Source organism: Mustela nigripes, chromosome 16 (assembly GCF_022355385.1).
Source record: "Mustela nigripes isolate SB6536 chromosome 16, MUSNIG.SB6536, whole genome shotgun sequence".
Taxonomy (NCBI): domain Eukaryota; kingdom Metazoa; phylum Chordata; class Mammalia; order Carnivora; family Mustelidae; genus Mustela; species Mustela nigripes.
Window position 1 is genome coordinate 30828778 of NC_081572.1, and position 286153 is coordinate 31114930.

The 286153-nt window shown below is 46.1% G+C and overlaps 4 protein-coding genes and 3 long non-coding RNA genes across 12 annotated transcripts in view; 2 read left to right on the forward strand and 5 right to left on the reverse strand.

The window, feature by feature from the left end:
- Positions 1–2468: 2468 nt before the first annotated feature.
- On the reverse strand, positions 2469–23273 carry TRIM25 (tripartite motif containing 25). Of its 3 annotated transcripts, none has more exons than XM_059380756.1 (10): positions 22562–23273; positions 19479–19574; positions 16663–16896; positions 13770–13941; positions 12147–12212; positions 10001–10027; positions 9580–9672; positions 9362–9460; positions 5898–6423; positions 2469–5578 (listed from the first exon to the last, which is right to left on the reverse strand). In XM_059380756.1, exons 1-10 carry the CDS (start codon positions 23162–23164, stop codon positions 5533–5535), a joined length of 1962 nt encoding a protein of 653 aa, XP_059236739.1. In that variant the 5' UTR covers positions 23165–23273; the 3' UTR covers positions 2469–5532. The 3 variants fall into 3 exon arrangements, with proteins under 3 accessions (XP_059236739.1, XP_059236737.1, XP_059236738.1); XM_059380754.1 differs by having other exon boundaries at positions 2469–5631; positions 22562–23249; XM_059380755.1 differs by lacking the exon at positions 2469–5578 and having other exon boundaries at positions 5790–6423; positions 22562–23249.
- Positions 23274–36953: 13680 nt separating this feature from the next.
- On the reverse strand, positions 36954–46451 carry LOC132003735 (uncharacterized). Its single transcript, XR_009400282.1, has 4 exons — positions 45184–46451; positions 43414–45087; positions 43048–43223; positions 36954–38692 (listed from the first exon to the last, which is right to left on the reverse strand). It is a non-coding gene; the product is annotated as an uncharacterized LOC132003735 (long non-coding RNA).
- A 6730-nt stretch (positions 46452–53181) lies between these two features.
- COIL (coilin) lies at positions 53182–70039 on the reverse strand. Of its 2 annotated transcripts, none has more exons than XM_059379269.1 (7): positions 69769–70039; positions 61815–62928; positions 61605–61691; positions 61135–61182; positions 58535–58604; positions 55704–55792; positions 53182–54150 (listed from the first exon to the last, which is right to left on the reverse strand). In XM_059379269.1, the coding sequence occupies exons 1-7, from the start codon at positions 70011–70013 to the stop codon at positions 54067–54069; spliced, it is 1737 nt and encodes a 578-aa protein (XP_059235252.1). In that variant the 5' UTR covers positions 70014–70039; the 3' UTR covers positions 53182–54066. The 2 variants fall into 2 exon arrangements, with proteins under 2 accessions (XP_059235252.1, XP_059235250.1); XM_059379267.1 differs by having other exon boundaries at positions 54065–54150; positions 55634–55792.
- A 4552-nt stretch (positions 70040–74591) lies between these two features.
- SCPEP1 (serine carboxypeptidase 1) lies at positions 74592–107374 on the forward strand. The gene is made up of 13 exons (XM_059380599.1): positions 74592–74717; positions 77944–78092; positions 82435–82524; positions 86926–87081; positions 87396–87470; positions 92459–92531; positions 97010–97047; positions 97436–97564; positions 98186–98279; positions 99173–99286; positions 101293–101430; positions 102980–103143; positions 106766–107374. The coding sequence occupies exons 1-13, from the start codon at positions 74645–74647 to the stop codon at positions 106826–106828; spliced, it is 1356 nt and encodes a 451-aa protein (XP_059236582.1). The 5' UTR covers positions 74592–74644; the 3' UTR covers positions 106829–107374.
- Positions 107375–115516: 8142 nt separating this feature from the next.
- Positions 115517–172571, reverse strand: LOC132004079 (uncharacterized). 2 transcript variants are annotated; one of them, XR_009400414.1, is made up of 7 exons: positions 172290–172571; positions 170705–170906; positions 163582–163691; positions 132782–132896; positions 127623–127789; positions 118793–118886; positions 115517–116607 (listed from the first exon to the last, which is right to left on the reverse strand). It is a non-coding gene; the product is annotated as an uncharacterized LOC132004079 (long non-coding RNA). The 2 variants fall into 2 exon arrangements; XR_009400413.1 differs by lacking the exon at positions 115517–116607 and adding an exon at positions 116821–118671.
- Positions 172572–172598: 27 nt separating this feature from the next.
- AKAP1 (A-kinase anchoring protein 1) lies at positions 172599–209715 on the forward strand. Of its 2 annotated transcripts, none has more exons than XM_059380144.1 (11): positions 172599–172679; positions 192873–194484; positions 196988–197121; positions 198710–198836; positions 199420–199547; positions 201363–201540; positions 202939–203089; positions 203528–203595; positions 204890–204963; positions 205188–205250; positions 205827–209715. In XM_059380144.1, the coding sequence occupies exons 2-11, from the start codon at positions 192897–192899 to the stop codon at positions 205899–205901; spliced, it is 2586 nt and encodes an 861-aa protein (XP_059236127.1). In that variant the 5' UTR covers positions 172599–172679; positions 192873–192896; the 3' UTR covers positions 205902–209715. The 2 variants fall into 2 exon arrangements, with proteins under 2 accessions (XP_059236127.1, XP_059236126.1); XM_059380143.1 differs by lacking the exon at positions 172599–172679 and adding an exon at positions 172798–172904.
- Positions 209716–274958: 65243 nt separating this feature from the next.
- LOC132003355 (uncharacterized) overlaps positions 274959–286153 on the reverse strand; it is a 32748-nt gene continuing 21553 nt past the window's right edge. Inside the window, exon 3 of the long non-coding RNA XR_009400173.1 lies at positions 274959–276842. This is a non-coding gene — a long non-coding RNA (uncharacterized LOC132003355). The remainder of the gene's footprint in view (positions 276843–286153) is intronic.

Consider the following 286153-nt stretch of genomic DNA (forward strand, 5'->3'; position numbering starts at 1 on the left):
GTAGATACACCCACAGTTTTAGTCAAAAATTGATAACACCACTTTCAATAATTGATACAAGTAGACATAAATCAGTGAGGTTATAAATAAAAGGCTTGAACAACACTATCAACTAACTTGACCGACTGACATTTCTAGAACACTCCACCCAGCCTTTTCAAGAGCACATGAACATTTTCCAAGCTAAATCACATTCTGAGTCATCAGTCAGAACTTCATAAATTTCAAACAATTCAAACAATGCAAAGTAGATTCTCAGACCACAGAGGAAGTAAATTAAAAACCAATCGCAGAAAGATATCTGGAAAACCGCCAACTATGTAAAAACTAAAAACCAAAAAAATTTCTAAATAACTAATAGGTCAAAGAAAAAATAAGGGAAACCGAAAGTACTTTGAACTGAATAAAATGAAACACGGAGGCCCAGTTTCCAGTTCCACACGTAGGAAGCTTGGAAGTTGCAATTCCCTCCCAACAATAAGTAAAAAGCTGACACATTGAATGACCAACCACTCTTCTTGGACACACACAAGAGGGGAGGCCACGGCAAACTGCTGTCCCCAAGACTGGAGACACAGCCCGGCAAACCTTCACAAGGAATCATGACTTCTGAAGGCAGAGATTCACCAGGGGAGCCAGGGCTGGAGTAGAAACACCTGGAGTGTACCCGCTGCTGGAGGCTCTGTGTGGACGACTCCAAGGGGACCGCGTCATACGGGGACTCCTACCATACTGTGACGGTTTCCTCTAAGACTCAGTCAGCAGCGGAGAAAAATCCTCTTGCCCTTCCGGGAGGGAGGAGAAGAGGAACCATTTTTAAACACAGCGGAGCCCTCTGCCCTTGGTAACAAGGCCTGCCCTCAGGAGAAACCGCTTAACCACTGCCAGCCCAGCGGGGGTTTTATTAGAGCCTGGCAGATCCGGGGGCAGAGAAACACCCCATTCCAGCCCCTGCTAGCCGTCCTGTCCTATTTGAGGGGAGGAGAATAAAACTGAGAAATATTTGGGAAGCTCACGGCCCAGGGGCATAGGCTCACCCAAGTCTGAGACCTCATCTCAGGACTACGGACCCCGTCTCCTCCCCCTACACCAAAGGCCTATCGACAGCAATTCCTTTCGCCTACTACATCACGTGGGGCGAGCCAGCAAGTTACAACGCAGAGCCAAAGGCAAAAAGCACAATCTGAAGAGACAGGGTACACATGGCAGGGATGTTGGAATGATCAGACTGGGGATTGGAAACAATTGGCATGAATTAGCTAAGGGCTTTAATAGATAAAGTACATGACATACAGGAAAGATGGGCGCTGTAAGCAAACTGGAATTCCTCATAAAGAACCAAAAGGATGGGGGTGTCTGGGTGGCTCAGTCAGTTAAGCGTCTGTCTTAGGCTCAGGTCATGATCCCAGGGTTCTGGGATCGAGTCCCACATGGGGCTCCCTGTTCAGTGGGGAGTCTGCTTCTCCCTCTCCCTCTGCCTCCTGATTCCTTGGCTTGTCTTGCCCCTCGCCCCCCATGTGAAATAAATAAAATCTTTTAAAAAAAAAAATTGCGATCCCACCACCTTTATGCTGACAGCACCTCCAGAATTGTGACACAATTCTGCTGACAGTCTGGAGTTTGGATTCTACAGGCTGGAGGACACTGTCCCAGCAGGACTGCCTCTGTTCTAGACAGCAGCCACACTTCCGGGGTCCCCAGGCCACCGACACTTCTGGCTGACAAACCCAGAAGGTAACGCTAACCTTGAAAATTAAAATTGTATTATCAGCAAAAATAGATTTATTCAGGAATAGCAGAGAATTGCAATTCAGGAAATGCAAGTCAGGGCAAAACCACACACAAGTCCTGAGAACAAAGAGGAGGAACATTCTTTTACAGAGGAAAGGTGGTGGTGGGGTGGTTGGGAGGGCTGTTACATTCTGTTGGGAGTAAACTGGGAGTTCAAGTGTAGCGACTTTTCCCTGGCTGAGCTGTAACGGTTTATCACTGGCTGGGCTGTTGCCAGGGAAGGAGAAAATCTCCCTTCCTCCTGATGGAGTAGTAAAGTGTAGGCTTCTTCCAGCAAGGTACTCTCTTCCCATTGGGTCTGCAAAGGGCTGCAAGCAGTGGTACAGCATGAGAGCTCCCCCTGCCAGCCTCCCAACTCCATTTTTCAAAAAAGATTTCATTTACTTACAAGAGAAAGAGAGAGAGGGAGCATGAGCAGGTGGGGGGGGGGGGGGGGGACAGAGGGAGAGGGACAGACGGACAAGCAGACTCAGTGCTGAGCCTGGAGCCTGAGGTGGAGTTCAATCTCATGACCCTGAGATCATGAACTGAGTTGAAACCAAGAGTTGGACCCTTAACCAACTGAGCCATCCCGGTGCCCCCCAACTCCATTTTAAATGAGGTTTCCTTTATTCAGTTTTGCAGTCACTTGGGGTTTTAGTCTGAGATGCTGTAACAAAAACACCAGACTGGGTGGCTTAAATCACAAACATTTATTTCTCACACTTTTTTTTTTTTTTAATGTATTTATTTGACAGAGAAAGATCACAAGCAGGCAGGCAGAGAGAGAGGAGGAAGCAGGCTCTCCGCTGAGCAGGGAGCCCCATGCAGGACTCGATCCCAAGACCCTGGGATCATGACCTGAGCCGAAGGCAGAGGCTTTAACCCACTGAGCCACCCGGGCGCCCCTCTCACAATTCTGAAGGCTGGAAGATCCAGCCAAGATCCCGCGCTGGTTCATTCCAAGTCTGAACTTCAGGCAGCTGCCTTCCTGTTACGTCCCCCACAAGGCAGAAGGGGCGAGGGAGCTCTACAGGTGTCTCTTCATAGGGGCACTAATCTCATTCATGAGGGCTCTGCCTTCATGAACTAATCCCCCACCCCTTTCCATCGCACGGGGGGTTAGGCTTCAACATATGATTTTTGAGGCAACACAAACGTCCAGTCTATGGCAGGGAACTTCCCTCGGGCTCAAGAATTCATGAAAACTTAAGAAAGAAAAGCAAGAGAGAGAAAGAGGGAGGGAGGGAGGGAGGAAAAGGAAAAGGAAAGGGAAAGGGAAAGTGAAAGGGAAAGGAATTCACGAGAATTCACAATGCTCAGACCTGCTGTACGTTTCAGCGTGTGTAGACACTCACACAACATCTGGGCTGCAGAAAGAAGCACCAGACACTGCTTTGTGACATTCACAGATTCCAAAGCAGGTCAGCCAGCCTCCGCCCTCGTAGTTCTCGTGGGTTTAAAAAGATCTGTGTCTACAGCCCCAAGTATCTCTTTAAGAATTAGCTCCTTAAACAAAACAGCTCATGAAAGAATAGCTCAAATATTCCGAATTCACTAAAATCAACAGTGGGGGAGGAAGAATAAAGAGATGATGTCCCAGTATCAGTTGGAGATCACAGATCCATTTCAGAGGAACGAAAACAGAGGCACCGGCCAGTCCTGGATCATACAAAAAGCTGACCGTGACCTGCTCACGCCAGAGTGGGTGAGTCAGTCCCTGACACCCTCCTCTGGGGCGGTAGTTTTGTTGGTGTTTCTAGGGATTTCTGACTCCTCCCCAGGGCACCAAGGGGCGTCTAGGAGGCACCCCCTCCAGGATGGGATGGCCAGAGCAGTGAGCGGAGGAACCCAATACCATCTCTTCTGATTTATTTTGCGAAACGAGACGTCAGACGAACACAAAGTTGGCCTGACCTTGAGAAATCTGGGTGGGGCAGTGGCAAGGGACCATTAAGTGTCACCGCTGCACACACAATGGCTCAAAACAGCAAGGGTTTGCCTCTCCAGAGCACCTTGCCCAGAGCCCAGCTTGGGTTACCTGCTTGCCCCTCACACACAGAGGGGAGCTGGCTTCCCGAGCTGAGATCTGCAGCGGACAGCCAGGGCAGGACCCCAGCTCCGCTGCAGCGCTCCCCTCCTCTCAGCCCAGCTGTCTCCCAGGTGGAAACTGGCTTCAGACCAGGCTTTTGTTTCACATCAATGAAGATGCTTTTGACCTGGGCCAACAGCAGAGAAGAATCACCAAAGAGCTCTTCTTCCCAGGATCAGAGGAGGAAAACTTTAAAAAAACAAACACACACACATCTCGGCTACTGTAGGGATCCCTTTCCTACAAAGAGGATCTTCCCTACTGTAGGGATCTCCTCCCTCCCAAGGAAGTGGAAGTCCTTTCACACCTGTCGGGAATTTCCAGGGCTCCGGGCCTGACTGGAGTGCCCCGGAATTCCAGCACGAGGCCAGAGATGTGTTAAATTCTCACATATTCATAGAAGAGGTCTGGGGTCCCCACATCCCCAATGATGACCTCTGTCTAACACCACTAAGAGCCTGATCTGAGCCCCCTCCCCACCTCAGGAGTGTCCAGCACAGGCTTCATTTCACCAACGGGAGGCTAAATTCCTCCCACATTGGATTGGGATTTTACATCCCATCAGGATATAAGGAGCTCGGGAAATTCTGGCAGTCCATTCCCTCCTTCTCCTTTGCAGACTGGGGTTATTTTCACTGCACAGAAATGCTGCAGGAAAATTAGCCCCTTGTGCTTGAGCCCCGTGGGGCGTTCTCTCCCTGGTCCTTAAAGTCTCTGGGCGCCCTAGCCTGGTCAAGCCCAATATCTGGAATTAGCTCAAAGGAGGCAAAGAGCAGAGGCTAGAGCGAGTGACGGGCATCTGACTGCCATGAGGGCCAGCCCCGGGTGTGCAGCCTGTGGCCGGGGATAAACAGGAATGCTCCTGCTTCCCAGGGATCTGCCAGAAAGGCTGTAGGCCACAGGGAGTCACCCCAGCAGGTGAGCTAGTGTGGTCCCGGAGGCAGCCCTGCAGGACCCACCCGCGTGACCACAGGCTATGGAGAGAAAGCCTAGTTGTCCTGTGCTGGCCACCATGGTCTCTCCACCAGCCAATCCAGGATCTCAGTCCTGGGTAGGAAAGGCTATCACGGAGTCCAGTCAGCAGTAGGAGGGCAAGACGACACTCTAATAGGCGCAAAACCACCACACTCTGTCAACCCAGAGCAGGGTCGCTCTTGCCCCATGGAGTTCCTTGCCCCAGAGCCTAAGCTACAGGAAGAAAGCCTCCCCCAAGCTCTGGGTACAGCCAAAGAATGTCTGCCAAGAGTCGGAAACGGGAGGGGTTTCCATCCATGGGATCTGGGTCACCTTGACCTTGAATCACAAATTCCACAGAGGCTGATCCAGATCATGGTTCGAAACCTTAGCCTGGAAAGTTTCCTGTCGCATTGAACATTTGAAAACCATCAACGGGGTGTGTGAGGCAGGAGGAGAGGAAGGGGAGCAGGGCTATTCTCAAGTGCGGGGAGAGGACACACACCTTCCAGAAACTCTCATCTAGGTGGAGATCTGCCATGGGTAGTTTCTCTTAAGGACATAAAATACCCAAATCCCCCCACGTTAGCAGGGAAGGATGAATAATATTGAAATTCAGTTATTTTGGAATTTTTAAAAAATCTATTGAGTTGAATAGCCCTATGGAAGTAATCAAAACACTAAGATCCGAAGGCTTTTCCAGGCAGCAAAGGAGCTCACGCCACGTCACCTGGGGAAGAGCACGCAGCGGCTGCAGACTCCCTGCAACAGAGAAGGGCGCTCAGAGCCCCGTCCAGCTGCCAGCAGTTGGAGACCTACCAGAACAAGGAGGAGGTCACCCTGCCCTGACGGGCACCAGGACGTGGCCATGCCTCCTGGCCCGTGATGCCATCACCCCCACCCCTTGCTCTGGCCGGATCTCTCCTCTTACCCCATCCCCGACCCCCACCTCCCACCAGTCCCCACCCCCCAACACTCTCAACCCCTGGGGAATCACAGGAGACCCGTAGAGAGGTCCACCTGTGGCTCTGTCGCCACAAGCCGGGGCCCGCAGAGGGGCCCCCGTCTGTGGCCTGCCTACTTGTAGGAGCAGATGGAGAGCATGGCACCAGCAGAGAACACCCAGAAGGCCGGGTACAGCGCTTCCGTGAAGTCCACTTTGAACTTATACATCAGGTGGACCTTGTCGGAGACGGCAAAGAAGATGACGAAGCCATGGTCACAGTTGAGCAGCACGCCGACCCGCGTGGCCTTGGTGGAGGGCAGCGTTTTCTCCACGTTGTTGTGCCACGCAGAGATCTTGGTGTTGAACCACTCCACGCACCACGAGGCGCTGTTGCGGCCGAGCCGGCTCTCGGGGCCCTGGCGCGGCATGCTGCCGTAGCAGACGCCCACCCCGCAGAAGTTATTCTTCTGCAGCTCCACCTCCCAGTAGTGGATCCCTTTCTTGTAGCAGTGCAGGCCCAGCACCTGAGAGCAGTACATGAACCTCTTGGGATGCGGCTGGTAGTTCAGGGGTGATTCAGCCACAGAGGCGACCGTGTAGTTCTCTGACAGCGCCACCTTGTTGTGGGCCGTGTTGTAGTCCAGGCTGAATTTAACGGCATCTAAGAAGGCATGACCCAAGGAATCAGTTACAAGAAGCCCAAAGGGCTCTCCCATATAAACATTTCCCCCAACTGGTAGTACTTATTCATTTATTTTACCCATTCATCTATCCTGCCTCCTGTCCATCCATCTATCCTCCCACCCATCCATCCACTTACCTACTCATCCACCCTTCCCTCCTTCCCTTCCCTTCCTTCCTCCCTTACACCCATCCAACCATCTCCATCCACCTGCCCATCCATCCATCCATCCATCCATCCCGTCCATCAGTCCATCCATCCATCCCATCCATCAGTCCATCCATCCATCCATCCCATCCATCAGTCCATCCATCCATCCATCCACCCACCTGCCCACCCATCCAGCCATCCACCCTTCCTTCCTTTCATCCATCCATCCGCCCATCTATCCACCCACCCATCCATCCACCTACCCACCCATCCACCCATATATCCATCCATATATGTATCCATCTGCCCATCATCCATCCATCCACCCATCCATCCATCCATTCTGTCCAGCCAGCCAGACATGTGTCCATCTGTCTATCCATCAATCCAGCCAACTGTCCATCTATCAGTCACCCAGATGAGTGACCATTCATCCACCCAAAGCCATTGACCAAGCACCTGATTCTGGGCAAGACGCATGACACTGACTAGACATGGTATCCGACCTCAGGGCAAGGCCAGCCCATCAGTGACAACACTGTGAGGCGGCACTCTGCTCAATGGGTGGGCGCACGCTCTAGGGACCAGTGGCTCTACTTGGAGGGTGGGGAGCGCACAGGGGAACATCTCGCAGGTAGGCTGGAATTGGCGCCAAGCAACAGGAAGCTGAGAAATATTAAACAGAAGCAAGCAGCATGGGGTGAGGTCATTCTGGGCAGAGGGGATAGCGAGAGCAAAGCTTGGAGTCACAGGGAGGGTGAGCACGTGCTGGGACCAGGGAAGGCTAGGGAGCTGGGAGAGAGGCCCTAGCAGAAGAAGGGAGACATGTTGGGGACACAGGGCAGAGAGCTAAAGGGTCTAGACTTTACTTGGTGGACAACAGGGAGCCAAACACAGAAATTACCTGAATATTCCTGGTTGGGACACGCGCATGGCCTCCCCACCCATCCCACCACACTTCCAACGGTTCCAGGAGACCTGAAGACTGAGCTCAGCTGTGTGTTGTCCCTACGCTCAACCTCCTTCGTGGGACACACCCATCTCTGCCCTTCCCCTCCCAGGAGCACCCCCAACCGTGGGAGACAGATTCCCCAGGCAGCCTGGGGGAGGGGAAATCCTTAGCTTGGGAACCTGGAAACCAAGACCCGGGGGTTTCACCACGGCCTGCCATTCCCTTGCTGGATGGCTCTGGGCAGGATGTTTTTCCAGGAGGCCTAAGCCACCCCCAGCACCACACCCCAGGGGGACAAAATAAACAGAGGAGGGAAAATGTTCTCTACAGTCCTGCGTTGCTGGAACTCCCTTTCTTTGCTCACATGGCTACTCTCCAGGAGCCCAGGGCTCCAGAAACCCGTGGTTCTGTGTGCCACCAGCAGCCCCACGGTGGTTAGCTCAACCGCACCAAGCCTGGGTCTTGCAAAGAAGTGGGAACAGCAGGAAGCTCTGGAGAGGCGGGCCCTGAGGAAGTTTCCCCCTCCCCTCACTGCCCCAAGACAGCTCAACCCGCTGCACCTGTGGAGAAAGGGAGGCCAGGGCGCCATCTGCAGCGGGAGGTCTCGGGTACTGCATCCAAGTGGGTGCAGATGGGAAGCAGGAGGAGCCTAGAGCTGGCGCTGAAGGACTGCCAACCGCTTCCAGGCAGTCAAGGAAGGACAGGTTCCCAAAGGTGCTTAAGAAGGAACAGAGGGGCAGGTGGCGCCCAGGGGAGCCCAGGGACTGTGCCCTTAGAGAAGGACTGATGTGGCTGAGAAGTCCAGCACACTGAAGGTTGAAAGGCGTCCTTGACGTTTAGCAGCATGGGGTCTGCCGCTACCCTCGGCCAGAGCTGGCCTGCTGCAGGGCAGGGACAGAGGCCAGACTCACGGCTCTTTCTTGTCCCCCCACAGCCCCGGGAAAGCTCGGGCAGCAGCGGGACGGGGTCAAGGCCCCAGGGGGTTCTGACACGCAGCCACAGCCATGTGGCTGTATTTTTCCAACTTCCCTCAGAAGGATCATGGAGGAAAGGAGATTACCCCCCCCCCAGCTTTCTGGGCTGGTCCCCAGCAGCCTGACCTTGCAGCCTGGGCTGGGGGCCCAGGAATCTGTAGTTTTCCCCAGTATTCAGGTGAAAGGGAGGCTGTCTGCATTGGCGGCTTTCGTATTCCTGTTTGTTTTGCTTTTGCTTTTGCAATGAGGGGAATTTAAACACGCTGTTGAGGGGGCGGGGGGGGGGGTAGGCCCCAGGAGAGCCTGACTGAGAGCTTGAGCGCAGACAGAGCAGGAGGAGCCAGACTGGCCGTGGGGAGGAGGGGGGCCGGTGGGGGGGGGGTAGGCGGCAAGCGGAGATGCAGGAGAGATGGCAGCAACAAGAGGCCGAGAGGCCCCTCTTCTCTGTGAAGCAGAGGAAGGTAGGTGGGGCAGGGAGAGGACCCAGTATGGCAAGTTGGAAGCCTCTGGAATGGCAGGGGAGCTGAGGAGAAATCTGGAGTGGGGGTGCTGGCAGTGGGCCCCCAGCAATGCCCGAGGCATGGGCTGGGCAGCAGATGTGGGCCCAGAGAAAGCGGGGGGGCTGAGCTGGTGGTGGTGGGGCGGGGGGGCGGGGGGAGCGCGTGCTGAAAAGGGAGCGAGCAAGGCTGTGGCAAAGTGGAGGACAGGCCAGTGGCTAACAAGGGGAAGGGGGAACCAAGTTGGATGTCCAGACAGAGGTGAGGGTAGAGAGCAGAGAGTAAAACTGCAGAGAAGAGCCTGACAGCCAACAGGACCGCTCCTCAGAGCCGATGCTACTCACACTCCAGGAGCTCCGGCCTGGACTTGGCTAAGAAGGTCTCCAGCACCTTGGCCTTGATGGCCGCCGCGTTGGGCTGTGCAGTGGGGGCTTTGCCTATACCTGGATGAGGACACGGAGAGCCGTTTTTCAGAACAAACTCAGAGTGGACACCCCACATTGCCCCCAGTCCAAAGAACTCCCCCTCCAGGTTGGCCCAGGACTTAGGAATTAGGACTCACCCTCCAGATCCACGGACTCTCCCTGGGCTCCGAAGGTAGGCATCTTGGTGGCCAAGGCTCCTAAGGTGGGCATCTTGAAGGCTGAGGCGGGGGCTGGGGATGAACCGGAGGAGGAGAAACATGAATTGGACACATGATACGGTGGCCCGATGGCCCGTCCTCCGTTCCACACTGATCTTCAAGAACTACTTCCACGCACACACCTAGACAGCCGGAACGACACAGCCAAGTCCAGACAGGGCTGCACGCATCGCTCGTCTTGCTCACATGCACTCGTGCTCACCCCCAACCTCGGGCCCGCCGACCACCCCAGAGCGTAATCACAGAACCCTGACCGGAGAGGTCAGCCTTTGCGGCCAGCCGTCGGTTCCACACTCGGGCAATCCCAAGAAACAATAAGACGCACAAACGCATAACTTACGAGGTTTCTTGGCTTTCTTTTCTTCTTCTGAAAAAGAAAATTTTCCAAATTGATATTGTGAAGCACAGCACAGGGACACTTTCAGAACACCGTAACAGGGGCGCCGGGGTGGCTCAGTGGTTAAGCGACTGCCTTCAGCTCAGGTCATGATCCCTGGGGTCCTGGGGTCGAGCCACATGTCAGGCTCCTCATGTCAGCGGGGAACCTGCTTCTCCGTCTCCCTCTGCCCCTCCCTCCGCTCATGCTCTTGTGCTCTCCTGTGCATGCTCTCTCAAACAAATAAGTAAAATCTTTTTTTAAAAACTGCCATTATAACAATCATTTGCATGAATGTGACCCATACAAATAGAGCTAGGATGTTTTCCCTGGAAACAAGCCAATGAATCTATGGTGACAGAACCTGCGTCAGTGGTTTTGGGGCCTGGGACTGACAAGGAGGAGCATGAAGGAATTTTCTGGGGTAATTAACTCTTTAACTTGATTTGGGTAACAGTTACACACATACACACCTGTCAAAATTATCAAAGTGCACATTTAAGATCTGCACATTGTACTGTAGATAAATTATATCTCTAGAAAAGAAAAAATACTCCAACCCCCTCCCCCCCAAAAAAAGGGAATCAGCAAAGAAATGTGCTTGCCAAATTATCACAACAGTCTTTGAAAAATTCTCTGGAACGTGCACCTATGAAAACTGAATGTAGGGGCGCCTGGGTGGTTCAGTGAGTTAAAGCCTCTCCTTTCAGCTCAGGTCATGATCCCAGGGTCCTGGGATCGAGCCCCACTTCAGGCTCTCTGCTCGACAAGGAGCCTGCTTCCTCCTCTCTCTCTGCCTGCCTCTCTGCCTACTTGGGATCTCTGTCAAATAAAACAACAACAACAACAACAAAACCTGAATGTACACTCTTGAGTCCCACCCAGGACCCTGCTGACTCTGACAGTCCGGGGCTGAGGCCCAGCGACCCGTGTTTTATACACCCCTGGTGGGTCTGAAACATACTCAAGTCTACGTGAGCTAGATTTCAGGTTCCCTCCACCACCATCCCCACCACTGGAGTGAAAAGGGGTGCTGTGGATCTTCCTCCTGCCCGCAGGCAAACCCTGCTCTCTCCTATCATCCTCTACTTCCCCGCCAGCCCCCACGCAGCCCCACAGGACACACACACACACACACACACACACACCCCACCGCTCTCCCTTCCTCCCACTTCCAAGTCCTCTGTCCAGATGCTGTCTTCACTCTGGCCCCATCGCCTCCTGCCACGCCCACTCCCGCAGGACGGGCCTCTTGGGAGGACCCAAGGCTGAGCCGCCGCCTAGGGTACAGCCCCCTCCCTGGCCCTCACGGCTGTCCTGAGTCTCATCTACACTGTGACATCCATCCACTCCTCCCCTGCCGGTTGTCCCGTCTCGGCCAGCATCCCCAGCTCACTCCTGTTAAGAGCAGCGCTTGTGATCTGGGGCAGCTCTGGGGGAGAAGGGCGGGGGGCCATCTGCGGACATGGGTGCCCAGAGCCTGTTCACTGACTCTTCCTTTCACTGGTCACACCAGGTGCCCTTCCACATCTGCTCGCTGAGCTGGGGGCCACCTGCTCCATCCACACCAGGCATCTCTGTCCCTGGCTCTGTACTCCGGAGACCAATACCACACATCTGTCTGCCAAAGGCAGCCTAAACTCTAAAACTAAGCAGCGGCAGCACAGACCCAGAGTTCCCGCGGCTCTCAGGGGCAGCACTCCTCAGGGAACGCTGACTTTTCAGGATAGTGACGACAGGCACAGGTCGGGATGCTCTGAGAGCAGCAGCACAGGATGACTCCAGAGGGAACCGCTCTAAATTCCCCCAGAACTCCTTTCCGGGTGGCGGGGGGAGCCACTGCTCCTCGGGACCTGCGTCAAGCTCCTCCAGGGGGCGCTCTGCCCAAGGGCCAAAACTTGGGTGTCAGCAACTATTTCTCAAGAGGAGCAGGTGCTGGTAACCTTGCTGGCTCAGGCTGCTGCATAGCTGGTCCTGCTGAACACCCCAGGGGAGTCCCCGCAACAGCCCCTCTAGCCAGACTCCTCTGCAGAGGCACTTGCCCCTCCCCCGCCCCCAGCCATTTGGGACAGGCTGACAGGAGCCCAAGAACAGCAGCAGGGTTACTTACTAGGGCCCTTTTTCGCAGAGTGGGTGGGTTTGTGCGTGGGTGCTGGGCCATGCTCTCCAGGGTTCCCTGTGCCAAAGAAGAAGGGGTTAGTTCTTCCAAAGCAACCCTAGCTTTGGGGCCAGCTGTGCCAGGGGCAGGTGGAGAGAGGGCTTACAAAGGTGATCTCACTGACCTTCCCTACCCAATCCTTTACAAGAGCTAGAAACAAGAGCACGAAAAGGGTTTGGTGTGTCCCTCTTTTCTCTGGCTGAAAATGTAGCTGGGGTCAATGTTTTCTCTGTCAGCGCCCTGCTCCATGACCTCTGGAGCCTCTCTTGAGGTTCTGGATCTTCTGGTGTCAGTGGGGACAAGCCCTTTGCTTGCGGCAAAGAGGCCAAGAGGCCTCATTCCTCACCCCCTGGTTTTTCCATCACCCTGCCCCAGACCAGCAATTACTGATGGAGCAGGAAAACAAATATATGCATGGCCAGCTCGTCAACAGCCATCCCCTCTGCACACAGCACGCCATGCCGGTTTCAGAGGCCCTTCCGCAAGGACACTCGGCTCTCCAAGCCCCACCCCTGGGATTACACTGGAAGATTCGCTATGTGCCAGGCTCTGTGCTAGGCACTGGGGAGAGAGAGTTGGATGACAAACAGACCAAGCCCCTGCCCTCACAGAGACTGTAATCTAGCGGGGGAAGAACAAAATGACAGATGTGCAAAGGCTCCTGTGCAAAGGGATCATAAGGATCCTGGGACCTAGTCTGAGGAGTGGGAGTGGTAGTGACAGGGGAGGTTGACTGAGAAATACAGTATTTCAGCTGATCTCTGAAGGGTGAGAGGAGTGAACTTGTGAGGATGGTGGAGTCTGAGCCTTCTGGACAGTGGGAAGGGCACATACAAAGGCCCTGTGGCAGGAAGCTTGGCATATGCAAGGAAGGGCATGCACAGAGATGTGTGGGAGGAGGGGGTGCTTCAAGGCTGGTGAATGGACAGGGCCTGACTAGGGAGGGGCCTGGAGAATAGTGACAACAGTGTGATCTGAAATCCAAAAACAATGGAAATTCTCCGAACAGAGTGAGGGGAGAAGGTCCCAGGAGATCAGATTTGCACCCCGAAAAGCTCTCTCTGGCTGCAGCAGGAGTGAATGCAGAAGGACTTTCTAGAAAGTTGACATAGCTGGGGGCAACAGAAAGCAGGCAGGTGTTGGCTGGCAGTGGGACCAGTGGACTGAGTCAGGAGAAATTTAAGAAGTAAAATCTGGTCCTAGATTGGATACAATGGGCAAAGAAAGGGGGTGTCAGAGGGGAATGCCAGGTTTCTCTGACCCCAAAACTAGCCATTCCCCACCGAAGACACTGATAACCCAGAGTCCATCTGAAAGCCACCTGAGCCAGCCTCTCGATTACACCCAAGAACAGCCTGCCCAGAAAGCCCCATCATTTAACACCTAGGCGCCCAGAAATGTTTTCAGAAAGATGCCTGCAACTCAAGATGTTTCTCCGCGACCTCCCAGATGCAGGGCAGATGCAACTCAAGCCCCAGTGCTATGGACCGAGACCCTCCCCCACCCCTAAACCTCAAGGGGACACCCCCATCTCAGGGGTCCCAGGAGGGAAGCACAGGGACTGCTAATGGTTACCTGAGCTGGTGGGTTCCTCGGGCTTCTTGTCCTGGGACTGCCTGATATACCGCTTCAGCTCGTCTTTGAGGTCTGAGGTGCCCTGACAGACGCCCCTTATCAGCTCCTGATTTAGCTCCACCTTGGGGACGTAGACCGGCTTTGTGGACACTCCTTGTAGCTTTAGCCCTTTCTGAAACAGGCCAGGGCGTTAGTTCGGGCAGCTCCAGGGAAGCCAGGGCCCAGGCTCAGGCCTCACAAACCCCAGGAGGACTTTCCTCTGCCCACATGTGCTCAAGTGACAGGCCAGAGATTGCTGGGGGCTAGCGGGCCACTTTCAGTGCCAGCTCTCTGGACCTGGAAGGGCCCTCAGCGGCCACTCACCTAGCAACGGAGAAACTGAAGTCAAGAAATAACACGTGTGAAAGGAAGAAAGAAAAAGAAAAAGAAAAAAAAAAGGAAACAACAAGCATTTTGCCAGTAACTCTCCCAGTTAGTGGCAAGGACAAAGTTGGGACACACAAATCTCTGACCCCTCCGGCGGATAATGCTCTTCCGTTCCTCCCGCCATGGCCGGCCAAGCACAGGAGCCTCAGGCCAGTCTGCAGCCCTCCAGGACCAGCTCTGAACACACGTTCTAAAACTGGATGGGGACACCTCAAGGCGCAAAGGGTTCAGCCAGGGCACATCCAGTGAAAAGGAAGGAGCCAGAGGGTGCCAAACTTTGAGATAAAATCGGGTCATACAGCATCAAGAGGCCCAAGGTAGGGACTTAGAATGCTTCTCAGAAAGCTCTAGGCAGCCAGGCCAACAAAGAGGAAGGAATACTGAGATGAAAGTCCGTGGTGCCCATGGAAAGAAGTCCATGCGGGGAGAAGAGAAGGTTCCCAGCCACTCCTGTACTCTCGCCAAGACCAAAATAAGGACTCCGGTCCTCTGAGATGTCGTCGCCCCATCGATGGGGCTCAGGGAACACCCGCTGTGTGCCAGGAGAAAGGGGCAGTAGTAAGGGGTGGGGCTTCCCAAAGAAGCGGCAATCCGAACACACACAACCAGAAGATCGAAAACCGGGCCACTGAGGGCTACAGCAGTGCGACCTGCTCGGTCACCAGTGACGGCAGAGCAAGAGGATCCAAGGACGATGGGGGGAAGCTGGAGTGGCCCTGGAGAAAGGACAGGATTTACGAGGCAGAGAGGGTCGGGCACGGCATTCCCATCCAATGCCCAGGGTGTCTGGGGAATGCCGGGTGCCCTGTTGTGCTTACAGCATGGGCGGGGCAGAGACTGGCAAGAGAGGAGGCTGCTGACAAGGACAGGTCACCCAGGTCCTTTAGAAAGACACTTCCAGGGTCCACCGGGAGGAGGAAAGGAGGGAAGGGGACGGGGGCATTTGCAGTCGGCAACACTCTAAGATGGCCCCCAAGATGCCCGCCTGGTCCAGGGGTGAGTACCCTGTATGATCTCCTCCTCCCGAGTATGGGCAGGACTGTGAATACATTAGGCTAGCACTCCCGTGACTCAGTTCCCGTATGCGGAAAAACTGCAGGAATGCTACAGATATAATGAAGACCCGAAGTCTGCTGGTTTTGAGTCCGTCAGAAAGGCGAGTATCCTGGTGGGCCTGATTTACCAGGGGGGGAGCCATTGAAAGGGACCAGTCTTGTAAGAGGGAATGAAATCTTACCATTTGCAACAGCATGGACGGATCTGGAGGCTAGCATGCTAAGCAACATTAAGTCAGAGAAAGGCAAATACCACCCGATTTCACTCACTCATGGCAATTTAACAAACAAAACAATGAGCAAAGGGGAAAGAGAGCGAGCGAGAGAGACAAAGCCAAGAAACAGACTCTTAACTCCAGGGAACAGTCTGGTAGTTACCAGAGGGGCATAGCGGGATCGGGGAACAAGGTGATGGACATTAAAAGTACACTTATCATGATGAACACCGAGTATACAGAATTGTGGAATCTGAATCTGGTGTACACCTGAAACCAATATATCACTGCATGTTAACTAGATACTGGAATTAAAATGTTAAAAAGGAGGGGGGGCCTGGATGGCTCAGTTGGTGGAGCATGTGACTCTTGATCTCGGGGTCGTGAGTTCAAGCCTCACATTGGGTGTGCAGCCTACTTAATTGAAATTTATTTTTAAAAAGGAGAAAGAGGAGCACCTGGGTGGCTCAGCGGGTTAAAGCCTCTGCCTTCGGCTCAGGTCATGATCCCAGGGTCCTGGGATTGAGCCCCACATCGGGCTCTCTGCTCGGCAGGAAACCCGCTTTCCTCTATCTCTGTCTGCCTGCCTCTCTGCCTACTTGTGATCTCTGTCTGTCAAATAAATAAATAAAATCTAAAAATAGATAAATAAATAAAAAGGAGAAAGAAAAGACCAATAATCTAAGTAATCTACACAGCAAAAAAAAAAAAAAAAGAAAAGAAAGAAAGAAAGAAAGAAAAAGGGACCAGGCTTTCTTTCTCCGCTTTGAAGAAGTGGCTGGCAAGCGGAGAGAGGGCCACCGTGCCAAGGAACCCAGAGCAGATCTCCGCCGACAGCCAGCGGGAGAGCAGGCCCTGGGGCCTGCACCACGGGAACCGAATTCGGCCAACAACTGCATGAGCTTGGAAGACAACCCGTAGCTCCAAAAGGAATGCAGCCCAGCTAACCCTCAGACGGCAAGCCCTTAAGCCAAGCACCAACCCTAAGTCTCAGAAGGGGTGAGGTAACAAATAAAATGCTCTTCCGAATCATGAAGTTTGCAGTAAGCTGTCACAGAGCAAATGGACACTGGGTGAGTCTCAGGACAGCTTCCAGGGACCCCACCCGGCCCTGTCTCCCGGATGCCCTACAGCACCTGCTGTCACCAGGGTCATGGCACGCAGGAAGCTCGTTCAACTGTCTTCACTGAGACCTACCTCCAGAAACTCGAACTCGTCCCCCTTGGTCAAGGCAAGTTCAACCGCCTCCTTCAGATTCTGGATCTCACTCCTCTTCTTGAGAAGGATCTGGTAGATGTTGTCGAACTTGGTATTGACCCTCTTCTCCTCCTCCTTTATCTTCCGAGTGGAGGTGACCTCTGCAGCATCGATGAGCGCCTTGATTTCCATGTACTCCTGTCTCAGCTGCTCCATCCTCCGATTTGTAGTCTCCTAATAGGGCCAAGACACAGCGGACAGCCCAGGAAGTTAAGCCCGCGGTACCAAATATTGGTGAGATGTGGAGCACCAGGAACTCTTTCCTGTGCTTCGTGGGAGACCAGATGGGCACAACTGCTTTGCACGGGACTTTGGCAAAGTCTAATGAATCTGAAGGTGCTCCTCCCCAACCCAGGCAATAGCCTCTAGAAAAACACTCAGACCCCTGCCCCAGAGACAGACCCAAGAACGCTCCTAGCAGAACTGCTTGCATTAGCAGAACCCTGGGAACAACCAAATATCTATCAGTAAGATACAAATCTTCAAGTTATTCATAGACTAGGATATTAAATAGTAATGAAAACTAATCTAACTAGGGCAAGGCACGGACAAATTTCCACAAGGGAAAAAACAATGTGCAGAAGACAACTCGGGCGTGACGCTTTTTATGTAGAGCTTAGGAACAAAGAGAATGGCTTCCTCTTAGGAAGAGAACACCCCTGGGTACATGGCTATCCCGCCACAGATGACATCCCCAGCCACCCCTGCAGCTAGATGCGGCCACGGGACTAAGCTGCTCCCAGTGCAGCACGAGCACAACACTTTTCTCCCCTGTCCCCTTTTCTGCAGGCTCGAACAAAGACGTCACGGTGACCCAGCTCCAACCAGAGGTGAGAAACCCCCTGCAGTACCGGGTAGTAAGAAAAGACTCTGAATCCTGCACAATCATGTGGAACGGAAACACCGCCGCTAGTCCGGGCGGCTCCCATCTAGCACTTAGCTGCCAATGGCGCCAAAGAAACTTCTATTTTATTGAAGACTCTGAATTTGGTGGTGGTGGTGGTGGGTAATCTCTGTCAACAGTTTAGCCCGCCCCCTCCAAACAGTACACATGCTTTCCCATACATGCCTTCACCTAAGCCACAAGGCCACCGTCGGAGAAAAGCTGTGACCCCACTGTGCAGCTGGAAAAACTGAGGCTCAGAGATCTGCCCACAGCGGGCAAGTATCACAGGCTATTTTGTAACACAGCTGGTATTCTAACTCAGAACTCATCTAATTACACAGGCTGCCACCATAAAACCAGACGCTACAGCTCTAGAGCGGGACATTTAAAACTCAAAACTTCTTTCAATATATTCCTTCAGGGGCGCCTAACTGGCTCAGTCAGAAGAACACGCGACTCTTGATCTTGGGGTCATGAGTTCAAGGCCCACAGTGGGCACAGAGATTACTTAAATAAACGTAAAACAAAATAATAAATAAATAAATAAATAAACTTAAAACGCATATAGATATTATATATGACATCATTTTATTATATATTTTATATATATTTTTACTTATACATATAAAACACATATGTATTCTTTTAATATATAATATTGAAAATCTTACAAAAGTTATAAAAACTAGACCCCCCCCCAAAACCTCTCATTCTATTCATCCAATGCTTCCGCTACTCTTCTGTTACTATACTTCCTTTCAGTCTTTTTTCCTACACTTCCTGTAACAGGTTGAATGATGAACCTCCCCACAAAGATATGTGCAGATTTCCGAACCTGAGAAGGTGAGGTTACTTGGCAAAAGTCTTTGCAGGTGTAATAAGGTAGGAATCTTGAGATGAGAGTATCCTGGGCCACCCGGGTGGGCCCCAAATCCAGTGACAAAGGTCCTTGTTAGTGACAGAAGACACAGAGGAAAGAGGAGGCCATATGAAGACAGAGGCCGGGGCTGGAGTGACACCAGCCACAAGCCCAGGAACGCCTGAGCCTCCAGAAGCTGGAAGAGCCAAGGAAGGATTCGTCCCTTGAACCAGGAAGTGTGGCCCTGACTGATTCTGAACGTCTGGCCTCCAGGACTGTGAGCGAACACATTTCTGTCTCTGTAAGCTGAGCTGGGGGTAACTGGTTAGGTTAGCTCTAGAAAACCAACACACTTGCTTTTTATAAATAGAACTCTAGTGGGTATACACTTTTGTTTCCCGTTTTTTTTCACATTTAAATCATAACCACCTTTTAGATCAGTACTTTTTTCTCACGATCTTTTTTTTTTTTTTTTTAAGTAAGCTCTACGCCCAATGTGGAGCTCAAACTCACAACCTCAAGATCAAGAGTCACATGCTCTACCAACTGAGCCAGTCAGGCGCCCCTCTATGACTACTTCATGGTCCTAATTTTTTTTTTTTAATTTCCCTCTATGTCTTTTTTTTTTTTTAACTATTTTATTTATTTATTTGACAGACAGAGATCACAAGCAGGCAGAGAGGCAGGCAGAGAGAGAGGAGGAAGCAGGCTCCCTACTGAGCAGAGAGCCCAATGTGGGGCTCAATCCCAGGACCCTGAGATCATGAACTGAGGTGAACGCAGAGACTTAACCCACTGAGCCACCCACGTGCCCCTATGGCCCTAATTTTTAATGATTGCCCCCGTCCTCCCCACACAAGGTCAGAGCTCATGCACTCAGTTTAGGTCGACAAAGAATCTTTCCTGGGGACACAGCTTTCTGGATGTCTTGACAGGTATCTCTTCCTGACTCCGTGAGGGAAACCACCCCAAGCCCAGGGCGGAGGTCAGCCGCAGAGCCCCGTCACTCACCCGCACATCGTGCTGCCGGGCTCTCACGTCCTCCAGAGCTCTCGAGGCCCCATTGATCTGACTGTAGATGACAGTCAGCTTATGCTTCAGCTTGGTCTGCAGCAAAAACAACCAGCATGAGAGATCACTGGAGCCCAGCCCCCAACACCAGGGACCGCCCTGGCATCTATCCCACAGGTGCTTCTGCCACCCTAAGACTTGCCTGCCTATGGCTTTTGGAAGCATTCTCATATTTATGGGCTCCCTTCAAACTTCTAGAGCAACAGTACGAGAAAGAAGTTATGAGCACAGGCTTTGGAGACAGACGGACTAGAGTGCCAGGCCCTGCTGCGAGCTGTCCCAACATCTCTCACCTGTGCCCTCCGCCAAGAAAGAGATACAAATGTTTCCACCTCCCAGGGCCAGTAGTAGAATTAACTGAAACAACGTATGAACTCAGCACAGTGCAGGGACTTTAGTAAGGACAAACCAAACATCCGCTTCCATTATCAGGAGCTTCTTCATTAACACCCATTTTTCAGACAATGAAACAGAGGCAAGGAGGCCAGCAAGGGGGCTGAGCTCACACAGAGCCAAGAACAAGCTGGAACGGTTGCTTCAAGGATGGCAGATGAGGTCTTTGGAGCCAACTCTCCCACTGCAAACAACGAGAAAAGCAAAAACTGCAGGGAAGAAAAATCTGCTTACTGACAATCAGAGAGCTAATTAAGCAGGGAAGGATGACGGAGCCCAGAGCTGGGAGAAGGCCATCCAGAGAATTAAGCCTGGCATCTGGGGTTGCTCCCCCAGAACCATCTGCCAATTCCAGAAGACAGCTGGAAGAGTCACGGTCAACCTCGGGGAAGCAGCGGGACAAGAGTCAGGGCCCAAGGCTCATTTATTTGGCTCCAAGGGACCTCCACAGGCTACACACTAGCAATAAGGATGAACAAGCGGTAGCCCAGCCCCCCATCAGCAAAATCGCTGAAACGGAACTAAGGTGACTCAGAATTGTTAAGTCCCTAGTCACCTCCAGGAACCAAGGCCAACTACGCATGAAGGGAGACAGTATCATCCAGAGCCTCTTAGAATTTCTATACATTTTCAGAATCCGTATCGGGAGCAACCCCTCTCCCTGCTCAGGTGACATGCTGGGGCACAGAAACGGGGAGGGGAAAAAAACCCAGCCCCAGAATAAGAGCAGCTAGCGTTTCTTATATACGCACTGCAAGCCGGGCCCCGTGCTAGTGCTTTACAGGTGTTAACTTATTGAAAGCTAAGAACAACACTGTAAGGTGCGAGTTACCCATCCTTTCGAAGAATGGACTCACCTCACTGTTAACTGGTGTTACAAGGTCCCAGTGTTATTCTACAATTAAAGCACTGAGGACACAGGAAATGTCCAGGAAAAAACACTTCCCCTAATGAGCCGGCTCCACACCCTCCAGCCTGCCCCCTCCACTTTCCTGCCTCTCCCACTCCACTAGAGATATTCAGATCTAAACCTGACCTTGAATCTGGATTTGAACAACCCAGTGACAGTCAACTATAAGGGCTGGAAGCAGAGATTAAGGGCTGGAAGCAGGGATCAAGGTCACACTAACTTGACCCTGAAAGTCCAAGTTACTGATGGTGTTTCAGATTCAACCTCTGTGACAATGCCCTTTGACCTGGCCTCTAACAGTGGCCAAGATAAACTGGGCCATAGGCAGAAGGCCAGGCCAAGGCAGATCTGGACTCACAGGTCTCAGAGCTGGAAGAGAACTCAGAAAAACCCAGGGAGTGCTGACTGTTCCACCTCCAACAGCTGCTCTCAGCAAAACTCTATGTTTGGTAAAATTCTATCCACCATAAATGAGATGCATATATGACAGTCCCCTGATGGCAGAGAGAAGGGCCTATGTAACTCCAGACAAAGGAACGTGGCCCAAGGACTTCGAGAGAGATAACAGTCCCCTCACCAAGGGTAGAGAACTTTCTGAAGTGGAGGATCTATTCACAGACTGAGGACCTGAGTTCTCCATGAGGATGTGGGAGGCTCCAAAGTCCCGAGTCCACCCTGCACCACTGGCCAAGACAAGCCAGCTGCTCAGGGCTGGGGCACTGCCCAGATAGGGCTGGCTCTGCCCCAGTAGGGAGCAGCAGCAGGGCTAGAGGGGGAGGCTGATCGAAGGACTTGGCAAGCCAGGACAATGGTGAGGAGCAGGGAGATGGCAAGGTCAGGCCTATTACAAGGATTACAAAGCCAAGCGTGTGTGACAAACAAGTACGAGGGAAGTGAAGATCTCCCCCAAATCACTAAAATCATCACAGACCTGGAAGTCTCCTTAGGGAGCCACCTGGTCCCATCTCCTCACTTTACTGATGAAGACTCCGGCCCAGGGGCCAAAGCTGTGCCGGAAGTTGCACCACAGGGATGGAGAGCACTGCCCTGCAAGAGTCTGGCTCTGCCTTTGGGTAGCACCCAGAGCTATCTGGCACCTGGCCCACCCTTCTGCTCATAATGACCCTCCCGCTGACTGGAACTCTTGGCTCACCCCAACTTTTTGTTCATGTGACCTCAAGCCTCCAGGAAGATCCCATGCTCCATGAACTCGGGTATCAGGCTGGTCATGGGGACAAGCAGCAAACTGTAGAGTCCAACCAGCCACGGTCCTGGTGCCTGCTTGGCCACTTAATGGGGTACCTCACCCTAAATTAACTACTCTGGACCTCCATTTCCTCAGCTGTACCATGGACCGAATAACATCCACCTCTGGGATGCTGCCAAGATTCCACGAAGGAACCGAGGGAGCCTCCAGGGCTCATATCCGACGTGGGAAAAGCTCTACAGACTTAACGCAGGCAACCTCCGCTGTCCTTAGTGGTCCCCTCTGTAAGACAGGGAGGAGGGGAAAGACGGTGGGCCACGGATAACGGAGGAGGGGCTCTATGATCTCCTTGCTCTGACATCAGGGACGCCCCTGCCCCGGTTCTCGGGCCTGGCAAGACCCATCCTCCTGCCCCCGGTGAGCCTCAGTGGACCACGATGCCCACAACGGCTCCCTACGCTCCGCCCCGCAGACCCAGGCTGCCGCCCTGTGCCCTCGCCCGCCACCCTCTACCTCCAGGTCGGCGCTGGCCTGGCTCAGGGGCACAGGCGAGCAGGCCTTGTGCTCCACTAGGCAGATGTGGCAGATGCACTCGTCGTGCTGGGGGCAGAATAATTCCCGCAGCCGGTTGTGCCGGGGGCACTTGCGGCGCATCAGGTCCTGGACGGGGGGCTGCAGCTGGTGGTCCCGGAAGGCGGGGCTGTCCAGGTGCGGCTGCAGGTGCTCCCGGCAGAAGGAGGCCATGCACACCAGGCATGTCTTGACGGCGGCCTCCTTCAGGCAGTGGTCGCAGGCCACCGGGCCCGCCGGGCTGGGCGTGGCGGCGCGGGTGGGCAGCTTCCAGTCGTCGGGGGGCGGGGGCGTCGCCCGGGCCTCCTCCGCCTGCAGGAACTGCTCCACCACCGCGCACAGCACCGTGTTCTTGCGCAGCTGCGGCCGCGCGTGGTAGCTGGCGCGGCACTGCGGGCACAGATACGGCGAGCCCTGGACGGCCCACGTCTCGTCCAGGCACAAGCCGCAGAAGTTGTGGCCGCAGGGCGTGGTGACCGGCTCCTTGAAAGGCTCCAGGCAGATGGAGCACGACAGCTCCTCGGCCAGGGGGACCAGCTCCGCCATGGCGCTCCTGGGGACTGGACGGGACGCGCTGGAACTGTGGCCGCGACTGCCAGACTCGACCGCCTGAGGCCCGCGAGGAAACGAAACTGAGCGGCGGGAGAGGCGGGCCCCGCGGGCCTTCAGGAAGTCACGTGGGGGGCGGGGCGGGCCGCGCGGGGTCCCCCCCGGGGTGCCGGGGGTCGTGGTGCGCTCGGAGCTAGGCGGCCGCGCTGGGAGCCCCGACGGCTCTGCCGAGTGGGCGTGGGCGCCGGGCTCGGGGTCTCAGTTTGTCCCCACGAGCTGCAGCGGTTTCTGCCCGCGCTCCCCTACCCGCCCCCCCGGGCGGAGGAGGAAACCTGCGGGGCAGGTGGGGAACCCCGGCTGGAGTGGCGCTCCTGCCCCAGCGCACCTGCAGCTGGTGCCTTCTGCGGAGAACTCACCGGGACCCGCGCTGCCCCCTGCGCGCCCTCCAGGGAGAGTGTCTATCAGTCCTGGCCTTGAAGACCTAGGTGTGGAACGGAGAAGCTGCCACTCCTCGCCCGGTTTATAAGCCCTTCCTTCTTCCCCCCGGTTGGGCTCTGGCTCGTGGGCATATGGTCCCTGAAGGCCGGAGCTCCTTGGCACACAAAAAGCTGGCGATTTCTTTCCATATCAACCAGTAGAACATGCAGTTTTGTTTTGTGTTTAATTTCCGTTCTACTTTACGGGGCTTTGCAGATATCCTAGGGGTTTTGTTGTTGTTTGGTTTTGTTTTGTTTAAGATTTTATTTATTTGTTTGACACAGAGAGGGAGATCACAAGCAGGCAGAGAGGCAGGCAGAGAGAGAGGGGGAAGCCGGCTCCCTGCTGAGCAGAGAGCCGGATGTGGGGCTGGATCCCAGGACCCTGAGATCATAACTGAGCCAAAGGCAGAGGCTTAACCCACTGAGATACGCAGGCGCCCCGGGTTTGTTTATTTGTTTGTTTTGTTTTGTTTTTAAGATTTTATTTGACAGAGGTCAGAAGAAGGGGGAGCAAAAGAGGGAAAGGAAGCTCCCCGCTGAGCAGGGAGCCCCCTGTGGGACTAGATTCCAGGACCGTGGATTCATGACCTGAGCCAAAGGCAGATGCTTAACCTACTGAGTCACCCAGGCACCCAATATCCTAGAAAACAAAGGTTTCTCTCTCTCTCTCTCTCTCTCTCTCTCTCTCACACACACACACACACACACACACACACACACAAATTTTGAAACAAATGTTTTTCCCAAAATTGTTTATTTAGGTTTGTTTCCTTTCATTCATCCAGCTCTGGTCCCCACCCCACCTCCCCGCATGGGCACAGGAAAAGTGGGTATACAGGAGGGGAGAAGTATTGGGAGGGGTGGGGGCAGAAAAGAGAGGTAGGGTTTTGGGGAGAGTTTGCTGGAGTTCGTGTTGGACAGGGTGAGCAGCAAACATAAAAAGGTAAATGTTTTAACTGCTTAAAGTAAAATCTACCACTCATGGGGCTCCTGCTCTGCTCAAGACAAGTCACATACCTTACCTCTTACAATCCTTATAAACCCTAGAAGACAGAACTTATTATGTCCATTTACAGATGAGGATCTGTATTTTGTTTTTTTAAGTAATCTCCCCGCCCAGCATGAGGCTCAAACTCAGGACCAACAACAGTCTGCTGCTTAAGGACTGAGCCAGCCAGGGACCCTCCCCTCGTTTTAAGTAATCCTTTTAAACTTAAAATTATAATTTTAAGTAATCTCTCTGTCCAAAGTGGGGCCCAGAATAGGGTCACTTATTTTATACAAAACAGCTGAGATTCAAACTCAGGACTGCTCTGCTTAAAATTCTAATTCCTGGTTTTCCTATTTCTGTTCCTCCAAGACTCTTAACCCCATTTGTTCTCCTCTGTATTGTGTTGTTGTTCTTTGCTTGGAGAGGAGGAAGGCAAAAAGGTAGGAGGGGTTAGGAAATCAGCTTTGTGCATAGTATCTCATTTAATCCTCACACTAACTCTTTAAGGTAGGTATTATCTCATGTTGCAGATGAGAAAACCAAGGCTTAGAGAAGAGAAATAATCTTGCCTAAGACAACAGATACTGGCATGTAGCCTATCCCATTCCAGAAGCCAAACATTTCCTACTAGAAGATGTTGCCTCCCAAAGGGAGGGATGGAGCCGTTTACAGGAAGTGAAGGTCACGAAACACCCTATGACTTAGCTGTTGTGGGTGAGGTAGCCTGGTGACTCAGCCAGAATGTCTGTAGAATTTTCTGAGAGTTTAGAAGGGCTAGTGAGTGAAGAGGAACCTAGTCTATCAAATTCCAGGCAGTAGGCATTTACTAAGACCTACTGAAATAGGGAAGCTGAAGAAAGGCCCCATTTTCTCACATTGTATAGTTCACCTTGCGTCTGGGTAAACCAAAGCAGCTAACTTCCCACTCCCTAGGGGGAAGCAAGGAACAGAATTGTTCTCTGAGTCTCATCCTGGCCCTTAAACACCTGATAACATCTGAGAAGAACCAGGTCCCAAACATTAGCTTTGAACAAACCTCGGCCCACACTGGCATCAATATCCCCGCCTTCAGTGATGAATGGGAGAACACCTGTTGTTCACCTGACATGCCCTTTGATTGACCCCTACCTGAATTCCTGGAGGGACACGTACCCTGGACCACTTTCCTGTATAAACCCCTAGCCACAAGTGACAAGGAGACTCACTTTTCCTTTTCTGAGTCTCCCAGACACTCCGTCTACTAGACCGTGTCCCTACTTCAATAAACCCTGTGCTCATTTCCTCCTGGCTCACATTTGATTTCTCTCCTGCCTGAATCCAAGGGCCCTCCTGACTGGTCCGTGAGAGCCCCCAGTGGGTCCTCAGACCAGGCCTGCCTATATCACTATGATGCTAAATCATCTCATTGTGGTTAGAGAATAGGCTTTGGATTATTTCAATCTTTTAAAATTTACTGTTTTAGGGGCGCCTGGGTGGCTTAGTGGGTTGAAGCCTCTGCCTTCAGCTCAGGTCATGAACCCAGGGTTTTGGGATTGAGCCCCACATCAGGCTCTCTGCTCAGTCGGGAGCCTGCTTCCTCCTCTCTCTCTGCCTGCCTCTCTGCCTACTTGTGATCTGTCAAATAAATAAATAAAAATCTTTTGAAAAAATAAAATTTACTGTTTTATTTCCTAAATGTGGTCTGTTCTATGTGGGTTACTGTTTGCATGGTACCTCTTCTCCCATCTTTGTCCTTCCAACCTATTTGTGTCTTTGAATCTAAAGTGTGGCTTCTATAGACAGCGTATAGTCAGATCATGTTTTGGGGTTTTTTTTTTGCTTTGTTTTATGCATTCTGCCAATCTCTGCCTTTTCGCTGGAGTGTTTAACACATTTACCTTAAATTAATGATAAGGTAGGGTTTACATCTGCCATTTGCCATTTATTTTTATGTCTTTTATCTTTTTTTGTTCCTCTGCTTCTCCATTACTGCCTTCCTTCTAGTGTACTATTTTTTTCCTTTGTTCAAATATTCCTTCTGCCCTTCCTCTCCCCCCTCTCCTCCAGAAACTCCCATTCTGTGTATGTGGGTATGCTTGTTGGTGTTCCACAGGTCTGTGAGGTTCTGTTCATTTTCCCTGATTCTTTTCCCTTTCTGTTTCTTGGACTGGATCATCTCAATTAATCTGTATATCCAGATCCACAAAGTCTTTCTTCCACCTGCTCAAATCTGCTACTGAACTCCTGTGGTGAATTTTTCATTTCATTTCTTTACTTTTCAACTCCAGAATTTCTGTTTGGTTCTTTAAAAAAAAAAAGAAAAAGAAAAGAAAAAATGAGGGGGTGGGAGGCACCTGTTACAGCTGGGTTAGGTACGCAACTCATGGTTTCAGCTCAGATCGTGATCTCAGGGTTGTGAAACTTGAGTCCCACGTCAGGCTCCAAGCTTAGCACAGAGTGTGCTTAAGACTATCTCTCCCTCCTTGGGACGCCTGGGTGGCTCAGTTGGTTGGACAGCTGCCTTCAGCTCAGGTCATGATCCCGGAGTCCCGGGATCAAGTCCCGAGTCGGGCTCCCAGCTCCATGGGGAGTCTGCTTCTCCCTCTGACCTTCTCCTCGCTCATGCTCTCTCTCACTGCCTCTCTCTCAAATAAATAAATAAAATCTTAAAAAAAAAAAAAAAGACTGTCTCTCCCTCCTCAAAATGGATGAAGAACCTCAATGTGAGAAAGGAATCCATCAAAATCCTTGAGGAGAACACAGGCTGCAACCTCTTCGACCTCTGCTGCGGCAACATCTTCCTAGGAACATTGCCAAAGGCAAGGGAAGCAAAGGCAAAAATGAACTATTGGGACTTCATCAAGATCAAAAGCTTTTGCACAGCAAAGGAAATAGTCAACAAAACCCAAAGACAACTAACAGAATTGGAGAAGATATTTGCAAATAACATATCAGATAAAGGGCTAGTATCTAAAATCTGTAAAGAACTTATCAAATTCAACAACCAAAGAACAAATAATCCAATCAAGAAATGGGCAGAGGACATGAACAGACATTTCTGCAAAGAAGACATCCAGATGGCTGAAAAAGTGCTTCTCATCAGTCGGCATCAGGGATATACAAATCAAAACCACAATGAGATACCACCTCACACCAGTCAGAATGGCTAAATTAACTAGTCAGGAAATGACAGATGTTGGTGAGGATGCGGAGAAAGGGGAACCCTCCTACACTGCTGGTGGGAATGCAAGCTGATGTAGCCACTCTGGAAAACAGCATGGAGTTTCCTCAAAAAGTTGAAAATAGAGCTATCCTATGACCCAGCAATTGCACTACTGGGTATTTACCCTAAAGATACAAATGTAGTGATCCGAAGGGGCATATGCACCCAAATGTTTATAGCAGCAATGTCCACAATAGCCAAACTATGGAAAGAACCTAGATGTCCATCAACAGATGAATGGATAAAGAAGATGTGATATATATATACAATGGAATACTATGCAGCCATCAAAAGAAATGAAATCTTGCCATTTGCAACAACATGGATGGAACTAGAGGGTATTATGCTTAGCAAAATAAGTCAATCAGAGAAAGACAACTATCATATGATCTCCCTGATATGAGGAAGTTGAGAGGCAACATGGGGAGTTTGGGGCATAGGAAAAGGACAAATGGAACAAGATGGGATTGGGAGGGAGACAAACCATCAGAGACTCTTAATCTCACAAAATAAACTGAGGGTTGCCGGGGGAGAGGGGTAGGGAGAGGATGGTGGGGTTATGGACACTGGGGAAGGTATGTGCTATGGTGAGTGAAGTATGTAAACCTGGAAATTCACAGACCTGTACTCCTGGTCTGTGTTAATACATTTATGTTAATAAAAAAAGTCAAAAATTAATACATTTTATGTTAATAAAAAAATCAAAAATTAAAAAAAAAGACTGTCTCTCCCTCTCCCTCTGCCCCTCCCCACCTCTCTCTCTCTCTCTCTCTCTCTCAAATAAATAAATAAATAAATATTTTTTTAAAAATATTTTTTTCTATCTCCTTACTGGTCCTCTATTGGGAGAGACATCATTTTCATACAGTGAAGTATGAAAATGATGTCTTTAGACGTGTTTTCCTAATGCTCTTTGAACATATTTAAAATAGCTGATATTTAAAATAGCCTGGGTAGTTCAGTGGGTAAGCCTCCACCTTCGGCTCAGATCAATGGAATTTTTTAAAAAATGTATTTTTTAAAAAATATGTATTTATTTATTTGAGAGAGAGAGAGGTGGGGAGGGGCAAAGGGAGAGGGAGAGATATACATGTATATCTCAGGGTCCTGGGATCGAGCCCCAAATCGGGCTCTCTGCTCAGTGGGGAGCCTGCTTCCCCCTCTCTCTCTGTCTGCCTCTCTACTTGTGATCTGTCAAATAAATAAAAGAAAATCTTTAAATAAAATAAAATAGCTGACTGATTTAAAGTTTTTATCTAGTAAGTCCAACACCTGCACTTCCTCAGACACAATATCTATTGATTTTTTTCTTATATGGGTCATTCTTGTTTCTTTGTATTGTGATTTTTTTTTTCAAAATTGGACATTTACAATAATGCAGTGTGGCACTGTGGACACTGGATTCCCCCTCCCCAGGATTTGTTGTTATAGCTGTTTGTCACTGTTTTTGTTTAGTGACTTTCCGGAATTAATTCCATAAAGTCTATATACCGAGTCCCAGCTAAGTTGGCTTAGTGATCACCTGATGACTGGATGGAGATTTCCAAAAATCCCTAGAACCAATAATTTTTCTAATATTTTCCAAGGGCTCAGACTTGTTTGTAGCCCATTGGTTTTTAAGAGTACCATGGAGCTGGGGGTGGCGGTAATAGAATAGAATAGAGCCAGTTAAAACACCCGAACCTGCTGTCCTCACCAGGATTAAGCCACTTCTCTTAAAGAAGCATTCCCTTAATTGTGACAAGTTCTTCACTAATTTCCAGGGTTCTGAAAACCTGGATCCCGACAATTTTGTTAGTTTTCTTCTATGGAAGAAGAATTTTCAGAGGTCCTTCACAATATAATGACTTAGAAGAAATATCTATTTGGCCATTCAAATGACCAAAATATATTTCTAGATATATTTGATCTTCACCCAGTTCCTGAAAACACCTCAGAGTCATAAAGGTGAAATGGGTGGCTTGTCTTTAACAAAAGGGACTTTTGGACCCCACCCGAGGATGGGGAATGGTTGCCAAGAGGACCAAGTGATTAGAAGGTTGGAAATTTTAGTCCCCGCAGTACCCATCTCCAGAGAGGAAAGAGGGCTGGAAGTTGAATCAGCCAATGACCAGTGACCTAGTCATTCATGGCTGTGTAAGGAAGCATCCATAAAAATCCAAGAGAGCAGCTTTTTCATCCTTTCCAGAGAGCCTCCATGCTTGGGGAACCAGAACACTTTCACGTATCACAGAACCAGGCCCCCAAGCCCCAAGGAGACAGAAGCCCCTTTGTTTGGGATCTTGCCCTATGTATCTCTTCATCTGACTATTGAGTCATATCCTTTATCACATTCTTTTATAAACCGGTAGACATTAAGTAAGTAATTCCCCTGAGTTCTGTGAGCTACTCTAGCAAATTAATCAAACTTAAGGAGGAGCTTGTTGGAACCTCCAGTCTATAGCCGGTTGCTTAGAAGTGCAGGGAAAAGTCTGGGACTTGTGACTGGCAACTGATGTTACAGTTGGGAACGGTCTTCGAGGACTGAGCCCCTAACCTATAGAATCTGGTGTTATCTCCAGGTACAAAGTGTCAGAGCTGAGTTGAATTCTCAGACACCCTGCTGGTGTTCAAGAATTGCTTGGTGTTGTTGGGGGAATTCCCCACCCATATCAGAATTAGGTTCAGGAACCCTAAAAGATTCTTATTCTTTCATTTTCACTGATGTCACCATGTCAGTAGTAATAACCCCTCTTTCATTCATGATATAAGCCATTTTTGTTTTCTTTCTTTTTCTCTTGATTAATCTGTTATTTTACTGATTTCTTTGAAGAATCGGCTTTTGGCTTTAATTTTCTCCGTCATGTATATACTCTTTTTTGGCATTGACTTCTTATCTATTATTTCCTCTTATTTTTTCAAGCTTATGATTATATTATTGCTAAACCTTTTTTTCTCTATCTAACAAAGATACTTAAAACTATAAATTTCTTGGGACACTTGGGTGGCTCAGTGGGTTAAAGCCTCTGCCTTCAGCTCAGGTTATGGTCCCAGGGTCCTGGGATCGAGCCCCGCATCAGGTTCCCTGCTTGGCGGGGAGCCTGTTTCCCCCTCTCTCTCTGCCTGCCTCTCTGCCTACTTGTGATGTCTGTCTGTTAAATAAATAAATAAAATATTTAAAAAAAAAAAACAAAAAAACTATAAATTTCTCTTTAAGCACTGCTTTCATTATATTCCACAAGTTTAGATATGTGTTTTCATTATCATCCCATGCAAAATACTGTCTAATTTCCTTTGTGGTTTCTTCTTTGATGCATTAGCTACTTATAAGGATGTGGCTTCATTTCCAAGTATCTGGAGCATCCCTGGATATATTATTTTTATGGATTTCTAATTTAATGCAATCTTTGCTCTACTATCTCAGACGCTTTTCTTTTGAAATATGTTAAGACTTACTTTATGGCTCAGCATTTGGTCTATCTTAATGAACATTCTTAGTGTACTGGAAAAAAGGTATGTTTTCCATTTATTGAATGTATAAATGTCAATTATATCAAGGCTCAGATCTTCTGTATCCTTCCCAATCTTTCTTTTGTTTAGTGGTTTTACCAATTTCTGACAGGAGATGTTAATTTCTTCAATATGATAATGAACATGTCAGTTTAACTAGGAAGAGGCAAGAAGAGTCCCTCCTACAAGTCCCAGAAGGAGCCTGCGTCCTTCTGAGAGCATGACACCTTAAATTAGAACCATGAGAGAATGAAATTTTGTTGTTTTGTATCACCTAGTTTGTGGTACTTTATAATGGCAACCCTAGGAAATTAATACAGATACATGCCATTAAGTATTTTATGTATTTCGTATTATTTAAACCCTTTATAATCATGAAAAGTCCCCCTTTGGGGTACCTGGCTGGCTCAGTCAGTAAAGCATACGACTTTTGATCTCGGGGTTGTGGTTTCAAGTCCCTCGTTAGGTGTAGAAATTACTTAAAAGAAAAGTCTTTAAAAAATAAAAAGAGGGGCACCTGGGTGGCTCAGTGGGTTAAAACCTCTGCCTTCGGCTCAGATCATGATCCCAGGGTCCTGGGATCGAGCACCACGTCGAGCTCACATCGGTGTCTCTGCTCAGCAGGGAGCCTGCTTCCTCCTCTCTCTCTGCCTGCCTCTCTGCCTACTTGTGATCTCTATCAAATAAATAAATAAAAATATATTTTTTAAAAAGATCTATTCTGTCTCATAGCAGGAGTCACACCAGATTTATTACCTTACTCTTTCAATAGTGTAGCTTTCTATCCTGTCACTTTCAACTTCTCTGTGTCTTTATGTTTAAAGAGTGTCTCTTTTAGACTGAACATAGTCGGTTCTTGCTTTTTTGTCCACCCTGATAATCTCAACCTTTTAGTTACAGTATTTAGTCCATTTGTAATTAATGTACATATTGCTTTTTTTTAAGATTTTATTTATTTATTTGACAGAGAGAGAGACCACAAGTAGGCAGAAAGGCAGGCAGACGGAGAGGGGGAAGCGCGCTCCCCACTGAGCAGAGAGCCCATTGTGGGGCTTGATCCCAGGACCCTGAGATCACCACCCGAGCTGAAGGCAGAGGCTTAACCACTGAGCCACCCACATGCCCCTAATATATATACTGATTTTTAGGTTTTCCCAACTTCTACTTGCTTTTTAGTTATCTCTTTGGGTTTTTTTTCCCTCTTCACCAGTCTTTCTTCACATTGATCAAATATACTATACATTTCAGGGGTGCCTGGAAGGTTCAATCAGTTTAGCATCTGCCTTCCGGTCAGATCATGATCCCGGGGTCCTGGAGTTGAAGCCCACATGAGGCTCCTTGATCAGTGGGGAGTGTGCTTCTACCTTTACCTTTGCTTTTCCCTCCCCACTTGGGCTCTCTCTCTCTCTCTCAAATAAAATCTTCAATATATATATATATATGTACTATACATTTCATTTTTGTTTCTTCTTAGCAGCCTTTTACCTATACTTTTTATTTTTCTAGTAGTCTTCTATGTATTACAATATACATTTTTAGCTTATCACAGTCTACTTAGAATTAATATTGCATTAGTAATTCATATAAAATATGAGACTCTTATTACATTAAAATTTAAGTTACCATGGCTTTAGCTATTATCGTTCTTTTGCTGTTGTTGCCATATACATCATATATATTTACATAATAAACCCCACAACTATTGCAAAAGTCATTAAACAAGGAAGTCATTAGGGCGGGATGGCTCTGATGTTTTGGCAGCCAACATTAGCAAGCCAAAACCTATGCTGGAGTCCATTCCTGTAAGTGCTTTTAGGTTAGGAAAGCAAAACTTAAAAACAGTCAGTCAGGAACAGTGAACTAGGCTTTCCCAAATAAGGCAACTGCTTAAGCTATAATTAAATAACACAAACTTTCTCCCAGTTCCTGCCAATAGAGCACCTGTAACCACTTCAGGTCTGGCCACTGCCTGATACAAATCAATGTTTGTTCAAATGAACTCTTCAAAAGTGCAATGTGCCTCAGTTTTTCTTTTAACAGTATTCTATTATTACATTTACTTTAAACAGTCAGTGAACTTCCAAAAAAAATTTTTTTTTAATTAAAGAAAATATGTTTATGTTGGGCTGGCAGGAAAGGGCTACTTAAGATGGCGAAAGTTCCCGCCACAAGACCTAAGCTCGGACAGGAGAACAAAGGCCCAAGCAGGAATCTTGAGACCCTCCCGCTCCGGGTTCCCATGGACCAATGGGACCCTGACAAGCAGGAATCTGAGACCCCTGCCCTGGGCTCCAGTGGACCAATGGGACCCCGACGAGCAGGCGAAATATCCAAATAAGGGAAACTTCCAAAAGACCCCTGAGCTTCCTCCGAGACCCCTTAAAAGCCCCCTCCTCCCTGCCTTGGGCGCGACTTCCGCCACTCTGCTTTCCAGAGTCACAGAACCCTGCCCGAGGGTGCCCACCTCCACCCGGCGCAACTTTCCTGGCTCCCCTTCTCCTGAGCCCTGAAACTTCGCCGGAGAGCGTTTTTAATAAATCTTGCCTTGCACCCACTTTGCCTGGTGTTGTGTTTATCTCGCCGGAAAAAACTTTACAGTTTACATATAAAAAGATAGATAAATTCCCCACATATTTACCAATCCTAGGGCTCTTCCTTTCTTCTTACAGAGAGCAGTTTACTGCAGACATATCCTGGAGGGCAGACCATCTGGCAATGAATTCTTACAACGTCTGTATCTGAAAATGCCTTTCTTTCATTTCAATTCTAATGGGTAATTTCATAGGATATATAATTCTAAGTTGACTTTCTTTCCTTCCAGCTCTTTATAAAGAGGTCATTCGAGGGGTGCCTGGGGGGCTCAGTTCCTTAAGCAGCTGGCTCTTGATTTCAGCTCAGGTCATGATCACAGGGTCCTGGGATCCATCAAGGCCCATGTTGGGCTCCACACTCAGTGAGAAGTCTGCTGGATCATCATCTCCCTCCTTCTCCCTCTGCCTCTCCCCCTGCTTGCACTCTCTCTCCAAAATAAATCTATATATATATATATATATATATATATATATATATATTTCTATTGTCTCCTGGATTCCATTTTTCTGATGAGACATTAACTATCATTTGTACTGGTCTTTCTCTGCAGGTATTTTACCTCCTCTAGTGAGGTTTGAGATTATCTCCTTGTAATTTTCAGCATTTTAACTATGTCCTTGGGTGTCTTTTTTTTTTTTAAATCCTGCTCGGAGTTTGCTAGGATTCTTGAATTTGTAACTTGAATGTTTTCTCCAAATTTGGGTAATATTTTGGATTTTGTTTTTTCAACATTTTTGGTCTCATTCTCTCTCTCCAGTTAACTATATGTCAGCTTGCTTGATATTATCCCACAGGTTGCTGCAGTTTTGTTGATCTTTTTTCTTTCTGTTTTTCAAATAAGATAATTCCTACTGGGGCACCTGGGTGGCTCAGGGGGTTAAGCCTCTGACTTCCCGCTCAGGTCATGATCTCAGGATCCTGGGATTGAGTCCTACATCAGGCTCTCTTCTCGGCAGGGAGCCTGCTTCCTCCTCTCTCTCTCTCTCTCTCTCTGCTTGCCTCTCTGCCTACTTGTGATCTCTCTGTGTCAAATAAAGTCTTTAAAAAAAAAAAGAAAGAAAGAAAGAAAAGCATTTTAAAAAAATAAAGAGATAATTCCTACTGATCTGATTTCAGGTTTATTCAGTCTTTCTTCCAAAGTCTCCAACTTGCTGTGAATATCCTACAGTTACATTGTAATTTCAGGTATTTATTTTTCCATTCTTGGATTTCCACTTGGTTCTTTTTTTACGGTTTCAATTGCTTTGCTGAGATTTCCCATCTATCCACCCATTTTGACTATTTTCCTTTAAGTCCTTAAAAATATTAATAATAGCTACTTGAACATCCTTTCTGATAGTTCCAACATTTGGGTGAATTGGGAATCTGTTCTGTTGATTTTTTAATTTGTTTGTTCTTGTACAAAGGTCCTCTGGAATCCACTCCCCCCACCCCACAGCTTCCTTTTCTTCAGTAACCTTCCTAATTTTTAATTTTTCAATATCCCACTAACCCAATCTCTGTCCCCTCCGCTCAGCGAGATAACTCTCCACTTGTGACCAACCTCCCTCCCATACCGCAGTAGAAGTTCAGGGTGACTGTGAGGCTTATGTCACATGTTTCCATTCTCTGCAGGATCAAAGTCCTACAATACTTTTTGCCAAATGCTCGAAAAAAGTTGAGTATTTTATTCAATTTTGTAGTTGTTCGGTGGGTGGGCAGTTCTTGTACTAAGGACTCTGTTATAGCCAAAGGTGGGTGTTATCTGACATCAAATTCTTTCAAAAAACTTTTTTTTTTTTAAGATTTTATTTATTTATTTGACAGAGAGAAATCACAAGTAGATGGAGAGGCAGGCAGAGAGAGAGAGAGAGGGAAGCAGGCTCCCTGCCGAGCAGAGAGCCCGATGCGGGACTTGATCCCAGGACCCTGAGATCATGACCTGAGCTGAAGGCAGCGGCTTAACCACTGAGCCACCCAGGCACCCTTTCAAAAAACTTTTTTCTCATGTTTCTGATAATCTTTTTCCTGGTGCCCTGAACTTGGGCTTAGCCCACTATTTAGATACTCTAGTACCACCCTGTCTCCTGTTACTTTTTTTCTTCATTTTATTCTCACTCTTGTCTCCATTTTTGTTTTTTAGGAGACAGAGAGAGAGAGTGAAAGTTGGGGGGGGAGTTGAGGGAGAGAGGAGAATCCCAAGCAGGCTCCATGCTGAGCACAGAGCCCAACACGGGGCTTGACCCACAACCCTGAGATTACAACTTGAGCCAAAATCAAGGGGCAGACATTCAATCAACCGAGTCGCCCAGATGCCCTGAACTCTGCCTCCAATCTTAAAAATGGATTCGGATCAAGGGAATATGAAGATAAGTCACAGGATGGGAGAAAATATGTGCGAAATACATCACTAACAAAAGAATGTTATTCAAGGGGCGCCTGGGTGGCTCAATGGGTTAAAGCCTCTGCCTTTGTCTCAGCTCATGATCTCAGGGTCCTGAGATAGAGCCCCGCATAGGGCTCTCTGCTCAGCAGGGAACCTGCTTCCTCCTCTCTCTCTCTCTGTCTGCCTCTCTTCCTACTTGTGATCTCTGTCAAATAAATAAATAAAATCTTTTAAAAAAATGTTATTCAAAATGTACAAAAAACTCTAGACTTAACAGGGAAAAAAGCTCAAATGAAAATGGGCAAAAGATCTGAACAGGTACTTCACCAATGAAATTATAGAGGGCAAATAGTTTATGGGCCAATGCTCTACTTTATATGTCCTCAGGGAATTACAAATGAGATCAACAAAGAGATACTATTTTATACCAATTTTGGTATGGCCAAAATATGGAACACTGAGAACAGCTAATGCTGGTGAGGATGTGGAGCAACTGGAACTCTCACTTATTGTCAGAAGGAATGTAAATGGCACAACCACTTGGAAGACAGTTTAGCAGTTTCTTATGAAACTAAATACATTCTAACTGTACCATCCAGCAATCATGCCTCTTGATATTTACCCAAAGCAGTTGAAAACTTATGTCCACATGAAAATCTGCACACAGATATTTATAGCAGTTTTATTTAAACTTGCCAAATCTTGGAAACAACCAAGATATCTTTTAATAGCTGAGTGGGCACATAAACTATGGTACATCTGAACAATGAAGTATTACTCAATGCTAAAAATAAATGAGCCATCGGACCACAAACAGACATGAAGAAACTTAAGTTCCTATTATTAAGTGAAAGAAGCCAATCTGAAGGGGCTACATGTATGATTTCAACTCTATGACATTCTATGGCAAAAATACGGAGACGGTAAAAGATCCCTGGTTGCCAGGGGCGAAGGGATAGGAATGAATGGATAGGCACACACAGAAAATTTTTAGGGCATTGAAATTATTCTGTATAACACTATAATGGTGGGTACATGTTATTGTGTATTTAGGAAAACCCTTAGAGTGTGCTATACCAAGAGTGAATACTAATGGAAATTTCAGACTTTTGGTGATAATGATGTGTTGGTGTGGGTTCGTCAGTTGTGACAATTGGATCACTGCGGTGTGGGGTGTTGATAATGGGGAAAGGAGGTATAGGAACTCTGTACTTTCTGCTCCATTTTGCTGTGAAAACTGCTCCAGAAATAAAGTCTATTTTTAAAAAATGGATTAGGAGTCACCAAACTTGAGTGTTTCCAGAATTTAAATCTATGCTTAAAAGGTGAGAATTCAAATTGTCTATTAGCTATCTTTTTATTACTGTTATTGCTGTGACTATTTGACAAGGGTTCTCAAGATTTTTCTGAAAATGAGGTCCAAAGAAGGTTGGCAAACTGATAGCATGAATGTAATAAGTGTTTGAAATTCCAAGGGTTTTTGTAAGACAGCACTTGTTAGTTTGTTATTGTTGTTTTTAAGATTTTATTTACTTATTTGACAGAAAGAGTGCAAACAGGGAAAGTGGCAGGCAGAGGGAGAGGGAGAAGCAGACTCCCCACCAAGCAGAGAGCCTGATGTGGGTCTTGATCCCAGGACCCTGGAACCATGACCTGAGCCAAGGGCAGACACTTAACAGACTGAACCACCCAGATGCCACAACACAGCACTTGTTTTATAAAAATGGGATGGAAGGGGAGGATATTCTATATGTCATTGTTAAAAATCTTAATATGATCACATACATTTGAATTTATATTGAAGGGAGATAAAACTTTTAAAATATTGCACATTTGCCACTTCCAGTCTGCCAACAGGAGAATGAAGCACAAACAAGTCAGCTGCAAGAGAAAGGGAGCAGGAGACAATAGTTGAAAGACTGCTGCCCCGAGCAACTCCTCAGTCTCACTTTTATTAGAATAGAAAGAATAGCCCACAGAAAAGCTGATGAAGGTCAAACACTAATCACAGGTCTTGTGGACAAACAAGAAGGAAGGTAAAATTTACAGTTAACTAAGCACATTCAAAGGAAAGGACTCGTCTAACTAACAACAGGTGTTTTTGGGAGGAGGAAGGAGCGATAATGGAAAAGGGAAGCAGGGTGTTTCGTTCAGCTCTAAGCGGGCTGGGCGTTCTATACATCGCCCCTTCCCCCAAAGACCTGTGGCCAGCATGTGTTTTTTTTTAAGGCCGTATCTAAATGTGCTTGTTAACTAGTAAAACCCCCCAGGGGTTATAGTTTAAGTAACACATTGTTCTGAGGGGCAGTTGCATCTCCCCCTTTTTGTTTGTGAAGAAGTAGAAAAGTTGATTTTGCAGTTCCTTGATTCTTCAGTCCTTGGAGGGATTTTCATGTGCTTCTGAGGACTAAGCATAAAAAGATTATAGCAATAAGAATAATCGATCCACTTATAACGCCGAGATCAGTTTGTTTGATCCAAGTAGAAGGGTTTAAACCAGACAGAATATCATTAATTCTTTGAGTAAAACTCACTCCTGGAACTGATTGTAATGATGAGTGAGTAATACTTAGAATAGTATCTTGAAGTTGTTTAATATCTAAAGTTAGATTATCACCATAATGATTAGTCATATGCCGGCGAATTTTGCTCCAAGATCTTTCTGATTCATTATAGGCATCGGGAGTAACACAGAAAGGAGAAACATTCCAGTCACATAAAATATGAAGTCTAAGTTTTGTATTTTGAAGATCATCTCCTATATGTATCATGGCTGTTTCTAAATCAGAAATACTTTCATCTAATTTTTGATCTACGATCATTTGTTGATTTCAAGCCTTACTAGCATTCCCGTTCCACTTCTGTACAAATAGTGTGGTTTGTACAGTTTAATGCAAGGCTTTTCCTGCAGTGGTAGCTGTAACAGTAATGGCTATAATTCCTAAAAAAGCTGTTATAAGCAACCCAAGAAATCTTTTTGTTCTATGGACCCAGTCTTTCAAAACTGTTAAAAGTATATGTATATCTGGAGAGCTTTCCCAAACACGGTGGTGTTTCACCGGTAACAGGATGCCTATTCTTCTTCTAGTTCTGAGAATGATAGAATTGTCTGTATAAACAGTCTCATCTACACAGGTGAACATTTTACAGTTGAGACAGTCTATTTCTCTATTGCTATGATCAAAAGTCATTTTTTTCAATAGCAAAAACATAGGGATCTCTAACACAAGCTTTTACCCATTCTTTATCCATAAGGAAAAAAGAAAATGCATAGTCATTAGACTGATGAATGTTAAGAGCCGTTCCAAACTCTTACGTGATTTAAAGCAGTGGTGACCTTCCATAAATTCTTTTGTCTTTTATGATAATAAGCAAAAGGAGATGGCATAGAAAGTCCTTGCCCAAGCCAGACCAGAGGTGCATCTCCTAAGGTTAAGGTTTGCAGTAAAATGGGATCATTAAACACTTGCCATTTTAAATTTCAATGAGAGGAGCAGGGTCTCCCAGTGCAATTGGTGACTGCCATCCCCTTAGGGGACCAGTCCCATACAATTCCGTAGGAATCATTAGTAACAATACTGTGGTGAGAAGCTCGACTATCCTCCCATAAAGGGCGAATTCCCTCATCAGACCATATTTGGGAAGAGGGGTGCTGCTGTGTTATAGCTAGGACCCCGATATTCCTTGGCAAGGAATCCTTTAGAGGAGAGCAAATGTAACTGAGCTTTAGTCAGATAATTATCAGTAGGAAAGTCCACCAACCATCTTTGATCATCAGGGATTAAGACAACTGGAATGATTGCCGATACATATTGGTCTATTTTGATATCCAAAGGTAAGATTAATATTTGTGCCCTCCTCTAAGGGCAATAGTGGAAATCTAGGATCCAAAATTGCAGGTACCCATTTTGAGGCATTCAAATAAATTGGTATTCTAACTTCTCCCCACTCTACTGGACAGAGCAGGGAAGGATTGGGTATATAAACCCAATAAGTAAAGTTATGTATTTGTGCATAACATCCAGGAAAAATTAAAGTTACTGTGATTAGAGTCATCATATTACATCAGATGCAGAAACAGTAGTAGTTTTGACATGCTGTAAAACATATACTGTATACAAAGAATCAGATAACAGATTAAATGCAGAATAAACGTCTTGAAACAATGTAATAACCGCCATAAATTCTGATTTTTTTGTGCTGAGAGACCAATAGTAGATATGACCTTCGAAGTAGGACCATAATAACAAGCTTTATCTTTGACAGAGCCATCAGAAAAGTAAGTAGGGGCATCTGTTATTGGATTTTTAGAAGTAATTTTGGGAAGTACAAAAGCAGTATGTTTTAAAAAGGAAACAACAGGTAAAGAGGGAGAATGAGAAGAAGTGTTTCCAGCAAAGCCACTAAGGGCAATTTGCCAATTTAAATTATTTTGAAATGCTGTTTCAATTTGTGTCTTATTTAAAGGCAGAACAATAACCTGCGGATGATGCCCCTGTATTGGGCGAATTCTTTTTCTTCCTGATTTGAATAATACTGCCAATATGATCTATATAGGTAGTGAGCATTTTAACAGTATTATTCGGGAGAAAAATCCATTCTACAATTAATTTTTCCTGAATAATTAACCCAGTGGGTGTATGTGGGGTATGGAAAATGAGAAGATCTAACGGTATGTCAGAATTGGCATTCTCTATCCATTTGCATTGAATGAATCTGGCTTTCAACAAATTGTAATTCTTTTAAGGCCTCTTTTGATAGGGTCCTGGGTCTGTTTAAATTAGATCTCCCTTTAAAGAGGCAAATAGATGCTGTAAAGCATACGTGGGAATTCCAAGTTTAGGTCTTAACCAATTAATGTCTCCCAATAATTTTTGCAAATCATCAAGGCTATAATTTTATCTCTATGGATTTGAACTTTTGGGGGTTTAACTGAGGTCCGGTCCATAATGAACCCCAAATATGAGAAAGGTGTGGTACTTGAATTTTTTTTTGGAGCTATAATTACTTTGTATTTCTCAAATTGCAACTGAAGCGTTCTGAACGCCTCCCGCAATTGCATGTTGTCAGAGGCTGCACATAATATGTCGTCCATGTAATGGGTAAGATACGTCTGCGGAAATTGATCTCTAACCGGCTGTATAACTTTTGACACATACTCCTGACAGACAGTGGGGCTATTCAACATTCCTTGTGGAAGAATTTTCCATTGATACCGTTTGGCTGGTTCTTTTAAATTTACACTAGGAATAGTGAAAGCAAAACGAGGACAGTCTTCCTTAGCAAGTGGTATAATCTAAAGGCAATCCTGTAAATCTGTGATAATTATTGGCCATTCACGCGTAGGACTAGATTAGGTGAAGGCAGTCTGGGTTGGAGAGACCCCATGGGTTGGATAGCAGAATTAACTGCACACAGGTCTGTTAAAAGTCTCCATTTTCCTGATTTTTTTCTTAATAACAAAAACTGGCGAATTCCAAGGACTGTGAGATTCTTCAATATGTCGCTTTTCTATCTGTTCCTCTACTAAGGCTTGCAAAGTAAGTAATTTCTCGTTAAGGGCAGCCATTGCTTGAGCTAACAAATCAGCTTTATAGGTCTCTGTTCGTACTCCTTGGCACAGCTTAATATAATCTGCCAATGCTCTCTTGCCTTTAAAGGGTGCTATCAATTTCTTACAATCAGAATTGGCATTCTCATAAGCCAATAGTTGCAGAATGGTATCCACAGCCTCAAGATTAAATTTCTGTCTTTTGACAGCCTTTTGTAATCTTGCAATAAAATCAGTATAGGGTTCTTTTGGACCTTGTATCACTTTTTGAAAAGAAGAGCACTTCTCTTCTTGGGATTCTATTCTCTCCCAGGCTCTCACACAGCAACACCAGAGCTGCTCAATAGCTCCATCATTCATTAGTGCCTGGTCTTGCACCTGGGTCCATGGCCCAAGACCCATGAGCTATTCCATGGAAATAGGGACATTACGAGCTCTGTTATGGGCAGCTGCTGCTTCTGCATGATCTTGCCACCGTGTTTTAAATTGTAAGAACTCACTTGGAGATGGAACTGTTTTTGCTAACAATGACCAATCGGTCGGAAAAAGTCGATTGCCTTCTGTGATGCCTTGAATGATTCCTGTTGTAAATGGAGAATTAACTCCGTAATTTTGTACTGCTTGTTTTAGTTCCTTCAATAATTTGAAGGGGAATGGCTCATGCTTGGCCTCACAGACACCATTAGGGTTGTTAGGATCATGTCCTGGAGGGACATGTTCTGTAATAATAACCGGGAAATTAAAATGCAAGGCATCTAGGTCTCCCGCTCGCTGCGCTTCAAGGAGGCCTTTTTGAATGGCTGATGGCATGTATATTTTTCATCTTTTTCATTAAACGGTGCCTTCTTATAGAATGGTGGAGCTGATGGCGACAGTGCCATTGGCACCTTTTGTTCTGTTATTGGAGGAAGAGGAGGAGACTTCTCCTTTATATATTCCTTTCTGGTGGCCTTAGTAATTTCTTTCTCCTCCCGGATGGCACGTTCAGGTTCCCCTTTTTTAGTTTCTCCTGAACATTCATTATTGCTTTCCGAATCAGGGCTTTGTAAAGGCTCCAGAACAGAGCGAATGAGGGTCCAAGTAGGCCATATAGTAATTGGAATTGGCTTTCCTTTAGTATACGAAGGTTTTAATTTGTGACCTACTCTTCCCCAAGTTTGTAAATCTAAAGTCCCTAATATAGGGAGCCAGGAGCAATGTTCTTTAATTACCTTTAAAAGCTCCATAAGTTGGGGTACCTGGGTGGCTCTGTGGGTTAGGCCGCTGCCTCGCTGCCTTCGGCTCAGGTCATGATCTCAGGGTCCTGGGATCGAGTTCCGCATTGGGCTCTCTGCTGGGCGGCGAGCCTGCTTCTTCCTCTCTCTCTCTGCCTACTTGTGATCTCTCTCTGTCAAATAAATAAATAAAATCTTTAAAAAAAAAAAAAAAAAAAACCTTTAGGAGCCGTCTCAGGAAGAAAAGGTTAAGGGCGATAATCCTTCATGCTGTGCTCTCTAGATTCCCCATACCCCGACGGTAAGTACCCACAACTCGCCAGCGGGGGAGGGGGTGGGGAGGCACGGCCGTGCAAAACTCACGTTGAGGCTTCTTCTCCTGTTTCGTTTCAAGTCCCTGTTCGGGCGCCACTTGCCGCTTCCCGTCAGCAAACGGGAGAAGAATGAGGCACAACCAAGTCAAGCCGCAGGAGAAAGGGAGCAGGAGACAGCAGCAGAAGGACTGTTGCCCCAGCAACTCCTCAGTCTCGCTTTTATTAGATAGACACAATCGCCCGCAGATTAGTCACAGGTCTTGTGGACAAACAAGAAGGAGGGAAAAGTCTGTAGTTATGACCAAGCACCTTCAAAGGACTTCTCTAACTCACAACAGGCGCTTTGGGGAAGAGGAAGGAGCGATCATGGAAAAGGGAAGCAGGCGGTGTTTCGGTGTTCGGCTCCGCCCTGAGCGGGCCGGGCATCCCCCGCTGCGCTCCAGGGTCGCTCCAGGGTCGTGTACATCGTCCTTTCCCGCAGAGATCTGTGGCCAGCATGTGTTTTTCTTAAGGCCGTATCTAAATGTGCTTGGTAACTAGTAAAATCTTCCAGGGGTTATAGTTTGTTTTTTTTTAAAAGATTTTATTTATTTATTTGAAAGACAGAGATCACAAGTAGGCAGAGAGGCAGGCAGAGAGAGAGAGAGAGAAGGAAGCAGGCTCCCTGCTGAGCAGAGAGTCCGATGCAGGGCTCGATCCCAGGACCCTGAGATCATGACCCGAGCAGCCCAAACCACTGAGCCACCCAGGCGCCCCTTCCAGGGGTTATAGTTTGAGTAACACATTATTCTGAGGGGCAGTTGCACACACTGGTCATTATTATAAACAGGTTAAAAAAAAAAAAAAACGGGCTCCTGGGTGGCTCCGTCATTAAGCGCCTGCCTTTGGCTCAGGTCGTGATCCCAGGGTCCTGGGATCAAGCCTGCCCCCTATCAGGCTCCCGGCTTGGCAGGAAGCCTGCTTCTCCCTCACCCACTCCCCCTCCTTGTGTTGCTTCTCTCTCTGTGTTCTCTCTCTGCCAAATAAATAAATTAAATCTTTAAAAAACAACAACAACAACAAACCACCAGGCGCCTTATTCATGATGCAGAGGAAGAGCAAGTGGTCCTAATTATCTGTCGGAGGGCTGAAAGCACATTCTTTTATTTATTTATTTATTTATTTGACAGAGAGAAATCACAAGTAGATGGAGAGGCAGGCAGAGAGAGAGAGAAGGAAGCAGGCTCCCTGCCGAGCAGAGAGCTCAATGCGGGACTCTATCCCAGGACCCTGAGATCATGACCTGAGCCAGAGGCAGCAGCTTAACCCACTGAGCCACCCAGGTGCCCCTGAAAGCACATTCTTGAACTCACTTGTGTTTCACCTTTTCCCTTTAACAGTGTTTATAAGAACATACTCTGAAAGGATTCAGCTCCAAACCTTTCCCCCAATTCCTAATGTGGAATTTGATGTTTGTTTCCTCTTGTTTGTTCCTAACCGGGTGACGGGGACCCAGCAAGCCTGGGTTGCAGAGGAAGCCTCAGCCGGTTGACTGGATGCGGACAGGTCTGGGTGTCCTTTTCACTTTGGACTCCGTCTCTTTCTTCCCTGGAATCTTCTGCTGTGGGCAGGTGGTACAGCAAGAGGACAGACTCTGGTGCAGACAACCGGACGTAGACTTCCTGCATTCACTCGCCGGGTGACCATGGGCAAGCCCCGCACCTCTGTGCCTCGGTTCCCTCCTCTGTAAAAGGGAAATAGAAACAGTACTTCACTTAGTACATAAATGAGTTAACACACGTATACCGCTTAGAAAAACAGCTGGCACAGCTCTTGTTACCATTTCTAGTCGCCAAAGCTTCCTTGCACTGATCATCTCATCTCCAGTGGGGGTCTCCGTCTGGGGCGGTGCTCCTGCAGGGCTGGGATGGTGACCAGTCCAACACGGTGCTGGGGCTGCTCAGGACTGCTCAGGCAATGCTGCCTCCATTTTCGGCTCCCACCCTGAACTAGCTGCTGTGTCCTGAAACCCTGGTGTGCTCAACCAGCTTGCTTTACCTGTATTCTGAGACTTTGATCCCTCCGGCTTTGGTGCAGCCAGAAGCTAGGTGGTTGGTTGCCTCTGGCTACTCAGAACATTATTTGCTTATCCCAGTGTGCCTGCAAATATTTTCCATGCGTGCTCTGATAGGAAAAATGTCAGGAAGCGCTACTTACAGCACTCAACTGAATGTTAGTCCTGATCAAAATAAAACCTTTAGGGGTGCTTGGTGGCCCAAGCATCTGACTCTTGGTTTCAAACTCAGGTCATGCTCTCAGGATGGTGAGATTGAGCCCTGCATCAGGCTCTGTACTCAGTGGGGGTCTGCTTGTCTCCCTCTGCTCCTCCCCCTGGCTCGCTCTCTCTCTCAAATAAATTAATTTAAAAACATTTTTAAATAATAAAAACAGTATGAAACCTTTATCCTTCTGAGACCCCCTGAGCCGGCTCCTTGTTGGAGCAGCTGTGTCACTCCCTTTTCCCTCTACAGTGAAAGAGAATCTCAGGTTTGCCAGGTCAGCCCCCAAGAAAAACCTCATGGAGACCAGGTTTAGTCAAGCAGGAGTAACTGTTATTAGTCTGATGAGCAGGAAGCTGCGCCAGTGTCCCAGTTGTGTCCTCCCCTAACTCAGCGTGTCCCAGAACTTCATGTGCACATGTCACGTGGGGTTCTGTTAATACCTCCTCCAATCCAGCAGGTCTGGTGGGCTTGGGACCCTGTTTTCCTAACCAACTCCCAGGAAGTGGAGGCTGCTTATTGGCAGACCCACGGGAGCAGCAAGGTCCTGGTCCAGCCGGCCCTGCACCTTCCCTTAAGGCTCAACCAGGTTTCCTTTGCAGACAGCACAGCGGCCAACGGGCTGGCATGTGCCATTGACCTTGAGGGTTTATCTCAGCGAAGCTGACCAGTTTCAGCAGAAATATGCAATACAACTGGTGCCCCAGCCTTTAGACTCTCTCATGGTTGGTTGGTCCAAAATCAATCAATCAGTCAATTAATCATATATTACCTTGTAGCCACATTTGTATATAGTAAAACCCTATAAATGGTGTCCCCAAATCCAGCTGTTTGACACAAGGGGTTGTATTGCTGCAAGGTTAACAAGATGACAAGGGACAGGAGTCAATCACCAGTCTCAACAGAGCCCGGGTGCATTTTTCTCAGGTTTCATTGTACTGGTTCTGCTGTAATCCCTCACTATTCACCTCCAAATGACTTTTCCTCCTGTTGGTTGGGGAGGAAAAGAAACAGACACAAATGAACAAACAAACTAAGCACAATCCTGAGGTGTTTTCTTAATATTGATTCTTTGAAAGTGGGGATTGTGTGTCTAAGTAGCTAAAGCCAGGGGGGCAAACTATACTACTCGAGCATGAGGATAAGCCCAAGAGTTTGGAGATAATGGATGGACAAAGTCAGAGCAGAAATCTCCCAAGCCTTCTGGAATAAAAGCATCACTAATCGGAATTAGGTGACTCACTTCCTCCCACCTAAAGATGTAATTAAGGGGGTGCCCCGTGGCTCAGTTGGTTGAGATTCAGACTCCTGGTTTCCGCTCAGGTCATGATCTCAGGGTCCCGGGATTGAGCCTCCCCCCTACCCTACAGGGCCTCGGCGCCCAGTGGGGAGTCTGCTTAACCCTCTCCCTCTCTGTCTGCCCCTCCCCCTGCTCTCTCAAATAAATAAATAAAATATTTAAAACATAAAATAAAATAAATATGTAATTAAGGAACGTCTAAACATGGCAGCTGTAATATGAACGATGGCGCAAGTTGCTTCTAACAGATAAAAATAAAATTTAAACATTAAGATAAATTCAAAAGAAGGAGATTCCAAATTCTGCCCAAAATTCAGAGTGGGACCTCGGGCACGCCCCATAACGGGAACATGAATAAATGACAGCTAATGTCTCAACAGGCACCTACTGTGTTCCTGGTCATGCCCTAAATGCTTCCCGTGAGCTGTTCTCTCCTGCAGGCCTGGCCACACTCCCCTGGGCAAGCACCGTGCAGAGGAGGCTGAGGTTGACAGAGGCTACTGGGCTGGCTGAAGGCAGAGTGACCACAAAGAGAGAGAGAGAGAGAATCCGTAACTGGTTGAAGCCCACATTCTAACCCCATACTGCCTCTGCTGTGTCACTCCCTCTGGCTCCACTGTCGGTGTAAAAAAGAGATTCAGAGGGCGCCTGGGTCGTTCAGTCCATTAAGAGACCCGACCGACTCTGGATTGCTGCTCAGGTCATGATCTTGGGGTCATGAGACCAAGCTTCCTGTCAGGCTCCAAGCCCAGCCCAGCACGGAACCTGTCTGAGATTCTCCCTCTCCCTTTGCCCCTCCCCTGCTAAAATCAATCAGTATTTTTAAAAAGGGGGGTTGCAAGCAGGGAGTGGGGTTTGGGCTTCATTATTCTGAGGGTGCCTTGGGCTTTAACATCGTATGACCTCCAGTGCCCCAAGACTGGGTGCTCAGGTGCCAGTAAGCACCCATGGTTTTGATTCATGGTTCTAACCAGAGCTTTAAATGCCCTCAAGTCCTTTGTCATAGCTGCCACACTCCCTTGGGTACACCTGGATTGCTGGAACAGCCGGGTGCTGTCACTACATTCTTGTTGATGCAAGAACATTTTCCAGCAGGGTGCAGAGTTTTTAGGCATGCTTAGCAGATCCTTTTGACTGAATCGACACTGCCTTTGCAGTGAACCAAGTCTACCGACAAGGTGATCACATGCTAATGCTCAGTTGTGACTTTTCTTTCTGAATGTTAATGAGTTGGTGTTTATTAATTAGCCTCTCTTGAGTCTAATTAGAGGCTTAAGAGTGGGCCAAGCCTTCCTGAATGGTGTCACATTTCCCAAACATTGTTTCGACTTTTCATTGTAAGCCGAGGGTGGGGCAGGTCCATCGCAGTCATGAGACACCCACTCTGTCTTGGGGCTCAGATGGGACCCCCAACCCTGACTTCAAAACCCGTCTTCTTCTACGAGGCCAGCAGGTCTCTGAGCGTCGCCTGTGGAGCCCTGTGGGTCCCGGGGCCTGTGAGGTCCGAACTACGAAGGTCTTGTCTTGGCACTGCATCCCATGCATGGTGACGGTGCGAAAGCCCCAAAGTGCGGCACCCAGCGGGAACCCAGCTGGGGGGACCACGCAGCCACGAATGGGCCGTGGGCAGGAAAAGGAACGTCCCCGAGAGAGCTTGGACAAATACTGTTATGAAACCATGACCTCTGAAGGCACATCTGCTGCTGCAAACCGGAGAGCGTGGTTTTCTTGCGGAGAGACATGCTGTGTGGTGGACACCTTCTGCGCCCCACCGTCATTACTCAGAATACCAATGGGCAGACAGGCCGTGGTCACTCAGACGCGGGTCTGGCAGACATCTTCTTGACCATGAATGGAGGGAAGCTCTCCCTTCAAGAGCATCTGTGTCAGTTGCCAGTGAAAAAGTGGGAGCTTTCAAGCACAAATCAGAATTTTGGAAATGTATCTGCTGTAGTGAGCTGACAGTTTCCCAATACTCAGAGACTGGTTTGACGAGATATTTGGCAATATTAGTAAATGCGAGTTTAAAATACCACATAATTAAACGTGCGGGAGAGGGCAGATTTCCAGCAAGTTCTGCCAGTACAACATCACAAAGACCGCCCTCCCCTTCAGTGAGGGATGGCCATGACCTCCCAGCAGGGCCTCATCAGGAGTGCCCCGGGGCAGGGGTCTTGGTGACTCTCCCCCAGGGGGCTCTGTCTCAGCGCAGGGAGTAGCTGCTTGTCACGTTCACCATTCCATTAGTGGCCTCTTTATTTCCGACTAGCCAGTCCTTCATTACGCCAGTCCCTGTTAGAGTTAGTAATTTTGGGTACTAAACTTTTCCTCGTTGAATTACTGTGCGGTTTCTCTCTCCCAATCGGATCGGGGCTGATACGGTAGGCCTGCAAGCCTGTGCTGAGAACAAAACCCCAGGAAGAAAAACCAACCACACAGTCATTACTGTGAGGGGAAGAGGCTTCCCGCCGGTCCCCTTCATCCTGGTGAGTGGCAAGAACCGTGAGTCGCAAGAACTTGACACGGGGGAAGGAGGGTCTGGGCTGAAGGAGAAAGTCTGCAACTGCTCTTTCAGGTAGAAATAAGGAAGCTAAAAGTTAGGACCAAATAGTGCCTGTATTTTGAGAGTATATAGATCTCTCACGTGGGAAGAGTTTTTGTGATGTCATCCCTTCAGAACAGTTAGGAAGGTTGGGAATAAATGCTTTAAATAATCCAGGTTTGGAAGCAGCTAAAAAAGAAAAGAAAAGGGGGAAAAAAGTTAGCCGGTAAGAAGCTAGCAGCACGGTGACCCCGATGAGGACAGTAAAGAGGAAATCAGTGGTATCGAGGGACGTAAATGGAGTGGGGAACCCGCAGTTTTCACAAGAAGGGAACAAAGATCCTGTAGGACAGTGGGCTGATTAAGTAAGGGTCACAGTCTTTTTGTAAATTATTTATTTGTTTATTTGACAGAGAGAGAGAGAGATCACAAGCAGGCAGAGAGAGGGGGGGAAGCAGGCTCCCCGCTGAGCAGAGAGCCCGATGCGGGGCTCGATCCCAGGACTCTGAGATCATGATCCGAGCCGAAGGCAGAGGTTTAACCCACTGAGCCACCCAGGCACCCCAAGGGTCACAGTCTTTTTATACAGAGATGAAGGCCTAAGAGCTAGAGCAGGTTAGGATTTAATGGTGACCGTGGTCACTGCAGCATTATTTACAATAGCCAAGATGTAGAAAGCCACACGTCCGCCCACACATGAATGGATAGTAAGTGTGGACCTGCAAACAACAGAGTATTATCAGCCTAAAAGGAGGCCGTTCTGCCGTTTGCAAGAGCACGGATGAACCAAAGGGCGCCTTGCTGAGTGAAATGAACCAGGCACAAGGGACAAATGCTACCCGATTCCACTCGTATAAAAATTTAGAAAGGTAGGTCTCACGTTAAGTGTTACTGACAAACAGACAGAAAACAAACAAAAACAAAACAAGACGCAAGGACACTTTGGAAGGCGCTGCTTATCAGCTTGATGGTGGTGACGGTTTCAGGAGCTTGGGCGTGTGTGCAAACTCATCAAAGGAAACACATTTAATACGTGCGTTTCCAGGGTATCACTCATACCTCAATCAAGCGCTTTAAAAAAAAAAATAAACAAAAACAATAAAAAACAGATACTCAATTAAAAAACAAAAAAGAACTTAATGGTGAGCGGACAGTCTGAAGACGAACGGAACTGAGTCCTAGGGCAGAAAGGTCATGAGCAGGAAGTTTTCTGTTCCCAAAAACACAGGCGGCTGTAGGGTAAGGGTGTGGAGCGCGCCCAACTCCCAACGGTCAGGCCAGGACACAAGAGCGTTGGGACAGTCACTGAAACACCTTGGGGAAAAAATACTACTCTGAAAAATTACACTGGAAGCTCTCTCTCTCCTCTCCTGCATGGTCTCTGGCAAGTTACTCAATATTAAGTTGAGAGGAGTTAGATGCGTCACTACTTGAAACCCACAGGCTAATCCTGTAATATTCAGAGCTGGCCTCTGAGTACTTGCTGTTTCCTCATCTAGAACAGGACCACCATCCCAGGACATGTGAGGCAAAGACTTAGTCGCTGGCAGGTACTTTTGGCCCAGCCCCTTTCCTCATGTCCCCTCTTCTCTCTCACTCCTGGAATGTACTACTACATAGTTGAGTGTCCACATCGGACCATGATCTGATTTCAAGCAAGAGTAAATAGAGCTACAGAGGCACTTGGGTGGCCCAGTCAGTTAAGGGTCTGCCTGAGGCTCAGGGCATGATCCCAAGGTCCTGGGTTCAAGCCCCACATCGCATTGGGGGTGCAGGGGAACCTGCTTCTCCCTTTGCCTCTGCTGCTCCCCCTGCTTGTGCTCTCACTCACTCAAATAATCTTTTTTTTTTTTTTTTTAAAGATTTTATTTATTTATTTGTCAGAGAGAGAGCGAGCACAGGCAGACAGAGTGGAAGGCAGAGTCAGAGGGAGAAGCAGGCTCCCTGCAGAGCAAGGAGCCCGATGTGGGACTCGATCCCAGGACGCTGGGATCATGACCTGAGCCGAAGGCAGCTGCTTAACCAACTGAGCCACCCAGGCGTCCCTCACTCAAATAATTTAAAAAAAAAAAAAAAAAAAAAAAGAGTAAATACAGCTATATTTTACATGGTGATCCTGTACACACACAGCTATATGTAAATCCTGGGGTTTAAGGTTTTATTTATTTGAAAGAGAGAAAGCTTGCACACAAGAGCAGGGTGGGAGGTTGGGTGGGGAAGGAGAAGCAGACTTCCCACTGAGTGTGGAGCCCCATGCAGCCTGATCCCAGAACCCTAGGATCATGACCTAATCTGAAGGCAGCCACTAAACTGACTGAGCCACAGGAACCCCTATAAATTCTGTTCTATAAGGAAAACTGAAATTTAGTGGATGTAGTATTTTTCTATGGTAGTGCATCTTTCAAACAGATCATGACCCCCAATTTTCTAGTAGGCTGCTGTTTATAGTTTCAAAAACACCACTACAGAGGAAAAAGGGGACTCATACGTGGATTATAATCTAAAGAAAACACACCCTGAGATCAACACTTCCCTTTGATCTAATCAATGTTTACTAATTATCTTTTTAAACTAATGTATAATTGACATAGAACGTTAGTTTCTGGTCCACAACATGACTCTGTATTTGTATATACCCATTGCAGAACAATAACCACAATAAATGTAGGTAACATCCACCACCATCCATAATTATGGAAACTTTTTGTAGTGGGAATACTTAAGATCGACTCTCCCAGCAACTTTCAAATATGGAATACAGCATTACTGATTATAGTCCCCATGCTGTATGTTACATGCTTGTGGCATATTTTATAACTGGAAGCCAGTGCCTTTTACCCCCGTTTGCCCATTTTGCTCACCCACACCCACTACCACTGGCAACCACCAATCTGTTCACTGTATCTAAGTTCCCCTTTTTCGGGTGGAGCGGGGGAGGGTTGTTTGGATGGCATATATAAGTGAGATCATTCTATCATTTTCTGTCTGACTTGTTTCACTTAGCATAGCACCCTCAAGGTCCATACATGTTGCCTCAAATGGCAGAATTTCATTCCTTTTTATGGCTGAATAACAAATACATACGTATATATAACACATTTGCTTTATCCTTTCAGCCGTCGATGGACACTTGTTTCCGTATCTTGCCTATTGTAAATAATGCCGCAATGAACAGAGGGCATGCTGTTTTCCAAAGTGGCTGCACAGCGGATTCCCTTGTCTCCACACCCTCACCAACATTCATTATTCCTTGTCTTGACAACATCCGTTCTAAGAGCTGTGAGGTGATAGCTCATTGTGATTTTGATCTGCAATTCCCTGATGATGATGTTGAGCATTTATTCCTATGTCTGCTGGTGCTTGCTAGTTACCTTAATTTGTTTTCTAGACCATGGAAGGAAAGTGTGCTCTGCAAGAACCCCAGTGCCGAGATCCCATTATTCACATTGACCTCACACTTTCTGGAGTAATACTCCTCATTACAAATCAATAAATCCACATTTGATGCACATCAGTGTCGTGCGGGTTGAAAGAAGACAGCATCACCAGCCCAATAGCTCCTAGATCTGATGACTCTCATTGGACTGAACTGTGCAACACCAGACTCTCCAGTCAAAGCAAAGCTTCCTGTTCTGGAATATTTGTATCTGTTGCGTTATGGTGACACAAGACAGCAATTTGCAATACTCAGCCAAACACGATGACTCAGCAGGGAGGTGTAGTTCAATCGGATTTTATTTAAAAATCTGCAAAGCTGAAGGAGGAACCTGATATTTTTTGTAAAAGGAAGCATTTTTCACAGTATAGATTTAGCCATTTTTCCATTTTAGCTTTTGTTGAATAATAACAGAAACTGAAGTTTCCATTCAGTCCTTACTCCAGCACACTCAGCCAGGTGCTTGGGATCTTGTAGCAAGACAACATGCTCCCTGGTCTGAACTCACAGGAAATCCTTTCACCCAGGTGGAACACCAGTTCACCCCAGGCAAAAACACGAGGTCTTATTTTCACTGCTCTACACAGGACTCTGAAAATCCTCAATTTTAAAGTTGAGAAAAATGGGAAAGGATTCTCTAACTCACTGCTTGCAATAAACCCAGCTACTTAATTCTTGACAGTTACAAGTATAAAATACTTGCAATTTATAAGATGTTCCATATTTAATGGAACTCAAATGTTAAAAAATTGGGTCAAGTAACATGCTTTCAGGTTTTAGAACGTTACTTAATAAAACTTACTAAGACAAGATATGCAGCATTTTCTTGTACTTGGTGTTATAAACTCCTACTGACGATGGCTACTTGATGGTCAAAAAATAAATAAAAAAGAGAAGAAACCATATATACTGATATGTAACAATGCCTGCAGGGAATGTCATGTATTAAATTTTGTTACTGAAATTAAGCTTGGAAGAAGAAGAAAAAGATCTACAAAAAGGAACACCCATGTTATTTTAAATGATGAGGTAGATTTTTTTCCTATGCAGTAAAGTGAACAAAAAATGCATACAACTTTCAAATCTTTTTTTTTTTTTTTAAAGTTCAGGTTATAGTCACTTTCATAAACAAGACATTTATAAACTATGAGATGGAGAGGTCATCCTCAAGCAGGCTCTGTACTTGGTATGGTACTCGGAGGTTCAACAATCAATCTTGGATCAATCAATTCTCTCCAAAAAACAGTGATCTGAGGAAAAATACAAAATATTTGGCTTAGAGGCTTCATTTTGAGATCATACAGGTTTCACTTGGTTAAAAACTTCAGTCATGTAAATTTCCACTTGTGCAGAATGGTTGAAGACCTGCAATGACCTGAGTCCCAGTAAGATGAGTCCAATTAGCTAGAAGAACTGTTTACCTAGAATGCAACTACACTTTATATTAAACACATTGCACCTTTCCTTCATTTCGAGCAGGGGTAGGGGGGATGGGATGGGCCGGGGTGTGGGGCAGCTGGTTACCCAGGGTCAAGGGTATTTGCCCAGCAGGACTCTGTGGCTTGGCGGCCCATGGACTCTTCACAGGCAGATGTGGCCCTTAAGGGTTATCAGTGGATTCCTAATGCTCCATTGCACAGCTCTACTCTGCGCTGCCTAAACCTAGGAGGCATCTCGTGTTTTACAGAGAGCAAACAAATGCCATCACTCGGGCCATGTGGATGAATCATGAGCACCATCTAGTGTCGGAGAATGGTAATGACAGACCCCGCTTCTAGCCCCTGTATAATAAGGAATAGAGAGGAAAGCTTCCAAGGTTAATTTTCCAGTGTAGTTTCCAATACTTTTCAACAAAAAAGTGAAGAGGCACACATTGCAAATAAAGAAATACAGGAGACTTGGCCAAATCTGCTGATCCTACCACAGACCCTAAAAATGTGTTTTTGGAATAAATCCTTAAGAGTGTCATCTATTCTAAAGACAAAGCAAATCATAGTCTGGTTAGGGTTTCCACAAGTGTACATTTCTGAAATGTGAGTTTGCAATACTGAAAGTTACAGAATAATATCCATAAAATTTCAAATATAAACATCTTAAGAGGAAACACTTTCTTAAATATAAATTCTATTTAGTTTAATGCTAGCACAGCCTAATGAGCCAGGCGTTGCCAGCAACTCTAGAAGCCTGACTGCCTAAAACCTCTAAACAAGCTATTTCCTAAAATGGCAATTTAAGAATTTAAACAGAAGTCAAAAGACAGAATCATCCTTTTATGTCATTCTTTAAAACTATGTATGCTGTTGTAAGTCAGAATCACGGTAACATTTGGGAGATGGTAGTGACTGCAAAGACACATGATGGGGATTTCCAGGGAGGCTGTTAATGTTCTGCTTCTTGACCCAGGTGCTGGTGACATGGGTATGTTCAATTATGACAATCCTTCAAGCTATATACTATATACATTTTACTCAAAGTATGTATCGATGAAGTTTTAAAAATATGCTACTCTTCCCTAATGAAACCCTTACATAACTATGTTTTTATGTAACTCTATAATCTTCAGTAAGATTCTGTTATTTGTGCACCTTGTCCTGTTGGCTCTTTTGAGATCCAAGATGGCACCCTAACTTGGCACTGGGCATGGACACTGCCACCATGTAGGCAGACCAGGGATCCCAGAGCCTAGAGCTTTTATGACTTTAATATAGGCAGTTCAGGAAGCTGCAATGTCACCTTCCAGACTGCCAGTAGCCAGTTGAAAGAACGGACGAGCAAGCAATCCCAAGAAGCGAAGCACGCCTACCCTCTTCTCTTGCGTCACAGCGTACTCCACTACCTCAGTTCCATTTTCGTTGTGATAAACCAAATCAAATTTCCCAGGTTCCTTCATGGCTGAAACCAGACGGTGGGAAGAAGAGACAATAAGTCATTTCCCAGTAGTGAAAACATTCCTCTACAGGGAATTTACATCATTAGAAAAACAACCACAAACAAATTGTCCACTGATATGGAGGCTGGGGACACACATGAAAGTATGGAGTGCTCGGTGACAGGAGACCCTGAGAAAGCCCTGTAACAGCAGATGGGAGCTTCCTGGCCATTTATCAGAGAGACTCTTTCCTTCATCGAAAGAGAAATGAGCTTGATACACTGTTATTAGTACTCTCAGAAAAGAATAGGTGTAACCATTAGATAACCCAAAAGACTACTGATATATTCCAGCTGGGAAAGGTAATCTGAATTTGGCAAAATTTGTCTATCTTGCTCTGTCCTCAAAATTAAACATACTTATTACTCGGTAATATAGCAGTCCTCGCTTTGTACGGTAGTGCGGGGTCATAAAAATGACCATGGCAGGCTGAACAATCTGAGTAATCAATGGGGAAAAATCATGATGGTCTCAAGACATTTTTAAAAATTGTCAAAACATTAAAATCTCTATTGGGAGATGAAAAACAGCAAAAATATTCTGCATGTAGTACACTGTAATCTCAACTGCCAGAAAGAATTAGTGCTCTATCTCTTTGTAAAGAAACTTATCCAGGGGGCACCTGGGTGGCTCAGTTGGTTGGGCCTCTGCCTTCAGCTCAAGTCATGATCTCAGGGTCCTGGGATTGAGCCCCACATCAGGCTCTTTGCTCAGCAGGGAACCTGCTTCTCCCTCTCTCTCTCTGCCTACATATGATTTCTCTCTCTGTCTAATAAATGAATAAAATCTTAAGGAAAAAAAAACAAACAAACTTATCCTGGCACCTGGTTGGCTCAGTCAGTAGAACATGTGACTCTAGATCTTGGGGTCATGAGTTCAAGCCCCACTTTGGGTGTAGAGATGACTTAAAAATAAAAATCTTAAAAAAAAAAAATAAAAAAGAAAGAAAGAAAAGAACAAGCTATTAGCAAGAGTGGTTTAAACAGTGCTTGCCTTCCTGCCATGTAATGACAACATAGAGGGAGAGTCTTTTCTACACTTGCAAAAGCAGCAGACTCCTTCCTAAGTGTGCATCAGCTTTCAGGATTTTATCCTTTGAGCTCCTACCATCATCATGAAATAGCTCTTTCGTCACCACCAGCACTCCTCATTTATGTCAAGAAGTTCACATGAACTGCAGGGCCAACATCCACACGGTCAGCTGTTCCCTCTGACCCTACTCCACTTGAACCCATTTGCATGTCACCTCCAGAATCATCACTTCTTGTTTCTTTGTTGTACTTTCAGGTTTGTTGACCAAGTTCCTACCTCAACATACATTTTTGTAAAATGCCATGTGGGCGTATCCTGAGAGACAAGGAGGCAGCAAACCACACGCGTAGCAGTATGTCTGGGGATGGAGTAACAGACGCACAGTGACCAATCACCGGGAGACCTGGAAGTGACGTCACTGGTCACTGATCATGATGGGCATCTGTTACTGACATAGTAATCTGCAGACCAGAAAGCTGGCAGTACTTTATGTGGTTATTCACAGCTAACAGCATACCTGATGTCACTGGGAACTGGTGTTATGTAACCAAACCATGGGACCAAAGTTCCTATATATATATATGTATGATCAGAACCATGCAAAGCGAGGACTACCTGTATTTCTATTACTGAACAGATAAAGCCACTTCTAGATGCTCCAAAGAAGAAAAGTTCTAACTGGATGTTCTCACTGCCAATCACCTGACAGACAGTGATCAGGCTGTATCCATGAATCTGACCATTGACAAACCTCTCTGTCCACCATTCCTAGGAAAGGAGATTTCTTCAAATAAAACCTAATTAGAAGAAAGCTGGAAAACCAATTTAAGTTATTTCTAGTCATTTAACATTTTAATTGCCTTAGGGGTGCTAAAGAAAAAGGGATCTCCCCTGCTCTTTGGCCAATACGACCCAAGTGAAGCCATATTCAGTGAAAGCTCTCTTATTCCCAGATTTTAGAACCAATAATGGGTGAGGTGAATCAGGGATAAAGCAGGGAAGCATTTGAAATAATGTGTGAGAGTGTGGATGGCACATGTACTTTAGACATTTTGTTTTGACTTAACACACAAAAGTATACTCATTTAGCAATTCTTTTGAAATAGAACTAAGTAGTTCTTAGGAGCCTACTGACTATAGTTATCTTTCTTCTATAAACCATATACTTAATATATGTCTGCTATTTCTACAATTTCCAGTTCTGAGTTGTTGTTTTTTTTTAAGGGATACAAGAATGCGAACACTAGCAAGGCAGCCTAAGTTAGAAATCTTCCTAGATTTCTTACCAGATTCCTCCCAATCTCTTTTGGCAGATCCATAATCCAACAAATTTTTTATTTACACTCTTGGGTCGCATTCAATTTGGGTTACATAGAAATAATTCCTTTTGCAACCAGTGCTCATCAGTTTATGTAATTTTTATGAAATTACATAATTATAGGACTAAGAAAACTTGTCTAATGGCTTTGGAAACAAATTCAACAACCCTTAGTGGATACACACTTCCACTAAGGGGGAGCACAGGTCCCCAGGGCTGCACTGTGCCCACGGGAGAAGTGGAAAGTTCGTCACAGAGGCCAAGGCAGAGAGTAGCTCCTGGGTATAAAAGCTATTTAGAAACCAATGTAGATGTGAAGAGCCTAAATTTCCAAAATTTTTTCTAGAAGACTCACCAGGTAAGGATGAAAGAATTTCTATATCTACTTGCTGGGTCTCTGGATTGTGGCTTAGTATTTTTCCTTCCTTTCAAAAATAAAAGTCCAAGTCAAAAACCAACACGTGAAACATTGAGAATATATTAAAACCACCTAATTATTATATATTTTAAAATGGTTAAAATGCTGAATTTTACATCACACAAATTTTATCTCAATATTAAAACTTCTTTTAGGGGTGCCTGGGTGGCTCAGTCGGTTAAATCTGCTTTCGGCGCAGGTCATGATCCCAGGGTCCTGGGATCAAGTCCTGCGTTGGGCTCCCTGCTCAGCAGGAAGTCTGCTTCTCCTTTTCTCTCTGCTCCTCCTCACCCCCTACTTATGCTCTCTCTCTCTCTCAAATATATAAATAAAATCTTTAAAAAAATTTTTTTAAATAAATCCACCTATAGGAGAAAAAGAACTCCCATACCTCAAGTCACTATTTTCCCTGGTCGAATCATCCCAGAGGCAAGTACCACACAACTAGGGACAGCCCCTACCGCCCAAAGCCTGCTAATTATTCAAAGTAGCCAATCTTAAACTGTTTCCCCCATCCTGCCTTGCCTACCCCAAGGAAACCCCAGTAAAGGCCCTGGCACACGGTTTCTCCTCACTCCTGCTTCTGCCTCTGAATGAGATCCAGGTGAGGTCCAGGTACTCTCCCCCAAGGGCCTGAACGACAAGGCATTCCCTGCTCCTGCGGGAAATTTAGGTAATAAAGTCTTCTTTCATTGCACTGACTTCTGCGGCGTCACTCAGTCACTTCCATCGGTTAAAATCCCGCAGGTAGGTGCATACACATGAGACAGGGTCAGGGATGGAGGAGACTACATTCTTTGAAGACAGATTTGACTTCTGAAGACCAGCTTCAGGAATAAAGCCAGTGATCAGCTAGATAACAGCACTTGAGGTCAAAGCAAAAACTGGGACTGATTTTCACTCTGCAAATGGTTTTGAAAATAATTTCCAGAAAGTCCTAAAAATACCAGGAAAAGTAAGCAAATAGCTTTCCAGGGTAATAACTATGACCAACATCAATTTAATATGCATTTTTAAAAAAATCAGTATCTAGACTCACAATTCGTGCTGTAGGACATATATTAATTCTGTATTTATCCATCTCCCCACATATCACAGAATTAAACTCTTTATCTACCATAAAGTGACAAAACATCTAGTTTGGAATGCACAGGTGGCTCACTGAGTTAAAGCCTCTGCCTGCCGCTTAGGTGATCCTAGGGTCCTGGGATCAAGCCCCACATCGGGCTCTCTGCTCAGTGGGGAGCCTCCTCTTCTCCGCCTGCCTTTGTACCTACTTGTGATCTCTCTCTGTCTGTTAAATAAATAAATTAAATCTTAACAAAAAACAACAACAAAAAAAGGGGGGCGCCTGGGTGGCTCAGTGGGTTAAGCCACTGCCTTCGGCTCAGGTCATGATCCCAGGGTCCTGGGATCGAGTCCCGCATCGGGCTCTCTGCTCAGCAGGGAGCCTGCTTCCTTCTCTCTCTCTCTGCCTGGCTCTCAGTGTACTTGTAATTTCTCTCTGTCAAATAAATAAATAAAATCTTTAAAAAAAAAAAAAAAAAAAAATCCTGGTTTGCCCAAGACAGGCCCATTTACATTTCCTTCCAGGATAGTTATTAATATTAATCTTTTTCACTCACAAGTATCCTGCTTTAGATGATAACTTATATGTTACTTATAATAAGAGGCTAAGATAAAAAATATGATGAAATACTAATTATCTAGAACTGACCTACCGAACCCCTTCATGAACTGATTCTTCTTCTAGTCTGCTTTTGAGGAAAGGTTCTTAACAGGATTTTAAAAGTCTTCCAAAGTTTAAAAAAAAAGTCTTCCAAGGTATCAAGTCAGATTAAATCAAATCTCCTTGTACTTTCTCTGTATTACTATGTTAACATTACCAATTATTATTTTTTAAATGCACTTATATTACATATATTACATCAAAATAAAAAATTATGCATTTAAAACAATTTTTGAATGGGTAAAAAAGGAAACATGCAATTCTGTAATCCCACTGGAGTTAAGCTTTTACTGAACTATGATAAAGCTCATGCTAATGTAAACTCCCACACAGACGTTTAGTGAATAAATTTCAAGGATAATATTGTGAGTTACCTGTGGTTAACAGATAATGCAAAAGGGGGTGGGTTAGACCATAAGAATCTACAGTAATTCACAATTATATAAAATAGATTCCTATGATGAAAATAATCAAATTTTCTGGCTAACAGCTATTCATTATTTCCTTTCAAAGTTTAGGATCCTGGGGGAGTGGCTTCAAATAAGCGTGCAAATGTCTAAGCCGCTTAGAAAAAAATGACTTAAAAAAAATTAAAACTCATCATCGTCCTGCATTCACCCTCAAGTGCAAGGAAAATGACGCTGAAGGCTCCAGTGATACTATTAAAAAGTTTACACTTTGATAATGTTCCCATTTTCTATTTTACAACATTATTTACTCCAAAAAAACAAATTATCCATAATAGCAGCACTAAATACGACTTTAGCTTCTTTAATATACTAAGTTATTTTGAAATCAAAAGCCTTACCTTGTAATCAGAGACATCAGGAGAATAATCAGATGTTAGTTCCAAAAGCTACAAAAGAAGAGCCCACAAATACACAAATTTTGCAGCTCCTCTCCTCTGCCCCTGGGAGAATATGCCAGGTTAGGGTGCCCACCCCACCACCCTGGGGGTCCTACCATGAACAAAACAGGGGCAAAACAGGGGTTCCAGTGGGAAAGGTTTCTTTGATTTGGGGGAGGATGCTGTGGTGGAGTGTGCATGAATTAGAGCCCTTTTCTTATTGAGCACTTGCTATGTTCCAGACACTGGGCTAAGCCATTTTTCGTTCCCAAAACAGTAAGTAGGCACCTCCTCCATGCCAGGTACAAAAACAGGACAGATATGATCTGGAAAAGGGTCTATATGCATATATAATCCTGAGCTGCTAATGATTAAGTTATTTGGAGGGAGGATAATCTTTTTGTTTTAATTGTTGTGGTTTTAAAATATACCTTAAATGCAATCTTTTCTCCAACTTGAGGAGCAGCTGCTAACAGTGGTAACAGACTGTAGTCCTTCTTGTGTGTCTCTACTGGATTCTGAAAAACAGCATGAGTCATGGGAGTCTGTTACTGGTGAAAAAAAGTGAACCTGAGACATGCGCTCCAGACACACCCCGTGGGAGAAGGGGAAGAGGTACGCTCAGAAGAAATTGTACTTGCCTGGATAATAGTAGATGAGTTCGTGACCATTTCATTTAATTGCTGGTGCTTCTGATAGTCCGCGTTTCTATTTAACACAAAGGAAATGGCCTGCCCTCGGCCTCGGCCTCTCCCCCGCAGCCCCCGGCCCCTAGCCCCCTTCCAAGAAAGAAGGTCCTCTCCTCTCCCCCAGCCTCTTCCCAAACTGGCAGAAAGAGTCACGTTGGGAGGGGGAGCAGGAGGAGCCGGTCTGGTGCTGTTGGTGTCAGAAAGCTTCCAGGCGGCAGCAGTGGGAGGCTGTGAACAGGGCCCTGGGCCTGGACAGCCTCGTCCCGCAAAGAGGCCTACTGGCTTTAAGAAGCTGGCAGTGCACTCCGGGGTGCTCTTAGACACCGTGCTCTGGTCATCTGACTCTGAGCTAGAGTCTGAACTAGAAGATGATGTTCTAGTTGTCTTGCCCTTGACGGTGGTAGAATTGAAGCCAGTTTTGGCGGTCACTTTGTTTGCAGCTGTGTTTTTGGTAGCGGGTCCTTCCTTTGATGACTCAGGTGGTATTTTCTCTGAAGAATTTCTGACCTCCAAGATGACATGGCTGAGACCATCACTGGTTGATTCATGGTAAGACTCAGACTCTGAGGAGGAAATGGGACTATCTTTTGTACTAATGCTCGTGCCACCTTTCCTTTTGGCTTTGACAAGGCTATTTCTAGCGGGCGAGCCTTTCAGAGGACCACAGTTCGGGGCAGCCCAGTCCTTCACCGTCTGTGCTTTGGAAGACCTGGAGTTTTTCGTCTGTTTTTTATATTCACATTTCTCCTTTCTCTTTGGTGATTTTCTTTTGGTTCCTTCATCATCACCATCCACGACACTACACATGGCTTTGCTCTTCCTCTTGCTTTTTTTCCTCACACTCAGATCTGTGACGACTTTTGGTTCCAGATCCAAGGTCTTCTCATCAGTATTGTTCTCTTGCCTCTTCCACTGTTTCTTTAAATTTTTGTAATCTAGTTCAGTTTCTTCACCGTCCTCCAACTTAAATGCCCTCTTCTTTGCTTTTCTAGGTAATAAATGACTATCATCACCATTCTTGACTGTCACGGTATCCTCAGCAGCTGCTCTTTCTTCTAATTTAACTCTATCAAAACAAGAGAGAAAGTCACAGTGAGTACGTCTCCTGGACAAGCACGTCTCCAGGACACAGTTATATAAGGAGATGACTGCAAGCTACCCCTGCCACCAGGCAATGAAAAAAATGTCAAATCACGTAAGGACAAAAGACTCATTTTGACAAAATAGCCTACGTGGTCACTTACGGTCAACTTTCTAATGACTAGTTCTATTTCTTGAATATCTTCTGCATCCCAAATATTTTCTAGACCTTTTCTCTAATCTAAATGCCACCATGAAGCAGTTATCCTTCATTCTAAAACAGATCACAAAATTACAGTTCAGACACGTAACCTGCCCAAGATCCACAGCTAATAAGCAGCAGAAACGGGATTCAAACCAGTTTGTCTAACCTCAAAGTTCACAATCTTTCCACTCTATTATGTTGCCTATCCCAAATGGTGATAATGCAGAGTATCTATTTTTTGTTTTTTGTTTGTTTGCTTTTTAAAGATTTTATTTATTTATTTGACAGAGAGATCACAGGTAGGCAGAGAGGCAGGCAGAAAGAGAGAGAGGAGGAAGCAGGCTCCCCATTGAGCAGAGAGCCCGATGCAGGGCTCAACACCAGGACCCTGGGATCACGAAGGCGCCCCTCTGAGCCACGCAGGCGCCCCTCTATTTTTGTTTTTAAATGCAAGTTGCTGGGACCTGGGTGGCTCAATCATTAAGCATCTGCCTTAGGTTCAGGTCATGATCCCAGGATCCTGGGATGAGTCCCATATAGGGCTTCATGCTCAGCAGGAAGCCTGCTTCTCCCTCTCCCACTCTCCCTGCTTGTGTTCCCTCTCTTAGCTGTCTCTCTCTCTCTCTCTGTCAAATAAATAAATAAAATCTTTTAAAAAAATTAAAAAATTTTAAAAATAAATGTGAGCTTGTTCTTAAATTCAGATTTTACTTTTATTCTGTTGAAATTTGGGGAACATTTTTCTAACAATTTATGTTCTCTGGGATAGTGACAAGCCATCATAAAGTTCAATTCTGTGATTATTAATTTTATATGTCAACTTGACTGGGCCATGGGTGCCCAGACACTTGGTTAGACACTGTTATGGGCTTGTCTGTGAGGGTGTTTCTGGATGAGATTAACATCTGAATTGGTAGACTAAGTCACACAGATTGCCCACCCTAGTGGGTGAGTGCGCTTCATTCAATCCACTGAAGGCCTGAAAGGAACTCCCTCTCTTAGCCCACGTGTCTGAGCTGGGACCTCAGCCTTCAGACTCAGACTAGGGCTGGAACTTACACCATCAACTCCCCGGATCTGAAGTCTTTGGACCTGGACCACAACCTTATCATTGGTTCTTCTAGATTTCTGGCTTGCCAACTGTGGATCTTAGGCCCTCTCAACCTCCATTATCTCATGAGCCCGATTCCTTAAACAAGTTCCTATCTATATATAATCTATTATCTTTCACTCTAGGTTTTTCTGGAGAGCCCTAACACACTTCATCTAAAATTATTATCACAGTAAAAAAAACTCTGTTGTTCCCTGAACTGGCAACAGCTAATTCTAACACGTGCAATCCAATGATGGAAAGATGAGAGTGTCCCGAAAGTCAAGTGCATGGTGGGTGCTTAAAGTTGCCTGCTAAAAACAGACATTATATTTTTAATACATTTTTATCCAGCTATATATTTCATCAAGTTTTTTTAGTGACCACAGGAAGATTAAATAATCGTATTTGGGGGGGGGGGAGTGTAATTGGGGAATAAGATGTAGGCATTTAAAAAAAATTTTTATGGGATAGTAATCCTGTGATTTATCATGTGGTAGCTGAAAAAAACATACCAGATTATTCTGCAGAATACACAAATACACAGACACATACAAAGCAAAGTAAAATCAAAGCTGCTGTCGACCAGGATAGACAGAAATAAAAGTCTGAAGGATCAGGGATTTAATTTATAAAAACACATTACCCTCTATGCCCGGGATGGACTTTAGCATGTAGCAGCAAGGGAGTAATTCTCAAATGGGCAAAAAGTGGGCGGCATCCTGTGAATCTAAGAACTACTAATGAACCTGCAGTATATTGGATTGTCCCTTGACATTCTTCATCAATTTGTTTTACTTGTAGCAATGTTATGATTGAAGCTTCAATCCTGAGGCAACCAGTTCGGACCATATTTCCCAGCAAACTGTGAAGATGGTTGCGAGGCTCTCAGTTCAGTCACTGGTTTGCTAGATCCCTGGAACACATAGTACCTGCTGCCACACCATCACGCTTTCAACAAGCAGCCCTTGGCATCACCTCTCCTACACTGAAGACATCGAATCTGGGGCTACCGGCATAAAGGTATGACCTGTGATTGCTGCAGCCTCACTCACTACCTGCTGTTCCTGAGGAGAATTACTTCCGTTTGGAACACAGGAAGACTGAGAAACAAACTGCCATCCAGAGGATAAGGAATGGTTCATTAGGGTCTGCTGAGCTATCACCCCTTCCTGGGTGTACACTTTTCCTAGGAATATCCTTCATTTCTCTTCTTGGATCACAAACAATAAATGTAGCTGTCCTTGTACGAAGAGAAGTGAATTACCTACGTAATTAGCAATAAAAGAGATTTAATTCCAAGAAATTTTTAAAACAGACTCTTCGATGTTCATGCAAACTCTTTCAGGGCAAGCTGGGTGGTATTATCAAAATGCAAGGCACTCCCTTTATTTATTTTTTTAAGATTTATTTATTTATTTGAGAGACAGAGCCTGTGCCCAAGCAAGTGGGCAGTGGGGCAGAGGAGGAGAATCTTTAAGCAGACTCTCCACTGAGCATGGAGCCCAACTGCAGGGCTCAATCTCACAGCCCATAAAATCATAACTGAAGCAAAAATCGAGTCTAACACTCAACCGACTGGGCTGCCCAGGCACCCCAAAATGCAAGGCACTCCCTTTAAATGTGCAATTTCTCTTCTAGGATTCTATCATACAGAAATACAGTCACACCCAGCTGCACAGCCTAATACCCCAAACCCACAGCCTGCCAAGGTCAAAGTGACTGGATTCAAATTCTTCTGCCACTTAAAGTAAAATTTTTAAATATTACCTCAATCCTTCTCATTTGTAAAAATGGGGACAGTGATAATAATAATTATAATATTCAGATGAGCTATCATCTATGTTTAGAGCAGTGCCAGACTCAGACCAAGAACTATCCAAATGATAACTCTAATTTTTATTAATACAATAATTGTTAGTCCTCTGAGGCCAGGAGTTGGGGGGTTTTTAATGAATTTGTCCCCCCAAATGGAGGTGAAGAGCAACAAGGAGTGTAAAAAGGTAGCACTGCACCCTGTTTGGGTCCCCTCAGTTCCCTGCAGCCTCCCTCCTGCCTGGCTGCTACATTATCACCTTCAAAGAGGTAAAAGTACTTGACCAAGGCAACACAGCTAATGAGCCATGATTCAAACTTAGGGGTCTGACTCCAGAGCCTGAACTCTTAATCACTCTGCCCTCTTACCTTTCACATAATACTGAACAGAAGTAACTCAACATATTATTGGCATAAATACAGATCGGTACAACTTTTCTGGAGGCCAGTTTGACAATACTCACCAATTTTTTAAATCTGACCAAAAAGTACCTCTTCTAGGAATGTATCCTGCTGAACTACTGTCCAAGTACCCAAGAATGTACAAGAATGTTTACTACATCACTATGTACCAGTGAAAAACAGAAAACAACCATCATGAGGGGGTCACCTAGCTGGCTCAGTCAATGGAGCATGTAAATCTTGATCTTGGGGTTGTAAGTCTGGGCCCCATACTGGATGTAGAGATTACTTAAAAATAAAATCTTTAAAAAAAAAAAAACCCTGCCATGTTCTAAATGTTTGCGTCGCTGAAAAATTCATACGTTGAAACCCTAACCGCCAAGGTGATATAATTAGGAGATGGGGACTCTGGAAGGTGCTCAGGTCATTGGGGCAGAACCCTCACAAACCAGATTAGTGCTCCACAGCCCTCCCTTGTCCCTTCCACAGTGAAGGCACAATGAGAAGGTGCCATCTATGAATCAGAAAGCAAACCTCACCAGACACTGAATCTGCTGGCTCCCCAGCCTCTAGACCTGTGAGAAATAAATTCTTGTTGTTTATAAGCTACCCAGTTTATGGTATTTTTATCATAGCAGCCCAAATGAGCTCAGATAACAACCTAAAAGGTCCATTAGTAAGAGGTTGGTTAAAGAAATTGACATATCATGTAAAAGGATATTACATGGCATTTAGAAAGAATGATGTAGGGCACCTGGGTGGCTCAGTCAGTTAAAAGTCTGCCTTTGGCTCAGGTCATGATCCCAGGGTCCTGCTTCAGGCTCCCTGCTCAGTGGGGAGCCTGCTTCTCCCTCGCCCTCTGCCCCTCCCCCTGCTCGTTCCCTCCCTCCCTCCATCTCTCTCTCTCTCCCAAAAATAGAAAATAAAAAATTTAAAAAAGAATAATGTACACTCAAATGAAAGATACCCATGATATGTCAGGTTAAAAAAAAAGTGAGGTGCAGGACACTATGTTTATTACGATAACATGTATATTTTAAAAGGGTAAGTATACATGTTTGCATGTGTATGGAAAAATTTGAAGATAGACCCCAAACTTAACTGAGGATACTTCTAGAAAGTAGGGTGTGGGAAGAGAATGTGAGAAGAGACATAAGGGACTTCTTCCCTTGAACTATTCTGAAGTACAACCTCTCAAGCCTCCCACCAGCTGGCTCCATCTTTCCTCATGAGACTTTCCTCAATACTCCCAGCAGTCCCGACAGACTCCTTCTGCAGTCAGACTTATCTCTTCACCAAGTCAGGCTAGCGTTTGCCTCTACAACTCTCCTGGGCCATCCAGCATTTCCATTTCTTTTTTTTTTTTTTTTTTTTAAAGATTTTATTTATTTATTTGACAGAGAGAAATCACAAGTAGGCAGAGAGGCAGGCAGAGAGAGAGAGAGAGAGTGAAGCAGGCTCCCTGCGGAGCAGAGAGCCCGATGCGGGACTCGATCCCAGGACCCTGAGATCATGACCTGAGCCGAAGGCAGCGGCTCAACCACTGAGCCACCCAGGCGCCCCAAGCAGCATTTCCATTTCTAACATGTCCGTCAAGGAACTGCGAGAGTCCCAGACCGTGTGTTCCATGATGATCTCTCCCTTCTCCATCATCTTCCACACTTAGCAGCACAACCTAATATAATTATCCAGGCTGACTGCTGACATCACACAAGAAGATAATATACTGAACCATGAAACTAGTTATTTTGCAATACTAGAAACCTTTAAGAAAAGAGACTATGCTTTCTTCTGTAGCTCTGGAGAAAGGTGAATCTGCTGGAACACAGAATGATTGAAAATAGGCAACCACAAAAATATACAAAATTTTCCCAAACTCAGTTTTTTTCTAAGGTCTGCCCCATTTACCACTGAAGCCAGCTGCCATTTTACCTCACACAATCACACATTTGAAGTGTTTAGGAGAAATTGTTCCTACCATTGTGCTGTATTTATTTCCTCTAACAGCTGTCATGGCTTGCTTTTGACATTAACTTCATTATAAAGAGTGTAATTCCCAGATGATTCATTAATTGAGGTATAACTGCAGTTAGTGAGCAGCAAGTTATTAATTCATTAGGCGGGAATAGTCCAGAAAGGAGAGTTAATAGGAGGAGAGGCAGTCCTTGCAACTGAGTTGTAATATTTAAGTAGTCCCTGAATTGCAGAAATAATAGAGAGCCGTTAACAGTGAAAGAAAAAGGAAAAAGAACTTTTTTTTTTTGAAATTTGGACTATTTCAAATTGTCTTTAGAAACAGCTAAATATTCTCAATAAATCACAGCATTCCTGATTTTAAGACACACACACACACACACACGCACACAAAGATGTGGTTATTGTTCTGAACTGAATTCCCTGAAGAAATCTTATGAAGAAATCTTGTGAATCTGACATGTTCTAAGGAACAGACTATTCAACAAAGAGCAAGCAGAGGAAGTAGGCTGGTTCATAACTTTAGAAATTTTTCATTGGAGCTGAGCTTTAAAAAGAAGACCTGAATGAATTGGTCAAAAAAGTTCCAACTGATATGATAATGTCTTACCATTTTATTGAAAGAAATGAACCACACCTGGGCAATCCATACCACAATGGCTCCTTGATACTCCTCTTAGTATCATCATTCTTAACTTCCAAAATATTTAGAACTATTTTATTTCCCAATTCACAACCCAAAAAGGTCCCAAATACCTATTTAAAAGAACCACAAAACACCCACGTATGACAAGAATGACACCGTAAGACTCGGAAGACCTAGCAGGAGCACGTAGGTAGGGCGAACAGCACACTTTGAAGAAATAACGACTGTTCCCCGTTTGCCTGGGTCCCCTGCACCTGACCCTGAGAGCCTCCAGGGGAAGGCCGGGTCTCAGGCACATGGGTGCCATGAGCACGTCACACAGTGCCTCGTTAAGTCAGTGCCCGCTGAACCAGGGCTGAAAGAAAGACCGGCCGGGCCCACGCGCAAAACCAGGGTCTTTCCAAGTTTGGTCACCCATCACCTGGCTCAAGAGGCACTCGGGGGAAGGATGCTCCTTACCCGGCGGATTCCTGAGCCCCAAACCTGCCTAGCCTAATCAGCACCTCCTGCATTCACTAACGTGCAGCTTGACAGCCCCACCCCACGCCCACCCCCAACCCCACTTCCCACTCCCCACCGCCCCCACTGACCACCCACGCGCGGCCTCCAGGTGCCTGAGGCGCCCCCGGGCGTGCGCAGGCGCGTCCCCGGCCCGCCGCCCACCCCGACACCCCGACACCCCGACACCGCGCACCTGAGGCAGTCGTTGTCTCGTACCAGGCGCGCGCTCTCGGCGGGGGGCAAGAGCCCCCCCTCCAAGTAGAGGCCCAGGAGGGCCCCAGAACTGAAGCCGAAGCGTTGACGGATGAGACTAATGAGATCCGTGACCACTCGGCATCTGTTCAAGTCGACAAGAAGCCAGAAGGCCGTGCAGTGCGGGGTAGCTGGCGGCGGATAATCGAATTGAAGCCGTAGCCTAACCGTCTCGGAGGCCGCCATCTTGCCCGATGCTCAACGGAAGCCGAGAGACACCACAGGGCTACCGAGAGGCGTGCTCGGAGGCCCGCCCCCTTGGGCCTTTTAACGTATGCCCCCTATTGGCTCCAAGTGGCTACTACAGGCTCCGTGAGAACGCAGAGCCGGGTTGATTCAATTCTGTTCATCACTGGGCTAGGAAAGAGTCTACGTGAATTCCTTTTCCGCTGCACTCTGTGCAGCGTCTGAATTTAGGCAACTCTCTGGATAAACAAGCACTTCTCTGTAGCTGTCTTCGCAGATATTTACTTTTATACGGAAAAGAATGTCAAAAAACACAGTAACTCCCAATACATTTAATTGACAAAATTTTTCATTGTAAAGAGTTGGAAAAGATGCAATTCCTAATATATTGTAGATATCGACATTTTAAAATAAAATCATTAATTAGAGGCCTGAGCAGTATAATACCTACCACCATCCATACTTTAAAATATAAAAGTAGCCCTCTTATTAGCCAGTAGGTAAGTAAATCACAAACTGTACATCATTTGAATTTCCATTCTCTCACATGGTATATTAATTCCTTTAGTTTTCATGACAAAGATAAGCTATTACTATTCCCATGCTGAAAGTTTTTTAAAAAGTTTGGAGAGACTAAGCTACTAACCCAAGATCACTGGACTAGTAAGTGTTAATATTTGTAGTCAGTGGAAACATTGAAAAAAAAATTCTGTAAGTTTTATTTTCTCCTAACCTTATGCTGTAAGTCCTCTGATTGAATTATCATTACTATTATGAGTGGTACCTAGCTGACCAAAATAGCACAAAATATCACACATTTTGGTACATAATTATTAAACACGGGAAATAAAATGGACATGGAAACATATTTATTAACGAAATAGAGCTCTATGGTTTTTTTTTAATTAGTCCAAGTCTCTCTGGATGAATATTGTGTCTCATTTAGCAATAGAGACAGGGCTTTACATGGATTCTGGATCTATTTTTTGTTTTTGTAGATGTAAGGTCCTAAGAAAATGTGTTTGTTACGTAAGTAGACAAGACTAGAAGGAATTATGTCGTTGGCAATGTCAGCCAATTCCTTAAACTCCTGCCAAGTTAAATGCTAAAGTTACTTAGGGATCTTCCTTTAAAAATTATTTTCAGTACTCTATCAGTCAACAATTCAGTTATGTTCAATAATGTTAAAAACAAAGAATCGTTCAAATGTAACAAAGAAATGTTAAAAACAAACACCTGAGGGACACCTGGGTGGCTCAGTGCATTAAGCTTCTGCCTTCAGCTCAGGTCATGACCTCAGGGTCCTGGGATTGATCCCCCACATCGGGCTCTCTGCTCAGTGGGGTGTTCGGTAGGGAAACTGCTTCCCTCCCTCTCTCTGCCTGCCTCTCTGCCTACTTGTGATCTCTGTCTGTCAAATAAATAAATAAAATCTTTAAAAAGAAAAAAAAAGAAAGAAAGTGTTCGGGTACTCTTCAGGACTGATTTGCCCACAGTCCTCCAAAAGTGGAAAGTTACTTAAGTAGCAGGTGGTTTTTAAGTACTTGCCTGCCTATTCTTGTTTCCTTCCTGGAGCTAGGTGAAATGCCACCATTCTTTTTACTGTGGAAACCTAGAGTGATGACAAAGGATTGATTCCAAACTGTAAATCTAAGAGATCTAGTCCTAGATGTGAGCCAATTAAATCTGATAAGATCTAATCTAAGACTCAGAACCAAAGTATTAACATACTGGATGGTAGGTACCTAATTGTGTGTTTATCTGCATTTTACAATGTTCATGGCTTCAAAAATTTATAGAAAGTACTTATTATTCTTTTGTCGAATGATCCTTTAAAAACTTACAAAAGGTCATTTGACAATATTTGCCTAATCATAAATTCATGTACCTTTTTTTTTTATGTACTCTTTGACTTAGCAATTCCATATCTAGGCATTTATCCTAGAGATAGACTAATACAATGAGCAGAGACTCCTGTACAATGTTTCCCGAAACACTGTAAAAGCAAATAACAAGAAACAAAGTAAATACCCATCTATAGATTTAATTGAATAAAATTAGTGTACATCAAATGGTTGTATAGAATTCCACTGTATCAAAAGTTATGCAATTAAATCCCTATTTAGTTAGTTCCAAATATACCTCGATGGAAATGCCTAGGATATAATGAGAGAAAAGAGAAGGCGCAGAGCTGTATGTTTTATGCTTCTATGTGCTTTCCTTTTTAAAATTAAGCTTTTGGGGGGCGGCACCTGGATGGCTCAGTCAGGTAAATGTCTGACTCTTGATCTCAGCTCAGGTGTTAATCTCAGGGCCATGATTTTGAGCCCCACATTGAGGAGGAGCCTACTTAAGATAAATAAATAGGGTGGCTTGGTCTGTTAAGAGTCTGCCTTGGGCTCAGATCATGATCCCAGAGTTCTGGGATCAAGTCCTGTATCAGGCTCCTTGCTCAGTGGGGAGCCTGTTTCTCCCTCTGAGGGCTGCTCCCCCTGCTTGTGCATTCTGTCTCTTTCTTTCTATGACAAATAAGTAAATAAATAGTTAATAAATAAATAAAATTAAGTTTTTTAAAAGTATGAGATAGTTATAGATCACATGCAGTTGTGGAAAATAATGGAGAGATCTCGTGTACCAATTTCCCCCAGTGAAAACTAGAATGTTGATATGAATACAGCCAAGACACAGAACAGTTCCATTATCACAGTGATCTCCCCTGTTGCTGTTAGAGCCACCACTATGCTTTCCATTTCTGTGATTTTGTCATTTCAAGAATGTTATATGAGTGAAATCATGAAGTATGTAAACTTTTGGTATTGGCTTTTCTTCTCCCCAGCATAACTCTCTGGAGACTCATTCAGGTTGTTGTATATCCATAGTTTGCTCTTATTATTGCTAAACAGTATCCCGTGGCATGGGTGAGCCCCCGTTTGTTTAACCATTTGCATCGAAGACCTGTTGGCCATGTTCAAGGCCATTTGGGTTGTTTCCAGTTTGGGGTTATTACAAATAAAGCTGCTATAAACATTCATTGACAGGTTTTTATGTAAAAGTAAGACTTTATTTCCCTGGGATAAATGCCCAGGAGTGCAATTGCATGGGTCATATGATAGCTGTGTGTTTATTTTATTTTTTTAAGACCTTATTTATTTGAGAGAGAGCACAAGCGGGGGTGGGGGCAGAGGGAAAAGGAGAAGCAGACTCTCCACTGAGCAGGGGAGCCTGACGCAGGGCTTGATCCCAGGACCCTGAGGTCATGACCTGAGCTGAAGGCAGCCACTTAACCGACTGAGCCACCCAGTCACTCCTGTGTGTATATTTTTCAAATGTTCCTTTAGAAGAGGCTTATCTCCAGTACCCTCATTATAGCATTTAACACATTCCAGGACCAACCCAAGCTAAAGCTTGCGAAAACCTGGTTGCGTAATTCTTTTCTCTGGCCCAAATCTCAGTGCCCTTGCCCTTCACTGGCAGGACTCTTTTCACAAGGTTGCTGATAAAAACATCTGTCCATTTATGAGAGTCAGGAGGAGAGGGATACAGAGGGGACAGAAAAAGGAGTTGTCACATGGACTTTGTTTTTCAGTTTCGTTCTCTGTCATGAGCACTTTTTGAAATACAGTATTTAGCAATAACTTGTCCTTGTATTATCTTGTGTCCTAGTTCTATGAGGTGAGTTATTTAGTATATCCTAAGGGGGAAAAAAATCACCTTTAGACACATACACACACACACCCCTCTACCATTCATTTCCTCCCTTCCCCTACTCAAACTTAGAATTCCATCTAGGAATGATTGTTGTGAGGGCACCTGGTCTGTTAAGCCTCTGCCTTCAGCTCAGGGCATGATCCCGAGGTCCTGGGATAGAGCCCCACAGCAGGCTCTCTGCTCAGCAGGGAGACTGTTTCTCCCTCTCCCCACTGCTTGTGCTCACACACTCTCTCTCTCAAATAAAATATTAAAATGACTGTTCCGAAGACAATGTTAACACAGAATTATGTGAATGACAAATTACCAACCCAGAAAAAAACAATAAAACTATTTTTCATTGTACTTACAAAGATGAAGACTAGAGAAAAATATATAACGCCAACAATGGTTTTGCAGGAACTAAAAATTTTAGTAATTTCCAACATGATATATGTAATTTTATAGTTCAAATACGTTTAAAGCTAAATCTGTGAAAAATGGAATCGCAGTGTTCTACGACCAGGTGGTTCAGGCTTCATCTGCCTAGATGTCATGCAGTAGCTTCCGAAATGCCAGGCGTATTTTTGGGGAAGGAAGGGATGAGCCAGGCAGCAAAGACGGTTCTCGTGGTTATTTCTCCGCAGCGTTTCAGTCCCGTCGCACGACCCAAGTCAGACAAATGCATTAAACGCTGCAACTTCTCTGATCCGTCCCCAAAGCCGCAGAGGAGGACGTGGTGGGGCAGATACAACACCCCCCGCGCTACCACTCGGCTTCCGGGGAGCCAGACCAGCAAAACGTACCCGGGACACTAGCGGCAGCCCGGGCCCCGCCCTCGGTCCGCCGGCCCCGCCCCCGGCCCGGCCCGGCCCCACCCACCGCCGTCACGTGGTGGGGCGCGGGTTCCAGCCTGCGGCTGGTGAGGCCGCCCCGTATTCGCCATGGAGCTGGCACCCCGGACCTCTCCCGTGTCTCTGCTGCTGCTGCTCCTGCTGCATCTGGGTTCGAGCACCGGTAGGTTCGGACAAAATTTGCATCAGCGGCAGGTGCCTCCTCCTCCTCTCTCCAGGGATGAGCGTCTATTAGTGGGTTTGTGCTTTTGAAAACAAATCTGTTTCCCCCAGTTTCCACCTTGAGTAATTACACCGCTTTAGAATCTCACTCTTTCTTTCTTTCTTTCTTTCTTTCTTTTCTTTCCTTTTCTTCTTCTTTTTAAGTGCCCAGTGCTTTTTCTACCTCTTTCTGGCTCTGCGTGGTCTAGTATTCCTCTCTTCCCTACCCTGAGATAGAAGGAGTTGTGCAAAATACATGACTGGGGGAAACTGCCGATCAATGAGGTTTCCACGATCCCAAGTCCACCTCCCTTTTCCTGCGGTGATTGGCTGCTAAGTGGGGTTAATGAGGACTTTTTATTTTGAGCGGAAACGTGTGGGGCGAAGGACCCAGAAATACCAACTCCGCCACAAATGGGACGTTTCACTGAGATGAGGTCTTTCTCTCCTGATCAGAACGGACGGCATAATATCTCCCCTCACTGCGATCCTTTTTGACAAAAACAAACTCGCGTTTAATAGGATGACTTGCAGATCGATTTTTGGCCTTTCAGCAAAGTGTTCCGTGGTCTGATTCAAGATCTGAGAATTTGAACTGGCCACACACTGGCCTTGTGATCTTAACGCAGAGTGCTTAAGAGTTCTGGACTTAACCCTGTGTAAACTCGGGATCATCTGGCCCTTCAGTTTGGGTCTGGGAAATGTCAAATACGTTGCCCCCACCTCCCCACCCCCCATTTTAACAGCAGTCACTGCCAGGGAAGGGAGGAGGGCCATCGGTTAAGTGAAAAGGGACCTGAACCATACCTGTCATTTTCCAGGAGACTGTAATCTTAGGTCACTTGTACAATCTTCAACCACATCTATGATCTAGCCACTCCGTTTTGCTCCTCAAGCCACCTTCTGGTTTTCTTAATCTACATTCTTCTTGCTTCTCACTTCTCCCGTCTCCTCTACTCCCTTCCCTTCTTTTTGAGACCAGTTCTTGTACTTATCCTTGTCATGGGGGCTAGAAATTTAAGAAAAGAGGAAGTAGAAGGCAGGAAACTCCCCTCAAGGAGGATCACCTCTCATCATTTTTGAATGGCAGCCTTTTACCCAGACGGGTACTTGAGAAAAAGAACAGTAACTCAAGAGTTGTTACTTTAGCAAAGGTGATGTAGAAAATGTATTGAACCTATTTTTTTCTGGATACATATTTTGCAGATGCTACAGAGTTAACTAGGGAAAATTGGAGCTGTGGGATTAAAGGATATATATATATATATGGCTTTTGATCTGTGGAATATCTTTCTTTTGATATTTGCAAACCCAAGCTGCCTTCCCCAAAAGTGATGCCAGTGTGCACGCTTTCCAGCAGTGATGAGGACTGCTCTCCTGTCTCCTTGTCATTGGGCACCTGTCATTATTTTTTTAATCTGTCACATAAGCAAAGTTGTTTTGTGTGTGACCTTATATTGGTTTGATTTTCATAACTGAGTATTAGTGATGTTAGCTCTCTCACATACTTATCAGACATTCACATTTACTTTTCATAAGTTATTTCTTCAGAGCCTTCACCCATTTGACTATTAGGCTCTTCCTTTTCAAAATTGATCCACATGAGTAAGAAAAATCACCCTTTTTTGTATTTGTTGCATATCATTGTTGTATGCCTTTTAATTTTATTTCTGATGTACATAAATTTTGTTGTACAGAAAATATTACAATTCTCTGTTCTCAACTCTGTCGATCTTTTCCTTTATAGTCTCTGGGGTATGCTTACATCACTTCCCCTTCCAGAGATTAAGAAAAATTCAATTTTCTATATGTATTTTAAAGATTTTATTTATTTATTTAAGAGAGAGTGAGTGAAAGAGAGAACACAAGCAGGGGGAGCAGCAGGCAAAGGGAAAAGCAGGCTTCCCACTGAGCAAAGAGCCTAATGGGCTTGATCCCAGGACCCTGAGATATGACCTGAGCCGAAGGCAGATGCTTAACGATTGAGCCACCCAGGCATCCTCAATTATATTTTTATATTATTTTTAATATCTAAAATTTAAAATTGAAATACTTGATTCACTTGAAATGTATTTTGGTTTATAGTGTCATGTAGGGACCTGCATTTTATTTCTCCTTCTCAAAAGCTAACACTTGCCCCAGCATAAGATAGTGAATATTGGTCCCTCTCATCTGGGATACCTCTTTAATCATATATTAAGTGAGATATAAAGGCCAGCATTTTGCATTTTGCAATTTTCCTTTTTTTTCCAGAAATGTGAATCTGTCTTTCTAAAACAGAATTATAAAAATGTTTCATGCTGGGTCACCTGGGTGGTTCAGTGGGTTAAAGCCTCTGCCTTGGGCTCAGGTCATGATCCTGGTGTCCTGGGATTGAGCCCCACATTGGGCTCTCTGCTCAGTGGGGAGTCCACTTCCTCCTCTCTCTCTCTCTCTCTCTGCCTGCCTTTGCCTACTTGTGATCTCTGTCTGTCCAATAAATAAATAAAATCTTTAAAAAGAAAAAGTGTTTCATGCTTACTGTTAAACATTAGAATATTACAGGGGGGGCGGAGGAAAAAGTGAAAGTCTCCAGCCTCCTATGTCACTATTAAGTTTGGTTTGCCTTTTTTTTTTTTAAAGATTTATTTATGGGGTGCCTGGGTGGCTCAGTGGGTTAAAGCCTCTGCCTTCAGCTCAGGTCATAATCTCAGGGTCCTGGGATCGAGCCCCGCATTGGGCTCTCTGCTCAGCAGGGAGCCTGCTTCCTCCTCTCTCTCTGCCTGCCTCTCTGCCTACCTGTGATCTCTGTCTGTCAAATAAATAAATAAAATCTTTTAATAATTTATTTATTAGAGAGAGAGGGAGAGAGCGAGAGAGAGTGGGTGGGAAGGGCAGAAGGAAAAAATCTCAAGCTGACTCTGCTCAGCCTGGAGCCTGATGCAGGGCTTGAACTCACAACCCTGGTATCAGGACCTGAGCTGAGATCTAGTATCAGATGCTTAACTGACTGAGCCACCCAGGCCCTCCTGGTTTGCTTTATCCTAAATGAAGCGCTTTTCCTTATCTCTACAATATACTAGAGTGAATAAAGGGCCTAAAAATAGAAACCAAATCATCTCCAGTTTATCTTGGCCATCTCTGTGGGCTTAGAATTTACCTGGACATTACACATTCTTCAGGAAGATCACGTTGTGCTTCTGTTTCAGGAGTGGCCACGGACCAGCCCGCAGAGGAGGGAAAGGAAGTATGGAATTATGTGACTGTTCGCAAGGATGCCTACATGTTCTGGTGGCTCTATTATGCCACTAATCCCTGCAAGAACTTCTCAGAACTGCCCCTCGTCATGTGGCTTCAGGTAACAGTGGCTGGGCTGCCTGGTCAGCTTTCCCTACCTGCCACTTTGCTTGCTCTTAAGGACTCACAGCTCAGCGGTGAAGGACTGATCTGATCCAGTGCCCAGTGCGGGGTGGCCAAGGCTTGGGGCTTCGGTGTCCTACCGAGGCAGGCAAAGGCTATGGTATACCAAGGGGGCCAGATCAGAGAGTGAGGGGTTCTAGCCTTGCAGGGGTGTTCCTATATTAAGCCCAGTCAGTGGCAGGACGCCTTTGTGGAAGTTCTAAATTCACATTCAACTCTGTGCTGACAGAAATGTTTTCAGAGGTTCCCAAGCAAAGGCTGAGGTACCCTGAGCAGCCCTCCTCTTCCTCTTCTCCCAGTCCTTGGCCGCAGAAAGGCTGATCTTGAAAGGACTCTGCCTCGTGTAGCTTAGTATTAAATCTTGCACCCTAGCCTTCTCCCTGAGTGTGTTTGCCTTTTAATCTTCTTTTTGTAAGATTTTATTTATTTATTCTTGAGAGACAGAAAGAGAGAGAGAGGCAGAGGGAGAAGCAGGCTCCCAAGGAGCAGGAAGCCCGATGCGAGACTCGATCCCAGCACCCCGGGATCATGACCTGAGCCGAAGGCAGACACTTTACCATGTGAGCCACCCAGGCGCCCTGCCTTTTGATCTCGAGCTCTGATTGTAGGATGGAAGGCAGGAAGCTGGTTGAAGGGCATTAGGGGGCAGGCAGAGGATTGTTTCTTGCCCTCCTACAATACCTGTCCAGAGGTGGCCCACACCCACCTAGAGGACCAGGCTCTAGGGAGGGGTTGAGGAACGCGCTCCTGCTTCAGCCTCTAGAAACTGGACGTATGGCCTGGATGGGGCTCCAGGTTGCTCATGGATAAAGAAGGTGTCCTGCTGCTCCTCTCCATGGGGTGCAGATGTCACTTTCTCCCAAAATGTTAGTATTCACAAGCACCCTGCTGGTGTCCTGGCCTTGGCCTCCTCAGCTAGCCCTTGCAGACGTTTCTGGTGAAATAGAGCTCAGAGGAGCCCTTTGTAGGAAGGGCCCTTTCTCTTGTAGCATTATCACAACTGTCTCCTTGGGGGCTGGAGGTGAGGCCCAGCCTGAGGGTAGAGATAGGAAGATGTCTGAGGAAAGATCCCATGTGTGTATCCCAGGAACTTCTGTCCACCCCGGGCTGCAGGGGCGGTGGGGGAGGAGGAATGGGGCCCACTTCCGTTTTCTGAGCTTTGGTTTTTTTAGTCTGAGGAATTTTGAGGGTGTTGAACTTTTTTATTAATCAGCAGGACTTTTTCTACCCTCAAGTGAAAGCTGATGTATGGAGTCAGAGCAGAAAGCAGAAGTGCTTGGCATGTAGGCCTGGCGCTCCCCTTTTTCACATGCTGCCCTAAGGCACTTTCTGGGCTCTCAGGAATGTAAAAACTCTTCAGTTCCAGAAGCTGCAAACCTTCCCTTTGGTTGATTGTAGAGTGAGGTGGTGGTTCTGTCTGAATTACTTGCCAGGATTTTTTTTAAAGGTTTATTTATTTATTTCGGGGGATGGGGTAGGGAGAGGGAGAGAATCCCAGGCTGACTCCGCTTGGGCTCGAGCTCATGATCCTGAGATCACAACCTGAGCCCAAACCAAGAGTCAGATGCACCACAGATGGTGCCCCCCAGGCACCCCAGCTGGCAACATTTTAAATTTAAGACACTTCTTTCCTTTTTCCAAAAATCAGAAGACTTGGCCCCCTTGGGGCCTGACCCTGCTCTGCCAGAGCTGAGTGGCCGTGGCCCCCCGTGAGACAGGGCAGGAGCTTCTGGAGGAGGGGATCCCTCTGTCCACAGCTGAGTTCTCTGCTCCGTACATACTCTTCGTGGCCCCCACAGGCTGCCCAGTTTGTGACCTTTGGTTAGGGTTACCCTCTGAGCTGAGATACTGTGTGAAGGTTATCAACAGGCTGGCTAACCAGCCTGCCTTTCATTTCCTCAGAGCCTCATGGGAGAAGGAAAAAGACTATGATTAGGGAAGAAATAATTAATTTAGATTAAAAGGAGATCTGTTTTAGCAGCTTGCTGACGATGCACATACTGCGTTCTGTGGGTAGGGCCTTGAGACTTGAGGTCATGTCGCCCGAGTGAAGTAATTCTGAGTGGAGCAGTGAGCTATTTTAGGTACACTTGCAAGTCATGGAAGCCTTTTTGGTTGATCTGCTGACACATTTCCCATATTTCAGTCACTGGTAGTCTTGGGCCATGACAGCACCCCATCCCAAAGTTCCAGAGGAAAAAGGATTTTGCAGTGGAATGTTCTCAAGCAGAACAGAAACATCCTCCAGCCAGTTTCTCGTTGCCATGGGTGGGGGCGTGGTGGGGGGGACAGTGGAAGGAGTGTCGTCACCTGCCGACAACCACAGCTTATCAAAAGCGGGACAGGAAATTGGGATTTGGAAGATCCCAATAGGGATCCCAGGATTCCCAGGATTCCCAGCTTCACTCCTTTCGCTCTGGTGCTGTCCCCCTGTTTCCCAGTTAGTCAGCAAGGAGAAGGGGGCCCAGCGCTCACCTGAGGATACACACTTGCTCTTAATTCACTGCGTGTTGCATTATAAGCATTTTTCAGTGTTGCCACACAGTTTCCTATAGTTTATGGTTCTAAATGGCCATTTCAAGTCTGTCTTGTAGATGTGTCATAATTTACTAACCTGTTCCCAAGTGAGGGACGCTGGAGGTACATCCTTTCACTGTTACAGGCATCGCTGCGATGAGCTACGCCTCTGGCTGGTGGGCGTCTTACCACACTATTAGGAAAACCTAAGATACAGAGGGCATATAATTAGAGGTATTTATAGCCACCCAGCTCTATAATATTTAGGTGTAGGTTCAAATCATTGCGTACTTTCGTACAGTCTTTCCCTGCTGGGCTCTTCCAGTTACCCCTGAACCGTGACCCTATGTTGTCTCTCTCTCTCTTTTTTTTAAGATTTTTATTTATTTATTTGACAGAGAGAGAAAGTGCACAAGCAGGGGAAGCAGCAGGCGGAGGGAGAAGCAGACTCCCCGCAAAGCAGGGATCCCAATGTGGGGCTCAAACCCAGGACCCCAAGATCACGACCCGAGCTGAAGGCAGTTGCTTAACTGACTGAGCTCCCCAAGCTCCCTGACTTTTTTTTTTTTTTTTTTCCTTTAGATTTCCCTGTACAGAGCCCTGGCTTCTGTTTTGCCAGAGTTGTTCCTTCCATGTTTGTGTCTCTCTTTCCTATCTGTCTTGTTCATGTATGGGGAGGCAGTATCCTTTTATTTGAGGCCTATCCCCTCAGCTCAGCTGGCCCCCAAGACGTTGTCCAGAAGAGCACTGACCATGCTTTCCCCTGATCATCTCCAGAAGGGCCTCCCTCCCTCACTTAGCCCCTCACAACCCACAGGACCTCCCACCTCTCATGGTTGGGCCCCAGCACCCAGCTCTGGTCACAGTCCTGCCCCACCCTTCGTCCTGGGTACACAACAGTATTGGGTCCTCCCTGCTCTGGGACTTTTGCATTTGCTAAATTCTATCCTGGGGATCCATGTGATCAAGTCTGTATCCCTTGTCGGTCCGCAGGGACACTGAGGAGAGGGTGGTGGGATGGAGAGTCACAGGGCCCCAGGTCTGGGCCTGGCAGACCCCGCATTGCCCTGTGCCTTCCCTGGCCCTTACTGCTCATCTTGGAAATGAGAGAGGACGGACGAGGTGTTTTGAAGGTCAGTGACCCCATGGCAGGCCAGGGTTCAACCTCAGAGGATTGGAAGTAGGAAAGTTCCCTCTGGGGCTCTATGGCCACATCTTTCCATTTACTTTATTTATTTATTTATTTGCTTATTTACTATTTTAATTTTTTAAAAAAGATTTTATTTATTTATTTGTCAGAGAGAGAGAGAGAGAGCACAAGTGCACAAGCAGGCAGAGGTGGAGAGAGAAGCAGGCTCCCTGCTGAGCAAGGAGCCCTATGCAGGACTCGATCCCAGGACCCTGGGATCATGACCTGAGCCGAAGTCAGCTGCTTAACCGACTGAGCCACCCAGATGCCCTAATTTTAATTTTATTTTCAAGTACTTTCTACACCCAACATGGGGCTCAAACTCACAAACCAGAGTCGAGTTGCGGGCCCTGTGGACTCAGCCAGCCAGATGTCCCTGGGTCTTTTCCCTTTAAGAAGGCTTGAGCAGTTAGGAGGGGGCTCTGTTGGTCCAGACAGAGTTGATCTTTGGTATAACGTTGCCCCAGCCATCGCTAAATCATATGTTGTTGTCGTGAATGTGGTCGTTGTCGTAATGATGATTTGACCCATGTTTTTTCTCTGGGTTTATTTTTGTTTATTTTCTCTTCCACAGGGTGGCCCGGGTGGTTCCAGCACTGGATTTGGAAATTTTGAGGAGATTGGGCCCCTTGATAGTGATCTCAAACCACGAAGAAGCTCCTGGGTACCGTGAGCACAGCCCCTAACTGCAAGTGCCCTTTGGCCTCCCCAGGGCTCAGCCCCACCCGGCCTGACCCATTCTGGGTGGGATCACAAGTCTAGCCATCCTGTCCAGTCCCTTTTCCCGTGTGCCCTGGGGCCTTGCCTACTTGCCACAGGCTTCCTCTCTCGCCTTCCCACATCCCTGACCTTTCTCTCCACTTGGCAGCAGAAGCCTATTCTAGCTGACAGCTTGGACCTCCTCACTTCCCACATCTTGGCCATCTCCATGGTCCAACTGTAGGATCCCTGCCTCCAGCCACAACCCCCAAGTCCTGTCCCCTCTCCCCTCACCTGCCTTGCTTCTTGACTCCCTCAGGACCTCAGACCCCTTGTCCTCAGCCTTTCTGGTGTGCCTCCAGTTCTGGCTCCCTCCCTCCCTCATAGTCTCACTTTTTGCCCTAACCCCTCTCTGTTCAACCCCGGGCTCCTTCATCCTTCTCCTGGAGTAGCCCTGCCACCCCCAAGCGTGGGTCCCTCCCACTGTCTGCCTGCTTGGCTCCTACTCCCAAGTGTCCAGTCCTGGTGGGCCACACGGCAGTGTTGGCGGGGTGGGGCTGTCGCCTGGCTGTGGGCTTTGCCGGGCCTTAGGGGGGGCCGCCTCCGCTGTGCGCTGCAACTCCACTCCCCTCCCTGCCTGCCCAGGAGAACAGAGCTATCCCCTGCGACCAGCTGCTCCCATCCTTACTAGTAAGGTTTGACCTCTCTACCCCTTTCTAGCCTCCTCCCCATCTCAGAACAACATGTGGCCTCCTCTCTGCCGGTGTCCGTTCCTCCAGGCTTCTATTCAGACAGTTACTACCTTTCCCTGTCCTTGTGCTGTCTCTAGACTCTCTTCTCCCTGGGATACAGACATGCACAGGTTTTCCCCAGCCTATCACACCAATCCCTGAAGCTCCCTCCCTTTCTTAAAGAATTCTTTATATAGGCATACCTTGGAGATACTCTGGGTTCCGTTCTGGACCCCCACGGTAAAGTGGGTCAGATGAATTTTTTTACTTCCCGGGGCATATACAAGTTATGCTTACACTATACTGTGGTCTGTTCCATGAGCACTGAAGTGATGTGTGAAAAAACAATGTATATACCTTAATGAAGAAGGGCTCTATTGCTAAAAAGTGCTAGCCATCATCTGAGCTTTCCGTGAGTGGTAATCACTGGTTAAAGAGCGCTGTAAGAAGTACAGTAATAATGAAACAGTTTGAAACCTTGCAAGAATTACCAAAATGTGGCCCAGGGACATGAAATGAGCAGGTGCTTTTGGGAAAATGGTGCCGGTAGACTTGCTCGAGGCGGGGCTACATGCAGACCTTCGATTTATAGAAAGTACAGTAAAATGAGGTGTGCCTCTGTTCACTGGTCGAGTCTTCACCTCCTATTTATGCCTTCACCTGGAGCTTTCTGGGCTGGGGGCTGGGGCTGGGGGCAGGGGAGAGTGGGTGCTAGGGAACGCAGTGCATAGTAGCCCCAGGACGGGATACGCAAATCTCCTCTGTCGCCGTGACGTGACGAGGCTGGGCAGCCCTGTCCTAACCCACTTCACTTTCTCCCCATAACTCTGCTGGAGCGCCTGTCCCCAGGGCCCTGCTGGCTTCCCAGTCCCAAGTCTGGCAGATCCTTCATGGGATTCTTTTCATGGACTTTTTTGCTTCGTACTCTGTGTCCCGAACTCTGTCCTTGGTAACTTTCTCTTCCGTGTGTTCTCCAGGCAGCCCTGTCCTCTCAGACTGCTTTAATCACACATAGAAGGTGATGACTCCTAAGTCCTTATCTCTAGCTCAGAACCTTTTGCCCCAGAACTTTTCTCTGTTTGCTTCTGGGATTTCTCCACGTGAATGTCTCTCATAATTCCCTATTCAACATACCCCAAACTATAGTCATTAGTACACCAGACTGCCCACCCACAAAACCAGTCAACTCCATTGTTCCTTGCTGTGGCGAATGGTCCCACCATCCCGTCAAGTGCCTGTACCAAACCAGAGAGCCATCCTTTTCTTCCCCTACCCCTCACCCCGCTCGTCCAATCAGTTTTAACTAAAAATGAATTTATTTTTTTAAAAGATTATATTTATTTGAGAGAGAGAGAGAGAGAGAGCACGAGCAGGGGCAGAGGGAGAAGCAGGCTCCCCTCTGAGCACAGAGTCTGACGCAGAGCTTGATCCCAGGACCCTGGGTTCATGACCTGAGCCGAAGGCAGATGCCTTACCAACTGAGCCACCTAGGCACCCCTAAAAACGAATTCCTAAAATAAAGCCTTGTTGAAATAAAATTCACACACCATACGACTCACCCATTGAGAGTGTATGATTCAGTGGCTTTCAGTATATTCAGTTTTACAACCGTTACCATGGCTAATTTCAGAACATTTTCACTACCCTCCCATCCCAGAAAACCACATACCCCTTAGCTATTAAGCACTAGTCTCTCCTTAGGCCACCACTCTTCAACCTTCGTCTCTGTAGACTTGGCTGGGTAAGCCATCTTGTAACTATGGAGTCATACAGTATGTGGCCTTTGGTGTGTGGCTTCCTTCACATCTCGTGATATTTACCATGGATGGTACATCCATGTCGTGTGTGCCACTAGAGCCCCTTTTGTACGGCTGAATAATGTTCTGTCGTATGGATGGACCACATTCTGTCTGTCTCTCCATCTGTTGATGGACAACTGGGTTGTTTCCATCCTTTGGCTCTGATGACGAGTGCAGGGGACCCTGGGGCTCAAACATTCATAAGAGTTCCTGTTTTTGGTTTTGGGGGGGGATCTACCTCAAAGTGGAGTGGCGGGGTCACCTGGTGACTCTATGTTAGACCCCCACGCGTTGTTAACATTCTTCCTCCCTCCCTTTCCCATCCTCTCTAGTGGCTGCTTTCAGAGCACCTCTCTGATGCAATTCGTTCCTTAGTTTAATATCTTCCAATTCCCAAAAGATCAGATTCCTGGGCATAAGCTGGTCTCTGCTTGTCTCCTGCCCCATGTCCCAACATCTGTCTTTGTACACCCTCCCTTCAGGCCTCTGCTTGGCCAGTTCCTTGGCGTGGACCTCGTGCCTTTGGCCCCTCACTCTCTCCTGCCTTCCCATACTCATGTCTATCATTCAAAACTCAGTGCGGGACCGCCTCTTCCTCAAGGTTCCCCCGGAGTCCTTGGATTCTCTTTGTCCGTCTCCCTCAAGTGCAGTTTACCTTTGCCTCAGGGTCTTTGCACATGCTGTTCCCTTGGCCTGGGAACATTCCAGAACTTGCTTCTGACTGAAATATCACTCCCATGTGTAGTAGCTGAGTGCCACACTGGTGGCAAATAAAAATAAACTCGTTCGGGGCGCCTGGGTGGCTCAGTGGGTTAGGCCGCTGCCTTCGGCTCAGGTCATGATCTCAGGGTCCTGGGATCGAGTCCCGCATCGGGCTCTCTGCTCAGCAGGGAGCCTGCTTCCTCCTCTCTCTCTCTCTCTGCCTGCCTCTCTGCCTACTTGTAATCTCTCTCTGTCAAGTAAAATAAATAAAATATTAAAAAAAAAATAAACTCGTTCACAAGTTTTCCAGAACTCCGAGTGTAGTACAACTTGGCAGAGTCTGAATGAGAAGTGAGGAGGCCAGGCCCGAGTGCTGGTGCTGCTATTATTTGTCCAGCTTTGTGACCTTCCTTGGACAAGTCCTGGGTCTTTTCTCGACTTTAATTCCCTGATCGGTAAAGGACATGGCTGGACTGTGTCACCAGGGATGATCCTTCCAGACAGAAGAGTCTATAGCCCTGAGCTTCTGGAAAAGGTATTAGGATAAGTTCTGTGCTCATGGTGTTCTGGAGGCCAGACTGGTGTGGAAATTGGATTCATCTTGAAAAAAAACTGATGGGTGATATTCAGACCTGGGATGTACTGTCTCTGCTTTGAGCCATGGCTCCTGCTGACACTGTGTGGTCCTACCTGAGCTCACGGATTACATTTAAGACACTGTGTTGTGTGAAAGTGACAGCTAGGATGCTTTGGTCCCTGTGTATATGGACATACCTCTTCTCTCCTTTGCTTTTCTTTGCCTTAGTAGTCTACGTTCCTGGCCCTTCTTATTTATTTTCTTAAAGTAGGCTCCAGGCCCAGTGTGGGGCTTGAACTCACAACCCTGAGGTCAGGAGTTGCAAGCTCTACTGACTAAGCCAGCCAGGCACCTGTCCTGTCCCTTATTATTTTTTGAAATCCCTTTAGCAGTAGGATTGTAAACTCACTGATACTTTCATATGCCTGGGTTCAAGTGCATAGAAGATGGTGGAAATAAAAAAATAAAATAAAATAAAAATAAATTTTAAATAGATGGTGGAGAGACAGTTGGTGACTAACTGATTGTACCACATGACTTTCCTGTGTGACGTGTAGCTCCAGTCGGCCAGTCTCCTATTCGTGGATAACCCGGTGGGCACTGGGTTCAGTTACGTGAACAGGAGTGACGCGTATGCCAAAGACCTCGCCACCGTGGCGTCAGACATGATGGTTCTCCTGAAGACTTTCTTCGATTGCCACAAGGAATTTCAGGTGAACAGTGACTCGGGGATGGTTAAGCAGAGGGGGTAGCAGTCACACTGCTGTAGCCATCTGAATTAACTTCGATTTCCCCAGAAGTTCAATGTCCAGCTGTTATCAGAGAAAACCTTTCTGCACCCAAGAGCAGGTTGTGGCCTTTTGTTTCTGTCATCTCTAAAAGTGGTTTTGAGCTTAATATGGAGGAAAAGACCAAGAAAAGAGATTTGTCTGGCCATTACATGCAGTAGAAATGTGAAATTAATTCATGTGGGGATAAAAAAGGCATTCAGCATATTTAATTCTTTGTAAATCCCTTTTCTTGCTAGACGATTCCATTCTACATTTTCTCAGAGTCCTACGGAGGAAAAATGGCAGCCGGCATTGGTCTAGAACTTTATAAGGTAACGGGGGAGAGGACTGTTGTTTTGATTTCAGACAAAAACTGATTGTGTTCCTTTCTGTATCACCTGATATTGAATATACTTTGAGTGGGACCTTGAATAAAGTCTGTAATAACCACAAAAGGTTTCAAAGAGAACAGTGAAGGTTGCCCTAGCAGATGTGGAACAGGCTATAAAGAAAGCTACACCATGAGGTGCGTGGGTGGCTAAGTTGTGAAGCATCTCCCTTCAGCTCAGGTCATGATCCCAGTGTCCTGGGATTGAGCCCTGCATTGGACTCCTTGCTCAGTGGGAAGCCTGCTTCTCCCTCTCCCACTCCCCTGCTTGGGTTCCCTCTCTCGCTGTGTCTCTCTCTATCAAAGAAAGTAATTAATTTTAATTAAAAAAAGAAAGCTACAGCAAGTAAACCAATGTGGTACTAGCACAGCAGCAGACTAACAGATTAAATGTAGCAGGATATGATGTGTATATATGTGTCTGTAAGTAACATATATGTGTCGTGCATATGATCATATGGCATGATCATACGCGATGATAAGATGGCATTTCAAATCATTGGGCAGCAGATAGGATACTCAGTGAATGGTATGGAAACAAATGGCTCTCACTTTGAAAAACCATCATGTGGAATTCTTTCTTTGATAAAATATCAGTTCAAGATTAAAAATCTAAACATAAGGGACGCCTGGTTGGCTCAATTGGTTGGGCAGCTGCCTTCGGCTCGGGTCGTGGTCCCGGCGTCCTGGGATCGGGTCCCGCATCAGGCTCCTTGCTCGGCGGGGAGCCTGCTTCTCCCTCTGCCTCTGCCTGCCATTCTGTCTGCCTGTGCTCGCTCTCTCCCCCTCTCTCTCTCTGATAAATAAATAAAATCTTAAAAAAAAAATCTAAACATAAGAGGCACCTGGGTGGCTCAGCGGGTTAAAGCCTCGGCCTTCGGCTCAGGTCATGATCCCAGGGTCCTAGGATCGAGCCCCGCATCAGGCTCTGTGCTCTGCAGGGAGTCCGCTTCCTTCTCTCTGCCTGCCTCTCTGCCTCCTTGTGATTTCTGTCTGTCAAATAAATAAATAAAATCTTTAAAAAAAAAATCTAAACATAAAAAAAAATCTAAGCATAAAAACCAAAACTGTAAGAGAACCTGAGGCTTTCCTTCATTGTCTTAATTTTCTTTTAATTTTTAGATGATGATGATGATGATGATGGTGATGATTTAGAGAGAGAGAACATGAGCCAGAGAAGGAGGTAGGCCAGAGGGAGGGAGAGAGAGAATCTCAAGCAGACTCCATGCCCAGCACAGAACTCAACATGGGGCTCCATCTTACAACCCTGAGATCCTGACCTGAGCCTAAATCAAGAGTTGGACACAACTGACTGAGCCCCTGAAGCTCTCCATCATAGGATGGAACACCCAAAGCCAAAAAGAATGAGGTTGACATATTTAGACCCCATGCAGATTTAAACTTGAGAGTTCCATAGATAATTTCAAAAGATGTATATGTATACAAATATATGATAGAAAAAGTATTCATATTGATAACCATAAACCAGGACAATATGCTAGTAGCAAATGTGCAAATATAAAGAAGCCATTTATAGAAAAAATGCAAACAGCCATGAACATAGGACAAATGCTCAACTTTTGTTAGTAGCCAAATCTATAAGACTTATAAATATTTAAATATTGGTGACACCCAGTTTTGGTAAGAAGTCAGGGAAATAAGTGCTCTCCTGCACTTTTGGTGGAAATTGGGCGGGGGGGTGTGTTCCTGGGTGTCTCAGTTGGTTAAGTGACTCCTTCAGCTCAGGTCATGATGCCAGGGTCTTGGAATCAAGTCCCGCGTTGGGCTCCCTGCTCAGCGGGGAGTCTGCTTCCCCCTCTCTCTCTCTGCCTGCTACTCTGCCTGCCTGTGCTCTCTGTCTGTCTGTCTCTCTCTCTGTCAAATAAATAAATAAAATCTTTAAAAATAAATAAATAAAAGGGCAATTTGGCAGTCTTTGTCAGCTTTTAAAATCTGTATGCCCTTGGACCCAATAGTTTCAGTTCCAGGAACCTGTCCTTGGGAATTCTTTTTTTTTTTTTTTAAGATTTTATTTATTTATTTGACAGACAGAGATCACAAGTAGGCAGAGAGGCAGGCAGAGAGAGAGGAGGAGGAAGCAGGCTCCCTGCTGAGCAGAGAGCCTGATGCGGGACTCGATCCCAGGACTCTGAGATCATGACCTGAGCCAAAGGCAGCAGCTTAACCCACTGAGCCACCCAGGCGCCCCTGTCCTTGGGAATTCTTACATGTGTGTGTGTCAGAGGATTTTTTTTTTTTAACATACATTTATTTATTTATTTGAGCATGAGAGAGTCAGTGAGAGTGTGGGGTGGTGGGGGAGCAGAGGGAGAAGGAGAATGTTTTAAGCAGACTCTGCACTGTGCGTGGAGCCCAGCGTGGGCGTTGATCGTAAAACCTTGAGATCACAACCTGGGCCAAAACCAAGAGTCAGACACTTAACTGACTGAGCTACCCAGGCGCCCCAAGTCAGAGGATGTTTAATTCACTATTGCTTACAGTGCCCGTCGACTGAAAACAAGGTCAGTGGTTGTCCCTAGAGGATTAGTTAAGTAAAGGAAGTGTATCTTTCCATGGGAAATATTTGCAGCCATCATAAAGAATGGATGCCTCTTTATATATGTGTGTGTATAAGCTTGTGAGAGCAAAGGAAGGGTTTAAGGTATGTGCCATGTGAACTGTGGCTGACCGGTGAGCAGGAGGTCGCATGTGGGACAGAGGGGAAAGTTTCGCCACATTTTCTCCTGTCCCCTGCGGTGTTCCAGTTTGTTTCCAGTGAGCTCATAGGACCTTTACTTTTTTTAAAAAAGATTTTATTTATCTATTTGACAGAGAGAGATCACTAGTAGGCAGAGAGACAGGCAGAGAGAGAGGAAGGGAAGCAGGCTCCCCGCTGAGCAGAGAGCCCGATGCGGGGCGTGATCCCAGGACCCCGAGATCATGACCTGAGCTGAAGGCAGATGCTTAATCCACTGAGCCCCGCAGGTGCCTCGACCTTTACTTTTTTAAGATTCATTAGTTCTGTTTAAAAAATGAACCTTCATAAGAAATAGTATATGTGCATAACAGAAAATTAGAAAATACAGCAAGCACAAACTAAGGCTTAAAACGTCACCTTCCCACCAGGTGGAGAGCCCCCCCAGCACCTTAGTGGATAGCCTTTACATCCGCTCCTGCACTGTAATAAAACGCTTTTTAAACCATTATGAGATCATCTTGGGCATAATGTCTACAGCCTTCTTTCTTCAGTCGCTAGTCCTCACCTTCCCATTTCAGTACTTTTTCATCTCAGATAGTCGTCTCAAATATTAATGATCGCAGCGTGTCCTTGATAGCCAGTTAGTCTAAGCCATTGTTCAAACCAGATGCAGGAATTACATCTGGCTGCGGTGTCCCTAACGTCTGTTTTCATCTAGTGCAGCTCCTTTATTATGACTGATTTGGTGAAGAAACCAGACCATGGCTTGTCTCCTTTTCTGGATTTGTCTGGTAACCTCTTCATTGTGTTTTTTTAATTTAGCTTATTTTTCTCTCTATTGTATTTCCTATGAAACTGTAAGTTAGATACAAAGGTCTAATATATATTCAAGGTAAAAGTTCTGGGTAGCAGGGGCACCTGCATGGCTCAGTCATTAAGTGCCTGCCTTCAGCTCAGGACATGGTCTCAGGGTCCTGGGATGAAGCCCTGCATCAGGCTCTCTGCTCAGCAGGAAGCCTGCTTCTCCCTCTCCCTCTCCCTGTCCCCCTGCTGTGTCTCTCTCTCTGTCAAATAAATAAAATTTAAAAAAAAAAGAGGGGCACCTGGGTGGCTCAGTGGGTTAAGCCTCTGCCTTCAACTCAGGTCATGATCTCAGAGTCCTGGGATCGAGCCCCACATCAGCTCTCTGCTCAACGGGGAGACTGCTTCCCCTTCTCTCTGTCTGTCTCTCTGCCTACTTGTGATCTCTCTCTCTCTCTCTCTCTCTCTCTGTGTCAAATAAATAAAATCTTTAAAAAAAAAAAGTTTTGGATAGCATATATTATAATAGGTCAGGTGCCCCACATACATCTTTTTCAAACACATTTTTTTGTTGGTTTGTTTGAGTACAGTTGACACACAATGTTAAATTAGTTTCAGGTGTGTACCAGTGATTCATTTTCTCATATAAGTAGGACTATGGAAAATCCAAATATAACTTGACTCTCCCAGAACTTAACTACTAATAGCCTCCTGTTGACCAGAAGCCTTGCTGAGAACATAAAGTATGTTACGTATATTATATACTGTATTCTACGTATATTATATACTGTATTCTTACAGTGAAGTAAGCTAGAAAAGGAAATGCTATTAAGAAGAACTTAAGAGAAATATATTTACATTACTGTATTGTATTTGTTGGAAAAAATCTGTGTGTAACTAGACTTGTGCTGTTCCTACCCTATGTTCACGGGTCCACTTGATATTCTTCTTTCCTCATTTTTATACAAATGATAGTATAGTTCTGAGGCATCCCTCCCTCCCTCAAAGACCTCCTGAGGAGGACCGCCACCCCTTCAGCAGCTGCCATGTGGACAGTGACCTGTACCCACGTCCTCCCTACCCCAGCACCTTGTGAAGGATCCCAGACCTCAGGGGAAAGAGTGCCAGTGACCCTTGGAAAGAAGCTAGGGCCACACCAGACCCCATGCACATCCTGCCAACACTCTTATGAAAACAGTAGAGAGAAACTCGAGCGGTTCTTCCTCATTTTGCAAATGGCAGCAGGAAAGAGTTACTCTGGTTCTCCACTGGGTCTCTTAGGTCTTTGGATACCAGAGAGTCTTAGAAAGGATGCGCAGAAGTTTTCTGTGCTCGGGAAAGGTGGTGCATAAAGGCTTGGCTCGCTCCTGCTGAAGAAGGGACAGAGGTCTCTGGGTTTCCTTGGCAAGAATGTTTCTGGGCTCTTCTTTCAGGCCATTCAGCAAGGGACCATCCAGTGCAACTTTGCCGGCGTCGCTTTGGGTGACTCGTGGATCTCCCCTGTTGGTAAGTTCAGAATCCTTCGATGCTTTACTCCTTTTCTCCATCCTTTCCTGGGACTTGGGGCTGTGTGGTCCAGATCAAAAAACAGGGAAACAGAATTTTCTGGATCCTTAGAGATGTCAAAGCAGAAAGCGTTTGCCCCAGGAGTGTCCAAGAAATTTGGGGATGAGAACTCATTTATAGAGCTCCTACCATGGATTGCTGCTGGCCAGATTAATTCTCTTATTTGATTCTTACACTAAAAGAATCACAGTTTACAGTTGAAGACTTTTTTTTTTTTTTTTTTTTTTAATAAGAGAAGGGGGTGCAGTGGGAGATTGGGAGAGAGTGAGTGAGAATCTTAATGCAGGCTCCGTGCCCAGCACAAGCCCAAGGCAGAGCTCAATCTTATAAACCTTGAGATCATGACTTGAGCCAAAATCAAGATTTTGATGCCTAACTGACTGAGCCACCCTGGTGCCCCTACAGTTGAAAACATTTTAAAGACTAGAGAGGTGGTGGAAGTTGCCCTCAGACACAACAGCATGAGTGGCCCCATCGGGATTCAAACCCTAGTCTGTATGAGCAAATGGGGTGGAATTTCCATCTGTTGCTCACAGTGGTGGTGAGATGTTACATTAGGTCCTGCTGCTCAGGTTCATTGTTTCAGGGCCAGAGTGTCCTCTTTGGGACTACAGACAAAAGTGGTTTGTGATGCAGACATCTGGGGTGTAGCTTCCCATGTCAGAAGTTGTCATGGTGGTGGGGTTAACTCTAATCTCAGGGCTGTTGACCGTTGAAGCCACATAATTCTTTGTTGCGGGACTTGTCCTGTCCATTGTAGGGTATTCGCAGCATCTGTACCCTTCAGATGTCAATATGCCCACCCCAGTGTGACACACACACACACACACACACGCTCCTCCTGATGTTCCTGGTTGAGAACCGCTCGAACCTAACAGAAGGTGACTTTTCATAGGCAAGACCAAACTACAAAGCAGGAAATTAGAAGAGAAGTTACCTCTGGAGGAGGGAGGGGAATGAGCTGGAAGGGGATACCAAGGAACTTTCTAGGCTGTGTGTGTTCTCTGTCTTCGTTGGGTTGGTCATTACGTGGGTGTGTGTATTCATCAGAACGTCTGAATTGGCATGTATGATTTCTGATGTGTGATGATGCCTCGGTTTTTAAAAATAGTAATTTGTAAAAAGCAATATTTTTCTCCTTAAAGGTGGGGATTCAGTTTGTGACAGAGCCATGCCTCTAATGGATTCGGGATATCCCGATGCTGTTGAGAATGGTGTCTCTTGTCCTTATTCTAGGCATCATCCAGGGCTGAAATGGCATAAGTGAGAGCTCTGGAGTTAGCATTGGGAGAAGAGCTCTTCTTTGTTTTTCCTTCCTGGATAGACCTCCTAGGACATCATAAAGCTTCAGAAGCCTTGATCAGAGGTGTGAGGCCCCCTGTCTCACTCAAAATCACAGCCATGGGCCTTAATGCTGCCTTCTGGGGTCTCATCACAGTTTCCTAACAGCACTCAACACCTGGCATGCATTAACTTCATTTAACACTTACGACAGCTCCATGGGATGGATGCTATTATGATCACAGTTTTGGAGATGATGAAACTGAGGCTCAGAGAGGCTGAACAATTTTCCTAAAGTCAGCATTCATGTCCAGGCAGCAGGCTCCAGACTCTATGAACTCACCCAGTACATTGCACCTACCAACACAAGACACAAGGCTTTACAAGTGCTGTTCATCGGGCCCCTGGGTGGCTCAATGGGTTAGGCCTCTGCCTTTAGCTCAGGTCATGATCCCAGGGTCCTGGGATCGAGCCCTCCATCGGGCTCTCTGCTCAGGGGGAGCCTGCTTCTCCCTCTCTCTCTGCCTGCCTCTCTGCCTTCTTGTGATCTCTTTCTCTCTCTCTCTGTCAAATAAATTAAAAACAAAAAGAGAAATTTAAAAAACCAAAACAACAACAACAAAAAAAAACAAGTGCCATTCATCCTGTCCAAAATCTACCTTTTTTCACCTTACTGTGACGAAGTTCCCCTTAGAAATCTTCCTGCCCAGGAGCGCCTGGGTGGCTCATTGGATTAAGCATCTGACTCTTTTTTTTTTTTTTTTTTTTTTTTAAAGATTTTATTTATTAATTTGACAGAGAGAAATCACAAGTAGACGGAGAGGCAGGCAGAGAGAGAGAGAGAGAGGGAAGCAGGCTCCCCGCTGAGCAGAGAGCCCGATGCGGGACTCGATCCCAGGACCCTGAGATCATGACCTGAGCCGAAGGCAGCGGCCCAACCACTGAGCCACCCAGGCGCCCCAAGCATCTGACTCTTGATTTCGGCTCCAGATCATGATCTCAGGGTCATGAGATCAAGCCCTGTGTTTTCTCTTTCTCTCTCTTCCTCTGCCCCTCCCTCCCCCTACCCCCCACTTCCTGTTTGCACTTGTGCACTCTCTCTTAATTAAAAAAAAGAAAGAAAGAAAGAAAAAAGAAATCTTCTGCCCAGATCTGAATCCCTCCTTTCAGATCCACTTAAGTTCATCCTGCCATCCCAGAAATACTCCTTTTTTGAGAGAGAAATACTGTTAATTTATATGAACAATTATTATTTGCTAGGTAGTAGCCATTTTGCTAGGTGCTAGGAAGGATGCACAGACAAGCTCCATGTCTTCAAGAAGATCTACACAGTTCAAGATGGTAGCCGTAGTCATATGTAGCTGAATTTAAATTAATTAACATACAATAAAAATTTTAATCTCTCAATTGCACTGTCCACATTTTAAGCACCCAGTAGCCACACATGACTGTAGAGTTATCCTGGACCACATAGATAGAGACTATTTCCATCACCTCAGGAAGTTCTGTTGCACATCAGAGGTTGGCGGACTACAGCATACAAATTGAGTCTGTCCTGCCACCCTCCTTTGGTAGAGAAGCTTTTTACTGGGACACAGTTACACCCATTCGTTTACATGTTGTGTGTGGCTGTTTGGAGGTTGCCGCAACAGAGTCAAGTAGTTGCAAAAGAGGCTGCCTGGCCTGGAAAGCAAAAAATGTTTACTGTTTGTTCCTTTATAGAAAAGTTTTGTCCCTCCCTGGTCTAGATCCAGCAGGGAATGGGCACATTGGAAAAGTTGCAGACGATTCTGTATTTCAAGAAACTAAGGCAGAAACTTGATAGTTAAATTGCAGAGATGAAGGATAGTGAGGTCCCCTGGTACGTCTGCATGTCTCAGGGTGTACCCTGAAGAATACCAGACCAGTGAGGTGCTATGCAAAGGGCTTCGTGGTCAGGTAAGTTGCCAGGGCTCAGTACTGGCTCTACCTCCTCAAGGTTTCACAGGCCTGTGAAAGGCTCTGAGAAGTCCTGCAGGGGGGTGAAATACTCTGTTTTGCATAGCCTCAGAGATATTTAACTGAAGAATCGTTTTTTCTTCTCTGATATGTAGGCTGAACTCCTGCAGTATTGAAGCTCCTTAAAACATACTTTGAGGGCACCTGGGTGGCTCAGTGGGTTGAGCCACTGACTTCGGCTCAAGTCATGATCTCAGGGTCCTGGGATCGAGTCCCACATCGGGCTCTCTGCTCAGCAGGGGGCCTGCTTCCCTTCCTCTCTCTCTGCCTGCCTCTCTGCCTACTTGTGATTTCTCTCTGTCGAATAAATAAATAAAATCTTTTAAAAAACAAAACAAAACATACTTTGAGATGCTTGGCCTTAGGGAACTATTGAAGTCTTTTAAGCAAAGGAGTGACATATCCAGTGTGCAAGTTATGGTCCTTGATACTTTGTTGGCACATCTCAGTGGTACTAGCCTTATGTAGAGTTACGGGAGTTGCGAATCTGTCAGACCAAGCCCAACTCTTCTATCTGAGGGCAGACATTATTTTACTCGTTTGTATCTCTAAAATTCCTTGCTGGCTTCCAACCCTTTGTAAATTCTCAGATATGTTTGTGGAATAGAAAAGAATTGGCTGATAGTGTAGTCCTAGGCGCTTGAATTACAAAGTCCATAGTCTTCCTCTTTAATTAGCTCCTCGGCAGAAGCTAGTGTTCCCAGACTGGAGGAGCAAATAGAGAGCAGAAATGTGAGGGTGGGGGGGAATGTTCTAAGCTGTCGGAAAGCCCAGAGGTCTAGCAGAGAGGAACCTGTGTTCATGCCCACACGCGCGCACACACACACACACACACACACACACACACACACACACCCATGCCTGCGGGGATGCCATCACTGGCCGGGACTCACTCACTGCTCCAAGATCAAGCCAAATTAACGTGTCATTAGCCCTGAATCAACAGAAAGGTCCCCACATCATGCCGCCTCCTGAGTGGGGGTGCCCTGCCAGGGGCATCAGTGAGTTAAGGAGCCGATAGCCCCAGAGCCACCAGCTTTCTTGCTTCTGTCTCCACTTTGAGAGGGAAGCTAGTTGGGTTTTTCTTTGGAAGGGAGAGCCACTGTGGACTTACTTTGTACCTGTGTGGTTTCCTTCAGATTCGGTGCTCTCCTGGGGACCATTCCTATACAGCGTGGTAAGTAGATGAGTCCTCATCTCGGCACCCTCCATGGTAAGCAGCCCAGCAGACCTCTCCTGGCTCTGTCCCCAGGACACACAGGCTAGCTGGGTTTGCCTACGAAGTTGACACTGCACCCTTGGGGGAAACTGAATGAACCATCAGCCCAGTTCCCTGTTTCTCCAGGCATAAGAAACATAGTGTTTAAAATCTCCCCAACTTTTTATGAGAAAAATTTTCACATATGCAGAAAAGTTGAAAGATCCCATGAACACCCCTATACCCACCATCTGGACTCTGCCAGCGTTTTGCTCTCTTTCTTTCTGTCACCAGTCCCCAGCTGTGGTGATGCCGGGTCTGCGTCTCTGAGTAGAGCAGGCCTTCTCATTCTCGGTTTGCATTCCAGTCTCTTCTCGATGACCAAGGCCTGGCAGAGGTGTCTCAGGTTGCAGAGGATGTCCTGGATGCCGTGAATAAGGGGCTCTACAAAGAGGCCACCCAGCTGTGGGGCAAAGCAGAAATGGTCATTGAACAGGTAATGGGCCACACTCGGGGGCAGCCCACTTGCCTCGTTCCCACGTGGAGCTAGGGCCCCCTGGTTGGTGCTACCAGGGTTTGGGTCTATTCTGAGACTCCCCGCAGATCTGAAAAGGGTCACGTGCTAAACAATAAAGCCGATGAATCAGTGATGAGGTCAGAAAACCACCCCAGGCCTGCCAGACCCGCTTGTCTCTTGACCGAATGTATGGTCATCCTGAGAAATGATGTCTTGCAGAAGTGAATGTTTGAATTCTTGCCAGGCAACATTCTGCCCCCAGAGAGCCAGGACAAAAGAATGCACAGCTGAGGATGAGTGTGCAGGACCCTCCTTGGCCCTGTTCTCCGTGTAGAATAACAGGCGGTCCTTTGGTTTTCTCCAGCATCTGAGCTCCATGTGGAAAAACTGCTCACTCCCCCTGCCCCAGGATCAGGCTGACAGCCGGTCTCAGCCCTCAGAGCTGCATTTCTCAGCCCTCAGAGCTGCATTTCTTTCTGGTCCTGGCAAATTGTTACAAAGTTCAAGCTGTTCTCGGATAAGATGGAAAGCCAGTTACCTCTCTATTATGCAGTTTCGTTAATAGATAAATAAACAGCCAATTACCATTCTGTATTTCAGAACACAGATGGCGTGAACTTCTATAACATCTTAACTAAAAGCACTCCCACGTCTGTGGTGAAGTCGAGCCTAGAATTCACCCAGAGCCCCCTAGGTAAGTGAACATTGACATTGCAAGACCCCTGTCTCCATCTCCATGCAAGAGAGAATAAATTCTTTTAACTTCAGTGACATAATTTACATGCCACAAAATTCACCCATGTTAAGTGTAGGTTTCAGTGTATTCACAAAGCTGCTCAACCGCCATCACCACAGTCCAGTTCCAGAAATTTCCATCATGCCAGAAAGATCCTGTGTCTCCTGGCAGTTGGTTTCCGGTCCTACACCCAGCCCCAGGCAGTCACTGATCTGTCTGTGTTTCTAGAAACAGACATTTGGTCTAAATGGAACCATGCAGTGGGTGGTCTTTTGCATCTGGCTTATTTCGCTTGCTTTTTGTTTTTCTTTTTTTAATTTTTAAACTATTTTTAATTTTTTTTTAATTTTTTAAATTTTTGTATTTTAATTTTTTTAATTTTTAATTTTTAAAGATTTTATTTACTTTTTTTACTTTCACTTGTTTTTGACGTTTGGAAACCATCTTCCGCCCATTGAACATTACAGTCCTTCTGAAAGCTGGACTGAGCTGTCCTTCAGCTGAGCCAGCTTTGCTGAGGATGCTAAACGCCCCAGCGTCCTCCCTCCATAGGTCTTTATATAAAGGCTGCGGGAGCCTCTACATTCCATGTCTCAACTGACTGCCTTGGGCTGTGCTGGATAGTCTCAATGGCCCCAAAATACATAACGTGCAGCGATCAAAATTTATAAAGCATCTCGACACTTCCAGTGGCTTTCTGGCTTTCTTCCTCCATCTGGGGTGAATGAAGGTGACACTTTCCATTTTCCAGCTGAAAACCTCCCTCTTAGACACTGTCTCAGCCTCGGGGGAAGACATTCTCTGGGTGGTATTTCCAGTCCCTTGGCTCACCACGTGCCAGTTTGTTTCAGTTCATCTTTACCAGCGCTACGTGAGACACCTCCAGCAGGACTCCCTGAGTCAGCTCATGAATGGTCCCATCAGGAAGAAGCTCAAAATTATTCCTGAGGATTGCTCCTGGGGAGGTAGGTACTTCGGCGACCTGATAAAGGGCCCTCTGTGGGGTGTGGAGCAGTAGAGGTGCGGGTTTAGAGGCCTGAATTTGAAGAATGGGCTTTGTTGATGGTGAGGACAGGTTGCAGATAGGACCGCATTACTGGCCGCGTTTTATAGGTGAGCAAGCACATGCACAGACAGTAAATAACCTGCCAAAATCGGTTCAGAGTAAGACCTTGGTAGGGAAATGGGTGGGGAGGGGAATGAGCGGATGGGGTGGGCGTTGAGAATTGTTGAAGCCAGACTGTGGGCACCTTGGAATCCTCTCACTCTTCTGACTGTTTGTTATCAGTTTGAGGTTTTCCATAATTCAAAACAAAACAAAACAACAACAACAAAAAAACATGTGCGATTAAAAAGCCAAGCCTAAAGCCACCGGGGGTTGTGGGTGTGACTTCCAGACCAAGGTCCTTTGGGGTGGGTTTTGACCAGCTCCCTGGCCAGCCCCCCTCTGCACCACCCCCTCTCCGTCCCCCTCACCCCCCACCCCTGCCTCCTCATGCTGGATGTAGTTCCAGGGTCTACTGCCTTCTGTTCTGGGGGCCGTATTAGGAACTATTGGTCTTCAGAAAACAGGACCAGAGATCAGAACTCAGTCCTATAGGGAGGCTGTGAGCCAGTGGGACTCCCAGATCCCTGGAGGGGAGACAGGCCAAGCTGAAGAGGGCTTCCTTTATGTGTGAGCTCCCCCAAAGCGATGCCTTTCTAGGGCAGCCCCTTGACAGCTGCCGAGAGGCTAAGATGCGGCTCCAGCCCCGGCTTCCTCAGGGTACACGGGCCCTCCTCCCAAATTACAGTTCGCAGAGGACTCCTCCCAGCTCCGGTGTCTTCATTTCTGCCTCACCCCTTACAGTTTTCTAGAAATGGGGGTGGGGTTGGAGGGAGTTAATTAGATCAAATAAAAATAATCCAATGTCAGAGCTTTCAGGGAGTACCCCCCCCCCCCGGGGAGCCGGGTGGCCCTGAGAATAGGGGTGTGAGCCGTTACAGGTCACAGGAAGGCAGCTAAGGTCAAGTCTGCAAGAGTCCCTCTTCTGCACTGCCCCTTTCATGGGTCCCTGTGACTGCGTTCTCCAGCGCCAGCTTCTCTGGTTCCCTGAACCCTCCCCGCCCTGTGCAGCTGGACGGGCAAGGAGATTACATTTTGGCAGACGATGAGTGATAGAGAAAACTCTTTGTGGCTCCAGCTATGTCTGGGAAAGGACAAACTGGCTGGCTGATACCCACACCCAGGGTGTTGAGCTCAGGTTTGCAGTTAAGGCTCCGCACACACTGTGGAGCCCGCCAGGCCTGTGCTCACAGCCCCACCTGCCACTGACCAGCTCTGTCACTGTGGGCATGTTTCTTAGCCTCTTGGACCCTCGTCTGCTTTAACCACTGCACAGGTTAGGACCCCTTACCTCCCGGGATTGGTGAAGAGGAAATGCGATGTTGTTTGTAAAGTGCTTGCTTAACCCAATGACTAGAGGACAGAAAAGGGTAGTAGCTGCTGTCGTTGTGGGGTGTCACTGTGGGGTTCATTGTCACAGATGATGGTCAGGAATCTGCCAGGGGTGTGGTGTCAACCATCTCCTCTCTTGCCTGGGGCTTGTCCTCGCTGTGGCTCCCTGGTGGGGAGGCTCCACATTGCTTTGAGTCTGATTTGGTTTATTAGTAGGGTGGCCTCACTTGTGCAGGACTTACAGTGTGGCCCTGGTGTTACTTAGCTAAGGAGGGAAACTAACATGTGCCCCAAAGCAGAGATTGTTCCCTGAGAAGACCAGCCTAACAAGCTCTATCTGCGTGGGTACTAGGCTTCAAGTGACTGGCTCAGGGCATGGATTTCTGGACTGGCTGGTCCCTGTTGGTGAAGCACTTGGGCTCAGCCTTTGTTAGGTGAAGCACAGTGGTTACTTATATCCGGAGCCCAGGATATTCTGGTCTGAAAGGTGCCCTTTATGCTGGCACTTACCTCTTTCTCTTTCCTCATGTGTAGGCCAGTCTGCCAATGTCTTCCAGAACATGGAGGGGGACTTCATGAAGCCCGTCATCAGCATCGTGGACGAGCTGCTGGAAGCCGGCGTCAACGTGACCATCTATAATGGACAGCTCGATCTCATCGTGGACACCATAGGTAGGAAAGCACTCTGAGGGGCCCATGGAGACAGTTCGGTAGGTTGAGCTGGAAGGGAACTGGCCCCAGACATGCCACTCTTCGGGCTGGTGACGTTGAAATGCCAGGAAGAAGGCCATTTTATGTTCCAGTCATCTGCATGACCTCTTTGAAGAGAACAGAGGTGTTGACACAGTTTTTGAATGTAGGTGAGGTTTGGTGGGGTGAGGTCCGGAGCTGATCGCCAAGAAAGAATTCTTGAGCCATCTTTGATGCAGAACGGTGATTTTCTGAAAGTACACGGACAGGACCCATGGGCAGAAAGAGCTGCTGCCCTGGGCTTTTGAGGTGTGGCTGATTATATACTCTGGAGTTGGGGGTAAGGAAAAGGGGGGAGATTTTCAAAACTTTTGTATGCTATAGAGGACCTACAAGATATTGGAGGCCTTGCTATTGTCGAGTTCAAGTAGTGTCTCCCTCTAGTAAAGCATTAACATTAAGACAGTTGGGAGTTTTTCTTCTGGTAGTGAGGTGATTGCTAAGAATGCTTTTTTCTTGTAAATCATGAAAACATTTGTAAACTGAGGGAAGCGCAGGTCTTGCTGGACTGTGATCTCTGTTAGGGAATCATATGCTTTTCCTTCCCTTAGCTTTAAGGCAGCCAGGAGTGCCTGAAGAATGTGTCCCAGATGCTGCCTGGGGGTGGGGGGCCGGGCATTTGCAGGGTGTCAGCCTCTGCTTGCCCTCGGCTAGCCTCCTGCTCCCTCATCATGGTGACCCCTTAGAGAAGCCTGGGCCTGCCAGATTTTGAGGCCCTTATGTATGATTAAGAAACACACTACACCTACTCCTGCCAAAAATAGAAAGGGAGACCTTTTCCTGGCCATGGGATCAAAGCACTGTTGAGTTGAGTCTTTGTCACGGGCCCAGTAGGTGGTAAGCTCTGCAGGCTGAATTAGAACTAAACCCTGCTGGCTCTAAACCTGAAGACCCGAGGGAAATGGCCTTTGTGGTTCTGTTTCAGTAGGGCCAGGTAAGGACTGAGAGGCAGGTTCTCAGAACCAGCAGGTAAATCGAGGCACCTGGTCTGACAGGTCAATGACGCACCTCTTAAGGTCAGTGGGATTGAATATTTCCGCCAGTTGTAAGCCAAGGGCACTAAGGCCACTTTGAAAGGGTCTGTGTTTCTTCCGTGACCTGCCCAGGGGATCCCTGTTAGCATCTCCCCACCCTGAGACCTCACAGTCCTCCAGAGAGTCTTACCGCCTGCAGAGGTCCCCAGTTTCCTTCCTTCAGAGCATCAGTGGTGGGAAAGGCAGAGGCAAACGTAGTCAGGCTTCTCAGCATTTAGGTTTCTTCTGGGTATCTTGGGCATCACTGGGAGTTCACTGGAAAGGCAGAGTCTCGGGCCCTCCCCAGACCTACTGACTCCCAGTTTGCATTTAAGCCAGATCTCAGGATGGGTTCTATGCATGTTACAGTTTGGGAAAGGGAAAGCGGTGGGATCTAGATTTTTGTTTCTACCCCAACCAGCTATTGATGCCAGGCCCTGCTCTGTCCCTCTCACCAGGTCAGGAGGCCTGGGTGCGGAAACTGAAGTGGGCAGATCTGCCGAAATTCAAGCAGCTGAAGTGGAAGGCCGTGTACAGTGACCCTAAGTCTTCGGAAACGTCTGCTTTCGTCAAGTCCTACAAGAACCTGGCTTTCTACTGGATCCTCAGAGCTGGGCACATGGTGAGGCCGTGTCCCTCAGCCTTGGTCATGGACTCTTAGCTGCCCTGAGAGGGAGGCCACGAGTGATTGATGATGCATGAGTGCAGTGCCCGGATTGGTCTTAAAAGAAGTGTTTTGGTTTGGGGAATGTTTTCAGGTCTCTACTGAAGTCCTACTATTAGTGCTTCATTCCTTCGGCTCTAGAGAGTCTCATTTAAAAAAGCTAAATCCTTCTGAGAGCATTAAGCTGAGCTCTCTATCTTTGATTTTTTAGTTCAAATGAGTTTAATGTTACTTTCTTCTTAATTGTTTGTCTTGGGGGAAGAAGGGAGAAATTGTCTTTCCCTAACATTTTTGGGGAGCGAAAACCAAAGTTCCGCGCCCTAGAAAGCTGAGTTGCAATGCATGGGACAAGGTACGGAGGAGTGTTTGAGCCGCAGTAGCTTCCAGATTTGCAGTTTGGAAGTGGCTTTGTGTGCAAAGATGAGGCGGTCTTCATGTGCCAAGTGAACACACTATCTCCCCTTAGGTCGTAGGTTGACTGAGTAGCTCTCCACAGGCTGAGGGAGATTCTGGAGGGATGAATCCACTGTAAATACACATGTGTGTGCACGTACGGATGCAGACACTTGCACAGGCACCCAAGGGGTCAGGTGCTTCCCTTGTGGTGAGGCTTTGGTCTGGCCGCTTAAATGCAGGGTCTCTCTTCTTCCCAGGACAGTGGTTTCCTGGAGGAGATTCATTGGAAGGGGTGGTAAGGTGCCTTCTGGGACGCTCTCTCTGCCTGGCCCCCTGGTGCTTAGGACAGAATCTCCACAGAGAAGGGGCTGAGGGGCTGTGGTCTGGCTAGAAAACTCGTCTGTAAGCTCCATTTGTACATCAAGCCCACACAGTGTATTTACTTGGATGGCCGAGGAGATGCTAAGAGACATTTCAGCAGGAACTAAAGTGCCCTCTCCAGAAACCAACTCCTTAGGGGTATTAGCTAGGCTAGGAGGAGGTGTAGGAGCAAGGAGAAGCGCATGGGCAGGTCCAGAGCCTCAGGAGGGGCACTGGGAGAGATGAGGCTGGGGAGTCCTTGTTAGGGAGCTCACACGTATCCTGAAACCAACGGGGTGCCAGTGAGGGTCTTAAAGGAGTGAAATCGCCACATTAGTCTAAGAAACAGCATTCTAGCAGCCGAGGGCCTGGGATGAGACTGGGGCAAAGAACCAATCTAAGGCACTTTTTTTTTTTTTTTTAAGATTTTATTTATTTATTTGACAGAGAGAGCACACGCAAGCAGGGGGAGCAGCAGAGGGAGCAGCAGCTGAGCAGGGAGCAGCAGCTGAGCAGGGAGCCCAATGCGGTGGGGCTGATCCTAGGACCCTGGGATTGTGACCTGACCCAAAGGCAGAAATGCTTAACCAACTGAGCCACCTGGGCGCCCCTCTAAGGCGCTCTTATAGTAATCCAGGAGGAAGAGAAGTAGAGGGAGCTGATAAAGCGTCGGAAGGGAGAACTGGCTGGACTTGGTACCTGTTTGCCTGTAGAACCGGCAAGTGGGACGCTCATAAGGCAACTGAATACACTGTGTGTATATGATCCGGAGTCCAATTTTTGTTCTTGGAGACTGAGATTTGGGAGTCGAGTATGAAAAAGGTTGGGGACAGGCCCTGGGTACACCAGTATTTAAGAGGCAGGAGGTGGGGTGCCTGGGTGGCTCAGTCGGTTGGGGTCTGCCTTGGGCTCGGGTCATGATCGGGGGTCCTGGGATTGAGTGCTGCCTGCATCAGGCTCCCTACTCCTCGGGGAACCTGCTTCTCCCTCTCCCTCTGCCTGCCACTCCCCTTGCTTGTGCTCCTTCTGTCCCTGTCAAATTAAAAAAAAAAAAAAAAAAGAGGCAGGAGGTAAAAGAAGGACATACAAATGAGAGTTGAGAAAGGGCAGCCAAAAAAGGAAGAGGGAGACCAGGGACCTGGACATGCGCAAAGTCGCCAGGGGCCGGCAGTGTCACAAGCTGCCACTAGCTCAGATAAAGGAGGGAAGTGTCAGCGGGGATTCGGGCAGAGTGGTATCCGTGGAGCTCGAGGCAAGGGCTTTCAGGGCTGTGGCTGGCCCAGAAGCCAGCATGGACGGGGTGGAGCAGATGAACGTGCAGTGAGCGGGTGGAAGATAGCTTCCTCTCAGAAACCGGAAGGAGGTAGTAGCCTGCCCTTTGAAGAAACTAGATGTGGAGAGACCATGAACAAGGCAGCAGCACCCAGGGTGAAGAGGACATTTTGTCCGGGTTTTTTTCTTTTCTTTTTAAGGTTTTATTTAAGAGAGAGAGAGAGTGCTAGAGAGTAGGGGGGTGGAGCAGGGAGAGGGAGAAGCAGGCTCCCCACCTCAGTGGGGAGCCTCATTTGGGACTCCATCCCAGGACCCTCTGGGATCATGACCTGAGCCGAAGGCAGACACGGAACCACCTGAGCCACCCAGGTGCCTCCCTGTTAGGGCTTTCAGGGTAAGGAGAGCATGTGTGCCGGAGTTCAGGCCCATTTCCTCTGGCTTGTCACCGAGAGAAGCAAGACATCAGTTGGGGCAGCCTTAAAATAGCTCCTGGAAACTGTTATTAAATTACCCCCAACCACTTCCCCTTTAGTTGATGAAATGTCTTTTTGATATACCCCACTGTGCCTGTGCCTCCAGGGGACCTAAGGGACAGCAGTGTGCTGTGGAGAATCATGGAGCCATGGGCTCTCAGAACTTGGGACCATCAGCAGGACGCCCATCTTTGTGGGGGAGAAACTGAGGTTGCTGTCCCTCCCCTTTTCCATGGTGTATGGGAAGGGAGGCAGTTTATAAAGGAATTATCTGAAAAATCTAAGGGATGGGGCACTTGGCGGGCTCAGACAGTAGAGTGTGTGACTCTGGATGTGAGGGTCATGAGTTTGAGCTCCACGCTGGGTGTGGAACCTACCTGAAAAATCTAAAGGAAAAACACAAGAAAATTGAATAATAACAATAATACCAAAATAGGGTACCGCCCAAACAAAGCATCTTGTTTGTTTGTTGTATTGTTGACAGATTTGCTATTAGCTTCCCTCTTGGCTATTTTGTACTCCAGTCCCAGAGAATCCTTTAAATTGTTTAGAACCTCCGCTCTTCCTTGAACAGGCTAGGTCCTGGTAACTTAAGCACGGGTCTCATAAGGAAATCAGCAGGGACTCCTGGGGGGTGCTCAGTGGGTTAAGTGTCTGACTCTTGAATTCCGCTCAGGTCCTGATCTCACCGTCCTAGGACCAAGTCCCGGCTGAGGCTCTGACCTCCTCGGAGAGTCATCTTGGGATTCTCTCTCTCTCTCCCTCTCCCTCCACCCCTCTCTGCACTTGCGCGCTCTCTATCCCTCTTTAAAAATAAATGAATCAACAGATCAGCCCCAAATGGAGCAGCAGGGTCTTTCCTAAATGCTGACCTCTTCAGACCCCTGCAGTCTGACAAGCTTCTGTCCTGCACAGGGGTCATTCCACAGAAGGGACCCTCCCGTAAGGGGTGCACTCGGGTGCGATGTCCTCCTAGGCTGCTGTTGCGGAGCCCGCATTCCTCCTGGGAGCGGGGTCTCAGGATATCGCCCCTGAACCCAGAACCAGGAGTGTGGGCTCAGGAGACTGTTTGGTTCTAGGTTCCTTCTGACCAAGGGGACATGGCTCTGAAGATGATGAGGATGGTGACTCAGCAGGAGTAGGACGGACTGGCGGTGAGTTGCTCCGCCCCAGGGCACGGGAGGCAGAGCCAGGACCCTGACACTGGAGGAGCACCGGCCTCCTGCCCGTCTCCCATGGAACCCCGCCTGCCTGACGGAACCCTGCCTGCCTGTCAGTGTGAAGGTTCCCGCCCACGTCTCCTGAGAACACACTCGCTGTCTCCGCGGCAACTTGGAAATCATTTCTGCTTCTGAAGAATTCCCATTTTTTTCCCGATGGATTTGTTTTAATCAAAATGAAGCGTTGAAATAGGTTGACATTTTGGTATTACAAAATGACGTGATTTATGGGGGGAAAAAAAAGAAATACAAGTAAACAGAATAAATACCCTTTTACTCCCTTCCCTGGGACAAGCTCGGTTACCCTTTCACTGTCCAGCCTTGTAAGTCTTTTTTTTTTTCCATATATGCATATATATTTTTTACAGAAATGGAATCATTACTGTATGTTGTCTGACTACCTGGCATACATACCAATTGTCCCATCACCTCTTCATGTCAATAAATGTTCTCTTGTGACATTTTTAATAGCTGCCGAACATTCCATTTCGTGGATGTGCCATGAGGCACAACGGTTTCCTGTGAGCAGCGCCTGGTCTGTCTGCTAGAGACAGTGCTCTGGTGATTCATCTTGACAGTTATATTTTTATACATATCCTCCTTATTTTCATATGGTAGATTCCTAAAGGCACAATGGTTTATTCAAAGAACTATAACTTCTCTTTTTAAAATGAAAATGATGTCTTTAACTTAAAAGTCAGGATTTTTAAGGTCTGCATAAGGGAGGTCATAGCCTCTGTGACAACCCTGAAAAAAACACTCTGTCTTGTGGTTGTGGGGTTGAGATACTGAAAACCAAACCCAGAGCCTTCCAGTAGAACAGAGTGTTAATAGCGGGTTATGCATTTGAAACTAATAATGTGCTATATGCTAGCTAATTGAATTTAAATTAGAAAAAAAGAAATAGTGGGTTAAGTCTACATGACCCTCCCCGGGGCTCAGACCTGAGATTAAAGCAGGGCTGCTGGGGCAGGGCTACCGTGCACTTAACCATGATTCGCTGTTGGGAAGAAAGCACTCCTGTGTGCCCTTGGACATGGAAGAATGTGACAGGCTTATGCTGGGTCCCACTGGACCCCACTGCTGCTTTTGCTGGGTCCTTTGCTGGAAGAAAAGGTAGCTGTAAGTATACTTACTGAGTCTTGTGAGTCCTTCTGGCACTGAATTAGAACACAGTTGAATTCCCAACCTCACAGGATTGCTTTCATAGAAGTTAGGGTGTTAGGGGGCACCTGGCTGACTTGGTTAGTTGTGTACGAGACTTTGGATCTCAGGGTCCTAAGATCAAGCCCCATGCTGGGCATGGAGCCTACTTTAAAAAAAAAAAAGAAAGAAAAGAAAAAAAGAGGGAAAGAAGTTAGGGTACTAGTTGGGAAGAGATCTGAGTTTGAACATTAGGATATGCACACTGGCAGATTCCAGTGAAGCTAGAGACCTCTGACCTTTTTCTTTTTGCCACTAGACATAGCCCTTCCATCCCAGCCTGAGGAAATGAATCTTCTACTGCCTTAAGATCCTATCACCAGGGGCGCCTGGGTGGCTCAGTGGGTTAAAGCCTCTGCCTTCGGGTCAGGTCATGATCCCAGGGTCCTGGGATAGAGCCCCGCATCGGGCTCTCTGCTTGGCAGGGAGCTTGCTTCCTCCTCTCTCCCTCTGCCTGCCTTTCTGCCTACTTGTGATCTCTGCTTGCAAATAAATAAATAAAATCTTAAAAAAAAAAAAAAAAAAAGATCCTAGCACCAATTCCACAATGCCCAAAGCCCTCCTCCTGCTATATTACATTCTTTCTCAACCCACAGCCATGCCTTCATGGGAAATTTTCTGTGATCAGTTCACGTGGGAAGGACATCTGGGGCTTCATTTACAGATTTTTCTGCATGGTGGGCATGCATCACCTGGGAGTGGACAGAGTGGAAGTCCTCCCAGTGGACAGAACTTGGAACAAGGTACCTGATTGTTCATTTTGCCGGAAAGGAGAGGTGGTCCGAAGAAAGGGTCCACACCAAGGCATCATTTGGCTGGGTAGCTGGACTTGGAAGGAACACAACTGAAAAATCACAAGGCCTGAGGAAGAGGTACGAGGACAGACTTCTGTCCAGGTGAATGCTCACCAAAGGGTAGAGGAAGATCTTTAATAATCAGATGGCGAGAATCGCCCGTTCCGTGGACATGGAACAGCCTCTTTCCCCAGCAACACCTGTGGGCTCAGTGCCAACCGAAGTGGCCATAGCGACAGCAGTGGACTCGTGCTCACCAAGACTGACCTGGCTACAGCTGCTGCCGAGTGCCTCAACTGCCAGCGCAAGGGACAACGCTGAGCCCCTGACAACGGTGCCCGTGCCTGGAGGGATCAGCCAGCTACCCGGTATCAGGTTAATGACATGGGACCACGTTCATTACGAAAAAGGCAGCGGGTTGATCTTACTGGAACTGACACTTGCTGGGGACATAGATACGCCGTCTCTGCCCACAATGCCTCTGCCAAAACTGCCATCTGTGGCCTTAGAGAATGTGCCATCCGCCATCATGGTATTCGCAGCACACGGAATGCAGAAGTGGGTTCATGCTCTTGGCATTCACTGGTTTTACCATGTTCCCCCACCATTCTGAAGCAACTGCCCTGACACGTGGTTGAGTGAGCAACCACGGTACCAGCCTGGTGGGGATCCCTCGCAGGGCCGAGGCCAAGTCCTTCAGCATGCGGTACATGCTGTCTGTCCGTCGGCATCCTGCTTCTCCCGCACCTTGGATCTGGGAGTCTGGGAATCAAGGCACAAAAATAAAGAGTTGCTCCTCTCCCTATCAGCCCTGTTGATCCGGTAGTCAAATTTTTGCTTCTCATTCCTACAGCTTGAGCTTCTACTGGTCTAGAAGTCTTAGTTATAAAGGGAGAAATGCTTTCCCCAGGACACAAGAGCAAAGATTGCCTTGAAGTGGAGTTGGAAGCTGCCATCTGGTGTCTTTGGGCACTGAATAAACAGGCATAGGACAGGCTGGGGTGACTGATCCTATCAAAGGGAAATTGGGTTGTTACTACACAGTAGGGATAATGAGGGAGAATGCCAGAGATCCTTTGCAGTACCTTACAGCATTCCCATAGCCTCTGACTCAAGTAAAAGGAAAACAGTAATAACCCAATTTATACTGGTAATGGCTCACACCTTCCACAGAGGTTTGGATCATTCCACCAGGTGAGGAACTATGATGAACCGAGGTGCTTGCTGAGGACAAAGGAATAAGGAGTAAGTGGTGAATGATGGTAGTTACAAACACGATCCGTGACCTCATGACCTGTTGTAGAAAAGACTGTAATAGTATGAGTATTTCTCCCTTATGGTGATGTGAATATATTTTAATAAATATTAACCAAATTTTAAAAATCTCTCAATTCTTTATTTTCTAATTTAAGATGTGCTCATAATAAATAACATTCTGTGTAAGTATTTAAGTATCAAGATGTCAAAAAGGGAGTATGAACCAGCTCAGAAAAGAATGCCCATTCTCCAGAGACAAACCAGGGACTCTGGTGCTGTTCTGGGGAGAAGGTCAGTGTGGTTTTGGCCGTATGGTGGATATTGTGTTGTGTTATACACAAGTGTGGTTCTGGACTGTCGTTATTTGGAGAGTAAGTGTGGTTTAAGGCAATGTATCCAGGTGCCAAGTTGGAAAGGGATGGACCGTGGGGACTTTGTAATGTTTCCACTTGCCGAGGCCAAATTATATTTTTCCAGAACTATCTTTCCTGTATGTTTTTTATTAGAACGGCCCACAAGACTAGAGATTCTCATGGAGATTCGGAGGCTGGAAATGAGACAGCAGCCAATTTTAGCTCAAAGTGCTGTCATTTCTCTGCCGCCTCAGCCCCTCCGAAGCCAGGCCTGCCACGGCTTCACATTCTCTTGGATCCTCCTGGAGCGTCTCTGCCTCTTGGGCCAGGTGAGTGTGCTTAGCTCTGTGATGACAGGAGTTTCTGTCCCAGGGACTGTCCTCATGGACTCCAGCTCACCGGATCCAGAGTGCTCTTTTCCTTTCTCTACCGTCCCTTCCTGACTGGTAGCCTTGTGTCCCTCAATCCCCAGCATCACATTGTGAAAGCTGCCTACCCAGCTCCCACACTGCATGAGTCAAATCCCCACACACGCATGCACACGTACATACATGCGCGCGTGCACGCACACGGTTCCACTTCTCTGGTCGAATCCTGACGGATTTCATAAGTTAGATTCAGAGTTCCCACAACTGGAATCTGCTTGTGTGAGAATGCCTTTCTGTTCTGTCCCTGTGAGCAGCAGCTTAATCAGATGCGGAGCCCTGGGTCACATCTCGCCTTCGTTGTTGGCCTCAGCTGTTGCTGAGAAATTTGAAACCAATTTGACTTTGGGTTTTGGGTTTTTTTGTTTTGTTTGTTTGTTTGTTTGTTTTTTACTTTTGTAAACAGTTAATTTTGATACCTGGACGCTGGACACGTCTTTGTTTAATCTTGTAGATTGGTAACTTTAGATGGTACACTGATGTGAATAGTTTTTAATTAATTTTGCCCGATAATGTAGTGAGCTTTTTTGTGTTTTTGTTTTTGTTTTTGTTTTTGTTTTTGTTTGAGAGAGTGAAGGGAGAGAGGCAGTGGGAGAGGGAGTGAGAGAGTCTCAAGCAATCTCTGTGCTAAGCACAGATCCCGACGGGGAGCATGATCTCACATGAGATTATGACACAAGCCAAAATCAAGAGTCTGATGCTTAACCAACTGAGCCACCCTGGCGTCCCCATTCTGGGTGCTTTTAATGGAGACTGCCATCAGCAGATTACTACCTGCTAACATGGTGCTAATCATTTTGTAACTTATAAATGTATCAGATCAATACAGTGTACACCTAAAACTCACACACTGTGTTAATTATATCTTAAAAAGAGCTGGGAAAGAGGCCCTGCGTGGCTCCGTTGGTTGAGTGACTGCCTTTGCCTCAGGTCATGATCCTGGAGTCCCGGGACGGGACCGAGTCCCGCATTGGGCTCCCTGCTCAGTGGGGAGTCTGCTTCTCCCTCTGACCCTCCCCCTCTCATGCTCTCTCTCACTCTCTCGCTATCAAGTAAATAAATAAAATCTTAAAAAAAAAAAGAGGTGGGAAAACAAGACGACATTAACATCACTATACTTCAATTTCTGGTAAACTCTGGTCAATTTTGGGGGTCTTTTCTTTTTTTAAGTTTATTTTTTTTAAAGATTTTATTTCTTTGAGCCAGAGAGAGAGCACAAGCAGGGGGAGCAGCAGAAGGAGAAGGAGAAGCAGGCTCCCCGCTTAGCAGGGAGCCCGATGTGGGACTCGATCCCAAGAACCTGGGATCACGACCTGAGCCAAAGACAGACACCCAACCAACTGAGCCACCCAGGCACCCCTACGCTTTATTTATTTGAGTCCTGTCTACACCCAACCTGTGGTTTGAACTCACAACCCTGAGATCAACAGTCGTACGCTCTCCAACTGAGCCAGCCAGGTGCCCCAAATTTGGTCAGGTTTTGACATTTCTAAAGCGCTTTCGTTTTCTTTAGTTATCTTTCTCCTTTTTTTCCTCAGTTATGGCAGCGGCTGTTTCACCTTTGACCGAAGTCTCCTTGTCTGCTTCTTCGTTTCCCATTTCCTGGACTCTGTGTTTGCTCTAATCTCCTTGAGACGGAACAAAGTATTTCGACTTTCCTAGTACAAACCTTCAAAAGAATTTTCCTCATGTATCTTTCGTATCTCGCATTAACTTCTTGAGTTTCGGTTTCTGTGTGTGTTTCTCATGTTCACGTTTCCTTTTTGGTGCCTCCATCTGTCTGAATGAGGTTATGGGAATCCTCTAATTCCCCATCCAGCTCATCTGGTTATTTCTTAGATTTTCCACTTAGTTCTTATTCAGGAAAATTGGATATTGTGGATCTATGTGACCCATTTAGTGTGTCTGCTGCCTGAGGGAAGTGGATGCTCACTGGTTGGGCAGTAATTACTGGAGACATATTCCCCGTGGCCTACTAATGGCAGAAACACTCAGATTTTGTTGTGTTTCCTGCTGCAGGACGAACCAAGCACTTTGGTAAAAAAGCGAAGTCAGGAGAGACCTAGGGACTTATTTGCTGGGTGTATTAGTTCTGTATTGCTGCATTATAAATTATTCATAGACTGTGACTTACAATGTGTACTGTCTGATAGCTTGTGTGGGTCAAGAACCTGGGTATGGCTTAGCTGGGTCCTGTGCTTGAGGGTCTCTCACGAGGGTGCCAGCAAGGTGTTGACTGGGCTTTCAGTTAAGACCTCGAGACAGCAATGGGGCAGCATGTGCTTCCAAGCTCACTCAGGAGGTTGTCGGCGAGATTCAGTTCCTCCTGGGCTGTTGGACTGAGGGCCTCCCCCAGTTACTTGCCCTGGGAACCTCTCTCTAGGGCAGCTCACGGTGCAGCAGCTTGCTTCATCAGAGCAAGCAAGAGAGGAGTCAGAGTGCGGGCAAGATCAAGATCACCGTCTTGTATAACTGATCTCGACAGTCTAGCTCATCACAAGCATGCACTCAGGTGCAAGCTCAGGTCAGCAAGTCCAGCCCACACTGCAGCAGAGGGCATTACAGAAGAGCATGGGTGCCCGGCACTGGACTATCATCGGGAATCATTTAGAAGCTGGCTGTCATGGTGGGTCGACACTGCGTCTTCTCATACTTGCTTCTGTCGTTCTTCACCTCAGATCGCTTCTTGTCAGGAGCAGGGTCCGTGGAGAAAGCATGGTGATCACACAACCTTGCAGGCTCTCCTCACTCCCTTCACTCCCCACACTCTTGTGGTGGAAGAGTGAGCTCACTGGGCTGTTTTCCGTCTGTCTTGACATCTGCCGGACTCACAGTCCATCTCACAGGTGGGAGGAATAGTAGGAATTGCTTCCACTCACTTTGCACCACACTGCATTCCTGCCGTGAAGGGCGGAGCTGTGTCTCATGCCTGCTGCTCCACTGACGGTTTGGTCCAGATCAACAACAGATAACACAGAACATTTATTCTATACCAGATGTTTTGTGTGGATTTTCACATCTAATTCCCCCAGGCTTCTGAAGTGAAGTACAATAATTTGGTGCCATTTTATTTTATTTTATTTATTTATTTAAGATTTTATTTATTTATTCGACAGAGAGAGAGATCACAAGTAGGCAGAGAGAGAGAGGAGGAAGCAGGCTCTCTGCTGAGCAGAGAGCCCAACGTGGGACTCGATCCCAGGACCCTGAGATCATGACCTGAGCCGAAGGCAGCGGCTTAACCCACTGAGCCACCCAGGCGCCCTAATTTGGTGCCATTTTAAAGAAGAGAACACCTAGGCTTGAATAGATCACATCACCTGGCCGAGATCCCGCGGCTGTAAGTGGCAACTCCCGAATGTAGGTGTGGAACCACCGTGTAAAGTTTCAAATACTCTCCAACACACTCATTGCTGGGGGTTTGGTCCCAGAGAGAGGGTGCTTTAGGTTACTCTGTGTTCATCCAAATTCATTTTGTGAACTTGCTTCATTAGTGATTACAGTGTCAGATTTGGATTCAGATTCAACCTTTTTCTGGCAAGCGCCATCCTAAGCAGTTTCCCCTTTTTGTTCTCCTAAGATAAAGATTTAATTATGTCCAGTTTACAGATGAAGAAACTGAGACCCAGAGGTCACATAGTCCATGAGGGGCAGAATAAGGAAACCAAGTCTTTGTACTTCCTACAATGATTTTCTCCTTTGTTTGCTTCTTTGTCCATTTAGTGCATTTTTAAAAAGATTTTATTTATTTGAGAGTGAGAGCGAGAGAGAGCATGAGTAGGGGTAAGGGGCAGAGCAGGCTTCCTGCTGAGCAAGGAGCTTGACACGGGGCTTGATCCCAGCACCCCGTGATCATGACCTGAGCCGAAGGCAGATGCTTATCAGGCTGAGGGACCCAGGCATTTTGACTTTAGGCTAATGCATTTTGACTTTAGGCTCATCCCTTCAGATATGCTTCTCCAATGCTTTCTCATGGCTCACAATCCTTAAGTAAACCCAGAAGACCTAACAGAATCATCCTCTTCAGTCTCATTTTGTGTCTCTCTACCCCCAGCTCTTTGCTCTTTGCAGCATATTAGAAGATGGGTTTTTGGGAGGACCCTGTAAATTGTATTCTTCTTCCCTACCCACATACTGAAACAATTGAAAACAAAAAACAAAAGAACAAAGTCAGCAGGTAAGAAGACTGAAATAGATTGAATAGATTGAAGAACATAGCTCAGTGTTTGAATCAGTCTACTTGCTACCTCACAGTCCCCACTCTTGACCTTGGACCAGCCCATTTCAGGGAAAGGTGGCATGTGTAGAGCAGACACCGCCTTCCACTCATCCCAGTAGAGAGAGAAAAAGAAAAACCAAATCCTGAGATCCAGGACCTATGCTAGACTGGATCTACCCAGTCAAGAAATGGAGACCAGTGTGTGTACCCCACTGTGATGCACCGTGGCTCAACTCTTCCAACCTCCAGCCCACCGTCAAAGGCTCCTTTCTGAAGACAGAGTTCAGAAAGCCAAAAACTGTAGCACAGGCTCCTTTGTAGCAAGGCTTCTGGTTGGAAACAGGTGCAGATGTGATGGCAGCCCCTTTTGATTTTGCTGTTGCCGCCAAGTCATCGTGTGGAGACTTGAGACTTTTCTGCAGCGACCTTCCAGCACCCATTTTTGGCGCGTAACAACAGGCTGTTGTGGCAGCGTCTTGACTGAGGTGTCCGGGTTCCCGACTTGCAGCTGTGGGGGTCTGTGTTCAGTTAGCAGCCCAGCAGAGGGCTGGGAAGTAGTAGCTCCACTCAGGGGCCATTTCTTCTGGGCTTTTGGAGTCTCCCATGGAGACCTTTTCCTTGAACCCCTCTTCCCCTCCTTCCAGTCTTTCCAATGACGAAAGCACGGATACCTGGTCAACCCTTTTCTACCCAAAACACTGAGAGAGCTTTCTGTTGCCTGCTCTAAACTTTGAATGATACCATAGCATCAGGGCCTGACAGGTAGCGTTTTAGATTGTCACAGGAGCGCCTGCCATTAACTAAGGCTTCGAATTTCAAGGCTTCCCTCTCAAAGACCTCCATCTCCAATAATGCACTGCTGGCGACACATGCAGACGGCACGTGCCAGGCCGCCCCGTCCAGTCCATGACATTCCCCTTCTAGAGCACCCTGGGGGACCTGCGTACCTGGCCCAGTGAGGGACCCTGCCTTTCCCTTCCTGTGCTCTAATTCTCATTCTTAGGTGGTTTTTTTTTTTAAGTTTTTCCTTTTCTTTTTTCCATCAAGATATAATTGATGTGCAGTTTTATATAAGCTCTAGGCATACAACATGTTCATTTGATACATTTATATATCACACTATGCAACGTTAACCAACACTTCTGTCATGTCACATAATTTTGTGTGTGTGTGTGGTGAAAACAGTTAAGATCTACGTTTCTTAGCCACTTGAAACTTTATAGTACAATTGACTGTAATCGCCATGCACTGCGTTAGAATTTCAGAACTTTGCTTTAAATTCACCAGTGAAGGGCGCCTGGGTGGCTCAGTGGGTTAAGCCGCTGCCTTCGGCTCAGGTCACGATTTCAGGGTCCTGGGATCGAGTCCCGCATCGGGCTCTCTGCTCAGCAGGGGGCCTGCTTCTCTCTTTCTCTCTCTGCCTGCCTTTCCGTCTACTTGTGATCTCTCTCTGTCAAATAAATAAATAAAATCTTTAAAAAAATAAATAAAAAATAAATAAATTCAGCAGTGAAGAGTGAACTCATGAAACCCTCCACCCCGATCCTCAAGCCCGAAAAGGCAGAATCCCAGGTCTGCTGCCCTCTCTTTACCCCTGACCTCCGAGCATGGTCCTGAGGCCACTGTGTCCTCTCCAGGGCTTGTGTGAGTAATAAACCTGGTTTTGTTAAGGTTCCCTATAGGTTGTAGGAGGTGTGTCTTGCAGCCTGGCTGCCAGGTGGCCTCCACCGGGAGGAGGGGAGGCCAGCAGCAGGAGTAGGGGTCCAGGGGAGTGCCCCCAGGCATTCCTAGCTGCTGGCCTCATATCACCCACACCATCGCAAAACAGATCCCCATCAAATAACTCACCCTTCCACCCTGGGGAGGACTAAGGGAGAGCCAGAGGCCAGGAGTCTTCAGGAAAGACTTAAAACCAGAACTAGGGAAGAGGCATTTCTCCTCCTCACCCCAGCACTCAGCACTGCAACCGTCACATGCCTTCTTGCCAAACCTCCTGCCCCTCCCCACCTGGCTGCCTCCTTCCTTCCCTTTCAGGTCTCAGCGGAAACAGAACCCCTTCCCAGAAGCCTTCTCTGGTCCCCCAGACTAGGTTAAGAGTCCCCTCCCTTGCCTTCCTAGCACTCTCCCTGTACTCTGTAATCCTCAGGCTTCTTGTGATGATGTTCTGGTGTCCCCGGTACAGGGCAGGCCTTCCCTGTTCATTAGACAGCTGACTGACTGGCATTCCAGGGCAGGGATGGAGGAAGGAGCCCACGGACCTCCTCCAGATTGTGAAGTGTGGCCCCCGAGCTGCATTCTGGGCCCCCTGGAGTTGGCTCTGTGGCAGGCTTCGACCTACCTCACTTGCTTTGGCTGGGATTTCAACATTCCATGATGACACCCACTTTTTGCCTCATCTGTTTATGAAAATGTGCCACATTTCCTCCTTCCAGAAACTTGGGCTCCTTACATGTGCCACTTTTTTTCCAGCTCTCATGGCAGATGAGGTTCCCCGTGGCGGGATCCCTGGGAGCAGTGACCTCAGCGACAGCAGGAAAGAGGGCATTTCTCACATGGAACTGCACTTTGACTCAGGGCTCCCGCTGCCAGCTGGGACATTACGGAAGTCTATATCCATGCAGGGGTATAGATAATCAACAGGTTGGAGGTTGTGTAAGGACCTGTTTAGAAACTGTCCCTGCTCCCCTTCCCCCAGGGGATTTGCTTGCAGACAAGTCCCAGAAATCAGCTACAGGTAACAAAGCCCAGATACAGGGTGGGTCAGGCCAGGTGGAGACATCTGATCAGTGGGGGGATGCATACTGTCTCCCTGGTTACCAAGGAGTATGGGCCCTGCCCTTTGGGAGCCTTTTTGGCGCCAATCCCAATCAAGGTGTAATAGGCTGGGTCAAATGTCTACTAGGGTCAATTGTAACTCAACTGGTCACCTAGCATCACTGTGGAGTTTCCTGTGTGTGTTACAATCTCATTGGTCACCTGTGCGTGGCTAGGCCCGACCACATGGCCTTTGCCCTTAAAAGCTAGACTATGAAACAGAGAAGGGTCGCCCTCTCTTGTAAGAGGTGCGTCCCCGAACGTTCGTTAGATTCTTGATGCTTGGCGTGAAATAAAGCTTTGCTTGACCTTCGCTTTATATCAGTCTCGCTCCTTTAATCACAGACCCATTATTGGGGCATAACAGGTTGAATGTGCCAGAACTAAAAGCTTTCTCTGCCTTAAAATGAATTTGTCTTCCATCTTAGAAAACTTCAACTACCTGGACAGGTCCTCTCCGACTTCCCCTCCATGTCCTACCCAGATTGCTAAGACTCTCTGTCACCTGGGGCAGCTTCTAACGAAGGACGGACTCCCTGCAATCACCATTATCCATTTCCCCCAGCGGGCTGGAGAGCACTTCAGGGGAACAGAAGTTGTCTTACTCGTCTCTGTATCCCAAGTCCCTGGATACAAAGAACACTAGATGTATCTGTGCTGCACTGAACTAAATTGTCAGCATCACGTTGGAGCATGGAGCCTATGGAAGAAAGGGAGAAATACGTGTCCAGTGTCATTTGGGACTTTGGTGATGTCAGATTTCCCGTCGCCATGCGGTCCCTCCCAGACTCTGGCGGCTGTCTTGACAAGAAACCACATACCTCCTCCTCCACACATCTCTCAGGATACCCTCCTGCCAGGCGTGCCTTCTTTGTATCACCTGGAGAGCTGTTCCTGTTTGATCTTTAGCAGGACCTGATATGGGAAACAAAGGCAGAAAGAAATGTAGATTAAATGAAATGTCCTTATAACCTGTAGCCCATGGACAAATACTTGAGGCCGACAGGGTAGAACCTTCCTCCAGGGAACTCCCAGCCATCTTCACGTGAATGCCTTGCTGGAGGGAAAAAACAACCTTAGCCAGACATCCCAAGTTAGGTGAATCTTCTTTAGCATATCAAAGTCCTTTCAGAGCTTCCCTTTGTCTTACTTCCCCAACCCCAAAGTATATATCATCAGTTGCTCCCCACAGTCCTAGAGCAACCTCTCTTTCTGCCCACAGGTCCTGTTCTATAAAACCACCGTTTTGCACCAAAGATGTCTCGAGAATTCTTTCTTGGCTGTTGGTCCCATGCCCCAACAACACGGCAAACCGCATCAACCTAACTGGGAACCAAACTTGGTGGCATCGTTTCCATTATCTCATTAGGGTCTTGAGGAATTGTTTCTTGACTTCTCCCGTCTTGCAGGAGATGCGTAGGACTCTGATCAGGTCATCAGCAGACACTTTGGTGTTTTATTAAGTGAAACAAGTTTCTTATGATTTTTTTTTCTTAAAAATGTTTGACCTTGAAATAATTTTGCAAAACAAAAATTTGTCCTTCCTGCCTTATTGTGTTAAATTTCATATCTGGGGCGCTTGGGTGACTCAGTGGGTTAAAGCCTCTGCCTTCAGCTCAGGTCATGATTCCAGGGTCCTGGGATGGAGCCCTGCATCAGGCTCTCTGCTCAGCGGGAAGCCTGCTTCCTCCTCTCTCTCTGCCTGCCTCTCTGCCTAGTTCTGATTTCTCTCTGTCAAATAAATAAAATATTTTTTAAAAATAATAAAATAAAATTTCATATCTGACCGCCATACCGTGCTAACAACTAACAATGATTGAGCACTTGCCCCATATGAAATGCTGGGCCAAGTGTTTACAGGCATTATTTGTCTTATTTATTCTCCACCCCGACCTCATGAACTGGACACCTTAAAAAAAATTGTCCCATTTTATCTCTTTGGAAATCAGTTAGAGAGATGAAGTATAAGCTTGTCCGATTTTGATTGCTACAGAAATTTAATTTTGATACGTTTTTAAACATCATGTGTTTCTATTTCATGCCCTACCCTGTTTTTCATTGAAGAGTATTGCACAGAAAATTCTCCAGGGATGAGAGCTTCCAGATTGGTGAACAGATCGAGATGCTGGGAGGGTGACATACCCAGGGAGGACACGGAAGCTCCCCGCCCCTCACCCCATACCCCGCCCTGTGCATTCCTTCCATTTGGCTGTTCCTGAGTCATATCCTTTTCTAATAAATCAGCAAGAGTAAATAAAACAACAACAACTTTCCAGATACTTGTGTAAATGTTACAGTTCTCATTTTCTGGACTCAGAATAATTCTGTGAAGCTGATTTACAATGGTTTATGTCATTTGTCTTTATGTTAGATTCTCTTTACATTGACTGCCACAGGCATTCTTTATCTACAGCAAGATAATATTTTGAAATGTTAATCCTTGTGATTTTCTTCTCTATCTTACTGAGTTTATGATCCTTCACCAGATCATCCAGGGTCATCTAAAATGCCTGGAGAGCTGCGCCTAGCTGGCTCAGACCCAGGGGCATGCGACTCTTGATCTCGGGGTCGTGGGTTCAAGCCCCACATTGGGCATGGAGCCTGCTTTTTATTTATTTATTTACTTATTTATTTATTTATATTTTTTATGGAGCCCGCTTTTTTAAAAAATATATTTTATTTATTTATTTGAGAGAGTGAGAGAGAGAGTGAGCCTGAGCAAGGAGAGGGAGAGGAAGCTAAGAAGGGAGCTTGATACAGGCTTGATCCCAGGACCCCGGCATCAGGACATGAGTCGAAGGCAGCCGCTTAAGGGACTGAGCCACCCAGGCACCCCTGGAGCCTACTTTAAATGAATGAAGGAAGGACGGATTGAAACTGTTAAAATAATGCAAATAGGAGCATCTGGCTGGCTCAGTTGGTAGAACATGCTACTCTTGATCTCAGGGTTGTGTGTGGAGACTACTTAAAAAGAAAGAAAGAGAGAAGGATTAGGAACCAAGGCTTTTGATTTGCAATAGAAAAGAAGAGGTATTTGAGAATCAAGAAGACCCTTCCAGGAAAGGGCAGAGAATGTGTGCCTTCTTAACAGATGGTGTCAAAGATCAACAAAGCTGGACCCTCATTAAAGTGGTGAGTGTAGGCCTAGGGGAGAGGAGCCTGAGGATAGTAATGCTCTGGCACTAGGGGACAGAATTCACCTTCAGTTTGTGCAGGGGTCTGAAATAGAACTGTCAATTTGGGATCAGTGGTGTATCAGTGGCATGCTGGTTGCTTGTCCTTCCAATAGTTATTCTCTTCTTATTTTCTAATGGAGATGTAATAGATATAACAGTGTGTAAATTTAAAGTGTGCAACATGTTGGCTTGCTACATTTGTACATTGCGATGTGATTACTGTAGTATCCATGAGGTAACACTTCTTTCATGTCATGTAATTACCATTTCTTCTTGGGGAGAACATTTAAGATCTAGTCTCTTTGCAACTTTGAAGCTTGTAATACAGCTTCATTCATATTGTTGAATGATCTGGAGAGTTATGCCACTTATTAACTCTCCAGAACTTACTTACTAGTTGCAAGTTTGTAAACTTAAATGTCTCCCCATCTCCCATCTCCCAATCCCTGGTAGCTACCATTCTACTTTCTGTTTTCATGAGTTCAGCTTTTTAAAATTCCACATGTAAGTGATATCATACAGCATTTCTCTTCTGCTACCCTCAGAGTCCATCCATGCTGTTGTAAATGGCTGGATTTCCTTCTTTCTCGAGGCTGAATGATATTCCATTGTACCTATTTAAGTTCTCTCCATTGCATCAGTCTTAAATTTGTTCAGAGGACAGTGTGCCTAGTTAAAGATACTTTCCCCGACCTCCTGGCTGCTCTCAGAATGGCCAGCTCTGCCCAGTGAGTGGTGAGCAGAAGTAGGTGGATAGACTACCAGGATACTTTATACAAAGGGATAGATGAGACTTGGGTACATTTTTGTCTTTCCCCTGTTGGCCCAGAATGTAAACTTGCTAGAGGCAGAGCAACTGTCGTGTGACATAAGGCAAAAAGAGCATGTAAATGCAAGCTATACGTGAGGATGAGGGTCCCTGGGACAACGATGACATTGTAGAGCTGCTGTGCCAGCCCCCCATCACGTGTTTTCAGTCTTCCTAGAAAAAAAAGCCCCCATGTGGTTAAACTAGTATAGTCACTTTTTCTGTTGCATGTAGTCAAATGCTACCCAGGCTACTGATGACCCCTGAACTCCATGACATTAATGAGAAGCCCAGGGAGAGTCCAGAATGTGAGGAGGGAGAGGGGCCTAGGAAGAATCCTATGGGACCTTGAAACACGGAACAGCCAGGCAGAGAAGGTGGACTTGCAAGAGAACTTGGAGAAGTAGGAAAAACTTGAAACTGGTGTTTAGCCAGGAGTGCTTGCCAGTAAGCATCTCTAAGACCAGGAAGCAGAAAAGTTGAAAAGAGGTGCCTGGGTGGCTCAGTGGGTTAAGCATCTGCTTTCAGCTCAGGTCATGATTCCAGGGTAACTGGGATCGAGCTCCACATTGGGCTCCCTGATCAGTGGGGAGCCTACTAATCCCTCTGCCTGCCTGCCACTCCCTGCTCGTGTTCTCAAATAAATAAAATCTTTAAAAAAAAAAAAAGAAAGAAAGAAAGGAAAAGAAGAAAGAGAAAAAGGAGGAGAATGAAGACAGGAAGGAAGGAAGGAAAGTTAAAAGAATCACGTCATAGGCAGATTACCTGGATTCAGTACTGGCTCAGGTCACTACTACTCAGGTGGCCTGTGCCTCAATATCCTCATTTGTAAAATGGGGATAATAGCAATAATAATAATAATAATAATAATAATAATTGGGGTCCCTGGCTGGTTCAGTCAGTAGAGCATGAGACTCTTGATCTCTGGGTTTTTAAGTTCAAGCCCCACACTGGGTGTAGAGATTACTTAAAAAAATAAAATGTTAAGAAAACGAATCATAAGGTTATTGTGATGGTTAAGTGTGAAGGGCATACAATAAACCCTCAGTCAGCATTAGCTGCTGTCACTCCACAGACAGAAGAAGGTGTTTTTGTTTTTGGTTTTGGCAAAGGCTAATCCCTGGGGAGGCCTGCCAATGGTGTCATCCTCCATGGAATTAACAGACATTCGTCACCAGACAGTCCTAATGAAAGCCCGTTCCCCCTGGGGTGGTGCGGGGAGTTCCTCCTCTGAGTCTGGCAGCTCACCCCGTGGCTGTGCACTAGCCAACAGCTGTCCATTCAAAGGAGCATTTAGAAGCACTTGTTGAAAGCCATCCTCCACGTGCACGGGCTGCACGGGATGATGGTGGGATACGAGGGTGTACAATATAGTGTGTGCACACTCGTGCCTGGGTGGGGAGAGCCCTCTGGGGCACCAGCAGCAACCGCTACCTTTTATCTGTGGCACTTGGAGCAGAGCCGATGTGACCCTCAGGAGACGCCTCAGGAAACCTGCAGGTGAAGCTAACTTGGCACAAGGCAGAGCCACGAAGTGATGGGGAATAGAGTTCCAGAGCAACGACATATCTGAGCCCCGTATCAAATAACATCTGAAGGGGGAAGTGTTCTCCCACTTTTCCTCTGGGATCCGATGAATTGCTTAAACCAGTTTGAGTGAGATTTTCCTTCACTTGAAACTGAAATAATCCTAAGTGATACAGGTGATATCTAATTCACATCTGCCTCCTGCCTTAAATTTCACAACCTTATTGGCGGTTGTTAATGCTTAATTCAATGAACTGTTGCTATTGCCTAGCTAGCTGGTTTCAGAAAAGAGTAAATCCTAGGTATCGTTTTTTTGTTGTTATTGTTGTTTGTTTGTTTGTTTGTTTTCCCCTAGGTACCGTTTTAAGCAAAATTATATTATGGAAAATCGCAAACAAATACAATCATAGAGACAATAGTATAACGAACCTCCATGCTCCTATCACTCTGTTCAGACAATGGTCAACGCGTGAACAAACTTATTTTACCTATTCTGCCTTCTGCCCCCCAAAATGGATTATGATTATTACTATTTTTTAAAAGATTTTATTTATTTATTTGACAGACAGAGATCACAAGTAGGCAGAGAAGCAGGCAGAGAAAGGAGGAAGCAGACTCCCTGCTGAGCAGAGAGCTTGAATGTGGGGCTTGATCCCAGGACCCTGGGATCATGACCTGAGCTGAAGGCAGAGGCTTTAACTCACTGAGCCACCCAGGCACCCTGATTTTTTTTTTTTTTTTTTTTTTTTTTTTTTTTTTTTTGAGAGAGAGAAAGAGAGAGCACACAGGAGGGTCAGAGGGAGAGAGAGAGAATCGTAAGCAGGTTCCACACTCAGCATGGAGCCCAACATGGAGCTCAATCTCATGATGCCCTGAGATCGTGACCTGAGCCGAAATCGAGAGTTGGATGCTTAACTGACTGCACCCCCACAAAATGGATTATTTTTAAAGCATATGCCTGCTTTATTTTATTTGATGAGTGTGCTTGGGTCACAGGACGGCACCACAACTGCCAAGGAGTGGACAGGGCAGAGGTCTAGCCCCCTTCAAACCCCAAGACTTCTCTAGCAGAGGAGTCCCCTTGATGCTGGCAAGTCAAGGTGGTGACTTTCCATTACAAGTGGTATTAACAGTGATGCCGGCGAGAGAGGGAGGGATCAGGGGAAGCTTTCAGATAGGAAGAAGGACTAAATTGAGCCCTATGAACTGGGTAGAATGTAGGTACCTAGAAAGACCAGAGAATGGGATTTATTTTTATTTCTAATAAAACAATAAGTATAATCATTAAGAAAAATTGGAAAAATAAAGAAATGTAAGAAAAAAATAGTCATTAGAAGTTTCATTAACCAGAAAGGTCATTGGGGTTTGTTTTCAGTATTTGGTTTTTTTTTCCTCTCTCTAGGTTAGTTGTAACTATACTGCAAATCTGTATCTCTCTAGTTTTATTTAACAGGATAAGCAGTTTTCTGTTACTGTGGACTCTTTGTAAACTTAATTTTTAACAGATGCATAGTAGTTCATTAAGAACATATTCCATTGTTGATGTGCTCAATCCCCCGTATTTTGGCATTCTAATTCCATTTTTGTGTGTGTGATTATAAATAACCATGTGATGAATATGGTTTTGTTTAAAACTTTTTCTGTATTTAGAGGTATTTAATTACTATGGACTACCAAAAGCAAAATTACTTTTTTAAAAAATATTTTATTTATTTATTTGACAGACAGAGATCACAAGTAGGCAGAGAGACAGGCAGAGAGAGAGGAAGGGAAGCAGACTCCCTGCTGAGCTGAGAGCCCAATGCGGGGCTCCATCCCAGGACCCTGGGATCATGACCTAAGCCAAAGGCAGAGGCTTTAACTCACTGAGCCACCCAGGCGCCCCATAAAGCAAAATTACTTTTAAGAAAATATGAAGAGTGGGGCATTTCTCTTTTTTGTTTGTTTGTTTTGTTTGTTTGTTTGTTTTTGGCTCCTGCCCATCTGAGTGGGGCATTTCTTTTTTTTTTTTTTTTTTTAAGATTTTATTTATTTATTTGACAGAGAAAGATCACAAGTAGGCAGAGAGGCAGGCAGAGAGAGAGAGAGGGAAGCAGGCTCCCCGCTGAGCGGAGAGCCCGATGCAGGGCTCGATCCCAGGACCCTGAGATCATGACCTGAGCCGAAGGAAACGGCTTAACCCACTGAGCCACCCAGGTGCCCCTGAGTGGGGCATTTCTAATACTGATTTTATGCCATCTTGTGTTGTCATATAGTAATCTCAAGAGGCATTCCAATTTTTTCAAGATACATTGGTAGATACGGATGAATTTTAAGAGTAAAAGCCTTAGAGTATACGACAAAGAAATTGGATCTTTAACTGGACACACAGCCATGAAGAAGAAAAGGTCTACATTTGCCAGCCTCCCTTGTAGCTCAGTGCTACCCTGTGATTAAGTTTTGGCCAATGGAATAGAAGCAGAAATGTTCTCTTGGTAGTGGCTAGAAACCTTCCCCAGTAGGTGTTTTTTGCCCTCTTTTTCCCCTTTCTTTCATTTTACTGGCTAGAAAGTGGATGCCACCTTGTGGGGGTAATGAGCATAAGGACCAAAGCACAGGCATGGTGGGGAGAGGAGCTGGAAGAAGCCAGGGTCCCTGAGAACTCTGAAGGATAGAGCCACCGTTCCACTTTTCCACCACGGCCCTCTTTGCAAGGGAAAGAAAGAAAGTTCTATCTTTTTTTTTTTTTTTTTTTAAGATTTTATTTATTTATTTGACAGACAGATCACATGTAGGCAGAGTAGCAGGCAGAGAGAGAAGAAGGGAAGCAGGCTCCCCACTGAGCAGGGAGCCCGATGCCGGACTCGATCCCAGGACCCTGGGATCATGACCCGAGCCGAAGGTAGAGGCTTTAACCCACTGAGCCACCCAGGCATCCCAATAAAGTTCTATCTTAAGCCTCTGATGGTTTGGTTTTCTACCACATCAAGCCAAACCTAGTTCTAATACAGTCTGGTTTTAGAAACTAGGAATGGCATTGCTACCCTCTGTTTCATAAGCCTGGAGACATTGAGAGTTACTGCCATGGGAAGCATTTCAAATGTATTTTGAGAACATAGCATTGGGTTTCGTTTCTTAAGTCTTCCTGATCCCAACGCAAAAGCCAGCATCTGCAGCAGGAAATTCCAAGTTCAGCTGTGAGATTCATGATATCCAACCTCTAATATAGTTGCCTCAAGTGTAAAGGAAAAGAAAGGACTGGGGTAGGGCAATCTTCTCCCAGTTTATCTTGTTTCCAGAGATTGCCAACCCCACTCCAAGAACTATTAAAAGGCCCTCTTGAGAGAACTACAACCAAAAATGGCATTTGGCATCTCTCTGGGAACACATTTAACTCTGCTCCTGGAAGAATAACCTGTTTTAATTGCTAAAAAGCTCAAGTCAAGCCATGTTTTCATCTGGGCTGGAAAAAGGAAACCACTGAGAAAATACTTTAAAATAAAAATGCCAATCTAAAAAGGAAGCAAAACGCCAAGTCCAAAGAAGGTTGTGTTAGAATGTACTTCGGTTACAGTAAATCAAGTTTGCTGAAAACACACTTTGGGACTCAGATCTAAAATACATAGGATTTTGTATTTGCACTGGGGATTCAGGGTGTTTGATTCCCCAAGGACTGGGGAATCAGGGTGTTTTGTTCCTAAAAAAAAAAAAAAATGTTAAAAAAAAGATGGTTATTTGGACTCCTGGCTGGCTCAGTCAGTAAAGCATCCAACTCTTGATCTTGGGGTCGTAATTTTGAGTCTCACGTTGGGTGTAGAGATTACTTCAAAGAAAAAAAAAAAGTGATTCGTGGGCATGAGGAAGGGAGTGCAATATTTTACTGTGATGTATAGAGTGATCCTGGTGCCTTCCTTTTCCTGCCAAAAGGAGAACTGGTCAGCAGTGAAAATCAGGTTCAGACTCAAAAGCAAAGAGCTGCACCCAGGTGATTCTCTCCAGAATTAAATAGGAACATCAAGTTAGCTCAATGGCATGTCCTATGGTGTACAGAGGTCTCTTTCTCTCCCTCTTTTCCAAATGGCCCGCTTCCTGTCCCCTCTACCAAACCACATGGGAGGGGTCTGGCCAGCTTCTGCAAGATCCCCTCTGTCCCTGACTCACCACAGACTGAAGCATCCAGTGTGTGCACAACCATGCGGTCCACTCTGGAGCAAGCGGAGAGCGGCCGTGCAATCTGTGACTTGGCACACAGCAGTGTGTGAGCCCGAGCCAGAGGTCCTCCCGCCAGTCTGCACACCTCTGCACCACTCCAGTCAGGTGCCGCCCACCTGGGGAAAGCAAGCAAAGGTAAGTGTTGTTTGAGAGGCGAAGCCGAACGGAGGTGGCAAATCTGTCTCGAAGGAAATCATGCCACGCAGCCCAAAGCTGGTGTGATTAAAAAGAAACATGCAACCATCCTTGGCCGTTCTCTTCTCGTGATAAATAATCAACCTTCAGCAGGTCCAACAGTCCATTTCTGTATGGACTTTAGGAGGTTTCTGGTATTGCAAGTCTTTTTCAGAATAGATATTTCACCTCTAGGGTAAAGGAGACACTGGCAATGAAATCTATACCCTTTGGGGGGCAGTGAGCCCCACATTGAACTTGAATCAGTGATGGGCTTTAACATTATATTCCAGTGTGTTCAGCCAGGATTACGGCTCATTATTATTTTGTGCTTTCTAAAAGCCACCTGCCTGCTGTCACGGCCCTGGGAAGGGTGCCTTCGTGCACTTTCCCTTTAAGAGTTGTTAGTGTTTCCCTTGGTAAAGTTCCAAATGCCCTCTGGACTAATTGGCACAATGTGAGAATTTTCCAATTTGGAAGAGAAAGAGCCTGTTCTCCAGGGAAGGTTCTTCAAGGTAATTGCTCTCTGAGAGATTCCTGCCACTACCTTTGGCAGCAGTCACCAGAGACAAATCCCTCTTGCTGTTAGGAGGAGTTAGAAACCCACAGTTGGAAAAATAAGAGCTCAGGACAAACTTGCTGAGACCTTTGAAGCCGATGACCTTTCAAAAGGGAGGAAGTGGGGAAAAGGCCAGTGCAGGCAAAGGCAGCTGGACAACCCCTCCCCACCCCCCAACACAGGCATCATGGCTCTGCTAGACTTCTCCACTGTCCTCTTTCTCAAAGAGCTTCTGTGAGGGCAGGGGGCAGTAGAGGGAGCTCATGTATTAACCAGCATACCAAGCAGGGAGAGAACAGCACTTATTTGGAACAAATACTTGAACAAATTATTTGGACTAGAGGGAGGGCCCAAAGGATGTACTGTATAAGAAAAGTAGTGGATGGGGCACCTGGCCAGCTCAGTTACTAGAGCATGGGACTTTTGATCTCAGGGGGCCTGAGTTTGAGCCCCACATTGGGTGTAGAGCTTACTTAATAAGTTAAAAAAAAAAAAAAAAAGATAGTGGCTAATCCAAGCAAAGATCCAAGAGGAATCTGGAGCTGTGTGTGCCCAGGGTATGAGGGGAGAGGAGAAGCAAAGACACAGGGAAGAGAGAAGGCCTTTCTGGACCACCATCTGCTACCCCAGAGGGCAGGGAATATGTGTGGGAAAAAGGCCAAGAGGGGAATGACCATAAAATGGGTAGCAGGCTGGGAAGAAGAGTTGAAAAATTAAAATGGAATAATGGTTTTCTGTGAGTCGTGGGCTGTAGGTTCCCTTCCCCAGCTGCGCTTTCAAATTTTCATTCAACTTGGTGGTGCTCCCTGTTGTACGTGTGGGTGAAAACAATCCTTCTGGAAGCTGAGGAGGTGCTGAGCTCTGTGGTCTGTTGACATGGGGTGAACAAAAGAGGAACGGTGTTGGACACGGGAGGTAGGAGAGTCCCAGCAGGGCTGTGGTACTTTCGTTCCTCTGCAGGTTCACATCACAGGCCTGGGAAATAGCAGGAAGGAGGAGGCAGCCAAAGTGTTCAGGCTTGGAGCTGAGCTGAGGGGCAGCCCCCTGGGGGAGGTCGCCCCGCTGGATGTGGATTCAGCAGGCCTGACTCCACAGCTCCTGTCTCCATTACCTGGATGGTCATGTCCCTCCTGAACGGGCCTTTGGAACTGTTGCAGCTAGGGCTGAAAGTCTGCTGGCCTCTGTTTCTGTTAGCAGGAGCATAGCAGGGGGGCCTCAAGGAGTGTGTTTTGGAGCAAGAGTCTCTGGGTGTGAATTCTAGCACAGGTATTGACTTGACCTTGGAAAAATTATTCTGATTCTCTGTACTTCAATCCCCTCATTTGCAAAAAAAGCAAAACAAATAGATTGGTTCCTTCTTTTTATTTTTTTAAGATTTCATTTACTTATTTGACAAACAGAGATCACAAGTAGGCAGAGAGGCAGGCAGAGAGAGAGAGAGAGAGAGAGGAGGAAGCAGGCTCCCTGTGGGGCTCGATCCCAAATCCCTGGGATCATGACCTGAGCTGAAGGCAGAGGCTTTAACCCACTGAGCCACCCAGGTGCCCCATATTTTCATTACTTTCTAACAACACAGGACCATGCCATGAACCGTCCTGGAGTTCAGCAATGCTGATGATATCCTTTTATCTATCTTCCTGATCCACAGAAAGAATTCAGGTTCTGGACTCAAAACAGATTTGGTTCCAATCCCAGCTCTGGCCCCTCTAGCCGTGTCACTCTGGTCACACGATTTAACTTCCCTGTGAAAGGGGTAAAAACCACCTCCCCTGCAGGGTTGTTGGGAAGACGTACTACCAGGAAAAGTGCCTGGACACATCTTGTCCAACTGGTCTGAACGTGGAATGGCCCAGTGGCTCCCCTACCCCACTCCACTTGACGATACATATTCTAAACAGCTCTGGCGTCTCCTAGACTTTTCAGACTTCTCCCACATTTGGTTAAGTTTGGCTGAAGTTAATCTCACTTGTTGTTAATTGTGCCCTCTGTGTTGTCTGGACACGCTGTTCGCCTCGGCTCAGATCTTGCCGGGCAGGTTGGCTGAAATTGGCCTGGGTCAGTTCTCGAGAAGTACTGCGGGTTGTCTTGAGAAGCACTAGAAAATCCAAACTGGCAAAGATGGAAAGCACGAAATCAAGCACATTTATTATGAGCCGTCTGTTTCCCTTTCTCCTCCAGCTTTGGGTTGCTGTCCACGAGAGCTGTGCCTCCCCTGCTTCCGGGGACCTCCCCAGAGGCTGTCACTGAATGCTGTCATCTCTACTCTTTCCTCCTCGTAAACAAGGAAGCCACGCCCCATTATAGCCCCTCCAGAAGGCTTGACTTCCCTCAGGGTGTGCATGGGGACCAAGGATGTTCTGTTTGGCTGTTGAAGGAGTGACCACAGAAAGCTGAAGGACTTGACAACATATATATCCCTATACAGGTGGCTAGAGATGCATGACAATTGCCCCAGAAGAATATATGTGAAGGCTAATGGTAGCTAGCTCTAAATGTAGGGTAACATGGTCTTATCCTTTTCTTCAATCTATATTTTATAATCTTTTCTACAATGGAAAGGTATGGCTTTTGCAATAGTGTCAAAATGACTGTTAAAGAGAAAATCGATATTCTTAGTTGGAAAATTCATCCGATGGACATTTATGAAGCCTGTGTTATAGCCAGTGCTGGGCTTGGCCCTGGATGAACAAAAGGTGTATAAAAGACTGGTGCGCTCAAAGAAACTGCAACAAGCTAGAGAACGCCTTCAATAAACAAATAAATATGTCGTGACAAATTGGGGTGCAGGCAACAAAAAGAAATGACCTGGCTGCCGGGATTTGACGGTAATGGGAGGAGGCTGTGCGTGGTGGAACCTACTTTAGGAGGTGGTTAATAGGTGCCATGTAGGACCAGACCTGACAGAGGAAAAGGAGTGTGCAGCGCCAAGAGTAGGTGGAGAGGAGTTCCAGACACAGGAAGAGCCTGCGGGATGGTCCGACAGCAAGAACGAGCTTGGCACCCACGCGTGTTTGGGGAGTGGAGGTGGTATTGTGGAGGGGCAGGGCCCAGCTCATGCAGAGCCTCTCAGCCTTGGCAAAGACTGTGGTCTTCATTCTAAAGGCAAGAGGAAGCTAGCTAGGAGGTTCTTGAAAGAGAAGAAAGAGGCCAGTTGCATCCATGGAGCTGGAAGGAGGTTCGTGGGTTTAGGGCATTTTGAAAGGAAAACAAATAGACAAAGCATGCTATTGGATCAGAGGTGGGAAGGAGAGGGAGGGAGGTGCCGTAGATGGCTTCCTGTTTTCTCGTTTGGAATTATCACCACTGTGAGGCAGATTGTGGGAGGAACAGGTTTGGGCATGTTAAATTTCAGATGTCTGAGTTTATTAAAAGGGCGGTATTCAGAGGTGACTCAGCCCTCTGATGTGATGAAGTCCAATGCAAACAAGAGAAACAATTCACCAAATTGCTTTGGCATATCATAACAGATTTATAAAGGTTTAGTTCCCTATTTATAGAACTGTTAAGGAACTAAAAGTCAGGTATAATTTTCAGCTGTACTTCGGTTCATTTTATGGGTGACAGTACATGCTATGGGGGCATTTGGTAGTTTGGAGTTCCATAGGATAATGGCTATAATCCTCATGAAAGCCAAACATCTACTATAGATACACTACACAATATATTAAACTGATTTCCAGTACAGGTTTCTGGAAAACGTAAAGTGGCTGGTTGGTGTGTGGTCTGTGGATGTGCAATAGTTATCCTTGATTTAGCACTTTGTGCTCCACATTCTGTGACACTCTATAAATACCTCACTCGAACCCCACATTATTTATCATCCATCTTACATGCAAGAAGAAAAGGCTCAGAAAGGCTGAGTAAGTTGCCCAGGGTCACAGAGCGAGGAAAGGGTAGAGTCTATAGTGGACCCAGGCCAAAATGGGATTGAGAATGAGAGAGGTTTACTGGGGTGTGACACCCACAGATAGACAAGACCCAGCACAGACCAAAGTCTCTGCCAGCCCAACATGGAGCTCTGAAGCAAAGACTGCCCATTTCAAGGGGTCCCGTATTTGGGCAGAGATGGGTTGGTCCTTGTGCCACTACTGCAGCTCACCCATTGGCTGAGGAGAGCACTCCAAGAAGAGCATGACCTCAGCTTGAAAACTGGGCTGGCCCCTCAAGGCTGTCAGCGAACTGCACTCCTAGTATCAGGCACTTGGGATCTCCTTAAATGGGGATCTCAGCAGTGCATCTTCCTGTCTGTCACAAGCTCTAAAAAATGGCCAGTGCTCCTTTCATCCAAGAGAAGGGTGTATGTGACTTATCTATCAGGTGCAACAAATCGTCCCAAAATGTAGCAGCTTAAAACAGCAAGCATTTATTATCTTACAGTTTCTGAGGGTCAGGAATCCAGGCATGGCTTAGCTGGAAGCTTCTGGCTGAAGGTCTTCTGTAAGGTTGCAGTCAACTTGTAGCTGGGGTCATGGTCTCATCCGAAGGCTCAGCTGGAAGGGAAACAGGCTTCTAAGCTCACTTGTGTGGTTGTTGGCAGAATTTGAACCCTTATCACCTGGGCCTCTCCACAGGAGAGGGACTTCATGACATGGCAGCTGACTTCCTCTAGAGGAGAGGAAGCAATCTGAGAGGCAGTGAGAAAGAGGATCCATGGTGGAAGTCATGGTTTTTATAACCTACTCTTGGACTTGACATCCCATTACTTCTACCACAGTCTATTTGTTAGAACTGAGCTAGCAAATCCAGGCCATATTCAAGGGATGTACGACCATAAGAATACCAGGAGTATTCAGAGGCCCTTTCAGAGGCTGCCTACCATAGGCATAAACAACACTAATGAGGGGCGCCTGACTGGCTCAGTGGGTAGAACATGCGACTTCTGATCTCAGGGTCTGAGTTCAAGCCCTATGTTGGGTGTAGGGCTTACTTTAAAAAAAAAAAAGGCAATAATGACAGTAATAATGAGTTTACCCACCATGTGTTAAATATTTGCATGAATTAGGATTGGTATTAGGGCTTCACATGTATTACCTCATTACCTTTATTTTTATTTTATTATTTTTCTAAGTAGGCTCTGAGCACAACACGGGGCTTGAACTCACCACCCTGAGATTAAGAGTCACGTGGTCTACCCACGGACCCAGCCAGGTGCCCCCCAACTCCTTTACTCACTCAGGATCCATCAGCTAGTAGGCATTGAGCTGTGGAGAAGAGAAAGACAACTGAAGTACACTTCTTGTTCTTGAGGTGCTCGTGTCCAGTGGTATAATCTGTTTCATGTTTTACGAAGGAGGAAAAGAGGGGTCACATGGTTTGCAAGTAAGTGGCTGAGCTAGGAGGTCAAACAAAGCTGGTCAGGATGACATCAAGGCCAATAATTTTTGTGAAGATAGCATACTCCTGAATCCACAAGCTTGAAAACATTGCTAGTCTAAGAACAACTGTGAGGAAGAAACAAGTCACAAAGAATATATACACTGTAATTCCAATTATATGAACTTCAAAAACAGGGGCTTGCTGAGAGGTACACAAAGAGCAGATACACTGAATAGAACAGCAAAAAACTGGATGGTGCCCATCTCCGAGGGGAGGAGAATGTGAGGAGGAATGGGCCCCACAGGGCTCCTGGGGAGCAGAGTACTCTTCTGGACCTGGTGGCTTCGTCCAATTTATGATGACACCTGCAACTGTACATATGTTCTGTTTGCTCCTCTGTATGGATGACATAGTTCGCAATATATAAAAGTACAGTAACAAGCAACTGTGTGGTGAGGGATGTTATTGGCCAGGTGCGCAGGCACCTGTGATGGCAGGTAAAGAGCTTTCTTTTTCAGAGACACAGGGACAGAAGGCTTTTTTGCCTTCCGCAAATGTCTCACAGAGGTGCACTTGCATCCTGGCTTACCACTATGGTAACATGCATTAGACCCAAAATAAATTCTGAGGACAGTGCTTGGTGACATCATCTTGCCATTTGAGCCAACGTGTCTGAGCATTCCTAAAAGGGCTGCTGAAGAGTGAGACCCCATTTATGTTGTAGCAATAGCCACTTGGAGCTTTCCAGAGCAAAGTGCAACTCTGTACAAAAGTGCAAGGGAAAGCTCGCTCCTGCATACCTCAGGTTAATTAGGCTTTACTTTATTATCCTTCTGAGCCTGTCAGAAAAGCAGAGTAAGGGGGGGGCGGGGTTGCCTGGTTGGCTCACTCAAAAGAGTGTGTGACACTTGATCTTGGGGTTGTGAGTTCGAGTCCCACATTGAGTAAAGAGATTACTTGAATAAACAAACAAACAAACAAACAAACTTTAAAAAAATCCAGAGGGGACTTCTGGATTGGGTTTTGTTTGAGACTCTGGACCCAGGCCAGTTGGAAATATATGAGAGGAATCTGGAAGTCAGTCTCTGTCCACAAGAAGGATGGGGACGAGGGAAGGGACTGGGAGGAGATGTCCTATCTCCTTTGAGGATTTTGAGCTGATTCTATCTAATCCCACCTTGGTCAAGATGGAGCTCAGCTTTCTGAATTACCAGCCCTCTCTAGATCCTTCCTGGGCTCCTGACATTGTTCTATATATAGGCTTGTGGGGAGGGGTGGTTTACCTGCACTGAAGAGTCACATGACACTGACGGGTACTTAGGGTCTAGAAGAGCATCTTTTCAGTATGTATATGTCCGTGGGTGGGGGAGGTGTAGGATTGCCAGAGAAACACCTGTTCAATTTAACTTTCAGATAAGCACCTATTAAATTTACATTTCAGATAAACAATAAATAATTTTTTAGTATAAGTATGTCCCAAGTATTACATGGGACATACTTAAACATTATTCATTGCTTAGCTAAAATTCAAATTTAACTCTTCAATTCAATATCCCATATTTTTATATCCTAAATCTGGCCACCAGAGGGGAGGGCTTGATCTGCTCATGATCCCTGCTTTTCTCCCCTTTCCCAGCCTTTGGAGGCTTCAACCTAGTGTACAGCCTAGTGCACAGGCTGTGCACCTGCTCTACCACTGGGTGTTTTAATAGTATTAAGAAATTATTGCTAATTGTGTTATGTGATAATGGCATTGTAGTTATGCTGGTTTTTTTTTTTTTAGGTCGTATTTATTTATTTATTTGAGATATAGAGAGAGCATGAGGAGGGGAAGGGACAGAGAGAGGGAGAAGCAGGCTCCCTGCTGAGTAAGGAATCTGATGCGGGACTTGATCTCAGGACACTGGGATCATGACCTGAGCTGAAGGCAGATGCTTAACTGACTGAGCCACCCAGGCACCCTATGCTGTTTTTTTTTTTTTTTTTAAAGGAGGTCTTATGTCTTAGAGATGCATACTAAAAATTTTATTTAAAAAATCAATAAAATATTTATAAACAAAATGATAGGCTATCTGACATTTACTCCAAAATAATATGAGGGGGGTATATATTGTGAAAAAAGTCTGATCATGGTGGTCTGGGACTAGCAGCAGAAGGAGGAAGGGAAGAAACTGCAGAGAGGCACAAGAGAATTTGGGGAATGATAGAAATGTTCCGTATTTTGATTACTGCAGTGGTTTCAAGGGAGTATATATCTGTTAAATCTCATTTAATTGTACACAAAAATGGATACAGTTTATTGTAAATGAATTTTACCTCAAAGGAAATAATCTCAATAAAGGGATAGCTCAATAAAAGTACCAGTTGGAAAACTAAAATGGGAGAGGAAGTGGACAGGGTTATGGATGAGACAGGGCTGGCCACAAGTTGGTTCCCAGCTGGTGGGGCTAGGTGGTGTTTACACATTGATTTCATTACACTGATTATCTGCTCTTTGAAGAGTCTGTATATAGCATTTTCCATAATAACAAGGTTTTTGAAAGATAATAAGAACAAAAGAAGAAAATTCTAAATTGGGTGTTTTGGAATTTCTCAACAATGTAAAAAATATCATTGGAATTAGATTTGGTTGATTGAGTTTGATTCACTGGAATTAGATTGATAACTGTGAATGACTGACATAAAACTTTTATTATTTAGAAGCAGTCTATACTCAGATTTCCTCTAAATGACTTTGAATTCTCATTGCACATTAAAGAAAAAGAAAATGAGAATCCAAAAAAGCAAGAATGCAAAATGGTACAGCCACTTTGGAAGACAGTTTGGCGGTTTCTTAAAAGCTAAACATAGTCTTACCATATGAGCCAGGAATCATACTTCTTGGTATTAACCCAAATGAGCTGGAAACTTATGTCCACACACAAACCTTCATATGAATGTTTATAGCAGCTTTGTTTATAATTTCCAAAACTTGGAATCAACCAAGATGTCCTTCAGTAGGTGAATGGATAAATAAACTTGGTACATGCCAACAGTAGAATAGTGTTCGACGATTAAAAAAAAAAAAAAATGAGCCACCAGGGGATTGGGGTGGGGAAATGGGGAGACATTGGTCAAAGGGCACAAACTTCCATTTATTAGATTAACAAGTTTGATGATCTAATATATAGCATGGTGATTATAGCTAATAATATTGTATCATATGAGGGATAGAAGCAGAAAAATGTTCATCTTTAGTTCAGAAGGTTGATCTATGGCCTGCATAGTTTTGATAAGGATCAGATATGTGCTGGTTGCTGCATTCTTAAAGGGTCTGATGACCCTTAACTCACTGATAGTTAATATCAAACTGAATAATAAGCACCAGAGAAATCTTGCAAAAGTAGTTTTAAATGTAGAAATTCAAAGACATTTATGATCACATATTCCCTGAGTGTCCTCCTCCTTGGGCACTAAAGCATCTGACCACCAGCTTCATACAGCACAAAGTGCAGCTCTTTCTGCCCACGGGTCCTGCCCCCGTACTACTTAAATTAAACTTACTAAGTTGCATGGTAGAATAGCTCAAGAATTCTTTCAACTGTACTGCACCATTTTTGGTGTCCCATATGGGGACAATGGAGAGAATCCAAGACCACTGGTGTGATTAGGTAAGTCTTCTTTATCCCTAGCCTTTGTCACATACCTGAAAGGGATCAGTGGGAGCCATTATGGAGTTGAGGCACTCACCCAAGGCGGGACTGCTCCCTTGGGACTGGATCATGGATAAAGGTCGTGAGAAAGTTGCTTGGATTAGATAGTTCTATACTTTGGGTTTTTTTCATGTTTCTCACTTGTCCATGATCTGTTTGGCATTCTCCATCATGCTCTCAGATTGAAAGTACTTCTAGCTTAGATACATGGTGCTTAATATGATATAAAATAGCTGCCCCTTCTTGGGGGCACCTGGGTGGCTCCGCCAGTTAAGCCTCTGCCTTCAGCCTAGGTCATGATCTCAGGGTCCTGGGATCGAGCCCCACATCAGGCTCCCTGCTCCATGGAGAGCCTGCTTCTCCCTCTCCCTCTGCTACTTCGCCTACTTGTGCTCTCTCTCTATCTTTGTATCAAATAAATAAATAAATAAATAAAATCTTTAAAAATAAACAGGTGCCCCTTCTGATGGCCTCCACCGCGTCCATTAATACTAGTTCTAGAGGCTTACGAAGGGTAGGATCATTGATCGCAAAATATATCAACTCCCTCAAAATGGGTAGAGGCAGCCCCAGTCTCTGAGGCACTTCAGTCCATTCCCCAGCTTCTACTGTAGCCTAGGATGCAGTGGGGAAGTGAAGTGAGGTCAGCATCTCTTCTCAAGTGGCACAAAGGTGTCAGTGCAGTTGAGAAAGAGGGACACCTCTTGCCACTCTGAACCCGAGGAACCTTCAGCAAATTTCCTGATGGGACACCATTTGGAAGCTGAGGGGGATTTTGGTAATGGACTCCTATTTAGTTAAAGTACTCTCTTCACTTTATAGGAATTAACTATGGGATCAACTTCCTCGATCCCAGAGGATTCCCCTTTAGCCTGTCTCCTAGCACACTGGAGTCATATAGACAACAGGATTTAAAGAAGCAGCATCTCATCTTCCTCTGTAATGATGCCTGGCCTTAATATTCTCTGGAGGATGATGAAAAATGATCTACGAACCAGTCCTCAATACTTCAGTACTACTTATCAATTAGACCTTTCTTCCTAGGCATCAGGGAAAATGGACCAAACTGCCCTACTGACTCAGGCTGTTAGGGCACTGAGTCAGCATCCTGATCCAAGACAGACTTGGAGGATGTGTCTGGTAGGATTCCAGGTCCCTCCGCCATTGGATGTTTTAGATGATGGCTGTTTAAGCGGACTACCCCACCAAAGAAAACAACTGAGTCAGACAAACAAGAAAGTCAATCAGTAGAAGAAAAAGTTGAAATAAGCCTGCGAGTTGAGCCCAGGTCCCCTAGTAACTCCCCCTCCACACCAACCTTCAAAGCCTTCCACTTCTAGTCCAGCAGAACATAGAGAAGTGGAGCTTCGTACCTACCACTTAGACTAAGGCAGGATTGTATCTACTTCAGGAAGTAGCAAATGGGGAAATGGGCACAATTAACGTCCATGTCCCACTTCCCATGCTAGATTTGGTTCAAAGACCAAAATAGGACCAAATAGGACAATACTAAGAATCTAACCAAGTTTATAATGGATTTCAACAGGTATTTCTAATATTTGATTTGACCCGGCAGGATATCTAAATTATTCTAACAATGTCATACCCCAGAAGAAAAGGCCCAGATTTGGGCTGGGCACAAGAATTTGCAGATGAGCTGGCCACGAGGGATAGAAATCATTGTCCAGTAGGAGGAGACCCTGTTCTTAAGGCTGAGCCTCAATGGAACCATCAAGAGGACAGATCTGGCAGAGAACGATGAGACCATATGGTCACCCGTTTATTGGAGGGAATGAAAAGAGGATTTTCTAAACCTGTCAGTTTTGATAAAGTTAAGCAGGTAACCCAGGCAGATGATGAAAATCCAGCCTTGTTTCAAGGATGTTTAATAGAAGCAATTCATAAATATACAAATTTAGGGTGCCTGGGTGGCTCAGTGGGTTAAGCCGCTGCCTTTGGCTCAGGTCATGATCTCAGGGTCCTGGGATCGAGTCCTGCATCAGGCTCTCTGCTCAGCGGGGAGCCTGCTTCCCTCTCTCTCTCTCTCTGCCTGCCTCTCTGTCTGTTTGTTATCTCTTTCTGTCAAATAAATAAATAAAATCTTTATACACACACACACACACACACACATTTAGACCCAGCCACACTGGAAGGGATGGCTATCTTAAATGTGCATTTTATGAGCCAGTCAGCAGCAGACATTGGCTCTACATTGCCAAAATGGCCTTAGGCCCTCAAACTCCAAACCAGTGGCTGCTAGAAGAGGCCACTGGAGTCTTTAATAACAGAGATATGATTCCAAGACAGAAAAAGGATCACAGTGCTAAAATACACACCAGAATGTAGGCTTAAGTACTGGCTGCACTATTGTGGATCCCCTACAATGCCAGCAAGCCAGGAGCAGCAGAAGAAGCCAGCATCAGACAGAAGTCCAGGTAAGACCCCACACTATAGCTACACCCAAACTGGACACTGGAGAAAAGGATGTCCTGATAAATGCCCTCCACCAGGACCATGTCCTGTTTGCAGGACAGGGGGACACTGGAAAAGGGAGGTCACCAGAGAGAGATGAAGACAGGGACTCACTGGTCACCAGAGAGAGACGAAGACTGGGACCCATTTCCTTTTTTTTTTATTTTTAAGATTTTATTTGTTTATTTGTCAGAAAGAGCAAGAGAGAGCACAAGTAGGGGGAGCAGCAGGCAGAGGGAGGGGCAGGATCCCCGCTGAGCAGAGAGCCCGATGCAGAACTCCATCACAGGACTTGGGATCATGACCAGAGCTAAAGGCAGATGCTTAACTCACTGAACCACCCAGGTGTCCCAGGAGCTCATTTCCCAGCCCGAGAGCAGCAACTTGAAGAGATGGTATAACAGGGCCCTGAGGCTGCTCCAGCTCCCCTAAACATCAAGATGGCTGAGCCCTGGGTGTGAGAGTTAAGTTCATTGAAATAGCTCTAAAGGATCTTGCTACTATTCCACACAAAACACCAATATCCTTTTAAGACAGAAACCAGGGCTAGCCTCTAACCACTCCTGAATAAATTTCTTAAATGTGGGATTCTTAAACCCTTCCAGTCCTCTTACAATACTCCTCTTTTGCCTATTAAGAAGCCTAATGGAGAATATAGACTTGTATAAGACCTTAGAACAATAAATGAAGCTCTCATCCCTATTCACCCTACAGTGCCAAATCCTTACACTATACTGACTCAAATTCTCAGCGATACAAAATAGTTTGCAGTGCTTGATGTAAAGGATGCTTTCTTTTGTAATCCCTTAAGGGAGGCGGCCCAGCCTTTATCTGCCTTTGAAGGGATTCCGTTAGGAGAACACCAAGCATGCCAGCTTGCATGGGCAGTCCTATCGCAGGAAGTTAGAGACAGTCCCCATTTGTTTGGCAATGTACTCAGGAGAGAACTGAGACTTCTTGCATGGCCTCAGGGAACAGTAGTATAATATGTCAATGATATTTTATTTTATTTTATTTACTTATTTTTAAAGATTTTTATTTATTTATTTGACACACAGAGAGAGATTACAAGTAGGCAGAGAGGAGGCAGAGAGAGAGGAGGAAGGAGGTTCCTCGCTGAGCAGAGAGCCCGATGTGGGGCTTGATCCCAGGACCCTGAGATCATGACCTGAGCAGAAGGCAGGGGCTTAACCCACTGAGCCACCCAGGAACCCCATGTCAATGATATTTTAATATATAGCCCCACAAAAGAGGCCTCAGACTATAATTCTATTGTACTAAACTTTCTTAGAGGATACCGAGTATCGTGGAAAAAGGCTCAAATATCTAAACAGAAGGTATAATCCTTAGGATATAAATTACCTCCTAGATATCATTTCCTGTCCACTGAGAGAAAAAGAACTATAATAGAATTGGGGTCACCTGCCACAAAAAACCAACTCTGAACCTTTATAGGAATAGCTGGATTTTGTATCCTGTGGATCCCAGGATTTGGAATCTTAGCTAAAACTCCATATGAGTCCATTAGAGGGCCAGATGAAGAGGCTTTAAAGAACAACAGGGGGGCCTTTAAACAACTAAAAACTAAACTGTCCGTGGCCCTGGTCCTAGCTCTACCAAACTTAGAAAAGCCATTTACCTTATTCATTGCTGAAAGTCAGTGCCACGCCCTAGGAGTACTAACACAAAAATGCAGGTATGAAACTGGACCTGTAGGATATTATCCAAAGCCATTGACAAGAGAGCCCAAGGATAGCCAGCATGCCTCCAAGCAGTAGCAGCTGCTGCACTGTTAGTAAAAGTGTCCAAACTTTCAATGGAACAGCCATTGACAGTGATGACTCCTCATCAGGTTCAAGGGCTTTTAGAAACTAAAGAACATCAGTGGATGACAGGGGGATGACTAAGTATCAAGCAATGCTTTTAGCTCCCCCAGTATTGCTCTCGAAATCTGTCAAACCTTAAACCCGGCATCCCTCGTACCTGGATCAGACCATGCCACTGTTGCATCTGTATAGGACTGTAAAGAGGTAATAGAACTACTCTCTTCCAGCCATCCAGATCTAGAAGATCAAGCCATAGACAACAACACCGATGTTAGCTGATTTATGGATGGTAGTATTTTTATAGGAGGACAAAGAAAGCCTGGCTACACAATTATTGGTTTAATGAAAACTACTGAGGCCAACTCATTACAGATCAGTATTTTTTTTTTTAATATTTTATTTTTGGGACATCTGGGTGGCTCAGCTGGTTAAGTATCTGCCTTTGGCTCAGGTCATGATCCCAGAGTTCTGGGATGGAACCCTGCTGAGCGGGGAGTCTGCTTCTCCCTCTGCCCCTTCCCCTGCTCATGCTTTCTCACACTCTCTCTCAAATAAATAAATAAAATCTTTAAAAATATTTTCTTTTTAAAGATTTATTTATTTATTTGAGGGAAGGGTGAGTGAGTGGGGGAAAGGGCAGAGGGAAAGAGAAAAACTCAAGCAGACTCCCTGCTGAGCATGGAGCCCTCCTTGGGGCTCGAACCCATGACCCTGAGATCATGACCTGAGCCAAAATCGAGAATCAGATACTTAATTGACTGAGCCACCCAGATGCCCCAAGATTTTATTTTTAAGTAATCTCTACACCCAACATGGAGCTTGAACACACAACCAAAAGATCAAGAGTCACATGCTTCACTGACTGAGCCAGCCAGGCACCCACAAATCAATATTTCAGCTCAAAAGCAGAATGGATAGCTCTCCCTTGAGCTCTTCAGTTAGCTAAAGCCCTAAGAGTTAATATATACAGATTCAAAATATGCCTTCCTTGTACTTCATGCACATGTGTCATCTGGAAAGAAAAGAGAATTATTAACTAGTCATAATTCCCCTATTAGATATGGACCTGAAATTATAACTCTACTAAAGGCAGTTCATCTCCCTAAAGAAGTTGCTGTAATATATCTTAGAGAGGATATCAAAAGGGAAAGCATTGGGGTGCCTGGATGGCTCAGTTGTTAAGCCTCTGCCTTCAGCTCAGGTCATGATCCCAGGGTCCTGGGATCGAGCCCCACATCGGGCTCCCTACTCAGCAGGAAGCCTGCTTCTTCCCTCTCCCATTGCCCCTGCTTGTGTTCCCTCTCTTGCTGTGTCTCTCTCCATCAAATAAGTAAATAAAAACCTTTAATTCTAAAAAAGAAAAAAAAAAACGGGGAAACATTTAGAATCTAAAGGAAATAATTTAGCCAACTGGCACCCAACCTGGCAGTTCACACTAAACTAGTTATGAGTTTTATAGCAGTCTCTAATCCCTTAAGCACTGTGGTTCCCAAGTATACTATAGAAGAAAGCAACAGAGCACTTGGGGAAGGATCTACTAAAACAGCCAAGAGATGGTACAAGAATGATAACGGAAAAATCTTTGTCTCTAAGGAAAAACAATGGAAATTAGCAATAGGCCAGCACCAGGCTACTCATATGAAAAGAAAAGCTTTATGGGATTTCACCAAATCCTTGTATGATGGAATAGGATTAAGAGCCCTTTTACAAAAGGCATGTAAATCCTATGCAATATGTGCCCAGGTTAACTGAGAAGGTGTATTATAATCATCCGCCTCTTTTTTTTTTTTTTTAAGATTTTAAAGATTTTTATTTTTAAGTAACCTCACACCCAATGTGGAGCTCAAACAGACAGCCCCAAGATCAAGAGTAGAATGCTCTACTGACCGAGACAGCCAGGTTCCCTGACCAGCTTCTCTTTTAAAACTTGAACAAAAACATGGACTATATCCTGGGGAAGACTGGCAAACTGATTTCACACAAATGCTACCTTGTGAGGGATATAAATATTTATTAGTCTGCCTTTACTGGATGGGTGGAAGCCTTCACATGTAAGACAGAAAAGGCTACTGAGGTAACAAAGACTTTATAAGGGAAATTATCCTCGGTTTGAGCTTCCTTGATCTCTTCAAAGTGACAAGGGCTAATCCTTTATAGCCCAAGTAACTTAACACAAAGCCCAAGCCCTTAAAATTAAATATTATTTGCATATAACCTGACATCCTCAATCATCAGGTGAAGCTGAAAAGATTAATCATAATTTAAAAAGAGGGACGCCTGGGTGGCTCAGTGGGTTAAAGCCTCTGGGATGGAGCCCTGCATCAGGCTCTCTGCTCAGTGGGGAGCCTGCTTCCCCCTCTGCCTCTCTGCCTGCTTGTGATCTCTGCCTGTCAAATAAATAAATAAAATATTTTAAAAAAATAATTAAAAAAAATAATTTAAAAAGATATCTCACATGGCACCTGGGTAGGTCAGTCAGTTAGGTGCCCAACTCTTGATTTCAGCTCAGGTTGTGATCTTGGGGTAGTGGGATCGAGCGCAATTGGCTTGATCACATTGGGCTCCACACTCAATGCAGAGATTTTCTCTCTCCCTCTCCTGTTGCTCCTTCCCCTGCTCGCTCTCTCTCTAAAACAAACAAACAAATAAATAAATAAAATCTTAAAAAGAAAAAAGACATCTCACTCCGATGAGCCTAGGAAAAAAAAAAGAAAACTGGATAACTCTTTCACTAATAGGTCTCTTAAGAGTTAAGAATCACCCCATGGGAAGGGCGCCTGGGTGCCCAACTAACTTCCAACTAACTGGCTCAGTCAGTTAAGTATCTGACTTTGGCTCAGGTCAGAATCTTAGGGACCTGGGACAGAGTCCTGCATCAGGTTCCATGCTTAGCAGAGAGTCTGCAGGTCTCTCTGCTCCTCCCCCTACTTGCTCTCTCTCTCTCTCTTTCTCAAATAAATAAAATTAAAAAAAAAAAAAAGAAAAGAAAACCTCCATGGAAAAGATTGGGGTAAAGCCTTTTTTCTTTTTAAAGATTTTATTTATTTACTTGAGAGAGAGAGAAAGTGCAAGCATGAGCAGGGGGAGGGGCAGAGGGAGAAGCAGCTCCTTGCTGAGCAGGGAGCCCGGCACAGGGCTTGATCCTAGGAGCCTGGGATCGTGACCTGAGCCAACAGCTGACGCTTAACTGACTGTGCCACCCCTGCACCCCTAAGCCCTTTTGAACTGACATATGGTAGACCTTTCCTTACTATTGATTTATCCTTGGACCCAGATTATAATAACCTCTCAAATTTTTCATAAGCTGGATTAGTCCATAGAACTCTCAACAAATATGCCAATAAGGTATTGCCCAAACCAGACCTAAGGAAACTCAAATTTCTTTGCAAGTAAGCCCTGGACAACTAGTCTATTTAGAAGATTGGAAAGAAAAGAACTCTGGAGAACTAATTCCTAAATGGAAAGGATCTCACAGGGTTGTATTAGCACTCCCACTGTTGTAGAGCTAGAAGGCCACTCAACGTGGACTCGTATTTCCAGAATTAAACTTATACCCCCTTCAACACAGGCTGACAACAAACTGGACAACGTGTCCTCATAGTCTGTGAACCAGTGGAAGATCTCAAACTCCTCTTCAAACAACAAGATAAGAAGAAATGAAGGTCTTTTTTCTTCTACTTGCTATCTACAAACCACACCTAAATGGTAACTCTTTTCTTCAATGCACACAACGTTATTCTGAGCTCCAAAACCATGTGGCTTATTGCCCATATCAAGCACTTCAGGCCTCCCTGGGTGGGTTTCTCCCCGACAAGGCACAGATTGGCATTATTTACATCAATGTGTCACCAATAGGATACCTCACCCTAATACCAGCACATACAGGGATATTTCTATTAGTAAGAAGAATGTTTCTTGCTGGCCTGTGTTACATCATAAATGTCACATGGGGCTCTCCAGGCCATAAGAGACCTTTCTTTTATCCTCAAACTATCAAAATTTTAATTGAATATGCCAATCCACAGATAGGCCCCTGACAACAGATTCCCCGACTAACTAATCCTTCCTATCAATCCAACCAGGAAAAATTATATCAAATATAGGATGGATCTATGTAGCTTACTCCCACAGTAAGACACCTAAGCCAAAAGGCCCTTTTATGCTTAGAAAAAAAAAAAAAAAAACTATACCCTTGATTCATGGCCCAATAATACTTGCTAAATGCGATGGCTCCCTGTAGAAGCCCGTGACCATACCATTATTTTAAGGCAACCAAATAGGTTTGCTACTGACTGGACAAGGTGAGCAGACATCAAATGGCTAGCACTTAATGGAACACAATGGTTATGTGGATCAGATTTATGGCCATTGCTTCCAACAGGCTGGACACATGGCTGTGGCAATAAGATTTTCCTAAATCTAGCTAATTTTCCATTTCTAAAACAATGATGGACAAGGTCTGCATTCCATAGCTATGACCATCTGACATCTATTATTCTTCCACCAGTAGGTCTATAAGATGTTATATGGCACATGGAGTCCCTTGATAAATATACAATTAAGGTCTTAAATGGCTCTCAAAATACCATTATATTATTAAACATTAAAATGACCCAAGTGAGTAAATCAGTTACAAAATAGAATGGCAGGAGTGCCTGGGTTAAGCCTCTGCCTTCAGCTCAGGTCATGATCTCAGGGTCCTGGGATCGAGCCCCGCATCAGGCTCTCTGCTCAGCGGAGAGCCTGCTTCCCCCTTCCCCTCTGCCTGCCTCTCTGCTTACTTCTGATCTCTCTGTCAAACAGATAAATAAAATCTTAAAAAAAAATAGAATGGTACTAGATGTCTTCACAGCAGTGCAAGGAGGAATGTGTGCCATAACTAGAGCAGAATACTGTGTCTACATTCCAGATGATGACAAAAATATAAAAGGGTTACTTACTGATATGAATAATCAAATGGGTGCTCTTAAAGGCCCTACATTGTCATTTAATGATTGGCCACATTCCTGGTTGGGAGCTGGACTATGGTCTACACTAAAAGGTCTTCTCATTCTCTTATTTTCATCATTGTAATAATCGTAATGTGTTCTCTCTTCCGCTTTGTTCTCCCCTCTTGTTGAGATACATGCACACAGTTCCTGACTCCTTTGCCCATCCAACTGATGGCCCTTACTACTCTACACATATTCACCCTGATGTCTACTCTGGATTCTACAGCAATGGCCTTCCGCTGCAGTTACTTGTAAGGACAGATAGTAACCAATTTTGGTCCACAGGTAGGGACATCTCTACGACCCCATCAGCTTGAAGAAGTTACAGGAGACGAGGCCTTTGTCTCTCATGAACCTTAAAGGTTTAAGGACTGAAAATTGGTCTGGGGAGAAATGATGAGGGATAGAAGCAGAAAAATGTTCACCTTTAACCCAGAAGGCTGACCTCAGGCCTGCATAGTTTTGATAAGGATCAAATGCTGGTTTGATAAGGATCAAGTGCTGGTTGCTGCATTCTTAAAGGGTCTCATGACTGCCTGTACATCTCACCTATAGTTATATCAAACTAAATAATAAGCACCAGAGAAACCTTGAGGAAAATATTATTCCTGAAGACATTTATGATCAAATACTCCCCGTACATCCCCTTCCCCTTGGGAACTAAGCGTCTGGTCACCAGTTTCATACAGCAAAAAATGCAGCTCTTTCTGCCCACAGGTCCTGTCCCCATACTAATTAATCTTACTAAGTTGCACCATAAAACATCTTAAGAATTCTTTCTTGACCATCACACTCAACAATCCAATAGCACATATACTCAAATGTTGCTAGGAGAGTAGATCTTAAATATTCTCACTATGAAAAGAAGTAGTAATTACATGATGGGATGAGGGTGGTAGTTACTATTATGTTGTAATCATTTTGCAATTTAGTAATGTATGCAGTCAGTATGCTGTATACCTTAAACTTACACAATGTTATGTGTCAATGATTTCTTAATAAAGCTTGGGTGGGGGAGGTGGAGAAGGGGGAGGGAGAAATGAGCCACCAAGCCAGGAAAAGACATGGAAGAAACTGAAATGCATATTACTAAGTGAAAGAAGCCAGTATGAAAAGGCTACATACACATGGTATGATTTTAACTATATGACATTCTGGAAAAGGCAAACTAACTATACAGTGGTTGCCAGGGGTCAGAGAGGTGGGATGGAAGGGAGGGATGAGTAAGTGGAACACGGGGGATTTTAGAGCAGTGAAACCACTCTGATACTGTGCATGACATCATTCATTTGTCAAAGCTTAAAGAACTCTAAGGGCGCCTGGGTGGCTCAGTTGGTTAAGCGGCTACCTTTGGCTCAGGTAATGATCTCAACCCTGGGATCAAGCCTCAGTGTCCTTGAGTGGGGAGCCTGCATCTCCCTCTCCCTCTGCCCCTCTCTGCCCCGCTCATGCTCTTTCTCTCTGTCTCTCTCTCAAACAAACAAACAAACAAACAAACAAAAATCTAAAAAAAAAAAAGCCAAAAAAACAAACCTAAAGAACTGTATAACACAGGGGATGAGGCTTAAGATAAGCTATAGGTCTTAGTTAATATAATGTATCAATATTGATTCATTAATTTTAACAAATGTATCACACCAATGCAAGTTGTTAATAATGGGGGAGAGTGCGTACTTGGGAGAGGGGATATAGGGGAACTCTCTGTACTTTCCACTCAATTTTGCTGTAAGTCTAAAACTGCTCTAAAAAAAAAATCTGCTAATTTTTAACAAAATAAGGGAAACAGAAGAAAAAAAATCCATATTATATGTTTTGGAGTTTCTCAATAAGGGAGAATCACTTAAAAAAATCATTTAACTTACATTTGGTTGAGATAACTATGAATGACAGGAAGAAAATTACTACCATCTAGAAGGACTTTACATTCAGATTTCCTCTAAGTGACCAAGTTCTTGTTGAACCTTAACAAGAAAAATGGAAATCCTAAAAAAAAATGTAAAAGACAGGCAGAAATATCCAATCATTCTACTCTGCAAATGTGTGCTCCAATCTCTCTCGTTTAGCCCAGCAGTGTGATTGTATTTAACCACCCTGTATTGGCTGCCTATATTTTCTGGTTCCAGGGGAGGGTGACTCATATCCACAAAGGGTGGGGTGTGCAAGGGAGGCTGTCCAGAAATTTGAGGAGAGTGAGGAAGAACTTTGAAATATTAATTCCAGTCACATTTACAAACACTGATGATATGGCTGGGAATTGCTTCCAGAGGTTGGGATACTGTGCTGTTAAAAGCCTTCCCCAGCAGAAGTGGTCTCAATCAGTTTTATGGGTTTTTTGTTGGTGATGGTGGTGGTGGTTTTTGTTTTGTTTTTAAGTAGGCTTCTTGCCCAACGTGGGGCTTGAACTCACAATCCTGAGATCAAGAGTCATTGGCTCTACCAACTGAGCCAGCCAGGCACCTCCCCCCCGGTTTATTGTTTCTTAACTGTTGAAAGCCAGCTTTCTGCCAACTGTCTGGGAGGACACACCCAGTTCACCAGCCCTGGCTAGATTTGAAAGTGAAAGGTTCTCACTGAGCACACTGGCTGGGAACTAAGCCACCTGTCAGGAAGGAGAACAGGTTGCCCTTAACTCGAGGGTGCTCCCAAGTGGCTGTGGACCAGCAACAGGCCCCTGCAGAGAGGCAAGATGTGTGTGAGCCAAACTGTAAGTATAGACCTATCAGTGCAGAGAGAGCTGGCAAAGTACAGGGTGCAGAATCCCTGCTGTTATGTCCATTAGTGAGCCGGATACGCCAGCATCACAGGGCAAACCAGGAGCTTAGAATGACTCATCAATCACTAATACTTATTCAGCACATAATCTGTACCAGGCATTGGGGTAAATGCTTATATGAGATATCTCATGTAAGCTTCACATTGATCCTAAGAGGCAGGCACTCTTAATCCCCACTTGGCCAATGAAGAGATGAGGCATAGAGAAATTAAGTCCCTTGCCCAGGTCACCAAACAATTATGTGGTAGAGCAGAGAATTGAGTCTGGCTTGCTGGACTTGAGACCCTGTCCTCTCACACACCACACTAGTGAGGAAAAGGACAAAAAGATTAGGAAGAGCAAGGGAGCAAAGCAGGAACCTAAATGGGGCCAGTAGGAGTGGGCAGTGGATGGGCTAGGATGGAAGACAGGTGTGATGAGGACTCCATCTCAGGAAGAAAGCTTTTTAAGGTCAGAAGTATAGTGTCGGTACCACCGGTGCCTAGCATGGTGGTGAGTATATAGTAGATGCTCAATAAAAGTTTGCCAAATGAATGAAAGGAAGACCCTTTCTTTGGCCACCACAGCCATTTATGTGGAATTACCCCTAGGGCCTTAGTTGATATCCAATTGCCTGCTGATGATACTCTTTTTTTTTCTTCATTATTATTATCATGGTAAAATATAGATAGCATGAAATGGACCATTTTAATAATTTTTGAGAGTATAGTTCAGTGGCATTAAGTACAGGTTGTGCATGCTGATGATTTTTAAATGATACACAAATTAAGAAAGCATCTGGAGTGTTGCTGGTTGTTAGGACAGAGGGAAAGGAGTGGCCAATCTTGTACTGGCTCTTGTCTGCTCACTGTTACTGGTCAAAGCAGCTGCCATAACCATACCTAACTTCAAAGAGGATATGGTCGGGAAAGAAGGAAACAGAAAATTTGTAAAGAGCCCTGTGAATGAGTGCGACTAGTCTCTTTCAGCTGCAAATGACAGAAGTTAGATTTGAACTAGCTGATGTACTTGATCCTGACATCTGTTGGTATGTCAACAACTGGCTGGGTATGCGGGGCGGAGGAAGAAGCTGGGAATTGGGGTGACCACGAATTGGCGACTGATCCCCATATCTGAGAAAGTCGGGTAGGTGGATAGAACTGGGCTTACTTCCAACATTTGTTGGGCCCAGGTAAGAATACAAATAGAGAATCATGTACCAACCACATCTTATATAATTAAAAGCTTAAAATCAGGGCCCTGGGTGGCTCAGTTGGTTGGACGACTGCCTTCGGCTCAGGTCATGATCCTGGAATCCCAGGATCGAGTCCCACATCAGGCTCCCAGCTCCATGGGAAGTCTGCTTCTCCCTCTGACCTTCTTCTCACTCATGTTCTCTCTCACTGTCTCTCTTTCAAATAAATAAATAAATAATCTTTAAAAAAAAAAAAAAGCTTAAAATCAAACAAACAAATGGCTAAATAAAATATATTCTCTCTACTTTAACAAATATAGCTTCATCACAATAAAACATACTTTGATGGCAAGAAAATGAAATTAAAAAAAAATCCATCAGGGGCCCCACCTGGCTCAGTCATTACAGCATGAAACTCTCAATCTCAGGGTTGCAAATTCGAGCCCCATGCTGGGTGTACAGATTACTTAAAAATAAAATCTTTTAAAAAAGTCATAAAGCTATAGTTTTTATGTGACTGAAAACCAGCAAAATAGTAAAGAAAGCGGAATGTAATTATTACTGCAGATGTAAAGCCAATGAATCTTAACCTTAATTTCCTTGTTGTTGTTGTTTTCTTTTTGGTGAGTTATCTATAGATAATATACATAAATTATCTTCCAGGAATTTTGAAATATATTACTTCTAAGATAATACAGAAAAAGCAGTATGATATTTTTTATTATATTTCATAATATAATCTAGGTAAATTGAGTAACAAAGATCTAAATAGGTTGTATATGATTTCTTTTCTTATGTTGAAACAATTAAATTAATAATCTAATTTTTTATAAAAGATTTTATTTATTTATTTGCCAGAGAGAGAGTGCACAAGCACAAGCAGGAGGAGTGCCAGGCAGAGGGAGAAGTAGACTCACTGCCTGATTTGAGTCTTGATGCCAGGACTCTGGGATCATGACCTGAGCCGAAGGCAGAGATTTAAATGACAGAGCCACCCAGGTATCCCAATAATCTCATCTTTAGTTCTTCATTTTATATAGTGATCATTTGGTGCTCTCTATCTATTTGGTGCTATCTATCTATCCATCATCTTCCTACCTATCTATCTAGGAAGCTCCATGTCAAGCATGGAGCCCCATGGGGGGCTTAAACTCACAACCCTGAGATCAGAACCTGAGCTGATATCAAGACTCAGATGCTTAATCAACTGAGCCACTCAGGAGCCCCTCATTTGGTGCAGTTTGTTTTTTAAAGAATTTTTAAGAGATTTCATTTATTTATTTGGGGTGGAGGGAATGAGTGGGGGGAGGGATAGAGAGAGAGGGAGAAGCAGACTCCCTGCTGAGCAGGGAGCCTGACAGAGGGCCCAATCCCAGGACCCCAGGATCATGACCTGAGCCGAAGGCAGATGCTTAACGGACTGAGCCACCCAAGCACCCCATCACCATTAATTTGAATTAGATGGCACTTTGCCAGGGGTGCATTTATACTGTCTGAAAGATGGGACAGGCATTTTTCAGGATCACTATTCGATAAGAACAGTAAAACTCCAAAGGTTTTTGGTTTTCACATTGAATTGCAGATTTTATAAATGCCATTTTTTCATGTGCAAATGGACTGCCCAGAACTGCATTTGGCTTTCTGAGTCATGACTTTGTTATGAATAATTCTTTTTTCCCTCCTCATTGTTTTAATCCATAATTAAGTTTTCATTTAATGAAGAATGAGAACTTGCAGGAATTTCATCTGATCTTTTCAAATTGTGGGCTGAAAGATTTTTTAAAAAGGTTTTATTTATTTGAGAGAGAGAGAGATGGAGAGAAAGAGAGAATGAGTGGGGTGAGGGGCAGAGTGAGAAGCAGACACCTGGCGGAGCAGGGAACCCGATGTGGGACTCAATCCCGGGACCCTGTGATAGTGACCTGAGCGGAAGACAGATGCTTAACTGACTGAGCAACCAGACACCCCCCTGTTTATTTTCACTGTTCGTTTGATTAGTAATGAAATCTTTTTCACTAAAGATTTGTAAAGTCCTTTCTGCAGTTTTTATGTGGGTCATGCTCAGCTCACTATCACTGTTTCCAGTTTTTAGAAATATAAACAGATGACTTTCTATTTCCTCTTCTTTCAGGCTTTTTCTTCTCCGAACTCCACTTCTGCATTTTCTGTCTTTATGATAATCTTGAGTTGTACTCACTTTCAAAATTATTTTAATAAAATAGAAATTCATATCCAAATTTTTAGAAAATTTACATTCTCATTAAAATTTTTATAAAAACTCATAATTCTAGCATTCACTGCCCACCTAGTTCCTCCTTTATTTGTCTATCCAGGTGCCAATTCATATAATGTTTCAAGAATGTTGCATCTAGACCTGCATATATAAACATTCAAGAGTAATTTGAACTATTAGGTGTTACAAAATATTCCTCAGCCATCACTTGCAACTGTTGCAAAAACCAGAACCACTGTACCCCTGGGAAATGATACCTTGTTATATAAGAACACATTGCATTCATGCTAGCTAGGAGGAGGGTTTGAGAAGTTAATTGATTTGTCTTTTTTTTTTTTTTTTCTTTAATGCTTCCTCCTCCTTTTACTCGGGTGCAGTGTCTAGCTCTGGGTTATCAGCACCACAACTTACAAATCTTCATGGCATTTGGTCTCGATCTTTTTTTGTTTCAAGGACACAGGGCTGGAAATATAATGAAGCAATTTCTTGGGACCTGAACAGTGTTAGTCATGAGAACAAATGTTTAGGATTGTGCTGTGCCAGCACTGAGTGCCAAATCCCAACTGGTAGGCACCCTTATTTTCCTTAACATACCTAGCCATTGTGTTACTGTTATGTGATGTTCTCCAAAGTTCAAGGGCTGGGCCTCTTTTGCCAGGGTTAAGGGCAGTGGGGGCCACTTTGTATGTTGTCTTAGGAAGGAGTGAGAGATCTTTGGAAAGTAGGATCCCTGGCAGACTAGAAACTAGGAGAGGGGCACATGGCTGGCTCAGTCAGAGGAGTGTTCGATTCTTGATCTTGGGTTTATGAGTTCGAGCCCCACGTTGGGCACAAAGACTACTAAAATAAATAAATAAATAAATAAACAAACAAACAAGCTTGAAAAAAGAAAGGAAGAGAGAAACTAGAAGAAAGGAGTCAGTCCCGATGAGGTTTGGGAGTGAAGACAGGCAGATTCACAGTAAGGTTAATGAAGCTTTAAGGTCCTTCACTTGACACAGATTTCTCCTACACCCTACCTAATTTTGTGTTCTTTTTCTTAAAGATGACCTCAGCCTATAAAATGTAAGTTTGAAAAACTTAAAGTAGGGTACCAAGACTCAAGCCAGGCAGGTTCAGGGTAGTTCAGGGCATGTCCCCTTCTAGTAGCATCCTAGCGTACGTGATGGGAACCAGAGGCATATGAGCTGAAAGCAGAAGGCCTGGGGCCAACCCAGTCAGGTTGCACAGTGATGTTAGAAACTGTAGCATTAAGATTCATCCAGGGGCACCTGGGTGGCTCAGTGGGTTGGGCCGCTGCCTTCGGCTCAGGTCATGATCTCAGGGCCCTGGGATTGAGTCCCGCATCGGGCTCCCTGCTCAGCAGGGAGCCTGCTTCCCTCTCTCTCTCTCTGCCTGCCTCTCTGTCTACTGTGATCTCTCTCTGTCAAATAAATAAATAAAATCTTTAAAAAAAAAAAATATTCATCCAAACCTCTGATCAACAGAAATATGGTGCAAGTCACACATGGAATTTTTAATTTTCCAGTGACTACATTTAAACAAGTAAAAATAAACAAATGAAAGTATTTCTAATATATTTTATTTACCCTGATGTATCCAAAATATTAATGGAGTCCTTAAGCCATGGTGTGTGTTTCACACTTGCAGTCCATCTCAATTCAGACTAGCCACATTCCTGTTGCTCAACAGCAATCTGTCACTCGTGGCCTCCACACAAAGCAGGGTAGCTCTCGATAACCCCACCATTTCTACCGTTTAGTCAATGCTGGCTGGGGCACTGTATTTGTTTCCTATTGCTACTGTAACAGATCACCCCAAATTTCATAAAATAAGATGATACAAATTTATTTTCTTATAGTTCTGGAGGTCAGAAGTCCAACATGGGTCTTCTCAGGCTAAGATACTGATGAGGCAGCCTTCTTTCTGGAGAAAATGTTACCTTGCCTTTTTGAGCTTCTAGAAGGCTGTTGGCATTCCTTGGCTCACTGCCCCATCATTCCCACCTCTGCTTCCATAGTCACATCTCCTTCCCTGACTCTAACCCTCCCACATTCCTCTCATTAGGACCCTTGAGTATATGCTGGGCCCACACAGATAATCCATGATAATCTCCCTATCTCAAGATCCTAACTTAATGACATCCACCAAGTCTCCTTTACTAGGAAAGATCATGAATTTACATGTTCTGGAGATTAAGACGGGACAACTTCTTGAGGCAGTATTTGCCTGCCACAGGTGTTTAGGAGAGGCTGAGGCTTCAGGGGAAAGATGTTAGGGCCTTCAGCCAAAGCAGGGTCAGGGGAAGAAAGAATGGCTCATTCTTTCAATAAGTTGAAATTTCACAGGAGAAAAATGGAGGAAGCTGAAGGTATTGGGTCTTTGAGGTAAAACCTGGTTTAAGATTGTTCTAACAGGTTTCCTGTTTCCTCTCCTCTCCTCTTCCTCCCTCCTTCTTTTCTTTCCCTCTTTCTTTTCCTTCCTTTCTTCCTTCCTTCCTTCTTTCCTTCTTTCCTTCTCTGTTTAGGAAACTTGCCACAGTTTTCCTCAAGGATCATATCCATTCCACACCATTTCCTTCCTCCCTGTCTGCAACACATACATCCTCTCAGTGTACAAATCAGGCAAAACTCTCACAATGTGCTCAGTGGCAGAGTGCTTCATTCAAAAATTAAAATATTTGGATCACCTGGTTGGCTCAGTCAGTAGAGGATGTGACTCTTGATCTCAGGGATATGAGTTCACGCCCCACACTGGGCATGGAGATTACTTTTTAAATTAAAAAATTGTTTAAGTTAAAAAAAATTTTTTTTAAGATTTTATTTATTTATTTGAGAGAGAGAGTATGCACATGAGTGGGGGAGGGTTGGGGAGGGTAACAAACAGACTTTCCACTAAGCATCAAGCCCTACTGGACAGAGGGCTTGATCCTAGGACCCCAAGATAATGACTTGAGCCAAAGTCAGATGCTTAACTGACGGAGCCACCAAGGTGCCCCAGTTTTTTAATTTTTAAATTTTTTTAGAGCAGGGAAGAAGGGCAGAGGAAGTGTGAGAGAGAGAATCTCAAATAGGCTCCACCCCCAGTGCAGAGCCAAACTGTGGGCTCAGTCTCATAACCCTAAGATCATGACCAAGATCATGAGCAGAGGCTCAACAAACTGAGCCAGCCACCCAGGTGCCCCTGGAGCCTACCTAAAAAATTTAGAATATTCACTGAGTGAAAAAACAGATATGCATTTCATGTTCTCATAGGAATACTATTACAATAGGACAATGGACTCCTGACTGAGGACTTGGCACTGAATAAGTCAGTGATATGACCAAAAATAGGTCCTAAAAGATCATCTGTAATCCTAAAAGATTCTGTAATCACCTAGAACAATATAAGCGTGAGACTCCACAATTTCTATAAAACACTCTCTGCAATGATTACACAGGGAGTCCAATGAGCTGTGCAGTATATAAAAGTGTCACTGGATCATATATTTGATCTAGAGCCTAATTGGATGGCCATAATACTGTCAATGAAAACCTTGCTCAATTTGTTAGAGTTTAGGATGGTTCATATGAGATGATTTAATGACCCCAAATATCTCAGAGATGCCTTTATTTTCTCTTGGTATATTTCCCTGGATCCAGCAAAGCTATATTAAACTATTTCCATGAGTCAGTACATCCAGGGATCAAGTGCTCAATGCATTATTGGTAACGGTGGTCGTCCTGGCCAACTTGGCCCAGAGCACTGAAGAAGACATATGGGAAGGGGTGGGGATGTGGTACTTCATACACCTGCTCAGTGGTGTTCAGCTGGCTCAGTCAGTAGAGCATATGACTCTTGATCTCAGGGTCATGAGTTTGAGTCCCACAATGGGTGTAGAGATTATTTAAAATACACATACATCCATCCACTCAGGATATATACCCAGAGAAGATGGTCTGTAGGTATGGGTTCTGGGAGGCTGTCCAATTTACAGGCAGGGTATGGAATCTGGGGACCAGGACAATTGATGATGATAAGCATTTTTTTTTAGTAAAGCAGGAGGTATAGGGGTCATCTGATACGGCAAGAGGTTGAGAGAGGATAGCAACAGAACAAGTAATAAATTGACCTCTTTGGTACTCTTGGATGCCACACTCACTTTAAGATGCTTTGGAGTGACCCCCAAAGATCTGTGACATGTAGTCATTTGTGATTTTGCTAGGACAAGCATCTTAAACACCTGACACATGGGAACTAGCTGAATGAATGACCAGTCAGCTGCTGATGCAAGTATTTTTTTTTTTTTTAAAGATTTTATTTATTTATTTGACAGACAGAGATCACAAGTAGGCAGAGAGGCAGGCAGAGAGAGAGGAAGGGAAGCAGGCTCCCCGCTGAGCAGAGAGCCCGATGCGGGGCTCGATCTCAGGACCCTGAGATCATGACCTGAGCCGAAGGCAGAGGCCTTAACCCTCTGAGCCACCCAGGCGCCCCATGCTGATGCAAGTATTAAAGCAAAGAGAAATTCAGTCAGAAAATGAAATATAACTGAATATCAGAATCAGCACTGCTGGGCTCAAAGGGAGGAACATTCTGATTGGATCCTATAAAACAAATTGAAGAAGCTGTTTGAATATGCCACAAAAGCTAATGATTAAGGCAAAGTTACATTTTAGTGAAATTTGAAAAGGAGACGAAAATGGAAGGAGGCTACGTACAACAGGCAGGTGACTCTGCTTCTGGAGAATAAGAACCACTTGTACAAACAATGTAGGGGTTCAGAGTGGCTGGGAGGAGTATTGCTCAAGCATGTCATGGGTTGGCTGCTATCGGAAATTAGACTTGAAGGAGCTGATATCAGGAAAGCCTGTTTGGAAGGAGTGCCCACAGCTCCTGGCTGGAGTTCAGAGGATTTGGGTGGGGTTGGTGGGGTGCAGCAAGTCAGGAACTTAGTCCTAGGAGGCCTAGAGAGAATGCAGACAATCAGGCTTTTTTTTTTTTTTTTGCTCCAGAAGAAAGGCAGAAGCCAGCCAACAGAACCTAGGACAGGGGTAAGAAGTCAGAGGTGGCCTCCGAGCAATCTTAACTTTGTGTTGTATCCCCAAGCAGCAGACTGAACATCCTTCATCTTCCTTTTCCAAAGTTAGAATTAGTCCTAACAATTATTATGGGGCTGGGCTTACAGATTTGGGAGGAGGACTGAGGGCTCTTAGGTGTACCAGGGGCCGGTAGAGCTAGGAACCTGGAAGGGTGTGAGAAAAATTGCCCAGTGAGAAGAGCAGCTGGTGGGTCAGGGTCAGACTGCTGCAGAAGCCCCAGACCAGTCAGGTGGTGTAGCACCTGATTTCTTTCTTTACCCGAGACTCTCTCCATGTGTGGCTGCCTGGATAAAGGTTAGGGCAATTTGTGCGGTGACAGTTTGAATAAGTTGGGATCTGTATTTCCCAGAATCCTCCTTTCTGCATGGTTCCAGGCAGGAGCTGGCCATAAGAGGAATTTGCATAAGATTTGGAAGGTGGAGGTGAAGCAGCAGCCATTACCCTCTAAAGGTTGTCACAGTTGGAAGCAGTTACAGAGAGAGGTGTGGGGGGGTTCCAGATTGTTCCTGTTCTCCCCTGGTCCTGATTGGCCTCTTTTTACCAACTGGTGACCCTACTGACTGATGGTGGCCCAGGACTCAGTGCCAGATGCTTGACAGTGATCCTCAAAGTAAGTAACTATACAGGGGCACAGCTTCCCACTGACCTCCCGGGAGCTTGCGTTTGCCATCCCATTTCAGTGCTGGATGTGTTTAGCTTCTCGGATTGACCAAACAGTGACCTCTTCTCTGATTCCCAATTTTCTGACTGATCCTGTACTTCCTGAGCTACTCCCACCATTGTGCACGCCCTCCTTCCTGTAATAAATTCCTTATCCCATAACTTCATAACTTAGGGCATTTCTGCTTCCCTGAATAACTTCTGACTATATTCCTGGTAGCCTGCATAGACTCCAGGGCAATCGAAGAATGGAACTTTCCACCTGCTTTCTTATTATGAAAATTCTTTGGCTGCAAGAGACAGAAAGCCATATTGAACAAATTTAAGCAAAAAAAAAAGGGGACCTTTCTTGGCTTGTATCCTCAACCCACGAAAGTGCAGGGGTGACAAAAGCCAGGAGTTCAAAACGGTTAGTCTCTCTGCTCTTTTCCTGTTAGCTTCATTCTCTCCTCCATCAGGAAATAATGATCAGTGCAGCCTGGGTCACAGGTACACCAGGCCAGAGGAATGAGACATTATAATCAATCCAGCCTGATCACCTCCTCCCCACCTTTATGATTTGGGGTTGAGTCTATTATCAGAGGACATGTAGCACAAATGTGGCCTCTGTGGGTATTGCTGTGAACCAGGAAGCTACCTTCATTTACATTGACAGCACCCATTTAGTAGATTAAATTGGGTGATTTTGAGCACAGATAAAGTCCTTTCTAGCTAAGGTATCTAAGAGATATTTAGTGGTTGGAAGACACAAACTAATTGCATACGCTGCTCAGAGAATCTGATAGTACTCTAAAGTGCTTTAAGACCTTTTACACTGTACTAGAAATCCTACAACCACCCACCAGGGTTTACTGGGCATCCTTCTTGATTGCTTGCTTGTTTTCTTAGATTTTATTTTTTAAGTAATCTCTACACACAATGTGGGGCTCAAACTCACAACCCCAAGATCAAGAGTCACATGCTCTCCCAACTGAGCTGGCTGGGTATTACTGGGCATCTGGAGATGGAGCTCTAAAACATGTCTCATAATTGGCTAAGACAGGCAGAAGGCATTCTGACAATGAAAGAGGGGAGACCATCTTTGTTCTTAGACATTACAAGAAACAAGAGAAGGAAAGGTAAGAGATAAATACAAGTTTTAATCAGGAAATGAAGGAAGTGAAAGATGGAGACCATTATACCCTTACCACGTTGCATCTCCCTAACCACAAACATGGTATATAATCTCTCTGTTTGTTTAGGAATTTTTTTATGTATTTGAATAAAGACTTTAAGTTTTCTCCATAGTAGCTTTGACCATATTTTGTTAGACTTCTTCCTAGTTAGTGTACAGATTTTGGCCCTATTATAAATAGTACTTTTAAAATTAAAATTTCTTCAAAAAAATTAAATTAAATTAAATTTTCTAATTGTATGCTATTGGTGAATAGGAAAGCAATTTGTGAGTGGGGGCAAGGATCTTATGTCTAAAAACTTTAGTGAACTTGCTCATTAGTTCTAAGAGTTTATCCAGAGAGGCTCTTGAATTTTCTATATATTGTCTTCTAATTTTCACATGAAGATTAATTTTCCTTCAGTGAAAAATCCAAATGAAATAATACAAATCTAGGACCATTATACTCTGTACTAATTTTCCTTGCATTAACATTTATACATAAACTAATATTTATTTAGCGCTGACCGGAAATCTTATGGTCTATGGAAGTGTTTTGCAAAGTTTGTTGCATCCACCAACATAAGGTTTTCATATTTCATACTATATTCTTTCTTAGAGATTCACAAAGGCTCTGAGAAGTCCTGCAAAGAAATCTAACTTGGTGAAATCCTACATTCCAAACAGATTTTAACATGAAACCCCTTTTCAAGCAATATCTTCCAGTCTTCTGAGAAATTACTTTTTACAAAGGGCACACTTTGGGAAATGATGGTCTTAGGAAACATAGTCATTGTGAAATTGCTTAACTCCAGGATTTTCTCAAAGAATCTACTGTCTCTTTCACTATATTTTCTGGAAGCTGGGCTGGGCAGAACAAGGTTCTGCTTGGCTTTTGCAGTTTCTACTCTCCAGTCATTAACAATAACTCCCTATGAGTTAATGCCAGTATTATAAAAGAAAGAAAAATATTCATATTAAATATCATGAGACTACCTACTACTTCTTTTCCTTAGGAACAGTCCACAGCTGGTCACAGTGGGAAATCATCCTTGAAATTCTGCCTATATATATATATATATTTTAAGGTTTTATTTATTTATTTGACAGGAAGAGAGATCACATGTAGGCAGAGAGGCAGGCAGAGAGAAGGGGGGGGGGGAAGCAGGCTCCCCACTGAGCAGAGAGCCCGATGTGGGGCTCGACTCCAGGACCCTGAGATCATGACCTGGGCCAAAGGCAGAGGCTTAACCCACTGAGCCACCCAGTCACACCTCTGTCAATATATTTTAACTGATATGGAGATGAGATCTTTCTCTGCTTCTATTGCTCTTCCTGCTAAGCCCCAGGCCATTAGCTCTTATGCCATGTTTTTTTCCTTACATTGTACAGAACTACACATGTTTATCAAAAGCTGTCCCTTCTGTGTTCTGGATTATGTACAAAGGCTACAAATTCATCAGAGTACAAATAAATAAATGGAAATAGAAAAGGTCCACAAGTAGGAACATATTTTTATTAGGGGGAAAATGTTTTAATTATGTAAATCTTCCTTGTGTTACTCTTATTTTAAAGTAAACCTTATGCCCAACATGGGGCTCAAACTCATGACCCTGAGATCAAGAGTCACATGCTATAGCACTGAGCCAGCCAGGTGCCCCTTGCCTTACTCTTTTTGATCTGAATGTTTATTCAATCATTTGAAAGGGTAACAATGTATCCATCTCAGTGGGTATCTCCCAGGTGTACATCAAAATCATTTGTGGAGCTCTGCAAAAATATAAATAGCTAAGCCCTACCTGAGAACCTAACAATTAGAATCTGTATGGAGAAGCTTAGGCACTTGTATTTTATTAATTTGAGAAAAAGAGAGTGTGAGCAAGAGAGAGAGAGAGAGAGTATGTGTGTGCACTCACACAAGCTGGGGGAGGGACAAAGGGAGAAGCAGACTCCCCACTGAGCAGGGAGCCCAATGTGGGACTCAATCCCAGGACCCTGATATCATGACCTGAGCTGAAAGTAGAAGCTTAACCGACAAAGCCACCCAGGTGCCACTGTATTTTTGTTTTTTAAGATTTTATTTATTTATTTATTTAGAATGTGAGCAGCTGGGGAGGTGTACAGTGAGAGGGAGAGAGAATCTCAAGCAGACTCCAAGCTGAGCAAGGAACCCAACTTGGGGCTTGATGCCAAGACCCTGACATCGCAACCTGAGCTGAAATTCAGTTGGCACTTGTATTTTTAAAAGCTTTGCAAATTATTCTCTACCATTTACTCTATAGCCTCTCTTTTTTAATAAACGATTTTTCCATATGGCCTCGCCTAAATTTTTTGTCTGATTTTGATTTTAAATAATAAAAAATATTTTTAAGGAAAACAAATCAATTCCAAACCCACTTCCCAAACACATGAAATTTTTTTCCCATGTCTGGCTCTAGTCCTTTTTCATGTAGAGACATTTTTGAATTCTGAATTTGTCACTTAACATTTTATTTATAAAATTTTCCATGCTATCATATAGTGGTAAGATTTGTCACTTTAGGAAATATATGATATTCCAGAATGCATTTATTTCCAGAAAGTAGTACCATATTTTAGCATTTAATCATTTGTATCATATTAAAGCATTTATTTGTATCATATTTTAGCTAACCATTCCCTTACTATTGGACATTTAAGCTGTTTCTCTATTTTTTTTTTTTTAAGTGATCTCTACACCCAGTGTGGGGCTCAAATTCACAACCTTGAGACCAAGAGTCTGATGCTCCACTGACTAAGCCAGTCAGGTGCCCCCTGTTTCTCCATTTTAGAATGCTCTAGAAAAAATGGCAATGAAGAGCTTGGTGTGTATGCTGCTTTCCTTTTGAATCAATGCCCTTGAGATAATTTTCTGAAAATCTAGTTATTGGGTCAAAGGATATGAACGTTTTTTTATGAGTCTGTTAATGATTACTAAATTGCTTTCCAAAAGGTTGAACAAATTCACAAAGCCATGCCCCAACTCCATGGCATGAATGCTCAAGTTTTCAAGGAGGAGCAGGCAATACTAGAGCCCTGTTTGCTGTTCCCATAACAGGTTGAAAAAACATTTGCAAATGTAGCAGTCATATTACTTAAGAAGTAAGTTAAGAAAATGAATAACAACAGTATACTGTCACCCCTCAACTATCTCATCTACCATGTGCCAGTATTTTCCTTGCATTCTATTTAATCCTAAAAAAAAGCAAACAAAAAAGCGAACAACAACAACAAAAATGGCAAGTTAGATCTTACTGCCCCTCCTTTTACAGATTGAAGAAAGAGTGGAAAAGATTTTGAGTAACTTGCTGCCCAGATCTGGGTCTAGGTCTTAAGATTCCTGGCAGCCTCAGCCTTCCTCCTCTTGGAGCCCCCAGCTCCTATTTAGGGAGGTCCAGCAAAGAGGGAGGTCTGGAGAGATCACAAAGAGAGATAAACAAACACTGGGCCAGCCCAGCTATTCCAGCCATGACAGCCAAGGCACTAGACATGTAAGTGACGCCATCTTGGATCTTCCAATCTTAGTCAAGTCAACCAGCCAACAACATAGGGAGCAGAAACAAACCATCCAATGAGCTAAAAATCAGTGATTGTTTTAAGCCACTTCAGTTTTGGGATGGCATGGTTTGGTATGCAACAACAAATAATGGGAGCAATACATTTTATTTTGGTAAATAACAAATGCAGAAAGAGTAGCGAGGATACCTTCGAGCTCCCTTAACTCTAACACAGGCAGAATAAAAGTCACTGACATTTACCACCTTTTCATCCCGCGTCTGTACTTACCTCTGTCACAGCACTGACCCCACTGCACATGGCCTTCACCATGTTCATGTCTGCCTTCTCTACCAGATGCGGGGCCTCCGCCTTGGTAACCACAACACCTTACACAAGACCTAGCACAAAATAATTAATACACATATGTTGAATGAATCTTGACTTGTTCCTGATTGCTTAATAAAAGCACTTGAAATGGAATCATAGCTTTTATTTATTGGGCTCAGCACTGTGCAAAGTATTTCATATGGGGTATCTCAGTTTATCTTCACAAAAATTGCATAAAGTGGGTCCTGTAATTACCCTCATCTTACAGATGAGGATACTGAGAGGCTAGGTCAAATTACTTGAGGTTACAAGTGTTTTGTTTCTTTTTTTCTTAATTAATTAACAAGGAGACAGAAGTTTATTGAGGACACTGCAAGGGAGCAGAGGGTAGGACAACAAAGGAGAGACTGTCTGCCAGGAGGTGGGGTGGGGGGCTGCTGTTGTTGTTGGGGGTAGTGAGAAGGCATGGGAATATATGGAATTTTCTGGTTCCTGTTCCCAGTTGTAAGTAGCCCATTGGTCAGCCAGGGACTCTGGCTATTTTGAGGTGGGTTGCCTGATGGCCTGTCTGTATTCAGCCCTGGGGTCACTGTGGGTTCTTCTGCCTTAATCAAGCTTCCATTGCTCAAGCCTGTTTGTCTGAAAGTGGCCTCTATATGCCCCCCTGACTGATTAAGGAGGACAAATCTTTGGCATTTGGGTGGAGGTCTCATCTTCAGTAGCTGCTTTCTGCTGGACGTAGGTGGGGGCTGTCCTGACCTAAGCTGTCCATCAGGGGTTCTGTGCCGTTAAAGACCAGAGCATGGTGTTAGAGGAATGTGCTGAGAGGCGATCCGAGTGAGATTCTCTGGTGGTCAGGTCTGATGGCACCGGCTGGAACCCTTGTGGAATCATCACTTGTATGTGGAATTGTTGGATTCACTCGGATCCACAGAAATGTAGATCAAGATGGTGGCTGGACCCATGGAAACAAAGGAAAAAGCGGGATGCGGAAAGAAGCAAGAAGCAAGGCTGAGAGTCACCGGGCTTCAGGAGGGGTTCCAACTGAGTCTGCAGTCTGCAGTCTGCTTCAGGAGGGGTTCCAACTGAGTCTGAATCTGCAGTATGTGCGGATTCACCCTGGATGGGCTGCCACTGCCAACTGTGCCACAAATTAGGAACGGATGCCTCAGGGGGATGGAGTGTGAGAGGTGAGGACACAGGCAGTCCAACCTCTCTGCCCTCAGCCCTTCAGACCAACACCAGAGAGCTGCCCTGGCCAGAGACCTTCAGCTGTCTGAGGAACACTAGGGTTAGGCTGATAGAGGGCCGAAAGTTGAAAGAAGGGGGAGGGAAGGATCCCTCCGAAGGGCAAGGGGGAAAATCCCTCACCCTTTTGGGCAAGGGTGGTCCAGCAGGTTCCCCCTGGGGCTCTGATCCTCATGGAGGAGAAACCTCAGCTGGAGGTCGTCAGATTCCCAGGGAGTACTAGAGTCAGTCCACCAAGGGAGAGTCCCGAGACATTCCCAGAAAAATTGTGGAGAGTCCTGGCCCTGCATGGCTGTGGTTCCAACCTGTGAGGGCCACCAAGTGGGGGTGACCCAAGGCAGAAAGAATTCACCCAAGGCAGAACAAAAGAGATAGAAATTTATTGAATACACTGCAAGGGAGCAGTGGGCAGGCCAGCAAAGGAGAGACTGTTTGCCACAAGAGCATTTTAAATACCTGTACTGAGGGATGCCTGGCTGGCTCAGTCAGTGGAACATGTGACTCTTGATCTCAGGGTTATGAGTTCAAACCCCATGTTGGGTATAGAGATTACTTAAAAATAAATTCTTTAAAAACAAAAAATCAGGGACGCCTGGGTAGCTCAGTTGGTTGGGCAGCTGCCTTCGGCTCAGGTCATGATCCCAGTGTCCTGGGATCGAGTCCCACATCGGGCTCCTTGCTCCGCAGGGAGCCTGCTTCTCCCTCTGACTCTGCCTGCCACTCTGTCTACCTGTGCTCACTCTCTCTCTCTGACAAATAAAAAACAAAACAAAACAAAACAAAAAAAACCAAAACCGACCAAACCAAAACCTATACTGAACAAGGCAATACTTTAGGCTTTGACAGTGGTTAAGTGAATGAAGCCATTGCAGTGTGTTGCACAAAACCCCTGGAGGTCTGGTTGCCTGACTGTGTCATAGTAGACAGCACTTGTTCTGTTAGAGCTCACTGCCAACTGCAGGAATGTCATGGAGGGTTGTGCAGGTTGTGTCCTGCACAAGGACATCTAGCCCAAGGGCAAGTAGAGGCTGAAATCTAGACTGTGCCATTGCACTCTGCTCACTATGGAGCCTGGCACAGAGCTGTGTCTGTCTGGGGGAGGGGACACCTGTTACCTAATTTGCACAATGCCACCGTGTGGGCTACTGGCAGTTCTCGATGGAATACGTTAGTTTGTAGGAAACTGGAGTGTCTCATCAAACAGAAGTCAGAAACTTGCCAGATTTTAGAATAGATAGAGCCAAGAAAATAGTTCCAGAGGACTTGTGGAGGGTGAGTGGAGGTTGGGGACAATGGAAAACTTTGGGTGCAGTATCTGAGCTCCCATATCATTATGTGCTCTACCCCATCACTCCTAGAGGTGAGTCGCCTTGGGAAAAGGTGTCATCCCACAGAAGTTCCCATCCCTGTGGGTTATCTGAGACTCCTAGATCTTGCTGTTTCAGACAATCCCAGTTGCAGCGGTGTACCAAAAGGTATGCACACTAACAAAATAAACACTGCACAACAGATTATAAACCTTATGAGAGAGGGCTCACTGCAGCGTTCTTAGAGAGTCCAAGCAACTTGAGCCTCCCTACACGCAGCATGGTCAGATGGCCTCCTGGGAGGATTGTGATAGTGGGCCCAGAAGGAAATCCCTCCCACGGAATAAAATAAAGTAGGTAACAGTCTCTGATAATTAATTGCTTCTCTGTGTCCACGAGCTTGGCTAGAGCTGAAGGACCTAAACTGCTTTGGGGTACAACTTCACCCTGTCTGAAGTAGTTTACAGAGTTTCTTAGGCTCCGCTTCCCAACTATACTGCCATTGCAAGAAGCTGAGAGGAGTGGAGAGGCTCTGGGAAAGGGCCGAACACACCCCTGCATGACGCCCACTGAACAGAACCTGAATCAAGGTCTTAAATATGTAGCTGAAAAGTTCCCAGGAAATATATGCTGGTGGTGAGGTGATAGCCTGAGTGCTGGCTATCTGAGGCCCCTTCATGATAACCCCTTGGATGGGGCCTCTGCCCTGTGAAGCTAGGACACCTTGGGTCCAGAGGGGGAGGAACTGTCTGCCATGGGTTCCAGAAAGAAAGATACTGTATCAGTGTCTTAGGGCTGCTGGAACAAAGTATCACAAACTGGGTGGCTCAAAACAACAGAAATGTGTTGTCTCACAGTTCTCAAAGGAAGAAGTAAAAAATGAAAGTGTTCGAGAAGTGTTGTTTCTTCTTCACTCCTGGTGGATTGCTGGCAATCTCTGGCATTCCTTGGCTTCCAGATGCATAAACCCAATCCTCTCCTGTCCCATGGCACTTCTCTCTGTTTCTTGTCTTCCTGTGGCTGTCTGTCAGATTGCATTAGGGGTCAAATCTACTCTGGCATGACCTCAGCTTAATTTACATCTGCAACAAGCCTGTTTCCAAATAGTCACGTTCTGAGGTACTGGGGTTGGGATTTCATCATATTTTTTTTTTTTTTTTTAAGATTGTATTTATTTATTTGACAGACAGAGATCACAAGCAAGCAGAGAGGCAGGCAGAGAAAGAGGAGGAAGCAGGCTCCCTGCTGAGCAGAGAGGCTGATGTGGGGCTTGATCCCAGGACCCTGGGATCATGACCTGAGCCAAAGACAGAGGATTTAACCCACTGAGCCATCCAGGGGCCCCTCAGCATATCTTTTTTAAGGGGACACAAATCAAACATGCAGCAGCCATGTTTCTGTATCAAACTGCTTGTTGATTCTCTAGGTCTGTCTCCAGTAGTGCTATAGTGAGTTGGTTAATCCATGGGCTTCAAGTCAGATTTCTGAGGTTAAAACCTTGCCTCCACTGCTGTGTGACTAAGGGCTGCAAAATGGGAATGCAGTAGAATGAGAGCGTCTATTATCTGAGGCTGGTGGAGGACTGGAAGAAAGTACTTTGCACAGTGCCGGGCATTAAGTGTTCATTAAGTATTACCTATGGGTATTATTATTCTCTATTTCTTTTTTTTAACCCATTGAGCCACCCAGGCGTCCCAACTATTTCTTTTTTTTTTTTTTAAAGATTTTATTTATCTATTTATTTGACAGAGAGCAGGAACACAAGCAGGGGGAGAGAGAGAGAGGGAAAAGCAGGCTTCCTGCTGAGCAGGGAGCCCAATGCGGGACTCAATCCCAGGACCCTGGGATCATGACCTGAGCCAAAGACAGATGTTTAACGGACTGAGCCACCCAGGTGTCCCTCCCTAACTCTTTCTATTGACTTCTTTAGGAGTAGATCATTTACTCTTCTCTGCAGACACAGCATGATCCTGGGGGTATAACCAGTGGAGAATGGGAGGGGTTTAGTTTCACTTGTTTATTCAATGAAACTGAAGGTGCTAGGACACTCCCTCACTGTATTGCCCATTAAGGGGACAGTTCATATTTGCTAGCACTGGAAAAGTTCCGTCTGCGGATGCTTCTGGTAGGAAACGCAGGACACTTCTCAAATATGTGTCCTCTGAAGTTAAATGTGCTGCCAAGAGAAGACAACTGGTTGACTTTATAACAGCCTCACAGGGGCACCTGGCTGGCTCTGTCGGTAGAATGTGTGACTCTTGACCTCAGGGTTGTGGTTCAGGCACCATGTTGGGTGTATAGCCTACTTAAAAAAACACAAAAAACAAAAAACAAGAGCCTCACAAGAGGACATACTGGTGATATTTTGATGAAAGTTGCTGTGGTCCTAAAGTCCTCACTCAGCCTTATGACAGATTCAGAAACTCCACCACATTTGAATTCCAAAACTGAAAGCTGACTCAAACAACAAACCTTTACAAGGTCTACGAGATGGAGAAAACAAGAGGGTCATTTGTGTAATTTACAGTGACCAAAATCTACCTGTAAGGCGGTCCAGCTATGGCTTCTCTCCTCGGAGAGAATTATCAGAAGGTTGTTTTGTGGGTATGGAAACAGGATGAGGGGCAGAGTTCTAGGATTTAAATGAATAATAGTACTGGGTTCTGATCTGACCATTTCCACTTAACCAGAGAGGGCAGTGTCTTGATTAGACTGGATTGAGTGCCTTCTCCCTAAGACAGGCACTACTCGCTCCCCAACTTTTTCTTTTGGTCTCCTTTGTCACTTCCTACTTCTAACTGACATATTCCTTTTTTTTTTTTTTTTTAAAGATACACTGTTACCTTCTGTCTTGTTCCACTTATTAAATTCTTACTCTTTTATTTAAAAAAAATTTTTTTATTAAGTAATCTCTATTCCCAATGTGGGTCTCCAACTCACAAACCTGAGCTCAAGAGTTACATGCTCTACAGACTAAGCCAGCCAGGTTCCCGTTATTATTATTTTTTAACATCAGGATTAGAGAATCTGATAGAAGTTATCCATGACTATTTTCACAGAAAAACATCATATTTAAAAAACTATGTGAGCAATTTCAGAGGGTTCACAAAAGTCCTTGAAGCTGTTTTATATCTCCTATCTTAAAATCCCTATCTTTTTTTTGTTTTTAAGATTTTATTTTATTGGGGCACCTGGGTGGCTCAGTGGGTTAAATCCTCTGCAGAGCCCCACATCGGGCTCCCTGCTCGTCAGGGAGCCTTCTTCCCCACCCACCCCCCCACTCTGCCTGCCTCTCTGCCTTCCTTTGGCCCCTGTCCGGTCAAATAAATAAATTAAATCCTTAAAAAAAAACCCGATTTAATTTATTTATTTGACAGACAGAGATCACAAGTAGGCAGAGAGGCAGGCAGAGAGAGGGGAGGGAGCAGGCTCCCTGCTGAGCAGAGAGTCTGATGCAGGGCTCAATCCCAGGACCCTGGGATCATGACTGAGCTAAAGACAGAGGCTTTAACCCGCTGAGCCACCCAGGCACCCCTTAAAATCCCTGTCTTAAGCAGGCTTTTTCCCATATTGAGCTGATGCTAAAGTTTAAGCCTCTTCCTCAGGGCCAAGTTCTTAAGATGGCCCTCCATCCTCACCTCCCTTCTCATTCCTCCACCTTCTCATTCTCATACTAGGGCCACCCTGGGACCTCTGCACTGCCCTGACCTTGTGGCTGGCCACAGCTGCTGGGTTGATCTTTAGCTGTGATTATAGTTAATCCTGTCTTCAGCCCCCTCCCCCCCCCCGTGAACTGTGTCTTACACTTTCCCTAGTACTCCAGTTACCCCACTTCACCTCTTCCTTTGCTCATGTGACCACACCTAGGACAGGACTAACACATTGATATCATTTCCTCCTGCTTTTCTGCCCCTCCTCATAACCATATTCATAGCCTTGTCTCCCTCTTTTTTCTACTTCCTCCTATTCCCCATTTTTTCCTACCAATCCTTCCAGGACATAACAGCTTGGACATCATTTTCCCAGGTTCTCCCCCATAGACATTCCATCCCTCCACCACCACCAGGGCATTGTCTTTCTTTAAAATATCCACTTAAAAAAAAAAAGATTTTATTTATTTATTTGACACAGAGAGAGAGATCACAAGCAAGGAGAGAGGCAGGCAGGGGGGGGGGGCAGGCCCCCTGCTGAGCAGAGAGCCTGATGTGGGGCTTGATCCCAGGACCCTGAGATCATGACCTGAGCTGAAGGCAGAGGCTTAACCCAGGCACCCCTAAAATGTCCACTTTTTAAATGATTTTCAACACAAATTTGTATTTCCAACTTCTGCCACTTTGAACTTCAGATGTGCATATACAACTTAACTACTTATTTGCACTCGACAGTCACAAAACACTATATATATAGTGGCTCCCAAATGAAACCAATGATTCACTGTCCCCATCTTCCCTCATCTCAATAAATTGTACCCCATTTAATATAGTGGTTCAAGCCAGAGAAAGAATTGTTAATTGTTCCCTTTTCCTTACCTCAACATGAGTGAAGTAGTCTTGTTGGTACTTCTTCCAAAATATACCTTGTGTCCAAAGCCATCTCTGCATACCCACTGCCATGACTCTTAGCTCAGGCCAGCACAATTTCTCATCTGGCTCATTGTAGCAGTCTCTCTTCTGGTCTCTCTGCTTCTGTACTGGTCTTCTAATCCATTCTTTCCATAGCAGCTTCAGCTTCCTTTTAAAAACAGAAGTTATATTGTATCACTCTTTCTCTTTTAAAGTAGGTGCCACACCCAACGCAGGGCTTGAACTCAGGACCCAGAGAACAAGACCTGAGCTGAGATCAAGAGTCAGATGCTTAACTTACTGAGCCACCTATGCACTCTTAGTGTTATTTTCTACTTAACCTTTTTTAATGGATTCCCGTTTATTCACTAAACGCTTTTTTTACTGAGTGCCCTCCATATGTCATGCCCCCAATGATATCAGCTCTTGTGAATAAATGAAGTATATAGAATGTAGATAGTGGTAAGTGCTGTGAAGAAAAATAAAGAAGGGGTGAGGGATAGAGAATTGTGTGGGTGGGGGCATGCACCCGCATGCATGTGTGTAATTACAATCTTAAATAGGGAGAACAGGGAAAGTTTCAGAGACTGAGTAGATGACCACTGAGCAAAGGACTTGAAAGAGGTGAGTGTAGTCTGCAGAGTTCTGCAGAATATTCCAGTCAGAGGAAATAGCAAGTGCAAAGGTCCTGAGGTAGAAGCATGCTCGGCTTTGGCTCTAAGCAGAGTAGAATAAAATTCAAGCTTTACTATAGTTTATAAGGTGATCTAGTTCTCTTATCCTCTTCCCAGTTTTCAACCTTCTTTTTCCTGTTTGCAACCTTCTTTTTCCAGCATTGCGCTCAACCCCCACTATATATTCCATCCACACTGACCTTCTAGTTCACTAGAAGCTGTTTCTTCCTTTTGCCTGTGTTGTTGCCTCTGCTGGGAATACTTCCTAATCCTTCTTCCCAAATACTATTTGCAAGGCTGGTTCCTTCTCATCCACAAGGTTTCAGTTTAAGTTTTACCCTATGCCTTTTGGAACCATAGAACTGGTTTTTTCTTTTTCTTTCCTATTTCAGCTTCCTCTTTGTTTCCTTCATAACACTAATCGCAGCATGCAACTGGGATTCATATATATATAAGTTTATACTTAAAACTCACTAGTAAATGGTATCTCATTGTCATTTAAATTTGCATTTTGGTCACTAATGAAGATGAATGAAGCGTTTTCCCAAGTAATGGTTAGTGGTTAGCATGATCTCTTTTATTTTGCCCAAATGTTTACTTCACGTCCCTATATTTTAAGACTGAGAACAGGCCCAGCCAAGACCCATCCTGTTCACTTGTCTGGGGGCAACTTATTTTCCCAAGTTTCCTGGCAGAGTTAGTGACTCGTGGTGACCACCTCTTCACAGGAATTTTTCCAAAACCCAAACCCATTTAGAGGAAAGTGTTTGTTTCAGTTCAACCTCACCGAATGTGAAAATGGGCAAAAAAAGTTGCATTTGAGTAGTGCGAGGTACTCCCTATTCTGCAGTCATTATTGAACAATTATTAATGGCCACCTGATTATGCATTACGAAGTACTGACAGTTCCGGGGAAGCAACGCGGTCCTGCCCCTCCCCGGCCAGGCCACTCCGCCTTTTCCAGGGGGCTGTCCGCGACGCGGCAGGCAGATGGTCTAACTGACGCCGGGAACCCGCCCAGAGCTGAGGCAGGAGACCCCACGCTGCGCTCGCCGGGTAGACCTTTGGGGTTCCGAGACATCTCCCCAGGATCCAGCCAGGCCGCTCTCTCCAACCCCGCCGAGATTACACTTCCTCTCGCGAGAGCCCGAGCGAGGCCAGGCTGCGGGCGGCGGCTGCGGGATGTTGGCGAGGCGCTCCAGACCGCGCCCTCTCTGGCGCAGCTGGGAGAAGCGCGGGCGGGAGAGGCAGGCGGCGCGCACGCGCAGGTGAGAGGGGCGGCGCGGGGCACCAGGGCGGGGGGCGGGGCCTTGCGTCGCGCAGCGGGCACGTAGCTGCGCGTCCTCAGTATTTAATGTCTCTGTGTTCCTCCGGCCTGGGCAAGCACGTGGGGGAGCGGCCGCAGCGCAGCGGGGCTGGGCTGCTGGGCCCGGGGGTGGGGGGGGGGCGGCGGCGGGCGAGGACTCTGCATCCCGACTGTCGCCGAGGACCTGGTGAGTTGGGGCCGCCAGGGCGGCGGGCGCGATGACCACCTGCCAGGCCCCCGAGGGCGACGCCGTCGGGCGCGGGGAGTCTAAGGTGCAGGTGCGGTGTGCGACGCGCGCTCCAGGTGTCCGGGAGGCGGGAGGCTGCGGAAGCCGAGAGCGTGAGGAGGGGATCCGGCCCATCGCTTGCTGTCAAGCAGGCCCTTTCTCTGTCGTCGCCTGCGCGCCCCCTCTTCCTCCCCCGCCGGGGTTGTCTGCCGCGGGCTCCTGCTGACAGGTCGCGTGTGCGAGGCTAGAGCCATGGTCTGCGGCCGCATGGTGCCCCCCACGCGCGTCACAGCCCTCTGGGGGTAGGGAGGCGAGGACGCGGCGCCCGGGGCACCCCTCTGCGGCTTAACTTTCCCCGAGCGTGCACTCCCTCCCGTGAGACAGACCCGAGCGCGTCCCACCCAAGGTCGCCCAACCCCACACGCGTTTACTTTTCAAAGGTCGTGTGTACCCAAGTGGGAACTGGGAGAGGCGGCGGCGGGGCGGGCTGTGGGCAGGGCCAGGCGCTCATAAGGGCGAGGAGGTGCCCCGAGGCCCGCGGGCACCCCTTTCTTCCTCCTGAAGGGCTGGAGTTGAAATGGTCACTTCAGGAACATTATCCAACTTCTGGGCCCCTTAAGCTCGCGTTGGGTTGCTCCCCGCCTAGGCACGGTGCTGGCAAACCCGTGCAGGTAGCCTAGCCCCTGGGAGTTCAGTGCGGCGAACCTGGGAAGAGGGTTGATTTGCGGAACGCGGAGGATGGGCTAGGGCACCGTGGTGATTGGAACGGTTTTGGGGGCAGGGACCTTTGGAACCGAGTTAGGGTCCTGAGGTCAAGGGCTTGGTGTCTCTCGAGAGGATTAGCATATGCAGCCCCTTCAAGGGTGTTGGGAGACTGTCCTGGCCGTAGTGCCCGCTGACTTCATGTCCCGGGGCGCGTGGGTCACGTGTCACACTCCGCCTGCACAACCACCACCCCCCACCCCCGCCCCGGCCCGCGGTGTGGAGGGACCACTCTAGTGTCGGGGTTATGGGTCAAAATGGGCTTGGGAAGACTGTGGTCTGAACGCCTCGGGGCAGGCTCTCACCAGTTCCGCTGCGCCCTAGGGTACAGTCCCTCCCTATCCCCCCCCCCCCCCCCCCCCGAAGGAGGCTTAGAGAAGGAAAGGCGCTGTTGATGGTGGGCGGTGTCGAACAGACCCGGGACTGCTGGAACCCCTGGGCCTTTCGAGACCTCTCCTGCAGGGATGCCGAGGGTGGCTGGTGCCTCGCGCTCCGCCGCGGCTAACAGAAACCCGGTGCTCTTCACCCCAGGTGTTAGTGAAGGCCGCTCCAGCCGGGTAGTGGGTATGGGCAGAGCAATTAGGTTAAGCCAACTATCTTTTCCCTACTGAAGTGTAGGCTACTTTGTGTTTAAATTTATCTCTTGCCGGGGAATCTGGGCTGCTTGACACCTGGTACGGTCATATCTGTTGGTTTCCTATCCCCCTCCCCCCTCCCCCCTTTGTCGCAATTACTGATCAAGGAACACCATTCACAAAAAGCTGTTAACTCTAGCAACTGGTAACCTTACTGTGTTCTTGTAACCAAGTGCTTCTCAAATTAGTTTGTTGTGTGTGTTTTTTTTTTTTTTTTAACTATTCAGAAAGCAAAGCTTGGACTCTTTGTAAGCACCACCCATCCCTTTTGCTCTTAAAGGCACAGAGCACCTTTGAAATGAGTGGATAGATGATAGCTAGAGCATGATTTGATCATTTATCACATTTCTTTGTTTCTAGCATTCAAGTAGTTCACCTGCTGATTATTTAATATTTTCTGGGGGCGCCTGGAGCTCAGTTAAAGCCAATGCCTTCTGCTCGGGTTGTGGTCTCAGGGTCCTGGAATCGAGCCCCGCATTGGGCTTTCTGCTCAGTGGGGAGCCTGCTTCCTCCTCGGTCTCTGCCTGACTCTCTGCCTACTTATGATCTCTCTGTCAAATGAATAAAATCTTAAAAAAAAAAAGATTTTCTGAGGGGCGCCTCGCTGGCTCAGTGGGTAGAGCATGCGAGTCTTGATTTGGGGGTTGTGAGTTCGAGTTCCACATTGTGTAGAGATTACTAAAAAGTAAATAAAACTTTAAAAATGTTCTGAGCACTGGGAACAAGTGAAATTATGTTTTGGGGGGGCTTTTGTGTTGAACTTTAACCTCTTTCACCTCTTAACTAGTTTTGTGGGTTCTGGGAAGTAATTCCGGGGTATATTCTCAGGAAATATGGCTCTAGGATCAGAGAGGGCCTTTTGATCCTACAGATATGCAAATCACTGAAGCTTCGGTGCCTACCTGGATTAAACTGGCTCCTTTGTCATGCACATTGCTAGGCCAGGACCCCAAATTTGCAGATAATAGATCCCATCTAAGCCCTTGAGTGACACGTATCTTGGTCCCTAGAGCCTTTTGTATGAATATCTTTTCCTCCGCCCAGCCGTTTTCTAGGAAGTACAGCAACTCCTGGCCCCTTTGTAGGGTGAGCACAAAGGTTCTGCTCAGATGCCAGGTGGATGTGGCTATGGTGTAAAGTTGCTGAACATCAATATTTTATTTTATTTTATTTTATTTTTTTTAAAGATTTTATTTATTTATTTGACAGAGAGAGATCACAAGTAGGCAGAGAGGCAGGCAGAGAGAGAGAGGAGGAAGCAGGCTCCCTGCTGAGCAGAGAGCCCGATGCGGAGCTCGATCCCAGGACCCTGAGATCATGACCTGAGCCGAAGGCAGCGGCTTAACCCACTGAGCCACCCAGGCGCCCCGAACATCAATATTTTAAAGCAGTTTGTTTTGCTATAGCTGGTAATCTAAATTATTTGTGGGTGTTGGACCCAGGCCTGGCCATAGCCCTCGTTTGTGGGTGAAGACTAGTTTTAGCCTTTACAGTGTTCCCTCTCATCCTAAAGACAGATTGAGATTGTATTTTAGACTGGGCATTGTGCCTGGTTCATGATGGCTGTTCAAGCATTGCTTTTTTTCTCCTCCTAAAGAATCTCTGAGATTAACGTTAATTTCTCTTAAATCACTTGAGTGATTTGGATTTTGTTAAAGATACCCCTCCTTGCTAGCCTCTGACCTGGATACTTGGTTGGAAGGAAAGCAAATTGGTTTCCCCACACTGTGCTCCCAGCCTCCTGGCTCTAGTCTGAAGCAACATGATTTGGTTGAGTACACGTTTCAGGGTTTGAGGAGTGGGCACCCCATGTGCCTGGCCAGCTGGTGCCTTCCTGCCCATTCTCCCCAGGCCACTCCTTCCTAATCTTCCCTGTGAGTGTCGAAGGAGAGGAACTCTCTGTAGCTTGGTCTGCTGTGCTGTTGTAAGGAAGTCAGTTTTGTGTATGAGTTAGCCACCTTCTGTTTGCCATTCTGTTTTCTTCTGCTCTGGGGGAGGCAGGGGTCCTCTGGGCCTCTTGTCCCACTGAAATCCTCTCCTGTGGTTTGAGCTGCTAATCTGCGTGGGATGTATTTAAATCCTAACCTTGGCTTTCTAAGGCAAGTTCTTTTTTTTTTCCACAGCCCTTTCTGGTGTAATGCCTCATGCAGGTTTCACCTTTATGATCATTTAACATGAAATATCCATTGTTTGTGGCACTCCACAGAGCAGCTCTGCTGGCTCCAATACCTGATTTTATACTTGGGCTGTGGAAAACAGGATCAATGGTAGTGTCTTGAGTGGGACAGAATCTGGCTGAAGAGGTAGCTGGTGGGGATGTGGAAACTATAAATTAGAGGATGCCTTTTCCTTGACTGTTACTGTCTTGTGCTGGGAGAGTTACAGGCAAACACCTCCTTGATCCTTTAATCTTCACACCTCTGAGTACAATTGAGGAGGGTGATGCTGGAGGTCAATTGGGATTGTTTCAATGGCTAGTATAAATACAGATTGAGGGGCAGAGATACTGACAAGTATGGCTTTGTGCTTAAACTAGGTCCTCTGGAGGGCTTTTGTGAGAAGAACCAAGGAATAGTCAAATCCGTGGGCTTTTCTCCTAATCTTTCTGTTGCTTTCTAAGCAGATTGTTGGAGTAAAGGAGTGTATGTTATCATGCAGCATTTTGAAGACTGGCTTTCAGTAATAAGTAGCTTTCAAGGTGTCCTTTTCCTTAACTTTCTTTTCCTCTTGCTAAGTGGTCTTCTTTCTGTTCAAATCCTGGCCATTTGGATATTTCTACAACTCCGTTTGGTAGTTTACAGCAGTTGGTAGTAAACACTCTGTCCCCATCTGGTAAGACTGGCTGCCTGCCTTCACTCAGCCCCGTGGTTACTGAGGCCCATAGCATTCAGGAACAAAGCAGAGCCCCAGGTGAGTTGTGGAAGTCAAAATGCAAAGGCTGAGGACTTAGGAATGAGGCTTGTTTTAACCCTGGGTTTAGCTGGCAAGAGCCCTGATTTGGGGGATGAGGACAGGGGTGGGGGGGGGCAGCTTTCAGGACTGAAACCTGGCAGTGGTTATAGACCCTTGTGGGATCTCAGTTTCTTCAGCTGGTAAAAGGAGGGTTGATCAACATCAGTCAAGAGTGTTCAGATTCTGCTCCTTAGAGTGCCTCTGGGATACTGCAGGGTGGATTTACCTGCAGGGGTGTGTATGGGCAGGGATGTGTTTGGGCTAGGAAACATGGCTTTGTGGATAGTGTAAGTCAAAGACCACGGGGGTCAGGGGGGGGGAGCCATAGTCCACTGTTTTAAGGGCATCTCAAGTTCTCTTAGCTTTTAGATGCTACAGTGCTATATTTTTAAAAGTTTTTAATCTATGTAAGTAAGCACTATACCCAACATGGGGCTTGAACTCCCAACCCCAAGATCAAGAGTTGCGTACTCCTCTGACTGAGCCAGCCAGGCGGCACCTCTTATTTATTATTATTTTTTATTCTATCTCTATTCTTATCTCCTAAACCTATCCTTAAGGGAGAGGGTCTAGAGGTGCCTTGTCCTGTAGGGTGGCAACCAGTGATGTGTGTCTTGTTCAATTTAAACTTTTAAGCATTAGCGGCACCTGCGTGGCTTAGTTGTTAAGCATCTGCCTTTGGCTTGGGTTGTGGTCCCAGTGTCCTGGGATCCAACCCCAAGTTGGGCTCCTTGCTCAGGAGGGAGTCTGCTTCTCCCTCTCTTCCCTCTGGTGCGTCCCCCTGGTTTTGTTCACTCTCTGTCAAAGAAATAAAATCTTTAAAAAAAAAAAAAAAACAACTTTTAAGCATTAAATACAATTTAAAAACCCATTCCTTGGTGACATGAGTCTCATTTCAAGTGTTCAGTATCTTCATGTGGCCAGTATTGGACAGGGCAGGCCTTAGAACATTTTCACCTTCACGGAAGGTTCTAGTTGGACAGTGCCGGTCTTAGCTTTGGGCCAACTGTAAAAGCTTAATTGTCTCACCTTGTAAAGCATCACATGTTTGGGCTTAGTCCTCTATAGAGTCCACGAATCCACAGTTTTGGTGACAAATTATTTATCAGCTCTATGTTTGGTGTGTTCAACAGATTTTGGTTTGCCAGTTTGGAGGGCAGTGATAAATTAAGAAATGGTTCTAGAGAAGAACATAGTAAGGAGGCTGGGGATGGGAGTGCAAAACAGGAGAGGCAGATGCTAAGCCCTCAGAAAGCTGTTTTGGTTTGAAAATTATTATCCTAAAGCCCCTTGCTGGTTGTCTGGAGCCTGTGCTCACTGTGGATTTGCTACTTGGCCCTTCACTCACCCACCTGGTGACTTCCTGTAGGATCCCACTGTGGGACCAAGGCTGGACCAGATTTGCAGGCACCTTACAAACAAATGACCTTTTCATTCTGCCTCTCCAGTCCATCTGGGTATTAGGAGGCCTGTTTTTATGAAGGCGTTGGGGGAAGTTGGGCCACAGTGGGGGTCCTGAAGTGTTGGTGTGGGCTAGCTCTGGGGAGTGAGCTTTATTTCCAGATACCCTCTCATCCAGTCCTGGGCATGCCTAGTTTGAACCCTGCTAGACTGGCATATAATGTGAGAGCTCTCTTGTCCCAGACCCAGCCAGCATAAGATACAGAATCTACTGTACACCTGGCATCTTAGGGTTTGTTTGTTTGTTTGTTTGTTTGTTTTCAAACTACAGTGATCCTTGAATGATGTGGGGATAAGAGCACCAACCACACTGCCCCCATCCCATCCCTGCTGTAAAAAAAATATCACTTTGACTCCCCAGAAGCTGAACTAAAAGCCTAACAAGCCAATGGAAGCTTTACGGGAACATAGCAGTCAATGAACACATATTTTGTATGTTATGTGTGTTCTCTACTGTATTCTTACCAAAAAAGTAAGCTAAAGAAAAGAAAATGTTATTAAGGAAATCATAAGGAAGAGAAAACATTTATGGTAATGTACTACATCCCAAAATCTGCATGCAAGCAGACCCCTGCAATTCAAACCCGTGTTCAAGAGTCAGCTATGTTCCCTTTCTATTTTATCTCAATTCTACAAGGTAAAGTATTTCTCCTTTGCGTGTGAGGGAGCTGAGGCCCTCAGGAAACCAAGCTGACCCCGGGGACACAGGGCTGCTTTGACTTAAGTGAGGGTTCTCTCTCTAGCTGCATGCTTAGAGACGGTCTCTTACTGCCCTGTTATCGTTCCATCCTCATCTGGAAAATGAAACTGGGTCCCTAAGATTGAAATGATGTATCCCACAAACAGTCAGGCTCTTAGTGTTTTTTTGGTTTTGTTTTTTTTTTTAATTTTTAAATTTTTATTTTTTATAAACATATTTTTATCCCCAGGGGTACAGGTCTGTGAATCGCCAGGTTTACACACTTCACAGCACTCACCAAAGCACATACCCTCCCCAATGTCCATAACCCCAAGGCTCTTCAGTGTTTTGAGTCATCAGCCTCATTAACAGCCTTGTAGAGGTATTTGTAACCCATTTTGCAGGATATTTTCATTTTATGGGAAACTGAAGTTCAGGATTCTACTCTAATGCTCTTGTCTTTCCAAAGTCAGGTTTTAGCTCCAAATTATGCAACTGTCCAGTGCCTTTGAATGGCACAAATAATGAGTGTGACTGAGACAGACTTGTAGGCTAGGTAGCTGTGCCTTAGGGCCTGGAAACGGCTCTGCAGACTCTGATGTAGTTCAGTCACCTGGCTGAAAAGACAACCTCAAGTGGTCATTCCTTGGCTCATAATAATGCGGCCTATGGGACCTCACATGGAGGTCATGGACCCAGACCCCTGAGCCCTCAATAGGCTGTCACCTAGGAGTAGCCTGGTCTGTCTCTGCCAGAGGAGGCACAGATCTGTTCAAGCCCAATCCTCAGCATGCCACCCCTATGCCATCTCCTGTAGCCTTGGCCTGGGACGATGGATCTGAAGGCCAGTTCAGTCTTCTGTAGACCTTCCTGTCCCTCCACAGAGAAAGGAGCAGGAGTGACTTCCCCAGCAGCCTTGGAAGGAGGCCTGCACCCTTGTGCCTTGAGCTCTGATGAGAAAAGGCTGTGCTGAGAATAACCTTCTTGCTTTGTCCTTTGACTTTGGTGAGGCCCACCCAGCCAAGCTTGTGCTGTGTGCTATTTTTAGCATGTGGCATCCTTTAGGAAGGCCAAGTACATGTGGTTTCAGCATACAAGCAGGTCCTGCTGTGGACGCTGCTGCTGTCTCCCAGTCAGTGTGGGGGGGGCAGGGGGGTGGTGAGGAGAATAAAGTCACCCTAAAAACTCTCGTGGGGTGAGTGTATGGGGTGGTAGCTGCCTTAGAGTTCCCTGGGGCTGCCTTTTTTGTTCTGGATCTGTGGCAGAGGCAGCCGAGGAGTCAGGGAACTCCCTGGTTTTAGGGCCTCTTATTGCCCTTGTGGCCAGTTTGTCTGAAAATGACATTATCCCACTTAAATGGGAAGTCACCTGACTGAAGAGCGGTCCTCCACACAGACGCTAAAAACTCTGTCAAACTGTGGTTCTGTTGGCAGCCTGATTACTGGCATCTTCTGGCTTAAGAACCAAAACAAAACGAGAGGCAGTAAGAGCCATGCCCCTTACTAGGAATTCTCACGGGGGGGGGGGGGGGGGGCTACAGAAGCTGAAGAGATATGAAGGAGTTCGATGAATTCAGCTCCTCACCACCATCCTACCTTCTCCCCCTTTTTTCTGTTCTTCCCATCCTCTAACTTGGAGCTGCCAACTCCAGCCCATCTATCTTTTCTGATTAAGAAACCTTCGAGCCGTATAAGGCCCTCTGTTGCCTGTGGTTTATGTTGGCTGGAGACCGAGGTTGTTTTTGCAAAGTCTGATTCAAAGAAGTAGCAAGGGGTGTGTGTGTGTGCGCGCGCGGCTCATGCGCATGCGTGCCTCCATTCCCATCTGCTCCCTAGGGCTGGACTGCCTTCTTGGAACAGATTCATCTGGTGGGGCTGGGGGGGTGCTAGGGTGAGGGCCTAGCATTGGCTCCAAGGCCAATGAGTGGTGTGGCCTCAGGGCTTCCTGGCAAATGCATTTGCTGAGAACTCCCAAGTAGAAAGTGAGCCCCTATTGGATCATGTAGTGTGTACCTAATCTACCAGCCAGAGAAGCACTGTATTTCTGAAATAGATTCCAGAATTTGCTTCTGTTTATTAATTAAGAAACTATAGGGGCACCCAGCTGGCTTAGCTGGAAGAGCATGCAACTTGATCTCAGGGTTGTGAGTTCAGACCCCGTGTTGGGTGTAGAGATTATTTATTTATTTACTTATAAAGATTTTATTTATTTATTGGACAGACAGAGATCACAAGTAGGCAGAGGCAGGCAGAGAGAGAGGGGGGCACGGGCTCCCCGCTGAGTAGAGAGCCCGATGCGGGGCTCGATTCCAGGACCCCGAGATCACAACCCAAGCTGAAAGCAGAGGCTTTAACCCACTGAGCCACCCAGGCACCCCTGTAGAGATTATTTAACTAAAACTTCAAAAATAAAAGTCAAGGGATGCCTGGTGGCTCAGTCAGTTAAGTGTCTGCCTTCGGCTCAGGTCATGATCCTGGGGACGAGGGATTGAGCCCTGCATTGGGCTCCTTGCTTGGTGGAGAGTCTGCTTCTCCCTCTGCCCTCACCCCCTTCATGCTCTCTCTCTCTCTCTCTCAAATAAATAAATACTCTTAAAAAAAAATTCAAAACTGCATCACTCAAAAAATTTTAAAAAGAAACGAAAAGAAACTACAGCCTCTTGGCTCTTTGAGCTTAGCAAGTCTGTTCTCCTCTTTGGAGAAAGTTAGGTGAACCTGTCCCTCCGGGTTCTTGACCTTCAGCACAGCTTCAGCTGGTTGATGGTGGAGAGCGATTTCTCTGGCAGCAGCCCTTCGACCTCTTCTTCCCCTCCCTGCTTCTTGCTGTCTCTTGAGTCAGCCAAGTGTGTTCCTGCCCTAGTACTTTGGCACATGCTCTCCCTGCCTGGAACTTTCTCGCCTCTCCTTTCCCTGTCCTCCCAGATCTTGGCACAGCTACCCCTCACTGTTCCAGCTCTGCTGCCACCTTTGCAGAGGCATTCCCTAACCATTCTGTCTGAAGCTCCCTCTGCCAGGCGTACTTAACCCAGCTCTTCTCCACCTGGGTTCCTCGTCTAAACTACAGAGCACATGACTAAGTGACTAACTCCACTAGTACCCTTCCAGATGCACAGGAATATAGTTAATTTGTTACCTACAAGGGGTGCTTAGGCTCTGTTCTCTGAACACCCTTGCGAGGCTCCAGGTTTATGCTATTGGGTCACTGTATCTTCACAGCGTCTTCTCTGAAATGTGACTGCCAACCCCTCCCTCTGCCTTTGCTTCTTGAGGGCTCTTTTCACCTCCTCAGCCCCCTCCGCTGGATCTGGCTCACTGTGGGAATTAAAAGCTTTATTCAACGACTAGTCTTGAGGGGTCCTGCTGCCTAATGCTGGTTAGACCTCAGGAGGGTGGGGAACCCCAGTACCTTAGCACTGGAGGGTCTTGCTGTCACTAAAGCCCCTGCTGTTGTGGTTACTACTGTCATACTGGCAGGGCAGTTCGGGGGCTCTGAAGCAGAATTGACGTCAGCTACAGGAAAATTAAAGCAATCCAAGTTTGTACATAGAGTTGACACTACAGGCTATAATGGTTAACAAGAATCCTAAAGGTTTGTGGTAATAGAGGAGCGCCTGGGTGGCTCAGTCGTTAGGCGTCTGCCTTCAGTTCCAGTCATGTTCCAGGAGGGTACTGGGATCAGGCCTCGCATCCCACTCCCTGCTCAAGGGGAAGCTTGCTTCTTCCTCTTCCACTCCCCCTGCTTGTAGTCTGTCTCTTGCTGTCTCTGTCTGTCAAATAAATAAAATCTTCAAAAAAAAAAATCTATGGTAAGAGTGCATCTCTTGGTATTTAATAGTTAAGAATTTTAAAAAAACATTTTATTTATTAGAGAGAGGGAGCAGAAGCAGGGGGAGCTGCAGAGGGAGAGGGAGGAGACTCCCTGCTGAGCAGGGAGCCTGATGCAGGACTCAGTCCCAGGACGCTGGGATCATGACCTGAGCCAAAGGCAGTTACTTAACTGATTAAGCCACCCGGGTGACCAAGAATGTATTTTTTGTTCTATCAAAGCACTGCTGGTAGAAAGATTTGATACACAAGTTATACACAGTTACTCTTTGAAAGAACAGCTCTTCTGAGTGTTCCTTGACCAGCAAGGAGCTGAAGGCAGCTGCCCTCAATTCTTCTAGGCTGTCCTCCTTGCCATTTACATCTGTATTTCTAGGTGGAATGCTTTTCTTTGCTTTCCTTTCTTCCTTTCAAAAAAAAAATTTTTTTTTTTTTTTTAATATTACATGATTGTTTTTCTACTTTGGAAGGTAAGGACTTGGCTCATTCCTACACTTTTTTTCTCCCCTCATCTTCTTGGTATGGAGGTAGCTAGCACAACTTCTAGTCAAGCTGTTGTTGAGTGTACATTATGATGTAAATATTGCTTATGGCCTCAGAGTTCTTGGTATTCCCTATTTCCTTTCTTGTATCCACCCCCCACCTTTCCTCTCCTAGGTAATTTCCTGTTTCTTTACCTCCCTTGTCTAGGTCTCACCTGATTGCCAGGTCTTCACTGAGCCTTTGCCGTTGCTGAGTACCTCATTATGCTTAAACACAGCAGGTTCTCAGCTGTTCCTGCTGTTCCTGGGAGGCACCCCTGTCCCTGACTCTGCTTCCCCTTCATTCTGGGAATCCATTCTTCCCTTTTTTTATGTTGCTTTGTGGATGGGTGTCCCCCCTCCTTTCTTGGTTTACTCCCTTGTCTTGGTGGAGCTTGCTGAGGAAAAAATGGAGGAGGGTGGGCAACTAACTAGAAGCAAGTTGATTCATGCTCAAGGACAAGTTCTTTTGAAGGGATGGGTTTGGGGTGTGGCTGAAGACTTGGTGGGAAGTCAGCAAAGACAACGAGGCGCCCACAGTCCTTTCACCATGCCAGCAGAGTGTCTGGCTTCTCTTTATGGAATAGTTTCAATGAGAGGGGATCTGGATTGGACATCAGGTAGTGAGGAGAAAGGGTATGGAATGAAAGTCTACGTATTGAATGGGACAACCCAAGCTAGCCCTCTTGGCTTTCACAGTGCTAGTGTTCAAACTGACAACCTCTCCACCCCGGGACATTGGACCATTCTAATCTGTGGAAACTGGCAGCCTCATTTCTGTTTGTCCTCAGCCTCAGCTAGGATACTTGCCTGACTCTTGGACCAAAGTTGTCAGTTGGCCAGTGGCAGTGGCAGAGGGTGGCACCAAGAGGCCCACTGAAGAAGGTCATTGGTTTTGTTTGTTTCTTTTTTTTTTTTTTTTTTTAAGATTTTATTTATTTATTTGACAGAGAGAGATCACAGTAGGCAGAGAGGCAGGCAGAGAGAGAAGGAAGGGAAGCAGGCCCCCTGCTGAGCAGAGAGCCTGATGCAGGACTTGATCCCAGGACCCTGAGATCATGACCTGAGCTGAAGGCAGCGGCTTAACCCACTGAGCCACCCAGGCGCCCCGGTTTTGTTTGTTTCTTTGGGGGCAAAAAAAATAACAGACTTTAAAGTGCCTCAAAAGTACAGTCTGTCTGTTTCATTTCTGTGTTCTGCTGTGCTTTGTACCCTGTAGGTGCCCATAAATATTTGTTGGGTGGAAATGACCTTAGGCCTTTATGTGATTTCTGAGTTGGTCATATTCTTCCATGTGCCATTTGGGAAATCATTGTTTCACCTGTTGCTCTGCCTACCTGAGGTGATGGTGTGAAGGTCTGCTTGCCTTACATGGTCTTTTCTGAAGGTGTGTGTCTTCATTAGCTTTTTTGGGTAAGATTGTTGTCAGAGCACAAGTTCCTATCTTTTGGGCAGTCTTGGGTAGTGTTCCGTGGTCATGATCGGGAACTCTGTGTACCTGGGAATACTTCCCTGGCACCTGCTTTATCACTATCCTCAGAAATCTGTCAGAATTTACTGGTAACGCAATCTGGTGGCCAAGAGCTAGGAATAAGGGACAGGATGGATGTGAAAACCATGTGAAAGCTGCATTCCTACCCCCCTCCCCCATGAAGCAGTGGGAAGACCTTTGTAGAAAATGCTGATTTCCCCCCATCTCCCCTTTATCATTTGAAACCTAATGAGACTGGACCTGTCAGGTGTTACGTCAGCAGAATAAGGGAGACTGGGCATGTCACCTTTGTATGGAGTTCTCTTTTTTACCAAGTTTTCCAAACTGGGAGTTAGTTTAATTTGTAATTGATCTAGAGGAGAAACAGCTCTTAATTTGAGACCATGTCCTAAGAAGGGATTTTTCGCTTCTGGCTCTTCTTAACCTGGAGTTCCTGGGATTGGGCTTTGGGTCTCCATTTTGCCTGGAAAAACCTTCACTGAGCAGGTGCTCCCACCCAGACACTACTGGGTTAAGCCTCCAGTTTCCTGGAGAGCAGCCCAGGAAGTGTTCTGTGACTTCTGGACAGCTGATCTACTGAGAACAGGGAATAGGCCTGGGCAAGGCATGGTGCCTCACCTGGCCGCTCTGTGGGGCCATCACAATGAAGGGTGGGGGGAAGTATGGGGCAGGACCTCACAGCCCCACTGTGAGCTAATTTGGAATCTTTAGGGTGCCAGCATGAGTCACAGCCCACACAGCCCCCTACGGTTGAAGGTAACAACTGTTTGAACATCAGGGCTGGGCTGAGAGCTACCTCCCTGAGGCATGGCTCCAGTACTCTGATTCCCGGGCCCCAGCCATGCTGCTGAGGGGGAGTGGCCCAGCTTACCATCGGCCTCACCCTCAGTGGCAGCACCAGACTGCCCAACAAGGTAGGCTTTGGTTTTCACAGCATTCACCCAGCTCTTGTGTTTATTTCTGGTCTGCTGGGAACACCTCTAGGACTGTGCTTTCTTGTAGCAAGCCACCAGCTATATGTGGCTATTTAAATTGAAATATTAAATAAAATTTTAAAATTCAGTTTCTCAGTTACACTGGTCACATTTCAAGTGAGTAAGTAGCTGCCAGATAGTCTCCACTTGGAGATCACCCGGGCGTTTGCCTCTTGTGACCTGCTCTGCTTTGGCCATGTTTCAGCTGCTGCCTCTTCTTCCCATTGCCTTGAGTAAAGGTCAAACTCCCTTTTGTCTGGCCCCCTACCAGCTCTTCAGCTTTGGCTCCCAGGACTTGTTCTGCTCTGTCTGGATCTTGCTGCTCCCTTCCATCCCCAAAGGCATCTTGGGTTTAGAACTTTAATTTATGTCTGTAACCCACCATTGCAACCTGAGCAAATTCTGACTGCCTCTGATGCAATCTTGTTTGGGTTCTGTTTGCCTGCTTCTGAAATTGGGCTCAGGTGTGTGAAATAGGACATTGGTGGAGGTGTGTGAGAGACGCACACAGATTCTTCAGTATGCATTGGGAGCTTCTGGTGGACAGAGTCTTTTCCTGACAGCAACTTAAACCTATTTATGTGTGAATTATTACATGAGTGAATGTATGTGTGTACGCTCAACCTGATGAGGAATCAGGTAAACCCATCCTGTAGAAACCAAAAGGCCCTCTTGTGGTCTTGCACAGACCTCCGTGTGTGTGGTCTTCCTCCAGCTGACTGGTGGAGGTGGAGTGGGAAAGGGGGAGGGCGAGGGGGACTTGACCTGGCCCACAGCCATCTGCTCTTTGAAGGCAGTGGCAGCAAGTCCCGGACTTCAGGTTCTGTATCATGTAGCTGTTTCCTGTCCCTTGAAGACCGCCTCAAGGGGAAAAGCCCTTCAGCAACAACTTGATGGGCTGAGCATTCTAGAGATGGACTGGGTTGAACACCTGGGGAGAGTCTTTGGTGATATGAACACATAGGCCTGGAATAATGGATATATTCATATTTCCACTTGGAGCGGGCATTACCTAAAAGACTATTTAGATTGCTGAGTGCATGTGACTTCACTGACCAGGCCCAGGTCCGCACTGGACTTGATAGCCGCTTGGCTCCCAAGTGCTTGTATTGATGATCAGCTTTCCCGTCAGTTAACTACATGAAGCTCTTTTTTTCCCCACAATAACTGCAGCCAAACAGGCTTAGTCACTGGGACCCACAGTTTGTACTGTTCCCAGAAATTTATTTTCTTGTTTAGCAGAAGGCTCTAGACTGCAGTAACTGGGTTGGTCATCGGTGCTGGGAGTGAGGCCATTACTTCTCCAGAGGTAAGTTCTTCTGAGAAGCCGCAGGTTCCTCTGGGAGGAAGGAAAGGAATCCTTTTAGAACCCAGACAGAGCAGGTGAACCTAAGGCTTTGTGGGGCCACAGCACGTGCCTGCCTTCGGCTCTGTGTGACCACTGGGCAGCCAGCCAGCATGCATCTATTTCCGGGCAAATGGACCCGCTAAAAATAAGCAGGCAGCTATTTAATCCCAACAGATTCAAAATAGACACGTCTCCTCCCCGCCAACCCTCAGGCAGGGCTCTGCATCCTTCTGCAAGGCTTTTCTCTGGTTTGCCAGAGTGTCTGGGGCCTCGGGAGGGGGAGTCCCTGGGGGAGGTGATGACTTCAGTTAGCTGTGAGTGTGAAGGCTTGTAGACCAATAGTGTTAAATGCCACTTATATCTTGAAGTTTGGTTTTTTTTACAAAAAACAAAAACCCAAAAACCGGGGCAAAGAGAGCAATTCGAGAGTCTGTTCCCAGAGAAGGCAGATAGGCTGAAGCGCACACACCTGTGCATGTGGGCCTGCATGTGTATGCGCGGGTGAAGGCGGCTGTGTCTGAGAATTCAGGACGGGCTGGGGCCTCTTGCAGCACCTGCCCAGGCCTATCAGACCATGTAAAGCAGGGAAAATGGCACTGTATGGATTCACAAGAAATCCCTTTGACTGAAGTGAGATTGGCTAAGGTAGGAGCCTTGGAAGTGAAGGGCTGAAGAAGGGAGGGACTTTTCAGGACTGGGGGAAGTGGAGGCTTCAGTCACCAGGTGCTCCCAAGTGGCGCCTTTGGGCAGCAGTGCCTTCAGTGAGTCCCAGCAAGGCTCCTTTAGGTGGGCCAGCTGCTCATCCTATAGGCTCTTGGCCCTGTTCCTGGTGGAGATGACTGGTGGGTCTAACCACAGTCCCCAGGTAGCAAGGAAAAAGACAAAAACCTGCCTTCTCCTGCCTGGGGATCTCCTACCTCTTTCCTCAAGTTGCAGGAGCACTTCAGTTGGGCAGTTCCTGTCCCCAGAGGTCTGCATGGAGGAGCAGGAGTCCTGTCTCCTGGCTCTCCAGCTCTAGTCTGAGGGCAGAGTGGTGGACACTGGGGATCCGGGTGAGGCATTCATTATTCTTTGGGTTGGTGTTGGGTGATGCCTCAGGGTACCAGTGTTGAACCTCAGGGACCCTCATGCCACAACAGCAGGAGGCATCTGGCTTGGCAATGGTGCTGAAATGGTTTCCTGAGCTGTAATTAGCCACGTAGCTGCAGTTAACTGTCTGCAGAAGGCTGTGGAGGGTGGGTTTGGGGGCTCAGAGCCTCCATCTCTGGGATACTAGTGGGCCGGGGTGGGGAGGGTTAGGTGGGTGTGTGGTGGGGGTCTCCTGCCAAGACACAGGGCAGTGTTGTGTCCCCAGGTGACTGGTCCTGTGCTCAATGTGAACCTGGTCCGGGAGAAAAAGGGATGAAGTGGGGCTGGGGAACAGTGACCCGGATCGGGGGCAGGCAAGGGGGTACGTTGTAGTGTGGATCAACTAGGGTGTAGGACCAAAGCCAGGCTGGGAGGGTATGCTCGAGTGTGGGCCTCTGATTTATAGCCCATTCCTGGGATCTCCAGAGGTGAACCAGGGTCAACTGCTGGGTCCTTAGGATTAACTTCTAGTACCAAAGGGGTGGGGGCTTCTCCCAGCTGTTTTGAGAGGCAATTTGTATCTTGGGTAGCAACTCCCTCCTTGCACACCTCAATTTGAGTTTGGCCTCGTACCTTTGTTAAAACCGGAGACTGCCCTCTATAGGTTGTTCTACCTTAGGATTCTTTATCTTCCTCTCTACCCCATTCCATGGAATTTTGTTCTCCAGATCAGAGAATTGGTAGAAGACCATGGGAATCAGAACTATAAATCCTGCTGAAATGAGATTGACTAGTTAGTAAGGAATCAGAATCTAAATTGGCAAGAGGAGAACACAAGTTGAGATCCCAGCCACACTTTTCCTGTTGCTTTTCACCTATTGGGTGGGGCTGATCTGACAGTAGGCCACATCACAGTCATACTGCTTTATCCTGAGCGCACCCTTCCCCCAAAGCCTCTGTTCCTGGGGATTTTGTTTTTATGTGGAATTTTATTTTATTTTTATGTGGAAGACCTTGACTGCAGAGAAAATACTCTAATGTCATCTACCACTTCTTCGAGGCTGTGCACTTTGTTCAGGAAAGTGAGTCTCTAACTTGAGTGTACATTGGAATCACCTGGGTTGGGGGCACCTGGCTGGCTCGCTCAGTGGCACGTGCAACTGTTGGTCTTGGGGTTGTGAGTTCAAGCCCAATGTTGGGTATAGAGATTACTTAAAAATAGAAAAATATTAAACAACCACCACCCCCGGCCAAACAAACCAAAAAACCTGGTACCTTGGTCTCATTCTCAGAGATTATGAATTTAATTGATTTCGGTGCCACCTTGGCCTTGAGGTTTTAAAAGCTTCCCAAGTGATGATAAGGTGCCACTAAGTTGGAGAACTGCTGAGAGAGAGAAGTTTAAATCTCTCTCCCCAAAAGGAAGAGATTTTTATCTTAGGTTAGCAGATAAGAAAAAAACTACTGGAATTAATAAATGAGGTCAGTAAGTTTGTAGGATACAGGATCCGTGTGCAAAACCATCTCCTCTCCTACAACTGGAAGGCTTGGCATGTATCCTTCCTGGTTTTTCAGTAGGATTATGTGGATGTAGACATTCCATGGATGGTGGTCTGCAGCTTTTGTTTTTGGTGTCACGGCAGTTTTTCTACATCCGTATGGGAGATCAGCCTACTTCTCTATCACTGGTATGTCCATGGATTCTGCAATATATTTAGCAGTGAGTCTCTAGAATTTTGTTTTGAATGATGCCCCAGTGAACTTTTATATAGGCCTTTGCCTATGCAGAATTTTTTTCTCCTTTTTTTTTCCCCCAAAGATTTTTATTTATTTATTTGATGGAGAGATTACAAGTAGGCAGAGAGGCAGGCAGAGAAAGAGGAAGGGAAGCAGGCTCCCTGCTGAGCCGAGAGCCCGATGCGGGGCTCCATCCCAGGACCCTGGGATCATGACCTGGGCCGAAGGCAGAGGCTTTAACCCACTGAGCCATCCAGGCGCCCCTAGAATTTTTTTTTTTTTTTTTTAAGAGAAGATGGCAGGTGTGCGGTTTTTAGGTCATAGTTATAATGTTTTAAGAGCAATATGAACTCCCCCTTTCCTTAATCCATGTGCTGCCTCATTTCCTCAGACACGTTAGTGTGTTCCAGACTTGACGTGGAATAGAACCCGACTGCCAATCCTTGACTATATGACCTTGAGCTTTTTTTTTTCCGAAGTATTTATTTATTTGAGTAATAACTATACCCAACATGGGGCTCTAACTCATGACCTCAAGGTCAAGAGTCGCATGCACCACTGACTGAGCTGGCCAGGTGCCCTGCTTGAGCTTTTTCTTTCTTTGTTTTAATTAAGCAGGCTTCACGCCCAGCATGGAGCCCAACTCAGAGCTTGAGCTCAGGACCCTGAGATTGAGACCTGAGCTGAGATTGAGTGGAACACTTAACCGATCAAGCCACCCAGGTGCCCTGCTGACCCTGAGCTATTTTGACCTTGATGATGGCAGTACATTCCAGACCAGGTGGTTGAGGATTAAATGATACAAGGGAGAACACCTAATGGGGTTCTTTGGAATCTAAAGTTGTGAGGAGCGTCATTGAACTTTCTGCCTGGAGGGATTGATAGGATCTTCCAAGCCTGGCCACTGCTTAGCTCTGCTTGATATTTTTCAGTCCCAAAGATTCACTTTCAGATATTAACAAGAAGGTTTATGGCTTTCCCCGCCCCCTCACTTTGGGGCAGAACATGGTTCCTGTGTTCTTCACTAACTGTAATGTGTTTGTGAATCCCCTGGGGGTCTTATTAAAATGCATCTTGTGATTTAGTAGGTCTGGGCTGGGGCTCTGTTTCTAGCAGGTTCCCAGGTGATGCTCAGTGCTTCTGGTTCATAGACCACCCTTTAAGAAGCAGAGTCCTAGAGCAGTGGTTCCCAGTGGAGGCATAAATCCAAACTAAGCACAATAAAGCACAAATCCAAATTAAGGTATAATTTGCAATATCAGTGGAGGATTTTTGGTTTTAAGAAGGCTTGTGATTTTTGCAGACAGAATAAAATTTACTGGCATGGGAGGTAGTGAATTATAAGCATTCTAAAATAAGTCTGTCACAAACCTCTAAAGAGAGCTAACCCAGCTTTGCACAGCACTTAATACATATTTCAATTAATCCTTGTACCAGCCATGTTTTATGAGCTGTGACCCCATCTTATGAGGAAGAAAACTGAGGTTCCTATCTCCTTTATGTGTCTACTGCCTTCTCCTCTCCCGGATCCAGTTGACCTAGGTGTCCAGGTTCCTGTCGCTTGGTATCTTGTTTCTCCTACTCCCAGGATCACCTGGGAACACAGATTGGTGTGTGTGCCTTGCAGACCTCCAGGGTTTCTCTGTTGCCTACAGGCTAAAGTTCAGACTCCACAGTGAGGCCCCAGAACCCTCACTGAGTCCACCAAACAGCTTGATTCTTCAAGCATGACTGTACCTTCATGCCACTGTCTGTTTTGCTGGTCTGTCCCCCTGGAGCCTCCCCCTCATCCCTTGGAAATCTTACTCATCCTTGGTCCCAGGGCTTTCTTGCTGCATAACTGTTTCATTGACTGATGATTTTGTGGGCGATGTGAGGGACATAGATATGTGTGGTTTCACGGGTCCTTAAAAATACTCCAGTATCTGGGTGCCTGGGTGGTTCAGTCAGTTAAGCATCTGACTTGATTTTGGCTCAGGTCATGAACTCTCAGGGTTGTGAGATCAGTGGATCCCGTCATGCCCTGCATTCAGCAGGGAGTCTGAGATTCTCTCTCCCGTGTCCTCTCTTTCCCTTTCAAAAAAATCCAGAACAAAACCAGAAAACAAAACAAAAAACCCTCCAGTGTCACCTGAGTAGATAAGTGTTCTGGGAGTTCAGAGATCTAAAACACTAAACACGCTATCCCCTTGGGGGAACATGGAATTTGGCATTGAGAAGTGATGAAGGAAGGGATTTGGGTCCAAGAGAAGGCTCATCTTGTTTGAAGGGAGTGTGTGTGGATGAGGGAGCAGAAGGGGGCTTGTCTCCCTGCCCACCTGCTTCAGGTGGACCGTGCTGTGGGTATGAGCAGGGGCAGGGAAACCCCTTACAGGGGCAGGAAAGAGAGAGAGCAGCTGGTTGTCTTGCTTGTGTCGTGGCATCAAGATCCCCCTACTTGGCTCTTATAATATCCCTTTCTTTTCCTCCTCTCCAGGTATAATTTCTTCAGGCCTCCAGGATGGCCATCCAGTTCCGTTCACTTTTCCCCTTGGCATTGCCTGGAATGCTGGCAGTCCTCGGCTGGTGGTGGTTTTTCTCTCGTAAAAAGCATGTCAGCAGCCAGGACAGACAGGTGGAGGCCGGCGCTGTGGAACGGAGGGCTGGCTGTGCCATCAAAGAGCCACATGCCCGGGAGGACCCCTGTCCTGGAGTAGTGTCCCCGCCCCCCAGCATCGGAGCCCCTGCAGAAAAGGAGCCATCAGCTGTGAGCAAGCCTCCCTCGGAGCCCCCAGCCTTGCTGCGGCCACATGCATCCTGTCGCCGGTCTGAGTCCTCCGGCAGCCTTCCAAACATCACAGATACAAGATTGCGGCCAGGAACACGCAGAGATGACAGTGCAAAGGTGGAACTAGCCCTGACGGGTGACGAAGCCGGGTCCGTTCCTCCAGAGTGTCCCCTTCCAACCCCAAAGAATGTTCCTTTCCCCCATGTGGCGACAGAGGTGTGCAAGCAAGAGGCGCTGTTCAGTGCGACGGGAGGGCGGGGCTGGCAGGGCCAGGCTGCAGCCCCCCAAGAAAAGCCAAGAGAGACGGGTGGGGCTGAAGGCACTGGGGATGCAGTGTCTGGAGAAAGCCTGCCTGAGGAGAGTGTGTTGTACCAGGAGCACGACTCCGACTCAGAGATCTGCAAGGCGCCCAGTCCTGGGGAGAAGAGGCAGGACAGACCGCCGCAGACGGAGGACGATGCTGTGGGGAAGCTGTTGAGCAGCCTCATCGAGTCGGCTCATGCAGAGCTGATGGAGGATGACGAGCTGCGGGCACCCCAGGTTGGCGACCGAGCCGGTGACGCAGATGGTGCCGGGGGGCCGGGCAAGGAGGAGGCCGTGGAGCAAAACGAGAAGATTGAGCAGGCTGCCTACCAGATCATCTCCAGAGTGATCTTGGAGGCAACTGAAGAGGTGCTGGCCACCACCGTGGGCAGGATCACAGATCGGGTGTATCAGGCTTCAGCTGGTCAGCTCCAAGGGCAGAAGGAAGAGAGCTCTGGGCCAGTCTGCCAGAAATCTTCTCCGGGGCAAGATGCCGGGGAGCCCGCTCCTGCCACCGTGGAGCCGGAGGCGGCCTCTGGTGCAGACGCCACCCTCCCCTCGCCAGGCCTGCCCACAGAGGACCTGCCACCACCAAAGACCTATAAGAGCTGCCTGAGCAGCCCTTTGTCCAGTCCCACCAAGGACAGGAAGCCAAAGAACTCCGCACACCACATATCCCTGGCCCCCTGCCCTCTGCCAGCCGTCCCCCAGGGAGAGTCACCTGATGAAGCCAGTGTTCTGGTGCAAAATGCCGGGTGTGTCCCCTGTGTCCCCTGCACTTCTGACAGTGGCCAGGATGTCCCTTCAGTAGCCTCGGAGCAGTGCTCGGATTCCACCAGCACTTCAGGGCTTGAAGACTTGTGTACAGACACCAACTCAAGCCCCAGGAGCAAGGCCATCTCCCCGCCGCTGCCAGAAAGTACTGTGCCCTTCAGCAATGGGGTGCTGAAAGGGGAGCTCTCAGACTTGGGGAATGAGGATGGATGGACCGTGGATGCAGAAGCAGATCATTCGGGAGGTAGGAGGGTCTTGGATGGTCCTCTCTTAGAGGAAGGAGTGGGGGGCGGTTCTCCTTTGTTCATAGGCAAAGGCTGCCAGTCTGCCTGTCCCTCTGCTACTTGTGCAGTAGTAATGCTCTTCAACTCCGTGTCCCTGTGGGCCTGCAGAAAATCGGGGCCCAGCGTAGCACTGGTGGGTAACTGAGAAGTTAGGCTCTCCTGAACCCCCCAAAGCCACAGGAGCTGTAACTTGGTTCGGCAGCCGGGGACCATCCTCAGTCCTCCCAAAGGAGCCAGCTCCGTGTTGGGTTTGGTGGTTAACCTCCACCTGCCTCTTTTCCTCTCTTAACCCTAACCTCTTAAAGGTTTTTATAACGGAGAGGCCTCCTTAGCTTTAATTCCCAAGTACCAAGAATGGGTGTGAACTTTTTTTCAATGGTTTATTTCCTTTTAATCATGTGCTTGTTCCCATGTCTTCACCTGCCTTCCTTCTCCAGAAGCTCTTACTGGGTAAGTGCCCAGAGAGCGGCCACAGCCTTGACACTTGAGGGAGGCTCTCGCTCTCCTGCCTTGTTGTCGCCACTATTCCTCCGCAGAGAGCCTCCGCCATTTACTTTCTGTGCAGCTGCAGTTCCGTCCCCGGGAAAGAGGGGCGCTTTGGTCACGAAGTGTCCACTGGGGTTTCGAGTGCTGACCCCAACATAGGCAGTTCAGACCGCTCACTTACAGGTCAGCAGCTCCTGACCCTGGTTTTGCAGCTACCCTGGGGTATTTTCAGTTATCTCCTACAAAGGGGCCGTGAATTCCCCATGGGGGTCTCTGCCTTGCTTGTCCAGGAGCCACTCCCTACTGCCTCCACTCAAGGAGGCTCATCTAAGGGTTGGGAGTCTTTTGTGGGAATTTGACTCCTTCCAGCCACATCTGGTGTGTACCCCACACTGTATTTTGTCATCTCTGAGATGGCTGTTGATTCCTGTACCTCTAAAGGAAAGAAAACTCATCATTGTGATCATGATCATAGAAGGCCAGAGACTCAAAGATGCATCCAGATTTCAGGGATGTTAGAATGTTGTTGTTTAAAGATCTTAACATGAGTAAACAAAAATTTTTCTAAGAATGGAGTTTCCCTTTATCCGCTGGCCCTCTGCTGAGTTAAGCCCATTAGCCATGTCCTACCACCGGCAGATGCAGCATGGCAGCTGCTCAGGTGTGGCGAGGGCCTGGAGTTGAGGCCTCGAGGGAGAGCAGGCTGGTGGCCGGGAGGTATAGGGACCACAGACCAGGGGCTGCCAGTGCCAATCACTCGGCACTCGTGCAAAGCACAGGCTCCCGCCTCCCCCGCATCTGCACCCGAGCGTGCATAGCCCTACCTGTGGGTGAGGAAGTTGGAACCTAGGAGCTTGGGGACTGCCGACTGAGGAGGCTGGCCTGAGCGCACAGCCTGCTGGAGTCTAAGCCACTTCTGGGTATCCCTGGGGTGACCCATATCGGCCAGTCCTATCCAGGGGAGGCAGGGGCCCCTGATGTTGAGGGACAAGGCCATTTCGAAGGTGACTTATCCTTAGCTGGGGACAGAATCTCTTTTAAGTCTTACTCTGCATCCAGACAACATGTGTGGCTTGGCAAAGGATTATGTCCAGAGTTTGGAGAAACCATGTGGATAATAACCTAATTAGTAGAATCTCAGGAGCAATCTATTTCTGGCAGTTAAGTTGTCCCATGTTTAAGCCAGAATCCTTCCTCTTGAGCTGGTCTGTAACCTGTGTTTTTCCGGGATAGCCCCTTGGGAGTGGAGCAGACCACATCATTGCCAGGGTCCTGCTTCCTGCCCTGTCATCTGGGGCATGAACTTGAGTCTTTTGACCAGGGGGGTAAAGACCCACCATGAGCCCCGAAGAGTATGCAGAGGTATACAAGTCAGGCCTCCACAGAGGAAGAGGGGGGCCTCCTTCATTTACTCCCAGTAGGGCTCCGGGCAGGATAAGAATGGGGCCCTTAGACGAGCCATCAAGGAAGAACTCTTCTAGCTCTGCTTGACTGAAGTTCACAGCCCATGAGCCCACGCTGGGCGCCGTGGGGGACTAGAGTCCCCTGGTCCGAGAGGCTGGCGCAGTTGAAGGGTGTGGGCTCGTTGTGACTGGCTGGTCTCTGTGGAGGCCAGCCCCTGATAGCTGGCTCGGGGGACCATGTGGACCTGTTGGCCTGCTCCCCCACCCTATGGACCCCCCCTTCCCAGCTCACCACTTGTCTCTGCTCCTGCAGCTGTGACTGGGTGTGGCTGCCAGTTCAGCAAGTGGGGCTGTGAGTGACAGGCTAAAATTAGGTGTATCTACACCCCCAGTCCTCCTTTCATTGGGGTTGTTCTAATAAGCCTTCTAGACTTCGGGTTGACAGTCACCTGCCAAGCTTGAGGAGGGGGTGTGGGGTGGGGGCCTCCTGGGAATGTGGATTTGGAAGTTCTGTGTTACTGACGGCTCTTAGCTGGCGTCTGTATGTCTGTGCATGCTGCTTCCTCCCCTGCAGGCTCGGACGGGAACAGCATGGACTCAGTGGATGGCTGCTGTGGGCCCAGGAAGACTGATAGTTTCCAGAATGCCCAAGTGGGCTCCAGTCCTAAGAAGGTGGACCTTATCATCTGGGAGATCGAGGTGCCCAAGGTAAGGGCTGCAAGGTCCACGGTGCCTCAGGCCCAGGGTCATCGGGCTGAGTGGGGAGGGATAGTAAACCCAAAGCAGCCCCCGAGTGAGCCAGAGGCTGGAGGGAAGAGGAGGCCCACATTCAGCTAGGGCCTGAGAGCTCCCTGTGATGTGAAGGGAGGGACCTGTTCCTGTTCTCATCTCCTTTAAAACTCGCAGGCTACTCACTCTTCCCCTGGGCTTCCTTGGGTTTGCTGGAGCTCCGATCTGTTTGGAGATGCTACCAAAAACCAGGCTGAGGACGTGGGCCAGCCCAGAGTCCCTTTGCTGTGCCTGCTCAGAGCTCCCCAACGCAAAGTATATTTGATAATTGAGCACAGCATAAATCCATATTTCAGAGAGCTTGAAAAGTATAGGCATGTAGGAAGAAAATAACAAGCTGCTCTAATCTCACCCCCGGGAGTGACTGTGAAGACGTGTGTTTCCTTCTCGTCTTGCACCCTGTGGTTTTTAAACAAAACTGAGATGATGGTGCTCTAATTAATGCTTTTAAATATTTAACAATTTAATTTTCCTGTGTTATTCTTTGAAAATATGATTTTAACTGCATTATTCATTGTATGAATGTCAGTTTACCTCACCAGTCCTCAAATCCAGGGTACTGAGGTAGTTTCGAGCTTCTTACTGTTGTAACTTAACAATTTTATTGGCTTGATCTTGATGTTTATCACCGGGGCTCAGAAATAATTGGCAAACTGAATTCTCCTGGGCACTAGCTCCCTGCTGCCGTGGAGACTTGGCTTGCTGTGAACCCTGGGTTAGGTAGGCTGCTTTGACCCCGGGGTGCTGGCTCCCTTGGTGTTTTCTCCCCCTGTGACCCCGAGAGCCATCATGCCCTCTTCCCCTTTAGTCATTGCAAAGGGCATGGGCAGACAGCTCTGTGTACCAAGCAGCTATGTCCCTGGTAGCTCTGCTGGGGTGGGGTCATTTGGGATTGTCTCAGAGCTTGTCTTACTTACATCATGGCTAAGTTGGGCTGCTTCTGTCTGCCTTGAGCTCTTGGCACGCCGGGCACTTCTGGAAGCCTCGTGCTCTGAAGGCCCCGGGCTACTATCAGTCGGCAGCAGAAGCCCAGAGGTTCTTTCTTCAACTTTTATTTTCAAATGGAGCCTCTCTATCTTCGAGTGTGGATAGACTTGAAGAGGTCGGAGAAGTCGTAAACCCACCCTTGTGCTGGTAAAACCTCTCCTAGTGTAGATTTGGGAGGAGAAGATGCTGGCTTTGCAGTTCTCTGGGTGTAGGCCAAGTTGGTGGGGAAGAAAAGGGAACTGCTGAGTCTGGGAGCTAGATTGTGTAGTTCAGCACTTGGTAGCTGTGTCATGTTGGGTGCGTTCCTTCGTCTCCTTGAGCTCGTTAACCTCATCTGTGAAGTGGTGATAAAGGTATCTGTTTCAGAGCTAAGCGCTCAGAACAGTGGCAGATGAGTGCTGGCATGTTCATAGTTAATGATATGTTTGAGCTTGGCCTTGTGTAAAACAAAGGTAGTCTTTGGGAACGTAGGGAATTGGTTTCCCATTAACACCCCCAATTGTGTCTCTTTCTCTCTCAGCACTTAGTTGGTCGGCTAATTGGCAAGCAGGGGCGGTATGTGAGTTTTCTGAAGCAAACGTCTGGTGCCAAGATCTACATCTCAACCCTGCCTTACACCCAGAACATCCAGATTTGTCACATAGAAGGTCAGTGGCAGCTGCTGGCCTGGGTTTCATGGTCTTGCCTGAAATGTAAAGCATTTGAGTCCTAATTATTGGAACCAAAAGTCCCCTTTTTGAAATCCAAATCTCTGAATAGACAACTGTGCTTATTCCCAGGTGAAGGGAGCCTGGGATAGGGGGGTCTTCTTCAGCCCTCCTCTCCAGTTCAGCTACCTGAAGGAGCCTCGGCTCCCTCCCCCAGATCTTCTGGCCGGGAGAGGTGTGAGCACTCAGACGGGCAGGTGGGGTGGTCGGGGTTTATGGTGCCTGCTGCTGCATCCCGTCAGAGAAGAAGGTGATCCCCTTGGTTGGTGAGGGCAGGTCTTTCCCATCAGCTAGCCTTCTTTTGCGTTCAGAGGATGGACACGGCAGCAGAGAGGTACCATTTGAAAGGTCAGTGGGTTTCAGGCCTCATTAGATGCCTTTCTTCTTAAGGCGAAACTTGGCTTTTTGGCACCTTAAAGATATACCTTAACTCTAGGAAAACTGTGGGGTGGGGATATGTATGTGAGTTTGGTTTGCTGTTCATCACACCCACTGTGACTCTCCTGCCTCTGCCCCCGTTCAGGTTCTCAGCATCATGTAGACAAGGCGCTGAACTTAATTGGGAAGAAGTTCAAAGAACTGAATCTCACCAATATCTACGCTCCTCCACTGCCGTCACTGGCACTGCCTTCTCTTCCAATGACTTCCTGGGTGAGCGTGCGCCTAGGGGACCAGACCAGACCTTCTTGTCTCCCTTTCACTCCAACCTGCCTCAGATAAGAAACTCCCAACACTGGGCCGAGAAGGCCAGAGTTCATTGATGCCTGTGACCTTTCACCGCTGGCCTCTTGTCAGTTTGGTTCTGCTTCTAGCCTGTGCTCTCTGTGGCTGGGCTTTGGGGCTGAAGTGCTGGTTCAAAGCCAGATGTGTCTCTGTCCCCAATTGGAAGAGCCATTCTTGGACTCTCTTGCCCTGGCACCTTTTGTGTCTTCAAGGCATTTGCCTAGAAAGGAGTATAGTCTATACAGGAGACTGGGTGCACCCAGACTGGCTTGGTGATGTGTTCAGAGTCCCAGACTAACACCTCGGAGGCCTGGGTGGGACCCACCCTTGTGTGTTTGGATGGGCTTGGAGTGGGTCCTTGTGTTCATTGCTCCTAGTTCTAGTCTAGTGGTGGCCCTGGTGAAGGAATCCCTTCCCCTTCCTTCTCACAGGAGGTACCTGGACTATAAAGGAGAAGAAATTCTCCCCACCCGGCCCCAGGCAGCCAGGTGGCTCTTTGGAGGGAAAGCTAACATGTTGACGCCCCTGTGTGCTGGGGTCTGTGGGCTTTCTGGGGCCTGTCCCTCAGGATCCCGCAGCATGCCCACGGCTCTGCTTGAGCCGCCTCTTCCCGGGAGAAGAATTGTAGGGCTCTGTAGGCCAGATAAGATGACGGCACTTCACACATGGGCCGGACGTACTGCTTCCGGAGAACTGTCTCCCTGGGGTTGGTTTGGGAGGGTTGACTTCTTGGTTCTGTATCTTGCCCCCTTAAAAGAGTTTGTGCTATTGGGGGAGGGGTGGGTGTCCTGTTACTTTCCTCTGGATATTGGGGAGTGGCCTGAAGCCCATTCCATGCTTTACTAATGAATTCTAGCATTTTCTCCCCAGAAGGCTTGGACCAGCCACGCTCTTTAATTGTAAATAATTGAGCAGGTGGATGGCTTCCTTCCCTGGTTCTCTGTGTGGCTTGGTGGAACTGGAGAGGAGGTCGCAGCTGCCTTTCAACTAGCTGCATGGGGAAAGGAGGGAGGTCAGGACTCTTAGTCAGAGACCTGGCCACGTGACTGGAACGTGGCCTCTATATCCTCCTGTCGAGGGCACCTAGTTGTTGCCTGTAACTTGGCATCAGGAAAACGAGTGTCTAGGGTCACGTCATTTTTGAGAGCAGTCTTGGCCTCTGCTAGGGTATTAATATGGGACCTGACCACTGAGCAACCCACATTCCACATCCCAGAGTAGGGGTGAGCTGGGAGGTTGTCTGTGGAGGGCAGAAAGGAGGAGACAGGATGACTCAGACTGTTGGTTTCTTGCTGGCAGGAAAGCAGAGTAGAGGGACCCTGTGGGACTTGGAGCTCCTGGGGTCAGCTGCAGGGCCCAGGTTGCTGGCTATGGACCTGGGGCCTGCCTACCTCTTACTCTCTGGTGCCTTGTTCTCCATGGCCCCTCATTCCTTGGCCTCAGGAGAGGCCTTTGCCCAGGCCCCTCCAGGGCATCCACAGCTGGCTCCTCCCTGCCCTGCAAAGAGGCCTCCTCTAGAGGTGATTCTTAGCATTGCAGGAGAAGGGCTGCAGGTTCCACACTTGCATGGCTGAGGTCCTTGTACTTGGGCTTCCTCCATTTGGGTGCCATATTGCTTTGGGCTGCCATGCCCTTTCCAAAGATATGCCAACTTAAAGGCTTGCCTGGAGGCCTCAGGGCTTATGTCAGACATGAGAAGAGAAGGATTACTGCAGTGCCTTTTGCCCCTTCCCTTCCTGACAGCTCATGTTGCCTGACGGTGTCACTGTGGAAGTGATCGTGGTCAACCAGGTCAACGCTGGGCACTTGTTCGTGCAGCAGCACACGCACCCTACCTTCCACGCGCTGCGCAGTCTGGACCAGCAGATGTGCCTGTGTTACTCTCAGCCCGGGATCCCCACCTTGCCCACCCCCGTGGAAGGTAAGTGCTGCCCACAGGTCAGTGGGGAGCCCTGGGCTCAGTCAGGCTTTTGGGGGTGGCCTGTGCTGCCCTTGGTTTTGACCCAGGAGGAGGCTGTCCCAAGATCCTTCATTGGAGCAGCATCCCTGAGTTCTTGCTGTCAGCGTGGAGTTACTCTGGGCTGAGTTTCCCGGCTGTCCCAATGGAAATGGTCTTCCCACTGGCTGACAGAGTCCCATGGGGTTAAAGTAGATTTTTGACACATGAGCTCAGATCTCAGCTCTGCCATCTATCTATTGAGTGGGGCGGTGCCCTCTTGTTTCAGGAGTCAGGGTTGGATTGTATGTGTGTTATATGTAAAGTGCCTGATCCAGATGATGGTTCTCGAAGAAGCTCCTTGACGAGCCATAGACTCCTGCTGTGGTGTGTCTCACCTCCATGTGACAGATGAGAAAATGGGCCCTCAAGTCTGGTGGCTGGCCCAGGTGATCCCTGAGCAGGAACGGGGATCTAAACTCAGTTGTGCTCCTAGGTCTGTGCTTTGTCACTCTTAACTTATTGCCTTGTTGGCAGGAATCTAATGTCCCAACATCTCTTCATCCACCCCAGCAGGGGCTTCTAACCTGGAGCACCCTGATGGTTTTAAGGCTTTAGGGAAAACTTTGAAGATACCTGTATTAGAAATAAGGATTTAATTATCATCAGAGTCTCTTAATGTTACTTCAATTCACCAGTGAAGACTGAACTGGGGTTTAAAAGGTGACTATGCCAGGGGCTCCCTGTAAGGGTCAAAGTGAGGACATAGTATGGTCAGCTGTGTGAGCAGGCCCTCACCCCAGAGTTTCATCTGTCCTGTCCCGGCTGCCATGGGGGTGTTGGTGACTGCTGGCGCACTTGCTCCCTGGCCTTGGCTGCCTGGGACAGCTGTGCTCTTGGTGCCTTCCTGAAGCAAAGGCTAGAAGAGGGGGGCTTAAGCCTGGGGATCTTCTTCTGATCAACTTCTGAGTTGGCATAGGCCAGAACAGTCTCTAGGTACCAGGTCGACAAGATCTGCCGTACTCGGAGGTTCTTGATTTTTTTTCTGGAACTTTAAGAATAAACATCCCATTCCCTGAGTTTTAGATAGGCTCCTTCTGGTCAATCCTTGTCCCTCTCAGGTTTTAGTAAGTTTCAGAGTAAATGGATTTGGAAGACTGCTTTTTGGTCTGGAGAGCTTTTTGGGTGGCATACATGGGAGGCCAGATTTCCCGTGTCCAGGTCCTTCCCTTGGCCAGTCTCAGGCTCCATGGAAGCTCTGGAGACTCCTGGCCCTGTGGAAGCACAGGCCTCTGAGAAGTAGCATGGGGATGTGGGTAGCATCGACTGGGGTGACCCTTGGTGCCCTGACCTATGCCCATATGCTCTCTTCCTGACCTGCAGTAACGGTCATCTGCGCTGCCCCCGGCGTGGACGGTGCCTGGTGGCGAGCCCAAGTGGTGGCCTCTTATGAGGAAAGCAATGAAGTGGAGATCCGCTATGTGGACTACGGTGGATATAAGAGAGTGAAAGTGGACGTGCTCCGGCAGATCCGGTGGGTCAACACTCCTCAGACATGCACACTCTGTGTGTGTCAGGGGGTGTGGGATTTCTGCAGAGCTGGCTTAGTTCTACCAAGCCTGGGACATGGGTTGACTCTTTCGGCTGCCTATTCTGGTTTGGCAGAGCCTGATAGAGACAGGCTGCATTGCTCGCCTCTGCTAGAAGGGCTGGTCTTGTGGCAGAGGTCCCTCGAGTATCCTTGGGCAGAAGTGGGGCAGGCTTCTCTCTGGGAACTTGATGCCAGGAACCCCTCTGAAGTCAGCCTGCAATCGGGCATGCTGGAAGCTGCGGCCTGCTGCCCGTCCTGTATGCCTCTGCTTGGCTTCATCTTGGGTTTGGTGAGGACTCAGTGTTAAAGCACCAGGTAAATATTGGCCTGAAATGGAATCAGCCTTCAAGTTCATAAACTGTTCCTTCCTTGCCTTTCTAGATCTGACTTTGTGACTCTGCCGTTCCAGGGAGCAGAGGTCCTTCTGGACAGCGTGATGCCCTTGTCAGGTAACAGATGGGGCCTCTGACATGGTGGGAACCGTGGTTGAGAGTAGGTCTTTCTCTTTGAGAACCTTCTTTTGTGCCCGGAGGACTTAGGCTAATACAGCTTGCTGCCTCTGTCAGAATTTCTGATTTGACCGTTCAGCGCCGAGGCCCGAGGACGTGCCTTTCTGGCCAGTACTCAGTTGATGCCAGTGCCGCTGGCCCATGAACCACCCTTTCAGGACCACTGTTCCAGACTTTACCCAGGCCATCAACTTTGAGAGGTTTCTAACTCGGGCACTTTGTGGAACATGGTTGGGACCTAGGGTCCAGCATCTGTGGTCGAGGGGTAGGTGTGGAGGCATGCTGCACTGCTCAGCTGGGCCTCAGCTCCCGGGCACCATGGGGACTGTGCTGACACTCACCTGTGTGGTATCCTAGACTGACCCTGTCCCCAGACAGAAGGGTACTGACAGAGTGATCCGGGGCATGTTAAGTTAGCCTTGCTAGTGTTTTAAACCCTCTTGAAAACGGGATAGTATCTGTCCTTCAGGGAGGCCGAGGGAATCCCATAAACCCAGGAACTGGGATGTGGACGGTGGTCAAGTTGCAGCTGCCGACAACAGGGAATTTTGTATTTGTAGGTGATAGTCCAGCTGTGCCCCACTCTGCTCTTATTGTTCTGGTCCATGTACAGAAAGTACACTGGGGGCCCTGCAGGCTCACTGGGGTCCTGGCAGCCTCCTCCTGTTTTCCTTTATTGCTCTTATGCAGTTCCCATCTCCGCAGTCTGTCCAAGCCCAGCCAAGGGGTCCCTCCTCCATCAGGCCTTCCGCAGACCTCCCTGACCCGGCCTCTCCATCCTTGCTGCCTCTTGCCTCAGCTGTGCGCTTGTGCGTAGCTGCGTAAGCAGACGGAGAGTGCTGCCCCTGTGCCCTGCCCACCAGTGGGGGGCTGCCTATTCTGTGCTCTGTGGCCCCACCTTTGCCAGGTGTCACTGCCTCACGCGAGGAAGGTTCGTCCTGGTCAGCACCCAAATTAGATGGTGGCAGTGACTGTGTTCCCCTTGAAGGCAGAGTTTCCATTCCTTTGCTCGTGTCCCCCAGCAGGTAGCCTGTAGCAGGGCCCCCATGAGTGTGTCCGCTTGGAGCCCTATGGAGGGTTCCAAGGGTTCCTGCCATAGGTGGTTCTTCCAGACGAAGTTCCCCGGGCCCTGGCAGCATCCGAGGCTCCTGGAAACACCTGGAAACTGTGTGAGTGACAAGGGTGCTTTGCCTCCGTGAAAGCCTAAATGGTGCTTTTCTTTTTCCTTTTAAAGATGATGACCACTTTTCCCCTGAAGCAGATGCAGCCATGAGCGAGATGACCGGAAATACTGCGCTGCTGGCTCAGGTGTGTGTGGGGGGCAGACAGGCTGGACAGGGTCTGTCTGACGAGCCTCCTGCTGGCTTTTGTGCTATGCCTCCCACGGCCTCTGTTATCAAGGATTTTGGATTCTTTGACCTTTGAATTCCTTTCTCCTTTGTGGCTTGGGCCCTCGTTTGGTCAGCAGTCTTTAATGAAGGGTGCATGGGGTAGCTTTGTAACATGCTTGCTTTCTTCTGTTCTGTTTCTAGGTGACAAGTTACAGCCCGACTGGCCTTCCTCTAATTCAGCTATGGAGTGTGGTTGGAAATGAAGTAAGTTCTATGCTTTTCTTGTAATTTATTGGCCAGCAGTCATGGATGGATTTAGAGCTGATTCTGCCACTATCTCCTCTTGAGCTAATCAGGGCTTATAACTAACCAGTGGACCCCACTGCCCCCCACCCGGGGACATTTAGCAATGTCCGGAGATGTTTTAGGTTGCCTCATTTGGGGGTGGTGATGCTAACAGTGCCTGGTAGTTAGAGGCAGGGTGGTGCTGCTAAACATGCCCCAGTATACAGAATAGACCCCACAACAAAGTGTCAGTGGTCCTTCCGGGACCTAGAACCTTTCTGGACCCTGTGTCCAGTGGGTTTTCCCACCCCATTTCATGGTGCTCATGCTTAGATTTCTCTAGTGTACTGAAAAGCCTGCCCTCATGCCAACAGAATGTTCCATAAATACCCCTGTTCGCCTAGAAGAGTCCTGTCCCCCATCCCCACCACAATCTTCTGGTACTCGTAGCTTGCTGTGGTCTTCTGGGACCTGGAGCGGGAGGACCCTCGATGGCCTTGACTGCTGGCCCTGAGGTGCAGTGGGCCGAGCTTTCAAGGGAACTTTGTTTTCCAGGTGGTGTTGATAAACCGGTCGCTGGTGGAGCGAGGACTTGCTCAATGGGTAGACAGCTACTACGCGAGCCTCTGACCCCCATCCCTGACAGACGCTTCTGGAGTCTTTTTGCACTGTTGAAATTGGGCTTGGCGCTGAGGCAAAGACATTACATCAGAATAACAAACGTTGTCTTCCCCAGAAAGTTGTCTTTTTTTCCCCACACTGTAGTCATGTTGAGAAGTTTTGTCTCTGAGACAAGGAAGGAACCATGGGTTCTTTCAAAAGCCATAAGATGGTGTTGAACAAGCCAGTCAGTTTAGCCTGGTTCCAAGCCTTTAAAAAAAAAGAAAAAATGAGAGTAAAACGGTCTCAACCAGGTTGTCCTCTGCCACCTCCGTTCCCTTCTTCCTTCCCACCTCCTCCCCTCACTCAGAACCAGACCAACCGCAGCAGACGGGCCAAGGGATGTGTTGCCTGGGAGGGTTTCTTTTCTTTCAAAATCTTTCTTCAGGGAGCAAGACATGAAATCACTAATTGGTATTGATTACTTGTACAGCTTATGTCAATGAATTTATGATATTTAACCAGTTTTTATAAACTTCATCTAGGTCTCTAGGAAGGCAGACTTTTTAATGCATATGTAAATATGAAGCAGTCAGACCTCCTGCCTTGGTCGGTGGTGGAGGGGAATGTTATCTTGCCAAGCCTGGTTGTAATTTGTAACCATTTTCTATTTGTGCAAACTCTGTAAATATATGTTTAAAAAAATGTAATATTTTGTATAAGATACACTGGAGAACAAAGGGAACTCAAGATTTTTTCCACACCCCACATCATCTGTGAGCAGAGCAGCTGTCCCTGCAGGTTCCTCCTGTGGCTTCCTGCATACTGGACAAGGTGACTGTAGGGGATAGATTGTGAGCGGGGATTTTTTTTTTTCCTGTAAAAATTTGTTTAAAAAAAAAAAAAAAAAAACCAACTCATTTGAATTACCTTCCCGTGGTGTGTTTGATTCTTTTTATAGACTGGCTTCAGCATTGTGCCGACATAAGAAAGTAACTTATATAAATCTTGAACTGTATGCACTGTAGCTTTGAGTCCCTTTCTTCCAGGGTGAGGGTTGGGGTGGGGAGTGAGGTGGTGGTGGTGAGTGTGGTGGGCTGGAGGGGCCCTTCTAAAGAAGCCCTAGGGCTCTGGGAAGACCAATTAGCCAGAAATTTCCTTTTTTTTTTTTTTCCCTCCCTCTCCTTGCCCCACAAGGTGGCAGCCACAGGACTCTCTGGCTTCCCCTAGTGAGAGTCTCAGAAAGCCAGGCCTGAGTTTAAAGCACTGGCTTCCATAATTCTTTGGGCTGTCTCAAGAGATCTTTGAAGTTCTGTCCTCTCTTTTGGTGTAGGAACAATTTACACCTGCATGGGGAGAACAGAATGAAGTTTTGAGTTTTTAAGGATTTATTTTACAGAGAGTATGCGTACAGGAGGGAGGGGCAGAGGAAGAGGGAGAGAGAGAATCAAGCAGACACCCTCCTGAGCACGGAGCCCAGCATGGGGCTTGATCTCACGACCCTGAGATCATGACCTGAGTGGAAATCAAGGGTCTGATGCTTGACTGACTGAGCCACCCAGGCGCCCCAGAATGAAGTTTTGATTTAACAGCCTCTCCTCTTTAGGGCAAAGGCAGGCTTGGGCCCGTTGGCCTGTGTCTTGGCGCTCCCCACCCCCACCCCCCCAAAAGGGGTTTCTTAAAGGTGGAGGCTGCCCCACAGAGCTGCAACTACCCTCCCCGGCCATGGGTAACAAGTGGTTAACGGCCTGTTTCTCTCATCTCTAGGATCAGTTCATGGGACCAACCTCAAAGCAATGAAGCAAAATCATGGGAGTGTCCCGTGCTTGTACAGAGCTTGGCCCTGGGCAAGTTCTCATGCAGTTGTAGCTGGAGGTCATCCTAAGTCCCAGCAGTAATTGGCTGTGACATTGGCCAGCTTGGGTTACACCCAAGCTTTTTCTGTTCAGCTCTGTATCCCTGGAGCAGACAAGGGTATATGGGAGCCCTCAAGCTTGTGTGGGGAGAGTAGCAGAGCCTGGTGTTCAGAGTTGGCCTTTGGGAGCTATTGAGAGGGACCTACAGAATCTGGTGACTGGTGGGGGACAGGATAGAGGACAAGCCAAGACCCAAGTCAGGGTAGTCCAGATAAGATGCTGTTCCGTGGAACAGCTCTTGGGGTGACAAGTTGATGGGTCAGGATCCCTTGGACAAGGCCTCCAGGACTGGGGGAGATGGGCAGTGGGGATGAGGAGGTGGGCTATTGTGGAACTTAATAGTCCTAGCTTTCAGGGGTGAGTCCATTTATGGAGGCTTTGGTATACGGGAGTAAAGTGACTTTAGAGGTTGGTGAAGGTCACATACTCTGAATTAACCCTTCTCACATTATACAGGGTTCAGAAAAAGTTGGTTTTGACCATTTTGCTGGTAATCTTGTTGCTCTTACAGAGGGGTAGATTTATGGAGGTCCTCACTCCCCGACTGTGGACATCAGTCCTCTGGACCAGTATATTTTAGACACCTGCTCTGAGTTAGCTGGGCCATCCAGGGATGGCTTAAGCATGGCTTTGAAAACTCATGGTGCTGGAGGGGTGCTGGTCACCTGCCTGAGGGTATGGTGGAGCCAGGTGGAGTGCTGGGTGCGGGAGCCTAGAGCTTCCAGCCTGTTCTCACTACAGGTGTTTATTTCAACCATTCTCTCCCCCCCTCCCCCACCAGTGCTCAGGGCCCTGCCAGGTGTGGCTGCTCCCAGTGGGTGTCAACATGGATGCTGGGGCCTGTGTTCCTGCTAAGCCCAACACAGCCTTGCACATACCTCTTAACCACCTCCAGCTTAAGATAAATCAAGATGAGTAGCTGGAGTGATGGACAAAGGTGCTCATTTGGAAGAGATAAATTTGGTCCTCAAGACACCCCAGGGAGGCAGGGACTGACCTTGGAAATAGATGGTGACTTACAAAGTGGTTTACAGGTGAACACTGCAGTTGAACACTGCACTTGAAAGCCAGCCCACTGTCCCAAGGCAGGTCTCCACCACAGCTCCTCTGAAGGATTGTGAGAACTGATCACGCTTCATTCTGCATCCCCAAGTAAAGGCTATAGTCCTGAAGTCATCACCCCACAAAACAGTCTCGTAACTGAGAATGGGAAAAACACCATGGCAGAATGTGATCATTTTGCTTATAGGAGATTAAAATTCGAGAAATGTAAACGAAGCCAGGAAGAACATGTAGCATCTCAGCCAGAGTGAACATTTTTGGTCCTTGCTGATCTAAAAAGGAAACAAAAAAAACCTCCGCTGGGAAGGGTCATCAGGGATGTAGACAGAAAAGAGAACATCTGGATTGTTTCTAGACCAGCACAGTCCAGTAGAAACATGGGAGCCACACGTGTAATTTTTAAATTTTTCTCTAGGAGCCTCAATAAGAGAAAACTGGGTGAGACTAGTTTAAATAGTTTGTTTAATCCAACATTTCAATACGTAATGCATACTGAAAATATCAATGAGATTTTATAGTACTTTCATACTGAGTCTGGGGGAATCCTGTGTGTATATTTTATATTTCCAGCCTGTCTTTTCTGCTTAATCACGGCTCAGGTGCTCAGCCACAGGTGGCTGCCTTGTTGGGTGCCAGACTGTCCCACTGATCAGCATCACACCAATATTGACAGCCTTATGTTGATGTTTGTCCTTACTCAGAAAGCTCTAGGTTCTTTTGCACATTTACTTTTCCAGATGACCTTTAGCATGATTTTTTTGAGAGAGAATCATGGTGAATGTTTTACCGACATTTGGAAAAAATAATGCATGTTGTTGACTTGTTATAAAGTTTTATGTAATATATTAAATTGAGTTTGTAAATTATTCATATCTAGTTTTTCTTTCTTACCCTCTCCCTCCACTTTTTTTTTTTTTTTTTTTTTTTTCTTGTCTATACTTTCTGTCCGTTCCCAGGAAAAATGCATTAAAAGATTCTGGTTTTCCTATTCTTAAGTGGAAACTTCTGAAAGATGCTGTTACATTGTTTAGTTTGAAAAAGCTCATGGGTGATATTTTCTCATCAATGTGAGGTATCTTTGCTACTCTGTTTGGTGCTTTTTGTTTTAAATTTTTTATATTTTTTTCTGTCATTTAATGAGGTAGGTGGATGGCTTGTAAACAGCACACTGCTAGAATTTTTTTCTTTTAGTGAACTCTAAGAGGTCAGTAGGTGAATCTGACTTGTTCATTGTGATCACGGTTGCAATATTATTATTTGCCATTTAGTTCATTTTTCTGTTATGTTTTGTTTCTGGGTGGTTTTGGTTTTTTGGTTTGTGATTTTTTTTTCCTTTTCTCATTTGCTTGATCAGGATTTTTCCCTGTAGTAAATTTAGCATTCATTTTTATTTTTTTAAAGATTTTATTTGAGAGAGAGTAGAGAGCACAACTGGGGGTGGGGGAGGGGTGGACAGAGAGGGGCAGAGGGAGAGGGAGAAGCAGACCCCTGGCTGAGCAAGAAGCCTGATGACCTGAGCCAAAGGCAGATGCTTAACTGACTGAGCCACCCAGGCACCCCTAAATTTAGCATTTAAGACCTTGTTTCTGTGTTTTAAGTGGGTATCAGTTATTGGCCAATAACTTTGAATTTATGTTTCTCTTAATATCACATAGTTAAGGCCTCCTTTCCCCCCAAAAGGGAAACTCAGCAGAAACATTTCTGCCTTTCTTCCTACAAATGTGCATCCATACACTTTCTTTCTCTCCTGGGTTTTGTTAGAATCATCTAGAATCCAGTTCAGATTCTAAACTTTTTTCACATATGCCTCTATCTCAGGAGGTTTAGAATGGTGACATTAAACTTCAGTCATGTTTCCAGAAAACATTTTTTTATTAACATATAATGTATTATTTGCTTCAGGGGTACAGGTCTGTGAATCATCAGTCTTATACAATTCACAACACTCCCCATAGCACATTCCCTCCCCAGTGTCCGTCACCCAGCTACCCTATGCCTCCCCACCTTCCCCTGCCAGCAACCCTGTTTGTTTCCAGGAAACATTTTTGCCCAACTTTGTTTCTCCAGCTTTCCTCCTGCTGTTTCTTATACACCTGCTCCTGAGGTCTTTATTTTGATTGACTTCATCTGGAGTATGACTTTGACTTTTTCTGGTTTTCAGAATACCTTGTATGTCTGAACATTTCTTTGTGTCCCGACAATACCAGCAGTTATTAGGCTGAGCATCTCTGCTGGAGTGAAGGTCACCTTGCCAAAAATTCTCTCCTCCCGCCCTGCAATCCTTGTATTCTTGCCCTCAGGCATGGTCCCTGAAAGGTGGGTAGAGGCAGTGTGTGTCCCAAGAGGCAGACTCACTTGTTTTCTCCCTCCCAGTGGTGGCTGTGTTGCAGGTGGAGCCTAAGCCACGTACCTGCATCCCAGCGTGAAGACGACATAGAACAGGGTTGCAGCCAATCCCTGGATGTTGGGAAGCAAGTCTGTTGTAAGTCACTGGGGTTGAGGTGGTGTCTCATCTGCAGCCTGTTCCTAGCCTGTCCTGATCAATGGTCTCTCATCCTGGGCCCCTGACCTTTGCTCTGAGGACTCAAAGCTCTGGCCATGGGGCTTGGGGCAAGTTTCTCACCCTCTCTCCCCCATCCCCCCATCCATAAAACCCGGGGGGTGACTTAGATGAATACAGAGGTACTTGCCAGCTTTGCCTTTAGACTAATTTGTTCTATAAATAAGAGCCTTCCTGTAGATTCCTGTAAATGAGGCTGACTGACTTTGTATTTTTACAAAGCAAATTATCTAGGCGAGATTTTGGCTGTTTGTTGCTAGAAATAAGCCCGGCTGACATCTGGTCGGACAGACGCCATTTGAGAAGCCCCGGAAGGCCCCGGAAGGCAGACACCTCCTACCTCGACCTGGGATGGATTTCTTGCCTTTCTCCAGCTTCCTTGGCTTGGTGACAGGCAGGAGCTCTGCCCACACCCACTGATGTCTTTCTCTCCACTGAGTGCCTGCTGTATGCCAAGCATCCTGTGAGGGGGCTGCGAGGAGAGACACAGGCCTGTGGGGAAGCATGTCTCCCTGGGGAGGGGGGCTTGGTGGTCTCTACGCAGATGGTGCTCTCCTGTGGAGGTGCCTTCCCTCACTTCCTTAGGGGATCCTGGCAGCTGCTGGGAAAGCGGGAGGTGGGCTCCCGATCAGCAGCAGCAGGACTGGGACTTGGGCCTTCTAGACCGCAGACTCTGCTCTTCCCCTTCATGCAATGTCTCTGCTTCTCCTGGCCAGAGGAGCCAAAGGGGCCATGTTGACGGGGGGGATGAGTGAGGCTAGCATTCTGTGTTCCTGGGAAGGCTCCTTGGAGGAGGTGGCCTCCACCACCTTGAAGATAGAGGAGGCTGAGGAAGGTGGTGAAGGTGGTAGGGCCACCGTCCTGCCAAGATGGGCCTGTGCTGTAGCTCTGGCTCGGGGACACGTGGAGAGAGATGGTAAAGGATGAGTCATGTCACAGGAGGCAGTCTACAAATACATCATGTGTACAAGTCCTTTTTTTTTTTTTTTTCATTTTTTTTTTGAATAGGTGATACACACAATTCATGATTCCAAGGACAGCTAAAGATAACCAGGGAAAGGTGTCTCCTTTCTGTGTTCCCCAGCCCCCACCCCGTTTCTTCTCCAGGGGAGATGATTGAGTTTCTCATGTTTTCTACGAGAGGGCCCATCCCTCACACACACGGGACAGCATTGTGTCAGCCTCAGGTCACAAACCTGACTGGTGTTTGTACGTGCAGTTTCATTGGCCCACAGCCATGGTCACTGGGTTGCGTAGTGTCCATTGTGTTAAAACTACCAACTTGAGGACCTGCCATAGAGACCGTATGCCCTGCAAGGTCAAAAATACCTAGTCCTTGGGGTGCCTGAGGGGCTTGGTTGGTTAAGCATCTGCCTTCAGCTCAGGTCATGATCCCAGGGTCCTGGGAGGGAGCCCGATGCAGGGGAGCCTGCTGAGCAGGGAGCCTGCTTCTCCCCCTCCTCCTCGCAGCTCCCTCTGCTTGGGCTCTGTCAAATGATTTAAAAAAAAAACCAACCAAACAAACAAACAAAAAAAAACAGAAAAAAACACAAAGTCCTTGACAGAAAAAGTTTACTGTAAACACTCCTGCATACTTGCCCCTATTTAACCAAACTTAAATGCGGCCTTAGTATTTCCTGCCTCCTTTCCAACCATGAATTCTTTAGACTTCTAGAATTACAGAATCTTCAGTGTCCCTAAGGTTCTCCGTGGTGGGCAGCTCTGTGTCTTGTAGACCCCCTCCTGGTAGAAGTCTTGTCCTGGCCAGGGCAATCCAGCCCAGAACCCTCCGCTTGCATAGGGTGGGCACTAACCCGGGGTAGACCAGGAAGGCCCTTTCTGGGTTGCAGAGTGTGGTCCACAATTCCAGACTGCTGGCAGCACCTGGGGGCAGAACCCCAAGCCCCATCCTACTGAACCCACATCTTCCTTTTATTAAGACCCCCAGGGGATTTATGTGCTCAGGCAAGTTCGAGACGCGCTCTAACTGGCTGCATGCTAGAACTGCTTCGAAACCCAGACCCGTTCTCAGAGATGCAGATTCCTTTTTCTTTTCTTTTTCTTTTTAAATAATGAAGCCCACTGATACAGGTATTTTTTAAGACTTCATTTATTTATTTGTCAGAGTACAAGCAGCAGGAGCAGCAAAGGCAGAGGGAGAAGCAGGCTCCCCAGTGAGCAGGGAGCCTGATAGGGGGATTCGATCCCAGGACCTTGGGATCATGACTGGAGCCAAAGGCAGACACCTAACTGACTAAGCCACCAAGATGCCCCAGAGATGCAGATTACGTTGCGCCAGGTCACCGCGTGAGCATTGAGATACATTTTTTAAAAATTAGTACTATGACACTAGTATTAAAGTACACAAAGTGCACAGTTCTGGAAGGCAGAGTGTGATGCACTCTTACACAGATACACCTGGGTCACTCTAGTCCAGTGAAGATAGAGCTTTCCAGGACCCCAGGGGTTCGTTCCTCTTCAGCCCTTGTCTGGCCAGTGCCCTCTCCCTAGTGACCACTTCTTTGACCTCTGTAAGATTAGTTTTGGCTGTTCTGGAACTTTGAATAACTGGAATCATCCAACAAGTACTTGCGTCCTGCTCTCTCTGCTGGCCATGAGATCTGAGAAGGTCTGCCTCATGAACATACCACAGCTTCTCTACCCATTCTTTGATGAGTGTTCATTTAGGTGTCCCTTTGGGGCTGGAGTGAATAAATCTGCCATGACTCATTCCTGGGTTTTGGGGGGATGTATATATTCATTCCTCTGGGGCCTGCACCTGGGAAGAGGACTCCTGGGCCGTGGGGTCAGACTATGTTTAGCTTCTGGTTATTGGCACATCAGGATTGATAAAAGCTCACCAGTGGGACCCCCGGCTGGCTCAGTCAGTAGCACATGTGACACTTGATACCAGGATCATGAGTTCAAGCCCACATTGGGTGTAGAGATTACTTTAAAAACTTTTTTTAGGGACGCCTGGGTGGCTCAGTTGGTTAAGCAGCTGCCTTTGGCTCAGGTCATGATCCCAGGGGTCCTGGGATCGAGTCCCACATCGGGCTCCTTGCTCGGCAGGGAGCCTGCTTCTCCCTCTGCCTCTGCCTGCCTCTTTGTCTGTGCTCGCTCGCTCTCTCTCCCTCTGTATCTGACAAATAAATAAATAAAATCTTAAAAAAAAAAAGCTTTTTTAAAAGAATAATATAAAATCTTTAAAAAAATAATCATAATAAAAGTTGAGCAGGTGACTCTGATGTGCATCTGGGACTGAGAATCCTCCTTGAGAGACAGAGGGCTCCAAGCTCTTCCCACCCAGCTGCCCTCCAGCTGCCGTCCTGTTGCTTTGCCCAGTGGCCTTCCGGGTAATCCCTAATCCATTTCTGTTGCTTGCCACTATGACTCCTCTCTAACCAGATGTGTGGTTCCACGGCCAATCCCACCCTGAATCTACTTGATCCCTGTTGATTGGATTCCAGACTTGCCCCAGTATCTCTCCCCTCCGGGTCCTCAGTACCTGCAGTGGCTGAGCTCAGTGTCCATCACCTCTTCCTTCTGCATCCTCTGGGCCCTCTGGACATGTGGTCGTGGTGGTGGCAGTGGATGATTCCCAACATCTCCTCGATCTTGAGAGCACTAAGAGGGTTGGCATGAAACCACTGGCATAAAGCATAGAGAGCACTTAGCACAGGGCACAGTGGAAAGTGGAACGTGTTCAATAAATGCCTAAATGCAGATCACAGAACATTTCCACCCTCTCCAAATTTCAGTGCATCGAGAACCGTGCTGTCCAACATGGTAGCCGCTGTCCACATGTGGAGCCTCTGGCCACTTGTCCAGATGGAGATGATGCTTATATTGTAAGCATAAACTATACACTTTGTGAGAAAAGGTGTGATTAGAGAAGAATGAAACATTTTGGTTACAGTGGGTTAAATAAGATACGATCAGTCACACGTGTTTTCTTTTTGCTTTTTAAATGGTGGCTGGTGGATGCCTGCACATCTTTCATGGCTCCTGTCAATTGTGGGACAGCGTGGGTGGAGGAACGCCATTAGAGGGGGTCACAGTCTTTCAAACAATGTTTTCAAGTTGGAGCTCAGGCCCTTTGCTTCAGAGCTTACATGCAGGGCTTGTTAAAAATACAAATTGCTGGGCCCTACCCAGAAACTCTTAATGGGTCTGGGAATCTGCATTTTTAATTAACTTCGTAGTTACTCATGCCCACTTAAATTTGAGCTCCCCTGCTCCTAGAACTTGGGGCAACTTGATTTCTCTCTTAAAAGATATGCTCCTTTTCTTCAGATTGGGAAAAGATGACTTTTTCCTACCTTGACTTGGCTACCAGGAGTATTTCGGACCAAGGTTTGGGTTAAATTGGGGTTTGGGTTTTGTGTGACCGAGGTGGCTGTTTTGCTGTCTGCCCCTGTGTGAGGACTGTCATGCCTTTTGTTAGCAGCATTTGGAGGACAAACACCAAGGTCTATTGTACTGTGTAGTTTCTGGCCTCAAAAGGTTTCAGTCTCATTACTGACTGCCCTGTGGTTGTTACAAGGATGAAAAGAGACCATTTAATTTCAATAAAAAGCTTACCAAGAACGTAGAGCTAACAAAAGTGAATACATTGCTCCCAAACCATGAAGTTCTTGGTGGGGGGTGGGGGAGAAGCCGGGCGTGGGTGGGGGGAGTGAATTTCAGGGTCTTGCAACTTGCCCTGTGCAGTTGTGGCCTTGCACCACTAGATGGCGCCACAGCACAAGTTTCGGGAGGGAGGCTCTCCTACAACTGCTTCCAAGGTGGTTCTCCAAGTAAGGTCTCGTTCTCAGAACTTACCAGAAATGCAAGTTCTCAAGCCCTACCTCAGACCCACTGAATCAGAAACTGTTTTTCAACATGCTGTTCAGGTGGTTTGGGTGCACATGGATGTTTGAAATCACTGTCCTAGAGTTGACCTTTGGGTAGTTTGGGTAGATTTAAGTGGAAAGTGGGATTGAGGGCTTACTGGAGAGTGGGTGGGAGTGAGGTAGGATGGGTGGGGGGCAGAAGACGGGGGGGGGGGGGGGGGGGGGGGGGGGGGGGGGGGAGGGGGGGGGTGGGGGGGGCGGAGGAGACAGGGGGAGGGGGAGAGTGAAGGTAGCCATCACAGGAACAACTCCAAATTGTCCAAATTTTGGCAGGGTTTGTGCAAATGGGAAAGCAGTTAAGGGACTAGAGACTGGGTGGCAAATTCCTATTTCTTTTAAGGTAAGGCATGTCAAAGGGTGTCATTTGGACGGAGGAAATCCTCATTGGGTAACCCCCGCTCTGGATGGAAGGCCAGGACCAGGAGCAGAAAAAGGTCAGCCTGTGTCCCCACTCTGCCCATTCTGACATTTCACCAAAGCACCACTGTTAATGGACTAAAACCTTTGCAACCCTCCCAGGACAATCCAGGAAAATGGATGCTCAGAAATCAAAAAGAAGCTTGAGAGTAGGTGGAAAAATCACTAGTGAATTAAAATCTTATTTCTATCGTTTCGATCCTATCTGTATCCTAAGGGGAGTCCAGTGCCAGAATGAATTTATATCTTTCCTTTTTTTTTTTAACACGGAAATTTCTTTTGCAGGTGGCTACTGAGGCTTCAGAGGGGGCAATGCATCATGCAAATAATTTTTTTTCAGCTATGACGTATACAGTTTAGTTTGATTTATTTTTGATGTCAGAAACAAAATGGAAAGTTGGTGCTTTAAAAATGAGTGTGGCTGGCTGAATAAATAAATAATATGCTCTTGGCTAGAAGCTGCCAGTGCCTCCTTAATTGGCCATTGATTCTTTAATTCTCTGCACTTTAACATCTACGGAAATTAAGAGGCCACAGAGCATGGAGATGTCTTTTGTTAAACAAATTAAGGAAGCGGGTTTTAGGTGTAGTTCTTCCTGGGCTCTGACACAGCCTTTAAAGGCAGGAGGATGGGAAAGCCAGGTGCCCTCTGTGGTTTCTTCCGGAGCACGAAAGGACCGTCACCTTGTTTTTCCAGCCATGAATATTTATGGCCTGCACACGGACCCGAGGACACATGGAACACGGTGCGACTAGGCAACAGGGACATGGCGCGTCCCTCCTGCGGTTTTCAGGGGCATCCAGAGGCGGCCCGGAGAAGTTAACCTCCCGAGGGTGCGGGTGCCCAAGTTCACATCCTGGTGGACCAGCCTGGGTAGACCCGGTCAGAGGGCCTGGGAAGTCTGGAGAGTAGAAGTTTCCTGTAGCCCCTTTTCCAAGCTGGATGGCACTGGCCATTCTCCCCATCCTCAGGGGAGATCCCTGATGGCCCCCTAGACAGTCTCCCAGAACCTGTGGGCCTCCAGAGGCCCCGCCTCACTGCCACCTTCAACTCCCGTCACTGCAGACCTCTCCCCTCTGAGCCTCTGCATGGTCCGTGCGCCCTACTGGTTCTCCCCTTCTTCCCCTAACACACCGAGGCTCCCTTCTCCAGGAAGTACGTCCTGATCTCGCTCCTCCCCCCGCCCGCCTGTGGGATATAACCCGCGGCAGCTCCTCTCCCAGAATCCACCACGCGGCCCGCTGCTGTGACGTCACTTCCTGGCGCTATGAGTTCCTCGAGAGCGCAGTATGTATCCTTTATACCTGTAACTCTAGCACGTGAAACGGGACCCGACACGTCAGAGGTCCTCAAGAATACTTGGTTGAGTGAACAAATGATTGAGGGCATTTGCCTTCAAGCAGGTACCGCAGAAACTCGGTTAACAGGATGAAATGCCCCAAAGGGGTTTCCTGATGCTGTCTTGGTCTTGGGTTCTAGCTTCTGACGCCTCTGGGTCAGGAACCTTCCTTCGATCCCACCTGTGCCTGTTAAGAGTCGCGTTCAGGTGGAGCTGGAGGAGGTTACGTGAGGAAATGTGTGCAGAACCGCTGGAAGTGGCGCATGCCAGTGGTGGGGCGGTCTGGGACATGGGGTGTCCGTCTTGCTGCTGGTGCGTCCAGGCTAGGTATATGGCATTTCAGGTATGAGGTCGTATGGTAAAAAGGACATATCCTGCTGCGTTTGGGGCCCTTGAAACACGATGTATCTGACCACAGGTATGTGCCACTGAGACCGGAACCTCCCAGCTTCAACGGCAGTCTGCGCGTATGGATGCCTCTGGGTTGGCCTACTGGCTAAGAGCTCTGTGATCTCAGGGAAGTTGCTTAACCTCTCTGGGCCTCAGCTTGCACGTCTGTAATCTAGAGTCACCTCCAATAGTAGGAATTAAATGCGAATTTCCTGGCACCTAGGATGCACTTGATAAATATTTTATTATTTGTGGCCTTCAGCTTGCCACAGGGGGTAGGCATGGGGATAAGATCTGTAGACTCTCAGACTGGTTGGTCGGTCATCTTTGTTTCTGTGGGTTCTCTCAGTATGGGCTCTCCCCCTTCTTTCTGGGTCCAGGAGGCCCATCATTTCCTCCACATTGAAGACCCCACTGTCGATCTCTACTCCCTGCTCATCCTCTGGAACCACCACAGGATGTCTCCTTAGCTTTGATTACATCTGTAGGGGGATGCCACCATCAAAACCCCTACCATCCAGGCCTCTGTTCCCAAATGCCCTCTCCTGGGGAGAGGCTGGGACGCCTCACCCCAGCACATGTCCTCAGCTGGCTGCCTCTGGGACCCCCTCGCATTTCCTGTCTCAGTCCCGATTCCCCTTCCCAACAGTGCCTTCATTCCATTAGAATTCTTGCCCTTCTACTTCCCAAATCAGCAGCGCCCCTGCCTGTCTCAGTCACCATCAGCATACTGCGTCCCCTGTCCCGTGCAGCCAGGAGTCTGGCGCTCCTCTCTCTCTCTGGCAATTAGGATTCCCTCCCCAGCTCACGTCAAAAGTCTTTGTTCTTCTCCCTGAACATTCTAGTTAATTTCTACCGACTATTTATTCAGCCTTTGTACCGGCTGGCTTGCTCCTTACTCAGGAAACGCAGCCCCCAGAGGGGAAGACTGGGGACGCTGAGCCCCAGTTTAGGACAGGAAGGAAAGACATGTGAGAGCGTGAAGGGGCAAGGCAGGGGTTCTGAGCCCCCATGTCCCAGGAACGTGGGCATGGGCAGGGGAGAAAGGAGCCCTGAGGGGGAGCTTGCCAGTCTCAGGTGCTGCTTTTTTGGGTTAGCATGTGGATACATTTGCACAGGTAGTTATAAATCTGTCTGTTGTAGGAGGCAGGACTGGCCTCCTCTGAAGAGAGTTTGGGGAGCAGAAGAAGATGGTCCGGGGTGGCGGGGGTGCAAAGGGGAGAAAAGGGTCAGGAGGGGAGGAGACAGGACGGAGGAAGGCTAGGTTGATGTGGTCAAGGAGAAACCCCACCACCACCTTCTTAACAAGGGAGGCCGGAAGAATACCCTGTTATTTAAGCTATTTGCCATGAAATGCCTATGTCACTCTGGAGTCTTCATGGAAAATTCAGTTTTTAGACATCAGCCTTGTATTTGAGTTGCTTAGGGTGCAGGGAGGGAGAAGAGGTGTGTGTCTCGTTTGTGAATCAACGTCAGGGCATCGATAAAGCCATATCCGGGAGACAGGGCTGAGAGCCAGAACTAGGGGAGGCTGGAAGTCTAGAACTTCAAGCAGCTGGGGATTTGGAGAAATCTTGGGGAATCTGTGGAATGGGGCAGATGGATCAGTGTTACCCATTCTGGAGCCAAGAGATGTGACATGGTCTCTTGTGGCTGACATCTGGGATTCTCCATGTCAACACACACACACACGAATATATTCATAATATATATAATGTATAAATGCAAAGTTATACATCACATACAATATGAATAAATTACACATAGTATGTATAAATATACTTAGAAATGTAAAAAAAATCACATAAAAGAGATGAAATAGAAAAGATATAGAATGTAGAGGTGCCTGGGTGGCTCAGTTGGTTGTGTCTCACTCTTGTTACCAGCCCAGGTCTTGAACACAGGGTCATGAGTTCAAACCCCACATTGGGCTCCTCACTGAGCATGGAGCCTACTTAGAAAAAAAAAAAAAGATATAAAGCTAAATATATTCCCAAATACAAATATAACACATACAAAAGTACACATTTTAGTATAATATCATGTATATAATTATACATAAAATATAGAACGTGTAAGAATGATTTAAATATGTATAATTTATGTATATACATAAAATATATAAACGAAATCTGGGCACAAACTCAAGTCGTTTACTTTCCTCACTCTGACCACGTCTAACTTTTATTTGGAGAGTTTAGTCCATTTATATCTTTCAACTTGATCGCTGTATAATTGGCCTAGAGTCAGTCACATGTATTTAGTGTACAACTTGGTAAATCTTCACGTGAATGCCCCAGTGAGTACATTGCCAGAGTCACTGGATAATGAACAGATCCAGTCACCCCCAGTAGTTTACTTGAGTCCCTCTGTAATCCCCCTGTTCCTTCCTGACGCCGTCCCCAGGCAGCCAAAAGTCTGCTGCATGTCTCTGTCAATCAGTTGGGGTTTCAGTAAGTGGAATTACGTGACGTGCACTCTCTTGCGCTTGCCTCCTTTGCTCAGTGCGCTTTGAGTCCTGTCCGTGTTGGTGCGTGCATCGACTCTCCTTTTTGTGCCGCGTTCCGTGGCATGGAGGTACCGCACTATTTATCCAGCCACCTCTGGGAGGACGTTTGGGTTTGATCTTAAAACGAGAATATCACTAACTCTCCCTGTACCAGGAATTGCAAGACATTTCTCTCTCTTTCCAGGCTTCTCCTCAATTCTTAAGAGCCCTAAGGGCTGCGGGGCTCACTTCTCCATGTGTTGGTCAGTTCAGGGCCTGCTGCCAGCATGGGGAGGCGTGTCCAGGCTCAGACCCTGGGCCACTCCCTGCCTCACTATGCCCTCATTGCTTTATCTGTACTGGCCGGCTGGGTCCTGAGTGTTGGGGGCAGGCTATTGCCTGTTCCTTGTGTCTGTGGCTCCTCAGGGATCTGGGCCAGAAGAAGCCCTGGAGACCGCTGAGCACAATGTCCACGCTAGCCCTGCTCTCCCAGTTTGCTCCAAGTCAGACACAGTAGTGCCTCTCAACTGTGTTCAGGCATATTCTGGGTGCTGCCCCCAGAAGTGCACAATGGTTACACTCCTGTGAAAGCTCACAGTATGAATACCCAGCCCCTGGTGCTGAGCTGGAGCCTCATTGCTACCCCCCAGGGTGTACAGCTCTTTCTGGAAGGCTCTGGGCTTTCTCATCAGATTTCTTCCTGTTTCATCCAGCCTGCTGACTGGTTTATTCCTCTCATTCAGTCCTTGGTGGCCATACTGGCCCCCTTTACTGTTCCTCAAACACACAGGTGTGTTTCTGCCTCAGGACCTTTGCACCTGCTTTCCCCTTTGCCTGGAATGCTCTTCTTCCAGATGTCTGCTAAAATTTCTCCCTCACCAGCCTTTTATTTCCCCCTCTCCCATCTTGTTTTTTCTCCTAAGCATCACCATCTGACACATAATATAGTTTACTTCCCTCTTGTTCATCATCATCTCCTCTAACTCCACAAAGGCGATCCTTTGCTTTGCTCACTGGTATTTCCAGCTCCTAGAGTTGCTGGTACATAGCAGGTTGAAAGAAAGAATGAGTAAATGAACACCCAGCTTACATTCATTTTATTGGAGAAAACTCCTCCCTGCCCTCCCCCACCCACCAGGATGAACTGTCCAGGGCAATTTCAACCTGAAATGGGTGTGAAACTTCTACCTTGTTGGAGGTTGGAGGGATCGAAATGGGGCGAAGAATATTCAGGAACTCTCAAGACTATCTTTGCAATGTAAGTGTGAATACAAAATCACCAAAAGAAAATGTTTATTTAAAAATTTTTGCTGGGGCTCCTGGGTGGCTTGGTTGGTCAAGCATCGGACTCTTGGTTTTGGCTCAGGTAGTAATCTCAGAGTTTATCTCTGCCTCTCCCCATTCCACGTAGTCTCTCAGAGGGAGAAGCAGACTACCTGAGGAGCAGGGAGCCCAAAGTGGGGCTCCAGGACACTGCTATCATGACTTGAGCTGAAGGCAGATACTTAACTGACTGAACCACCTGGGGAACCAAAAATAAATAAATGAACAGGCTGGGATCCTGACACCCAGCCACATTCTTCTCTAATTTCCTGGAGACACCCACACACACACACAAAAAACCAAACTTTAAAAAATTTTATTGCATTAGTAAATAAAATCTAACAAATAAAAACTACATATGTGACATTGTGTGCATCAATGATCATCTCGTACAACCTGCAGGTTATTGCTTGTGCTGCTCTGGTTACACAATATTGAAAGAAATCTGGACTCAGCGAAATGGTTGAAAATGGCAGTGGGTCCTGTCAGCTGCCAGCCCTATGGCCTTGGGGATCTGTTGCTCTGAGACTGAGAAGACAGGGAGCTCATTGTGAGCTCTGTAGAGTGTAACTCTGTAGAGTGTAACCCGTTACACTGCAACGGGTTAATGTTTTGTACAAAGCACACTGGAGTGCGTGGATGTTGTTCCCACTGTTTTTTAAAAGTTAAACCTTTTTATGGGTGATGACATCTGAGTCAATCATTTGCAGAACCCATGAAGCACCTTTAGGGCTTTGCCAAACAGTTTGAAAATCACCGGTCTAATCACGAGTTCCCATTTTGCAGATGAAAAAACTGAGGCCTGGCCAGGAGAATGAACTAAGGTCTCCCAAGTCCAGGACCAGCTCAGGCTGTCCTGCTCCCGGCCATAAGGTTTATTTCTATGAGGGGATGTAACTGGATCATTTTTCTGGGAACTGCTGGATAGGAAGTCATTGGCTGTTTCAGCCTGTCTGTTCTTCAGTTGCTTGTTTATGCTGTTTCCGTTTTTTAAAGCTCCAGTGAACTATCCTGAACATACCTCCTTGTTCATGTGTCGAGAGCTTCCCTGAAGGTGCTGTTGCTGGGTCATAGGGTGTATGTGGCCTCGACCTCACTGGGAAAATTCCAGATTGTTCTCGCAAGTGCTTATAGAGAATGCCCCACTTCTTGCTAATGAGCATGACTCCCCGGGCTCTCCTCCTCACCACTACGTTGTATCATCCAAATGGAAAGAGGCAGTGCCCCCCTCCAACCCTCTGGTGTGTGATACCCTTGCCCTCTGGAGACCTTGATGGTCCTGTGTTCTAGCGCTGAGCCCATCCTAACTCACTGTGTGACTTTGGGCCAGTCACTTCCTGCCATGTCCCCTGATCCCAAGCTGACTCTCCACGCCTGCGGCATGAGGAGGAGCCAGAGGTTCCTAACCAGAATGTTTTTACTCGAAATGCAATTTTCCAAACCTTCCCCATAAAAACAGATGTCCTCTCTGTAGTCAGTGACTGAGAAAATACAGCATGATCCTAGGCAATTGTAAGTTCATTCATGATTTATAATGAATTTGTATTTCATTAAATCGTGTAACATGTAATAGATTTTGAAATAGCCGTCAACGTATCCGTGATTTATTCGGTTTGCCCACCATGTTTTATACGCATGTGAACGCATGCTCCAAACCCCAGATTTATTCTGACTCCCTCTTGTCTCTTGCCCCGTGGCTGGAGACTACGGGACTAGAAGGAATCAGTGCAAGGGAAGGGAGCATAGTGGCTTCAGAAGGCCACCTCCCGCTGTGACCTGGGCAAGTAGTTTTTTCTTCTGTGTCCCAGCAAGCACCAGGCACTGTTATAATTGTGCTTCCTATATTTGATTCTGTGCTTAGACCTGTTCCTGGCACGGAAGTGCCCTCTCAATGTTTTATCTCAATTAATCCTTCCAACAGTCCTGCAAGGCAGTTCTCATTCACTCATTTATTCAGTAAGTATTTATCAAACAGGACCACGTTCCAGGCATTGATTAGGCACTGGCGATCCATCAGGGAACCAAACAGTCAAAATTCTCTGCCTTTACAGAGCCACCAATATCCTGACTTTCTATGTGAGAATGCTGGAGCGGAGACGTTCAGTGCCTTTCTGAGCCCACATAGTGAATGGAACCCATCTGCTTGCTTTGTCTACTGGCCCTGCTCCTTGCTATATCTAGTCTGTCCTGTGGCAGCTGCACTGGGCTCTCAAGACCCTGCTCACCAACCCCCAGCCCAGGCAGGAAGCATGAGTCCCATTCCATGGGGATTTGTGCTTGGGACCAGAGAAAGCACAGAGTCAGTCTATGGAGGCCATTGACCGTTGGCGGTCACATTTTCTTCTATATGCAAGACGTCACTCTGGAGGGAGAGAGAATGGACCTGGGTAGGGGCAGAGATGGGAGAGGGAGAGAGGCACGCTGGCGTTCATCTCTCCAGGCTCAGCCGTTCCTGACACCCAGCCACATTCCTCTCTGACTTCGCAGAGACACCCAATACCCTCATAACGAACCCCCACCCCCTTTTTTTGCTTTAACTTGCAACCAAAGGAGTCCTAGTTAACAGCCTGGGACATAGCGAGTGCCTGTGAGCAACTGCTCTAAGATACTTTGAGCTCCAACACACCCTCAATTGCCTTTTGGCATGTGGAGCAGAGTGTCCTGTTCTTAGATAACTTTGCAATAGCTTCTCTACCTCCAGAGCATGGGGCTGCAACCTCACTCTTAATAAATCAGGCAGGAGCTTTCTGCATGGAAAAGAGCCTTGGCCATACATCATTTTTGTTTTCCTCTTGGGGAGAACAACTATGCCACAGCAATAACCTGCCACGTATATGTCTCAAAGCCCTATTTATATAGCCATATGGATAAATATATATAAATAGGACTGTGGAATAATAGATTAAGGGATCTGCTCATCCATAGAAGACGTATGGGGCTTTCAGGGCCTAATGGCGGCCTGATTCAGTAAGAAAAATGGGTCTTCAGCAGGATGTGGCCGAGAATGAGATGAGGCGGTAGCCTGATAGAAAGCCCACCAGAGAGGTGGAGGGATGGGGACGACCGTGCAAGGAGCCGGAAGCTCTGGCTGAATGAGCTGTAGGAGGCAACAAGCTGTGGCAAATCATAAACCCTGTGCTGTCTGCCCAGCAGAGCCCATATTCTGCTGTGTGACCTTGGGCAGGTCACTTGCCTTCTCTGAGCCTCATGTATAGATGAGGGATGTGGACTTGCTGACCTCTAGGGTCTCTTTTTTTCCCTCCCCTCTGGCATCCAAAATGACTCTGAGCTCTGTGGCCATGGCCTTGGGAGGTTGAGAAGATCTCAGTTGGGTTAAGGTTTTCCTGAAACCTTGAACAATTCCTCATGTTCCTCAGGGGTTTTCCACCTTCCGGAGGCTTCCTCAGAAGGGGTTTGCAGTCATATGACCAAAGACCCTGGCGGCAGTCTAAACAACAACAACGACTGGCATTACCACTACTTCTCCCATGATTCTGTGTGACTGTGGCTGGGTGCTTGGTACTCAGGATCTGTGGCTAACGCTTTTGGAACACTCACTATGTGCCAACTGCTGTTCTCTACACTTCACATGTATGAGCTTGCTTCTTCCTCACAAGAACCCCTGGAGGGAATTACCAGTAGTAGTCCTATTTATGGATGAGGAGGCAGAAGCACAGAGAGGCCCAGGGCCTGGTCCCAGGCCACACAGCTGGGGAGCAAGAGTGTTAAGACACCTTATGGAGTCTGACTCGAGCATCTGCATTCCTAATCTCTGCTGTGTACTTATGCATACAAGGGCAGAAAGGAGGCTAGAAGAGGTTAATTAATGTGTGAACAGACAGGTTCCTTGGAGTTCGCAGATCTGTCGATTCCATGGGAAAGGCTATAGCTGCTCCTTGTGTTTCTTTCATTTTTTTTCCAAGTCAGTCAATTTTTTTTTTAACAAAAGTCTATTTACAGAAGCGACACCTAGGACCCAAGATAACCACGTATCAGCCATGCTTCAGTGAACCCCCAAATCAAAGATGGACTGGATATCGTGTACCTGATGCTATTGGCTTTTTCAGGATTTCAGATTCTTTTTTATTCTCTCCTTGGGTTGAAACTAGGCTTTTGTGACTTGATGAGGACACATTTCTCCTGGGGTGTAATAATGCAGCTGGTGTTAGACCTAATACCGAAGAGAGAACATTTGCTATTTTGGAAGAGTTAATCCCAAAGCTTCTTTCTCTGGCTCCTGCCTTTAGAAAAGGCATTTCTGAGACAGGTCCAGGCAAGACTGCAGCCTCAGTAATCGGCCCTCAATCATCTTAACGCCAATCACAACACTTTACTGAACGCTTGTAATGTGGCAGGCCCGCTGCTGCAGGCTGGTTTAATTCTCCTAACACCTCCTGGGTGAGTCTTGCTGTCACCCCCACATTACATACCAGGACCAGAGGCACAGACGTGAAGCAGCCTGGCCCAGATGCTCCTGCTGGTGAGGGGCAGAGGGGGACTAGACCCTAATGCTGGACATGGGGTCGTTAACACCAGGCTCTGCAACTTCTAGGACTGGCCATCGAATCTGGGGAAAAATGAAAGTGTGGGGCCCTTTATCCAACAACTATTAAGAATTTCAAGACAGTGACACCATTCGTGGGTTCCTGTGTGTCTGCACACAACACACGCCCAGGAAGTCAGTCCGGACTACCCGCTTCAGCAGTTTCCTGGCATCTTCTGGCTCCTGGCCCTCTCTTCCAGGGTGGGGTTCTCACAAAGGTGTGCCTTAGGATGCAGGGAAAGCTGTGGCAAGGACCAGCACAGCCTGGGCTTTAGAAAGTCTGGGACGGTGGCGTGTGCCTTCCAGGCAGGAGGCAGAAAGGGCTCAGGGTGTGGACTGGACACCATGAGGCCATCCTCCTGCCTCATCAGGATCCCCAAGTGGACACTTGGCCAGACTCCACTGATTCTCCAGGCTGTCGGGGATCCTGACTGTTCTTATTTGTCCTGTGGCTGTGTCCATGATGGGGCCTCCCAGAAGCTCAGAGCGGGCCAGACCATTGCTGCCTTTCTTTAAGCTTCGGTTTGTTAAACAATGAACCAACATCAAAGCTGGCTGCAAGAATTGTAGCTTATTTCAAATGTGTGCCTGTTTAAAATTAAAGCCATTTGCACAAAAAAGATCATATAATGCAATATAAGTGTGCTTTTCCCAAGACAGTTACTGGATTCCTTTATTGTATCTTCTACACATATGGTAGAATCTGGTGAAAGAATATAATCATTTTCCCCCATTTTTATTGAGATATAACACATATATAGTAAAGCATGTGTAAAGTGCACCGATCCCAAGTATACAGCTTGCTGGTTTTTACATATGTCTACACCTCTGTAACCACCACCCAGATCAGAATAGTTAGCTCCCAGAAAGGTCTCACGTGCCCCTTTGAAGTCAATACCCCCAGCAGGCAACCACCATTATGACTTGTATCACCGGGGGTTGATTTTGGTTGTTCTTGGATTTCATATAAAAGGAATATTTTTTGAGTCTATCTTCTTTCACTGGACATTATGTCCCAAATCATCGGTGTTTTTGCATGTGGCCATGGTGCACTCTTTTCACTGTTGTGTGGTATTCCATTGTACGACGACATACAATTTGTTTACCCATTCCCTTTCTGATGAGCATTTGGGTTGTTTCCAATTTGGGGCTGTGATGAACAAGACTGTTAACAAACATTGATAATAGACTGAATGTTTGCGTCTCTCAGTGTGGTGGTATTAGCAGGGGAGGGCTTTGGGGAGGTGATTAGGTCATTTGGGTGGAGCCCTCAGGAATGGGATTAGAGCCTTCATCAGAGAGACCCCAGACAGCTCCCTTGTCCCTCCCATCATGTGGAGTCACAATGAGAAGACAGCCATCGGCCATCGTCTTCTCCCCAGACACCAAATTGGCCAGCGCCTGGACCTTCGGCTTTCCAGCCTCCAGAACTGTTCAAAATAAATTTCTGTTGTTTAAAAGCCACCCAGTCTCTGATGTTTCTGTTCTATCAGCCTGAACAGACCAAGATAATATTCTTTTTTTTTTTTTTTAAGATTTTGTTTATTTATTTGACAACACAAGCGGGGAGCAACAGGCAGAGGGAGAGGGAGAAGCAGATTCCCCAGCAAGCAGGGAGCCCCCATGTGGGGCTCGATCCCAGGACCCTGAGATCATGACCTGAGCCAAAGGCAGATGCATAACCAACTGAGCCACCCAGGCACCCCCCAAGATGATACACTTGGGCCTGGATTTTGGGTGACTATATGCACTCCCTTCCCTTGGCCTGGGTGTGTGTATGTTCAGCTTCAGATGGCACTTCCCAGCGGTTTCCTAAAGTGCTTTGACTGGGCCTCACTCTTACTGCAGCACGTGGGCGTGTGGAATACACACTCAGAAACAGGGTGACCATTATCTTCCTCGGCCCCTTCTGGTGCTCCTCTGTGCATGCATTCTGCAGAGAAGCTGACAGCCCGAGAACCAGGAGCACCAACTTCTGAGAGCAGAAGGTGGGTGCCCTCACTCAAGCCAAGAGACCAAATTCCCTCTTCCCTCGACTCCATATTGTATTTGGGCCATCAGGGGATGATCCTACTCGGTCTACTGATTTAAATGCTTCATCTCTTCCAGAAACACACCCAGGGGCACACCCAGAAATGACAGTGAGCAGCTCTCTCGGCCTCCAGCTCCTAAAATTAACCCTTGCACTGCCACCCATCGGCCTTCGGTCATCATCTTCCTGCCACCAAGCAAACGGTCTGGTGCCGGGGAGAAGGGGGGACCCCCCCAAGCCCCCCATTCTGTCAATGAGGTAATGAAAAGGACAACCAGATGGAGAAGCGGAGGGCCAAGTGGGAGAAAGGAGGGGGCAGGGAAGAGAACCCGGGTTACAACTTCTCATCGTGGGGTCTCAGTGTCTGACTTGGGGTCCTCGGCTCCTTTCAGGGGACATTTCTGGGGCAGCTTCCACATGCCTGGTACCCCCACTCTGGCCATTCTCACAGCCTTGCAAATTTGCTGTGAGTAACTATCACCCTGTGTCAGGCACCTTGTGAATATTAATTATCGCTCACCTTCACGACTCCTCTGTGGACAAAAGAGAAAAAAGAGCAGAGAGATAGGAAACTCGGGCAGGGTCACTTAGTATGTACCATCCCAGGACTTGAACCAGAAGGCCTAGCACAGTGGGAAAACAAAACGTGAAGCCTCTGTTACTGTCAGTTTTACACACGCACATGCAGGCTGGCGTTTGCACACGCATGTGCAGGAGCGTGGCCCTGGGGACGCCTACTTCCCGGGACAGGCGCTCCTCTTTTTGAAAGGCTAAGCACAAATGGATGTCTTGTAAACTGAATTACGGTATTTACCAGGAGACCTTTTTTTTTTTTAAGACCTAAAATGAGATATTAGGAGAGGCCATAGGAAGATGTGACCCTCTGTTTTCTTCTGTGTACGTCTGTTGAGTTTTTGGAGTTGGAACTTGTAAAACAGGAAGGAGCTACCTGGCCCCCCTGCGAGCCCCTGCTTCCTACCCCTCCCCCCTGCTCCAGTGCCATCATGTGCACACCATGAGGAGCTCAGAGTCTTGCCTTGGTTTGCTGTGACCTGATGTGGGCCAGGCCCTTGACTCCAGCTTGCAGCTAGGATGGGTAGGAGGTATCTTCAGGGTGGTGCACAAGGGGCAGGCTCTTATTCTCTACCACCCCCACCCCCTTCACCCCCCTCCCCTGCCACAACTCACACCCACAGAAGGGCCAGTCATTTCTGCTGGGTCTGATCATTTCAGAGTCTGTGAGACAAGCTAATTGAAAAAAGCAATAGAAAGTGATGCTTTCCGGGACGCCTGGGTGGACGACTGCCTTCTGCTTGGGTCATGATCCTGGAGTTCCGGGATAGAGTCCCACATCAGGCTCCCAGCTCCATGGAGAGTCTGCTTCTCCCTCTGACCTTCTCCTCGCTCATGCTCTCTCTCACTGTCTCTCTCTTAAATAAATAAATAAAATCTTTAAAAAAAAAAAAAAAAGAAAGAAAGTGACGCTTTCCACTTCCAAAAATAATTGTGCCTCTGGTTGTCCCCTCGGGTGGGTGGGAGGAGCAAGCCACCAGCCCTGCATGGGGCTCACTCATGGGAGGTCAGCAGCCCAGTGGAGCGCCCCGTGCTTATGATTGCTCATTCGCCCAAGGCCGTAGGCTTTGGGGCCAGCTGCCCGGCCACCCGCCTGGGGCTCTGCTCCTCCCGCTGCCTGGCCTGCTCCTCCCGGAACTGCCCCCCTGAACTACCCAGACCACAAAGGGTCCTAGGCAGGGGGCCATGGCCCCCACTTCCCAGGAAGAGCTGAGCCAACAGCCAGCAGCCCCAGCAGGCCAAGGCCAAGCAGTGGATGGGGGAGAGCTCTGCTGTTAGTTCCCAGCAGGACCAAGCTCAAGTGAGGACTACAGCCATGTGAGCCAAGAAGGCTTATCCTGAGAGACAACAGATGGGTGAAAGAGGAAGGGAAGATGTAAGGGGGTGGTATTTGTATTTGTTTTGTTTTGTTTTAAATACCTAGTACGTGCCAGGATCCATAGAACGTGTTTCTACATACCTTATCCTACTTGGTCTTCACAACAAACCAGACACATAAATACTATTCATCATTAAACCCAGGCCCAGCGTCCCAGGCATTGTGACCAGTGTCGTCCATACGGGGAGCCTTGTACTCAGCAGGGGCCCTGCATGCCCTTTAATCCTCAGCTGGTCAACACCTTGAGATTCCCAATAGTTTTCTAACAACAGATCTATATTGCTATTCCACACTGGACCCTGAGAATGTGGCAGCCAGTCCTAATTGTACCCATGTTACAAACAAGGAAACTGAGGTTCTAAAACTGACATTGTAGGGGCGCCTGGGTAGCTCCATTGGTAGAGTGTCTGGTTCTTGGTTTTGGTTCAGGTCACGATCTCAGGTGCATGAGATGGAGATCTACTCTGAGCTCCTCTCTTAGCGGGGAGTCAGCTTCTCCCTCTTTATCCCTCCCCTCACTCTCTCTCTCTCTCAAATAAAATAAATAAGTAAAATCTTTAAAACCGAGGTAACATCACCTGCCCAAGATCACAACCTGGAAACAGTGGACTTAGGACTTAGACTCAGGGCTGTCTCACTCCCGAGCCCGTACTTGCCAACCGAGGAGCCTGCCCTCATGGGGGATGTGCTGGCAGGGTGTGCGGTATGTGAGCCCAGAGGTCGTCAGACCCAGTGTCCCGGACAGGCAGAGTCAGTACCACTTGAGAACTTGCTAGGCTGGGGTCCAGCAGTCTGTGTTTGAACAAGCCCTCCCGATGATTCTGATGCGACTCAGGTTTGCGAGTTCCCCACCTGAAAGAGAGTGGAAGAGCAGAGGGAGGGAGACAGAGAGGGCGTGTGGCGGGGGGTTGGTCCGCAAGTACGGAGAGGGTGGTCGAGGTGGGGCTCAGTGGAAAGGTGACATTTGAGTAAAGATGTGAGGATGAGGAGGGCTCCTTGGGGGAAGCATCAGTCAGGTAGAGACGGGGCAGCAGGGATGGCCACCAGCAGGAAGGGGCCTGCTGAGCCTGTGGTAGTGAGTCCATTGAGGTTGGGACCGGCCACATTCACCAAGCCTCTGGGTCCCCATCCCCTGTTCCTTCTTATTCCATCCATGTGACTGTTGCCTGGGGAGACGATTTGGGAAAAGTCACCCAAGCGGGACACACGAGGGGCTGTTTCTTGGAGCAATCATACCCTTCACAGAGGAGATCTGAGGACCCAGCTGAAGGCGCTGCTTCAGGACAAATTGATCAGGTCTCATTAAGAAGCTGACACCCCCCAGCCACGGTATTCTTCCTTCCTGGAGGGCAGCCTCCAGGGACCGATCAGGAGATATTTTCATTAGGTCTCATGGGTGCCTGGAGCATCGGCAAATCACACGGACGCCTCCTGCTGCAGGGACAGCAGGTCTGTCATCTCAAGGGGTTTTATTCAAAATTTGAGGGCCACACTTGTCACTCAGCATGAAATCTTAGGAGAGAAAAGATTGGCATGGTTGACCAGTAGGGACTCACCTTTCTCAGAAGAAGACTCATGTCCTAGGGACGCCCCCCGAGCTCCCTTTGTCTTATTCCCTTTGTCTTCTCATTCCTATTCTCAGCCCTTGTGCAGATTCTGTACTTCGCTCTGTTGGACCCCTGGGTCGGTGGTGGGACCAAGGGAGGAGAGAGGAAGAAATATTAAGGGTGAGGGATGGATAGACTTGGCCAAAGCTTGTATAAGGCAGTGCATTGTGAAGGGAGATGGGAGATATGTTACAGATGGGGCACCTGGATAACAGAAGCCCACATTTAATTGAGTGCTGACTCTGTGTTGGAGCATATCTTAAGTGCACTCTGTGCACTGTCCAATTTAATTCCTCATTCCACACATTTTACAGATATGAAAACTGAGCCTCATCTAGGAAAGCACTTGGCTCAGGTCATGGAGTTGATAAGTGGTGGGTTTGAGATGGAAACCCAAGCCCGATGGAGTCCATGACACCAGTGGTCCTTAAACCTTAGCATATATTAGGACAGACTACAATACAGATTACGGGGCCCTGCCTCCAGAGATCCTGACTCAGTAGGTCTGGGGTAGGACCTAAGAATCTACATTTCTAATAGGTTCCTGAATGACTGAGGCTGTTGACCTGGGCACCACACTTTGGGAACCAATGCAGCCCCATACATCCCTAGTTTTCAGCCCTGGCTGTGCATTGGAATCACCTGAGCACTTCAAAATTCTGATGGTAGCCTGCTCCCCTCTCTGAGAGTCTGACTGAATTGGTCTGCAGCAGTGTCCGGACTTTGGCATTTAAAAAAAAAAAAAAATCCCCAGGGTGTCTCTAATGTGCAGCCAGGGATGAGAACCACTGCTCCAAAGTCTGTCAATAGGGAATACGGGAGGAATAGCAGGTTTCTGGAGGAAATAATGGTCCCTTTTCACTAATATACCGAAACATAATGACTTCTGCTTTCAGGCTCAAAATCTGCAGCATTACAAGCCAATCTGCTCAGGCCCAGCTAGATGCTAATTGAGTTTCCTCTTTGGGCCGGGTGCTTGTTCACCTGAGTGAGGACCTACTGGGGCCAGCAGGTTGGTGGGGAATGACCAGATGGAAAGCCACTGAGAAGCTGATGACAGGTGTCTACCTTGCAACCAGGCATTTTCCTCACAAATGGAAATCTGTGGCAATTTCTCTTAAGTTTGCCAGAGATGTTTTATGACCAAAGTCCTCGCATAATTATACAATGGAACTGTATTTGAAATTGCTTAAATGGTTATATAGAGGTAGTATTTGCTCAAGCATTTGATGTCCTTTTAAGAAGTCTGCATTCAGTTGGATTACCTTTGAAATGTGCTTTTGAAATTGGGAGTTTTTCTGTTCCCAGTTCTGTGCTGAGAAAGAGGAGAGTGGTCTGCATAACATAAAAGTGATAGTGGTTTTTTTTTAGAAGGCTGGCATTGTTTGTAAGGATGGTCTCTAGTGATTAATTGTTGAGGAATTAACCGGGGAGGCTTGTGGCTCCTGCTATAGTGTAGTAGTGCTTGGAAAGTAAGAAAACTAAACAAGGACAGTTGAAGATTTAAAAAGCAAAAAACAGAATCCTGGAATCATAACCAGAGCCAAGGGCAGACACTTAACCAACTGAGCCCCCCGGGTGCCCAAGTTTTCCAATTTTAAAATGCTTGCTTAAATACAATCGTACAGCGTGGGCCAAATAGGCGTGAAGGGCATCTTCAGACAACATCGATGATGAGGGGATTGTCCAACCCCATGATTTTATAGAGGAGGAGACATGTTCGATAGGACGGTCTCAGTTATCAGTTTAAATAAAAGCAGTTAACCACAAGCTCCTACCTCCAAAGTGCCCATAGTCCGGTGAGGTAAAGGCAGGGAGCAGGGGCAGGTTTTGATGGAGTTGGAGCCTGTGAGGACTGAGGAGGAGTGGTGGCATCCAGCCTGGGATGTGGAAGCTTCGGCAAAGACCCAGGGACGTGTACATTTGAAGAACGGCAGGAAGTGGCAAGACTGACACCAAGTGCAGAACGGGCAGGGTCTCAGGCTGACGAGCAACTGGGGGGTTTTGATATGGCAGGAACTCTCATCCACACCCCAGAATCTATCTTCACTGTGGCGCAGGGAAAAGATGAGCTAAGTGTCTGAGAATCTGAGAGTGGGGCTTAGCCAAGCCTGGAGAAAAGGGTGACAATGTCAGGTGATGAAGTATAGTTTTGGCTTTTATTTTTTTTCCTACTTGCTCTGAAATGAGCATTCCAAACTCTGTCATCATAACCCCTGAAAGGCTGCCTGATTCCTCCGTGGAATTGGCTCATTCTGCCTTTTACAGCTCCTAGTGCTTTGAGTGGATGGATCTTTATATTTCAATAATCAACGTGATTTCCCTTCGGTAACCTTGGCATTCATCGCACCTGCCTGGGGATGCTTTCTTTTTCAGTCCTGATGCCTTAGACTTTGGAGGAGGGGAGGAATAAGAAGAAATTTAGATTGTTTTTCTGTGCTATCCTGTGTTTGGGGGAAGTTCCTTTTTTCTGTAAACATTGTTACTCTAAGAGGCACCACTGGATTTGGGGAAGAGTCAAGGTGGTCCTATATTTCTGCCTGGGTCAGTTGTTGATGGGCTGGCTTTGTGTTTTGAGGTCCCACTGTTTTCAGGGTTTTCTTGGCCCTGTGATAGACAGATGGGATTTGGAATCTGTCCCTGATGGTGACAGACAGTAGTTATACTATGGTCACAGTATAACACATTGAATTGTTGAATCATTATGTTGTGCACCTGAAACTAATATAACAATGTGGGTCAAGTACACTTCACTGAAAAAAAGAGTCAACAAATAAAAAGAGAAGGAATTGAGATAAAATTTGCGCTATATAAAATTCACCATTTAATCCACGTTTAAGTGTACATTTCAGTGATTTTAGTTCAATGTTGTGCAGCTATCCCCTCTACCTGATTTCAGAATATAATCACTACCCCCAAAAGAAACCCCATACTCATTAAAGAGTCATCCCTCATTTTCCCTTTCCCCAACCCCTGGCAAACACTAATCTACTTTCTCTGTCTGTTCTGGGATTCACCTGTTCTGGGTGTTTCATATAAATGGACTCCTACCATACCACCTTTATGTCTGGTTTCTTTCACTTTCAGCTTTCAAGGTTCATCCATGGTGCAGTATATATCGGTACTCCCTTGCCTTTCATGGCTGAGTAATATTCCATTGTATAGATATACCCCACCATGATTATCCATTCATGAGCTGATGAACATATGGGTCATTTCCACCTTTTGGCTATTGTGACTAGTGCTGCTATAAACATTTGCCTGCCAGTTTTTTGAGCACCTGTTGTCAGTTCTTTGGGGGTATATACCAAGGAATGGAATGGCTGGCAGATGTGGTGATTCTTTATTTGACTTTTTGAGGAATAACCAAATTATACAGTGGCCACACCATTTTACATTTGCACCAGTGATGTCTGAGGTTCCAATGTCTCCGTATCTTCACCAACACTTGTTGTTGTCTTTTTGATTATAGCCACTGCAGTGTGTGTGAAGGGGTATCTTATGGTTTTGGTTTCCATTTCCCTAATGACTAATGATGTCAAACATCTTTTCATTTGCCTGTTGGCCATTCGTATATATTCTTTGGAGAAATGTCTGTTCAAGTCATTTGTTCATTTTTAAAATTGGGTTGTCTTTTTATTGTTGAGTTGTAAGGGTTCTTCATATATTCTGGATACTAGACTTTTATAGATACATGATTTCTAAATACTTCCTCCTACTCTGTGGGTTATCTTTCATTTTTTTGATAATGTCCTTTGATGCACAAAAGTTTTTAAATTTTGATGAAGCTTAATTTATCTCTGTTTTCTTTTGTTGCTTATCTTTGGGTGTTATATTTAAGAAACTGTTGCTTAGGGATGCCTAGGTGGCTCAGTCAGTTAGGCATCTGCCTTCAGCTCAGATCATGATCCCAGGGTTCTGGGATTAAGTCCCACATTGGGCTCCGTGCTCAGCAGGGAACCTACTTCTCCTTCTGCCTGTCACTCTCCCTGCTTGTGCTCTCTCTGTTTCTGACAAATGAATAAATAAAATCTTTAAAAAAAAAAAAAAAGAAAGAAACTGTTGTCTAATCCAAGGGCATAAAAACTTACACCTATGTCTTCTTCTAAAGAGTTAAGTAGTTTTTAGTTCTTTCATTTAGGTCTTTGGTCCATTTAGAATTAATTTTTGTATATGGTGTGAGGTAGGGATCCAACTTCATTCTGCATATGGATATCCAGTTGTCCCAGCACCATTTGTCAAAAGAGTATTCTTTCACCATTGAGTGGTCTTGGCAACCCTAGTCAAAAATCAGTTGATCATAAATAGATGTGTGGATTTATTTCTGGATACTCAATTCCATTCCATTGATTTAACTACACATGTCCCTATGCTGGTACCATAGTGTTTGGGTTATTATAGCTTTATGGTAAGTTTTAAAATCAGGAAGTATGAGAATTCCAACTCCATTCTTTTTCAAAACTGTTTATGCTATGTGGGGATCTCTTACAATTCCATGTAAATTTTAGGATAAGCTTGTCCATTTCTGCTAAAAAAGCAGTTGGAATTTTGATGGAGATTGCTCTGAAGGTCAATCTGGAGAGTATTGCCATCTTAGCAATATTCAGTGTTCCAATTCATGAACACAAAATGTCTGTCCATTTATTTGAGTTTTCTTCAATTTTTTTCAACAACATTTTGTAGTTTTGAGTGTACATGTCTTAAACTTTTTTGGTTAAATTTATTCCTTAGTATTTTATTCTTTTTTATACTATTGTGAATGAAATTGTTGTCTTCCTTTTTAGATTGTTCATTGCTAGTGTATAGAAACACAGCTCATTGTGTATATTAATCCTGCAACATTGCTGAACTTATTAGTTGTAATAGTTTTTTTGCCATTTATTATTATTATTATTATTTTAAGATTTTATTTATTTGTCAGAGAGAGAGAGGGAGAGAGAGTGAACACAGGCAGACAGAATGGCAGGCAGAGGCAAAGGGAGAAGCAGGCTCCTTGTCGAGCAAGGAGCCCGATGTGGGACTCGATACCTGAGTTGAAGGCAGCTGCCAACCAACTGAGCCACCCAGGCGTTCCAATTAATTATTTTTATTAACATATAATGTATTATTTGCCCCAGAGGTACAAGTCTGTGAATCGTCAGGCTTATATATTTCACAACACTCACCATAACACATATGTCCATATGTCCCAATGTCCATAACCCAATCACCCTCTCCCTACTCCCCACACCCCCCAGCAACCCTCAGTTTGTCCTATGAGATTAAGAGTCTCTTATGGTTTGTCTCCCTCCTGATGTAATAGTTTTTTGTTTTGTTTTTGGTATGGGTGAATTTTTTAGGAATTTTCTATATGTAAGATCACATCATCTGTAAATAGAGATGGTTTTACTTCTTCCTTTCCAATCTGAGTGCCTCTTTTCCCCTTGCCTAATTGTAAGAACTGGCAAGAATTTCCTGGCTACAATATTGAATAGAAGTGGCAAGAGTGGCCTTCTTTGTCTGCTTCCAGATTCTTAGGGGGAAAGAATCAGTCTAAGTGTGATGTTAGCAAAGGGTTTTTCATTGATCCCTTATAAAGGTTGAGGAAAGTTTTCTTTTAGTTTATTGAGAGTTTCTACCATGAAAGGATATTGGATTGTTTTTTCAGATGATTTTTCTGTATCTATTAAGATAGTCATGTAGCTTTTCTTTCACTATTAATTTGGTACTGACCACATGATAAAAGTTTAGTAAATACTTATTGAGTTAATGATAAAAATGCTGCTGCCCTAACAACATCAGAGCAATATTGTTGCATATTTTAGTTGTGTGTTTATGTACTGTCAATTTGTTGTTGTTTCTCTAGCATCTAGGGAGGTTTGTCCCCAGTTATGACTGTTCTTTCTTCCAGGGGACCTACAACGACTTAGAAGCAGCTGTCTAGAAGTTCAGGTAGCTGAAGTTCTCCAGGTCAAACCAGAACTGACAACTATACAGGGATCCAATGACCATGACGTTTTTAACATTTGCGCTAGTGAAACCAGATGATAGATCTTTGCCTTTCAAATGTTTAGGTCTAAAATGTTAACATCAAGTCCTAAGTGCATTGTGCCTTGGAAAGCTACAAAGAGTTAATTCCCAGAAGCCATTCCTATTAATCTTGGTGTCTGGATAAAAACTAAATTTGGGACCTCAATTACCTGATCGAGTCCCATGTAGACTCAGTCGGCAGGAATATTGATGAGGATGGCAATCATTTCTCCCACTTGGAGACCCGATTGCAATCCCATCCTAAGCAATCTGTCCTTCAAGTGCATGGAGAAGTGGGCATTTTTTTTTCTCTTTTCTTCTGTTCTAGGAAGAATTTTTGGTTCCCAAATCCTTAACCCTTTGTGTGCCACAACACAACCTTACTTGACTGAAAGAGATTAAAAAAAAAAACAAAACAAAAAAACCACTAACCTCTGAATTGTCAATCACAGTTTAGGAAACACTTGATTGTTACGTTGTTTCAACCAGCCCTCATCACCTCTTGCTGAGTGTGGCCATGCCCATTTATCAGGTGAGGAAACTGACTCAGGAATTTGACTTACTGTTCTTGTTTTTCTAGGCTGCAGAGGGTTTTATTAAATAGGTGCTGACGTTTTTAAAAGGGCCACAGACAGAAAAGACCAAAACTTTTCCTTGGTTCAGCAGTTTGTGGGGGTGATGTAGGACAAAGTCTGATTGAAAGGCTGCGTGAGAGGAGACAGAAGGATCTCAAAGAGGAAGCTGGAATGGGCACTTTGGCAGGTAGAACAATCTCCACTCCGCAAGCAGTGGCTTGTGTCACGGAGCTCCATTTTTCTGTAGTTTCCCCATGCTGACCCTTGTCAGGTATCTCTCCTGTGAATTACTGGTGGCATGTTTTGATCCAAAGCCCCCTGGTGCACATCTGATCACCTACCTGGACAGTGAGCATGTGGTCAGAGAGCCTGAATTCCTCTGAGTAGATGTCTAAGCACAGTGAGTTGTGGAAGCAATTCCTCATAAAAAAATAGTCCAGGAGGAAAAAAAAAAAAAAAAAAAAAAAAAAAGGGACGCCTGGGTGGCTCAGTTGGTTAAGCGGCTGCCTTCAGCTCAGGTCATGATCCCAGCATCCTGGGATCGAGTCCCACATCAGGCTCCTTGCTCAGCGGGGAGCCTGCTTCTCCCTCTGCCTCTGCCTACCATTCTGCCTGCCTGTGCTTGCTGTCTCCCCCCCTCTCTCTGATAAATAAATAAAAAAACCTTAAAAAAAAAAAAAATAGTCCAGGAGGGGCGCCTGGATGGCTCAGTCGGTTAAGCATCTGATTCTCAATTTTGGCCTGGGTTGTGATCTCAGGGTCATCAGATTGAGCCCTGTGTTGGACTCTGTGCTGGAAGTAGAGCCCGCTTAAGATTTTCTCTCTTCCCCTCCCTTTACCCCTCCCCCACCTTGCACATGTTCTCTGTCTCTCTCCAAAAAAAAAAAAAAAAAGTTAAGCAGTGATGGCAAAGGCTATGCACCTAAGAAAAGATTAGGAGCCTTCTCCAGGCTGTGTTCCAAGATCAGCTTTATGCTTCCTATCCTTCTTTACCTTTTGTCATTGAACAGAGAGAAGGGGAATGAGACCTGATAAAATCCTTTGTTCATTTATTCCTTTGCATTAATCCTGTGTTTCTTCACTCAGTAAATATGCATTAAACATCTACTGTGTGTTGTGCCTGTGCTGGGCACTGGGGACACAACCATGAGCAAGCCAGACATGGTCTTTGACTTCATGAACTTGGAGTCTAGCAGGGGGAAAAAAACCCAAATTAAATAAATAAATAATTGCAAATCCAAGTAGAGTATGAAGAGGAAAATAAATAAGATTCATCTGATGGAGAGCAAAAGAGGGAGACTTAATTGGATTTGGTGGTCAGGAAAACATCTCTTTGAAGCATGACATATAAAACTAGGAGCAGGGGAAGGGGTTGGGGGGAAGAGTTTTCTGTACGGAGTGTTAAGAAGCAGCACATGCAAAGGCCCTGAGGTGGCAAAGAGGTTAAAGCCTTCAAGAAAATGAAAGAAACCCAATGTGGCTAATGTATGGACAGCAAGGAGGAGAATGGTAGGAGAAAAGGTAAGAGAGGTAGGCAGGGGCCTGATCATGCGAGGCTTTGTGTCTCCTCCCAAACCTCTTACTGCCTCATCCCAGTAAGACCTTAGAGGAGTATGTTCAATGTACATAGGTTAAGGCCAAGAGCACACAGGAAAAGTGAGCAGAAGGAAGATGGAATTATTGTCTCAATTCTTCACCTTTCTGTATTCTAAATCCATACCTTCACCATGACTTCTTGATTTTGGGTTTGACCTTGGGGACTTGCTTTGGATAATGGTATGTGAAGGCAGCAAAGGCTAGAAATATGCTTACACACTTGAGTATATTACACACTTCTGCCTTTGGTCGTTGAAAGAACAAGACTCAGGGAGTCCACAGAAGATGAGAGATAAACAAACACCTCGAGCTGATGTGAAGCATGGAGTGAAGCCCTACTAGGCCTAGCTTGTGTGCTGTTGAGAGTTTGGTTTTTCCCACTGAGTTTTTGGAGAGGTTTGTTACAGGGCATTATTCTGACAGTAGCTGACTGATACAAGCAGGCTGGTGAGGACATCTCTGAGGAATGATTGACAGAAAGAGGATACTTTGTCTAGAGAATGGAAGATTAAAAAGGAACTAAGACCTGCCATGGCAGAAAGATTAAATTTGTTCCTTGTGACTTGAAAGCCCATGTGTGAGATCAAGGGGTAGTTAGACAGCAAGGCAGTTTGAGCTATACTTAGGGAAGAAATTTTTTATCAGCTAAAGTGCTGGAACAATGCAATGCATTGTCTTGGAGAGTTGTTTTTTTTTTTTTTTTTAGATTTTATCTATTTATTTGAGAGAGAGTGAGAACTAGTGAAAGAATACAAGCTGGGGGAGGGACAAAGGGAGAGGAGGAAGTAGGCTGCCCACTGAGCCAGGAGCCTGATGCAGCGCTTAATCCCATGACCCTGAGATCATGACCTGAGCCGAAGACAGAGGCTTAACCAAGTGGACCACACAGGTGCCCCTTGGAGACTATTTTTATCACTAAGCATGAAAACAACAATGTAGTGTCATACTATGTGCCAGGATCTCTCATATTTTTCTTTTATAATAATTTTCGTTAAAATGTCTGTGAGATAAAGATAGCAGAATTGAGGCTCAGAGAAGGTAAGAAATTTGCAAAAGTCTATATAGAGCCAGTAAGTTGCAAAGGTAGAATTTGAACCCACAGCTCGGTGGCCCTAAAACCCTATCAATTGAGAAGCTGTTTTCCAGAGACGGTTTCAAGAAGATTCAAGTGCTGAATGGGAAGGGGTGCCCAAAGCCTTGTTGCAAAACCACCTTGTTCCAAAATAAAGTTTTTCCTTGTGTTTGGCAAGTTTTCATGGGATTGGGGGAATGTAGTGAGTTTTTCATCAAGCTAAATTTGTTCCATTTAAACAGCTCCTCTTTATTCTGACATTCTGCCTCCTCAATTTGTTAAAAAAATCAAATAAGGATATTAATTTTAAAAATTGTCTTTATTTAGCAAAATAAGAAGCTGTCAAACTTGTCAGGCTTCCCAGATACTTTGGAATGATATCGGCTATGAACTCTGGAAGTCTAGAAGCCACTGTCTGCATACCTCCCGAGTCTTTTCCCAGTTAGAACTTTTTCTTTCTTTCTTTCTTTTTTTTAAGTCTAAAGGTCAAGCCACCGGCTCCTGGGCTTCTGGAATCTGCCTTGGCCTGCAGTTGCCTCTAGGCTGAGGGAGGGATGGTTCCTCCTACCTTGAGGGCTCCTAAATCACAGCCGGGCGCTCTCTCATACTGACCAATTTGGCTGATGTCGTGTCCCCTCCGTGCTGGGCTCTGTCAGTGTCACAAAGGCGAGGGTGTGGCTGTGTAGGTGCCCACTGGAGGCGAAAACCCCTGGCAGTCAGCTGAGCAGAGCTTGTTGCTGCCTCTCGGGTCTGGCGGGAACGGGGCCCCACCCTTCATCACTCAAGATGCTGAGTCCAACATTTTCTTTTAGAGAAAGGCTTGGGCTAGGGGTGGGGCAGCCCCTTGGTCACAGAGGACGGTCATTAGAAAGGGCTTCTGGGAGACTGCCATCCTACATGCTTTTTCCTTTCTCTTTTCTTTCCTTTTCTTTCTTTCTTTCAAAGCTTAATAGAGATATAATTTCTATACCATACAATTCATCCAATTAAAGTGTAGGATTCAGTCATTTTTGGTATCTTCACAGATCAGTACACTATCACTACAGTCAATCTTGGAATATTTTAAAAGAAATCCCTTCCCTTAGGCTTCCACCCCTCCATCCGCACCCATACCCTGTATCCCCCAGCCCTAAACAACCACTAATCGGCTTTCTGCCTCTATAGATACTTTCCCTGCTCTGGACCTTTCATAGAATGGAGTCAAATGACATGTGGTCTCTTGGGACTGGCTTCTTTCACTCAGTAAAATAGTTTCCAAGTTCATCTGTGTTGGAACATGCGTCAGTACTTCATTTTATTTTTCCAGATTTTATTTTTTTTGAACAAATTTAGGTTCACAGAAAAATTGAGCAGAAGGTATGGAGAGTATCCACCTCTGGCCCACCCAGACTCAAACCAGACCCAACCCAGAGTTGGCCCACCCCTGACCCAAACCAGACTCCCTCACTATCAGTATCCCACACCAGAGTGAGACGTTTGTTACAAAAGAGGAACCTGCTTTGACACATGGCCCAGACTCCATAGTTTACATTAGGGCTCACTTTCAGTGTGGTACATTCTGTGGATGTGGACAAGTGTATAATGATATGTACCTGCCATGATAGCTTTATACGGAATAGTTTCACTGATCCTCTATGTCCTAACTATTTCCCTCTCCCACCAGCCCCAACCTCTGTCAACCACTGGTCTTCTCACTGTCTCCATAGTTTTGTGTTTTCCAGAATGTCACCTTGCTAGAACCATATAGTATGTAGCCTTTCCAGATTGGCTTCTTTCACTAAGTAACATGTCTTCTGATGACATGATTGTTCATTTATTTTTAGCATTCAATAACCTTCCATTGTCTGGATGGACCACAGTGGATTTATCCATTCACTTACCTAAGCACAACTTGGTTGCAAGTTTGGGTAATTATGAATAAGGCTGCTATACTCCTTTTTACAGTCAAATAATATTCCATTGCATAGATATACCACATTTTATTTATCTATTTTTCAAAGATTTTATTCATTGGGGTTCCTGGGTGGCTCAGTGGGTTGAAGCCTCTGCCTTCGGCTTGGGTTGTGATCCCGGGGTCCTGGGATCGGGCCCCGCATCAGGCTCTCTGCTCAGTAGGGAGCCTGCTTCCTTCTCTCTCTGCCTGCCTCTCTGCCTACTTGTGAACTCTGTCTGTCAAATAAATAAATAAATAAATCTTTAAAAAAAAAAAGATATATGATTTGCAAATATTTTCTCCTACCCATCCACACTTCTGTAATGCTTGCCTCCCCCTCCTAGCCTTCTGAAAAGCTGGAAACAGAGAGTGTAGAGTTTTGATTTGTTTTTGAAAACTCACCCACTTCTGGGTGAATTCGGGTCTACCTAGAACGATTTAAAGCAGAGACTCGGATATTTGTATTCCGATGTTTACAGCAGCATTATTCACAGTGAGCAAAATATTGAAACAACCCAAATGTCCTTTGACAGAATGGATAATTAAAAAAATAGTATAGTATATAGTATAATTTTAAAAATTGGTATAGTATATATATATGACTGTCACTTTAAGAACTACATGACACTCTTCTTGTTCGCTATTTACTAGTCCTGAGGTCCCCCACCTAATGCTGCAGACTCCCCTCCTCCATTCCGTCCTCCTCCTCCCCCACATCTCTGTCACACCTACTTTAACAGATCTGATAGATGGCATCCTCATTCTGTTCCATAACTGGAATCAGTGTTTTACTTAAAGATTGATTCTAAAATCAATGAACAATACCACCATTATTGACACTTACTTACCTACCCATATGGTTCTGTGCCCGGCAGGTAGTATTCCCTCTAATGCTTGCTTCCTTGGAGTACTTTTCTTAGAGCTGGAATTCCAAAGAGCACTTTTTTTTCTGTCTTGCACTATTTGACTTTAGCATATTCTCTATTTCCCCCTACTATCCATCCTAACAGGCATTCTATTGAGTTTTTTTCCCCTCTCCCCAAGATCTTCCTTCTAGAACCTTCTGTCATCTTGCTTCAATCTGGACAGTAACCATCTGGGAGCTTCCTTTCACTGATTCCCTGACCTCAACCCAAAGTTCTTGAGATTTGGGTGTTTTTTCTTGAGTTTTCCTCCCTTATTTTGCCAGAGCATAATTTGCCAGAGTAAATAATGTCCTAGGCAGAGGTGTATTTGAGTACAATTGCCAATCTTCTATTTTGGAATAGAAGATTGGAATAATCTTCTATTTTGGAAATTTATTTAGGAGTGCCTAGCTGGCTGTGTCAGAGAAGCATGGGACTCTTGATTTCAGGGTTGTGAGTTTGAGCTCCATGTTGGGTGTAGAAATTACTTAAAAATTAAATCTTTTTTTTTTTTTTTAATTTTTAGATTTTATTTATTTGACAGAGAGAGAGAGAGAGCGCATAAGTGGCAGGCAGAACAAGAGGGAAAAGCAGGCTCCCCACCGAGCAGGGAGCCCAATGTGTGGCTCGATCCCAGCACCCTGGATCATGACCTGAACTGAAGGCAGACATTTAACCAACTAAGCCACCCAGGTGGCCCTTAAAAATTAAATCTTAAAAAAAAGAAGTAATTTATGTGTTCTACTCTTGTACTTGATTAATGATTGCACTAGACATTGAATCTTAGGTTGTAAATCAAATTTGCTTATAACTTTTAAAAAAAGATTTTATTTATGTATTTGTTTATTTGATAGAGAGCACAGAGGCAGAGGGAGAGGGAGAGCGGGCTCCCTGCTGAACAGTGAGCCTGACGGGGGCCTTGATCCCAGGACCCTGAGATCATATCCTGGACCCTGAGATCATGACCTGAGCCGAAGGCAGCTGCTTAACTGACTGAGCCACCCAGGCGCCCTTAAATTTGCTTATAACTTTGAAGGCACTGCTCTATTTCCCCTTCGAAAATGGAAAAAAAATGGATTTTCCCATTGAAAATCCTGATCCACTCTTACTGTTATCACTTCATAAGGACCCTGACCCTCAGTGGAAGCTCTTAGGGTCCTCTCCTTATTTCTGGTGACCTGTTATTTCGTTGTCGTTCCCAGATGTGGGCCTTGCTTCATTCATTGTTCTGATATTGTGTCCATTGCCTATCAGAAATTTTCCTATATTCTTTGATAATTTCCTCTCCCCTGTTTCTTTTTCTTTTTTTAAAATTTATTTGACATTTATTTTATTTGATATTTTTATTTTATTTGACAGAGAGAGAGAACACAAGTAGGGGGAGCAGCAGTCAGAGGGAGAAGCAGGCTCCCTGCTGAGCAGCAGGGCTCAGTCCGAGGACCCTGGGATCATGACCTGAGCTTAACTGACTGAGCCACCCAGGCGCCCCTGCTCTGTTCCTTCTCCTCTTTTCCCACAAACTTGGATTGGTTGAATCCTCACTTATTCCTCTATGTCTCTTACCGGGTGGCTCCTTTTTTCCATCTCTTCGTCCTGATATTTTCAAAGCATGCCAGTATATTTGAGCTTGAGAAAAATTTGTCTTTTCAGTGTAAAGACTTATGTGAAAATATTTGTTATATTGTTTCTGTAATAACAGAGTGACTGGCATTTCAAACAAGTTTCACTTATGAGTTTAAGGATCACCATAAAACATAAATCAAAACTGCCTCAAATGAGCAAGGCTCTGAAAGTTAAACTAGGAGATGAGAACAAGGGCTTTGAGAGGCATAAAATGAGGATTTGGGCAAGTAGGCAAAGCAGGAGCCAGGTAGAAAAAAAGAAACCATGATCTTAGCAAGTGCTTTGGGTGTTCCCTCAGTTCACCCGGCTCTGGGGACATGCTGCCCTCTCCCCCCCCCCCCCCCCCGGCCCGTGCAAGAACTGGGTAGGAGGGTCAGCACACAGGCAGAGGAGCCAAAAGGGTCAAACCCCATCTGTGATGGGAGCGTCCCAGCAAGGCAGCAGGACTGAGAATGGCAGGGGGTCTTCCAGCCAAGGACAGAAACCGATCAAGGTACGAGGCGGGGGAAGCAGGAGCCAGGCAGACAAATGGAGAACGGGGCTCAGACCAGGGCCCAGAGCGCTGCTTGAGTGGATGTTGGCAGCTGGCCAAGAAATTGACCGAGGCTCTGAATGTGGATGGGGCACACAAGACCTGTGGGTCAAGAGAAGCAGCGCTCACCTGGCTCCTGGGGCTAAGGCTTTTGCTCACCCTAAACCTGTTAGCTCCTGCTGCAGTGCATTCCTCTAATGAAGATGAGGCAACAGAATAGGAGGAGACAGCAGAGGCTCAAAGACCTTCTGATGTCCTTGGACCCTGAGTGCATGACTTACCCTTAAGCCCGTGTTCATCCTGTGTGCACACAGTGATGTTGTCCGAAGCTTTGTATTAGGCGCCTCCCCAACCTCTCCTCGCTTGTAGCCGGGTTTCACTGTGAGGGGGAGTGAGAAGCAGCGTGTGCTTGAGAGTGTGCACACACACACGCACGCACACATGCACGCACTCCACTACCACCACCATCACCTCCACCACTATACCAGCTCATTCTTTCCTTCGTCGTCGAGAGTCTGCCCCACACTGTGTCCGCACAGACTGGGGCTGACATCCCACTGAATTGGGTGCCCTTCCTGTTTCTGTGTCCCATGGGGGAACAGACAAACGGACAGAAGGAGGTTGACCATTCCTTCCCCGCTCAGCCACCTCCAGATGAGTTCTTCGGCAGGAGAGGAGGCTTGCAACCTGTTGTTCCCGTGTTCCTTGTTTATTTGCTAAAAGAATACTTTGGATAATTAGTCATTCATGCAAATGTTTACTTACTCAACAGACATTTATTGAGTTCCAAAAATGATAATAATTATCACTCACTGAGTGCTTACTCCGTGTCAGGCACAGTGCTTACTCCGTGTCAGGCTTACTCCGTGTCAGGCACAGGCCCTTTGCACTCTACTGTGAGCCAGATGTTAGGAAGACAGAAATAAAAATGCATGAACTGCCTTCAAGTTGTTGAGAGGCCAGTAACCGACATTGTAATCGTTTTGTGTAACCTTCACAACAACATCCCTGTGAAATCTTATCCTTGAGAGGAAGTGGGTGTAATGGTTAAGAGTAGGGTCTTTTATGTCAGGGACCTGGGTCTGAAACCTGTTTAGATCACTTTTTAGTGGTGTCGCCTTGGGCATAGTACTTAACCTGTTGAAGCCTCAGTTTTCCCATCTGTACAATGGACAAGGAATTAATAACAGCTGTGCTTTATGGAGTCATGAGGATTAAAGAAGGTATTGCATATAAATTGGTAGCATAGTGCTTGGCATGTGATGAGTTATTATTAAGGTACTGTGGGTATTAGTATTATTAAGGTACTGTGGGTATTAGTACTATTAAGTAACAGGTACTAATACCTTAAGGTACTATTACTAAGGTACTATGGGATCCCAGGAATTCACTTAGGATTATACTAAATTAAGGCCACTTGAAGGCATTAATACTCACTGGATTACTGGGAGACAAGGGAGAAAGTGGAATTAGGATAAATGATTATTCTGGTCAGAAGCCCAACATCGGCCTCTAGCCCCCCATTAGTATTTCTGTGTGATAACACACACCTCTTCAGTTCCAGGTTCCGCCAGCGTAACACAGTATGTGATTACAGTAGGCCTTGGAGAAATCTCTTCTTGCTTCTGAGATTCGGATTCTCCTTTTCTTTTCTCTTTTTTTTAAAATTGAAGTGTAGTTGATGCACAATGTTACATTAGTTTCAGGTGTAAACCACACAGCACTTCAACCAGTCCAGTGTTCTGCTAGGCTGAGCTCCGGTGGGGGTTGGGGGTCCCATCTGCCACCCTACAATGTTGTTACAGCTAGATTCCTTGTACTGTAGCTGTTGTCCCCGTGACTTACTTCATTCAGATTCTTCCTCTTTCACAAAGTAAAGGCTGTAACAGTCCCACTTAGGAATTTGTCCTCCAAGTGTGTCCACTTCAGCATTGTTTACAATGGCACAGACTTGGAAGTGTGTCTGTTTGCGTCTATCAATGGGGAAATAGTTCTGAATTATGACATTCAGTAAGGAAGGCTACGTCGCTGCTAAAAAGATAGAGGTAAATCCATGCGAGCTGCTATGGAGAAACATACTCTGTTGAGCCGTAACTTACATGCAATGAATGCACCCACTTCTGAGAATGTAGCTCTGGGCCTTTTGGCAAATGTATTCCCCTGAGGGTAGAGCCTGTTGCAGGGCTCCATCTCACATCCCCGACATCATGACCTGAGCCAAAACCAAGAGCTGGATGCTCAAATGACTGAACCACCCAGGCGCCTCAGTCATTAATCTGACTTCTGACACCGTAGATTTGTTTTGTCTTTTCTTAAACTCTGTGTTTTTGGAATTACAGTTTTAGAAAAAGTAGTCAGCTATGTTGTTGCGAGTAACAGTAGTTTCCTTTTTGTTGCTGTTGTGCCCAGTGTATTTGTGTCCCACTCACCCCCCAACTCCCACCCCACCCTGAAGCTTTAAACTCCAACACCCCACCCCCAGTGTGGCTATATTTGGAGATGGGCCCTTTAAGGAAGTAATTAAAGTTAAATGAGGTTATAGGGATAGGGCCTGATCCCATAGGATTAGTATTTTTTTTAAAGAAGAGATACCAGAGAGCTTGCTGTCTCTCTCTCCCTCCTTCCCTCTCCCTCTCTCCCCCGTCTCTTTCTCTCCCCCTCCCCCCCCTCCCCCCCCCCCCCCCCCTCTTTCCCCCCCCCCCCTCTCTCCCCGTCCCCCCCTTTCCCTCTCACTCTCTCTCTGAAGGCACAAAGAAAAGGTCATGTGAACACAGAGCAGGATGGTTGCTTCCTATAAGCCAAGAGAACAGGTCTCAGAAACCTACTTTGCCAGTATCTTGATCTTGGACTTCCCAGGCTCCCAAATTGTGAGACATAAATTTTTGTTATTTAAGCTTTTGGTATTTTATGGCAGCATGAGCAGACTTTCTGAGTGGTATTATGTGGTTTGTTTGTGTACTATGGTTTCTTTATTCTCTAGAGAGGGACATTTGGGCTGTTCCAGTGTGGGGCCACATGTATAAAGTGCGTGTGTGTGTGTGTGTGTGTGTGTGTACATGAGTTCTCTTGGGTTTATACCTAGGGAGTGAATTTCTGTGTCATATGATAAATATATGTTGAACTGTATTATAAACTGTCAGTTTCCCTAGGTGATAGTACCATTTCACACTGTAGCCAGAAATAAACGAGAGTTCTAGCTGCTCTTGACAGCACTGAGTATTTTCAGTCTTTTAAATTTTAGCCATTTCACTGTGTATAACAGTTTGTCTTATTGTGGTTTTAATTTAATTCCTGATGACAAATGATGTGGAACAGGTATTCTCTTGATTATTAAGTTTTCATATTTTTGGAAATGCTTTATTAAGTGTTTTATCCTTTTTTGTTGCATTGTCTTTTTGTCTTTTTTTTTTTTTTAAGATTTTATTTATTTATTTGACAGAGATCACAAGTAGGCAGAGAGGCAGGCAGAGAGAAAGGAGGAAGCAGGCTGTCCACAGAGCAGAGAGCCCAATGCAGGGCTCGATCCCAGGACTCTGAGACCATGACCTGAGCCGAAGGCAGAGGCTTTAACCCACTGAGCCACCCAGGCATCCTGTCTTTTTGTCTTTAATTTGTAGTAGTTTTTATCTACTCCAAATATAAGTCCTTTATCGACATACGTACCTCAAGTATTTTTGCTGTTTGTCTATTGACTTTCTAAATTGTACGCTCTGAAGAACAGAGTGACACACAGTTAATTTATGTTTCTTTTATGGTTAGTGCCTTTTGTGCCCTAAGAAATTTTTGCTTACGGCGAGGTCATGAAGCTATTTCCTGATTTAGAAGATTTTTCTATAAACCTTAGTTTCTGCTTTCATACTTAGGCCTCTGATCCATTTGAGCTAATATATTTTTTTAAGATTTTATTTATTTATTTGACAGAGAGAAACACAGCGAGAGAGGGAGCACAAGCAGGGGGAGTGGGACAGGGAGAAGCAGGCTTCCTGAGGAACAGGAAGCCCAATGCGGGGCTTGATCCCAGGACCCCGGGATCATGACCAAAACAGAAGGCAGACGTTTAATGACTGAGCCACCCAGGTGCCCCTGAGTTAATATTTGTGTATGGTGTAAGGTCCAGGTTAAGGCTTATTATTTCCAGTATGGATATCAAGTTGTTCCAGCAACATGTGTGGAAAAGACGATCTTTTTCCCATTGAATTACCTTTGAAACTGTAAAAATTCAATCAATCCTACCATGTGTATTGGTCTGTTTCTGGACTTTATTTTGCTGCCATTCATTTTTATGTAAATACCAGAGTAAATCTTGAAAGCAGGTAGTACAAGTCTTTCAATTTTGTTGTTTCTCATAACTGTCTTGACTCTTCTAGGATACTCTCATTTCCATATAAACTTTAGAATAAGCATGTAAAAAAAAAAAGCCTGCTGAGATTTTAATTAGAATCTACAGATCAATGCATTGAATGTATAGATCAATTTGCAAGAAAACGGATACCTCAACAATAGTGAGTCTTTCATTCAATGAACATGGTATACCTTTCCATTTATTTAGATCTTATAAATTCCTTTCAGGAATGTTTTGTGGTTTTCTTTGTATATGTCAATTTTGTTAAAATTTTCCCTAAGTATTTAATTGCTTTTGGTATTTTTGTTTTTTAAATTTTGTTTGTCAATTATTCATTGCTAGTATGTAGAAATACTGTTGATTTTTGTACATTGTCTTTGTTTCATGCAAATCCTGTTATTAGTGATAGTGGCGATTTTACATTTATATTGGATGTTCTATATATTAAATCATGTTATCATGAAAGAGTTAGTTTTACTCTTCATTTTCAATTTTTATATATTTTATTTCTTTTTCTTGCCTTATTGCACTGATTAGAACCTCCAAAACTATGCAGTTGTGGTAAAATGTACATCTTTGTTTTGTTCCCAGTCTTAAGGTAAAGTGTTTAGTCTTTCAACACTAGGTAGATATTAGCTGTAGGTTTTCATAAGTGTCCTTTATTAGGTTAAGGATTTTCCATATTATTTTTGTTTGCTGAGTTGTCTGTTTTTATTATTTTTTATCTTGAATCTCTTTGAATTGTTGTTTTTCCTGCATCTGTTGAGATGTTCATATGTTTGTTTTCTTTTATTCTGTTAATGTTGTGAATTACACTGATTAAATTTTGAATATTAAACCAGTCTAAGCATTCCTGGGATAAACCATATTTAGCTATGATGCATTTTTTATGAATTAGTGGGTTTAATTTGCTCATATTTTGTTTAGAGTTTCTGTGTTTATGTTCATAAGGGATTTTGGTGTAAATTTTCCTATAATGTCTTTGTCAAACTTTGATATCAGGGTTTTGCTGAGATGGAAATTGTTTTCCTCTGTTCTCTAAAAGATGTTTCTATAAAATTTGTTCTATTCCTTTCTTAAATTTTTAATAGAATTCACCAGTTAAGCCATAGGGGCCTAGAGTTTTCTTTGTGAGAATGTTTTATTTTTATTTATTTTAAAAATTTTTAAAAAAGATTTTATTTGCTTATTTGACATTCAGAGAGAGACAGCAAGAGCTGGAACACAAGCAGGGGGAGTGGGAGAGGGAGAAGCATGCTTCCTGCCAAGCAGGGAGCCTGACTGGTGTTCCATCCCAGGACCCTGGTGTCATGACCATGAAGGTAGAAGCTTAACAGCTAAGCCACCCAGGTACCCCTGTGAGAAGATTTTAAATTACGAATTCAGTTTCTTTCTTTCTTTTTTTTAAGATTTATTTATTTATTTATTTGACAGACAGAGATCACAAGTAGGCAGAGAGAGAGGAAGGGAAGCCGGCTCCCTGCTGAGCAGAGAGCGGGATGTGGGGCTCCATCCCAAAACCCTGGGATCATGACCTGAGCTGAAGGCAGAGGCTTTAACCTACTGAGCCACTCAGGTGCTCCCGAATTCAGTTTCTTTAGCAGATACAGGATGATTCAGATTTTTTACTCCTTCCTGGGACAGTTTAAGAAAGTTTTGTTTTTCAAGGGATTTTTTTCTGTTTCCTTTAAGTCATTGAACTTGCTGCTGTAAATCAAAGTCAAGGTGGAATAACAGGGATCAGATTTGCCTTCTACCTGAAGGGACCAACTAACCAAACAAACAAAATATGTGAAACAATGGTTGTCATTAGATAAGACATCAGGCAGCAATAGTTAATGACAGTTGAGAGTAAGAAAACAAAAAGGTGAACCTCCTACAATTACCTGAACTTTTTGCCTGGGGAAAGATTCAAGACCCTCGTGGAGTCCAGCCATTTCCCTGAGTTGAGGGGACGGAGCTGAGAGTCTGGGAAGGTAGAGGCAGGTGGAGTTTGCAGGGCAAGGTACTAGAGAAAACAGGGCTGTGTGGGTGTGCATACACTGGCACACACAAGTCTTCAGCTAAGTCCGGTCTAGTGCATGCACCTGAGGAAACTATCTGAGGCAGAAGAAAGAACTACCCAAAAGCATTAGAGAGAACAATCCCTGAAGTTTTGCGTGGGGCTTGGAATAGGACCTGTTCTCACCAAAAGGGACTAATTCAAAAAAAGCATTCCCAGTCAGTGTCCTCAGGAATGTCTTTCCTCCATAGTGGGGCCGCATCGGATCTAGACTAAATGTTACTCAGCTCCCACCTGACAAAGTTTAAAAACAAAACCTGAAGGCCGCTTGGGTGGCTCAGTGGGTTAAGCTTCTGCCTTCGGCTCAGGTCATGATCTCAGGGTCCTGGGATCGAGCCCCTGCATCGGGCTCTCTGCTCAGCGGGGAGCCTGCTTCCTCCTCTCTCTCTGCCTGCCTCTCTGCCTACCTGTGATCTCCGTCAATTAAATAAATAAAATCTTAAAAAAAAAACCAAAAACATAAAACATAAACCTGAATCAAACTGTGTCTAACTAACTTAATCACATCACAGAACAAAGGTCAAGCATATTTATAGGAATAGAAAAATGGGTAGTCATTTTTCATTACACTCTGGATATTATGATTGATGCAGAATAGAGACTGTGCAGTTTTGAAAATCCTCTGCTACCGAGTGATGAATGTTATTTTGGAGGGCGGTTAAATTTTTGATGGGTCATCTTGCCCTTGTCCAGGCTTGGTTTTACTGTTTTGTTAAGGTGGGTCTTGTTCAGTGTTGCTCTTATTCCTGGGGCAGAGTGCTCACTCCTAGGGCGTGGGCCTTATTCCTAAGAACCGTCTTCTCTGAGCCCCGTGTATTTCTCCACTCTGGCCGTGTCCAGCCTCTTAAGTTCTTTTCAGTATTCTTCACTGTCTACGATCTCTGTATATCTCTCAGCTCCTTCGCTGTTCTCCGCTAGACCTCGTGAACTATGGCCTCGGGTCCTGGCAGCCCTTCACAGATTGCTGGGACCCCCCCCCCTCCCCCCCGCCCCTTGGGCAGTTAGGGTTAGAGCCGCACCCTGTAAGCCCCGCCCCTCAGCCGCCCTGCGCTCTCACCTGTTCCCTACTCCCCGCCCCTGCTTGTCTCTCAGGGCAACCACTGCTCTGGGCTTGGGCCCTGCTTACATCCCTGAAACGTGGAGACTGTCTTCCTCCGAAGAAAGCTGGGGTGACTATGGGATGCTACCCTTCTATCAAGGCAGCAGCTCAGCCCTTGGTCAATGCCCGAAATCCGTCGCTTGGTATCTTTTGCTCACTTTGGTAGTTCCTTATAGTGAGATGTTAAGGCTGATGTCCGCTGCTAAGTCATGGCCAGGACTAGAAAACCCGTGATATATTTTTATTCATTTATTTTTATGGAGGTAAAATTCACAAAAAATGAATCATTTTAAAGGGGACAATCCAGTGGCATTCCAGGGTGAATGATGTTCACCCTGTTCTATGACCACCACCTCTGTCCAGGTCCGAAACATTTTCATTACTCCCAGATGAGACCCTGTGCCCATTAAAAAGCTCCTGGCAACCACCAATCTTCTTCTGTTTCTGTGGATTTAGTCATTCTGGATAATTCATGTACGTGGAGTGATGTGGTACGTGGCCTTTTGCGTCTGGCTTTTGCACCTGGCGTGTTTTCAAAGTTCCTCCATACTGTAGCATGGATCAGTCCTGCATTCCTTTTTATGACTGAGTAATAATCTATGGTACGGATACGCCACAGTTTGTTTGTCCAGATTCATCAGTTGATGGTCATTTGGGTTGTTTCTTCCTTTTGGGCTACTGTGACAAGTGCCGCAATGAACAGATGTGTGCTTGTATTTTTTTTTTAAAGATTTTTATTTATTTATTTATTTGACAGAGAGACATCACAAGTAGGCAGAGAGGCAGGCAGAGAGAGAGAGAGGAGGAAGCAGGCTCCCCGCTGAGCAGAGAGCCCGATGCGGGACTCAATCCCAGGACCCCGAGATCATGACCTGAGCCGAAGGCAGCGGCTTAACCCACTGAGCCACCCAGGCACCCTGTGTGCTTTATATTTGTTTGAGAATTCTTTGCAGTTCTTCTGGGCATATACCAAGGAGTGGAATTGCAGGCTCATATGGTAATTTTTTTTAAATTTAAGAATTTATTTATTTATTTGACTGAGAGAGACAGTGAGAGAGGGAACACAAGAAGGGGCAGCGGGAGAGGGAGAAGCGGGCTCCTCCCTGAGCAGAGACCCCGGTGCAGGGCTCGATCCCAGGACTCTGGGATCCTGACTTGAGCAGAAGACAGACGCTTAACCACGTAGCCACCCAGGTGCCCCTCATATGGTAATTCTATATTTAACTTTTTAGAAACTGTCAAATTATTTTCCATAGCGCCTGAACCATTTTACATTCCCATCAGTGGTGAACAAGGGTTCTAATTTCTCTGCTTCCTTGCTGACATTTGTTATTTTCCATTAAAAAAATATAGCCATCCTGGTAGGTGTGAAGTGGTATCTCATTGTGGTTTTGACTTGTGTTTTTCTGATGACCAATGACTTCAAGTATGTTTCCGTGTGCTTACTGGCCATTTGTGTATCTTTGAGGAAATGGCTGTTCAGATCTTTTGCCCATTTTTTAAAAAAAGATTTTATTTATTTATTTGACAGAGAGAAATCACAAGTAAGCAGAGAGGCAGGCAGAGAGAGGAGGAAGCAGGCTCCCTGCGGAGCAGAGAGCCTAATGCGGGGCTCGATCCCAGGACCCTGAGATCATGACCTGAGCCGAAGGCAGAGGCTTTAACCCATTGAGCCACCTAGGCACACCCTTTTGCCCATTTTTAAATTATGATGTATTCTAACTGAAAAGAGTTAATATATACACTATGATCCCAGTTTGGTAAAATAATGAACACTGTGGATTACATGTGTACACACATATGTGTGTATACATGCATAGAACATAGTGGTTTGATGCACAAACTTTAGAGTAATATTGCCTGTTTTGTAACCTCATTCTGATATCACATGTACAACCATGGACAAGTTACGTAATCTCTCCCTGTCTCTTACCTTTGAGTCTTACCTTTGAGCTGGAGATAAATAACCTGTTTCTGTTGCAGTCAGGAAGAAGTGAGGGTCCATGCAAAGGGCTTAGAACAGTGCTCAGGAACACTGTAACTACTTGTTAGTATTTGTTATTCATATAATAATAACAACAGTGATATACAGTTATACACTGGCATATGCATAGATAAGAAGTGGGTAAGGAAAGACAAATACTAATAGGAATTTCTGCTGGAGACTAGGCCTGGAAGGGAATGGGGGCCCTTCCTCTTTCTGATCAAGGTAGTTTTGTACTGTTTGAATTTGTCAAAATGAGCATGTATTAAAACCTAAAAAGATTTTTTTTTTTAAAGCTTAATGATGTAGAAATAAGGGAACTTGCTGCTTTAATATTTAACTTTAACCGTAAACCTCTGTCCAGGCTCTACAACTGCCAGATGGCCTTATCTTTTCTTATGGCTTTTCTGAGGCCACAGTTTGAAGGCGCTTTCCGGAGAAGGGCTGTGAGGTGGCCCCTGTGGGCCTCTCTAGAGACTCCCCCTCTACTCCCCATCTCCATTCTCCACCTTCTCAGAACTTCTGGCTCCTGGCACACCTTGCCTTCTTATGCTTAGGAGACTTTTCATTCTTTGTTCCCTCTGCCAGGAATACTGCCTCGGACTCCACCCGGCACTCTACTATTCTCCTTGAACTTACTTGCTCGTGTTGCTTGCTCGGCAAAGCCTTCCTTGAGCCCTCTTCCAAGCTGAGTTGTGTGTCCCTCCCTTCCCCGTACTTGTCTACTGCTTTGTGTGATCCCAGGTCTACCTCTCATTACACCACAATGGGACTCTACTCTCATAGCGAACTCGTAGAATAGGAGCCATATTTATTTCTGTCATGGCTTCATAGCCCCATCCTCAGAGGCTACATGTGACTGGAAACATGGGAAGTGCCCACAGCATTTGTGCAATGGAAGAATGAAGGAGGGTGAGATGTGGTTCTCCAGTAAAAAGCCCAAGCTTCAGCCCTCCACTGTGTATCCTGGCTTATTTGCTATCCTTACATACACCTCATAAACACAGAGCTTTCAGGATCCAAAGAAAACCTTCTAGAGGAAATTTCCCCAAGTAGAAAGCTAAGTAGATCATCACACAGTTGAGTTTCCAATAGATTCCAAAGAACCGATGATTATCACCCATTCAGTTCTCCTGGATATTACGGAAGAGTCATATCCTTCCTTGAAATAAAGCACGATGTTTTTTTTTTCCCCCTCAAGCCTATGAGTCTCAAAACAGCCACCCCCTCAGGTTCCAGTGGTGGTGCAGCTGTTCTTTCAAAAAATAAAAATAATTAGAAACATATTTTTACTTCCCTGTGAAATAAATAACTCGAAGCTTCCAAAATTTCCAAGAGAAAAAAGTTAAGATGTACTGGCTGTCCAGTACATGTTCCTGGCATGGGAACACCCTAGGGTTGAGAAACTAACCTTGAGGTAGGCCTCCAAGCATCCTTTAGAACAATGTTGCCCAAATGAGGCCCCACATAAATGCATGACCAGAACAACCGAACTCTCATGATGCCAAGCCAGGGGAGTACATCTTTAAAAAAAAAAAAAAAAAGATTTGTCTATTTCTTAGAGAGAGGGGGAGAGAGGAAGTGGGTGGGGCAGAGGGAGAGAATCTTAAAACAGACTCCCCACTGAGCACAGAGTCTGATGCAGGGCTTGATCTCACAACTCTTGAGATCATGAATTGAGTCGAAACCGAGAGTCGGATGCTAAACCAACTGAGCCACCCAGGTGCCCCAAGAGTAGTAGAGCCTTCTGTGAGCCAATGTCTGGATCAGTGTATTAACACTAAACTTGAAAAATTCATTGTAGGTTACTGTTACTATTACTATCATTGGTGTGAGCTATACTATCTAAGGTTATCTTTGGCTTGTGTGCTTGACAGTATGTATGTAGGTGGTTGTAGCAGTGATGGTGGGGTTGACTGTGTCTTCTGCTTGTTATTTTTTAATTCTTCTGGGATTCATGGCATTCTGGTGAATAGTGAACAATGGCTCTTGTTACTCTGTGTGAATGAATCCTACAGTTATAGGTACAGGAATGATCAGGCTATAGAAGAACTTCCTGTATCCTCATGTAAGTGAGGTACTAATCATGGCCAACTTGGGAGAGACGCTCAACTTGTCTTGTCCCATGGGGTCTGCTGAGGCCCACCTCTTGAGCTCAGCTACCCCAGGGGCTCGCAGGAGATGAGCAGACCCTCTTGCTGAAGCACTCTTGCATCTCTTGCTGCACACTTGTCACTGAAGAGGTAACAGTGGCTGGGAGGCTGGCATTGTCGCCTGGTGTCCTGAGATGCCCTGGCTTCCAGCTGAGACTAGAGCTGGTCTCTCTTGAGATTTCTGGAGCAGCCAATGATACAGATCTGGTCTTCACAAAGGGTCTTTTTTGTAGCCAGGGTAGCTGTAGTCTGAGTTACATTTCTGCTTCTTAGTATCCAAGACAGACCTGAGAGTCTCACAGTGCCAATAATATTAATATTAATCACCACCACCAGCATCACAGCTAACATTTGAATGTTTACTATGTGCCAGGCATTCTGCAAAACACTTGAGATGGAATATTTCATTTGATCTTCCCAAGAATCCTATGGGGTTTACCCCCATCTTACAAATAAGAAAGATTATTTGTAAATAAGGCCAAGCAACTTGCTCAAGGTGACCCACCTTGTAAGTGGCAGAGGTGGGCCGCAGTTTGTGGGTGGTGGTGGGCACACCCTGTGGGGACCTCCAATGAGTCATGCCCTTGCATAATCCTGCCCCCTTAATTGTGGGCAGAACCCATGTCTCACCTGTAATACACAGAAAATGCCAAGGTGATGGGCATCACTCTTAGAATTACACTGCCTTATTATATAAGACTCTGTCCTAGCCCACTAGAGCAAGAGAGAGTCTGCTGATGGCCTTACAGAAGCGAGCACCTGTTGTGGACTGTCTGCGGAGAGGGCCACATGGCAGGGGACTGTGGGCAGCCTGCGGAACCTGAGGGCTACCCCTCACCGACAGCCAGTAAGAAGCTAGAGTGCTCCTTCATCCAGCCTCAAGGGGGTGAATTCTGCCAATAATCCGTATGAGGTGGAGAGCAAATGGTTTCCTACTTGAGCCTCCATATGAGAACACGGCTTCACAGCAACACCTTGTTTATAGCCTTGGGAAAACTTGAGCAGAGAACCAATTAAGCCGGACGCAGCTAATGCCTGGACTCCTGGCCCCGGGGCCCCGTGAGCTAACAGTGTGTTATTCTAAACCACTCCATTTGTGGTGATCAGTGATGCAACCTGGAGACCTTGACCTCACACACAGCGCGTTTCACCTCCACCACGCCCACCTTGAAGCAGGTGTCTGTGCGCTGGTGCATACATCCTCCTGCCGAGTCCAGATTTCCCTTGCCAGGGAGTTCCAGCCTCATTTTTTTGAGAAAGATTCAGAGCGAGGGAATCCCGAGTTTCTCTCTGATAGGAGGCAGAGAAGCAGGGGACCCAGGAACAATCAACTGTTTATCTGAAAGAAGATTAGCGGGAAGCCTGTGGAGCCCTCCTGCCTTGTGACATTTCTAGGCAAGCAGAGACTTTGGGTTAGGATTAAGGCACAATATCCAAGGACTGAGTCTAGCAAAAATGTGCTCTAATGATATTATACGGAGGGAAGGGGAGTAGATTGAAATTTGAACCTATAGTTCCATGATGACGGGGTTGAACTGGGCTAAGGCCCATTTCGCCATGACTTTCAGAGCTGGCATTTAAAGGATGGCCCACAGGCTACATGGAGCTGGAGTGGCACGGCATCCGTGGGATCCTTGTAGTTTTTCGATTTCGTTGAGCATGGCACTGAAAGCCCATACTGAGGGACAGGGCTGCCTGCGTGATCCTTCCAGCCCTATGGGTGGCTACGGAAACGAGAAGGTTCCTCGTGCTCGTCGACCACATGTGTGCTCCGTCAGGTCCGTGCAGAGCCATGTTAAGCTGGCCTGCTGTGTCAGACCATTTAAAAAGGCATTTCCAGGATCTGCCCTGATCCCCCCAGGACATTAAACCCTTCCATGCATTGTCACCAGAGGCTGGGGGCCACGAGAGGGCCCACCCAGGGCAGGCCTGCCCTCCAGACCGAGCTGGGACTGTCCTGGTGGGCCACGAAGTCACCTTAACTGATCATATCTTCTGAAGAAGGAGAAGGAATGCCCAGAGCCTGAACTCGGAGGCCCAGGCTTGGAGTTGGTGTCTAGGGAGCTGGCTGGCCCAGCCTTGGAGTGCCGATTTGGTTTCTTAGTAAGCTGCCTCAAGAAGTGAGAACACTTACTGATTCATCTCTTTATAGAAGCCACAGGACATTGGGGCCCTCGCTTGTTCAAACTGTCTCTTATAGACATGGCGACTGAACAAAGCTGTCTTCCCTGCTATGCCCACCCCCTGTCCATCTGCATACCTAAACTGGGATGGTCTGGGGAGGTGGCGAGGCTCTGGGAAAGTGGCGGGTGATCAGCCTCAGAGAGGCTAGGGTGAGGAGGGCGCCTGAGAGAGCCTGGCCCTCGGGGCAGAGGATTCCGGGCTTTTGTCTACATGTGATGCAAGAGGCTGGGCCAGAGCTGGGTGGGTTGTCTGGGTCCTGGGGTCCTCCTGGGGAGATCAGGCACAACCAGTGGAATTTGTGTCAAGCAAAACCGAGACAGGCGTGAGTGTTAGCCAAACACTGATACGCGCCTTGAGACAGAGGAGAAGCACAAGACCAATACACGCAGATGTACAAAGCCCAGCGTGCACGGCTCCCAGCCCCCTCTGTGAGAAATACGCGAAAGAAACGGACGAAACGACCAATCCGCCAGAGGCCTCTGGAGGTACGAAGGCGGAGGGGCTCCCGGATCTCACTACCTGAGACAAGGAAGGTGCAGGGGGGCTCATGGCACAGGTTCCTTCTGAGCGCGACAGCTCCTCCTCCACCCTCCCGCCGTGGACCCACTCAGTGCCAAAGTCCGTGTGTGTGCTTTCAGCGTTTCCGCTTTGTGTGGATCGAATGTTCACGTGGGTGCGTCCTCGTTACCTAGTCCCTGACTTCGACTGGTTGGGTCGGCTGCCTGTTTACTCCGTTTCCCACTCGCTCAGCTAAGGAGTCCTAATGAGCTTTCCTCGAGGACCCTCGTCTGGCCATGGCCAAGGGTTGTGACGCAGGGGCCCCCGAGGCAGTGGGGGAGCGGTGGGTCGGGGGTGCTGGGCACGTCCCCATTTAGGAAAGTGCAACGGTTAAAGGAGGGGACCGTCCCTTTCCTTCCATTTCAAAAAGAGCACACATTTCTCTACTATTATGGGAAAATAACAGGCCAAGCGAGGACAGCAGAACGCACATATAGACGGTATGGGTCCCCAGTGACTGAGGAGCCTCCGTGTGCTCCCACGACCACCTACTTTAGGGTTTATTTTACAAAAAAGGAACAGCCTCTGTATCTGCCTCCAGTTTGGGGATTTTCTGTTATAGGCAGCAATGATGGATTATACTGTTCAAACATTTCCTCTCTATTCCTGTGGAAGGATGAAATATTCCCATTTTATCGAGGGCACGCCTGGCCACGTGTCTAGCTTTAGCCAGTGAAGACTTGGCAGAAGTGACCTGTGCCATTTCTAAGAGAAGCCTTGAGAGCCACTCTGTCATTCCACCACATTCCCTTTTCCTGTGCCACAAGCCCACGAGGAGACACTCTCACTGTCCGTGTCCCAAGGTAAAATGCAGATGGAACAGAGCCTTAGCCCCCACCATGGACCAGCTATTTAAGCAAGAACTACATCTTGTGAGCCCCTGAGATTTTGGAGTCACTTGTTAACACACATAACCCAGACGATTCGGATAAATACAATCCTCAAACATAATCCTAGTTAATGGTGTTTGTTCCTAAAATTGATCTTACTCAACAATGGATTATGTCCTCTAACTATGTAATCACCACCCTGGGCTTACAGTTGTCCCCATATCCTGAGAAAGCAATGATGGAGACATGGAGAGATTAGGTCACCTCCCAGAACCGCACAGCCCGTCGGGGGAGCAGAGCCAGATTTCAAACCCGGGACTCAGTCCCTTGATCAATTTACTGCAAGCAGCTGCCTCACGAGACAGGAGCAGCCTCTCCAGCATCACAAGCCTCGGGTTTTCTCACCCAGGTCCTTTTTCCTGGAGTGACTCATGTTTCTAAGTTTCTGATGGTTACCCTCGGAGTCTAATTGACTTATCACAAGATAAGGATCCTCCAGCCCCCAAACTTTCCATGCTTTTTCAAAAAAAGACAAAAAAGTTAACTGTGGGTACCCAACCCCCATTGCCAAACTGGGCATAAAAATGAACATTTAAGTTCAAGCACTCCTTACGCTCTGAATTAGAGGCCTGAATTATCAGTTTTCTGAGTTTAGGGGGAGGTTATCCTCAGGCTCACCTTTGTGCAGTAATTCTAGACTTCTTGCAAGACTCAGATCTCAGGGGTATATAGTTAGCAGAACAGGGTCCCCATTATCTGGGAGCCTGGGGCTCACTGACTCTCCCACTTCTCGCTTCTGAGTCTGGCCCAATGGCTGCCTCCTTCAGGAAACTCGGGCCGTCCCCAGCCGTCTCCCTGGGAGAGAGCAACACTTTGTCAAGGGCGCCTTTCATGAGGGGGGAAAAAAATAATCCAAAACCTCACAGTGGCATAAACCTAACCATTCAGGGTCCCCTCACAGATTTTTTACACAGAACTTCTTGGGGGGAAGCAGGAGGTGGGAACCCAATGGAGAATATAGAAGAAAGGAGCTCCTTGAACTTGATTTTGAACATGAGCAAGAACTCTGTGCAAGTTTCGGTTTGATGGGGGAGGGAGTGGAGCAGGGGCAAAACATCACTATTTCCATAGACAAGACCCTCCATTTTTATCTTGATATTTTCTCTATCTGAATTTTTCTGTAAGTGGATTTCTGAATCTCTGGGCTATAATTTGGGGCATATTTCGTCATGAAAAAAGTTGGCTTGGACCAAAGCGCACTCAAAAGCTTTGCTTCTCTAAAGCTGATTTATTGCCTCCTGCTTCTTCTCAGGGACAGTGCAGTTTTCTGACCAAGGCTCTTTTTGACTTTCATGCCTGTTCTGAGCTGTACAAATTAGAGACCGCCCTCCCCCAGGCTGGGCACAGGCCCACTATAGGGACTAGCGGGAAAAATCTGGTGGACTGGAAAGGGTAAGATAAGGGTGGGCCAAGAATGGTATTGAAGCACCAGAGGTCAAAAATCATTTAGAGTGTTTGGGTTGCTCTCTGCATGGTGGAGAAGGGGCTTTTACTAGCTCACCCATAAGAGAAGTGGGTGCCCCAGGATGGGTGGAGCTATCATAGGGTGGTTTGGACTTGGATCATTATTTTTGAGATGGCTTGAAAAGTCAGATGCTGGGGCATGTGGGTAGCTCACTGGGTTAAGCCTCTGCCTTCGGCTCAGGTCATGGTCTCAGGGTCCTGGGATTGAGCCCCACATCAGGCTCTCTGCTCAGCAGGGAGCCTACATCCCATCAACCCCCCCCTCCCGTCTGCCTCTCTGCCTACTTGTGATCTCTCTCTGTCAAATAAATAAATAAAATCTTAAAAGAAAAGAAAAGCAAAGCCAGATGCTAAGAGGTATCTAGAATCATGGCACCAAGATGGATCACAGAACCCTAGAAGAATGAGACTGGTTTCACTGAACTCCAGGCTTAACCTCTTCATGTTCGGCCTTTGACCCTGTCCGATAGCCAGGGACAGATTTAACAGAAGAGTCCCTGTCCCTGAGAAGTTACTCCAGGTTAATGGCACGGATGTCTTTAGAGCTTTTGGGTTTCATAAAGGCTCAAGCAAACCCAGTATCACCAGTAAGACTTTCAGCAGGACTCCTCACCACATACTGTGCAGAAACAGAGGAGATGGTAAATCCCTCTCCCTGGTATTTAAAGCACTGTCTCCCAAAGAGAGGATGGGGGGGGGGAGGCTCAAGTCACCTCTGTAGAAGATGGGGTATGAGTGAAGGACTGTTGTGTAACCACCCTAAAACAATAGTGTTAGTTATTCCTCGAAAGTCTGTAGAAAAACTATGGTTCTCTGGCGTGGCCTAGATGAGGCTGATCATGGCTTGGCTCACTCATGCTTTTTTCTCTCTTCTCAGCTCGTGCAATGGCTAGAGACTGGCTGGTCTAGGATGGCTTCACTCCTACGTTAGATGATTGGCTGGTTCCTGGCCGCAGCAGTAGAGTTGACTGAGTCATGAGTCTCTCAGAATCCAGCAGGTCAGCCCAGGCTTGTTCTCTGGGTGGTGGCAGGGTTCCCAGAGAATGAGAAGAAGTATGAGAGGCTCTGAAGAACCAGTTCAGTGTCACTTACTATGCTCCATCAGCCAAAGCAAGTCTTGTGGTCAGCCCGGATTCAAGGATTGGGGCAATCAATCCCATCTCTTGATTGGAGGAGCTGTGAAGTCCCATTGGCAATGGCATAGGTATAGGCAGATGGAGAATTAGGGACATATTTATAATCAGCCTACATGGAGGAATTGGCTGTGAGATGGCTGATCCAGACCATGGGTGTGTCATGTGACCTGGAACCCAAGCCATCTCTGTGTGAAGTGAGAAGACACACAGAGGAATCAGACCACAGCCCTGAACTCCATGGGGTTATCTCCCTAAGCAAGCAATTTCACGAAATAGCTTATAGGGGCACCTGGGTGTCTCAGTTGTTAAGCGTCTGCCTTTGGCTCAGGTCATGATCCCAGGGTCCTGGGATGGAGCCCTTCAGTGGGGTTCCCTGCTCAGGGGGGAGTCTGCTTCCCCCTCTCCAACTCCCCCTGCTTGTGTTCCCTCTCTTGCAATGTCTCTGTCAAATAAATCTATAAAATCCTAAAAGAAAATAAAAACAAAAAATATCACCTATGGTTTCTTCTCTCAGTACCTTCCTGAGTGCTTCTTGCATTTTATAGAAGGGGAGGCCATAAAATCAAGGCATTGTTTTTTCATGAATATTTCTTTTTGAATTAAGATTTGAACTCACTAAGAATTGTTTTTTGAAAACATCCCATCACAGTATGTCTGCTCTGTAGTTTGATGGGTTCTTGCTGACTTCCCAAGACACTCTACCCATGGAAGAGATAGGAGGAGTAACCTAAGGCTTGTTGCTGCAGGGCTGTAAATCAAGCTTCGTAAATCTAGGTCACAGATGTGACCTACCAAGGACAGTAGTGAACCACGGCGCCCTGTCCACAGTTGGTAAGATCAGAGCACTCCATCATTTACCTTGTATGTGTGAGTTGGTCTTGAAATGACCTTGAAGATCTCTAGGGCCACCTGTACAGGCTGATGATGCCTCCATCTCTGAGAGAAAAGGAGCAGCACTGGGACGGGGGAGGGGGCAGATTCCCTGATCACCCCACTTCTACCCTATGGTGAGCCTATTAGAAAAATGGAAAGGTCTTCTCACCAAAAGGGGAAAATGGCAGATATTGCTGGTTGCCCGCCAAAAAGCTGTTCTTACTACCTCCCCTCCCATGCCAACAGAACATGACTTTGGTTCCAGTACAGTTAGCAAAAGCTCCGTGTTTCGGCAAGGTGGTACCCTTGTTCCCACCCTAGAGAGTGAATGATGATTGGTCCAAACCAACCACCGCACTCCCTCATTCCCGTGTTAGTGATGGGTTTTAGGATGGACACTTGACCCAGTTTCTGGCCAATAGTACTTAAGAAGAAGTCAACTGAGGGCTTCTTGGAGAGATTTTCACCCTTATAAAAAGAGATGCACTCCTTCCTTCCTGCTGTTAGGCTTCGTCGTCAGGTGATGAAGTGATGTTTTGAGGCATGTCTCTCAGTGGCTCACCGCAGAGGGAAGGCCAAGATAATCTTTTCAAGCTGACCTACGCTCTGACATCACTGAGCTGTGGAAGCAACCTGGAGCCTGGGCCAGGATTCGGCAGACGTTCTGAGGCAGCAGCAGGTGTGTGTCACTACGCTGTCTGATCGGGCATTGCTTCTGATCTGTCAGTGCCTGTGCGATACTGATTGTTGAGTGTTTTGAATACCACCCTTGTCCCTCGCTTGGAAGCAGTGCCTCTGGATTTATTGAAATCTCGTTGAAGCCACATTAATTGAGTATTCAGTTACTTAGAGCCAAAAGCATCCTAACTGATGTGCTTAGGGATCATGGGAACTTGGTCATGTCTTGAACATGCCTGTCAACTGTGAATATTTCACTTTTCTGGGGGCTGGTAGCCATATCAGCAACTCCCCTATTCCTTCCCCCACCCCCATTTCCAAATATTAGGCAACAATAATGTTTCCCCCCATGTTTTGGCTCCGTGATATGTATATATATTTAAAGGCAGTGGTGGTGGGGTAAAGGCAAGCTATCTAATATCTGTGCTTGGAAAAGGAAACTATCGCAGCTCTATCAGTGCGCTGTATCTGCTCTTCATGGAAGGGTTGAGATAGAAATTTATCCTCTTTGTCAGAAAGTAGGAGACTTAGCTAAGTTCTACTTAATCTGTCCATTTGCTGTTTTGCTATACCATTTGATTAGCCATATTGATAATGTCCTTTTTAGGAATGAGGCTTGGGTATCCATCAGTCAACCAGACAACCAATCAATGCCGTTGATGCACACCATCGGTAGAACAAACAACTTCAGGGTTAAGGTCTATGGACCCGCTGACTGCATTGTCCAGCAATTATTTTTTTCTGGGTCCATCTTCCCTGTTGGACTATAAGCAACTTAATGGCAAGGACCACATCCTTAATCTCTGTACTGTTAAGTTTGGTAACAGGGTCTTGCCTATATAGGGTACTTGATAGATGATTTGTTGAAAGAAAAAAAGAATGTATTATGTACAAAATTATTTTAAAATGCACATCCTGCCAAGAGTAGATTACTTTTATGGCCACAGAATAACTTATTTTCTATCTGGCTGCCTGAAAAAATTCTAATTAGGGATAATGGAATATCTTATCCCGTTTTTAAAACCAAGACATTCAAAATGCACTTCAAGGGGAATCAGCTTATCTTTCCATGTACTTTTTGTGGCATATTTGTGCCTGAAAAGCCTTTTCTTATGAGAAGGATGATGCTTTCTAAAGCAACGCTGTTCCTAAATGAGAGGACAAGAAGTGGAAATATTCTTAGGGTTAAAAAAGAAAAAAAGATTTTCCATGAATTACTAAGTAGTGTATTTGAACTAACTTTAAAAGCTGACTTAAGAAACTCGATAAAATATATTCCTATCTCCGCTAACCATCTCTCACCATGTCAGCTCATGTGAAGCCTTCCTGAGATCCGTGAGGGACAGCATGTAAGCTGTGCTTTAGATGGCCATCTGAAAACTCATCAAATAGCAAGGTATGAAAAACAAAATCACCTCCAAAACTTTCGAATTGCATTGATCTGTGGCATAAAGCCCTCACCACAGGAAGGGAAATGATGGATTTGAGACTCACAGGAGGGTTCGTTTAAAGTGCTTTGTGTGTGTGTGTGTGTGTGTGTGTGTGTGTGTGTGTGTGTTTAATTTATGTATGGAATTGCCCGGGAGTAGTAAATAGACTTTATTTGCTATATTTTGAGGAAGATAAAATTATCAGGACTGTCTGTGTATTTCAAAGCCAGGGAAAACAAAAACAGCTTTGAAGCCTCTCCTTCTGGATTTTTTTTGTCCTAATCTTCTAAGAGATGGTCTTGATAATGTTTATTCTTTTCTTCTTTCTAAAACAGTTGAAAGTACTATTTTTCTCAGTTAAAATAGCAATCTGATTTTTAATTAGGTCAAGTAAGTTACCCATTGAGCACCACAGATTATCTAAATGATTGCAAAGGGGCAAGCAGGAATTTCTGACTAGCATTTCTCCCCTTCTCCCCAGATCTCTCTTCTTCTCCTTTCCCTAACCCTGCATGGCTCCCCCTGCTCTTTGTGGGGTGGGCTTCTTGTTTGGATTTCTAAACACCATCTGGACAAGTTTCTCTGCTGTATTTCCCCAATAACCAAAGAGATAAGCCATTTCCGTCTGCTTGGAGATAATGTGTAGAGTTTTTATTTCAGTTGGGCGTGGGGAAGGGGACACACATCCCATACTTTGTGCAGTCGCCCAAAGACTGATGGGCGGGGCTTTCTTTTCAGTTTTCACATACTAAGAAATATCAAGTTTTCACCAAATCCCCTGAGATTATCCCCCACAGCCTGGAGCAGTGCTGGCAAACTTTTTGTGTAAAGGGCCAGATGGCAAATACTTTAGGCTTTGTGGGACATTTGGTCTCTTTCACGACTACTCAAGGCTGCACAAAGGCAGCCATAAGCACATGGAACTGAATAGGCATGACTGTGTTCAATAAAGCTTTATTTACAAAAACAGGTCATGCTCTGGCTTGGACCATCTCCTAGTGCTTTGCCTGATGGGGGCCCAAGCCATAGTTTTTTGAGTGATGTGCCCTGCCTGCTCTCATGGGTGGGGGGAGAGGGGTGGCGCAACAGTTGTTCTGACTCCTTCAGATAAGCCCACTGCACCACCTGTGCCCAGGCCACACCTTTGCTTGATATAGACCTGGTGGGTGTTATAATAGATAGACCCTTGGATTAATGAGCTTGCCAGCTGTTCTCCTTGAGACCCTACTAATGTCCCACCTCAGTCATGGTGATCAGCTTCTCCCCCCTTCCAAAAATTCCATTCTTTGGCCTCTTCTTCACACTCTCAACTAGGGCTAGCTTTCTGGAACACAATGGAACTCCAATCACAGAGTTCTTACTTGAACAATGGCTGATAAAGAAAAGTCCAATCACATCTAATCATGGCACTCAAGACTCTTTCTAAGCTGGTAACAGGATGACTTCTCCATTAGGCCTCGTATGTATAGTGCCTGGAGCCCACAATACTTTTAGGAGCCTCAGAATATGCTTTAATTATTTTAAAGTAGGAAAAAAATGAGTATAGTAATAATAATGAATATATAATGAATCCAACCTCGCTCTTAATTCAACTTTATATCCATGCTGTCATAAATATAATTTTTTAAAATTTCATAAATGAAGAGGCCCAAGAAGACAGAAGTATGTAGGGCCTTTTCTAAGATTACCATATAAGAGATTGAATGCCTGGTTAAATTTGAATTTCAGATAAGCAATGAATAATTTCTTAGTATAAGTATACTCCCAATACTGCATGGGACATACTTATGCTAAAAACGTATTTGTTGTTTATCTGAAATTCAAATAAACTGGGCATCCTGTGTATCTGAAGTTTAAGCTTTTATTTGCAAAATCTGGCAGTGCTATGGGATCGTCCTCCTGGGGCCCTGGCTGGCACCAACCACAGCTGCAGCCCTCTCTCCCATGCTCCTGGAGCTAAATGTCTTAGGTCGGATCCCCAGAAAGCAGATCTTAAGATGAGGATGTATGGGCAAGTAGTTTATTTAAAGAAGTGCTCCCAGGGGAGACTCATAGGTGTGTGTAGGAGAGCATGAGCGTAGCGGGGAGAGAGAGGTCAAGGCAGGCCAGGACAGGGGAGGAGACTGAGCCAGGCTCTGGCAGGCGATGTGGGGTGGTGCATCAGCCTGACCCCATAGGGGAGTGTGAGTTGCACCCCAGGCACGTCCCAAAGGGCGGAGTGCTAGTATTGTCATCTACGCAGGCCAGAAAGAGAGGTTAGCCTGAGTTAAAGGCTTGGGAAGAATAGTTGCTCTGACCCTGTTAGCTTACTTTCCTTTGGTTTTACTCTTTAACCCACAGGCGATCAGCGCAAAGGAGAAAGATGAGGTCAGTGTGGGTAATGGCAGGAACTGAGGATGCTCTCTCATGTCCCCCCAGACCTCACCGAGGGGGCCTTTCAGAACGCAGAGCTCCACCTTAGTGCGATCACAACCTTTTCTCTCTATGGGGTGCCTGGCTGGCTCAGTCCGTGAGAGCATGTGACTCTTGATCTTGGGGTCATGAATTCAAACTCCATGCGGGTGTGTAGCCGACTTAAAAAAGAAAACATTATTTTCTTTCTTTGCCATTGTTCTTAGCTTTATGTCTTAACCCTTGCTGCACCATCAAGCATGTTCGACATTTAGTTCTGCAGGCTGACCCAGACCCTGCACCGCTGCCAACACCCCCTGCCCCCACCCCACTCACCCAGCTCCCCATTGTTTTCCATAAGTGTCACTCACTTTCTCACCTCTGTTGTTTTCCTTCTGTCATTTGCTCTGCCTGCAAACCCCTTCTCCTCTTTTCCATCTGGCAAATTCCTGTCATCTCTGCTGGCCCGGGAACATTCCCTCTCCTCTGTGATGTTTTCTCTTACCCCTGTCTTCGAGGGACATGTTGCTCCGAGGCCACCTCAGATACACCTTCAAGGTCACTGAGGCTACAATTATTCACGTACACATCTGTTTCCTGGCTACCTCTGGCCTCCCCTCCCTCAGGGATTTGGTTTTAGTTGTCTGGTTATACCCAGTACCTTGCCCATGGTAGCTCCTGGAATCTTTGCTGGGTGAATGAACGGATACAGAAATTCAATCGGTGGCTTTGTACACATGAGCCCCATGCTGTGACCCACTGGCCCCACACTCCTCTAGGCAACACCAGCAAAGCAGAGACACCAAAACTATAAGTGGGAACGTGAAAAATGGTCCTCCTCAGATGCCACTGAGCTCCGTGAAGCTTCATTGAAGCTGGATGGAGGGAAGGAGCAATGGCCCCTGGAGACGTTGTCTCAGTCTCTTTTCTGTGTGTCTGGGCTTCCTGATGGGGGTGTTCCCTACTCCCACTGGAGTGTACCACCTGATGACTTGAATTCTGCCTCCATGCCCGGGAGTGGGAGCCTGGCTCTACTGTAGCTACAATTATTGGCTGGGGGCTAGCCTTTCCAATCCCCTCTTCTGAGGGCTTCTTATGATACCCTGAATTCCCAGCTCTAAAACACCCAAGCCTGGGGTGCCTGGCTGGCTCAGTTGGTTAAGCATCTGACTCTTGATTTTGGCTCAGGTCACGATTTCGGGGTGGTGAGAATGAGCCCCACATTGGGCTCTGTTCTGAGTGTGGAGCTTGCTTAAGATTCTGTCTCCCTCTCTTTCTGCCCCTGCCTTTGCCCCCACCCCCCAACTTGTACTCTCTCTCTAAACAAAAATTAAAACAAAAACAAAAACAAAAAAAAACACCCAAGCCTGATAGATAGTAGGTAGCCTGAGATGAGGAGCACCGTGAACTCCCACGGCCAGACTGGACCCTTTGGACTTGGATGTGAGCCTTGCCCAGACATACGCTCACCCACCCCTTTGGATACCCACAGTGTCTGTGTCTTTCCCCTCAGCCTGCTGGGCAGCCCGCTCCCACAGCCAGAGGCAGACAGATGCTGGAGTGGACCCATCTGGTTGAACATTGGCCCTGGCACTAACCAGTGGGAGGAATCTTGGGAAAGTGGCTTCATCTCCATTTCCTCACCCGCCAATGGGAATAATGCTGTCTCATAGGAAAGACAGAATTAAGTGAGTTCACTTAGATACACAAACAGCATGAGTTACTTTCCCTTCTGTTTGGGGAGCTCCACCTTTTCCTAGATTTCTCCCTCCCTTTCCCTTCTTGGTGCTTGAAGGCCAGGGTTCAAAATGCCTCATGGTCTGAAAGAGAAAAGGAAAAAGAAGCACTCTCCCAGAGTCCTGCTGCACAGCTGAGCTCTCCTGGGGGTCCCCCCTCTCCTGCTCCCTGGGGAAGGCAGGGCCACATTAACCCCAAGGACCATGGAACACGGGGAGTGAATAGGGCACAGACTGCGCAGCACATTTCAACCAAAGTGAAAAGAACCCCATTATTAGGAAGTGTCATAATGGAATATTCCTGCTGACGTGAGTGGGCAAAAGGGGACGAAATGACCCAGGGACAGGGAGGTGGAGGGAAATGGAATTTTCATTTTCAGGGAGGTCTGCAGTCTCTCAGCCTGGATGGGAGGTTCCCCTTGTACAGGATGGAGCGCCGGTGGCTTTCTCGGAGACGCGGGTGAGATTCACTGTGTGATCAGTTCAGTGTGCACAGGGCCGAGTCCTTCCGGCGGAGCGGTACTCGGTAAAGGTGAGGTGGCCATTATGTCGTTACAATTTCCCACCCTTCCCACTTGCTTCAATTTCTGATTCCTTTTCTACCTCTGTCCTTTCACCACGGCCAAGTAAATAGAATGACTCAGAGATTCAGTGACAGCTGCTCTCAATCTTCAATTTAGTTCAGATAGTTTCCTCCTGTGCACCGAAAATTTCCCAGGTTGCTCCTTCCAGACAAATTATTTGGTTACTTTTTTTGTTTATTCCCCAAATCACATGCAGGGGTCCGGGGTAAGAGGAGCTACTCTGTCCCCACACGGTTCAGTAGGAGAGACAGGGAGGTAAATAAATGATCCAGGACATGTGCTAAGAGCTGCCACCAAGCACCGTGTGAGGTGCAGTGGGAACACGGAGAAATGAGTGACTGAGGGCCACAGAAGAATGTGCACACTTGGACAGCGTCTTCAAGGGTGAGTCCAAGTTTGCCCAGATTGACAGATGGGGCAGAAGACATACCTAATGGAGAGACCAACATGTCCAAGGCTTCCCATGCCCAGGTCGGTTTGGCTAGAATACAGGGTTTTTAAGGAGAGAGCAAGAACTGGAGCTAGACAGGCTGAAGCCTGATCAATTCACTCAACAAATGTTCACTGGATACCTCCTGGGCACCAACAATTGCACCATGTGCTGGGGACGCAACAAGGTGTGGTCTCTGCCTGCTCAGGGCGCACCCATCATGAAGGAGACATGGGGAATCCAGTGGTCCATGTCCCACCCTGAAATGCCTTCAGAAGCTATGTGAAGGAATGTGGTTTTTCTGCAGTAGGAAATTAGGAACCGTTGAAGGATTTTGAACAAAAGAAAGTCACACTCATTTTAACATTTTAATTGGTAGAAGATGGACTGGAGATAGGTAACACCAGGGAGAAGAAGCCAGGTAGGAGGCCGCTGTGATAATCCACATAGGCTATGACAAAGGATTTAATTAGGCAGGAGATGTTTATCAGGAAGTGATCTGGCTATGCAGTCATAACCTGACTCTTTAACAAAGACCCCTCATTTTTTATGATGGTAAAATACATATAACATAAAATATACTATTTTAATCATTTTACAGTGTACAATTCAGCAGCATTTAGTACATTCACAGAGTTGTACAGCTATCTCCACTATTTAGTTCCAGAACATTTTTGTTACCTTAAAAGGAAACCCTATAACTATTAAGTAATCACTCCCTATTCCCCTTCTCTTGTCTCCTGGAAACCACAAATTTACTTCCTATCTCTATGGATAGGACTACTCTGGATATTTCATGTAAATGGAATCATATAATAGGTGACCTTTTGTGTCTGTTTTTTTTTTTCCACCTAGCATAATGTCTCCAAGCTCTATCCACATTGTTGTATCAGTAGCTCATTTACTTTTTATGGCTGAATAATATTCCATTGTATGTATATGCCACATTTTCTTTATCTGTTCACCTGTCATGAACATTTAGGTTGTTTCCACATTTTTATTATTGTGAATAACGAAGTCATAAACGTTAATGTGTAAATTTTTAAATTGTCTTTTTTTTTTTTTTTTTTTTTTTGCACTTCCTGCTCTTTGGGGCATATACCAAAGAGTGGAATTGCTGAGATTCCTTCTTTTAACTTAAACATTTTAGTTCCCAGAGAAATCTACTTTTTGGAACACTTACAGGAAAGTTTTCTTCACCTGCCTAAAGATTATAAATGCCAATGGTGGCATTTCTTTTGGTTTACGATTTTAGTGGTATCAGCTTCAATCCTAGACTTTTGCCTAGGGCCTGCCACCCTCTCGTCAGCAAGAAGTGATCTTCAGGAAGAGTCTGGGTTTCTGAAGTGGCCGTGGAAGCAAATTGACTTAGCTTTCTTGACTTAGAAACATATGGTCAAATTCTTTGAATACAACAGAGTCCATATTGTCAGTCCTGATTTGCCTGCCTGGATTATTCAAAGAAGGCCTGACGGGACCAGTGCTGATAATTAGAGACTCTCAGCTTCTGACCTCAGCACCTGCTTCAGGATGTAGAATTATCATTCCATGGTCATTTGAAGGATAGATGCAACACTATTTCTTCCATTGGCCCAAATATGGTCTTCTACAATGGCTAAATTAAATGTTGAAATACCTTAGCCCTCTTGGTTTTATATGTGTGTTTGGGGAACAATAATGTGCCCAGATGTTTCTGTCTGTACTGATGTGATCTAGTGGGAGGAACACTATCTTTGGACTGGACAGAAATGAGTTTTAATCCTGCTACTTCCTAGCTGTATGACTTTGAACAAGTTCTTTAAATTCTCTAAGACTAACTTCCCTCATTTGTAAAAGAGAAGTTGTAATACCATCAGGATAAGGATGACTCAGTTTTGACTAATGCCCCAAAATGCTGAGAAAAAAAAAAAAAAGATGGCAAGAATCCCCCTCATTCCAAAAGTGAGGTGCTAGAACACATACGCAGGGCTTACAAGAAGGCATCCTAGAACCAGTGTTATGATCCCTATCCTCTACCTACCGCTACCTCCCTTGCAGTACACAGAGCCAGAAGCTGTCAAGGCCAGAAGTTGATATTAGATTTCTTTGGATAGACTTGTCCCTCAGTAAGAGTTGTACTCTTCCCTTGGGAGAGAGCTAGGGAATGTCTCACTCCCACTACAAGTTTGATCAGAAGGTTCCAAGGAAACTGTAACTCCTAAATTGGGAAGAAGGCAAGACTGTGTGCTCTCACCACGGCTTTACAACATCTATTGGAGTTCCTAGCTAGTGCAATAAGGCAAGAAAAAAAATAAAAGTCATAGATTGTAAAAGAGGAAATAAAACTGTCTTTATTCAAAGATGACATAATTATATACATAGATGATCTCAAAGAATCTGCAAAATAAGCTACAAGAGCTAATAATGAGTTTAGTAAGATTACAAGGTAAAGATTAAAACCCAAAGATCAATTGTATTCCTATACACTAGCAATTAACAGTTGGAAATTTATGGATTTTAAATACTATTTCTGATAGCATCCCAAACCACAAAATCTTTAATTATAAATCCAATAAAATTTGTACAAGATCTATATGCTGAAAACTACTAAACACTCATGAAATAAAAAAGAAGACCTAATAAATGGATGGCTCATGGATTAGAACACTCAGTATTAAGATGGCAGTTCTTCCCCAATTAATCTATTGATTCAATGCAATCCCAATCAAAATCCAGGAAATTCTTTTTGTAGATATTGACAAGTTGGGGGACACCTAGCAGGTTTGATTGGTCTACCAACCAGGTGACTCTTGATCTTAGGGTTGTGAGTCCAAGCCCCACATGGGGTGTAGATATTACTTAAAAATATAATCTTTACTTAAAAAAAAAAAGTAAGGTAGAAGGAATACTGTTAGGTACCCACCTAAGGAGGTACATGAGCAGTTAGCCTAAAAAGACATTCTAGCTGGGCCAAAGGATTCAGTTGTAGGGGAACCTGGAGAACCCCATGGAAGCCCATGGAAGAATTGCCAGCCCTAGGCATCCGCCCCAGTGGCACCACTGTCATATAGAACTTTCTTGCCCTTGATCTTTCAGCCTCTCATCCCTGTAACCCTGGGAGGCCAAAGGGAATTTAGTGAGGTAAGTGGAGGTGATGGGAGGAACCCTCAAGGGAAAATCATCAGGTAAACCTGCAATGGATTTCTGGAACCTCTGGACCAGGAAATCAGTTTCTGGAACTCAGTAAGAGATGAAATATAATGAAAGTCATTATTTTTTCTTTTAGATAAACATGAATTATTCACCAAAGACCTAAATTCTGTTTTATTACAGCTTCACATTTATCAAGGAGATAGAACATTTTTTTTTTGTCTCCATCTCTGGGAGGGAAGTATGACCTCACCTTGCTCAGTGGGACAAACACTGAGTGTCGTGGTCACTTTTAATTGTGGAAGAAGGTGAACTGCCCATGGGCCAGGGTGCTAAACATTGTGGTTATTTACATACTGCTCGTGTCTGTCCTGAATGATAATGCTCTTATTCCTATGCTGCCTGAAAGTGGCGAATTGTCCTCGCCCACAGAGAGAAAAATATATGATTTTTTGTGATGATCTTAATGTCAAATTTGCTGATTCGGAAGTCTGCCCTTAAGATGGAAGGTAGGAGGGTAAAGTTCTTTCTGAACCTGGCTGGAGAGGAGGATAAAGAGGAAAGGTCAAGGAGTTAAACCCAAGGATAGATTTGAGCCCATGGCTTGACTGAACTCTTGTAAGTAACTCCATTTTCTCCAAGGGCTGCATTAGCCACTCATGACAAGGGTCTTCTAGAGGCTCAGTCACTTTCGGAGGTGACTGAAGTACATTTGTGGAAGGGAAGAAGGTGATTCTAACCCTCAGGGGGAGAGAGCCCTCAAGTGTCTGAGCTCACTTTATCGGGACACTACAACAGTGTTTATCAACCCCAAGAGTGATGTCAGATTTAATTTTGCTGTCAAGGGCTTCATAAACCTATGATGAAATGTATCCCAGAACCTAAATTACTCTTGTTGTTGTGATTGTCATCCCTGAGATCTGGTCTTTTGTGATAATCTTTCATGACATTGGGTACACCCACACCTCATTCCCCATCTCCCCTGTGAAGGATGACTGCGTTGGTCTGTGAAAGCATCAAGGTAATCCATGGCTTTCTCTCTTAGTGTTAATTTATCTTCTCTGAGATTTGCTTCAGACCTAGGATGGGATAAGGAAAAACATTTTTAAAAACCTCACTTACAGGTGTGCTGAGTATGTTTAAGTACGTCCTAAACACCCACATTAATCTTAGTCCTCATCACTTAGCTGGTACAATAATTATTGAATTATTTTTATGTGTCCTTGTATTAGCTAGGATTCCTTTTTGCAAATATTAGCAATACAACTTGAGGCTCATGTAACTGAAAAGACCAGACATTGGGACAGGCTTCAGGCATGACTGGATCCAGGGGTTTAAATCAAGGCTTCAGGACTCGATCTCTGAATTCTCTCTCTTTAGGCTCATGTGTAAACCAACTACTGCATCCAGGAGGCTGGAATAAAATAAATGGTCATATCTTCAGTCCTTGAACCCAGGAACAGATAGTTAGCTCCAACTGACGCACAGGACCAAATGTGAGAAGGGGAGAGACTCCTCAAAGGAAAATGGAGTGTTGTGACCTGGAGGAAAGGGACTGGAAGTTGAGCATAAAAACTTAACATCTGTTAAGAGCAAATCTTGGCTCTCTCTTTTCTGAGCTCCGCCAGCTTGGGCAAGTTATTAAACATTGCTGTGCCACTTCCTCATTTTTAAAATTGGGGAAATAGCAGTCGATACTCAAGGATGTCAAAGGATTAAATCAAGTCCTCTGTGTGAAGTGCTTAATACAAATAGTAAACAGTTAAATGTCAGTTGTTATAATCATATCAATTATTCCTATTTTTGTTAAAACTCCCTAACAATAAATTAATATCTATATTTCTGGCATCTGGTATAATGCCTAGCACATAGTAAATATGTAACAAACAGCTGTGGAGTAAATGAATGGATGAATAAGGACACATGAAACCCTGAAATCATCACATTATCTCTGATTATAAAGAAAGTATACACATACACACACACAAATATATATGCATATATATATGTATGTATGTATATATGTATATTTTAAAGTATACATAGTTTAATTTTATTTTAGATTTGTTTAGGTTAATTTTATTATTTTGAAATGTGTCATCCACATAAGTGAGTCAAAAAAAACCATGCAAGTACATGCTAAAGAAAAATAATGAGTTGAGACCCAACTGACCAGCAGCTAGGTCAAGAATGAAAATCGGTGCCCTTTCCCAATTGCAGTCTCCCTTATCCAGCAGATGTATCCATTATCCTAATGCTTTCTAGATAATTAGTCTCTTGTTTTACTTTATGGTGTTACCAGTAACATATCCATCCCCAGATCATATAGTCTTATCTTTTTTTTTTCTAACTGTATAGACTTCAGAATCTACTGTATGCAGCCATTTTTGTTTGGCATCTTTTGCTTCAACATTGTGCTTTGAGATTCTTCGTTGTCGATGAGTGGAGTTGTAGTCCATTCCTTCTCAATGCTATATGGTATTTCATTTTAATTATATATATTTAGTGTTATTGGACATTTGACTGTTACTAATATTGCTGCTTTGGTTATTCCTTACATTTCTTCTGACATATTTTTGGGAAAGCTTCTCTAGGATTTATACCTAAAAGCCAAATTGTTGGGTTGTTTAGGCATGTATATATTTGACTTTACTTGAAAATGAACTTTTCCATAAGTGCTTTGAAAAATTCGCACTCCTACCTGCCATCGATGAATAGTGGACAATCCCACTGCTAAATGCTTTCTGCAGTTGTAATTATCAGACTAAATTTTGCCAATCATGTAGGTATGTAATGAGATCTTCATATGGTTTTAATCAGAGGTTGAGCCAGTTTTTGTATGTTTATTCATCATTCATGTTTCTCCTGTAAAGTATGTAAAGTTCAAGTTTTTTGCTTGGGGAAGATTATTTGTTTTTTTAAAAATTCATAACAGTTATTTCTATATCTGGGATATTTCTTCTTTAAGAGTTATATATGTTAAAAGCAGAAAATCCAATGTAAGCAGAAGGAAGGAAATAATGATAAGACCAGAAATTGCTAATATACAACATAAAAAACAGTGGAGAAAAATCAATGAAACCAAAAGCTGGTTCTTTGAAAAAAATCAATAAAATTGGTAAACTAGGCAGACTAAGGATGGAAAAAAAAGAGAGAGAAAGAAGACATAAATTATTAACATCAGGAATAAAAGAGTATCAGGAGTTAAAGATGTCATTTTGCAGACATTAAAGAATATTAAAGGAATATTATGCCAACTTTATGCCAATAAATTCAAGCAATTTAAATGAAATGCACAAATTTTCTTAAAGAACATGAGTAGCCAAAGCACAATCAGGAAGAAATAGATAATCTGAATAGCTGTAAATCTATTAAAGAAATGTCTATTTAGGGGCATGTGGCTGGGACATTTGGAAGAGCAGACGACTCTTGGTCTTGGGGTTGTGATTTCTGGTCCCATGTTGGGTGTAGAGATTACTTAAAAATAAAATCCTAAAAAAGAAAGAAAGAAATGTGTACTTAAAGTCTTCCCATAAAGTAAACACTCGTCCTAAATATCTTCACGGATGAATTTGAACAAACACTTAGGAAGAAATAATACTGATTATACCCAATCTCTTTCAGAACATAGAAGATGAGGGAATCCTTCCCGACTCATTTTATGAGGCCAGCATTACAAAGATAGCAAAACCAGACAAAAACACTATAAGAAGGGAAAACTACAGGCCAGTATTCCTCAGGAACATAGAAATATAAATCCTTGACAAATACTTAGCAAATTGAATCCAGCAACATGTAAAAGGATAATACATTCTGAGATCAAGTGAGGTTCATCCTGAGAATGTAAGATTAATATGACCTTCAAAAATCAATGTAATTCATATTAATGCAGTAAAAAAGAAAAGCCATATGCTCATCTAAATAGAAAAAATATCTCACGAAACCCCACATCCATTCATGATATAAACTCTCAGCAAACTTGGAATAAAAAAGAGCCCTTAACCTGGTCAAAGATGTCTTCAGAAAATCTACAGTTAACATTATTCCTAGTGGTGAGATGTTGAATGCCTTCCTCCTAAGACTGAACAAGACAAATGTGTCTACCCTTCCCACTGTATTCTAAGTTTTAATGGAGGAAAGAGAATAAAGCAAGAGGAGGGGAAAAAGGTGTACAGATTGGAAAAGAAGAAATAAAACTGTCTTTATTCACTGGTAATGGATTATCTATATAGAAAATCTTAAGGAATCTACAAAAAAGCTACCAGAACTAATATAAGTTCCATAAGGTCACGGAATTCAAGTTGAATACACAAAATTCAATTGTGTACCCATACTATTAGCAACAAAAAATTGAAAATTGAAACTTAAAGATCCTTATGTGTTTTTGATTGGGATTAAATTGATTCTCTAGATCACCTTGAAGAGAATTGATATCTTTACTAACTTGTGTCGTTCAATCCATGGACATGATATAACTGACTGAGCCACCCAGGCCTCCTTAATTTATATTTTAAAAAAATATTTTTATTTATTTATTTCAGAGAGAGAGAGAGAACAAGCTGGGCAGACAGGCAGAGGGAGAAGGAGAAGCAGGCTCCCCACTGAGCAGGGAGCGTAATGTGGGGCTCCATCCCTGGACTCTGGGATCAGGACCCGAGCTGAAGGCAGACACTTAACTGACTGAGCCACTTGGGCACCCCAGTAAATAATTTATTTATAATTTTATTAAAAAATTTATTTATAATTTTATTAAAAAAAAAAGAATGGGGGGCACCTGGGTGGCTCAGTGGGTTAAACCTCTGCCTTCGGCTCAGGTCATGGTCTCAGGGTTCTGGGATCGAGCCCCGCATCGGGTTCTTTGCTCAGCGGGGAGCCTGCTTCCCCTTCTGTCTCTGCCTGCCACTCTGCCTACTTGTGATCTCTCTCTCTGTCAAATAAATAAAATCTTTAAAAAAAAAAAAAAAAAAGAATGGATGGGGGCGCCTGGGTGGCTTAGTCATTAAGCGCCTGCCTTTGGCTCAGGTCATGATTCCAGGGAGCTGGGATTGAGCACCACGTTGGGCTCCCAGCTCAGTGGGAAGCCGACTTCTCCCTTTCCCACTCCCCCTGCTTGTGCTCCATCTCTCGCTGTCTCTCTCTCTCTGTCATATGAATAAATAACATCTTAAAAAAAAAAATGGATGTTGAATTTTTTCAACTGCTAATATAGCTAATGATCGCATGATTTTTCTTTTATTATATTGCTTTGCTTGTAATGCATTGTCCTTTTCATATATTGCTGTTTCACACTGCTAATATTTTTAAAATATTTTATTTACTTATTTGACAGAGAGAGAGAGAGTTCACAAGTAGACAGAGACAGGCAGAGAGAGAGGAGGAAGCAGGCTCCTCACTGAGCAGAGAGCCCGATGTGGGGCTTGGTCCCAGGACCCTGAGATCATGACCTAAGCCGAAGGCAGAGGCTTAACCCACTGAGCCACCCAGGTGCCCCTCACATTGCTAATATTTTGCCTTTTATTTTTGAACCTACATTCATGAGAGAGATTTGCCTGAATTTTTCCTTTTTTATACTTTCAGGCTTGGATATCAAGTTAATGTTAGATTCATAAAATTAATTGAGGGAATGGGAGCTCCTTTTAAAATTCTCTGAAATAGCTCATACAAAATTATAAGTATTTATTCTTTGAATGTCTGTAACTGCCCACATCACCAGATCTGTAGTCTACTATGTAGGCAGGTTTAAATTTACAAACTCAAATCTTCTTTGAGGTTACAGAGTTGTTCAGGGTTTCTATTTCTTGAATCAGATTTTCCTAAGAATGTGCCTATCTCATAAAACATCTCAAATTTAGTGACATAAAAACTTTCAACAATGTCCTCTTACTTTGTTTCCATGACTGTAGTCTCTGTATTTATATCACTGTTTCATTCCTGGTATGGTTTATGCGTTTTCTCTTTATTTCCAGTCTTACCAGAGGTTTGTCACTTTTATTAGTCTTTTCAGAGGATCGATGTTTGACTTTGTTAATTTTCTCTATTGTGTTTATTTTCTGTTTCATTAATTCCTACTCTTAGCTTTGTCATTTCCTTTCCTACCTTTCTTAAGTTTATTTTGCTAATCTGTTTCTAACTTCATAAAATGGAGGCCAAGTTGGATGGTGATTTTCTTTTCTTTTCTTTTTAAGATTTTTTAAATTTATTTGACAGACAGAGATCACAAGCAGGCAGAGAGGCAGGCAGAGAGAGAGAGAGGAGGAAGCAGGCTTACATTTCCCTCAAAATTATTTAGCTCTATTAAGATCTTGCTGTGTCTTTTCACTACAGCTTAATTCTTAATATTTTCTGATTTCTACTATGTTTTCTTCTCTGATCCCTTGGTTATCTGAACATGTGTTTCTGAGTTTCTACGCATAGAAGGGGTATTCTAGTAACTTTTTGTTGTTGTCAGAGAATGCAGTCTGTATGATTTTAGTTCTTAAGAAAGGTATTGAGATTTATTTATGACCCAGTATAGAGTCCATTTTTGCAAACGTTCTGTGTATACTTGAAAAGATGGTATTTTTGTAGTTTTGGGAAATGGTGTTCTAAATTCATCTGTGATGCAGTGAAAAGGTGCCACTCCGTTCTGATAAAGATGTCTATGGAGGTCACGATCGTGTACAATTCATCTCTCTTGTTAAGGGGAGCATAGTTGACCAGAGCCCTCCTTGCCATGCGCCTCTGGATCTACCAACACATCTTTGCAGAGACACTCTTTCCCTGGGCTGTTCCCAGCAAGGAGCTGAACAGATCAAGGGCTTTATAGCACAAGTTCATTCCCTAATGGGCAACTTTGGCTGAGAGTTACCCCATCAGTCTGGCCAGCACATTTGTAGAAGCATACTGGAATCTGAAACTTTTCCTGCTTGTTTTTCCTTCTTTCTCCCTCTCCTTTCAGACCTGTCTACCACGGCTTCCTTCCCTCCTTCACAGGCAGTCTCCTCAGTAAATGTCTGGAACATCTAATCCCATCTTAGGATCTATTTCCCTGAACTGACCTAATGTTCATCAGGTTGTTCAGATCTCCTATATCCTTATTGATGATTTTTTACTGTTTGTTCCACCAGTTAATGGAAAAGGTGAGTAAGGTGTCCCATTATGATTGCTGCTTTCTTTCTCTTGGTAATTGTCATTTTTGGCTTGATATATTTGGAAATTTATTGAGTATATAAATTTAATATCCTGTTTAGCTGAATTGCTTAACTTTCCTTGTCTGAAGCATGCTTTTTGCCTTAAGTTTATTTTGCTTAATATTAAGATAGCTAAACCTTGGGGTGCCTGGGTGGCTCAGTGGCTTAAGCCTCTGCCTTCAGCTCAGGTCATAATCTCAGGGTCCTGGGATTGAGCCCCCCATCGGGCTCTCTGCTCAGCAGGAGCCTGCTTCCCCCGCTCTCTCTCTGCTTGCTGCTCTGCTTACTTGTGATTTCTGTCAAATAAATAAAATAAGATCTTAAAAAAAAAAAAGATAGCTAAACCTTTTCTTAGTAATCTCTTTCATTTTTTTGCTTTCAAACTCTGTATGCTCTCGCTTAAGATACATTTCTTAGGAAAAAAATGCGTTTCTTAGGAGCAGCATATGGTTATTTTTTTAAAAAATATATCCAGTCTGACAAGCTCTGTATTTTAGGGGAAGCATTTAATTCATTTACATTTGTTATAATTATTAATATTTTCAGGTTTATGGCTATCATGTTTTTAATTTATTTCTGTTTTTCCCACAAGCTCCACTTATCTTTCTATCTTCTCTTGCCCTCGTCTAGATTGATTTGTTGTCTTTTCCATTTTCTTTCCTTCCACTGGCTTAAGAACTGTTTCTGCTCTGTAAGTGGTTTCTCCAGAAACAGCAGTAAATAACTTACCAACATCAAAATTACTCAATAATTTTACTCTTCTGAAAAATATGAAAACCTCACCACCTCCATTTACACTTTCCTGATGTCTGTTCTGTTATTGCTGTGCTCCTCAGTTCCCTCAGTTTTCCTTTCGCAATTCCATGCCTATTACATCGTTGCTTTCTATAGTCAACATTCTACCTGCTTTTCACCGTGTATGTGCCTTATTCCCTCTTGCTTCTCACACCTTACGTCAGGACTTATTTTTCTTTTGCCAGGAGTGAAGGTTTGGTACCCAAGTCTCTCAGTTTTTCTTTGTCTGGAAGTGATTTTTTCCCCTTTCATTACAGATATGGAATTGACAGCGACCATCATTTTCTCTCCACACACGGAAGATATCCTACCCTGTCTTTTGATTTCTGTTGATACCAGTGAGTAGTAAATTGTTTCTCACTCCTTTAAAAATAATCTATCCTGGGGCGCCTGAGTGGCTCAGTTGGTTGAGTGTCTGACTCCGGGTTTCGGCTCTGGTCATGATCTCATGGGGTGTGAGCTGGAGTCCACTGACGGGGGCTCCGTGCTCCGTGCTCAAGCCCCTCACCCCAATGCTCATATTTTCTCTCTTTCAAATAAATAAATCTTAAAAATAAAATGTGTCTTTTCTCTCTCATTGCTCTTAAGATGTTCTCTTTGTCTTTGGTGTTTTGCAATTTCACAGTGATGGATACTCATATCTCGTGATGGTGAAATAGCAGAACACCAAAGACATCTATCTATCTATCTATCTATCTATCTATCTACTTATCTACCTATGTGTCTACCTACCTACCTGCCTACCTACATAGCTTTTCCTTGGGATTCCTTGGATTTCTTGATTCTTTGGGTTGGTTGTTTCCTGAGTTCTGACAATATTCCGTCCCATCTCTTCGGATGTTGCCTCTGCCCCATCCTCTTTTCCTTTCCTTTTGGAACTGTAGACATTTGTTACAATTCTTGATCTATCCTTCCTGTCTTTATTTCCTCTTTCATTTTGTCTTGGTCTCCCTGTGCTGCAATTTGGAAATGTTTTTCAGACCAGCTTTCCAGTTTACCCATTCTCTTCACATGTGATTTTTCTAATAAATCTGTCCATTGAATTGTTTGTTTGTTTTTTGAGCCCATAAGGGCTCTTTTGGTTCTTTTCCAAACTCACTTGATCATTTTTTATAGCTTCTTTTTTCTTGTATGAGTTTTCATGCATGGACTTTGTTTGTACCCAACTTGTAGACATGGTTATTGTATAGTCTCCATCTTACTGTTCCAGGATCTGAGGTTGTTCAGGCAGGTCGTTCCAGGTACCAGCTGCTTCTTACTCTTAGTTCTCAGTGCCTTGGTCCATGTGTATTTAGTATCTTCCTTTCTTTCTTTTCTCCTTTCCTCCCTCCTTCTCTTTCTCTTTCCTTCCTTCTGTCATTTAACTTTAACCTGATCATTTGCCTTGACATTTTATAGGTGGGACTACTTTGAGGTCTGGGATAAACGTGGCTTCCTCTAAAGAGGACTCCCTTTATCTTCTGCCAGGTGCCAGAGGCATTTCTATATCCTGGGAAGACTCCAGTTACATTCTCCATTTGGGGTGTACAGGCCACCCAGATAGTGTGCATTTTTTGCTATAAACTGTCATGGACAGCCTGTAGTTTAAAAGTTTTGTGGTGAGGCACCTGGGTGGCTCAGTCAGTTAAGCAACTGCCCTTGGCTTAGGTCATGATCCTGGAGTCCAGGGATCGAGCCCTGCCTTGGGCTCTCTGCTCAGCGAGGAGTCTCTTCTCCTGCCCCTCCCCCCTCTTGTGCTCTTTCTCTCTCTCATTCTCTCTCTTTCAAATAAATAAATAAAGTCTTCTTTTTTTTTTAAGTTTTGTCAGCATGGAGGTTCCTCAAAAAGTTGAAAATAGAGCTACCCTATGACCCAGCAATCACACTACTGGGTATTTACCCTAAAGATACAAATGTAGTGATCCGAAGGGGCACGTGCACCCAAATGTTTACAGCAGCAATGTCCACAATAGCCAAACTATGGAACGAGCCCAGGTGTCCATCAACAGATGAATGGATAAAGAAGATGTGGTATATATATAATAGAATACTATGCAGCCATCAAAAGAAATGATATCTTGCCATTTATGAGGATGTGGATAGAACTAGAGGGTATTACACTGAGCAAAATAAGTCAATCAGAGAAAGATAATTATCATATGATCTCCCTGATATGAGGAATTCAAGTGGCAAAGCGGGGGGTTTGGGGAGTAGGGAAGGAAAAAATGAAATAAGATGGGATCGTGAGGGTGACAAACCATAAGAGACTCTCAATCTCACAAAACAAACTGCGGGTTGTCAGGGGGAGGGGAATATGGAGAGGGTGGTTGGGTGATGGACATTGGGGAAAGTATATGTTATGGTGAGTGCTGTGAAGTGTATGAATCTAACGATTCACAGACCTGTACCTCTGGGGCTAATAATACATTATATGTTAATAAAAAAAA

Coding starts and splice junctions, on each gene's coding strand:
- COIL (XM_059379267.1), bottom strand. CDS start 70,013: ATGGCGGCCTCCGAGACGGTTAGGCTACGGCTTCAATTCGATTATCCG. Junction 62,929..69,768: donor CGAGACAACGACTGCCTCAG/GTGCGCGGTGTC, acceptor TTGTTTTGATAG/AGTTAAATTAGAAGAAAGAG. Junction 55,793..58,534: donor AATTCTTTCATCCTTACCTG/GTGAGTCTTCTA, acceptor GTCTGGTTTCAG/CCATGAAGGAACCTGGGAAA.
- TRIM25 (XM_059380756.1), bottom strand. CDS start 23,164: ATGGCGGAGCTGGTCCCCCTGGCCGAGGAGCTGTCGTGCTCCATCTGC. Junction 13,942..16,662: donor ACGAGTTCGAGTTTCTGGAG/GTAGGTCTCAGT, acceptor GGCCTGTTTCAG/AAAGGGCTAAAGCTACAAGG. Junction 9,461..9,579: donor AGAGTCCGTGGATCTGGAGG/GTGAGTCCTAAT, acceptor GTCCTCATCCAG/GTATAGGCAAAGCCCCCACT.
- SCPEP1 (XM_059380599.1), top strand. CDS start 74,645: ATGGAGCTGGCACCCCGGACCTCTCCCGTGTCTCTGCTGCTGCTGCTC. Junction 98,280..99,172: donor ATTCACCCAGAGCCCCCTAG/GTAAGTGAACAT, acceptor AGTTTGTTTCAG/TTCATCTTTACCAGCGCTAC. Junction 103,144..106,765: donor TCCTCAGAGCTGGGCACATG/GTGAGGCCGTGT, acceptor GTTTGGTTCTAG/GTTCCTTCTGACCAAGGGGA.
- AKAP1 (XM_059380144.1), top strand. CDS start 192,897: ATGGCCATCCAGTTCCGTTCACTTTTCCCCTTGGCATTGCCTGGAATG. Junction 194,485..196,987: donor AGAAGCAGATCATTCGGGAG/GTAGGAGGGTCT, acceptor CCTCCCCTGCAG/GCTCGGACGGGAACAGCATG. Junction 198,837..199,419: donor CCAGATTTGTCACATAGAAG/GTCAGTGGCAGC, acceptor GCCCCCGTTCAG/GTTCTCAGCATCATGTAGAC.